This window comes from Pecten maximus, chromosome 4 (assembly GCF_902652985.1).
Source record: "Pecten maximus chromosome 4, xPecMax1.1, whole genome shotgun sequence".
NCBI lineage: Eukaryota > Metazoa > Mollusca > Bivalvia > Pectinida > Pectinidae > Pecten > Pecten maximus.
In genome coordinates, this window is record NC_047018.1 from 17499419 (window position 1) to 17709333 (window position 209915).

The 209915-nt window shown below is 35.9% G+C and overlaps 6 protein-coding genes across 6 annotated transcripts; 4 read left to right on the forward strand and 2 right to left on the reverse strand.

The window, feature by feature from the left end:
- Nucleotides 1-219: 219 nt before the first annotated feature.
- LOC117326413 lies at nt 220-44105 on the forward strand. The gene is made up of 6 exons (XM_033883161.1): nt 220-403; nt 25892-26137; nt 29752-29991; nt 40545-40682; nt 41282-41416; nt 44086-44105. Exons 1-6 carry the CDS (start codon nt 337-339, stop codon nt 44103-44105), a joined length of 846 nt encoding a protein of 281 aa, XP_033739052.1. The 5' UTR covers nt 220-336.
- Nucleotides 44106-44663: 558 nt separating this feature from the next.
- LOC117325393 lies at nt 44664-46771 on the forward strand. Its single transcript, XM_033881568.1, has 2 exons — nt 44664-45525; nt 45724-46771. The coding sequence occupies exons 1-2, from the start codon at nt 45454-45456 to the stop codon at nt 46162-46164; spliced, it is 513 nt and encodes a 170-aa protein (XP_033737459.1). The 5' UTR covers nt 44664-45453; the 3' UTR covers nt 46165-46771.
- A 13116-nt stretch (nt 46772-59887) lies between these two features.
- LOC117326414 (receptor-type tyrosine-protein phosphatase alpha-like) lies at nt 59888-91866 on the forward strand. Its single transcript, XM_033883162.1, has 23 exons — nt 59888-60041; nt 61684-61824; nt 61991-62128; nt 63916-64068; nt 66676-66819; nt 71095-71191; nt 71393-71433; nt 72306-72763; nt 72964-73051; nt 73495-73556; nt 74356-74392; nt 74688-74785; nt 74908-75036; nt 80884-81029; nt 81568-81703; nt 81922-82044; nt 83718-83793; nt 84621-84664; nt 84940-85065; nt 85508-85633; nt 85969-86126; nt 87092-87227; nt 89158-91866. Exons 1-23 carry the CDS (start codon nt 59888-59890, stop codon nt 89215-89217), a joined length of 2871 nt encoding a protein of 956 aa, XP_033739053.1. The 3' UTR covers nt 89218-91866.
- A 7779-nt stretch (nt 91867-99645) lies between these two features.
- On the forward strand, nt 99646-118069 carry LOC117325397 (D-aspartate oxidase-like). Its single transcript, XM_033881570.1, has 10 exons — nt 99646-100147; nt 107824-107932; nt 108982-109055; nt 109268-109333; nt 111548-111602; nt 112146-112247; nt 114959-115038; nt 116879-116996; nt 117172-117273; nt 117741-118069. Exons 1-10 carry the CDS (start codon nt 99951-99953, stop codon nt 117858-117860), a joined length of 1023 nt encoding a protein of 340 aa, XP_033737461.1. The 5' UTR covers nt 99646-99950; the 3' UTR covers nt 117861-118069.
- LOC117325396 (receptor-type tyrosine-protein phosphatase epsilon-like) lies at nt 116354-181476 on the reverse strand. Its single transcript, XM_033881569.1, has 30 exons — nt 181379-181476; nt 165870-166118; nt 164439-164678; nt 161678-161815; nt 160939-161073; nt 155877-156017; nt 154193-154330; nt 153811-153951; nt 153516-153653; nt 151283-151435; nt 150501-150644; nt 149265-149376; nt 149004-149053; nt 141499-141752; nt 139621-139708; nt 139029-139090; nt 138528-138564; nt 138147-138244; nt 137650-137778; nt 136118-136263; nt 134278-134413; nt 130553-130675; nt 128750-128849; nt 127960-128033; nt 127703-127834; nt 127071-127196; nt 126594-126754; nt 123389-123524; nt 120664-122653; nt 116354-120553 (listed from the first exon to the last, which is right to left on the reverse strand). The coding sequence occupies exons 3-29, from the start codon at nt 164446-164448 to the stop codon at nt 122564-122566; spliced, it is 3192 nt and encodes a 1063-aa protein (XP_033737460.1). The 5' UTR covers nt 164449-164678; nt 165870-166118; nt 181379-181476; the 3' UTR covers nt 116354-120553; nt 120664-122563.
- LOC117325398 lies at nt 171700-173674 on the reverse strand. Its single transcript, XM_033881571.1, has 3 exons — nt 173416-173674; nt 172925-173071; nt 171700-172774 (listed from the first exon to the last, which is right to left on the reverse strand). Exons 1-3 carry the CDS (start codon nt 173433-173435, stop codon nt 172636-172638), a joined length of 306 nt encoding a protein of 101 aa, XP_033737462.1. The 5' UTR covers nt 173436-173674; the 3' UTR covers nt 171700-172635.
- Nucleotides 181477-209915: the final 28439 nt, after the last annotated feature.

Here is a 209915-nt window from a genome sequence, read left to right on the forward strand (position 1 = left end):
AAAAAGCTCAAAATAATTTATGATTTTAAAGGGAAAATATAAATAAGAATAAATAAGAACACGGACTTTTTGTGCGTTTTTAATATGCGATAAACTCCTCAAAAATAAAAATAGAGAAATCCGGAATGCTGGACGACTCAAGAGATGTATGACCTTAATGACGCCATGCTAAACAATATATTTCCTGGTTACAAGTGCTTTCCTGGTAGTGTTCGAAGCGGGACCTACATAGGCTATACTTCCTGGTAGTGTTTGAAGTACATTCTTTTCAACCATCATTTTTGCAGCAGCGTATTAGTATCGGTGTTTTAACAGCACTGCCTGGCCACTCCCGTTATGGCGGGAGGGACTATCGCCCTGATCACCCTCCTTCTGTCACTTTCACAGTCCGAACTATCCCTGGGTGAGTATTGTATTCAATTAATTACCGAACTATCTAGTCATATCAAGGTGTCATATCCCTCCACTCGGAAAGGAGCATGCTCTACTCTGTTATTTAATCTCGTATAAATCATCAGAAAGAGGTTTAATCATTGAATATTAATTTCCATAAGGAGATTTGTTACAGGCAATGTGTAATTGGACCTACAAATGTAGAACCTTTTCAGACGTATCTAGAGGCTAGATTTAAATTCAGTAAAAATGGAAACCCACGGTGTTCATTGTAGATAAAAAAAATCTCGTAGAAATGATACCCTCGGAGTACAAATCCGCATGTTCCAGTGGAAAAGTCTAACTTTGAAAACAACAGTACATCATGTGTGTATGTGCTGGGGTCGTTAAGAAGTGCTCTGGACAGGGACTGATAATACGTGATGTAACCTATTGCATTGGGCGGTGTATATATATATATATTAAGTATGTTTGTAAGTCCTTTCAAAACATAAAAATATGTAAAACATTAGAATCAAACCGATGGAGAGATGGTTATTTAAAAGAAATAATAGCCCTTCAAAAACACCTGCTTTATATTGAAATAGTCATACACATTTGTAATAGGACACTTGTGTTAAGTTTGCGCAGATATCGTTTAGCTTCATCTCATTTATGGATACCAAGTGATAAATGTTACATCACCATGACAGACCAGTATTTTTCTCAAATTTAATAACTTATGTTCTCCTTAGTCCCTAGTTGTGCCTGCCCAGCAGAAAGGGCGTAAGGTAAGAATTGTGCCTTCTATAACAGGGTAAATTTTGTATTTTGTCACATGCTTTTACTCTTCAGTGTACTGGCCTAACCTTGGGCGAGAGCAATTTTGTTTATTCTCGTTAACAGTATAGTGCAGAGAATAAGAACATAGACAAATGGATAATAATTATACATAGTAAAACAGGATGGACATCAGTATAGTGAATTAATTATCTCATTTATATCAATAAAAGATTTAGCCAATGAAACAAGCTCATTTCAGTTACTTAATTGAAAAATGTATGAAATTTATATTATCTGGTCTTTCATTATGATAGCTTGACATATATTTCCGTCTGTTATTGAGGATAAGTTGCTGATCACAGTTAAATAAATAATGAAATTGGTCGCCTATTTCTCTTAAATTACATAAAGTCCATATTCACCGGGTTCAATCGTACTGACCGGACGCCGGTGCTTACACCTGGGCGTCGATGAATTTTACACCCGGGCAACGATAATTTCTATAGAAAATGAACGCCGAAGACGGGATCGGAAGAACGGTCGAGCTATGTTTTCTCTTTTTTGATGTGATAATGCTGTCCTTCAAGGAAAAAAACCCGATCACGGAACAACATGATAAATTGGCTATAACTTGTAAGGATAACGGACAGGAAAAACAAGCTCATTTTTTGCTAACATATACAGCAAAATCCGCGATCGAAATGACTGTAAACCTCACAGTTTATCGGAATTATATCTTTTGACATTATCAAGTCTTAGTGGATTGATTGGTAATAGTTAAATAGGAAAATTAAACATTTCCGTATTTTACACATGTGGCAACGAAGACGCCCTGGAGCTTTACACCCGGGCGCCGAAATTTGCTGACGTGGTAGTGATGTAAAAATTACCAGAGTCGGCCTTTTGATGATTTTTGTTTATGTATTTTTATTTTGCATTTATGCAATGCGTTACAATTTAACGATTTAGTTGATGAGTCAGACTTTGCTGAATTCAGAAAAACGATTTTTGAACCTATGTCATGAGCATATGGAATGGTAGCCACTACGGTACGCCTGATTTCTCCGCTGGTTTTTAAGCAGTTTCGATTTGTCAGCATTGGCTAATGTAAATAAGATGCATGTTACTTGACGTATAGGTAGGGTTTTCTGTGTTTACTTCCGTTTCCTCGACCCTTTAAGGAGGCCTGTCCTTGAATGAATTGTAACGCATTGCATAAATGCAAAAAAATATATTTGAAGTCATTTCGATCGCGGAAGCATCAAACGTACCTCGGATCTTCACCCTGGGATTGCATGTCTGTGTTTATCGACGACATTTATCGTGTTTCTCCTGCCGTAATCGCATGGAATGAGGTATGGTGAACATTTTATCAACATGGGAGTACTTATATGGTTTCAAATATGAACTTGCTATCCTAATTACTCTATTTTGGCTGCATGGTGATGAAGTTTGATTGTGTCTCTATATAGTATATATTATAAAAAAATAACAAAAAACAGACTTTGCCGCAAGGCCTTTCTGCCCTCTCAGGTTTCTTCAGGCGGAATCTGTATATATATATACGTATATGAAATTTACCTGTGTGACGGGGCCGCGGTGGCCGAGTGGTTAAGGTGTCCCGACACTTTAACACTAGCCCTCCACCTCTGGGTTGCGAGCTCGAAACCTACGTGGGGCAGTTGCCAAGTACTGACTGTAGGCCGGTGGTTTTTCTCCGGGTACTCCGGCTTTCCTCCACCTCCAAAACCTGGCACGTCCTTAAATGACCCTGGCTGTTAATAGGACGTTAAATAAAAACAAACAAACCAAACCTGTGTGACCAAGAACTGTACCCAGTGAACGCACGTCCGAAAAATCGTCACGCTCTATTGCGTTCTACACGACGGTATGGATAGTGCTCTATTGATAAGTAGAGAGGGCTGTGAAAGCCTTGTTTACACTGAACTCACACCCGCACAGCATTTCAGTACAAGGCAAAACGGTCAAAATGATAACGAGGAGTCATTCATTTACACGCCAAATGATCATGACATTTCCCAAGTCTCTTTTAATGAACCTTCATGTAACCCATCTAATGCTATACCTGGATATCTAAGTGAACTTAAATCCATTATAGACAAGCCCCGGTCATTATTATTGGAACAGATTCGAACCATAACCCACGACAGTGAACCTGACCTCGAACAGTTACGTCATGAACTATTTAAGCTAGCTTCCGGGAAGGAAGATTTCCCCATTAGAGAAGGCGTATTGCGCAAAAGGCTTAGGGCCCGTAGACCTGGCGATCAACCAATACAGACAAAGCTCGCTAGAGATTGTTTTGTGCTCCTTCGTGCTGCTGTCGGAGAGTATACCGAGGAATTAAGCAAAGTTATGGCCACACGGAAAAAAACAGCGTGAAGTGCCCTTAAAAACACCTTCTACGGATGGAGAGAATGGTATAAAAATGCTTAGAGAAGAGGTCGCATCTCTGCAATCAGATGTACATAATCTAAAAGCTAGCAATACAGCTCATGCTTCTGATCTCGAGTATCTCATTACACAAATGAACTAGAACTGTCGCCAGGATGGCTGACTAATACCCCCGCAATCTGCAATGGTGAAATGGAACTGTTAATTAGAGGCTTACTAAGATAACCCAGTAATATAGTGACCAGTTGCCATAGCAACCATAATTAAAAAAAAAAAAAAAGTGGCATGCACATCTACACATGGTCTTCTATATTTGTGTGAAGTTTCATTGAAATCGGCCCTTCAGTTTAGGAGGAGTTGTCCAGACAAACTTAAAGTTATGGCTCTCATCGGAAAACCTGTTTATAGTGACGAGTTGCCATAGCAACCATAACTTTGAGAAAAATAAAGTGGCATGCACATCTACACATGGTCCTCTATATTTGTGTGAAGTTTCATTGAAATCGGCCCATCGATTTTGGAGGAGTTGTCCGGACAAACTTAAAGTTATGGTTCTTATCAGAAAACCTGTTTATAGTGACCAGTTGCCATAGCAACCATAATTTTGAGAAAAAGAAAGTGGCATGCACATCTACACATGGTCTTCTATATTTGTGTGAAGTTTCATTGAAATCGGCCCTTCAGTTTAGGAGGAGTTGTCCGGACAAACAAAGTTATGGCTCTTATCAGAAAACCTGTTTATAGTGACGAGTTGCCATAGCAACCATAATTTTGAAAGAAAAGAAAGTGGCATGCACATCTACACATGGTCTTCTATATTTGCGTGAAGTTTCATTGAAATCGGCCCTTCAGTTTAGGAGGAGTTGTCCGGACAAACTTAAAGTTATGGTTCCTATCAGAAAACCTGTTTATAGTGACCAGTTGCCATAGCAACCATAATTTTGTGAAAAATAAAGTGGCATGCACATCTACACATGGTCCCCTATATTTGTGTGAAGTTTCATTGCGGCCCATCGGTTTAGGAGGAGTTGTCCGGACAAAATGCGTCTACAGACAGACGGACGGACGGACGGACGGACAGACAACCTGATTCCAGTATACCCCCTAACTTCGTTGCGGGGGTATAACAATCTACAAAAGACAGCGCAAGAGAAAGAGCAAAGAAATATACAGAAGATCTAAAGACTATGCAATGTAAACTTAACAGTCTAGAGAAGGAGAACAGTGAATTAGTTGTTAAAGTGGATCTACAATCTGAAGAACTAAATGAACACAATGAAAATAACAGGACGTTGGAAAAAACCGTAACTGAAGCTCTAAAACTCGCTAGGAATGCCAAGCTACAAGTTGAGGAAACCTGGACAAAAATATCCGATTGTGAGAGAATTCCTCAGAAATTCAACGATGAACACTCAAGTGGGATCGAAGGATTTAAGAACAAATTGAAATATGTTCTCCAAACAACCAAACATTGTGTCAATGACGTCACTACAATTAACGACTGCCTTCAATCGACATCCCGTTCTGTTGAACAAAACAAACATTCATTGGTTACGCTACAGAAGCAAATGAGTGATGTCAAGCGACAAGTAAAGCAGGGGAAAGAGGAACACTCCGAGCGGCCCTCGTTGTATGTGACACGAGTGTGTGAATGAGTGTGAAAGTGTGCGAGTGTGTTTATTAGACGTGGATAATTGTATTCTTTGTACATGTATTGTTGATGCGCCTATGAGCCGTAAGGCTCTCGGCAAAATAAAGAATCTGAAAAAATGAATGATGTCAAGCGACAAGTAAAGCAGGGGAAAGAAGAACACTCCGAGCGACCCTCGACTACTGTGAGGAAAGGACAATGTGGATCTTCTAAAACTGCTACACCACCATCTCCATCACGTCCTTCGCCGACAAAACCAAAGATACACAGTGTAAAACTCCAGAACTTATACGCGATGTTACGGAAGATGAAACCTCCATCCCGCCTACTTGTGACCACTTCATTCAAATTGAAAAAGATTCAGACAATAGTTATCTGAAGCAACCCATAGCCGCGATTCCTGTTCATTTTCCTTCTTCCGTGTGTGTTTCTAATAATTTGGAAAAACCTGAGAAACGTAACTCATCGCCAGTGATTTCCTCTGGCTCACTGTTCGTTGGTTTCATTACTAGAAAGAAAAGGAGAGGCCGACGGTATTACATTCATGGTATTGATAAAAAGGTGTCGTCCGAAAATGCTTTGCGCGATTTCTTGTATGAGAACTCTATCACATACACTTATTTACGATACTTCGCTCGGTCATGGAAACACACTGCATCTGCGCAATTGAATGTAGTGGACGATGAAGCCATTACAAAACGTATCGAAGATCCCATGTTCTGGCCAAAAGGTGTCCATGTCCGAGAGTGGATGCCAAGAACTTTTTTTTTTTATATTTCTTTTATTTTCAGACATTTTACATGGTATACATAAATAGACATCAACAAACAATCACTTGCACACTCGCACCCACAGCATTCAAAAAATCATTGTGTATGCTATGATAGGTCATACATACATACACACATACATACACACATACATACATACATACATACATACATACATACATACATACATACATACATACATACATACATACATACATACATACATACATACATACAAGCCTACATAGATACCTACATACACACACACACACACACCTACACACATACACACATATATACATACATAGCGTGGCATAACAAATATACTTGCATATGTAGCATCATGACATAACATAGTACAACATAGCATAAATAAACATAACATAAACAGGATTTTCCCTCATATTTTGTTATAAAGGGTCCTAGGGACTCTCAAATTTGTGTCCTTCAACAACAAGCACTTTAGTTACCTTTATAAATAAATAAAAAAAATCAAAAAAGGTTTTCTGCATTCAAATGACGGATTTCAAAATTAACAGTACATCTTAAGGATGCAGAGTGCAAAGACGTTTAGTTTGGGAGGCCTTGATGGATTTTCTGCGTATAGCACGCATGAATCCAGTGTCAGGGAAGATCCTGCATACATAACAAACATGTATATACATACACATATATATATATATACACCTATACACACACACGCATCCTCACACCCTCACAGACAGAAAGGCAGAAGACACACTAAGGAAGACAGATAGGAAGAGAGAGAAAGGAAGAGAGAGGGGGAGGTACCATTTCTTAATTACATACATGTAATTATTGCATACATGCATGTACAAGAATATTGTAATACAATATGTATTAAAAGATAAAATACTGATAAATCACTGGGCTAGTCAGCGATACAGACCACAACAGTCAGTGTTATGATATACAACAATAGAAGATAAGTAAAAGAAAAGTAAAATCATAGATCCAATGAACTGTCTTCCAGAATCAACATGGAGACACCTACTAACTTTAACTTCATGTGTTGGAACATTGAGGGTGTTATGGCCGGTATGCCCTACCTTCTTAACTGTTTACATAAACATGACATTGATGTATGTGGTATCTCTGAGCATTGGATCAGGGAATGTAGTATTTCGTTCTTTGAATCGATCCTTTCCGCTATAGATGCAATATCAGAGGCGGTGTTTGTATATTATCTAAAGATAATTTGAGAGTACAAGAAATTATTGTCGATACCCCACGAATCTTGGGTCTCGAAGTTCAAATGCCAAATAGTGAGTACCTTTATGTTTTCTCAGTTTACATGCCTGCTGCATCCAGATCATTGGATGTTTTATAAGATCAAATTGATATTTTAGAATCTATGGTTTCTGTATATTCCGAGAAATGAAAGGTTGTTATACTCGGAGATGTGAATGTGCAAATCCATGGAAGTCGCTGTCGATTTGCTAGTAACGACAGATCTTCAAGTGTCCAACTTTTTTTTTAATAATACAATAATGGTGTCTTTAAATGTGACAGGAAAATGCAAAGGTCCAATGTACACGTATTATCCAACAACTGGATATTTCTCTACTACATTGTATCGATCATATTATCATTAATTCAAGTTGTTTAGACTTGGTTGAACATTGTGAAGTGTTAGATGATCATGAGTTTAATGTTTCTGAACACTATTCTGTAATTTGCATTATGAATATTCCCAAACAGTTTTCCAAAGTTTTTAGTCCTGAATGGGTCAGATTTAATTTGAGAAAAGCTGAAGAGAATGGGTCTATCGACCTATATAGGTATCATGTAAATAGTCTCCTCAACAAAGTTGAAATTCCGGAAGATGATGTACATACTAATGATATTGATATATTTTACAAAAAAATAAAAAGTCAATTCAGAGATGTTCTTTTAAGAAGTATTTGAAACCATATTGGAACAAGGATTTGTTTGAATTACGTAATGAAATGGTTTCCAAGAGGTCGTTTTGGAATGCGGCTGGCAGACCAAGAGGGAATAATCAAATGTTCTTTGAATACAAGGTTGTGAAAACAAAATTCAGACGAAATCTTCGTCATGCTTTTAATCTATATATGAAAAAGCAATTTGCCGAAACAGATAAATCTGGAGACGTTGACCAAAACCTCTTTTGGAAACTACTTAAAAAATCGTACAAAAAATAATGGTTGTTGTCAAACTGAAATGAAACACAATGGTACCACACTTCGCGAACCCGAACAAATTATAAATGCATGGGGCCATCATTTTAGTAAGTTGTTCAAGAATGAGATACTTGATTCGTTTGATGAAAACTTTTTTCAAGATGTACTCAAAATCAGTCTTATCAAGAAAAATATATCTTTTTGTCAGAAATATTTACCACGGACGAAATGCGAGAAGTATGTAAGAAACTTAAGAGCGGCAAAGCTGGCGGGTATGATAGCCTGGTTTATGAACACATTAAGTTTGGAGGTGATAGACTATTGCGCTTTATTACCAAACTGTTCAATTTAGTTGTAAAATATGAGCATATACCTGAAGGCTGGAAAAGAGGAACAATTTTCACTTTGTGTAAGGGTAATGGAAAACCCAAAGACGACCCAAATAGTTATAGGGGTATAACTTTTATACCCGTCTTTTTTTTAAAATATTCGAGTCAATTTTATCTGTCAGCATAGAAATTATGGTTGCCCGGGTGTAGAATTCATCGACGCCCAGGTGTAAGCACCGGCGCCCGGTCAGTACGATTGGACCAGGTGATATTCTATGTTCCCATCGTATATTAGACTATATACTACTTTCGATTGGTATTTTTGTTTTACCCATTCTAAATTTTCAATACGCTTTGGCTAATATGGGAGGGAGTTCTAGTAAATAATATTCTAAACAAAGCTCAGTCTTGTAAATTCTATAATTGATTCCTTTCGAGAAAGTAAAAAAATTATTTCTTCAGTTTGCTGAAAAAAATGCATTAAGTTTATGAGATATTGTACTCTTCATCCAATTTATACTTAAAAACTCTTAACTGTTAAATATATCTAATAATCTACATTCTTCAAATATATTTTTCACATATTTCAACAAAGGTGAGTTATAATAGTTTGTTGCTCAACTTATTCTGATTATTTTTTGTCAATTTAGCCCAAAATCCAATCTTTCTGACTTTAACATTAATATCAAGTGGGAACCGTCCAAGTTTTCGACATATGATAATATTGAGCGTAGACGTTTTAACATTAAGAATATGTTTACAAAATTTTAGGTGCAAAAGTTCAATAAGTTTATAAATACTGAAACTCCAAACGTCACATCCATATAAAACAATAGGTTTGATAGCTTTATCAAATATATCAAGTTGACAATATATAGACAAATTATGATCTCTACATTTAGCAATAGCACCATACATTGCTTTAACCCCTTTTTATATAGCTGTTTGATATTAAATTGTGTTAAACCAGTTTGGGTAAAATAAACCCCAAGATACTTAAATTCGTTATTTCTATTTGATTATTTTCACCGTATGTAAAATTCAAATCATTAGGAATTCGTTTCCTTCCAAAAATCATTACTTTGGTTATTTTGCTGGTACATATGTATTTACTTTAAGATGCCAAAGTCTAGAATATTTCAAAAATGTATAGGCGCTTTTGCAAATTATCAGCATTTTCTGATAGTAAAATAGTGTCATCAGCATATAACATACCATTTCAAATATATATTAATTTTTTTTTCTAACTTGTCACAAACAAACCTTTACAATCATGTGACTTAATAAAATCTTATAAATCTAAATACCATTGTTCATATTTTTGATAATCCGAAAACATTTGCCATCTACATGTCTATCATTTTTATCAAAAGTTTATTCCAAAGATCAACTCGCCATACACTATCAAATGCCTTTTCAAATCTAATATGGTCAGTTGTGGAGTGGTTTCTTTGAAACCCTGCCTGATTTTCGAGAATGAGTTCAACATTATCAGCATATTTATTTAAACGTTCGTTTATTATAGCTATACACAATTTACCCAGGCAACTAATCAAAGGAATAGGTCGATAATTATGGGGATCATACAAATTAACATTATTTTTAAAAACGGGGATGATATTTCCCACAAGCCAGGATTCCGGCACATGACCAGTATTCAAAATATAATTGAATAATTCTACATATAATGGCATATCATTGAATCAATAGTTGATTTGATATACTCGTTATATAGCATTTCGTCACCAACAGCCTTATTATTATTTCTAAGCATTTTGACACAATTCATTATTTCATTCGGTAGCATTAGTTCATTGATAAAACCATTACCTTCAAGTGTAGATAGCTCAGTGAGCTCATTGACAGTCAACACGTGATTATCTTCACCTGCATTTTTTTGGGTTAAAATGTGTCTTAAAAAAGTTGGAAATATCTTCAGACTATTTTTTTGGGAGAAACCATTATTAATTATTTTCCAGTATTCTTTTGGATTTCTTGATCTCAGTGATCGGAGTTTATTTTTAATATATACGTTATGGTTATTTACACATCGATTTATTGTCTTTTTATATGACTTTTCTTTTACATACATTTCCTCTCTGAGGTTATCATTACCAAACTTTTTATACAATCGCTTTGCTTTTCTGTAGTTTTGTCTAGCAGACTGACACTCTCTAGTAAACCAATGTATTTTTTAAAACATTTAAATGCATGATTATTTACAGAGTTTGTTTTCGTGTTGATAGTTCCAAATGCATGTTTGGCACTATCTATAAAAAGATTGCATATATCATCGACTATGGAGTCGATAAAATCATTGTTATCGTCAACAGTTATATGATTGTGTAATTTATTTACAAGATTATTTATACAATAGCTTTGTTCAGTTAGAAAAATTACCAAAACATCTTTCTGATCATCATTCCACTTTCTGCGTTTGCATGTATTATATCCAACATCCGTATCAAAGTGATCGCCTACGTTATCTGTTACACACAATAGTAGGCCTATAAGTATCGGAGAATGTACATCAGATAGTACGAGGAGAAAACTCGTTAATAGTAAATTCATCCGCAATACTAAATGTATCAATATTACCTATACAGTAATCAATTACACTAATATTTTTGCATGTCGTATTACCTATACCGTTATCATCTGGCCATTTAGTATAAATATATTAGTGTTTACATAGCTCAATTAACCGCTTTAGAGATTTGACCTGAATTTTTTGTGTGTATTTTATGACAGAATGGCGTGTGTTTGGTATGTGTTTAAATACATTTTTTCGTCCATCGTTTCATGCTGTGTAGACTAAAAATCTTAACTTAATTGTCGGAGCCGGTACATACATTTGTACATGTACTTGTCCAGCCTGTTCAACCGGAAGTGAATATATTCCAGGAGTGACGCCGGTGGTCAACTGACATATCTCGGTATAATTTCAGGTTTTAAATACTACAAGTGAACCATTGATTAAGTCAGACAGTTACCTAATACCTATACACGGCATACTCTGTTTACATCAGTTTAAATGAGATTGCTCATTAATACTACACATATATTATTGAATGATCCCGTAGGCCACTGATTTTACATAATATGTCTGTATCATATATCGTGATCAATATGTAATTAACACCTTTATACAGTAATCTAGCTTAGTAGCTGAGACAACCTGTCTCATAACTAGGCTTACATGTCTAACTAAATGTGAATATTTTTGAAATTATAAATAACACCATTTTTGGGCACATTTCTTTCTAAACAACTAAGTCTTTCACAATGCCTCCCATTCGGCGGGGCCGCGGTGGCCGAGTGGTTAAGGTGTCCCGACACTTTATCACTAACCCTCCACCTCTGGGTCGCGAGTTTGAAACCAACGTGGCCAGTTGCCTGGTACTGACCGTAGGTCGGTGGTTTTTATCCGGGTGCTCCGTCTTTCTTCCACCATAAACCAAATAAACCAAAGCCTCCTATTCGGCAATCAGTTGAGTGTTCGTCCCTGTGAGGAAGGATTTGGGTTTCTTTCCCCTGACCTAGACATACTGGAATCTATTAAAATGGTTGTTGTTACACCTGTTTAGTGCTAAGTAATTTTGAAAATAGGACTACTGGTTCGCTTGTCAGTAGATGTGATCCGGTGGGTGTTCTGCTGGGTGTCTACAAAGGGGGGGGGGCCCCCTTTTTTTAAAAAACCCTTTTTTTTGGGGGGGCCCTTTTTTTTTTTTTTTAAAAACCCCCCCTTTTCCCCGGGGGGGGGTTTTTTTTTCCCTTTCCCCCCCCTTTGGGGCCCCCCCCTTTTTTTTTAAAATTTTGCCGGTTTTTTTTTAATTTTTAAAAATTTTTTCCCGGGGGGGCCCCTTTCCCTTTTAATTAAAAAAAAATTTTACTTTTTTCCCCGCCTTTTGGGGGGGAAAAACCCCCCCCCTTTTTTTCCCCGGGGGTTTTTTCCCCCCCAAAAAAAATTGCCTTTTTTGGGTAAACCCCCCTTTTTTAAAACCCCCCTTTTTTTTGGGGGGGTTTTTTTTCCCCTTTTCCCCTTTTTAGGGGTTTTTCCCCCCTTTTTTAAAATTTTGAAATTTTTTTTAAAAACCCCCCTTTGGGTATTTTTTTCCCCCCCCCTTTCCTTTTTAATTTTTAAAAATTTTTTTTTTTTCCCCAAAAAGGGGTTTTTTTTTCCCCTTTTTGGGCCCTTTGGGGGCCCCCCCGGGGCCCCCTTTCCAGGGGGGTTTTTTTAACCCCCCCAACCCCCCGGGTGGATTTTAAAAAAAAAGGGCCCCCAAAATTGGGGGGTTTTTTTTTCCCCCCCCCTTTTCCTTTTTTCCCCTTTTAAAAATTTTCCCCCCCCCCGGGGGGGTTTAAATTTTTTGGGGGGGGAAAAAAAAAAAAAAATTTTTTTTTTTCCCCCTTTCCCCCTTTTAAAATTTTTTTTTTAAAAAAAGGGGGTTTTTTAAAAAATTTTTTTTTTTTTAAAAGGTTTTCCCCTTTTTTTTTGGGTTAAATTTTTCCCCCGCCCAAAAAAAAAAAAATTTTTTCCCCCCCCCCCCCCCCCCCCCGGGGGGGAAAAACCCCCCCCCCCCTTTTACCCCCCCCTTTTTTTTCCCCCATCCCCCTTTAACCCCCTTTTTTGGGGGTTTTTTTAAAAAAAAAAACCCCCCCGGGGGAATTTTTTTTAAAAAAGGGAAAAAAGGGGTTTTTTCCCTTTTTTTTCCCCCCCCCGGGGTTTTTTTTTTAACCCCTTTTTGAAAGGGTTGGGGGGGAAAAAAAAAAGGGTTTTTTTTTTTTTTTTTCCCTTCCCCCCGTTTTTTTAAATTTTTTAAAAAAAGGGGGGGAAAAAAGGGGGAAAAAGGGGGGGCCCCAAAAAAAATTTTTTAAAAAAAATTTGGGGCCCCCTTTCCCCCCCTTTTTTAAAATTTTTTCCCTTTTTTCCCGTTCCCCCCCCCAAAAATTTCCCCTTTTTTCCCCCCTTTTTTCCCTTTTTTTTCCCCCCCCCTTTTTTTAAATTTTAATTTCCCCCCTTTCCCTTTTTTTTTTTTAATTTTTTTTTCCCCCCCCTTTTTTTTTTTTTTTTTTTTTTCCCCCCTTTTGGGGGGGTTTTTCCCCCTTTTAAAACCCTTGTCCTTTTTTGGGGGGAACCCCCCCCTTTTTTCCCCGGTTTTTTTTTTTCCCCCCCTTTTTCCCCCTTTTTTTTGGGGGGGGCCCCAAATTTTCCCCTGTTCCCTTTTTCCAAATTTGGGGGTTTTCCCCCCCCCTTTTCCATTTTTTTTGGGGTTTTTTCCCCCCCCTTTCCCTTAAAACGGGGGGTTTTTTTTTTTAAAACCCCCCCCCCTTTTTTTCCCCTTATTTTCCCCTTTTTATTTTTTCCCCTTTTGGGCCCCCCCCCCAAAAAATTTTTGGGGGTTTTCCCTTTTTTTCCCCCTTTTTCCCCCTTTTTCCCCCTTTTTTTTAAAAATTTCCCCTTTTTTTCCCCCCCAATTTTTTTAATTTCCCCCTTTTTTTTTTTTTTGGGGGGGGGGAAAATTTTTCCCCCCCTTTTAAAACCCAAAACCCCCTTTTTTTTCCCCCAAAAAAAAAAAAACCCCCCCAAAAATTTTTGGGGCCCCCAAAAGGGGGACCCATTTTTCCCTTTTTTTTTTTTTTTTAAAAAACCCCCCCCCCTTTTTAACCCCTTGGGGGGGGGGAAAAATTTCCCTTTCCCTTGTTTTTAATTTTTAATTTCCCAAAATTTTTTTTTTTTTTTTTTTTCCCCCCCTTTTTGGGGGGCCCCCCCCCTTTTTTTTTAAACCCTTCCCAAAAACCCCCCCCTTTCCCTTTCCCCCCTTTTTTTGGGGGTTTTTTTTTCCCCCCCCCCCCGGAAAAAAGGGGTTTTTTTTCCCTTTTCCCCCTTTTTTTTTAAAACCCCCCTTTTTTTCCCTTTTTGGGGGAAAAAATTTTCCCGTTTTTTTTTTTGGGGGGCCCCCCCCCTTTTTTTTAAAAACCCCCTTCCGGGTTTCCCCTTTTTTGGGTTTTTTTTTTGGGTTCCCCTTTTTTTTTTCCCCCCACCCTTCCTTTTCCCTTTGGGGGGCCCCCCCCTTTTTTTTTTAAACCACTTCCCGGGGGGTGCCCCCCTTTCCCCTTTTCCCAACTTGCCTTAGTGAGGTGTAAAAAACCCCCCCTTTTTTTTTTGGGGGAAAAATTCCCCCCTTTTTTTTTTTTGGGGGGGGCCCCTCCCCCCCCCTTTTTTGGGGGGGGGGAACCCCCCCCCTTTTAACCACTTTTCCGTGTAGTGAGGGTACCCACCCCCCCCCCCTTTTTTTTTAAATTTTTCCCCCCCTTTTTAATTTTCCCGGGGGAAGGGGGGTTTTCCCCCCTTTCCCCTCCCCCCTTTTTTTTTTCCCCCCCCTTTTCCCCCCCTTTTTTGTGGGTGGGGGTTTTTTCCCCCCTTTGTGGAAAAATTTTTTTCCCCCCCCTTTTTTTTGGGTTTTTTTAAAATTTTTTTCCCTTTTGGGGTTTCCCCCCTTTTTTCCCCCCCCGGGTTTAGGGGGGTTTCCTTTAAAGGGTCCCCTTTTTTTTTTTCCCCCCCCCTTTTTTTCCCCCCTTGGAAAAATTTTTTAATTTTATCCATTTCCCCCCCCCCTTTTTTTTTTTTTTTTTTTTGGGGGGGGGGGAAAAAACCCCCCCTTTTCCCGGGGTTTTTTCCCCTTTTTGGGGGGGAAAATTTTTCCCTTTTTTTTCCCCCCCCTTTTTCCCCCCCTTTCCTTTTAAAAGGGGTTTTCTTTTACCCCCCCCCCGGGGGGGTTTTTTTTTGGGGTTCCCCCTTTTTTTCCCGAAAACCCCCCTTTCCCTTTTCCCCCCTTTTTTTCCCCTTCCCCCCCCGGGGTTCCCCCCTTTTTTTTTTGGGGGTTTACCCCCTTTTGGGGTTCCCCCCCAAAATTTTTTTTTAATTTTGTCCCAACCCCCCCCAAAAAATTTTCCCCCCTTTTAAAACCCCCTTCCCTTTTTTTCATTTTGGGGGGGAAAACCCCCCTTTCCCTTTCCCCCCCCCCCGGGGGGTTTTTTTTGGGGCCCTTTTTTTGGGGGGGGCCCCCCCCCTTTTTTTTTCCCCCCCCTTTTTTTTTGGGTTTTTTTTTTTTTTGGTCCCGGGGTTTTTTTTTAACCCCCCCCCCCCAAAATTTTTTAAAATTTTCCCTTTAAAAAATTTTTTTTTTTAAAATTTCCCCCCCCCCCCCAAAGGGGCCCCTTTTTTCCCCCCCCCTTTTTTTTTTTTTAAAACCCTTTTTTTTTCCCCCCTTTTTTAAAGGGAACCCCCCCCTTTTTTCCCCCTTTTTTGGGGGGTTTTTCCAAACCCCCCCTTTTCCCCTTGCCCCAAAATTTTTTTTAAAAAACCCCCCCCTTTTTTTTTTTTGGGGGGGGTTTTCCCCCCCCCCCCTTTTTTTTTTGGGGAAAATTTTTTTTTCCCCCGCCCCTTTTTAAAAATTTTTTTTTTTTAAATTTGGGGGGGTTTTTTTTTTTTCCCCCTTTTTTTGGGGGGTTTTTTTTTTTGTTTTTCCCCTTTTTTTAAACCCCCCATTTTTTTTTTGGGGGGTTTCCCCTTTCCCCCCAAAATTTTTTTTTTTAAATTTTAAAACCTTTTTTTTTTTTGGGGGGGTTTCCCTTTTTTGGGGGGGCCCCCTTGCCCTTTAAAAATTTTTTTTTTTTTGGGGTTCCCCCCTTTTTTTTTTTTTTTTGGGGGGGTTACCCCCCCTTCCCCGGTTGTTTTTTTTTTCCCCCTTTTGTTTTTTGGGGTATTTTTTTAAAAAAACCCTTTTTTTTGGGGGGGGAAAATTTTCCCCCAAAAAACCCCCTTTTTTTTTTCCCCCTTTTTTGGGGAAATTTTAAGGGCCCTTTTTTTTTTTTAATTTTTTTTCCCCCCCCTTTTTTAAAGGGGGGTTTTTCCCCCCCTTTTTTAAAACCCCTTTTTTTTGGGGGGAAACCCAACCCCCCCTTCCCATTTTTTTTTTTTTTCCCCCCCCTTTCCATTTCCCTTTTTTCCCCCCCCCTTTAATTTCCCCCCCCTTTTTAAATTCCCCCTTTTGGGGGTTTTAAAAAAAAAATTTTTTAACCCCCCCCCAAGTTCCCGGGGGAAAAAATTTTCCCCCTTTTTCCCCCCCAAAAAAACCCCTTCCCTTTAAAAATTTTTTAAATTTTTTTTTTTTCCAGGGGGGTTTTTTTTTAAAAAAACCCCCCCCTTTTTTTTGGGGTTTTTTTTTTCCCCCCCCCCTTTTTGGGGCCTTTTAATTTTTTTAAACCCCCCCCCCTTTTTCCCCCCCCCCCAAAGGGCCCCCCCCCCCTTTTTTTTTTCCCCCTTTAAATTTTTAAACCCCCTTTTTTTCCCCCCTTTTTTTTTCCCCCCGGTTTTTTTTTAAAAATTTTTGGGTTAAACCCCCGAAAACCCCCTTTTTTTTTTAAATTTTTTTCCCCCGGGTTTTTTTCCTTTTTTTTCCCCCCTTTTTCCCCCCCCCCCGGGGGGTTTTTTTTTTTTTCCCCCCAAGGAATTTTTTTGGGTTCCCCCCCCCCCCTTTTTTAAACCCCCCCCCTTTTTTTCCCCCCCTTTTTTGGGTTTTTTTTCCCCCCTTTCCCCTTTCCCCCCCGGGGGTTTTCCCCCTTTTTTTTCCCCCCCGGCCTTTCCCCGGGGGGAACCCCCCCCTTTTTTTTTTTTAAGGGGGGGGGGGAAAAAACCCCCCCTTTTTTTTTTTTTTTTCCCCCCCCCCCCGGTTTTTTGGGTGAAATTTTCCCATTTTTTTTTTTTGTGGGTTTTTTTTCCCTTTTTTTGGGGGGGTTTTTTTCCCCTCCCCCCCTTTTCCCCCCTTTGGGCCCCCCCCTTTTTTCCCTTTAAAAAAAAAAACCCCCCTTTCCCTTTTCCCTTTTGTCCGGGAGGGGGCCCCCCCCCTTTTTTCCCTTTTTGTGGGGGGAACCCCCTTTTCCCCCCCCCGGGGGGGGGGCCCCCCCTTTTTCCCTTTTGGGGGTTTTTTTCCCCCATTTCTTTTTCATTTTGGGGGTTTTTCCCCCCCCTTTTTTTTTTTGGGGTGAAAAATTTTCCCCCCCCTTTTTTTGGGGAAACCCAAAAACCCTTCCCTTTTTAAATTTCCCCCTTTTTTTTCCAACCCCCTTTTAAATTTTTTTTTTTTTTAAAAAAAAAAACCCCCCTTTTTTTTTTTTGGGGGGGGGGGGGGGGAAAACCCCCCTTTTTTAATTTTTTTTGGGGGGGTTTTTCTTCCCAGGGGTTCCCAATTTCCCGTTTGGGGGGCCCCCCCCCCCTTTTTTTTGGCCTTTCCGGGGGGAAAATTTCCCCCCCCCCCCTTTTTCCCCTTTGTTCCCCCCTTTCCCCTTTTCCCCCCTTTTTGGGGTTTCCCCCCCTTTCCCCCCTTTTTTTTTTGGGGGGGGGGGTTTTTTTTTTTTTCCCCTTTCCCTTTCCAGGGGGGCCCCCCCCTTTTTTTTTTTTTTAAAATTTCCCCCCTTCCCTTTTCCCCCCTTTTTTTTTTCCCCCCCCTTTCCCTTTTTTTTTTTTTGGGGGTTCCCCCCTTCCCTTTTTTAAACCTTTCCCCCCCCCCTTTCCCCTTCCCCCAAACTTGGGGGGGGGGTTCCCCCCCCCCCCCGGCCCCAAAAAGGTTCCCTTTTTTTCCCCCCCCCCTTTTTTTTTTGGGGGTTTTTTTGGGGCCCCCTTTCCTTTTAAATTTTTTTAAATTTAAATTTCCCCCCCCTTTTTTTTTTGGGGTTTTTCCCCCCTTTTCCCATTTCCCTTTTGGGGGAAACCCCCCCCTTCCCATTTCCTTTGGGGGGGTTTTTCCCCCCCCCTTTTTTTTTTTTGGGGTTTTTTCCCCTTTTCCCCCCTTTTCCTTTTTAAAAAACCCCCCCCCCCTTTTTTTTCCCTTTTTTGGGGTTTCCCCCCCCTTTTCCCAATTTGGTGGGGGGGCCCCTCTTCCCTTTAAAATTGTCCGTGATGTGGGGTTTTCCCCCCTCCCCCCTTTTCCCCCCGGTTTGGGGGGAAACCCCCTTTGGCCCCCTTTTTTTTTTGGGGCCCCCCCCCCTTTTAAAAACCTTGCCCGTGTATGTGGGGGGGCCCCCCCCCCCCTTTTCCCCTTTTTTGGGTTTTCCCCCCCCCCCCTTTTGGGGGGGGGGCCCCCTTTCCCCCCCTTCCCTTTTCCCTTGTGGGGGGAAATTTCCCCCCCCCCCCCGGGTGGGTTCCCCTTTTTCCCCCCCCCAAAAATTTTTGCCCCCCCCCTTTTCCCCCCCGGGTTCCGGGGAAATTTTTAAATTTTTAAAAATTTTTTTTTAAAATTTTTTTTTTTTGGGGAAAGGGGCCCTTCCTTGGGTTTTCCCTTTCCCCCCTTTTAATTTCCCTTAAATTTTTTTGGGGTTTTTTTTTCCCCCCCCCCGGGGGGTTTTTTTTTGGGGACTTTAGGTGTACCACCCACCATCCCTTTTCCCTTCCATTTTACACCCCCAACCTTGCCCCTTTGTAAGTGGGGTACCAACTTCCTTTCCATTTTCCGGTTTACCACCTTTGTCCCCGGGTTATTTAACGGGGGAGGTTCCCCATCCTCCTGTTCCTTTTCGTTTAGGTACCCATCCTTCCATTACACTTGACCGGATAGTGAGGTGTACCCATCTCCATGACCACTTCTGTAGTGGTGTCCCATCCCTTTTTTTACCACTTCCGTTACGTGAGGTGTACCCATCTTCCTTTTACCACGCCGGTACGTGAGGTGTTACCATCCTCCCATGTTCCCACTTGTCCGTATGAGTGACTCCTCCCATTGTTCCCACTTGTCCGTATTGAGGTGTACAATCCTTCCCATTGTTACACTTGACATGTAGGAGGTGTACCCATCCCTTCCCATTTTACACTTGCCCGTGTAGTGAGGGTGTACCCTCCTTCCCATTTTACCACTTGTCGGTAGTGAGGTGTACCACCCTTCCCATTGTTACCACTTGTCCGTGTACGTGAGGTGTACCCATCCCTTCCAATTGTTACACTTGTCCGTGTTATTGATGTACCCATCCCTTCCCATTGTTACCACTTGTCCGTGTATGTGAGGTGTACCCATCCTTCCCATTGTTACCACTTGACCGTGTACGTGAGGTGTACCCATCCCTTCCCATTGTTACCACTTGTCCGTGTATGTGAGGTGTACCCATCCCTTCCCATTGTTACCACTTGTCCGTGTATGTGAGGTGTACCCATCCTTCCCATTGTTACCACTTGTCCGTGTACGTGAGGTGTACCCATCCCTTCCCATTGTTACCACTTGACCGTGTACGTGAGGTGTACCCATCCCTTCCCATTGTTACCACTTGTCCGTGTATGTGAGGTGTACCCATCCTTCCCATTGTTACCACTTGACCGTGTACGTGAGGTGTACCCATCCCTTCCCATTGTTACCACTTGTCCGTGTACGTGAGGTGTACCCATCCCTTCCCATTGTTACCACTTGTCCGTGTATGTGAGGTGTACCCATCCTTCCCATTGTTACCACTTGTCCGTGTATGTGAGGTGTACCCATCCCTTCCCACTGTTACCACTTGTCCGTGTATGTGAGGTGTACCCATTCCTTCCCATTGTTACCACTTGACCGTATACGTGAGGTGTACCCATCCCTTCCCATTGTTACCACTTGACCGTATACGTGAGGTGTACCCATCCTTCCCATTGTTAACACTTGTCCATGTATGTGAGGTGTACCAAACTCTTCCCATTGTTACCACTTGTCCGTGTATGTGAGGTGTACCCATCCTTCCCAGTGTTACCACTTGTCCGTGTATGTGAGGTGTACCCATCCCTTCCCATTGTTACGACTTGTCCGTGTATGTGAGGTGTACCCATCTTTTCCCATTGTTACCACTTGTCCGTGTATGTGAGGTGTACCTATCACTTCCCATTGTTACCACTTGTCCATGTATGTGAGGTGTATCCATCCCTTCCCATTGTTACCACTTGTCCGTGTATGTGAGGTGTACCCATCTTTTCCCATTGTTACCACATGACCGTGTGTATGAGGTGTACCCATCTCTTCCCATCGTTACCACTTGTCCGTGTACGTGAGGTGTACCCATCTCTTCCGATTGATAACACTTGTCCGTGTATGTGAGGTGTACCCATCCCTTCCCATTGTTAACACTTGTCCGTGTATGTGAGGTGTACCAATCCCTTCCCATTGTTACCACTTGTCCGTATACGTGAGGTGTACCAATCCCTTCCCATTGTTACCACTTGTCCGTGTAAGTGAGGTGTACCTATCCCTTCCCATTGTTACCACTTGTCCGTATACGTGTGGTGTACCAATCCCTTCCCATTGTTACCACTTGTCCGTGTAAGTGAGGTGTACCAATCCCTTCCCATTGTTACCACTTGTCCGTGTAAGTGAGGTGTACCCATCTCTTCCCATTGTTACGACTTGTCCGTGTACGTGAGGTGTACCCATCTCTTCCCATTGTTAACACTTGTCCGTGTACGTGAGGTGTACCCAACTCTTCCCATTGTTACCACTTGTCCGTGAACGTGAGGTGTACCTATCACTTCCCAGTGTTACCACTTGTCCGTGTACGTGAGGTGTACCCATCTCTTCCCATTGTTACCACTTGTCCGTGTATAGGAGGTGTACCCAACTCTTCCCATTGTTACCACTTGTCCGTGTACGTGAGGTGTACCTATCACTTCCCAGTGTTACCACTTGTCCGTGTACGTGAGGTGTACCCATCCTTCCCATTGTTACCACTTGTCCGTGTACGTGAGGTGTACCCATCCCTTCCCATTGTTACCACTTGTCCGTGTACGTGAGGTGTACCCATCTCTTCCCATTGTTACCACTTGACCGTGTACGTGAGGTGTACCCATCCCTTCCCATTGTTACCACTTGTCCGTGTATGTGAGGTGTACCCATCCTTCCCATTGTTACCACTTGTCCGTGTACGTGAGGTGTACCCATCCTTCCCATTGTTACCACTTGTCCGTGTATGTGAGGTGTACCCATCCCTTCCCATTGTTACCACTTGTCCGTGTATGTGAGGTGTACCCATCCTTCCCATTGTTACCACTTGTCCGTGTATGTGAGGTGTACCCATCCTTCCCATTGTTACCACTTGTCCGTGTATGTGAGGTGTACCCATCCCTTCCCATTGTTACCACTTGTCCGTGTATGTGAGGTGTACCAATCCCTTCCCATTGTTACCACTTGTCCGTGTAAGTGAGGTGTACCCATCCCTTCCCATTGTTACCACTTGACCGTGTACGTGAGGTGTACCCATCCCTTCCCATTGTTAACACTTGTCCGTGTACGTGAGGTGTACCCATCTCTTCCCATTGTTACCACTTGTCCGTGTACGTGAGGTGTACCCATTCCTTCCCATTGTTACCACTTGTCCGTATACGTGAGGTGTACCCATCCCTTCCCATTGTTACCACTTGTCCGTGTACGTGAGGTGTACCCATCTCTTCCCATTGTTACCACTTGTCCGTGTATGTGAGGTGTACCCATCCTTCCCATTGTTACCACTTGTCCGTGTATGTGAGGTGTACCCATCCTTCCCATTGTTACCACTTGTCCGTGTATGTGAGGTGTACCCATCCTTCCCATTGTTACCACTTGTCCGTGTATGTGAGGTGTACCCATCCCTTCCCATTGTTACCACTTGTCCGTGTACGTGAGGTGTACCCATCCTTCCCATTGTTACCACTTGTCCGTGTACGTGAGGTGTACCCATCCTTCCCATTGTTACCACTTGACCGTGTACGTGAGGTGTACCCATCCCTTCCCATTGTTACCACTTGTCCGTGTATGTGAGGTGTACCCATCCCTTCCCAGTGTTACCACTTGTCCGTGTATGTGAGGTGTACCCATCCCTTCCCATTGTTACGACTTGTCCGTGTATGTGAGGTGTACCCATCCCTTCCCATCGTTACCACTTGTCCGTGTATGTGAGGTGTACCCATCCCTTCCCATCATTACCACTTGTCCGTGTATGTGAGGTGTACCCATCCCTTCCCATCGTTACCACTTGTCCGTGTACGTGAGGTGTACCCATCCCTTCCCATTGTTACCACTTGACCGTGTACGTGAGGTGTACCCATCCCTTCCCATTGTTACCACTTGACCGTATACGTGAGGTGTACCCATCCTTCCCATTGTTACCACTTGTCCGTGTATGTGAGGTGTACCCATCCTTCCCATTGTTACACTTGTCCGTGTATGTGAGGTGTACCCATCCCTTCCCATTGTTACCACTTGTCCGTGTATGTGAGGTGTACCCATCCCTTCCCATCGTTACCACTTGTCCGTGTACGTGAGGTGTACCCATCCCTTCCCATTGTTACCACTTGTCCGTGTATGTGAGGTGTACCCATCCCTTCCCATTGTTACCACTTGTCCGTGTATGTGAGGTGTACCCATCTCTTCCCATTGTTACCACTTGTCCGTGTACGTGAGGTGTACCCATCCCTTCCCATTGTTACCACTTGTCCGTGTACGTGAGGTGTACCCATCCTTCCCATTGTTACCACTTGTCCGTGTACGTGAGGTGTACCCATCCTTCCCATTGTTACCACTTGTCCGTGTACGTGAGGTGTACCCATCCTTCCCATTGTTACCACTTGTCCGTGTATGTGAGGTGTACCCATCCTTCCCATTGTTACCACTTGTCCGTGTATGTGAGGTGTACCCATCCCTTCCCATTGTTACCACTTGTCCGTGTACGTGAGGTGTACCCATCCCTTCCCATTGTTACCACTTGTCCGTGTACGTGAGGTGTACCCATCCCTTCCCATTGTTACCACTTGTCCGTGTATGTGAGGTGTACCCATCCCTTCCCATTGTTACCACTTGTCCGTGTACGTGAGGTGTACCCATCCCTTCCCATTGTTACCACTTGTCCGTGTACGTGAGGTGTACCCATCCTTCCCATTGTTACCACTTGTCCGTGTACGTGAGGTGTACCCATCCTTCCCATTGTTACCACTTGTCCGTGTACGTGAGGTGTACCCATCCTTCCCATTGTTACCACTTGTCCGTGTACGTGAGGTGTACCCATCCCTTCCCATTGTTACCACTTGTCCGTGTACGTGAGGTGTACCCATCCTTCCCATTGTTACCACTTGTCCGTGTATGTGAGGTGTACCCATCTCTTCCCATTGTTACCACTTGTCCGTGTATGTGAGGTGTACCCATCCTTCCCATTGTTACCACTTGTCCGTGTACCCATCCCTTCCCATTGTTACCACTTGTCCGTGTACGTGAGGTGTACCCATCTCTTCCCATTGTTACCACTTGTCCGTGTACGTGAGGTGTACCCATCCTTCCCATTGTTACCACTTGTCCGTGTATGTGAGGTGTACCCATCCCTTCCCATTGTTACCACTTGTCCGTGTATGTGAGGTGTACCCATCCTTCCCATTGTTACCACTTGTCCGTGTATGTGAGGTGTACCCATCTCTTCCCATCGTTACCACTTGTCCGTGTACGTGAGGTGTACCCATCCCTTCCCATCGTTACCACTTGTCCGTGTATGTGAGGTGTACCCATCCCTTCCCATTGTTACCACTTGTCCGTGTATGTGAGGTGTACCCATCTCTTCCCAATGTTACCACTTGTCCGTGTACCCATCCCTTCCCATTGTTACCACTTGTCCGTGTACGTGAGGTGTACCCATCCCTTCCCATTGTTATCACTTGTCCGTGTATGTGAGGTGTACCCATCTCTTCCCATTGTTACCACTTGACCGTGTACGTGAGGTGTACCCATCCTTCCCATTGTTACCACTTGTCCGTGTACGTGAGGTGTACCCATCTCTTCCCATTGTTACCAATTGTCCGTGTATGTGAGGTGTACCCATCTCTTCCCAGTGTTACCACTTGTCCGTGTACGTGAGGTGTACCCATCTCTTCCCATTGTTACCACTTGTCCGTGTATGTGAAGTGTACCCATCTCTTCCCATTTTTACCACGTGTCCGTGTACGTCAGGTGTACCCATCGCTTCCCATTGTTTCTACTTGTCCGTGTATATGAGATGTTTACTATTTTCTATATTTACTTCCCGTTGTTTCCCGTTCGAGTTGTCTGCTATTTTCAATTTTTACGTCTGGCGGATTTTGTTGCCCACCATCCAAAGATCATTGTTACATCTATGCAAGACTTTTTTTCTCTCTTTTTCATCTCTGAATCACATCAAATTCGGCAAACCTACAAAAGTCAAGAAAAATAGAAAAATCAATTAAGAACCTTCTGAGAAATAGCAATAATTGTCGAAATCAAAGATGGCTGCCTTTCGTCCAGGGCTGTCGACCAGTTTGTTTCTCGGTTAATTTCAAAATCTAAATGGCAGAACTTAAGGGTAACCATGAGAAATAATAATAACAAACTGTAACAGTGAAAATTCACAAAGTCTAAAAGTTGATCCTTCAGACACATGTACTTCTCATGAAATAGCGATGACAAGTGTTGTTTACGGACAGACAGGACGATATTTCTCAGTTATGGCAATTTATTTTGACCCAGAAAGCAAAATGGCAGGCTATTGAAGTTTCGATTGCTCTAATCTATAAAAAGTTTTCCTTAGATTTCACTCTGATTTCGTATGTAGGTTTTCCTTGTTATCAAATTATATAGCAGTGAAAAAAAACCATATAGCGAATAAACGAATAAAAATTTCCTCTTGGAACCATTTGTTAAATCAAGAATTAGCAAGAGCATTTCAAACGGATGCATAATACGTCCTCCCGACCTTGTTCAATATTTTTTTTTAATTGATATTTCAAGTATTCTTTGACTTGGTAATAATTATTCCAAAACACGTTAAGTCCAAAACGGTTAGGAAATATTAAACAGAAATATGAGCTATACCAAATATTGAATCCATATTGTCCCAAATATATTCAAAATTTTAAATAGTAGAAATTATGTTCCATATTATCGTGTTAGACAGCACAAGAACATCCATTCTAACAACACATGATCTGCATGAATGAGACCACTGAAGATACAGGCATCAAAACTTTACCTGAGAAAATGCACAAGAAAAGTTTAGTCACAAACAAGTGCAGAAATCGGGGAAACAATTCCAAAATAAATCCACATTGTCTTTGTTAGAACATTAGGAAAATAGCATATAATCTAACTAAACTGTAGACACTGAAGAAACTTGCACCAAAACTTTAACCGAATGGACGGACGGCCGAACGTGTGGACGAAAGCAGATGCTTTACCGTACTTCTCCCGTAAAAGTTCGATGGGCGTATAGTGAGCAAGTTTTGTCAATTCCTACATTTATGTTTACAGTGTTTCTATTAATAACATTGGAAGGTTTAGTAGACTTCGTACATACATTTTTTATATCTCCCATCTTAAAAGGTATTTTGTCTGCAGTTTCATTGTATTATTGTTGTTTATATTACAGTAAATTTGTCGCTGAGACGCCAAACTGCTTCGTCAGATTTTCGAGAGGGAAGGGGGCCTTCTAGTTTAGTTGTTGACGGAAACAATTCCGACAAGTTGAATGATCCCAATAATTCCTCCATTCCACAATGCCTCTACACTATAAAAGATCAGAAAACGGCCTTCTGGCAGGTCGACCTGGACCAAACAGTCGTACTGGATCACGTGAAGGTCATCTCTAGGAGAGGAGGATCAGGACAGCTTACACGTAAGGCCATTTTATCATCTAACAAGATTGTCGTTGGTACAGATTTCCTTTATAAAAAAAATACGAAACAGAATAGAAAATATCTGCATTGGTGTTAAAAACTTATGTGGTAAATCTATAGAATCTTGGTTGTGTATATAAAGGAATTGATAAATCGAATTCAATAACCTGGTGTGTCACCAGTCTGTACGCGAATGGCTTATAAAATAATTGAACGAGGTTCATAACTTGCATTTTATATAATAACGAGTGTAGTATACTCCTTATCACATCAATTATTTTTTATGAGAATATACGTATTACATTCAAATTTATTTCTCGTCTCGGGCTTAGATTATCTACAATACAATAGCGTGACGTCCTTTATTTATTGTGACGTCATATATTATTGTACGTGGTAATAGTGTTATTACGCCTGTGTTTTACGATATTTATGACAAAGTCATATGACTTCAAAGAACATGCCAATGTGAGATTTGGACTTTTTATTTGTCTACAGTTGCAATATTGTTACATTATATATTTATATAACAAACTATACCAGAACGTCAAAACAGTGTATATGTTACCAACATCAAGAGCAATTTCTAACATGTATTTTCAGCAAATGGAAGATTTGATTGTTGTTTCTCTCATATCGCGCCATGTTGGATAGAGTTTGCCCATGTAAGATAGGTAAGATAATGTCTTACATAGCATTTCACACGCGCGGAGTAATCTATGTTCAAGGGGGACAACTCTTACAACGTCGTGTACTTTTATTTACATTTGACAGTCTTTAGCTAGATTTATTATATTTAACTATAAAAATACGCATATTCTGAGATTAATATATATATGATATCAGCTATAAACTAATAGGGCTACACGGTTAAACGATTAGACATTTCATCTAAGCGAAAATATAACTTCGTTACTGTACTGTAGATCTACTGCACAGTAGGCCTATAGGATAACATAGTAGACTACAGTAGGCCTACTGGCCTGTTGTAACAGTTACCGTACAGTACAGACTTGCCTACCCTACAGGTTTGTCATTTGCCATTAAAAACATGCAAACACACACAATCACTTGGCAATGATAGGAAGTTGAATAAAAGCCATAAATAAACAAAAGTTTATAAAAAAGAAAATGTCAAACATCATAACCGATGAAATGGTTCCGTTTCCGTCAGCACAGGGGCCTGGATTGTTTACTCTACTGTCAGTAGGCCTACTGAACTCAGTAATATAACCCGTGTATTTGGAACATTCGGTACAAATGACACCCCTCGATATTCATATAAAGAAATATTTATTATATTTTTAACACAGAGTCTAGGACCTAGATCTACTGTATATTTGCGTAGATTAACCTGGAAAACTAACTGTTATCCTAGCCTTTCATACCGATGGACCTACCTTCGTCATTCTATCAAGAAAACTAGTTAAACACATATAAGCTAAATCCTATGTCACAGAAAGGATCGAATACTCGTATCGAGTCACTGTTCGCTCGTTCACACATGAAGTTGCCAAAATCACCGTGAATTCAAAATTACCACCCGAGAAACATCGCCGCGTCATGACGATCGAGATCAACATCACTCTCAATAGCCTTGAACTATGAATGGAATTCCAGTGATAGTCGTGACGTCATGCAGTGACGTAGTATTTTATAAGAAATGTGACTTGGCAATAAAAAGCACAGTGTGTTCCGTGAAATGATCAAATATGTCGAGGTTCAAATCAAATCATATGTAAAATTGGATAACTCTTTTCAGCGTTGGATTTTTTAAAGTATTGTTGATAGAACTTCTTTTTCTCGGATGTTGACAATTTGGTCACGGCCACGTCAAAAGTCGATCAAGTTACGGCAATTTTTAACGGCGAATTGTTCATTCAATCATCACTTAACCACAAAAGGAATGAAACTTGTGTGCAAACATAGTTTGCAAAAATCAGGTATGATCTTTCAGAATATCATAAGTATTTTGAGTAAAAACGTCAAATAAAAAAATTACAAAATTGAGCCTGGATTGTTTACTCTACTGTCAGTAGGCCTACTGAACTCAGTAATATAACCCGTGTATTTGGAACATTCGGTACAAATGACACCCCTCGATATTCATATAAAGAAATATTTATTATATTTTTAACACAGAGTCTAGGACCTAGATCTACTGTATATTTGCGTAGATTAACCTGGAAAACTAACTGTTATCCTAGCCTTTCATACCGATGGACCTACCTTCGTCATTCTATCAAGAAAACTAGTTAAACACATATAAGCTTAATCCTATGTCACAGAAAGGATCGAATACTCGTATCGAGTCACTGTTCGCTCGTTCACACATGAAGTTGCCAAAATCACCGTGAATTCAAAATTACCACCCGAGAAACATCGCCGCGTCATGACGATCGAGATCAACATCACTCTCAATAGCCTTGAACTATGAATGGAATTCCAGTGATAGTCGTGACGTCATGCAGTGACGTAGTATTTTATAAGAAATGTGACTTGGCAATAAAAAGCACAGTGTGTTCCGTGAAATGATCAAATATGTCGAGGTTCAAATCAAATCATATGTAAAATTGGATAACTCTTTTCAGCGTTGGATTTTTTAAAGTATTGTTGATAGAACTTCTTTTTCTCGGATGTTGACAATTTGGTCACGGCCACGTCAAAAGTCGATCAAGTTACGGCAATTTTTAACGGCGAATTGTTCATTCAATCATCACTTAACCACAAAAGGAATGAAACTTGTGTGCAAACATAGTTTGCAAAAATCAGGTATGATCTTTCAGAATATCATAAGTATTTTGAGTAAAAACGTCAAATAAAAAAATTACAAAATTGAAGAATATGGATGGCTGAGGTACACTTTCGCCAGAAATTTGGTAATGATATGAGAGAAAAAGACTCTTTCATTATGTGTGTATGTAGGATAGGGATATTCTACCCTCGGGATCACAAAATGTGGTAAAACCCTCGGCAAGCCTCGGGTTTCACCACATTTTGTGACCCCTCGGGTGGAATATCCCTATCCTACATATACACATATGAAAGAGTCTTATAATCTCCCTAATGAATGAGGTTTTTATGGTTATATCACATACTAATCTGCAAAAATGACCTCGGTATATAACCATATATATTGTTTCCACTGACACGAAGCTGTCAAATGTCAAACATTTCGAGCCATATTTTCTTTTTAAATTGATGGCTCAAAATGTTGTTTATATACCGCATAATATACCCAGTTATATATACCATGTCAATCACTGCGTCATATATACGTACCGTGCAATATACCCCGCTATAGATGCCGTGCCATATACCGCGTCATATATACGACTAGTAAGGTACATGGTAGACAAAAAAGATATGTCCGTATGGCGTATTGTATGGCAAATTTTAGAAAATCTAATATACAAGTGTATTAATAATTCGCCATTCTCCCGGTTTTGGTTTATTTCTTTAAATGCCATATCTAAGGAAATATTTTTGAAGATCCGATCATGAACGTAATTCCTAAGAATATAATCAATACACATAAACAACTAAATGCCATATACATGTGATAATACAAATAGTATCTTTCCATCATCAAATATATTTTACATTATAACAGATCAAAGACGTCGGAACGGCTACTCCATCCTTGTGTCAAGGTCGTCTACATACCTACCCATGACACCTAACAACACCTGTTATAGTGATACGGACCCTAGTCTGAGTGTCAGAAACAACGAAACCCAGTGGTGTAGTAACATAGGCAGTTATGTCACTATCTACAACCAAAGGAATACCCTCTCGGGGAGAACCTATAGTAGAAATGCTGTTCTGGAATTATGTGAGGTCATGGTCATGGGTACGTGGTTTGTTTTTTATACATGTTTATTTTATTCACAAAAGAGAGGTGTTTTTAATACGGTTACATGTAGTTCAGTGAAACTAAGTAATAATACATTTGAAACAATTTGTTTTCCATACTATACAAAGAAGATTATTATCACTAATGACTGCATAAAGAGAGTTATTTATTCATTATTATATCTATTTCTTGCATTTTTCGCCATTGAAATATAGAATTTTTCACAAATGATAAAACTTATATTTTCACTGTAGCGATGAGCAGTGAAAATAAAAGATTTTGCAGTGAAAATAAGAGTTTTTCCGTTGTTAACCAGTCAAAGCGAACCTTTGTATTTTCCAATCGAAGCAGAGATAGATAAATTGGTTATTTTGCTGTATTTCTGAAATATTCAGACTACTTTTTGACAACTTTAAATACTCACTTGATGTCAGTTATTCATGCACAGATTATCCGATAACAGCAGAAAACGTTTAAATTGCACTGATTAGTCCTTTTAAAATGGCGCCGTCAAGTTGACGTGGAGTCACATCACAAAGAGATGACGTCATTACTGATTCCCGCACTTTTTGACTATTAATTTTTCGATGCTTTTAATTTCGTTTTTCAGTATATGAAATGCAATAAAAAGAAAATTGAATGTCCTCTATTCACAAGGGTAAAAGGGAGGTGAAATGAAAAAAGATAAGACAAAAATGAGACAGAAACAAGAAATAACTTAATTATGATGATTGTTATGTAAAACTTTGGTAAAATAAATTAACGAGCTAATGCGTTTCAGCACGGATTACAAAATTATAACAATTTGAATCATTTTTTTGTCGATAATAAGACTGCATTTGAATCAGGAATATAACTTTATGTCACTTATTCAGCTTGCGTTCAATCATAACTTTGCTTCGTTTTTAACTGTATACCTGTATTTTGCATTTACCGCTACATTGACCAATCACATACTTCATTTTGAACAGTAACGCCATCTGTCGCGTCATACCGGAGCCAAAAGAATATTATACGGCCATGCCGAAAAGATAAGGATAGATATCAGAGCAAGCATATCATGACAGGAAGTCAAAACAGGGCTAGATACTAATTTAGGTTAAATCATAGGATAGCTACTGAATAATTGAAATTTCAATTGAGGACAAAAAGTGTTGTCAGCCTAATTTATGTCAGGTTTTAGGAGAAATCGATTTATTTGATCAATTTCTTCCATTCATTTATGAAAAATTGTAGACAAGGGTCACCTTTGCTATATGAAAAACGTTTTCGAACCACATAATTTTCTTTTAATACATCTTCAGACCAGAACTATACATGTACACGGTACCCTCTCAGTAACGACTCTAGTAGATATAGGATTTAGTTAGAAGAACAATTTCATTATCAATGCAATTATAAATGCCGTGTTTATCATATCTATTCCGATGCCGATGGCAAAAGAGAAACGAATTTCCATGAGGCAGAGGAAGCGAACGGAGAGAGCGCTAATCATGGCACAGGATGTGATGAACTTTATAAACAGCAGAGTGTTTTGAAAAGTGAATAGTGTGAACATCTGCTGTCGGCATCGGAGTAGTTTATTTGAATTGTTTATTCATTTGATAATCTATTGTCATAATAAATATTTTTTATTTACATCCTCATTTATATTCATTTGAATAGAACCCCCCCCCCCCCCCCCCCATCTCTCTCTCTCTCTGGTGTAACGTCATGAATTGATATCTGTTGATGACGTCATAATACGATGGGGCATAATATCATATTCAATTGATTTCAGATGGAAAAATAATCATGAAAACGTCGTTATTGCATTCTATTGTATCATATGCACTTTGTGTTGGTGCCCCGAAGAAAAAGTTTTGAATTTCCTGTCGTAGTTTAACTGTGATGAATACATATATATAATGTATATGGGTCAAAGAAGTAATATAAACAGTATAATCCAGATAACACTGGATCCTCACATAAATGTATGGAGGATACGAATTACTTGAAATGATTATATGGGGCAAAGAAGTAATTCAAACAGTGTGGACAATGAGGCTTGTTAAATTTTCGAGGCAATCCGCCCCTTTATCAAAACACAAAAAATACAAATACAATCACATAATATATATAAGAAGTAGTGGAAATACAATAAAATACAATAAAAAATAATGTTTAAGTAACTGGAGAAACAACAATGAACCCTTCGGCAAACGTGGGCCGAAGGCGGATACTAGCGTGACTGTATCATGTTCAACACTAGAACGCTATGCGACCAACGGCAGAGATATTTTGAATTTCCCCGCACGTGAAAGTATATCGAAGAGTTCAAAGACGATTCGTCCCTAAACACTGCTTGTGGAAGACATTGCATTGATATCAGATTTCAGAATAAAAATGTTGCATTATCGTCTCTACAGTGATTGATTAAATATCGTGTACAAAGTCTGAAAAACTTTGAAAAATATCTTTTAAATAATAACCAGTTGAGTGACAGAAGTCGACTATTTACGGAGAAAGCTGCACCATAAGGTGTCGAGAGATACAGGTGGATGGAGAACACGGGGAGGTTTAATGGTCTACATCATGAACGTATTAGAAAATGTTCCGCGTTTGGTATTCCTGAATTATACGCATAAGCTACAATATATACTTATTGTATGAGTATGAGGGAAATAGCACTTTTATTGTTGCCCGACACATTAAGTATTTCCCGAGGCGGAGCCGAGGGAAATAGTTAATGTCAAGGGGGACAAAAGTTAAGTGCTAATTCCAGAAATACCCATGCAATAACTTTTATCTTACCTGCATTTAAATTATTTTTTTTTCTCTCGAACCGGTGTTCATATCCTCCAGTGTTCCTAATGCTTTTCCCCGAAGATAGTCTTTCAGTATGCTAACTGCCATTTTTTACTACTTGTGTGTTAGCACTGTCTTTTCAGAAACAATCCTCTCCATCGCTTCTTCATACAGATTTTCGAATCTTGTAGATGAAGCCATTTTCCGAAATGTTTCTGTAGCATTTACTCGAACAATTTTAGTAAACAAACAGTGTCAACTTCGTGTTGTTCTGGAAAACGCTTATGTTTTCTAAAGCGCTTGCTAAGGATGTGGTTCTACAATACAATACTTTATATAAGAAACTCACATATTTTAGCAAACTCTGTTACATTTTCAATGGAAATTGGTTAGAATTCCGTCAGGGCTCCCCTTTCAAAATGACATATTATCAGAGAATGTCAAGTGCAAATGCTTTGCTAAGGAGTCAAAAGTAGGTCAAAATCTTAAACTGAGAAATTATTTTCATTGCAAATGAAAGACCATGATCCACTGAAACAGAGTGTCATGATCATCAGATGAAAAATCACCCAAATATGCACATAAAAAGTTTCTGCTCTTTTATGAAGGTTCGATGTTTGTCTCATCGGTAGCATGAATGGCTGGCTACAAATATTTTGCTTATCTCTTGACCTTGGCCTTCATTCAAGGTCACAGGGGTCAAATGTTTCTAATGAATATGTTTACAACGTTTCAAGGTAAAATCATCAAAAATAACTCAAATATGGCACTTTGAAAAATGTATTCCCGCCAAAATTCAAAATTATCGAAAAATTACAATCAATTTTTTTTCTTTCATTACTGTGACACATCATTATTCACTTGATAATTAGCATATCTACAGAATGAATTGTTGGCTGAAACAGTTATGCAAATAGTTCAAGGTCATTGTAATCAAATGACCAGTCAAAGAACGGAGAATGAAGAGAAAACAAAAAGAAAACAGGTATAGCACATGAGTGCGACCGTCAGATATAACATATCCGAGATCATTTCCTGGTTGTAGTTCTCTTGTTTTTGGTCAAATTGGCTGGCATTTTATCAAATACTTTATGGATGGAAAGGTGATTTTTATCAAAATTGTAAATTTCATGCAGGTGTAACGTGAAAAAATGACCCGGATAGAAAATATACCCGAGGTCATTTTTTTACGTAGAGAACTTACTCGGGCAGCTGTAAAAAAAATAACCCATGGTTGTTAAAAAATGACCCGGAAACCGAGTCAAATATCTACGGGTTATTTTATTATTATTTTTTTTTTGAAGAATATCATTTTATCAATCAACGCGAATGAAAACGTGCATTAAGGACAATTTTGGATTAATGTTCACCACTCGCAACAACATCGGGGAATTTCGGCAATCTTCAGAAATTTTCCGAAGTTGGTACAGCACTAATAATTCCGCAACGATTTATATAATGGTAGCGTTCATAGACATAGACATTGGCATCGGTCATATAAACACTTTCCTCCGCTTTACCATCTACCATTAGAAAAAACTTTGAATACAAATGTAAATGTATAGTACTGGTCCATTGGTTGACACAGAAAACCGTAATTTTTTATATGAAATGACCCGGAATTGACCCCCCGACCCCTCCCTGTTTTAAATCCATAGTTAACTAAAACATTGATTCAATCTACATTATGTAGTTCATATCTAATATTTACCAGCCCCCATTCGAGCATGTAACGGCCATTTCCTTACTCGGGTGAGAAGTCATGCATGACTCACTGTTGTTGACTCGGATGAAGATCCCATTGTTTTAAAGCGAATAGCTCAACTTTGTCAATCTCAAGATTGTGTTTTCTAATAATTCAAATTTATATATAACCCTTTATAAATAGGTCAAAATATTCAACAATCGCCCAACATAACGTCCCGGTCAGAAATTCGCTGCAAAAGGCATCGGTTTCATACGTCCGGCCCTTAATATTTTGTAATAAAAAAAAAATATATTTCATAAAATATTTAAAGATAATTTAGAGAAAATAAGATATTTATGAGATTTTTTGGAGACACCATTTCGGGTATGTTCAATCGACGATTAATATCTTAAACATCCATCCTCATTTGTTCCTTTCAATCCAATGAATTGGTAGTGAAAATCTAATTACAAATTAGATGTGTTTTGATTTGGCAACCCTAGAGAAGGAAAAGGAGTTAAAAACGACTTTTGTCTGTTTTCCTACTGTAGATAAGTAACACATGTGTGTCTCGAGTATGATTTCTTCAATAGTTTAATTGATCGGGTAAAAAAACCTCAAAAATTATAGTCAACTACAATAAAAAAAAAGAAAGAAGAAGAACTAGGTTCATTTTCTACTGTGGAAAAATGACCCGGGTATATTTTCTACTATGGCAAAATGTGACCCGGGTATATTTTTTTCTTTGGAAAAAGTGACCCGGGTATGTTTTCTACTGTGGAAAAATTACCCGGGTATATTTTCAGCTTGGTAAAAGGTGATCCGGTCCAAAATTGTATAATGAATAAGTTATATGTGTTTATCTTTTTTGAAAAATGAACCAGTCATATTCCCTAGCCCTTATTGCCGACAGGACATCTGAGCACGAATCGACAAAGGCAACACCATTCTCCCCAATAGCTACATTATCTTTAGGGTCCAGTCATACCATGTTCTGATTCAAGACTACGTAATTAATCACCTGAAGGAAACCTGTTGAAAATCAACCTGTAAAAGAGTATGTCAAAAGCGCAAGGATGCAAGAGGTAGGCACGTGAGGAACTGACATCGAGATTGATGCAATGGTCACTAAATTGAAAACCATCATATACTAACCATTTGCATTCGACGGAAATTTGAGAAACTACATCTCCAAAGCTTACTGGTCTCTTCTGTCACAAGCGTCTTTAGATGCCACTTTAGTGAATACACACGAAGATGAACGGGTTTTGATGGACACAGGTTTTGACCACACGATCTTTGTCCATGGCTTCACAGATGTCCCATACAATGTTAGTAGAGGAGTCGGTATCGACAATATTGTTCCAAATACATATGTTCAACCTGCTCTCCAAAGAGGAAGCCTTTGGTGATGCGCTTCTTAGACAAATAATATACAAACAAGAATCATCAAATCTAATGATAAACACCATCAATGATCTGTCCGTTAATAAATAACCCCCGTTAATAAAACAATACATATACAGGTAACAATATTGAATTTATTCATGCGGTTGAATAAATCAATAACTTGTTTTCACCAATTTTGAGTCTTTTATATGAAATCAAACATGTGTAAAGGACATCTCTATATAAGGACAGATTCAGACAATACCTGTCTAACTGATACTTTTGTTGTCCTTTTAAGGCATGTTTTGTTCCTTGACAGATGTAAGCAACCAGAGGAATGAAATGATTTTTATTATCGGATCAACTTTAAAGTGTCCTGTATGGATATCCATCGCGGAGTGTATCCGAGTACTGGAATAGCTTACCAACTCATATTAGGGCCAACAATAACGTTTTATTAATGTACATTTGTAATTCGAATTCACACACAGGTCGCAAGATATTTGCAACAGAGGGAGTATTTCGAAAATTTAAGGGAATCATCTCAAAATAATTTTGACTCGGTTTTCATATTTCGGCTTAGGCTCTCAAAATTCGTGTTACCACATCGAAAAACTGAGATAGAAATAAAACTGACGTGGCAGTAATACGCTTCCGTAGCAGTAGCTATAAGTATTATAGGCAGAAATAGTCGTTGAATATGAAATATACCAGAGCTTATCATGACACGTAATCATGACCTTTGCAAAGTTCTTCTATCTTACATACAAATATATTGGCGATGTCTAAATAACTGTCGAATTTGAAATTGAAGACACCACAGACTCTTCAATATCAGCCACTTACCCTGATCTTTGCCTGCTGGGTCCCTTGTCGCCACCCGATTCTCATTTAAGATTGTGACTTGAGTAAGATTTAACCTAGATTTGTATGTCTCCGTGTCGCCGTGACCTAGATTTGTATGTCGAGTGTCATCGTGACCTTGATTTGTATGGAGGGTGTCGTCGATGAAGCAGAGAACGCTTACTCTTCCGGAACACCTGGTTCCCTTCTCCTTGTACTTTTAAATTATTAGTTTGCTAAATGTTATTGCTATAAAGTTTTACATGAATATATATGTTTCGACGATAACATTTCTCAAATGTCGGTAAGTTTTTGTGGAATGCAGATCAGACGTAATTTTGCCGAATGCAGAAACTAAAATATCGGATTGGTATATAAAAACAACACAACGATTTCAGTTCTTTAGTAGCAATATAACTATTTCATACATTATTTACAAGCTCTATAAAAAAGCAGAACGGGATAAACTTTGAGTAATCCGAGTTGATCGAGGTATTCGAGTCAAACGAGTTCGAGTTGATAGAGGTTTAACTGTGTTAGAAAACGTCAAAAAACAACTTTCACGTGATATTTTCATTACCAGGGAACTCATTAACTTTTTAAATGTAGGGGTTATTTTTTCTACAGTGGGTCACTTTTTCACTGAACGAAACCGAAATTATCGAGGCGGGCCATTTTTCTACGGGCAACCGGGTATGATTTCTACTGTAGAATAATGACCCCGGGTACTTTTTCTACCCCAGGTCATTTTTTCTGCCTATAGATTTCATTTTTCTTTCTAGAGAGGTGCAAAAATTTATCAAAGCAGGAAAATCACATTTTAATTGAAATTATTCAAATTTGGTTAGAATTATGAGGAGGTGCAAAACTACACTACAGTTTACATAGGAAAAGTTCAGAAATACATTGCATGTTTAGACTCAGGTGACCGTAAGGACCCATTGGCCTATTGTTTTTTCTGAACTTTTCGCCATCACAGTTAAATCAGTTGTCAAATAACTACTTTTGATGAGTCAGAACCGGAAATGTGTCAATTACTTTCATAAAATATTTTAAGGCTAAAGCTTTGTCAAAAATTTAACGATTGTTTTAAAAGCTATATATTTCAGCTCATAATTTGCATTAGATCGACCTGTAAAGAATATAAGATCATGTTACTTGTGTTTTCATAGCTTATGCTGTTTAATAAGATAACCCTGTCGTACACCTATGGTGAGCAACACTAAGTAGGCGATATATGGGCCGCAAAAGATGATTTGAATTAAAAAATAAATAAATAAATAAATAAATAAAATCCCTACAAGCTAACAGTACACGACAACGTACACATGTAAAATAGAAATAGGATTAGAAGCTAGCAGTAGACGACAACGTAAAATAGAAATAGGATTAGAAGCTAACAGTAGAGGACAGCGTAAAATAGAAATAGGATTAGAAGCTAACAGTAGACGACAACGTAAAATAGAAATAGGATTAGAAGCTAACAGTAGACGACAACGTAAAATAGAAATAGGATTAGAAGCTAGCAGTAGACCACAACGTAAAATAGAAATAGGATTAGAAGCTAGCAGTAGACGACAACGTAAAATAGAAATAGGATTAGAAGCTAACAGTAGACGACAACGTAAAATAGAAATAGGATTAGAAGCTAACAGTAGAGGACAGCGTAAAATAGAAATAGGATTAGAAGCTAACAGTAGACGACAGCGTAAAATAGAAATAGGATTAGAAGCTAACAGTAGAGGACAACGTAAAATAGAAATAGGATTAAAGCTAGCAGTAGACGACAGCGTAAAATAGAAATAGGATTAGAAGCTAACAGTAGACGACAACGTAAAATAGAAATAGGATTAGAAGCTAACAGTAGAGGACAGCGTAAAATAGAAATAGGATTAGAAGCTAACAGTAGACGACAACGTAAAATAGAAATAGGATTAGAAGCTAACAGTAGACGACAACGTAAAATAGAAATAGGATTAGAAGCCAACAGTAGACGACAACTTAAAATAGAAATAGTATTAAAGCTAACAGTAGACGACAACGTAAAATAGAAATAGGATTAGAAGCTAACAGTAGACGACAACATAAAATAGAAATAGGATTAGAAGCTAACAGTAGAGGACAGCGTAAAATAGAAATAGGATTAGAAGCTAACAGTAGACGACATCGTAAAATAGAAATAGGATTAGAAGCTAACAGTAGACGACAACGTAAAATAGAAATAGGATTAGAAGCTAACAGTAGAGGACAGCGTAAAATAGAAATAGGATTAGAAGCTAACAGTAGACGACAACGTAAAATAGAAATAGGATTAGAAGCTAACAGTAGACGACAACGTAAAATAGAAATAGGATTAGAAGCTAACAGTAGAGGACAGCGTAAAATAGAAATAGGATTAGAAGCTAACAGTAGACGACATCGTAAAATAGAAATAGGATTAGAAGCTAACAGTAGAGGACAGCGTAAAATAGAAATAGGATTAGAAGCTAACAGTAGACGACAACGTAAGATAGAAATAGGATTAGAAGCTAACAGTAGACGACAACGTAAAATAGAAATAGGATTAGAAGCTAACAGTAGAGGACAGCGTAAAATAGAAATAGGATTAGAAGCTAACAGTAGACGACAACGTAAAATAGAAATAGGATTAGAAGCCAACAGTAGACGACAACGTAAAATAGAAATAGGATTAGAGGCTAACAGTACACGACAACGTAAAATAGAAATAGGATTAGAAGCTAACAGTAGACGACAACGTAAAATAGAAATAGGATTAGAGGCTAACAGTACACGACAACGTAAAATAGAAATAGGATTAGAAGCTAGCAGTAGACGACAGCGTAAAATAGAAATAGGATTAGAAGCTAGCAGTAGACGACAGCGTAAAATAGAAATAGGATTAGAAGCTAACAGTAGACGACAGCGTAAAATAGAAATAGGATTAGAAGCTAACAGTAGACGACAACGTAAAATAGAAATAGGATTAGAAGCTAACAGTAGACGACAACGTAAAATAGAAATAGGATTAGAAGCTAACAGTAGAGGACAGCGTAAAATAGAAATAGGATTAGAAGCTAGCAGTAGACGACAGCGTAAAATAGAAATAGGATTAGAAGCTAGCAGTAGACGACAGCGTAAAATAGAAATAGGATTAGAAGCTAACAGTAGAGGACAGCGTAAAATAGAAATAGGATTAGAAGCTAACAGTAGACAACAACGTAAAATAGAAATAGGATTAGAAGCTAACAGTAGAGGACAGCGTAAAATAGAAATAGGATTAGAAGCTAACAGTAGACAACAACGTAAAATAGAAATAGGATTAAAGCTAGCAGTAGACGACAACGTAAAATAGAAATAGGATTAGAAGCTAACAGTAGAGGACAACGTAAAATAGAAATAGGATTAGAAGCTAACAGTAGAGGACAGCGTAAAATAGAAATAGGATTAGAAGCTAACAGTAGAGGACAGCGTAAAATAGAAATAGGATTAGAAGCTAACAGTAGAGGACAACGTAAAATAGAAATAGGATTAGAAGCTAACAGTAGACGACAACGTAAAATAGAAATAGGATTAGAAGCTAACAGTAGACGCCAACGTAAAATAGAAATAGGATTAGAAGCTAACAGTAGAGGACAACGTAAAATAGAAATAGGATTAGAAGCTAACAGTAGACGACAGCGTTAACAATTATACATAATAATTATTATACATAACATAGTAAGACAAATGACGAAGGAAGACAACTTCATGACCCGTGCTGGGCCTCGAACTCACGATATACAAAACAATCATATAATACCTTAAAGTTGCTATATACGTTGTTATATGCTTTGTTTATTTACAGGTTGTCCAATACACAAACATGGAGATAACTGTATGGAAAACTGCCCTCAAAACTGTTACGAAAATATGTGTTTCCCTAGAAATGGAACTTGTATGAAAGGTTGTCTGCCGGGTTACAAAGGATCTACATGTCAAGAGGGTAAATCAGTGGATTTTAATCGATAATGTGACCAATTTAGAATGCGCCAATTAGTTAATTTTGAAATTTCGTTTGGAAATACATGTACGAGTGGGTTGAGACAAATAACTTACTGTAATTGTTGACTTTATCTTAAGACTTGTACGTTTAATTATCATCAGTGGATTAACCAAAATGATATTTAATGCTTACACTTAAATGATTAACTGTATTCCATTAGTGGAATCGTTTGAACGGGATCCAAGCAAGCGTCACTAATTGACCTCTTGTCGCGCACAATATAAAGTGTGCCTGGGTGAAATGAATTAATTGAAAAATTGAAGTAGTCTTATTACCTGGTGTAATGATAATAGTTTTTTTTCACTAATTACCTGGTGTACCAATAATAACCATTTGGACTAATAACCTGGTGTAAAAGAATATTTAGATACATTTTACATCGTCATACATGACTGTTTTAGTCATAGTAGGTTTTTACAGTAGTTTTTGATCTATTTTAGTTATCACTGAAGTATACAATATAGCTCACAACAATCTCAGTTTTACAATGTATTTAATTCCACAACACATAATCCTTTCGATACTCCTCTGTGTTACAGAGTGTCCTGACTACTACTACGGAGCTCGCTGTGCTAGTGTATGTAACTGTAAAGAATGGCCGTGTGATGTCAGGTTTGGTATGTGTCCCCCGGGAGGATGTGAACCTGGGTACAAAGGATTAGAATGCAGTAAAGGTAATCAATACACATTTCAATGTGTTCGTATATTAGCTGACCACTGTGATAATATCGACATGATATTTATCAGGTTTCAGTTCCCCAGTATTTTATGCCCCTACCCTTGTCAATCTGTGCCCCACATTTATGTCATTTGTACATCATAGTGTCATAATATGAAGCTCTACATCTAGCTGGAAACACATCAGGACTGGTCAGATGAGTGTCTGAATGCACGGTGTCGACATTTACATATAGGTAGTGTTATTTATTCATACATCACTCAAAATTTTGATATTTCATTACATGAATGCCTGCTTTCCTCACAGTTAACACAAATCAATACACGGAGTTTCTTACTATTATCACAGTAATATTACGTAAGTTAACCACTTAAATAAATCAAAGTACTGAAGCGCTAAAACTCTTGTGCAATTTTATCAGTTGACAATACTAACAAAAGTATTTTACAAGTCATTTTATTTTGTTGGAATTGTACCACAAGCAGGATTTCCCTTATTTTAGAGCACGTCAATATTCAGTTCATTCAGAGACATATATACAGAGAGATTGGCAGCTCTCTATTTGCCCTTGTGTTTACATAGTGGCCCCTGACCTTCCCACAATCCTTTGCGGTCACTCGGTTCAGTCTTCACTAGACGCCATATTGGAGAAAACTTGAAAACCAGACACATAATTATCGATAATTTCTATTTGAAATCATCACCAAGATCCAATTATGTGCTTTAATTTTATTAATATCAAAGTGCAGAAGTGTCATCAATATGAAATATATCACAATTTGCTGTCCAAGTGTTTGTATTTTGAGTATGAAAGTCAAGCACAACGCAGGAAAGATCGGCGGGAATCTCCAATTTTCGAAAAGTCCCTATGGGGTTTTCGAGAATACGGATAAATGACAACAATGTGCATGATAATCAAGACCACATTCCATAAGTATGATAGTTTTTGGTTAATGTGGTAACTTTTGTAGTGGCCTAGATAAAACAATGTGCTTTTTGTGTGCGTTTAAAATTGACGATGTTTTGGTCGGACGTAATGGCTGCTTAATTACAAAACTTGGACATGTCGAATAGGACCCAATGGATTTTAGAAAATACGGATAAATGGCAACAATGTGCATGATCAATAAGACTATATCCCATAAGTATGATAGTTTTTGGTTAATGTGGTAACTTTTGTAGTGGCCAAAATAAAACGATGTGCTTTTTGTGTGCGTTTAAAATTGACGATGTTTTGGTCTGACGTAATGGCGGCTATTTACAAACTTGGACATGTCGAATAGGACCCAATGGATTTTAGAAAATACGGATAAATGACAACAATATGCATGATCAATAAGACTATATCCCATAAGTTTGATAGTTTTTGGTTAATGTGGTAACTTTTGTAGTGGCCAAAATAAAACGATGTGCTTTTTGTGTTCGTTTAAAATTGACGATGTTTTGGTCTGACGTAATGGCGGCTTAATTACAAACTTGGACATGTCGAATAGGACCCAATGGATTTTCGAAAATACGGATAAATGACAACAATATGCATGATCAATAAGACTATATCCCATAAGTTTGATAGTTTTTGGTTAATGTGGTAACTTTTGTAGTGACCAAAATAAAACGATGTGCTTTCTGTGCGTATTTAAAATGACGATGTTTTGGTCTGACGTAATGGCGTAGTGGTCACGAATAAAGGGAGCCACTATCTGTACGGGGAAATAGCGATGTTACTAATCTCTCTGTATATATGTCTCTGGTTCATTACTCTACTTTGACAGATAGCATATTTGGACCTAACCAACCTTAAATGCCCATTGTATGCATTTTAGTTAGTCAAAAGCCGTTTGTATGTGTTTACACAGTTTAAACATTGAATAGGTTTAATAAAATCTGATGAAATAGGGCCAAGGTAGACTGATTTAATATCCTTAAATACATTGATTCAAGATACTGAAATAATTATCAAATCATACTTGCAAAATAGTACTAAATGTATTTATGGTTAATACGGTAATTATAGGTCCATCACGTGACGGGATATGTACGGTCACCATTGGGTGTATGACAAAAGTAATCGTGTACTACTGTGTACGGGCCACACTAAAATACGCCATAGGGAAATATACGCCATAGGTACGCCATAGGAGTTTTTCGCACGCCATAGCAAAATGTAACCGATATATACACAAAATAACTTGTTTTTTTCATTGATATACCTATTTTACAGGTTCTGATAAAGTTTCATTTCAAACAAATGTGTACTTTGTAAGAAAATCGGTCTTATTTGCGTAGTCAGTTTCAAGCACTATACGCCATACGTGTTTATGCACGCCATAGCAAAGTTCAAGGGTTGTTTCTGCAAAATCAAAGAATTTTTCACATTGTATGTGTATTATACATGATTTAGTAAAGATTCATGAAATAAAAATGTGTACTTTGTAAGAAAATCGGTCTTATTTGCGTAGTCAGTTTCAAGCACTTTACACTACTAGATCCTCTACAGTACGCCATACGTGTTTATGCACGCCATAGCAAAGTTCAAGGGTTGTTTCTGCAAAATCAATGAATGTTTCACATTGTATGTGTATTATACATGATTTAGTAAATATTCGTGAAATAAAAATGTGTATTTTGTAAGAAAATTGATGTTTTTGTCTATCGCAATTTCAGGTCGATTTCAAGGGAAGTAACTCTTGCAAAATGATTAGAAGGACACTATTAATTGGTATATAATATGAAACCAAAGATATATGTTGACATCTCTGAAATGATATATATATTATATATATATATAAATTATGTAATTTAATACAGAAAATATTCTGAAATTTTCAGAAGATGAAAGATGGAAGCATGGAAGATATTAATCTATATATCTTAAATCATGTTTACTTATATATAATGAGCACTAAAAGATTTCAACTATTATGATTATGTTGCTCATCATTATTTTTCATGTCTTCCCTTTATGAAATTGTGTGTAAGTGAGTGTGAAAGGTGTGCTGTTTAGACTATGTATAATTATTATACCTATCTGCAACCGGTCTATGGAAAAGACTTATATAGGGTAATCCTTTTGTCTGATCCTATTATTTCATATATATAAATATTTAAAATAAAACTTAACAAATGATAATAATATACATAAATAACATTTAAATTTCTAATATAATTATGTTTATTGATTGTATGTATATTGAACATGTATTTGTATATATTTGGAATAATAAAATAATTTTTTAATTGAAATGGAAGCATGTATTGTACAGACATTATTACACTACACCAGAGACATATATATATACATCTGTATATATGTCTCTGACTACACATAATATCATACATGTATTAAAACAACTTCAATTTCAAAAGGAATCACACAATAAAAGTTTTATTTTCAACATTTTATTTTGTGTGTTTTTTTTTGTTTTTTTTTCATTGATTTCATAAAATCTTTTAATGTATACAACTTATTAAATAGTGACACACTTAAAGTATGCATGTTTCATAACATTGTAACAATTTTTCCACTGGCAGCAATGTTTCCATCATCAAGGTACACTAGTATTTGTTGTTACAAGAATACTGAACACTTTTCATTACCTTTACCTGTACAGTTAACATCAGTCCAAATACTTAATTCATGTGTTAATGAACTTAGTGATTCAATGCTGTTCACATATACACATAATCCCAAACCATTAAACAATTTGTGAACAGTGTTTTTCATTATTAATGAGAGTGGTCAAATAATGTGTTGTTTACTTAATGAATTAATATTTTCTAATAAGTGTTCACAATTACATCACATTGAATAGTGTGTAAACAAAGATACTCATAAACAGGTTGATGAAGGATGTTGATAAATGAACTTAAAATCAGGACATTCCATGAGCAATTAAAGAAAATAAGTTTTTAAAGGTAATTAAGCTGTCCCTGCATTGTGTCAGATGGTATAAATAAGACCCTTTTCATTTTCTGTTCATTCTATTACCTTCCCCCTACAAAGAAACATTCATACTCATCTATTACCCAGCAATGGCCAAGTTTGCAGTATTTGGGAGCAGCTATGTTACTCGTCTTGAGAGATATTGTCATGGTGATCTTAAGGTAAATAATGATAGCAAATGTGTTTGAGAATAGAATAAATATCAAAAACTCTATTTGTTGGGTAATTCCCAAAATGCAAGTAATATTAAAAAAAAACCAATAATAATAACTGTCAAAGTTGGTATTTGAATTTAATTTTTCAATCTTGTTCACTAATATGAAATATTATGCTTATTCATACTATTGTTTCTTATGCAGGTTCCTGGCACCGTCAGATTCTTCGGGAAGGGTGGCATGCGTTCTGATTCGATTCCAAGACAACTACTTAGAGACCTGATAGAGTACAACCCTGATGTTGTACTCATCCAACTAGGAGGAAATGACATCTCAGCGACATCATCCCCCAACGACATTTTCCAGAGACTTCTGACACTGCAGGTGGACCTACATCATGCTGGAATTCAGCAGGTGTACTTTACAGAGATTGTGCGACGTGGTAACTTTGACAAGTCCCCAGGCCTGACAGCGACGTCTTTTGAGAAACAACGGAAGAAGATAAATCGACTACTGCTGACTAGACTGAGATACATCAAGATTAGAGTTAACTTTCCAGAGGACTATGACCGTGACCAAGTGCATTTCAACGACTCAGGACTCAGGACCCAGTTCCATGCTTTGAGACGACCATTTTTTGCATAATTGATTGAAATTGATAAACACCTTTTATTATGTCATGTTACGCTTTGTAATTTATAATATGTTTCAAGCATTTAATCTTAAAAATGATTGATTTATTGATAATGGGTAATAGAGACAATGTTATAAAACATATACTTTAAGTGTGTCACTATTCGCTAGATTTGAAAATTTATGACATTGTAAAATAAATAAAAAGGTTGTATTAAATTTATGTAATTCATTTTGAAATAGAAGCTGTTTTGATATATATTATGTATATTGTTATAATGTATGTCATATGTTTCAATATTTAATCTGTTGAAAATGAAAATACACATGCATCATAATTCTATGTGTACAATAATGATTTCTTTAAATATATCATTTGTAGATTTGATAGTAACATGAATTTGAAAAATTAATATTTTTATTTTACTACAAAAAATAAATAAGTTTTCAGTATTTAATTGCAACTGGTCATTTCTAATAATATATGATTATATCACAATTTATATTTGTTTATGTTATTTGTATTACTAAATACAAATTGTTTTACAAATGTTGTATATATTACATTATGATTTGTGTTTTCATAAATAAATAGGCCAGTGTTTCATAGTGAGTCAAATATTGTGTTGTTCATTTTGTAAGTGTAAGAGTTACTTCCCTTGGGATTGACTCGGAAATCGTGGACAAAATCATCGTTTTTCATACAAAATACACATTTTTATTTAATGACACTTTTACATATCATGTATAATACATATACAACGATGAAAAAACATTGATTTTGCAGAAATAACACTTTGATTGTTCTATGGCGTGAATATACACGTATGGCGTATTTTAGTGTAAAGTGCTCTCACCTGGCTGCGCAAACAAGATCGATTTTCTTACAAAGTACACATTTTTTTTCAATGAAACGTCATCAGAACCTGTAAAAGGGACATACCAACGCAAAAAACAATTCATTTTGTGAATATATCGTTTCTATTTTGCTATGGCGTGCGGAAAACCCCTATGGCGTACCTATGGCGTATAATTCCCTATGGCGTATTTTAGTGTGGCCGCTGTGTACACATTGGTGATAACTTCTCGTTTTTAACACACTGTCTGAATAACTGAATATTTTTTTCTTCTGTATGTGTTTAGCATTTTACTAATTAGCTCCAATGATATTGAATTAAGTCCTCTGCGTAACTTAGAAATTACCCACCTTAACACAAGATCGTTAATATAAGATCGTTAAGAAATAAAATTGACATTGTTGAAACTGAATTAAAAGAAAGTGATATTATCTGTCTAACTGAAACACATCTTACACCTGAAATACCTGATTCTTAAAAAAATCCATGTTATTCTGACAATCTTCACAGACTGGATAGGAAAACTGGCCCTGGGGTGGGGTTTTTGATTTACTATAAAAAACAATGTTTTCACTAAAAGACGACCTGATATGGAACATGACGAAGTTGAGATGATTTGGTTGGAAATCCACATTGAGTCACATACGTTTCTTCTATCTTATCTGTATCGACCAGAATCACCAGTTGGGTATTGGGAAATTTTAGATTCAGTCATTGAAAAAGCTGTAAATGCCAACTTATATATATCAATATGTTAAATATCCAACCCCAATCCCACCTTGGTAGGCTAATGACAAAATTCAATCTTTCTAGTTTTATCACTGACCCCACCCGTGTCACTCCTACTTCATCAGTTTCAATTGATGTTGTACTATCAAACAACATAAATCTTGTTAAAAATGCATCTGTGTTTCCTCCTATATGTAGCGACCATTCTCTGATACAATTCAACATCTCCTTTGCAATTTAAAAAAAATCATATTGAAAGAAAATCTTTATGTATCAAGACTCGGAATATGCTAAAATGAATAGATATATATCAGGTAAGGACTGGGTAAATCTCATCAATATATATGATACAAATTAATTTAACGATATACTATGTGATACTGTAAAACACCTTATTCATGAATGTATACCCATAAAGTTTCTAACAATTAGGCCAAATGACAAAAAAATGGATGAATAATGATATTAGACTACAAATCAGGCAAAGGAACAGGGCTCATGGAAAACAACATCTAGTACATTTAAGTCTGCTATTCATTGGGAAAATTATAGAAACAAAAGAAACGAAACAATCAGTATAATATTTGACAAAGCCGAATGTCTAAATAAATACTTTATATCAATATCTACTACTTCTGAAAATATTGAGCCTATACCCGAAACTAATAATGATTACCCTCATTCTATTAATGATATTGTTTTAACTCAACAGGATGTAAAAGATCAGTTACATCTTCTGAATGCTAATAAACCTGCTGGACCTGATATGATTCCCAGAATAATCAAACAACTACACCCATCTATCATAGTTCCTCTAACTCTCCTATTTAATAAAACACTTGGAACTGGTACAATTCCCCTCAGCTGGAAGATGGCTAATATTAATGCTATTTATATATAAGGGTAAAGGATTAGTTAATGAGGTGTCAAATTACAGACCTATCTCTGTCACTTCATGCTTTAGTAAAATGTTAGAAAAAAAAATCATTTTTAAATATCTTTATAATTTCATGATTACATATAAGATTATAACAAAACATCAGTCCGGCTATACACCAAAAGATTCAATTGTAAATCAATTATTATCTATTTACCATACCATTGTTAATTGCCTAGATCAAAATAAAGAAATCAGATTTATATTCTGTGACATAAGCAAGGCTTTTGATAGAGTTTGGCATAATGGACTGCTCTATAAATTAAAATCATACGATGTTAAAGGTAATATACTAAAGTAGTTTCAAAACTTTTTTATCAAATAGAAACAGAGAGTTCTAACTGAAGGTCATCCATTAACATTTGACTCTGTTCAAGCAGGGGTTCCACAAGGCTCGGTCCTCGGCCCATTATTGTTTTTGATATATGCCAATGATATTGCTGACTGTGTCTCCAGTAAAATTAAATTATTTGCAGATAACACTTCTCTTTATGGTACATGTGATGATAATCCCATTGAATTGGCACAAAATCTTTCAGATAACTTGACTAATATTAAGCATTGGGCCACTAAATGGGACATCAAATTTAATCTTCCAAAACTGAATCTATTATCTTTTCAAGAAAAAATTGACAAGAATCTTCCTATCGTTACTTTTTATGATGAACCTATTGCATAGAGCAAGGTACATACATATCTTGGTCTTACACTTAGTGACGATGCTAAATGGAACCAACACATGTCTAGAATTTATGATAAAGCATTTAAAAGAATACATATTTTAAGATTAATAAAAAAAGAAAGTTCATATAAAATCTCTAACTATTATATACACATCCTACATAAGACCAATTATTGAATATGCAGATGTTGTGTGGGACAACTGTACATTAACTAAAAAAATATATTATAATCTATACAATAAGAAGCTTGGAGATTAATTACAGGTTTACGCAGAGGAACACCACATGATAAATTATACAGAGAATTAGGATTGGAAACTTTAAGTTGCCGAAGAAAGAATCATAAACTTATCATGGTGTATAGAATATTGAACAATGAAACTTCAGATTGTCTTCGAGAAATTATGTAACCATATTTTCTTGATGAAACTCTAGACAGATATCCCCTCCGAATAAATAGAATATTTGATCTCCCGTTATGTCGAACTGAAAGTTATTTTGAAAGTATCGCAATCAAATAGATTTCATTAATATTAACAATTACATTTAATTAAATAATAATAATAATTTCCTTTTCTTATATTGCTAAGCTACATATATATATTATCATCAATTCTATAATAAATTATGCTATCTACTATGTCAACCCCCTGGTGCACCTTACTTTAATGATATAGCAGTACACAGTATACCTTGATTATCCACCTGGTAATCACATTATCCCATATCTGTTAAATGTTGGATAACTTAAATTGAACTACAACACTTGTTGAATATACTGGATGGATTTGATTTTCGGCAGATTTGATTTTTGTTATTAATAGGTTTTCTTTTTTTCTCTTATTTCTCTATCTCTTTTTTGTTTCTGTTTTTTTCCCCTTTTTATGATATAACCATCAAAATGAAGTAACTCCTTTCAATCGGATTAAGAAATTATCAAATTATTTGCAAGAGTTGGTGTAACCCTACTTCAAAAATATGTATCTATTTGCTGAGATCGGCTTTTGATCCTCATCAGTGGATGGCCAGTGTGTTATGCATATGGACTGTGTGGCCTGTATCTGTAGGGGATAAAGTCAATATCACCAAAAATTTAATTGCTTTCTATTATTAACTGATAATATATAATAAACCAGTATTTAAAATTAAGTACCCTTAGCCAAAGGATAACTCTCCTTAACAGCGTTGAATAAGTCTATCAACCTCAAGGAGATACTTCCTCTTCAAGCTGACAGTGCAAATTAACAACCATCCAACTGAGGTTAAAAAAATACATGTACAGAATTCCAAAAATCGTTTCCGAGACATCCCCCAATTACGGTAGTGTCGTATCTAAGGACGGGCAGACATTTTTCTTTTTTGTTATGCGTAGATACGAGCCGCTATAAAAGCGCGTGCATTCATTGAGACAAGTATCAGTCTATCGATACATGCGCATAGCGACACATCTCTCAATTATTATATAGTATACGTTCTCAATACACACGCCAACAGGTTTTTACGGAACTTGAATATGGAATTTGAAGAGGTAACTTTATATATACATATATATCTTATTTTACAACCAAAGAAAGAAAAGAACGCTTGGACAATACAAAAAAATGTGGGCCTCAACAAAACATGCACCTAATGAAATTATAAACAGAGTAACATATGAGTAAATTCCTACCTGAGTCTTTCCAGTGGGATATGCAGCAAGAATAACTTAACAACTGTTACAGTATTATATCCATAATTTCCACCGAAATATTTTCCGTGTCTTCGTATCATTTGTGCACGTGTCATAACGCAATTAAAGCGTGATAAAACCGCACTACTGCACAACAACAGACCTAGTGTAGTGTAGACAATAGGAATACATCCGAGGAGTGCTAGTGTAGATGCGAGTAGAAATCCGAACTCCTCGGACTGTTTACTTGTTATGGAAATGGCTGCAACCACGAAAAAACACGTGAGAAGATGGATAGAGTATCAATTCGGTATGCATTTTCCAGCATTTATTTGGATACTTTATTTTCAACAAGATTTGAAAGATAATTGAGAGAAACTGACCATCTTTCTGCTCAGGTTACAGGTAAGTGCTTCTGTTTGGTGTCGTTCGCGAATACAGTTGTAGCACAGGTGCCTGACTCGTTTTTATAAAATAATAACATATAGAGTACATATAAATGAGAAAGGTTCTGAACTCCCACAGGCTTGAAATCTGATGTATTTATTTCTAAGTACCGTAGCTTCGGTTGTATTGGGTGGATTTTTTCGAAGTAGGACTTAAATTGAAGAGAAATGGTCAATCTTTAAAATAAGCCATAACATGTTGTCGATTTCTCGATATTAATTTACCAAATCGGGCGTGAAACTTCAAAATCCCCTCGATTTTGTTTAGTCGGACAAGTTGACGTAACGGGGTCACCACACTTTGACTCTATTGGACATAGCTTTAAATACGAAGTCCACGGGTTAATCACGAGGTACGCTTCATCAGATCACCGAATACAACTATTACATACACTTACTTTATGTATACGAGCACCCTATCGACGGCCCCGGGACTTTTTATGCATACTGATAGCAGATTTTCCACTTGAGTAGCCATGTTGTGTCAGCCGCGGTAAATTTGAACAAGCATTCTGATTGGTTATAGAAAATGTGTTGAAAACAGTTTTTCAAAACTCAAAGATGTTGCTTCAAGGGAAAATGCCTTTTTGGCAGCTCATCAATTTTCTACAACATCTGATACGAGCAAAACATATCCAGTAGACCGCGTTGCAAACAGATTGGTATCAAATTTTACTAGCGAGCCTTCCTTTAAGCCTGTTAAAGTTTCTGCTGATGGCGACTGTCTGTTCAATTCTGTGTCATTGGTTCTAGTAGGAAACGAGAATATTTCAACAGAGTTGAGATATAGAACTTGTCTGGAAATGATCGCTCACAAAGACCAAATTCTACGCCATAAACAACGTGCATGTTTTAGTCTTCTTTCGCCGGACTACGACGAGTCGTGCCTCAACTGTGCTGGTGTAGGGAATGGCTATTCTAGTATATGGACGATGGCAGCACTATCAAATGTAATCAGGGTACCCATCAAGTCTGTCTACCCCTGCGTGAATGGAGTTAAAGACTTAGCTTTTGTTCAGCTGAACACTACACTAGCACAAACGGAATATCAAAGTGGTAATCCTATCAAGATTCTGTGGACAAACCTCAATCCTCCAAGACAGGGTAGAATATGGACACCAAATCATTTTGTCCCACTGTTACCAAGTCCACGTACATTCATAGCGCCAGATACCATGGTTAGGGATTTTTCTCCTTTTGAACACGCTTCAACTCCAACATGCATACCTGATATACAACACCAAACAAAAACCAATTCACCAACAGCTACACAAACAAGCTATGTTACTGAGAACAGATATGACGTACTAAGTTCTGACTTTGACAGTGACAATGACTCAATGGCCGACACAGACAAACATGACATCTCTGAAGAAATTCTCACAACTGACATAAAGTCTGCAAACGTTACTGACGCTGTCACTGAGACTGAAACAAACTGTGGTGACTTAGACGACGCATTTCTAGATACCGACGCAGTTTATTCATTACTATTACAGGGTGACTGTTCATTAGACAAGATACCAAAGGGTGTTAAGGAAAACAAATATTTCGTTATTAACAACAGGGCAAATAAACTGAAAAGAGACAAAAATGTTAAGAGTAGTTTTGCAGACGACTGTGGGGTGTGGGATACCAAGACTGGAGCCTCTCCAAAGACGACATACATAAAGACAGAATCGGGGTCACTCAAAAAGATCTTTGTTAGAAAGGGGGTTTATTGTACAGAGAAGGTTGTGAACAAAGAGCGACAGTACATACCCATAGAACCTAGCCCTCCTGAAGATTTGATTGTAATATTACAAAGATATTACACCACACTGAAAGCAGACAAGACATATAAGAAAAGGGTGACATGGGTAGGCTCATTGGGACAATCCGACAAAGACTGTGCTGTAGTCGAATACTTGGGGAAGTTTCCGGGATTATTGCCGCATGGCAACTCGCAACAGACTGACGGGTTTGTTAGGACTGACGATCATGTCATGACAGAAATGGGTGAGTTAGGCAAGACTATGAAACCGTTGGACGTTTACCGAAAGTTGAACCTGAAATATGACGACACGACAGGACCAAGTAATCCTAGACAGGTTAGGGACAAGAAACGGAATGACAAAGTGAAAGAGAGAAAGACTAACGGACAGTTCACAAACCGACAAAATATCGCTGACCACTTTGTACACTTGCAGGACATGGTTCGTGAAGGACATCCTTTGGTACGACAGGTACTACATGACCACGGTAAGACCCCATCAGTCATACTGTATACGGACGAACAACTGACAGACATTAAGAATTTGTGCTGTTCAGGGCAAACTGTATGGGGTTTTGACAAGACATTTAACTTGTGTGACATGCACGTGACAGCGTCTTGTTTTAAACATTTATCATTAGAAAAACCAAACACCGGTGAACCACCGCTCTTTTTCGGACCTATGTTCATCCATGACAGCAGCGACTTTGAGACGTACAGTGCTTTTTTTTCACATCTGAAAATCAAACTGACAGGTACTGACCTTAGTAAATTAGTGATTGGGACAGATGACGAACAGGCCATGAAAAAAGCTATAACGAACATATTCTCAGACTCGACTCACGTGCTTTGTACCCGGCATTTACGTCAGAATACTTTGGACAAAATGACAAATTTAGGAATAAACAAAAGTGACCGTAGCCGACTGTTAAACGACATTTTCGGACATGATGGTGTGACGGACGCTGACGACTCGATCACGTTTGACGAAAGGAGTGACGAACTCCAGACTATGTGCCAGTCGGTCTCTCCTGATTTCGTTAATTACTTTGAAAATAGACTAAAACCTCTCTTAAAAGAAAAAGTCAATGAACCTCAACGATTAGGCAACATATCAAAGCAATGGACAAACAATAATTGTGAATCAATTAACCATATTTTGAAACATTTAGTAGATTGGAAGTCAAAGCCGTTAGTTGATTTTGTAGAATCTGTACATTCTCTGATACAAGTGCAATACAAAGATCTCAGGAGAGCCATCATGTGTACGGGACAGTATAGACTGACTGAACAGTTAGGACGATACAGGACAGACAAAATTAGATGGGCATCACTGACCGCTGACCAGAAAGACAGACTGGTAAACAAAGTCAAGCGCGGTCTGATGAGGGAGGGGGTAGCAACATCTACAGACGGACAATTGAAGTGTAGACTACCTAAAACACTGGGGAAAAAACCGGGACAAAGAAAACGACACAAGACAGAACGGACAGTGACAGTAGCTCAAAAGAAAATGAGAACTCAGTACCCGTAGAAACACTCGCAGCTTCTCACCTCGTCAGGTGCACTGTTTTACAGTGAAAGATCTGTGTTTTGATCTATTGTGCAACAATACCTACACTAATGTTCAAGTTCTTTATTGATTTCCGATTCTTTAGAAAAATTCACAGCTTCTCACCTCGTCAGGTGCACTGTTTTACAGTGAAAGATCTGTGTTTTGATCTATTGTGCAACAATACCTACACTAATGTTCAAGTTCTTTATTGATTTCCGATTCTTTAGAAAAATTCACAGCTTCTCACCTCGTCAGGTGCACTGTTTTACAGTGAAAGATCTGTGTTTTGATCTATTGTGCAACAATACCTACACTAATGTTCAAGTTCTTTATTGATTTCCGATTCTTTAGAAAAATTCACAGCTTCTCACCTCGTCAGGTGCACTGTTTTACAGTGAAAGATCTGTGTTTTGATCTATTGTGCAACAATACCTACACTAATGTTCAAGTTCTTTATTGATTTCCGATTCTTTAGAAAAATTCACAGCTTCTCACCTCGTCAGGTGCACTGTTTTACAGTGAAAGATCTGTGTTTTGATCTATTGTGCAACAATACCTACACTAATGTTCAAGTTCTTTATTGATTTCCGATTCATCAGTATCATATACATGTACATACATTGTAATATATAAATTTTACATAACATTGACATCAGACAAAACACACGATGTAAGAAATATTGTCAATATTTTCTGTTTGCCATATATAGCCTAGGCCTATTATATATAATTCGTTCTTGATATTTAATAACCATTTGTTATTATGCTCTAACATGTCTTTATAACATGATCTTAAAATACAATTATCAGTGTTTATTTCTTTTATCCAATATTTAAAAATTCTTCATTTCCTTAATAATGTCAATGGATATCTACCTAGCTCTAAATAAACCATAGCATTACAAGTATTTTTCCATACACCGAGTAATTGTAAACTAATTCTCATATCGTCATTTGCACTGTTATACAGTACATGGTCTGTGCAATTTTTTTAAAGTTATTTTGAAAAAAATAGTCACGCACACATCATATCTCAATTATTGATATTTCAAATATATGTGTAATTTATATAGCCTAGATTTTAAATGTCTTAATATAAAACAATAATTAATTAATGCAATAAATAAAATAAAATGGGGCTTAAGAAAGCAGGGTCCGCGATCCCAAGCCCTGGGTGCACGCAATGTGTAGCTGATGCTTTCACAACATGTACATATATACAAATTCCAATATTTACAATTTTATTTATTTATACATAATTATGTTATACATTTTTTATAAATTTTAGATACATGTACATGTTTTTTGTATACACTATTCATACCATATTTATATTGTTGCATTTTTGTTGACTTTTTATATTAAAACGTTACACTTTTGAGTTGCTTTCTTTGTCTTCTTTCCATTATGTATCAAACAAAACTGATACGGCCAACAGAAATGTTTTATACTGTAACTGTTCTGTTTCATTATGTCAATAATGATCTACAAATAACCATTTGTTTAACAGCGTGTACCGTGTTTTTTTACACTACATTTCTATTTTCTCGCTACAAAAAAATAAATATGAAAAGACAGTTGCACTATTGTCGCCAGCAATGAATGCTATTATTTATATAATCATAATTTCTTAACGATTAATGAACATGAAGACAGGAGTTTGATAAAGAATCATATTGGTATTAAGGGATATGGTAGCAAGATAGATTAGCACAACATGAACACCCAACCTACATTCTTGTTTCTGTTAGTAAATTAGTAAGAAGTTATGATAGAAAATTACATTATGAATATCAAATAAATTGAACAAAATGTTGCTGGTCATAATCATCAAGTTCTGACGATTAATGTGCACGAGGTCGCAAAGTAATTTATATGGTTACAATATATATATATATATATATGAAAACGCAAAGTATACTTTTATTCCCGTTCCAGTTTGATTATAAATAATATAAGAGGTATTTCATTCTTATAAAATGACATTTATTGGCTATTCATCCCTATTGATAGATCCGTTTCGGTTCCGTTTCGGTCCGATTCGGTCCGTTTCGGTCCGATTCGGTCCGTTTCGGTCCGTTTCGGTGATTCGTCGCACCCGTGTAAAGCTCCAGAGCGTCTTCGTTGCCACATGTGTAAAATACGGAAATGTTTAATTTTCCTATTTAACTATTACCAATCAATCCAATAAAACTTTATACTGTCGAAATATATCAACCAGACTTACTTTGAGATTTACAGTCATTTCGATCGCGGATTTTGCTGTATATGTTGCATAATTCGTGGATTGAGGCATAATTTGGTCGCCTACAGTGTGGGCGAATTGGCAAAAAACAAGAAGTGATTTTCTTGTTCGTTGTCCTTGCAAGTTATAGCCAATATATCATATTGTTCCGTGGTCGGGTTATTTTCCTTGAAGGACAGCATTATCACATCAAAAAAGAGAAATGATATCTCAACCGTTCGTTATTACGCGAAACTAACGCGTTATTACGCGAAACTATCGCGTAATATCGCGAAACTTTCGCGTTATTACGCGAAACTAACGCGTTATTACGCGAAACTAACGCGTTATTTCGCGAAACTTTCGCGTTATTACGCGAAACTAACGCGTAATATCGCGAAACTTACGCGTTATTACGCGAAACTAACGCGTTATTATGCGAAACTAACGCGTAATTACGCGAAATATTATTACATATATATGACTGTGATTTCCCCCTTTCCAGATTGGGCAATTCTAAACATTATCCCTTTGATCAAATATTATTATCAACCCCGAATCCGTGCCTCAGTGTAGGACAAAACACCCCCGTCCCTTACCCCCACCCCCCGGACAAAAGCCCCTTCTATATAAATTTAGTTGGTATACGTTATATACTATTAGTAAATCTGTATTTTTTAATAGTATTTTATCAATAATCATCGATTACATGGTGCCATCAGGTTCCTAAAACATCTCCTTTTTCAGTATCTGTGTCTCAAGTTATAATATAATGACTGCCTTACCAAACATGTTGCTCTGTCTTGTAATCATTTTAATTTTAGGAATGATTAAAATCAAAGAAATCATATAAAAAAACAAATTGATACCTGTGCAAATAAAGACATTTCACTGTTGATACACATGAAGACATTAATGATATATTTCTTTTCATGAGAATACAACATCAATGAAAATGTACATATATTGAAATTAATTTTTTTTTTATATAAAGGAGCTTTTGTCCACTTTTTGATTAGTATGAAGGGGCTTTTGTCCTAGGGGCTAATGTCTAGGGGGGGGGGGGGGGCTTTTGTCCGTACCCTCTCTCGCTACAGAGTGATACAACCACCCAATAACTCGAATACGCACCCAAATATAATAACAGGGACCTCTCCCGCAATCCGTGACGTCAAATCCAGGGTGACATAACAATCCAACAACTCGATTACACACCCAAATATAGTAACAAGGGAATGTCCAACTATCCGTGTCGTCAAAAATGCATGCTTACATGTACGTGTAGGTATGTGCTCCCGGACAGAGTTTAATAGACTGAATTTTTAGATGTTTCAGCATTTACATTTTGTTGAATTTTAAGCAATAATAAATAATGAAGTTTAAATTCATTGTTGACTTTGACTTTTTAAATGTCATTTTGAACCTTTCTCCAGTCGATCACTATTATTTTTTCAATCCTATGACAGGTAATGCTAATCATTCTGTAATATGAAAATGTTGCAGTTTTGTCATATAATAAAGCAGTTATCAACCTGTTTTCAGGTGAATACGATGACCTTCGGCCTCGGGAAATATCATTTTCTCGAGTTGTTTATAAATCATCATATTTACCTGAAAACAGGTCGATAATTGTATAATATCACGAAACTTTTGCGTTATAATGCGCAGCAGGTTATATCAGACGATGAAATGGTTTCAGAGTATCAGATACTGACTGTAAAGATGGAGGGCGAGAACCAAGATTTTTTTTTCTGTCCAGAATTTTGTAATTCTTTGAGAATGAATAATGCAACATCGTATATATCCGAGAACTAATTTCCTTATTGTTAAACACTATCGTTTCAAAGTTCGTTTACGTGTTAAATTGCTTAAAACAGCACTATCCACTATTGTTTAAAAAAAACTCAAAATTTCAGCTTGGGATAGGAGGCTAAGCTCAAAATAAAAACTCACTAAACTGTCGTGCCTCATGTCAATACTCTTCAAAAGTAGCCGATACTTCTTATAACTATCAATATATATTCGTGATATAACGCGTTAGTTTCGCGTAATAACGCGTTAGTTTCGCGTAATAACGCGTAAGTTTCGCGAAATAACGCGAAAGTTTCGCGATATAACGCGTTAGTTTCGCGTAATAACGCGAATTTTTTTTTATTTTCTTCTACAAAAATGGTCCCAACCGGCTTTCGTAGATTTCAATTTTTGAAGTATGAAAAGACATTGATAATGCGGACGAAATTTGAGTTGCTCAGCATAGGGAAAATATTGATATTGACCAAAATGTATATTTAATTTTTCGCTGTTTGTACGTAGAATGTTAGTTTTTTATTCGTCGATTTTTTCTTTTCATACCTCTATGAAGAAAAGTAATATTAAAATGCTCCACCCACTTAACAATAATTGGAGGAGTCAATGGCAATGCGCCACCTAGCGGACCCTCGTTTTCATGAATAGAATTCATGTGTTCAGCTCAATGTCCTTCAGTGTTGTGGAAAAAAAGCTGCAACAGCGTTAAATATTTGAACACATGTCACAAAGAAGATAAATAAAACAACGAGGCAGTGACGGGTTTGTCATGATAAGATTGATTTTATATTTTCACTTCGTAATCCGTAATTAAATGACTGAATTGGTGAATTTATACATCCGTTTTCGTTTTTCTGTTGTAATTAAGTGATTGATTATAAGCATTGATGTCAATATTTTCTTTAGTTTCTTAGGGGTGTGAAAAAATTGTTTCCAAACTTTTACCTGCTACGCGGATTCATACAGTTTGCAAACATTTTTTTCATACCCCTATGAAACTTAAACATAAAGACATCAATACTATTTTTTTTTTTAAATCTTGCTGATACAGCGTAAGTGTTATTCACGTATTACAAATGGCATTACTTTTAGTTTGTGACTCGGGGAAATTTGGACAGCACTGTACAAATACGTGTGGCAGTTGCCTAAATGGGGCGGCTTGTCATCACATCAACGGCACGTGTCTGACCGGATGTGATCCTGGTAAGAAGGGGGACGACTGTAAAACAGGTATGTTATCGAAATCTACATATAATCAGGCTAAGTTTAACATTAATTTCTGGACAAGATTAACAAAATTGAAAAATAATGAAGATTTTTGTTAGCATAAGTGTCATGTAAAACAAACGCTTGATTGATTAAAACATTCAGATGGTGATGAACATTTAGTACTGTTACGAAGTCGGTACATTTTCAGTGTACTCCTATAACATAAGAGGCCGCTGGTCGGCTCTTTTTCTATCGGATATTATTTTGCCGACTGCGACCTCTTATTTCCGAAGCACTAATTCTTTGATGCAGTTTCCGCCCGAAATCCGGGCGGAACTAAATATGCTTGAAAAAAACTCTTAAGAGGTTGACAGGTCATTACAACGATGTCTACGTATCATGTATGCAATATTTATCCCATATGTATGTCACAGACACAAATATATAGTATAATACGGTGTATAACACACAAAATACATGCCCATGTCGTTGTAGCACTTTTCTAGTCGTTTTTAATAATGGCTGCCTAATGGTTGATACAAAATAGGTGTCGTTATTTCAAACGGAACGAAATGATACGGACTTTGTTGTATTCCGCTTGTAGGACAGAGGTTGTAATCCATTTTTGTATTAACCGGCAAATCACGTGGTATATCTACTATCACTACCGACAGTATTGTCTGCTTGAGCTCTGCTCCGCTTCGGAAGAAGAAAACTTCATAATTTGTGTTTTTTTTTACGAAATTATTCTCATTTAATCATTCGATTATGGAAAGAAATATATATTGGACCCTGTGGATCATTTAAATGTAAGTTGACACGCTATATTTTTTCAATATACGAACTTTGAAAATTTCATCGTCAGCATCGGGAAAATCAGCTATGGGCAGTTAGAGGTTACACGGCGCCTGTCAAAAGTATCTCGCCGTGTAAAACCTCTAACATTGTTGGAGTAATTTTCAGTGGTGCTATTGAAGACAGTTACATTACGTAGATTCATCTTGGATAATTGAACTGTGCTAACAGCTGATTGTTATTCTACAATGTACTGTGATAGTTGTCACATTTAGGTGGTTATATTTTTCATATCACATAATATCCTTCGGCATCGGGGAAACAGTTCACCTGGTCAGCACTAACACCTCGTAAAAACAGTTTTGACTGTTGACTGATGAGGCATGAAACAACTGTTAATTGATATCTAACCATTGAGGTGAATAAATAACAAAAAAAAAAAAAACAGTCTGAAATTCAAAATTTAATAACTCCAGAACCCTTGATGATATTCCTGATATTAGCTGAGTCTCTGTTCTCTATGAGATTTAAAAGCCCGTCATCGTTTGTGTCTTCAAACCTAGAAGTCATGTTTACAGTTGACCGATGTTTACAAACCTGTTGACGACAAGAAGTGTAAGACACTTTCATCTGTACGCTTATAATTAGGCGCGTTCGATTGGGCAGCGCGTGATCGGGCAACAGTTCATGGGTAGCATGTTTTATAATTAATCTTTTGGGAAAACAGTCAAATTTGGTTAATTTAGTGAGTCAGATAACAATGAAAATTAACCGATTTCGTAACAGGACTGTCACATTTGCTATCTATTTGATACTTTTTCTTAAGATAATATTAAACCACAACTGTACCGATACTATTTCCACACAGACTGTTCTCCTGGTGAATATGGTCCAAACTGTGAGAACAAGTGTGGTAACTGTGAACATGGTACCCTTGCATGTAATAGAACTGACGGATCGTGTCCAGATGGATGTTTGGTAGGGTGGCAGGCACCACTGTGCAAGAACGGTAAATATTTTTATTTGTTTTGTAAATTGATACATTCTGTAAACCGTGAAACTTCTTTACTGATTTTCTGCAGAGTCTTTTTTATAATATATTCATTAAAAACGTATAAATCCCAATGCATATTCTTTTTGGATTTATGCTTCGAACTGTTTCCATACGGTTTCAGTTTGTCAACACGGCTGGTATGGACAGAACTGTGCTGAGAGGTGTGGGAAGTGTCGAAATGGACATACCTGCAACAACACCATTGGGACTTGTGAGGATGGTTGTAGTCCTGGATGGAAGGAGTCTTTGTGTAAACAGGGTAAACAAATGTTAGATAATACAACAGGGTCTACAAGTCTCTCAACAGAGTAAGCGATTCAAACAATTATCTTGAGTTAAGTATAGCTACATGTATATATATTTACTAAGCGTACATACATTTATGTACTTATACATTAATACAAGCATGGTTTTGGCCTAATATGCTGCAAACTATCTTGTAAATTTAAATGAGTTCAGAAAATTTTAATAAGAGTTCAGGGATTTATTTGGTTCAAAGGTATAACACCAAAGAATTTTTTTTTTCATTTGGCTTGTGAATCCAATTTTCCTACGTAAAACTTATTGTTTTGTGGGGGATTACTTAGATCTAATTAATAGCTACATCCGTGACAAGAAATCAATGGTGACAACTTGTTGACAGGGAAATGAGCTAAGGGCCATATAAATCCAATATAACCGACCATCAGCCATGTCCCTGCATGTCCAGCTAATTACGTTATGTATAACTATACGGATAGGGCAATAAAAGGAGAAATATACATGTCACGAATTAGGGCTTACAAGATCTTATAAAAAGGCAGGAACCCACTGTAGGGGGACTGACTCTCAACCAAGCGGAGCGACCTATAAAACAGACAGCAAAGTAACCATCCTTGAATTTGAATGATTCAGCAATAGACATTCAAGCAACCAATTAGTGCTAGTATTACAGATACCATGGCCCTTCGCCTCTTCGTTATGTAGATTTCTTGACAATTTTGATACATTTGAGCTTTAATGTAGGTCTATGTCATTCACTTGCAGACTTGGTAGCCTTTCCTCCCTACATAATACTGCCCCGATATTATAACACTAGACCTCTTGGTTACGGAGGGAAACTTGGATTAAGATTTTGATATATTTGACCCGTGTGACCTTGAATGTATATCAGGGTCATTCATTTTAACACAATTGGTAACCCTTTACCCAAGTATGCTGCAGATTCAATAACATGGACCTGTGTCTAGTTATTGAGAAAAGTCGTTTAGATATATTAATGACATCTTCTCAATAACCAAGAGGCCAAAGATCATGATATTAGACCAGTACAATGTAGCTGGTATTAAAGGTTACGAAGTTTATTAAAATGAATGACCTGAGCATATTTTCAAGGTCACATTGATCAATGTGTTAAAATCTTTAAATGACTTATTCTCAATAACCTAGAAGCCCAGGGTCATATTATTTGTTCATTTCAAGAAATGCACACTAAGGCCAAAATCAAGGTCAAGAGTGAAAGTCATCGGATTGTGCATCTTTTCGCTGATCAATATTTTATTAACTGACCTAAGGTAAAGGTCACTGTTTCATAGAGCTCAAGGTCACAAGTTTCAAGGATGAAGATCTAATTTCGTATATATTAACTAATAAACATTTTGTTATGACGTTATGAAGCAAAGTTTGCTAGAATTCAATAAGTTGTCAACTGATCACAGGTCAAGGCCAATAGGTCAAAGATCATGGTCATGCTGAGATAAAGGGCTACAAATTGATTTAAAATGAATGACATTGACCTTCCTTCAAGGTCTAAAGGGTTCAAATTATTGAAATATTTCAATGTCTTCATTAGAAAACCAAGACGTCATTAGTATAACATTACTAAGGAAGCATGCAGGGAGGAAAAGCTAGAAAGTTAATTCAGATGAATAAACCTTTATGTACTTTCATGGTCATAGAATTAAGATGAGTCAAAACATTTATCAGTTCGCTCAAGAACTCAGATGTCTCATAAGTCCCATGGACTTGTTGTTAAACGGTGCAGTTACGTGTATAATTTTGCTGCAGAATGTTCCGCGAGATGGTATGGCAACGCCTGTCAAGAGAAGTGTGGTTACTGTGCAGGAGGAAGGAATTGTCATCACGTCCACGGCACATGTTTCAAAGATGGAGAATCTCATCGGTGTGATCCAGGCATGAAAGGCATGAAATGCAAAACTGGTATGAATATGGGAAAGTATAAACACAAAAACTGACCAATGTATTTGCAGGTTCGAACGGCCTTTTTGTCTACTCTGTGATTGGTCGAAAGTGTAAAGTCATTTGTCAAAATAGCATCTTTGTGGCCCCATTTCCATCCAGTTAGGGCTTCCATCAGGAAAATAACATCAATATTCAGTGAAATTAATTAAAGACGCCACTAATCTGAATAATTTACACAATACACCACTGTTAGAACTAATCGGTTCCCATTTTAGAATTCTTTTTAAGTTTTAGTTACTATCGTAGTAAACTTTGATATATTCGGAAAAATAAATATATATAAATATTCTGAAAATTACCATTGATATTTGTATATTCAATTAAATTTAAATTTGAATTAGATTTCGTCTAGTATTATTTAATAGTGGGTATTTGTATACAGGTATGTAAATATCAATATATAGATTAAACGCAACTAACATACATGCTCTATTTTATTGATGAAATAACAATAATTATCTTTTTTTTTTTCTTGTAAATAATATATATTATTGAATTGGCAGTGCTATGGAAGTCATTGTAAGAGAGGTGTTGGTGGAATATGTACGTAATGAAGGTGGCTTGTAAGAATAGATGAAAGAATATATGAGTTGAAGCAAAGCGTTATATGTTCAGAATGTAGTTTACTGTAAGGCGTATTATTATGTGGAACACTTGGGAGTAATGCTTTATTCATACCTTATTTCACATAATAATATAGGTAATACTCGTACGTGTCTACCTTGTGGTATGGAGGGGGTCAGACCAAACCAGGTAAAGTCACCGCGCCACGGACCTCCTAAACCAACTTGTAAACGTATTCATACTTACACCAGTTAGCAGTGTACAGTAAAAATGCCAAAATTCTGAAAAAAAATATGGCACATGTAAACATTGCCAGTTCACGCTACATATTACCTCTAATCAGGTATATACATTCGATGGACACAAGTAGTGGAACGATTGTGACGTTACACTGTCAAAAGTGTTGTAGCTGGTGTTTTGTTTCAATGGCGATATTGACAGTTTGCATACACCTACAACAAAACAAAGTAAACCACTGCAAAGAAGAAGATTGAAGCTATATTGAGTATTAATTAAAAATAGTATGATGAATTATTTACCTAATATTTTGTAATGTATCCCCGGGCTCTTCGTACAGCAGAGATTCTATTTGGAATTGACCGGTAAAGATTTTGGACTGTTTCGACCATAAAACTGGTCCAAACAGTAACTCATTTTTGATAAAGTTGTTCCGAAGATTCTATTCTTACTGTTCAATTGCCCTCTTAATTATCAAACACACATTTTCTGTTATGTTAAGGTCGGGGCTCTGTGCCGGCCAAATCATTGTGTTTATTTGGCTTGTTTCCATATATGCTTCTGTGACTCTCGAACGGTGGACAGGAGCATTATCATCCTGAAATACATAATTATTATCTGGAAAATGCCTAGCACTTACTTGCCACAAGTTTAGGTATTAAATTTCGATGTATTTGTCAGAATGTATGTTCACGTCAACACAAGTGAGTGTTCTTACACCGTGATAAGTGATGCACCCTCAGATCATAAGGCTCAGATTTTTTATCTTTTACTCTGGGAGAAATACACTCGGGACGATAAGCTTCGTCAGAATTTCTCCAAATACAAACTTGATTGCTCTTGCCAATCACAATCTGACTTTCATCTGAAATAACTTTCTCCAGCTCCCATCCATATACAGGTATACTCTATTGACAGGGGAAATCCTAATTTGATTCTTGCAAACGCATCTGCTATATCCATTTGATTTTAAAAAAACCTCCATACAGTTTAAGCAGAAACATTTCTGTTTTCATTACTTTGTTTCTGGCCTTCACTCGCGTATCTCGAATTTGGCTCATCTCGCTTCTTCTTTTTGCGAGCAGACGACAAAAATAGAACGCCAATCAAAGCACGTGACCATGATCTTTCCGATGATGTAAGCGGCGTCAGTGTGCTTTATATACCGGGGCTCGAAATTAGCGGTATTATGTAGTCACTCGGATACCAAATTTCTCCTTCGGATACCAACTCACGTATCCCTGGTATTCCGTCCGGATTACCGATCTTTGGAGACCTGAATTGTTTATTATATTTTCTATATTTTGACCTGGTTTCATTAGGTAATATTTCAGGTACGAAACAATCGTGGAATCTGACATCCATGGCGACTCTCAATAGTTTTCTAGATTAATAGATTAATCAGTGTATCTGAAACGTTTCCCTCTCTATTTTGTTAACATTAACATGTTGTAAAGGGAGGTAACCTTTTATTTGTTATCCGGTATCTGTTGGTCCGTGCTGCAGTGATAGTTGCGTGCTATTTTGTTTAGCTTCGTTACTATTATTATCATTACACTATTATTGATACTATTGTACTATTTATGTATGCAATCCATTATACCGCCAAAGAGAGAGGGCTTATATAAGCTTTTGCCTGTTGCCCAATACCGATTGAATTTAATTCAATAGAATCTTTGCGAAATCAAAAACACAATACACCACTTTGACTATTAATTGCGTCAGATGTAAATAACCTTTAGTAAATACCTACAATGTCTTCAGATTGCAGTAACACTGAGTATGGGCCTGACTGTAGCCAGGTGTGTGGACGATGTTTTAACTCTTCATGCGAATCGGTGTCTGGTAACTGTACTGAAGGGTGTCTTGACGGATGGACAGGTGTTCAGTGCGTCGAAGAACTTATTGGTGAGTTATATGGTAATTATGAAATTGGTTAATTCTGCGTTTCTCAGTCAAATTGATTGTGAAATCATCTTATAACAATTTGTTTTATTTCATCCTGGGGACTGCCTCACTACTTTTGCTCTTCAGTTGGGTGTCAAATGGAATCTGAGGAAGGCTGTGGGTTATGGATTACCAGAATCTCTAAAATGATAGTTACTTCTCCTGTTGACTGCTCAACACTCATTTTTTTGCAAGTGGGACGACTGGTTCGCCCGTTGCCTTGGTTGGTAGCGTCAGTTTCAGGGAGACAGCGCTATAAAATCGTTAACACAAAACACATAGTCACAAAACGCATTCATTTTTGAAATTATGCATTACGTTTTCATGCAAGGTTATTTATATTGAAGGGCTTATTAGAAAAGGTATTGGAGTCCTCGCAAACCTCTCCAATTTCGCCTAAAGGTACATATATATGGGCGATGTAAAACCTGAAGAACTTAAAAACAAGGACAGTACAGTCACTTAAGTACATGTATTTACTAACAATGCAACCAGCAGGGACGGTTTGCAACTATATTTGATTTACTAAATATTTGTTTATACACAACACTGAAAACACTGTCGCAGTCTTATGCAAATAAGTATCTATTTCTAACCTCGCGCCTTTGATCAGGTGATGTGGTGGACCAATGAAATTACGTTAGAGAGGTAGCTCCCCCTCCTTGCATTTAGTCTTCAGTAGTTTGGTTATTCGTAGCGGCATTGTTTTTTCTTCACCATTCCTTCCTAATTGCTTATGTTTGGTCACAACAACTCCAATTGACTTATTGAATGTTTGAGTGTTTTGCCTGGAATCGGCGTCTCCTACGGCAGCGCAGTGCCTACTTATATCGGTACATACACGTGCGTTGTGTTTATTTACATTTTATCGATGTGTCAAGGACATTCCTTTGTTTACTTCGAGTGTTACTTCCCTCATGGATCCTAACCGTTATCTTGTATGCAATTGCAATATATGTTTTCTTTTGCTTCGGGAATTAATTTTTACATCTGTGAACTAACTTTTGTGTGCGACTTATTTGTGTACGTGGACATTGGTTAGACATCAGTCTGTAAACTGTCTCGCTTTATCTAACATGGCGGCTAAGTAGGTCATGTACGTTAACATTTTCTTTTGTACTTGTCACAGTTAATTGATGCTTTATTGTTACTGTCCTCGTGGGAGTTACTTGACCCCCATTTTTTTTATCCATTTTGTTTACATCTTCTCTCGAGTAATGTCTCCTCTCAAAGTCAGTGCGACTCGGAGTCTTGGGGCGTCTCAGCAGCGCTCAGGAGTTAAATTTGTCCTGACACTAGTCACTATCTCTTAACTGTGTTTTGATTTGTTTAGCGTATGTAGTAAGGTCATAGCTTCTCCAATCAGGAGTCAAGTCACTCTTCTCATTAGTAATTACAACTCGGAGTCTAGGGTCTTCTCAGCTGTATCTGCGGGTCAAGTCTCTTCTCAGCGGCGCTTAGGAGTCAAGTTTGTCCTAACAACAGCCACCAAATAATATTCTCTTGAGTTCACAGCTCGGAGTCAATGGTCTTCTCATCCGTGTCTATGTCAAGTCAGGTAGCAAGAGTCACTGCGGCTCAGAGTTACTGTGACTCAGTCTTAGTCTTTTCAGCAGTGCTTAGCAGTCATGTTTGCCCTGCCACTAGTCACCATCTCTTCATTGCGTTTTGATTTGTTTAGCGTATGTAGTAAGGTCATTGCTTATCCAATCATGAGTCTAGTCACTCTTCTCATTAGTAATTACAACTCGGAGTCTAGGGTCTTCTCAGCTGTATCTGCGGGTCAAGTCTCTTCTCAGCGGCGCTTAGGAGTCAAGTTTGTCCTAACAACAGCCACCAAATAATATTCTCTTGAGTTCACAGCTCGGAGTCAATGGTCTTCTCATCCGTGTCTATGTCAAGTCAGGTAGCAAGAGTCACTGCGGCTCAGAGTTACTGCGACTCAGTCTTAGTCTTTTCAGCAGTGCTTAGCAGTCATGTTTGCCCTGCCACTAGTCACCATCTCTTCATTGCGTTTTGATTTGTTTAGCGTATGTAGTAAGGTTATTGCTTATCCAATCATGAGTCTAGTCACTCTTCTCATGAGTTATCGACCCAGACTCAAGGGGCTTCTCAGCAGAGCTCAGGAGTCAATTTTGTCCTGTCACTATTTATCATCTTTTCTCTGTGTTTTGATTTGTTTAGCTTCTGTAGTCAGGTCATAGCTTCTCCAATCACGAGTCAAGTCACTCTTCTCATGAGTAATCATAACTCGGAGTCAAGGGTCTTCTCAGCTGTGTCTGCGAGTCAAGTCTCTTCTCAGCGGCGCCTAGGAGTCGTGTTTGTCCTAACACCAGCCACCAAACCACTCGCTGTGTTTTGATTCGTTTAGCTTTTGTAGCCATGTTATAGCTTCCCTATCACGAGGCAGATATTCTCCTGAGTAATCACAACTCGGATCAAGAGTCTTCTCATCCGTGTCTGTGTCAAGTCACGTCGCAAGAGTCACTGCGGCTCAGGGTCTTAGTCTTTTCAACAGTGTTTAGCAGGCACGTTTGTCCTAACAACAACCACCACACCATATTCTATTAAGTAATCACAGCTCGGAGTCAATAGCCTTCTCATCCGTGTCTGTGTCAAGTCAGGTAGCAAGAGTCACTGCGGCTCAGAGTTACTGCGACCCAGTCTTAGTCCTTTCAGCAGTGTTTAGCAGTCATGTTTGCCCTGCCACTCGTAACTATCTCTTCATTGTGTTTTGATTTGTTTAGCGTATGTAGTAAGGTCATAGCTTATCCAATCATCAGTCTAGTCACTCCTCATGAGCAATTACAACTCAGAGTCAAGGGTCTTCTCAGCTCTGTCTGCGAGTCAAGTTCTTCTCATTAGTCACTGTGACTCAGAGTTAAGGCTTCTCAGCAGCGCTAGGAGTCATGTTTGTCCTGCCACTCGTCACTATCTCTTCAATGTGTTTTGATTTGTTACGCTTTGTAGTCAGGTCATAGCTTCTCCAATCACGAGTCAAGTCTCTCTTCTCATTGTCACTATGAATCAGAGTCAAGTGTCTTCTTAGCAGAACTTAGGAGATAAGTTTGTTCTGATACTAGCTACTCACTACTATGCTGTATATTGGTTCTTGCTACAGCGTTTTCTTACATCTTAAAAGATTTCTACTACCACATTTTAGTGCATTCTCCTTTGAAGATTCAGAGTGTAGTTCGCACTATTTGTTTTATGCTGTTAAAGTTTCAATCATATCTCCTCTTATGCAATCATTATGCGAGTGTTGGCAAGTTCAGTTTAACTATATAGCTACCTGCTCTGAGTATTAAGATCCTTATTCATGCCAACCATTTTGTAGACTTTCTCGTGACACATTCAACTTTTTCTATGTCTATCATTTGATATAGTCGCCATATAGATATTGTTATCCTCTTACATCTTAGGGGTGCGGACTCACTACTGAAGTATCATGCTTAACACTTTCTCAATTGCAATAATTCTCGAGATCGCTCAAGCTAGGGATCTCTCCTTCATTCAGTCATAACTAGCTAAGCTTGTGATCGCTAAAGCTCGGGGGTTGCATGCCCAATAGTATCATTAGTATTTTAATTGTTTAGGTGTATCTGTTTTAGTAGTGAGTAAAATTTAATTATGTACTATTGTAAGGTGTGTTGATGTAATTTAGTGTAAGAATGAGCAGTCCTTAAGAATGTAAAAAAAAAAAAAAAAAAGATATGAGCCTGAACAAGTAATTGGTTCCATTCAATACATTTTTTAACTTTCATTCTGTTGGTTGTGCTGTGTATAGAACAATGATTATTGTTATGATTTCAATTTAATACAATTTTCCATTTTTAGATAGAATCATCCCCGCTTTCCTTAACTACGGTGGTTACATGTCACAGATTATTCGTTATTCAAGGACTTGCTCCCATTGTCACGATTTCCGTAACATATGTCGACTACTGGCCGAAAAATAATCAATATATATATAAACCCATTATGATTTATTACAAGTAGGCTTCAGTTTGTAAACGTATTCAACATTTTCCGCTGATAAGACACTATATGGTATATTACCATTTGTTTCATTACCAACACAGGGTTTCGAGGGATACAGGATGTTTGATATAATGCCTTGTAGTTCCGCTGTTACCACCCAACATCTCATTTTGGGAATGTGACTTGAAACCAAACTGCTGTTTCAGTATCTTGATACAAGGCGTTGGTGATTCTAATGTAATATATCTATTGCAGCTTCCGAATTGACGATCTCGTTAGCTGTCATCGGCACTAGTATCGTATTGGCAATACTACCACTGGTTGTCCTGGTTTTCGTGATAAAAATGAGAAGGTAATGAGTTTTTATCTTCGTTTTCATATAGTCCTTTCTAATATTACTTTACGATGTCATAACGTATCTATTGTTATTTTGTATTGTTTATTTGAGAAGAATTTAAAAGATTAATAGTAATTTCCCTGGGAAATTCAATATTCATGTATAAAAACATTTTGTTGGTTCCTATCAATACATGTCTTCTTTGTATCCTTTAAGACGACACCATGAACTCAACTATTCACGGAATCAGGAGATAGGTAAGAATATATTTTGTCTTATCAATATGAACTCAACGACACAGATATATTCATGTGTGATCAATATTTACTCAAGGATCTGCTCTGGTGAAAAGTCAAAATTTTCTGATGACTAACTTTTTCAATGTCATACCTCATGTTAAAGGGAAACATACAAGGATATAAAAAATGAAAATAAAACCATATGTCGCTGTGCTTGTTTTTGAGCTATGGATCAAAGATTAGAATTTGACATAAACTGTGATTTTATGATTTTATGTAAATTCTGCTGCTTTGACCATACATACAACAAATCAAAGCAATATCTTAAAAGTGTATTATCAGATATGTATGAATGTTCTTGGAATTGACAAAACTGGCATAGCTTTTTTAAATTTAGAAGTTTAATTTATCTAGCTGATTATTTTTCATTAAATTTTGAATTATAAAATACCCAATTTTTCATCATATTTGCTCTCTCTCTCTCTCTCTGGTGTGACGTCATGAATTGTTATCTATTGATGACGTCATAATACGATGGGGCATAATATCATATTCGATTGATTTCAGATGAAAACTTATCATGGGAATATTTGAAAAAAGTCGTTATTGCATTCTGCTATATGTCGGCTTATTGGTAATTGTCTATATCGTTCTTGAGATATTCGTTCGCTATGCAATGTTATGCGTTTTCGGATGTTTTTAATTCGTTCGATATAAAATCTTTCACATTTTCGACAAACATTGAGATAAATATCGGTTTTGATTTACAGTTCATATTCTAAACTCGGTGGTAAAATATAGAAATGGATTTATTTTAATCACAGTTAAACGTATAATCATTTTTGAATATAGACCAGTTTTCGTATGTAGAATATGTTTATCTGAACCAGGTGTCCAGTATGAAAACACGGCAGTCGACATACACATCGATTCAGACCCGAATCTAATAAGTCAGAGGACGTATGAAGACACGGCAGCGGGCACACATCTTCATACGGAACCAAATCTTATAAGTCAGAGGACGTATGAAAACATGGCAGCGGGCACACACATGTATACAGAACTTGAAAACATGGTAACGGACACACACATGTATACAGAACCAACACAAAAAAAACAGAGGCCGTATGGAACCTTGGAAGAGGACACACACATGTATACCGAACTTGAAACCATGACAGCCGACACACATATATATACAGAACCAATCCATACCAAACTGATGAAGAATGAAATGGTCGGCAATGTCACTCGAGAACAAGAACCACAAAGTGGAACAATGGCAGAAAACCTTATTCTTGAAATCACCAGAAAAGAGGAATCAAATGAGTTTGAAAAGGATTTAAAAGTATATACATATGCAATTAGTTTCATTTATAAAATATAATACCTAGATCTTTTTTGTAAAACTTGTGAATCTTGAAATACTCTGAAACTATACCCTACATGTGTAATGTATTATTATTATTGATAAGGTAATTTATGAGATTTCTTGTAATTTTTGGCACTCTTAATAGGTGCAATGTATAGCATGATTTCTTATTGAAGGAAATTTTGACTGATAGCCAGTTCACTTGTGAAGAGGCAACCAAGGCTGAAAATAAAAGCAGAAACAGAAACAAGACTACACTACCATGTACGTTTTCGTTTTAATCATAAAAGTGTCTTACATCACTTTTTTCATTGCCATTCATTGCATGAATTAATTTTCCGCGAACTCAATGTAACTTGAAGAGCGGCGTGCATTTTTCATGGATAACATACCTTCCTTTGTTTACACTGTTGTATGCTTTGACAAGATACTGCAAGGCCAGTGTCTGGCTGTTCAGTGGCGAAAAACCTAGAATACAAACAAACAAAATATTTTCATATATAAATTATATTTACTGTGAATAGCTTCAGTGATGTGAAATTTTAGTTACTTGATACCTACTATTGAAAAGAGAATTAATACCAAATGCTTTCATTGTTTTGCATATGATGAGAACAGAAAACTTGGGATGAAAATAAGATAAGATAAGATCAAAGAAAAAGAACAATAACAACAGTAAACAGTATTGTTTGTTATTGGGTTTTCAGATGACCATTCCAGGGTGCAGTTGGAAGGAAATCGAAGTTACAGCAATGCCAGCTATATCAAGGTAAGTATTGAACTCGCCATTTAAACAAGTATACATATAAGAGTTTTGCAAGTTGTAAATTAAAAAAAAAGTTTATTGCCTTTGTTATTGATTTATTCATAGAAAACAAGCAATCTCATCAATCGGAGACGAATTAAACTATCTCATCAATTTGAGAAGAATAAAATTATCTAATTAATCGGAGACGAATACTACTGTATCATCAATCGGAGACGAATAAATTACCTAATCAATCGGTGACGAATACTACTGTATTATCGATCGGAGACGAATAAATTTAGCTAATTAATCGGAGACGAATAAATTTAGCTAATTAATCGGAGACGAATAATACTGTATAATCAATCGGAGACGAATAAATTACCTAATCAGTCGGTGACGAATACTACTGTATAATCAATCGGAGACGAATAAATTACCTAATCAATCGGTGACGAATACTACTGTATTATCGATCGGAGACGAATAAATTTAGCTAATTAATCGGAGACGAATACTACTGTATAATCAATCGGAGATGAATACAACTATGTAATCGATATGAGACGATTTCTGTTACATAATGATTACTTTATATTAGTTGGTACTTTGTAAGCTTGAGTGAGAAGTTCTCATTTGAGAATACACTAACAGTATTGGATATGAAGATAAATCAGTCATGCCAACAGGACCGTAATTCTAACTCAGTAAAATACCTTTACAACGAGACTTTAGATATTGTTCTATTGTGAAATTATTACTTCAAGCATAATATAGTCTCACTTTACTCGTTCATCTAATTACGCTTTACCGCTTTTAGGATCTGAGGGAGACAAACACGTATGTGGCAACACAAGGTGTGTATCATGATAAGAAATGTTAATCTGTCTATTAATAAGTGATGTTTTTGTCTCTACAACAGCGAAATGTTCACTGAAAATATTGAAATAGTTTTGCCTTTTGAAATCAGAACATTTTCTAATTACACTATAAAAATCAAAAGGTAAAACCAAACATTATTACAGTTTATTCATGATTTTAGAACCCATCCTAATCAATGACCAACAGTATCAGTAAGTTATCCATTCTCTTTTATAAAGTACATTGATGTTGACCATGAAATTGATGTATATTTCACTCTTAACGTTAAAGGTCCGAAAACTAACACTATTGGCGACTTCTGGGAAATGGTTTGGCAGCTGGAGACGGGAAGGATAGTGACGCTGACACAAGGCATTGAACAAGAAAATGTAATATGCTACTAAAATTAATAAGTGGTTTTAGGCGCTCGAGACAAAGATTATTGTTTGTCTAATCATAACATATTTTCAATACATTGCCCCTTTAACTATAATTTGTCTAATTATTGCAGCCTACAGTTGAAAAATACTGGCCCGATTTTGGTTCTTCAATTGAACACGGCAGCCTGAAGATACGTTTTATATCTTCAAAAACGTATGCAGCATACACAGTTCGGGAGCTGAGACTGGAAAACGTGAATGTAAGTTGTTTTTTTTTGACAAAAGGTTGTGTGTTGTCTTGTAATTTGTCCTTTTTTGCTGAGTCATTTTCACTGCTTTGGCATTTCAAATTGGGTCCTCAGCTTAATTATAAAATTTACGAAATGTTTTGTTTAAAGGTTGATGAAGACTTGAAAGTATATCATGGTATTAAATCTTATATCAATAGAAACAACAAAAGGCTATGTACGGTCATGCTTTGGTTGTCGGATGTGACAAGGCCCTTACTCCTTATGAGACATTACATCATTGTGGGGGTCAACTCAGTTTTTCGCATTTTCTCAGCCAGGCTTCAAGGTATATTAGTGACATTTGGTATGTAACTTCAGTATGAGTAGCTACAGATCAAGTCCGTGTTTGAGGGATTTTGGATAAGGGCCAAGGTCACTTACTATTTTTAGCGGTTGCCGATAAGCGACATGCATTGCTTTAGCAACACTCTCAGATTTCTTGATTAAAGTTGATATCCCTGTACTCAGAAGGGAACACCTATGTATATTTTTGAGTTTTGTTAATTATCAGTTTGCCACATTAAGAAATTCATTGAAGTCTAGTTAAACAATTACATTAATTCTGTCCTCCATTCAGTATAATCTATATGGTCGAATTATGACAATTTTAGGGTACGACAATTGAAATATGGACACAATTAATGTAAACATATTTTACTCTGAATGAATTCATCTTAATGAGTAAGAGGTCATGCAAATAATGGCAAGAACACACTCACTGTGGCGTTGTCTGGTATACAGAGGACTCGGTCATAACATTCATTCGCTATCACAACACTATATTGTCGACATCTTTGATTTAAGATATTTAGTTGCAAACGGCCTTGACCATCATTTTAGTAAAACTCGCCTTCATCAATTAAATATGTTACATGCCGGTCACCATTTTATGATTTTAACGATGAGTTCAGGAACCGTGTTTACCCCTCTGTAGTTCAGTCCATTACATTTTCATTTTCCGCTTCGATGTCCGCCTCCTTATCTTTTTCTGTACCAGCATAAACTGGTCGACATTGTCAAGGGTATCCACTCAGAAGAGTTACTCTCGATATTGAGTTGATATCGATAGGCCTAGTGGCGGAATATTTGTCATCATTCTCTACCTATTTCCTCATCAGGGTCTTCCACCATCGCTGGCCTTCGAGAGGAAAGCTTGCTCGCAGGAATTAGTTTGCAAATGTAACTGACATTAAACTATTACAGATAAAGCATGTTCACGACTAAATTACTCGACCGGTTTAGACGAAGATCTGGGTTGGACAGGGACCGGTATAGACGAAGATCTGGGTTGGACAGAGACTGGTTTAGATGAATATCTGGGTTGGACAGAGACCAGTTTAGACCATTATCGGGGTTGGACAGAGAGCGGTTTAGACGAATATCTGGGCTGGACAGGGACCGGTATAGACAAAGATCTGGGTTGGGCAGAGACCAGTTTAGACGAAGATCTTGGTTGGACAGAGCAAGGTTTATACAGAGTCATTTGTGTTACATGTTAGAAACATAACTTTTGACATTGATATTTATCACATGTGTCCCGTTCCTCCATGTGGTACGGCTGTGTCATAAATATCGCAAGACTTCGTTTAATTTTCTGGGTAGAAGGAAACGCCCGTATGGTAAGCCAAGTTGTCGTTTAATCGCGGAAAAATGTTGATCCAGTATTTTACCAAATTGTATAAGATATCTTTTATGATATATATTTAGGAGATATCTTATATGTTTAGGAGATATCGTATATGTTTATAAGATATCTTATATGTTTATGATATATCTTATGTAAAGTTTATAAGATATTTTATAGATTTATAGGATATCTTATAAACTTTTCTTTAGTATAAAGTATATAAGATATCTCATAAAAGATGTAAGACATCTTATATAATATACCAGCTATCTTATAAAGAACGACACTCTCGTGAGACCGGCAAAACCTTAAGTTCGAGAATGACTGCTCCCTCTGTAAGGTAACTTCTGTATTGTTGGAAGGCACGCGTAACATGCACAATCAACCCCTGTCGCGACCACGATCGCCTAGGCACGGAGCAGATGTCGTGTTGAGCAAACATGACTAAATGGCAATTATAAATCTGTTTCAAACCATTATATGTAGTTTCAGCTTCATCTTGGCTCCTTCATCGAGTGGAGTAGAGTTCATGATCTCAAATTCAAATCTCGTATAATCGAATTATATAATATATCTTATATAATTTCCTTCATAAGATATTTTATATAATATATCAGATATCTCATATAATATATAAGATATCTTATACAATGTTTAAGATATCTTATTTGATTTTATTTATAAGAAATCTTACATCTTTAAGAGATATCGTATACATTATATAAGATATCTTATAGGAAAAGTATGTAAGATATCTCATTTATTATATAAGATGTCTTATAGGAAAAGAATGTAAGATATCTCATTTATTATATTAGATATCTTATAGGAAAAGTATGTAAGATATCTCATTTATTATATAAGATATCTTATACAGGTTATAAGATATCTAATAATAAAAGATATCTTATATGATTTGGTGATAAATGACAACTTGCCTTACCATATATTCGAGCCATATTTCTTATATAGAAACGAAAACTTGAAAGTTTTTGAAGAGCACATTCGTGGCTATGTCATATGAAATTAATCAAACTCGCCTAATGCCTCGAGGCACATTAAACTACTAAACAAATTTAATAAATTCCGTATCACATAGCCACTCATGTAAAATCCTCTGTATGTAAACGAACTTGCTATGGTTATAACCAGAGGTCATTATATTTCATAGGTTTTGCCATTATTAGCATAAACCCAATGCATACATTTTTATATATCTTATTGTGTTTTTCTCCGGTTAACAAATTTCTTTCCTATAAAGAACTCTGTGAGACAGGGCTCTCCGATCTCCGCATTATTGTACGTCTTGATAGCCGAGTCCCCCGGACAGACAATTATAAAAAATAATGACATATGCGGAATGCCGATCTCTATGTCGGAAAAAGTGTCTAAAATCTTCCAACATGCAGATGACACCACTCCGACACTTTCTAATAAGCAGTATTTAATGGAAGTGTTTAAAGTTTTAGATATGTATAGTCGGTCAGCGGGTGCAAATTTAATCAATTAAAGACTGAATTATTATGAATCGGTAAAGCAAATGTATCTGAAAGTGCTTGTAGAATGTTTCAATTTAAATTGTTAAAAGAGGTTATTATTATCCTTAGTGTACATCTTGGATCTAATAGATCATTGTGCAATGAACTAAACTGGAATAATAAGGTGGATTCGATCAAAACACTTTTAAAATCATGGTAAAGTGACTGTTATATCGTCAGTGTTGTTATCAAAATGCTGGTATACGCACGCTCGCGGTGACAAGTATACCAGAGGCTACCAAAAATTGGCTTAAAAGTATGTGTTTGGGGTTTTTTGTGGGGAAATAAAGCTCATCTGGTATCGTATAAAACTATTATCGGAGAGAAACGGAACGGGGTTTGCAAATTCCGGATGTAGATTTAAAGCAAAAGGCTTTCAGGATAAACTTTTCATTTAGGTTACAGCTTAACAATGTAAATGTACTTACGTTATGGCATGATACATGTAAATATTTCATATCTGATATTGATGATATGAAAGTGGGCATTCTGGGCCTGCATTGTGATTGCAACAGCCGTCAAATAGCAACTATTCCTACATTTCATTAGGAAGTGCTATCTGCGTGGTCGCAGTGTCGTGATTTTTTAGATTTTATTCTAAATGTCCAACAAATATATTGTCAGCCTGTTTTTTGTAATGCTATGGTTGCTGAAAATGGAAAAACCATTATACATTTTATGACAAACTTTTCATAGATGCACGCTTGATACAGTTGAAACATTTTATTTACGAGTGTGTTCCGGGTTTCCTCTCCAAATCGGCCATTACTGAAATAATCCTCGAACTAAATCCGGAGATAGAAAAAAGTTGGAATTATGGCCACTTATTCATCCATTAAAGAATGTTTATCACAAACTTAATACAGTTGAACAACACTGTAATCCGATATCGGGTAACGGTATATATCCTCGTCACCTAATGATAAACGATGTAGGCACGCCGTTTGTCCCGCAGACTACACGTGAAATTTACAAATCGCTCGTGCGGCGTGTTTTCACTAAGCCAGTGTCAATTGAGTACTGGTCTGGTATTTTTCCCAATTTTGAATTGAATCTTGTTTTTCAAATCGTGAATGCATCTTATTAACCGAGTGATTGTGTTGAAGATTCTTATTAAGTCATTTTCACGGAAGACAATCTATTCCGATTCAACATGCGTGATACTGATATATGTCCGGTTTGTGAGGGGAGAACGGAAAACATCATTCATCTTTTCATTGAGTGCCCAAGTTTATATAAATTCAATAAATATCTTATTAGTTTGATTGAGAATCTTTTTTCTAATGAGGATGTTGCGGTTTTGATTTCAATAAAATACGAGACAATGATCCTTTTCGGTCTTATTGAAAAGCCAAAGTTTTTGAATTTTCATTTTGTAAATTTCATGCTCTCTGTTGCGAGATTTTGTATCTTTAAACGGTGCAACCTAAGGATGTGTGGCGAAGGTTTCGCTGATGTAAAACCTTTCTTTAAGTTCACTATCAAGAAATATATTCAATACAGTTTTGTCTGTCTGTCTGTATTATCGTTCAAAACAGAATGTTACTTTATTTTCAAAATATTTTGAAAACCTTTATTCATTTGTACATGTTTACTATGATTTATATTGTCTAAATAAATTGATGACTTATAAGAACTTGAACGATTAAATGATTAGATTATATTGTTTTATATAATTGTATAATTATTTACGTAAGTATTGTTTACTTATTAATCAATTTGTCTTGTTCTATTTTTTGGCGGTGAGTGTGTGCGAGTGAAGGTGGTGTGTGGGTGAGGACGTTTAAGTTGTGTGATACTGCTTTTAACGAACTGTGCATATGTGTATGTATGTGTGATGTACGTTCCAATTTGTTGATTAAAATCTTTTGAAAAAAATAGAGTGGTGGACCAGTTAGTCGAGGATTACGCGTTCGATCCCTAGTGCACACGCTACTTTTTTTTCCTGTTACATTCGATGCCGTTTGCCACTACAAATGCGAGTTATACCTGTTACATTCGGTGCCGTTGACCACTACAAATGCGAGTTATACCTGTTACATTCGGTGCCGTTGACCACTACAAATGCGAGTTATACCTGTTACATTCGGTGCCGTTGACCACTACAAATGCAAGTTTTAGAAGAATGGGATACTTCTTTTGATATAGAACCTGGATTTTTTGTTCAGGCCGAATACATTTGAAAGGGGGTGTAGTGTGTCAGGTTTTAATTGTAAATAATGTATAAAGTGGTATCGTCACCTTGTAGCTTCGCGCTTAGGGAATTTTCCCTTTTAGCTCAGTCTGTAGAGAGGCTGACCAATTAGCCGAGTCGCAGGTCCAATCCTCGGTGGATACACTCTTATTATCTGTTACACATATTAACAAGCAATAACTCTTTCCTGATCGGTCATCAATTCAGCTCAGTTTAAGTAATATATTATTGCATTTCATGACTGTTTAAAAAAAAAAGTAATTTTTGTGTGGATAAATATGACGAACTTTTCAAGGAGTCAAAATTCCAGAGCGTCTTTCTCTTAATTACTTTAAAATGCTTTCCGAGTGTTCGACCAGTTAGGCAAAAAGCTGTAACCTGGAACCAATATTTTGAGAAATAACAAGGTGTTCGATTCAGGCGTTTGTTCACGGCATCGTAATCTACCTGTATTGCAGTCTGATGAGAAGAGAGTAATCAGCCAATTCCATTTCACTAAGTGGCCGGACCACGGGACACCTGACGTCATGCATTTTGCGCTCCTTCTGCTCCATGTGAATTCCATCAGTTCAAAGTTTTCCGGACCAATGGTTGTCCACTGCAGGTAAGGTCATACATTTTTTTATGAATATTTAATAACGGAAAGACTCATCTTCTTTGCATATTACAAAGTCGAAGCAGATCAATGGTTCTTCATCACAAGATTGACAAATTCAACATCATGATTGCAAGACCGAACCACCATCCCTCCATTGCAAGTTTAACATTCGTGTAACGATCAGGACGTTAAACAACTAAAACGCACTAGGTTCAGATCCATTTAGTTATAATTCATTTTAGGTAGTCTTCTACTCCTTGTAGTTCAGACTGGTCATACAATGTGTTTCGTTGTAGAATGAAAGTTTCATACACCAGCTTTTAAGTACCTGACTTGCACTTATTGTAGGAGAATTAAAGTTTCCTAAACCAACTTTGAGTTTACAACATGCACTGCAGCCTGCTTTTTTACTCTCTTATGTTGTAGGAGAATTAAAGTTTTCTACACCAGCTTTAACGTTTTTACTCTCTTCTGTTGTAGAAGAATTAAGTTTTCTACACCAGCTTTTAAGTACCCGACATGCACTGTCATTTTTGTGTTGTAGCGCTGGCGTTGGACGTACAGGAACATTTATTGCACTAGACGTCTTGTTCCAAAACGGGAAACTCACGGGTAGGGTGGATCCACTTGCATACATAAAGAGCATGGGAATGGATAGAACGGGTATGGTGCAGACAAAAGTAAGAAACTTGAGCAATCACACTCCATAAATGTATGGAAATATACCTTCAATACTTCACTACATTACTTTCAAAGTTTATTTTACATATTGTTTAACTTTTTGATCACTAATTTTTATTAGGGTTAACAATATTTCATATTTTCAAGTAATTCATTTGTATCAATTTATTACCAGACTGCAAGAAATGTGTCATTAAATCGGTTAATGCATTTACAGTCACAGTACGTGTTTATATACCGGGTCTTGGTGGAGCTTTTCCTCATTGACAACACTTATCTGGAAATCGGCGATTTCAGTTCTAAATGCCTAAATTCATCACGCCTCCTTCGGGAATACAAGGTAATTATGGATTGCTATGAAAGATAGGAACGTTATTTAGCACTGAGCTATAAACAATTAGGTCACGCCTTCTAAATGAGAGCAAATTTTGAATAAATGAACACAATTTAACATATTTGTATGAATTTGTGAATAGTTTAATAAAGTTACCGTTAAAGCGAGTGTCATCGATAACGCAGAATAATCGTACCTTTTGGAACACCTAATCGTGTTCTGCCTTTCCTCTTCATTGTACGCTTTTTGATGATTTGTCGTTTAATCGAATCATCATTACGGTTTTATTTCTCTGTCAGAATTCTCGTTTTGTTTGTTCAAGTACCTTGCAAATTAGTGAAAGTGGTCTTATGTAGAATATAATGCCTACTTATATTATGGGTGTGTATTATTTGAGATAAGCTATCAGTCTTGTTTAAAACTATCCTGCTTAGCAGTTTATTATTATTGTCGTGCGAAATTAATACGGAGCTGTTAATATGATAGAAATGAAATTCCTTATTTCGGTATTGTCATTGGTGATTTTCGGTGAGTGGATTTCGGTGTTTCCATTGGTGGATTTCGGTGTTGTCATTGGTGGATTTCGGTGTTGTCATTGGTGGATTTCGGTGTTTCATTGGTGGATTTCGGTGTTTCCATTTTTTGGATTTCGGTGTTGTCATTGGTGGATTTCGGTGTTGTCATTGGTTGATTTCGGTGTTTCATTGGTGGATTTCGGTGTTTCCATTGGTGGATTTCGGTGTTGCCATTGGTGGATTTCGGTGTTGCCATTGGTGGATTTCGGTGTTGTCATTGGTGGATTTTGGTGTTGTCATTGGTGAATTTTGATGTAGTTGGTGGATGATTTTCCAAATACAAACCTATTTACATAGGTACAAACACTGATGTGATGATGTTATAATAAAGTCGCTTATTATCAATGCAGTAAGGGAGTTTTTTGGCCAACGTAGTGATTGGAGTTTCATTGCAAACTTATGGGCTTGTTTTGGACCAGGCAGTAAGCATACATAGAGGATATCTAACTGTGTCTTCAGTAATACCAAATATATTTCACGAGTGGGGCTAATATTTTGGTATTTTTCACTCGTGCTGCGCACTCGTGAAAAATACCAAAATATTAGCCACACGAGTGAAATATATTTGGTATTACTGAAGACACTGTTAGATATTCTGTTTATTACATTTTTTTCAACGAAAACCCTACCCCGTATGCTAACTAGGACTACAGCGATAATTTGTAAACAAAAACAGTAGTTTCCCCTGTCCAGGTGCTGACATATATGTCGGGCTCTCTGATTGGTCAATTATTTTGGTATTTTCCAATCTTTAATTTGATTGGTCAAATCAGCAAAAGTGATATTTCTCACTAGTGAAAAATATGATTGAAAAATATCACTTTTATAGAATGAATAATTAATGATATTTCACTGGTAAAAATGTAATAAATATGTTTATAACCTCAAGCCAGTGTTCGTTCCATCATCATACCTGCTCGTCTTCAGTTTTGTTTTTGTTTTGTTTTTATTTTACATAAAATAAATCACATTTGAAATATACGATCTGTCATCACTGTTAACATACTATCGGGATACTATCCACATGATTGTTATTGGTTATAACACCAAGCTATTATTGTAGAATTGTTATACAGCTTATTCATAAATTTCTTATCTTGGCAGAGACTCACTGGCAATCGTCCAACCATACCAATATACCAAAACACGGGTAAAAACAGAGACCCCGAATTATTGCCAGGTAAGTAGGTCAAGTAAAGCGGGAAATAAGACCACCTGGAGTTGCAGATGTCGAACCATGACGTCATTAGAAAGTTTATCTAAGCTCACCAAATGAATATTTCACAGAAATGTAACCTGGGAGACGATTAAAGTATATGGATTGAATTATAATATCAAAGTTTGACCAGATATGCATTGATGCACATACACATTTTTTACGTTTTTCTTTTGGCAGAATATGTCTGTGCTTTGGCAAGCTCACGCATTCGGCGTTCATCCATTTTGTATAGAATAATAACCCGCCAGTTGCATTATGGGACTATTTCGCATAGAAACTTGGTCTGTCGGACCCAGTTATTATTTTTGGGAATTTCCCGTTTACTTTCATATGTACATATTTTTCTCCAGCTCTTAATTCGTTAATGTGTTAGGTATTTATAAAGTCTGAAAACTGTGAAAAAAAACAACTCGAAATGTAATTCCTTTCGGTGTATGAGGCTTCAATATTTATGTATTTTACATTTCACTGTCACTGGAACCTCTCTATAATTACTAAACGTACGTCCGTAACGCTGCAAATCACTTTATTTTCATCCTTGCCATATAAATGGGGTTATTCTGATGCAACGGAGAGGAAGATTATACCACTGATACAGTATGGGAACGGAACATTGTACACTTACAAATACGAAAATATATCTGCATATACTAGATTCATGTAATATGCATATATGAATGACACAATTATTTGATTTAGTAGAGCAAGTCCTGTAAACTAGGAACTGTCTGCATTTTCCCCATGTAAACAGCAAATCTATCCCTCACACCGTACTGTTTTGTTTTCAGGTCCTGCAAAAAAGAAAGACTATATCAACGCCGTGATCCTCCCGGTAGATAAATCAATATTACCATATTGTAAAATGCTCATCGTTTCATAAGAATTTGTAAACAAGGAACATATATTACAAGTACTAATAACATATTACGAATTAAGAGTTATACATTTGTGATTAAATAGTTAAGTTTTATTTCTGTCATTCGAACAACTGCCGTCAACAACATCTATAACGCTATGGGAATCCCCTGTGATCGTTTAGCTCTATCACTGATGTTTTACGGATCGTTATTGCAAATGAATTGTATATTTATTTTCATTGTCTTTAAGAGTGTTCACAACTATGAGGGATACATAGTTACACAGTGGCCACTCCCGGACACTGCTGGTGACTTCTGGGCCATGATATACGACTACAAGTCTACAGCTGTAGTCATTCTGGACAGCGATGCTGACGTCAGTGTTTATTTTTTAATTGTCAACTCGAATGCAACAATCCAGTTGCAATTCCTGAATTCAGAAACAACCGAAAAACAAGTTTAATGAATTGTTTTATGACGATTATGCACTAATAATGCTTAGTATATATATTCATTAGCCATTCTAAGACGGACTGCTTATATCAGTGTAATTTCACAATTTAACATTATTGTCCTGTTTTTTGTTAATTTAACGAACTGTACGATACATGTAGCAATTTTAATTTGTTTGGGTACGCTTTAGATAAACCTTATCAGGAGCTATTTACACCACAAATTAAGATAAAAAAAACCGACAGGAACGTTTAGACATATGATAAATTTCAGCCTTTCATATTGTACGCGAGTCCCTTCTATGTCCAGAACTGATACTTGTAATTGCCCATTACATTTACATTATTACGTGTTGTCTTAAACAGGATCCAGACCTGATTCCATCACAGGAGGACTCTGAGGTAACAGCAGGGAATTTTTCTGTACATACTTTGAGTAGCCCTCGTACTGTAGGTTCCATCTCCGTCTCAGAAGTCTACCTTACTAAAGCAGTAAGTTCATTGTTATTCGAAAATATCTACTCTTCGTATGAATCTAAACACACCATGCGATAACTATATAGGGAAAGTTTTGATTGGTTGGACTAAATAGCGATGTAAACTCTTTTCTTACAGATTGTTCCCAATTTAACATTCAGTGAAACTTCGATTAAACTACAATTCCTTTTTAAGTAAGATATGCATCATGATGAAGGAACTCGACTTATGCATGTCTAAAATGACGACAGAATGTTACATCCGATACAATTAAACAACTTTTCAAAACAAACAAAAACCAAGCAAATATACTTCTTGACATAAGGTATGAATTCGTTTTCTGTTTATAGAGAGATGATAACTCTTACCAAATCAAGATATTCAGAATGTGTGACTGGCCTCAGGACAAACAAACATGTGTTGAGGGTTGTATGAAGCAAATGGTGAACGCCTCACAGGAATGTCAGAGAAACACCGTTACTCATGGTCCCATCACCGTTGTATGCAGGTCTGTATCACATGATCGGAAACCATATTTTCCCTATATGCTTGTCGCCCTTTCCATAAATCATCAGTAAGAAATCTGGTAGTTGTTCATGTAATGTAAAACGGAGAGTACTAGTGTTGCTCCACTTTGGCCGGAGAAGAACGGCAAAATCGTGGAAACGGGGTAAAAAATTAAATCGCTACTTGTCCTGAATGACTGAATTAATTTATAAAAATTGATTTTGTTGAGAATTGGTCCCGATTAATAAATGGCCCAAGGAAATTAAATGTCGTATAAATGAGGAGTGATACTCCTATGAGGCCGGTCGACTAGGGTTAACATAGCGAGAAGGTTTTAAAATAATTCTTCTTCTTTACGAATGACAGGATTTAGTTTGAACCATTGTTGGAAGAAGCAGCAAAAAATAGGAAAATATTTATAATATAAGTTAAATAAGAGCATTTTAAAAACAATAACCAGGTTAGCAATGCAGGTACTTTGGGCCTCTTGTTTACTAACTGTTTTGTTACCCTGCCAACTTCCGGTAACTTATAACTATACGGTTGATCAGTTATTCGTTTACATTGCATCTACGTTGCTAATTCATTAAGAACGTTTTTCCTATCACAAATAAATTCCTTTGATTTATGAAAGTCTCTCTTACTTACAAAGTGAAGGAATCGTAAAAAGTTTAGATGGTTGTTTAGGTTACCTTAGAAACAATTCTTTAGACTAAGAAGTATCAAGAAAAAATACTTTCTTTTTAGGTTTTGGGTTGGTTCATATAACATTTTCATTTAGAATATTTGTAGCCAACCCCTATGAGCTCCAGAGCGGATCTCTAACGCAAATTTTCTTAAATAGTGTCAAATTGGTACAAATATTACAACTACACATTACAGATGCAGTATCAACTCAACCCCCCTGCCCAATCTTCAACGTGAATTTTACATGGACATAATATAATATTCCGAATCCCTTTGCAGGAATGGGTCTTCAATATGTGGAATATTTTGCACCGTTGCCAATGCCATAGAAAACATCAACCTCAACCAGAGGACAAGCCTGATTCAGGTGGTGAGACAGCTCCAGCTTCGATGTCCGTCTTTCATTGGCACTTATGTAAGTTAGCTCTCATAACTTATGATGACATTCAAAGCTAAATAAGTATATTTCATTTTGGGAAGATACAACAGACAAGTCGAGTACTAGCGCGACATAAGTTCGTATATTGGTAGCATTTGTTGAAAGCCGGACTGTATGCAATTTACCTATCCTATACTGATTTTGTTAGCAGCATTATTGTAATTAAAAGTGTGACTTTTATGTTTACGAGAATGTGTGGGTGTGGATGTGAATGTTTACGAGAATGTGTGGGTGTGGATGTGAATGTGATGTGTGCATGACTGAATGTGTAAAATGTCTGTGTTTGTGTGTTTAAATGTTCTTCATAGTGATTTGACATTGATGTGTTTTAACCATAGGACGTGACTTACCTAACTGTATCGAGTGTTAAATAGTAACTCATGTGTAGACGTGTAGTTTTGTGATAATGAATACATTTATGCCGTTACATTTATGTATTTTCATTTCAAAAATTTCTGTAATATACATTTCGGTGCCACGGTGGTCGAGTAGTTAAGGTGTCCCGACACTTTATCGCTAGCGCTCCACCTCTGGGTTGTGAGTTCGAAACCCACGTGGGGCAGTTGCCTGGTACTGACCATAGGCTGGTGGTTTTTCTCCGGGTACTCCGGCTTTCCTCCATCTCCAAAACCTGGCACGTCCTTAACTGACCCTGGCTGTTAATAGGGCGTTAAACAAAATAAGCCCAATATACATTTAGCTAGCTTTCTATATTATTCTCTTAATATCCTATCCATTCGTGAAAAGAATTTATATATGTTTGCCTGTTAATTAATTTTTGTATTTCATTTTATTGAAATATGTAAGCATGTAGACAAGGGACACACATAGAGGGAATGGAAACTGTCTTTATCTGCTAATAACGATATAGCGAGATGACAAGGAGCTAGACCCCATTGTCCGTATACTGTGTCTCTGGGGACTTCATTCGCCATCGCGAAGAGAGACAAATTGGCATGTGAACAAGTCATTGGAATCAAATTTTATACTATCGTGATATCAGTTGTTTTAACAACATGTAATAGATTGAAATCTTAGGTAAATCATGAATTTATTTATTTGATTGACATCATATTTAAAATTTTGATGACAGCAGTATTGTGTAAAAAAGAGATGTTATAGGGTTCTTGAAATATACAACCATAATGTGCACTCTTTTCTCCAAAAATACTACTCTAACCGTTTCAGTTGATGAATCGGTAAAACAAAAGAAAAACATATCTAGAGAAGTTTGCTGATTTTTTTACGTAATGGACGCATAGTATTTGTAGTATATGAAAATTATAGAAATATACTAACGTAGTATGAACAACTATTCAATTGTGTCAAGTTTTGAATCAACGAAAACCAGGATACATTCTATGGTTACTGATTAAATTTTTTGAAACATTATTGTTATTAAGTTATCAAAATTTTGCATTGAATTTAGCTAATATTTAGCAAGTTTTCCTCCAGAAGAATTCGTCCATTTTTCCATTATTTAACCAATGAAAAGCTGAATAAATTTTACATTACTTGATCAAGCTTTATAACAAACTATTTTGAAAACTGAATGTTGCACCAACTAGCATGACTCTTGTCAAATATATTCTATTTCACCTAATGTCTGAATGGTATATAAGTAGCATGATATAGCGGCAGTCACGTTTTCACGGCTCAGTACACAAAAAACAAAAGCGCAAGCTACATCGGTCACCAAACTGGTTGAATCTATTATTCTTTTATATGTCCTGATTTAGACTATATGTCCAGTGCGTACAAACTTATCATGTTTTATGTGGTGATTGTGTTGAATTTCTTAATATCTTTTCGAACTCATTGTAATGCATTAAATAGATGCCATAATATATGTTGCTTTTTGTTTGAATTTATGGAACAATAATTCGAAAATTTCATTAAATTCCAGGAAAGCTACGTCATATGCAATCGAGAAGTAAAGTCACACTTCGCCTCTTTGTCAAAATAATAAACCTTCAAAGGACCATCCACAAAGTATTGTTTTCAATACCAAAACTTCGAGGGACCATCCAAGCATTGATGTTTTCAATATCAAAACTTCAAAGGACCATCCGCAACTTGATGTTATCGATACCAAAACTTCAAAGGACCATCCGCAACTTGATGTTATCGATACCAAAACTTCAAAGGACCATCCGCAACTTGATGTTATCGATACCAAAAATAAGAAGGTTAATCTACAAAATGATATTTGTGAGAGACCATCTTTTTCAGAGCATAGTTCCAACATTTTGATAGAGTAGTATTTGGTATCATCCTAACATACAAGCTATCAGCAACAAATGTGTTATTCTTTTGATAGGAAAGATAGTGAAATACCCTTTATTGTTCAATGCTCACACATTTACAATATGAATCTTTTAAAATGAAATATGTGGTATATATCTTGTGAATCGATAAACAGTCAAGCTTGTATATAAAGGCCACTTAATTGAGCAGAGAATGTGGTATTTATAGTATGTATGATTAAATTTCGTTCGGGAGTAGAACAACTTTTATAGACAGCCATTTTGGATTAGAGGTAATTGAAGGTTTTGAAGGAAATCTTTACTCAGTATAGTATGTTTAACACGCGATTTTACATGTGTTGTAGCCCAGTAGTGGCATGGTGTATTTGTTTAGACGGGATTATATCTCTTATACGTCATTTCAAAATTATCTGCAGTTTTGAGTAATGTAGATAGTAACACTTAAATGGGAAACTTGCTGTGAATGTATTCAATTGTAAAGCGGTTACGGTTGACTAATTAATGCCGGTGAATAAGATAAAAATGTGAAATCTAAAAAAAATAAAAATGAATTAATAAATAAAAACCAAATAGAAAAAAAAATAATGAACGAAAAAGTGTAATAAATCTAACGAAATTTTTCATGAAGTTAATACCACATTTACTGTTGACGGCATAAAGACGTACAGCACGTCACTGTAATACATCTGTATATGTTCAGGTGTGTTAGATATTTGATGAGTTTTACCGTCCAATCAATAAAGACGTACAGCACGTAACTGTAATACATCTGTATATGTTCAGGTGTGTTAGATATTTGATGAGTTTTACTGTCCAATCAATAAAGACGTACAGCACGTCACTGTAATACATCTGTATATGTTCAGGTGTGTTAGATATTTGATGAGTTTTACTGTCCAATCAATAAAGACGTACAGCACGCCACTGTAATACATCTGTATATGTTCAGGTGTGTTAGATAGTACTGTCAAATCAATAAAGAATCACTATTACAAATTACCATATGGCGGTACAAAAGTGCATTGAATCATGAATTGGACATTGTTATTCATATGTAAATAATTGTTTTGCTTTATATCACCTTTGGTGTATTCAAATATATATATTCAAACAGTTATATCTTTATTAACCCTTCTTGTACTGATATATGTATGAATAGTTTTATAAATAAGTTGAATAACGTATTGCATTGAAGCATTGGTGTTAATATTATTAGTTTCATAAGGGTATCAAACAAATTATTTGCAAACTGTATGAATACTAATATATCAATAGTTGTAATATTACCCATATTGATATATCACTAGTTCTAATGTTACCCATACTGGTATATCACTAGTTCTAATGTTACCCATACTGGTATATCACTAGTTCTAATGTTACCCATACTGGTATATCACTAGTTCTAATGTTACCTACACTGATATATCACTAGTTCTAATGTTACACATACTGATATATCACTAGTTATAATATTACCCATACTGAATATATCACTAGTTCTAATGTTACCCATACTGGTATATCACTAGTTCAAATGTTACCCATACTGGTATATCACAACTTCTAATGTTACCCTACTAGTATATCACTAGTTCTAATGTAACCAATACTGGTATATCACTAGTTCTAATGTTACATACACATACTAATATATCACTAGTTCTAATGTTACCCATACTGATATATCACTAGTTCTCATGTTAGCCATACTGACATATCACTAATTCTTATGTTACCCATACTGATATATCACTAGTTCTAATGTTACCCATACTGATATATCACTAGTTCTAATGTTACCCATACTGATATATCACTAGTTCTCATGTTAGCCATACTGACATATCACTAATTCTTATGTTACCCATACTGATATATCACTAGTTCTAATGTTACCCATACTGATATATCACTAGTTATAATGTTACCCATACTAATATATATCACTAGTTCTTATGTTACCCATACTGATTATATATCACTAGTTCTTATGTTACCCATACTGATATATCACTAGTTCTAAGGTTATCCATACTGATATACCACTAGTTCTAATGTTACCCATACTGATATATCACTAGTTCTAATATTACCCATAGTGATTTATCAATAGTTCGAATGTTACCCATACTGGTATATCATTAGTTCTAATGTTACCCATACTGGTATATCACTAGTTCTAATGTTACCCATACTGGTATATTACTAGTTCTAATGTTACCCATACTGAATATATCACGAGTGCTAATGTTACCCATACTGATATATCACTAGTTATAATGTTACCCATACTGATATATCACTAGTTCTAATATTACCCATACTGATATATCACTAGTTCTAATGTTACCTATACTGGTATATCATTAGTTCTAATGTTACCCATACTGGTATATCACTAGTTCTAATGTTACCCATACTGGTATATCACTAGTTCTAATATTACTCATACTGAATATATCACGAGTGCTAATGTTACCCATACTGGTATATCACTAGTTATAATGTTACCTATACAGGTATATTACTAGTTCTAATGTTACCCATACTGAATATATCACGAGTGCTAATGTTACCCATACTGATATATCACTAGTTATAATGTTACCTATACTGGTATATCACTAGTTCTAATGTTACCCATACTGGTATATCACTAGTTCTAATGTTACCCATACTGGTATATCACTAGTTCTAATGTTACCCATACTGGTATATCACTAGTTCTAATATTACTCATACTGGTATATCACTAGTTCTAATGTTACCCATACTGGTATATCGCTGGTTCTAATGTTACTCATACTGGTATATCACTAGATCTAATGTTACCCATACTGATATATCAATAGTTCTAATGTTACCCATACTGGTATATCACTAGTTCTAATGTTACCCATACAGGTATATTACTAGTTCTAATGTTACCCATACTGAATATATCACTAGTTCCAATATTACCCATACTGATATATCACTAGTTCTTATGCTACCAATACTGATATATCACTAGTTCGAATATTACCCATACTGATATATCATTAGTTCTAATGTTACCTATACTGGTATATCATTAGTTCTAATGTTACCCATACTGGTATATCACTAGTTCTAATGTTACCCATACAGGTATATCACTAGTTCTAATGTTACCCATATTGGTATATCACTAGTTCTAATGTTACCCATACAGGTATATTACTAGATCTAATGTTACCCATACTGAATATATCACTAGTTATAATGTTACCTATACTGGTATATCACTAGTTCTAATGTTACCCATACTGGTATATCACTAGTTCTAATGTTACTCATACTGGTATATCACTAGTTCTAATGTTACCCATACTGATATATCACTAGTTCTAATGTTACCCATACTGATATATCACTAGTTATGATGTTACCCATACTGATATATCACTAGTTCTAATGTTACCCATACTAGTATATCACTAGTTCCAATGTTACCCATACTGGTATATCACTAGTTCTAATGTTACCCATACTGATATATCACTAGTTCTAATATTACCCATACTGGTATATCACTAGCTCTAATGTAACCCATAGTGATATATCACTAGCTATAATGTTACCCATACTGGTATATCACTAGTTCTAATGTTACCCATACTGGTATATCACTAGTTCTAATGTTACCCATACTGATATATCGCTAGTTCTAATGTTACCTATACTGGTGTATCACTAGTTCTAATGTTACCCATACTGGTATATCACTAGTTCTAATGTTACCCATACTGATATATCACTAGTTATAATGTTACCCATAATGGTATATCACTAGTTATAATGTTACCCATACTGGTATATCACTAGTTCTAATGTTACCCATACTGATATATCACTAGTTCTAATGTTACCTATACTGGTATATCACTAGTTCTAATGTTACCCATACTGGTATATCACTAGTTCTAATGTTACCCATACTGGTGCATCACTAGTTCTAATGTTACCCATACAGGTATATCATAAGTAGTAATTTTATCCATGGTGGATTCTTACAAAAGTCTGCAAACATATTATTCGTACCCGTATGAAACTAGAAAATATTGATATCCGTGCTTATAATTAATTTCCGAATCTGTGTTTGTTTAATATTGGTAAAACATCATGTCTCAGAGTAAGGATATCTGTTTTAATGTATTTTAATTCGCTGTAAGTTTTAATGCAAATTTAATGCAAAACATACTTTCATTCCGATAGTGTATTCTGCCAACATGACTATCACTGTAAATACAGCCAAGGTCATGCAACAAATATATTTCATGAATTCAAATTTCTGTCGGACAGCTTTTTAAAATTTTCAAATTTTTCATCACATCAAAGTTACTACTGGTACCATTCCCCTTGGACGTAATTGTTTGAAAACGTTTTAGCGATTTATTAGTCATTTGTACAAAGATATACATAATATCAATATCATTACTCTGCTTAATATATCAGGTTTTTTACATAATAGAGCGAAAAACAAAATCAAAATTAATTCTTGAAAAATGAGTAAAAATAAACTAATAAATGAAAATAACCTGGACTTTCACCCAAGGCTGTAGGTTACCAGATGTAACATGTAAGTTACCTGGTAAAAATTGACAAAGAATTCTTAAAGATAGTATGTTTCTGTGTTCGATATATCACAATATTGAGTATATATTAAAAGGGCATTCCTTCATTCCGAGATCAGAAACATGCACAATTTATATTGATGAAATCTATGTCCGAACGATGATTATATGAGTGATTGTGTATACATACAGGAAAAAAGCGTATCGTATACAAATACCGTATATCTTTGCGGTAATTAGTGATACTTCGGGTCGAATTAAGAATTTTCAGGACTTTTGTTTGAGTAAAACTGCCTCATTAATGTAATGCAACTTTTTACTGTTTGGATAAAATACATATTTTCCAGTAAGTTTAATTTTGACGACCAAAACTTTAAACGAAGGAATGCCCCTGTAAGTATGGAACATTTTTTCTAAATGTAGTCAGACTATATTCTTTTTTGATTACTCAATTCAAACAAGATATAATATGCAGATCATAGTTTGTAAACATTACAAAATTGTACAATGTTTAAGTGCTCTGTAAATATGTTTCAATGTTTCAACCTACTGATTTATTGTTGTCTTTGTACATTGATCTGCTTATACATGATAAACCTGTTACGAAAAATATATAATAGAATTTTTGTATTTGTTCTTACAGTTTCCATGAAAATCAATATGGTAAATTCCAGAACACATTGCATAGGGCCAAATTATTATATTACATCTATATACAAAACAATATAATTCTAATAGATATGTTGTTTTAATGTATGTATTGATATGTCAGTAAGCATGGTTTTATTGCATTGTTTTTCAAATAACACTTTCTACTGCTTTACTCTATCTACTGGTCTTCTTTCTATCAAGTTCCACTATTATTCTAGTTCTCTGTGGAACAAGATACTACTTACAGTATATTACTAAGTTGATAGTGTCTGCTGCATGTGTTTTAAAATTGATATTTTTTGTAATTGTTGCCATATTCTAGTTACCGGCGAAAATAAATATGACAATTTTTATGAATTCAGTATTTTGTTATTTTTCACCTAAGGCAATATCAAAGGTAAAGAGCTCACAGACAATCAATATTTATGAATATGTTTATGGATAAATATTAGTATTTCTCATCGGCCAATTCATCTAGTACCTTAACTGGACCAAGTAGGTGTATATTGTACTCCTAAATAACTCGACCTTATTTGATGCTTGAAAAATAAAACAGGTAGTGATTTTGTCTCTTGTGTAACTACGTAGGGATATATCAAAAGGTATTATTATACCTCATGTTTATAACAGTGCCTGTGATTAGCCGAAACGCATCATGTGGAAGAGCGACAAAACATCATATATGCCCGAGGCGCGTGAGACAGGGAGACAAATATCATATCTTCCTGGACCGCGTGCCCCATTGCAACCCCCTCATTTTGATGCGAAGAGTTGTCTCCCTTCCAATTATTTACAAATGGCAGACGAACAGAAATGCAAGCGTTTTCGTGCAGTTGAAGAAGCAGAAATAAATAACATTATGCAAAACAAGACTGCTCAGAACAGGAAAATATTAACAAATGTATATGTACAAGTCAACTGTTTCCAAGAGTTTATAAACGAAACTGTCAATAACACCTTGACTTAGAATCGTTTAGTTGAGCGACCGGGATCACAGAGGTTTGTGATAAAAATGATATTTCATATCTTCAGTTTATTTTTGAGTTTCATCATAATTGATTATTTTTCGGTATAATAAACAATTAATGGCCCTGAATGCTCTCATATTTCCCTTGGGAAAGCCCTCGGGAAATATGATACCTTCGGGTAAACAAACCTTCATACTACCATGCATCCAGGGACATAAATGCATATTATTTTGTGTCTTGTGTAACTATGTAGTGATATATCAAAAGGTAGTGTTTTGTCTGTTCTTGAGCTTCTTCGCCGTCTTTGCAGCAAATATTATCATTTTACTTTCGATTAGAATCAAAACTAGTGCTATATCAGTATGGGTAACATTAGAACTCGTGATATACCTGTATGGGAAACATTACAAGTAGTGATATACCAGTATGGGTAACATTAGAACTCGTGATATACCTGTATGGGAAACATTACAAGTAGTGATATACCAGTATGGGTAACATTAGAACTAGTGATATTTCAATATGGGTTACATTAGAACTAGTGATATACCAGCATGGGAAACATTAGAACTAGTGATATACCTGTGTGGGAAACATTAGAACTAGTGGTATACCAGTATGGGTAACATTAGAACTTGTGATATACCAGTATGGTAACATTAGAACTAGTGATATACCAGTATGGGTAACATTAGAACTAGTGATATATCAGTATGGGAAACATTAGAACTAGTGATATTTCAATATGGGTAACATTATAACTAGTGATATATACCAGTATGGGTAACATTAGAACTAGTGATATACCTGTATGGGAAACATTAGAACTAGTGATATACCAGTATGGGAAACATTAGAACTAGTGATATACCTGTATGGGAAACATTAGAACTAGTGATATACCTGTATGGGAAACATTAGGACTAGTGATATTTCAATATGGGTAACATTATAACTAGTGATATACCTGTATGGGAAACATTAGAACTAGTGATATACCTGTATGGGAAACATTAGAACTAGTGATATACCTGTATGGGAAACATTATAACTAGTGATATACCTGTATGGGAAACATTAGAACTAGTGATATACCTGTATGGGAAACATTAGAACTAGTGATATACCTGTATGGGTAACATTATAACTAGTGATATACCAGTATGGGTAACATTAGAAGTAGTGTTATACATGTATATTTACATTCCTAATGTGGTTTGCTGATATAAACATACCAAGTGAAAACAACAAACATATGACCATGAATACACTATGAAAACCGTATGAAAACATTGTCTCTCGTGCAAATCACCTGATTAATCCGGTCATATTAATACGCCATCGACAGTAAGACAGGAAGAGTAGCTTCCCTTGGTTCAATAACGTTGGTACAAGATAAGTGTTAAACATATTGAAAGAGCATATACATTTTAATTAATTATACCATAATTCAAGAATTAAATAATAAATAAACGTTACACAAAATTAAACAAAAAAGACCGGAAAATGCGGAAGGACATTAAAACAATGGCGTGGTGCATAGGCGGGATCTCCCGGCTGTTCTAATAATTTGGCGTGTCGTCGTATACATGACAAATTTTTCTTTTTAATAAAATTTCTCGTTTTCTCGATATAATTCTTTAAATCAAGGTTATGTAAATATATGAATTGAATGGATTTTTTAAATTTTCCTTGCTTCTATGAATACCAGTATCTAGCTACATATCCTCCGAGGCGCGCTATTCAATCCATATATGGGTAACATTAGATTAGTAATATACAAGTATGGGTAACATTGGAACTAGCGATATACCAGTATGGGTAACATTAGAACTAGTGATATATCAGTATGGGTAACATCAGAACTAGTGACATACCAGTATGGGTAACATTAGAACTAGTGATATATCAGTATGGGTAACATTAGAACTAGCGATATACCAGTATGGGTAACATCATAACTAGTGATATATCAGTTTGGGTAACATTAGAACTAGTGATATACCAGTATTGGTAACATTAGAACTAGTGATATATCAGTATTGGTAACATTAGATTAGTGATATACCAGTAAAGGTAACATTAGAACTAGTGATATACCAGTATGGGTTACATTAGAACTAGTGATATAACAATATGGGTAACATTAGAACTAGTGATATACCAGTATGGGTAACATTAGAACTAGTGATATACTAGTATGGGTAACATTAGAACTAGTGATATAACAATATGGGTAACATTAGAACTAGTGATATAACAATATGGGTAACATTAGAAGTAGTGATATACCAGTATGGGTAACATTAGAACTAGTGGTATACCAGTGTAGGTAACATTAGAACTAGTGATATATCAGTATGGGTAACATTAGATTAGTGATATACCAGTAAAGGTAACATTAGAACTAGTGATATACCAGTATGGGTAACATTAGAACTAGTGATATACCAGTATGGGTAACATTAGAAGTAGTGATATACCAGTATGGGTAACATTAGATTAGTGATATACCAGTATGGGTAACATTAGAACTAGTGATATAACAATATGGGTAACATTAGAAGTAGTGATATACCAGTATGGGTAACATTAGAACTAGTGGTATACCAGTGTAGGTAACATTAGAACTAGTGATATATCAGTATGGGTAACATTAGAACTAGTGATATACCAGTATGAGTAACATTAGAACTAGTGCTATACAAGTATGGGTAACATTAGAACTTGTGATATATCAGTATGGGTAACATTAGAACTAGTGTTATACAAGTATGGGTAACATTAGAACTAGTGATATACCAGTATGGGTAACATTAGAACTAGTGGTATACCAGTGTAGGTAACATTAGAACTAGTGATATATCAGTATGGGTAACATTAGAACTAGTGATATACCAGTATGAGTAACATTAGAACTAGTGTTATACAAGTATGGGTAACATTAGAACTAGTGATATACCAGTATGGGTAACATTAGAACTAGTGATATATTCAGTATAGGTAACATTAAAACTTGTGATATACCAGTATGGGTAACATTAAAACTTGTGATATACCAGTATGGGTAACATTAGAACTTGTGATATACCAGTATGGGTAACATTATAACTAGTTATATACCAGTATAGGTAACATTAGAACTAGTTATATACCAGTATGGGTGACATTAGAACTAGTTATATACCAGTATGGGTGACATTAGAACTAGTGGTATACCACTATAGGTAACATTAGAACTAGTGGTATACCAGTATGGGTAACATTAGAACTAGTGGTATACCACTATAGGTAACATTAGAACTAGTGGTATACCAGTATGGGTAACATTAGAACTAGTGATACATATGTATATCATTATGGGTAACATTATAACTAGTGGTATACCAGTATGGGTAACATTAGAACTATTGATATACCAGTATGGGTAACATTATAACTAGTGATATACCAGTATGGGTAACATTAGATTAGTGATATACCAGTTTGTGTTACATTAGAACTAGTGGTATATCAGTATGGGTTACATTAGAACTAGTGATATACCAGTATGGATAACTTTAGAACTAGTGATATACCAGTATGGGTAACATTAGATTAGTGATATACCAGTTTGTGTTACATTAGAACTAGTGGTATACCAGAATGGGTAACATTAGAGCTAGTGATATATCAGTTAACAGTGGACTGGCCTCTTTGTTTTAAATTTCTCAGATAAGTTGATAAAATGTTAATTACACCCCTAAAAATTCCTTTTGTTCTTTATCTATGCATAGTGAGTCGCAATTGTTACTGTTCATGTTGTTGGAGACCGGTATCTAGTGCAGGAAACGTAGGAGTCACGCAGCGAGGCTAGTTCACTTCGACGAGAGAATGTAAAGGTATACAATTGAAGTGAGCGTATGCATATTAAAAGCTGTCATGTGGCCATGGTCGACATGTTTACATGTACACGACTCAACAGATATTCAGCACGTAAGTCTGTGACGGGCGTAATAACTATGTGTTATCTCTGTGTGTTATCTTGACCTCACAAACGAGATTTCTAGACCATAGACCGACCCTGCTTAAACACAGAACAATCAAGCGAGTTAGGGCATTTACAACCGGACAGTTTTGTTATGTCAACAACCTAGTGTCATAGCTGTTATAGCTGGTGTCTATAAAAACATTCCATTTACATCTGTACCCGAGTCGCTACAGATTTGGGTCATCATGGCCCCTCAACAGGTATGCGTGGTCGGGGCGGGTGTCAGTGGACTTTCTACAGCCGTGAGTATACAGCAGGAACTGTCTTCAAAAGTGGTTGTTTCCATAGTAGCGGACAAATTCAGTCCGGAAACAACATCTGATGGATCAGGAGGTTTCTGGGGTCCACATCTTGTAAACCCGGACCAGGCTGATGATATCAAGTAAGCTTTACGTGCAGAGCACAGGTACTTGGGGTCAGGAACTAAAGTAATAATGGAATTGTCCAATTTTAATTTGTAACATCATTTCTTGTCTATTTATGCACCGATACAACATTGGAATCGATTATATAGCGCTTTAAAAAAAAAAACACCCGTTTCTGGTTGTTATAATATAGAGAAGGTAACCGACTCCCACATGACAATTTCACCGTCGTCAGTCACCTACCTCGCTTCGGTGCTCTATATCACATGGAATTCCCACGAACTTGCGAACATAATTTCCTCTAAATGTAAACATGTTTCACTGTATCAGTCCGCGAATCCACGACATGCTCCAGTTGGCTGTTGGTTCAACCGTGCCAGAGACAACTTCAACGGAAGTAATAAATTCACGACCCCTAGCGGCGTAGGTCAAATACGAAAATGACCTTCGAGGTGTTCCGAGTACTATTATCGCTAGGAACAGGTAAGAGAATCTCGATGTATTTGTTTTGGCGGAATTTTTGAACGTCAATTTTCCCAGTGATCGATCCTCGATTATATTTTTTTCTATCTTCACGTGAAAAATGTCAGATTTTAACAAGGATTACAAGGTATCTCGGCTTTTTCAAAATATCATTCAATCTAGTGACAATGACTATGTTGATAAAGCAGAAATTCAGAAAAAAATGGATGTAAAGCAGGATGGTTTGGGAAATTGGTAAAACAGTTTTTTACGGTGAAAACAAAACCAGGGAGATGCAGGGATTGCTGGGCTAAATTAACACAGCGGTATTATGGAGTCACATGGAGGAAAGAGAGTACACTAAATGAATTTTCACCATCTTCATTGCCACCAGACTTTTTTTTATATCATCTGAACAGAACTTGGTCAAAATTGGGTATTTTACAGGTACAATTATCAATGGTGCTAAAGTTCTTATAGAAATGATTCTAAATTCTATATGTCGCCAGTGGTCTGTTCAAGTCAATGGTAAAACTGTCAACCTAAACGATCTGGAGATCAGCAATACATAGTTTCGACAGTTTCGTTACTGTGAAGGGCTGAGAAATAAAGACTCATCTCATCATTATTTGAATTGTTTTCCCGAACATGTTTCAAAAATTTCAGATGAAAATGTGAAGATCATCAGATATCGGGCAAAAACTTGTACAGCCATTTTACCATTTAAATCATCTTTAACATGCATACAATGTAAAAAAGTGTATACCAGTTAACCCCATTTTACAATCTAATGACAATTCAGTACATGTATTAAATGAAATTGACAACAAGAAAACTTATGATGCAAAAATGAAACCAAAATCAAAGATGAGACAAAAACCAACAAGAACAGTGACATAAACAATGATGTGATTTTATGTGAAAGTGATCATACAGACATGAGTATGTACTATTTTTGAACGAATATTCCCTGGCTGTCATTTAAATATGAAAACATTTCTTATGTCTCAAACAATGGCAATTGAGAGAGATCCTCGTGGAAGGAGGTGGGACAGGGACATCACTAGAATGTTTTAACTTTATGGTGTAGAAGTCCAAAGGGCTATACTGAACTAAGGAACAGTATCTTCATGATTTTACCATCAAGTATATAAAAACACTGTAAACCAAGAGGCAGGTATCAACAAAGACATGCTTCACTGGATGACTAATGAGGCAAAATTACAAAATATTCCTACAGAGGGTTTATATGGTGGCCTACTCATCGATGAAATGTCTATCCAACCAGACCTTCAATTTAAAAAGGCTAATGGAACTCTGAAGCTGATTGGATTCACAGAGTGTACACCTGAGTCCGTCATTTTCGACCAACTGAAAACTAATAAACAGGAAAAAGTACTTGCAACACATGTTCTCCAACTTGTATTTCTCGGATTCACAGGATTTCGGTTTCCTTTCGCACATTTTCCAACTACCACTGCTTCTGGACATGAACTGTACTTACTTGTCTGGAGGTCTGTACATATGTTGTCGATGTTTGATTTTAAAGTACAGTATATCAGTACAGGCGGTGCGCAGAGTAACAGAGATCTCTTCAAACTCTTATTACCAGATTTTGATTCAGCTGATCCTAAGACATGCTTATTTACAAATATATATTCAAGACAGAATCCAAGCTTTTTTTCATCATGGATTACTCGCACGTAATGAAGAAAATACGAAACAACATATTGAAAAGTGGTGTCGAAAAAAATTGTAAAAGGTATATGAAACTTAATAATGAATTCATTGAATGGAGTCACTTTCGTAAAGCATATTTCTGGGACATTTCTACCCATCTATTCCCAGTCCATCATAAACTTACAGAAATGTTCAAACTGTCTGGGTCACTTGTGATTTCTTTAACATCCTCATATGATGCACATAGAGCATTTAAGATTGTCATTTGACATTTCAGATTTACCACTTTTGACTCCATTCCCTCCGCAAACAAAGCATTTCTCAACTTCTTGGAAGTTATATATTTCAATTTGGCAACTAGATAACCACCAACATATCTGATTATTCCACGAGCAGATGAATCCAGTTCTTGTTGAGACGAGATGTTCTTGACTGGTTTAAAGGTGTCAAGCTGAAGATGAGCAGATAATAACTCAAAAGATTTCCTTTCAAGGTAAAACATGACTGACGTAAATAGCTGATATTTTTGAAATTTCTTGAAATAATCATTTCTGTGTTTTTGTGAAAATTTTGCTTCATCCTCTGGGAAACAGTTCAATCCGAAATCCTCGACAATTGAAAATTGAACTTTGAACCAATCATCATATTTCTGGAAATCACAAAGAAGTTTTTGTTTGAAGGATAACATTCTTTCTTCTGTAGGTGTGTCCAGAAATTCTTTGAGAACCAAATCCAACGCGACTTTTGATGGAGATAGAGACTCTTCAGCTGTAAGAATGTTAGTTTCAATGAAATTGTCTAGAAAAGTCAAGTGTTCAATGTCACTGTCAGAAAAATCTGAGTCGTGCATGTTTGTATCTGAAGGCTCATCATTTTTGTCTTCTGATGGTAGATCTTGTTGAATTTTTTTTAAACATGTTGCTTACATAGGGACTTTTTGAAGTTCACAACTTTCAGACCATCAACTGAAACCGCACGCCCCACAGCCACACCCAACTGTCCTGCCTGAAAACAATTTTGACAATTTACAACCACATTCTTTAAACTCCTGCCCTGCGATTTATGTACTGTCAATGCGTAGGCAAGCTTCAACGGAAGTTGGGCGCTTTTGGCAACTACTATTTTTTTCACAGGATCAAAAGTGGTAAAAGTAGTCCTTCCAATATTTGTTGTAATTGTCTTTTTTTTCCATCGCGAATTTTACCTCCACAGAATCTGATAACAGTTTTGTTACAACGCCACGTAGTCCATTCACAGGCTCGTCACTTCGATTTTGCACAAGCATCACTGGACATCTAACTTTAAGTGCTAAATTCTTTGGCGCCAAAAACTTCACTACCTTCATCGGTGGCCTTATATCTTTTCAGTTCACCATCAAGATGGTTCAGTTTTTCAAAATTGAACAAATCAACGTCTAAGTTTCTTGCAAACAGCTGTATGCAGTCCATTTCATTTGCCAGTGGCCGATCCAATGGCTTGAGGAAGGTGACATTGTCATCCGAGGGATGCCCTATTTCTAGTTCATTAATGCACTGGATGAGGGTTGTGTCCTCCTGTCTGTGAATTTCATTCAAGACTACTTTATGGGAGGAAAAGTCATCAAACCAAGGCAGAAGGAAGTATGGCTTGCAAGAATCACCATGTAACTGGTTTGCAACTGCGGGAGTTGATAAAAATCGCCCACCAAAACAACTTGAATTTGGACGAATACTTCCTTAGAGTATCTGACATGTTTGCAAAGAAATTGAACCTGGTTCAGTACTTTGGCACTAACCATGATCACTTCATCAATTATAAACACATCAACAGTTTCTATATTTTGTTTTGCTTTCATCCGTTTTCACCAAATGTGCAATTTCCTCATTTAAATGTCTCCCGTCTTCAATACCTGACCATTTGTGTAATGTCTGTGCACCCAGATCGCCATAATGTGTGGCTGCTATCCCAGTGGAACAAACAATTGACGTTTTTGTGGTATTTTCTTTGATATTTCACAATCCGTTTCACTAAATAGGGTTTACCAGATCCAGCTTGGCCCGTGATTATCACGTTGTGTCCGTTTTTTACCAATTCAAACGCATTTGCTTGATCTTCGTCCATTTTTTCACTACTATGTATTTTCTCGGACTTTCTAAATCTCAAACAAAACAAATACATCGAGATTCTCTGACCTGTTCGTAGCGATAATAGTACTCGTAACACCTCGAAGGTCAACTCCGTACTTTACCTACGCCGCTAGGGGACTTCCGTTGAAGTTCTCTCTGTCACGGTTGAACCAACAGCCAACTGGAGCATGTCGTGGATTTATCGGCTTAGATACACGGACTGATACAGTGAAACATGTTTACATTTAGAGGAAATTATGTTCGCAAGCGGTCCATAACGGCCGTTTGAATGGTTAGTGGGAATTCCATGTGATATAGAGCACCGAAGCGAGGTAGGTGACTGACGACGGTAAAATTTTCATGTGGGAGTCGGTTACCTTCTCTATATTATAACAACCAGAAACGGATGTTTTTTAAAAAGCGCTATATAATCGATTCCAATGTTGTATCGGTGCATAAATAGACAAGAAATGATGTTACAAATTAAAATTGGACAATTCCATTATTACTTTAGTTCCTGACCCCAAGTACCTGTGGTGCAGAGTAATATCACTGGGGATAACTGGATAGTTACAAGCATCCAATATTATACTCTTCGTGCCCGGCCTCCACCATATTGGATGCGGATAATTACAGTTAGCCTCAGACCACAGTTAATTTCCCTCAAAAAATAAAAATAAAAATATTTCAAAACTTAAAACTTTGCAAAAAATCTGGTTTTCAGATCATGTTGTAGAATTTTCAAGCTGAATCTACGGTGAGCTGGAACTAAAATACTTCATGACCGACATTTAAGAAAGATATTTCTATCTACATTGTAAGTGTCACACCCTCCAATAAATATTATGGGAAAATCTGGGAAATGACCAGACATTACTACTCAAGACTTTTAACTTCCTTTGTCATGCTGCGCAAACAAACATGGAAATGGTGTCAAAACAAAATTTTATCACTAGAATAAATATTGCACTATAAATCTATGTTAAAATGGTGCATATAAAGTCAGGAATACATATTAAGTAACAGCCATGTAATTCCCATATATACAGCGACCCGGAAGTATAATTGTGGTCTGAGGCAAATTACTCTCATCCGGTTATCCCCCGTGGATATGAAACCATTATAAAGTACTCACATTAGTCTTTTATTCCATATATCATATCACTAAATGTGTATAGATAGGATCTAAAACGAGTAATCATTCTCAGTAAGATTTTACGAAACAAATTCTTTAAGTGTTTATGTTCGCGAGTCTTGTCGAGAATTAAATTGGTCTATATATCAGAAATGTGTATCCTAACCTCTGAGTATACGTAATCACTCCGTAGAATATAGAAATGAACGATGATTTTTTAGCTTACCTGCCCGAAGCTTATGCCGTGGTGCGGCGTCCATCGCCCGAATAACCTTAACTGGCATCCAAGGTTACAGGAGACAAGTAGGCTAAAATCTGTAAGCGACCTCTTGTCAATAACCGAGAGGCCCAGAGACCTGATATTTGGCTCGTAGCATGCTTAGATGAAGGACGGGGAACTTTGTTCAAAAGAATGACCTTAACCATGATTTATGTTTGAGAGAGTTAAAATGGCCAAAACATTCAAAAGAAGCCATTTCCAAATAACCAAATAACCCGAGGCACTGATATCTTAGATCTGATCATCGTATACGCGTGCTCTTATTCGTGTTAATGTATCACTGAATAACAGATGAGCGTGAGCCTTTGTGACCTTGTGTCTTATGTATATATGTGTGTGACGCACCGATGACGCTCAAGATTTTAAGAGATATCTCAATGGTTGTGTGATCTCTGCATTAAGTAATGATGTTATCCTTTTATATTTACATTCAGTATGCTTAACAGCATTGGCGAAAATTATATTCATTTCTCATAAAAACATAGGCATCATCACAGTGCGTAGTAACGTCTGGAACCGCGTTACCGCGGGTAGTATTCTCCGCCATCGGATTTCTTTTTCTTCTTATATAATTTCATTAAACGCGTTCCGCGTAATAGTTACATAAATCCAATGTTATGATCTTCTAATTGTCCAAAACATAAAAATAACTCCAAAATTCTCACAGAATAAGTGTTGTTGATGGAACTACACTTTGTTAGTGTTGTTGTTATAATATTTGAGCAATGAACAGTGGTTTAATGTTGTTATAGTCGATATGGCAGCAAGGTGTATGGTGGGCAAATGTAGCATGGGAACCCGTTAGTGTTCCCATGCTACATTTGCCCACCATATAACGGGTTCCCATGCTACATTTTCCCACCATACACCTTGCTGCCATATCGACTATAACAACATTAAAACCACTGTTCAGTACTTATATTTACATTGTCTTACCATTTTCGTTCACTTTGAAAATAATTAAACAAACACAAAAAAAAATCCCGCCTTTTTTATGTCACATGACCCACCGGGTGTTATAGCCTGAGGCACTGGGTGTTATAGGCGTAGGGTGGCAACTGCCTCTTAGCATTGTTTCAATGGGGAAATGCGGAGCAAATGTAAGCTTAAAAGACGGTTGCTAAGACCGTACCAAGAACTGTCTGACAATTTCCCGCGAAAACGGCAGTTCTCTCTCAGACGTCACTCCCGGGTAAAAATAATAAATATACCCATATTTTTGTTATCAATGGATACTTTAAAAGATAAAATAAAAATTAATCATAATATAGATAAAGGAATGAAATTAATATCTTCAACATTCATGACGTCATAATAACCTTCGCGTTTTGGACATATTTACAATGAAACACTCATGCCGCGATTCATGGAATATGTCCTCATGAATGTTTGAAAAATAGATTTAATTCCTTAAATGTAATATAATGTTGAGATAAAGAACAATAAAATCTTATAAGAGGCTTCAATATTACAGATGTTTGAAAATTTCCGAAAACTCGCTGGACAACAGGATTGTAATTACATGTTTTACGACGTATGTGTCTCTTTGCCAATATGCCCTTATTACACTGTATGTTTGTGACGTTTGTCCATTATTACACTGTATGTTTGTGATGTATGTTCATTATTACACTGTATGTTTGTGATGTATGTTCCATTATTACACTGTATGTTTGTGATATATGTTCCATTATTACACTGTATGTTTGTGATATATGTTCCATTATTACACTGTATGTTTGTGATGTATGTTCATTATTACACTGTATGTTTGTGATGTATGTTCATTATTACACTGTATGTTTGTGACGTTTGTCCATTATTACACTGTATGTTTGTGATGTATGTTCCATTATTACACTGTATGTTTGTGATATATGTTCCATTATTACACTGTATGTTTGTGATGTATGTTCCATTATTACACTGCATGTTTGTGATGTATGTTCCATTATTACACTGTATGTTTGTGATGTATGTTCCATTATTGCACTGTATGTTTGTAAATCAATTGATTATGTTTATTTTCAGTAAATGGGGAAACGAAACGTTCGACTACATTTTCGACCTATTTCGTTCTGAACATGGCGGTGATGTTGGAGCTCAGCTAATATCTGGATATTGTTTTTCCAACAGTGCTGTATGTGTCAATACATGTCGTGTCTGTATGTGTCAATATATGTCGTGTCTTTGTGTCAATATATGTCGTGTCTTTATGTGTCAATATACCTCGTGTCGTTATGTGTCAATATATGTCGTGTCTGTATGTGTCAATATACCTCGTGTCTGTATGTGCCAATACATGTCGTGTCTGTATGTGTCAATATACCTCGTGTCTGTATGTGTCAATACATGTCGTGTCTGTATGTGTCAATACATGTCGTGTCTGTATGTGTCAATACATGTCGTGTCTGTATGTGTCAATATATGTCGTGTCTGTATGTGTCAATATATGTCGTGTATGTATGTCAATACATGTCGTGTCTGTATGTGTCAATACATGTCGTGTCTGTATGTGTCAATATATGTCGTGTCTGTATGTGCCAATATATGTCGTGTATGTATGTCAATACATGTCCTGTCTGTATGTGTCAATACATGTCGTATCTGTATGGTTCAATATACCTCGTATCTGTATGTGTCAATATATGTCGTGTCTTTATGTGTCAATGTATGTCGTGTCTGTTTGTGTGACAATATATGTCATGTCTGTATGTGTCAATACATGTCGTGTCTGTATGTGTCAATATACGTCGTGTCTTTATGTGTCAATATACGTCGTGTCTTTAGGTGTCAATATACGTCGTGTCGTTATGTGTCAATATACGTCGTGTCTGTATTTGTCAATATGTGTCGTATATGTATCAGTGCTATACCGTGTGAATACCAGTTGTGTTTCTAACAGTGTTATATGGTGTGTCATTTGTTTGGATATTAGTTGACGTGCTACAACTGTATGATATTCTCTTGCTCAAACTCGTATTATCGCGGTTTTTAATGAAGTTAATCATTAAGCATCAACAGTGATTTGAATTTTGTAAACATATGTTATCAATTAAGAATGATTTTGAAAAGACTGGCATAATAAGGTCTCTTGTTTAACAAACAAACGTTCATCAGCAATACCTGTAAATATATGGCTACTTCTGGCTCATCATAAAAGAATATAATTATTTCTCTTTTGCAAAGATACCCTTCGTCGACAAATGCATTGGCGTGCGTAATCTAACAAAGGAGGAATCAAACATCCATCCGGACACTAAGTAAGTATAAAGTCCACCTAGCCTACGTCAAAACTTCCACAGACCCAAGATAATGTGTAGGTCATAATATGATATGAAATCACATTTTTCAATTATAATTTTGTTTTTTTTATCAGTCTTTATCATTTATCGAAGCATGCTTATTTGATAGTCGTAAAAGGTGTCATTCCAAATGTCTGTGTTTTAATACACTCTACTATATTATTTTCCAGGAATGGACAAACCCTTACCACAGTTATGATCGACGTCAAAGCCTACCTGCCATGGCTTATGAAAAAGTGATGATCATTGTTGTTCTTTTGTTGTTATTGCGTATAAAATTGGGTTATAGTTTTATTTTTTTAATTCCAAATACTCTGTTGTTTAATATAAGTGTCTTAATGTGCTAAGGCTATTTGTGTAACGGTAATGACGAGGATAAAATCGGGTAAAAAATACTGCGAACAGTAAAAATTATGGTTTTTGCTGATTTTCAGTTAGGTTGTTATTTCTAAGTGGTCTATTATTGGAAGTGGCGAGGACAGAATCACTATAAACTAGTATTGTTCAGGATTGGTAATTTTGACATCATAAGTCTAAAACATGTTTTTTGCAATGCTCGCGAAAAGTTGAATAAGAATAGTACGTTTGCTAGTGTGTCGATTTGTCGATCTAAAATGATCTGACATGCTGGCATTAACACTTGTTACTTAACCTTTGATCAGGACACTTAACAGTAAACGTTTCTATTGATCTATACAGATATGTATCGACATAACGGGAAGAATTCTTCACAATTACCGCTGTCTTTGTATTACATAAATATATTATTTGAGTGTAATGTGGAAACGTCTCTATGATTTGCTTTGCTAAAATTAAAAAGGAAATATCTAACGGAATGTTCTCAATCACACCTTCATTACAAGACTACGGAGCCCCCGAAGGGACATGGTCATATATTTACCAATCTGTGCGCTCGTTTAAGTAATATCTGCGCTAGTTTAAGTAATCTGTGCACACAGATTGTAAATCTGTGCGCTCGTTTAAGTAATATCTGCGCTAGTTTAAGTAATCTGTACACACAGATTGTAAATCTGTGCGCTCGTTTTAGTAATCTGTGCGCTCGATTTCATACATATTGCCTACGTCGCAAATTCATTGAAACCAGCCGTCTTTTCAAGTGCCTCTCACTAATATCAACATTATGTCTCCCGAACATAATGGTAACTATATCCTTGTACATTAAACCAATGTCAAAATAAAGTTTGATAAGGAAATCTCGATCAGTTAAGTCAATTATTCTAGATCATTGAACACACAGACATACCTTATGAAATAGGAACATCAGCAAGTTAATCTATTCGTGCACACAGATTGACAATCCATGCGCAACTGATTGCTAAAACGAGCGCACAGATTACTAAAAGGTGGGCACAGATTACTAAAACGAGCGCACATATTGCTAAAACGAGCGCACAGATTACTAAAACGAGCGCACAGATTACTAAAACTTCCACACAGATTACTAAAACGAGCGCACAGATTACTAAAACGAGCGCAAAGATTACTAAAACGTGAGCACAGATTACTAAAACGAGCGCACAGATTACTAAAACGAGCGAATAGACTACTACGTGGGCACAGATTACTAACACGGGGGCACAGATTACTAAAACAAGCATACATATTACTAAAACGTGCGCACAGATTACTAAAACGAGCGCACAGATTACTAAAACGTGCGCACAGATTAATAAAACTTGCACACAGATTACTAAAACGAGCGCACAGATTACTAAAACGAGCGCACAGATTACTAAAACGTGCGCACAGATTACTAAAACGAGCGCACAGATTACTAAAACTTGCACACAGATTACTAAAACGAGCGCACAGATTACTAAAACGTGCGCACAGATTACTAAAACTTGCACACAGATTACTAAAACGAGCGCACAGAATTCTAAAACGAGCGCACAGATTACTAAAACGAGCGCACAGATTACTAAAACGTGCGCACAGATTACTAAAACGAGGGCACAGATTACTAAAACTTGCACACAGATTACTAAAACGAGCGCACAGATTACTAAAACGAGCGCACATATTACTCAAACGTGCGCACAGATTACTAAAACTTGCACACAGATTACTAAAACGAGCGAACAGACTACTAAAACGTGAGCACATATTACAAACACGAGCGCACAGATTACTAAAACGTGCGCACATATTACTAAAACGAGCGCACAGATTACTAAAACTTGCACACAGATTACTAAAACGAGCGCACAGATTACTAAAACAAGCAAACAGACTACTAAAACGTGGGCACGTATTACAAACACGAGGGCACATATTGCTAAAACGTCGGCACTGATTACTAAAAAGAATGCACAGATTACTAAAACGTGGGCAAAGATTACTAAAACGTGGGCACATATTGGTAAATATATTACCATGTCTGTTTGGGGGCTCCGTACAATACAAATGTTTTTTTACACGGATTTCAGATTTCAGGCAAACGGTGGAATAGTACTCAAACGAAAGATATCGTCCCTGGATGAGGTAGGTGTCTTTCATAAAAGACTGATATATAACGATAGATAACACATAATTGATGACGTCATTGTTTTGTGCTTGCTCACTGAAAAATAAAGTAAACAATAGTTTGTTGTATGTAAAGAAAATATTGAGTTATAAAGGAAAACCTAGTTCTTATTCAAAATCGATAAAATGTGAGCAGAATTTTAACAAAATCGACATTTACACGAATGGAATTATTTAAAACATGCAATTGATAAAATAAACAGTTGATCTTAACGCTATAATATATATTATATTACAGGCCTTATAAATAAATGAATAAACACATAAATATATATATATAAATAATTAAGAAATAAATACAATGAAATATGACTTGGTAACACTTGAAATTTGACAACGGTTTCCTTTTAAAGTATGTATGTAAGAAAAAAATACCTATATAAAGTCATTACACATTTTCTACGGAAAAGACTCGATGGAAAATGACATCTAAATAAGAAATCCATACAAACGTTATATAGTATATGCCTGATTGCTAGTTTAGAACATATTATTTTCTAGCTATCTCCTTACTATGATGTAATTGTCAACTGCACTGGCCTTGGAGCACATTATCTGCTGGATGACCACGACCTCCGTCCAGTGAGAGGTCAAGTTTTCAGGGTAAGACTTTCAGTTAACTCTGCGTTACGATGTGCTTGGCTCTGACGTCATGAGGATAGATTACAAAGCGGCTCACAAACTTTTATTTCTCGGTCATCGGGCATTTAGGATCCAGCCATTGTCCTTCTCGCATCCCTCGGCAGCATGCAGCCGGAGCTGATATTTCGACGCTAACGGCACAACTACACATGACATTACTCGCTCTGTCCACCCACTAATCATGTATAGCTGAGCCGTTTTGAACATAACGGAGTAACGTATATTTTTCAAGGATACAACACAGCACCCGTGTTGGGACTCGAACTACCGACCCTTCAGTAGCAATGCGTTCTAACACTAAAACATCGTGCCTCCTACCAGTTAATTGATAAAATATTACTTTTAGATGCCACAAGTACAGGTTATTCAGTTATCAAGCCATTAACATCAATTTATTGATGAATGATATATGTTTAAAAAAAGTGTTAAGCAATAGTTTCAATGAAACTAGAAAACTTAACACTAATATTCCAATATTGTACGGTATCAACCTATTCTTAGCTCTAATGTTATCCATACTGGTATATCACTAGTTTTAATGTTACCCATACTGATATATCACTAGTTCTAATGTTACCTATACTGGTATATCACTAGTTCTAATGTTACCCATACTGATATATCACTAATCTAATGTTACCCATACTGGTATATCACAAGTTCTAATGTTACCCATACTGGTATATCACTAGTTCTAATGTTACCCATACTGATATATCACTAGTTCTAATGTTACCCATACTGGTATATCACTAGTTCTAATGTTACCCATACTGGTATATCACTAGTTCTAATGTTACCCATACTGATATATCACTAATCTAATGTTACCCTTACTGATATATCACTAATCTAATGTTATCCATACTGGTATATCACTAGTTCTAATGTTACCCATACTGGTATATCACTAGTTCTAGTGTTACCCATACTGGTATATCACTAGTTCTAATGTTACCCATACTGATATATCACTAATCTAATGTTATCCATACTGGTATATCACTAGTTCTAATGTTACCCATACTGGTATATCACTAGTTCTAATGTTACCCATACTGGTATATCACTAGTTCTAATGTTACCCATACTGGTATATCACTAGTTCTAATGTTACCCATACTGGTATATCACTAGTTCTAATGTTACCCATACTGGTATATCACTAGTTCTAATGTTACCCATACTGGTATATCACTAGTTCTAATGTTACCCATACTGGTATATCACTAGTTCTAATGTTACCCATACTGATATATCACTAGTTCTAATGTTACCCATACTGATATATCACTAGTTCTAATGTTACCCATACTGATATATCACTAGTTCTAATGTTACCCATACTGGTATATCACTAGTTCTAATGTTACCTACACTGGTATATCACTAGTTCTAATATTACCCATACTGGTATATCACTAGTTCTAATGTTACCCATACTAATATATCACTAGTTCTAATATTACCCATACTGATATATCACTAGTTCTAATGTAACCCATACTGATATATCACTAGTTCTAATGTTACCCATACTGATATATCACTAGTTCTAATGTTACCCATACTGATATATCACTAGTTCTAATGTTACCCATACTGATATATCACTAGTTCTAATGTTACCCATACTGGTATATCACTAGTTCTAATGTTACCCATACTGGTATATCACTAGTTCTAATGTTACCCATACTGGTATATCACTAGTTCTAATGTTACCCATACTGATATATCACTAGTTCTAATGTTACCCATACTGATATATCACTAGTTCTAATGTTACCCATACTGATATATCACTAGTTCTAATGTTACCCATACTGGTATATCACTAGTTCTAATGTTACCCATACTGGTATATCACTAGTTCTAATGTTACCCATACTGATATATCACTAGTTCTAATGTTACCTATACTGGTATATCACTAGTTCTAATGTTACCCATACTAATATATCACTAGTTCTAATATTACCCATACTGGTATATCACTAGTTCTAATGTTACCCATACTAATATATCACTAGTTCTAATATTACCCATACTGATATATCACTAGTTCTAATGTAACCCATACTGATATATCACTAGTTCTAATGTTACCCATACTGATATATCACTAGTTCTAATGTTACCCATACTGATATATCACTAGTTCTAATGTTACCCATACTGATATATCACTAGTTCTAATGTTACCCATACTGATATATCACTAGTTCTAATGTTACCCATACTGGTATATCACTAGTTCTAATGTTACCCATACTGGTATATCACTAGTTCTAATGTTACCCATACTGGTATATCACTAGTTCTAATGTTACCTACACTGATATATCACTGGTTATAATGTTACAACGATATGTCGATAGTTCTAATGTTATTCACAACGTAGACTGGCCACCAGACCCTAAGTTGTTTTGTTAAGAATTGCCAAGCTAAATTCTAACACTAGATTATCTGCCCCTAGTTTGAAAACTTAGGATCAGACATATCCTAGGGATCAAAGTCATACAGCTCAATTTTATTGATAATTTTAATATTCTAGAGACGGAGCCAGTCTACTCACAACGATCGATGTGTCGCTAATCCTAATGTTATTCATACTGATACATTAATTTATATGTCTGATATTCATGTTGATACAGTTGTTTGTTTTACAGGTGCGTGCTCCATGGATAAAACACTTTTACGTAGATATTGACGAGTCTAATCCAGAAAACGAGATTTACATACTACCGGGGTAAATACAGTGAAAGTGTTGCCTTCAAGATATCGTCATGTTTTAAATGACATCATCATTTCTAATACAATGTAGAAATAAATTACCGATACAAGGCAATTTACAAAGTTTTCGGAGCTGATGATATTAATTTTGTTATAGGTTATATTTGAATATCACAGGTTTTGATCTTGTTAAGATACTGTGAACTTATCTAGATGTCATCAATTAGAGCGTCGGTCCAGTATGTCCGAGGTCCCTGGTTCGATCCCTAGCGAAGTATAATAATTTCTTTTGTTACATACATGTACATATGTAGATGGTCAGGTAGTTTCCCGAGGAAGATACACAGGGTGCGTGACTTTGTTTTCATCTCGTTTTCCATAAGAAGACAAGTATAATCTGCATCTCATTCGTATATCTAAGATAATAGCACGCGCTTCCTGCCGTTTTGTCGAGAAAGATTATAACCCTTTGCTCATTCGGTAGAGTGTCAGTCCTTTGGGCGATTTCATTCGATTACTAATGGAGGCATTTATATAACCAGCTAAATGCATTGACATTAGATAAGGGTACATTAACTTGAAATATTTTTTACGTAAACAAGAGGCCCATGGGGCCTGTATTTCTCACCTGGTTGGATTTACCAAAAAGTCAAAATAATGTTCATGTTCAATTCGGTGTGTTTGTCAACCTCAAACAATGCTATATATGGTTATAGTGTGGGGATCCCAACTGCTTTAAAGAAATAATGAAGTCCAGACTCTCTAAGTTTACAACATGCATTCATAACTTAATGACATTTGGCCCCTTGTGGGTCAGAGTCACCATTTATCGAAATATGTTCCCCTTCTCCCAAGGATGTTTCTGACCAAATTGGAATCAAATCCATTCATAACTTTATGACTCGTAGCGATTTAAAGGCATTACCTCTATTTCCCCTATTGGGCCTGCCCCTTTGGCCACTTGGAGGGTCAGAGTCACCATTTATGCAAAATCTGTTCCTCTTTCCTCAAGGATGTTTCTGACCAAAGTGGGTCCAAAACTATTCATAACTTTATGACTAGTAGCGATTTAAAAGAATTGCCTCCATTTCCCATATTGGGTCTCTCCCCTCCGGCCCCTGGGGGCCAGAGTCACCATTTATGCAAAAGCTGATCCCCTTCCACCAATGATGTTTCTCACCAAATTTGGTCAAAATCCAATTACAACTTGTTGACTAGTAGCGATTTGAAGCAAATGTCGACGGACGACGGACGGACGACGGACGCCGCGCCATGACATAAGCTTACCGGACCTTCGGTCCAGGTGAGCTAAAAATGATAAAAAATACCGATTTGATACAAAAATATGATTTATTCACCGGTATTTACAAAATCCAACAATTATTTTCCCAGAAAGTCAAACGTTTAGGGTACAGACATGAGACACTATCAACCTTACTAAAGATACTTTACCCAACTGGTGGTAATACTTATGTTGCCGTAAATCTGTTACATGTTTCACATTATCGGCCTGTTCCAGTGATTTCTCCACTGTAATACTTTTACATATGGCACTAGTGTAATATACTATGGAATGTTTTCCCTTGTCTGCGCCAGTCAGAAATTGATTGTGACGTCATGATATGAAAAATTACATGACGTCAAGAATTGTGAATGGTACAAAAAATGGCTGTCGCCGTTTGATTAAAACACTCCTAGTTTGACTTTAAAACCTGTGAGAGAAAGGATGTTACATTTGTTTTCATTTCATATGAGATTTAATTCTTGTAAGGTTTTTTTTTTTTAATTCTTTTTTGCAAACCTATATCCATCCCTGACACGAATATTAAACATTGTACATCTGTCTAAATGTGCAGTGCACGTGAGGTGGTCTTAGGCGGTACAAGCCAAGTAGGAGACTGGAACACACAAGTGGACAGTGCTGATCGTGATCTGATATGGAATGGTTGTTGTAAACTTCTACCCAGCTTGAAGGTAAAAAAACAAAAACAAAAAACAAAACCAAAAAAAAACAAAAAAAAACAAAAAAAAATCCACAAAAAATCAGAAACAAAAATCAAAAACAAAATAACATTATGATCTTATTTCATCCTGTCTTATTGGCTTCTGATTTTGCCTTTGATTGAGATTGATTTTCAATTTTATTCAGAAAGCCGAGGTTCTTGAAGAATGGGTTGGTTTGCGGCCACAGAGGACCAGAATAAGAGTGGAACTGGATAGGAAACATACCGGTAGAGAGGGAAATGCTGCAGTATGTATTACTAAACATAGTTCTTATTATGATCAAATAACTCATAACGTACCATAGAAATTTTACGTGAAGTACCAATAGACCAATATACTAACCTCCATACATTCCCGCTTACAAATCATGCAATAGGGACAGCAGATACAAGTCTATGCCCTTCTTTCAGGGCAGGGCTTAATTTACTGTTTTTCAATAAAATTTCCTACTTTATTTTTAGTTTTATTTTCTAAGAAATTTGTTGTTTATGTCCATTATCGTATATATGGCTAATAGATAATAATTCGCCAAAAATAAGAAATACATTTGCATCCACTGGGATGACAGACACCGTAACTTTTATGTGATAAAAAATGAGATATGTTTGCTATTTTACAGAAATTTGTCTTTTATTGATTTATTTTTAATTTTCTGTCACTACGTGTCTTCATGTGATTGAAATTTATTTTACGTGCATTGTTTTGTATTGATAGATCGTCCACAACTATGGTCACGGTGGATCGGGCGTCACACTTCACTGGGGTTGTGCGCAGGAAGCTACACGATTGGTGGTACGCGCGCTGAAGAATGCTATCCCGAAGTCAAATTTATAGAAATGTTAACCGTTATGAATAGGATAACGGTTTGTAGATACTGCAGAATAAGCTACTTGAATAATTTTTTGAGATGAGGGTAGTTGTAAATGAAAAAAAAAAGTGCTGCTTTGTTATGGCTCCATTACTCTAATGGGTAAGAGATGTGTTACTGTATTGAAGATCATTATTAACAAAGTGAGTAAACAGACATCTACCTACCTGTAAAAGGATATTGATAACTACGGAATAGCACGATGTCTATACAAACAATGGGCAAAATCATATTTACTGTACCTAGTGGCTTCTCAAGGACATCTTAAAGTGAAGCTAAAAACACACATACATTCATACATACATAGAGGCGTTTATAGTTTTAAATTATTCCTAACAATCACATGTCCACTTTTATCTACTGCTATGACAATCACATGTCAACTTCCGTCTACTAGTATTACAATCGTATGTCAACTTCCGTCTACTGGTATGACAATCACATGTCAACTTCCGTCTACTGGTATGACAATCACATGTCAACTTCCGTCTACTGGTATGACAATCACATGTTAATTTTTGTCTACTACTATGACAATCACATGTCAACTTCCGTCTACTGATATGACAATCACATGTCAACTTCCGTCTACTAGTATTACAATCGCATGTCAACTTCCGTCTAATGGTATGACAATCACATGTCAACTTTTATCTACTGGTATAACAATCACATGTCAACTTCCGTCTACTAGTATTACAATCGCATGTCAACTTCCGTCTAATGGTATGACAATCACATGTCAACTTTTATCTACTGGTATAACAATCACATGTCAACTTCCGTCTACTAGTATTACAATCGCATGTCAACTTCCGTCTACTGGTATGACAATCACAAGTCAACTTTTGTCTAATGGTATGACAATCACATGTCAACTTCCGTCTACTGGTATGACAATCACATGTCAACTTCCGTCTACTTGTATGCCAATCAAATGTTAATTTTTGTCTACTACTATGACAATCACATGTCAACTTCCGTCTACTGGTATGACAATCACAAGTCAACTTCCGTCTACTGGTATGACAATCACATGTCAACTTTTATCTACTGGTATGACAATCACAAGTCAACTTCCGTCTACTGGTATGACAATCACATGTCAACTTCCGTCTACTGGTATGACAATTACATGTCAATTTTTTTCTACTGGTATGACAATCACATGTCAACTTTTTATCTACTGGTATGACAATCACATGTCAACTTCCGTCTACTGGTATGACAATCACATGTCAACTTTTATCTACTGGTATGACAATGACATGTCAACTTCCGTCTACTGGTATGACAATCACATGTCAACTTCCGTCTACTGGTATGACAATCACATGTCAACTTCCGTCTACTGGTATGACAATTACATGTCATTTTTTATCTACTGGTATGACAATCACATGTCAACTTCTGTCTACTGGTATGACAATCACATGTCAACTTCCGTCTACTGGTATGACAATCACATGTCAACTTCCGTCTACTGGTATGACAATAGCATGTTAATTTTGTCTACTGCAAAGACAATCACATGTCAACTTCCGTCTACTGGTATGACAATGACATGTCAACTTCCGTCTACTGGTATGACAATGACATGTCAACTTTTATCTACTGGTATGACAATGACATGTCAACTTTTATCTACTGGTATAACAATCACATGTCAACTTTTATCTACTGGTATGACAATCACACGTCAACTTTTATCTACTGGTATGACAATCACATGTCAACTTTTATCTACTTGTATGACAATCACATGAAATTTTATCTACTGGTATGACAATCACACGTCAACTTTTATCTACTGGTATGACAATCACACGTCAACTTTTATCTACTGGTATGACAATCACATGTCAACTTCCGTCTACTGGTAGGACAATAGCATGGGAGAGATACCAAAAACCTGGAAGGGGAGATACGAAAAAAGACCAAAATTCAATAAACTTGATCATTATCAATAAATTTCATATTTTCATTAATTTTGTATTTCATTAGGTACACGTGTATATTTGTGAATCGTGTCACTCTTTCGAATTACATGTAAATAAGGATTGAAAAAACAAATTATGTTCTTTAAAAGTGCGGTGGACAAACTTAGTAAAAAAAATATGGTTGGGCATTTATGTCATCATTGCAGTGTTAGGTTCATCGTATAATACTGGTTGGTACAATTTTGAGAGTAATACTATTATATATTTACAAGTACATTTTTAAAAAGAACGTAAAATGTAATTTCATATAAATACATGTACATTTTCATATAACAATTCAACGACAACGAATAGAACAATACATCGTACATATGCTTTTTTTTGTTGTCGCAAGAAGCTGATGGGCCTTAACGGTCACCTGACTTTTGTAATATTTCTGTCAATTCGATCCCGCCTACCAGCCCTTGGGGTTAGTCGGGCCTTCCAAAACTACAAATTCTTCCCAAGAGAAACCAACAAATGATAGTTAAAAATAATACTTCCTTATATAAACTACGTTAAATAAATAAATAAATAAATAAATAAAACCACGGTGGCCGAGTGGTTAAGGTGTCCCGATACTTTATCAATAGCCCTCCACCTCTGGTTGGCGAGTTCGAAACCAGCGTGGGGCAGGTACTGACCGTAGCCCGGTTTTTTCCCCCTTCCATCTCCAAAACCTGGCACATCCTTAAATGACCCTGGCTGTTAATGGAACGTTAAACAAAAACAAACCTGGCACGTCCTTAAATGACCCTGGCTGTTAATGGAACGTTAAACAAAAACAAACCTGGCACGTCCTTAAATGACCCTGGCTGTTAATGGAACGTTAAACAAAAACAAAACAAACGTAAACTTTGCCTCTTCCCCAAGGGCAAACATGAGACTCCATGAAATTCACGATTTTTGTAAAGTACCTCAAGACCATTCCATCTATGAAGAGTATTTTATTCCACCTTATTGGGGTTTGAGAAGATTTGTGAGATTTCAGTTAATTTGACTTCTTTTGATCCCACCCCTCAGTCCTAATTCACAATTTTAGTTGACCTTTGGCCGTGGAAGGTTTCCGCATTTGATTAAAACTGGTTCAGGGGTTTCTGAGAAGTCGAACATGTAAAATGTTTACGGACGCCCGACGCACGACGAAGAACAAAAGGCGATTTTCTCTTTAGGTCACTCGTAACTTTGTGTCAGGTGACCTAAACAAATTAAATTACATATGCATAATGCTGTTGTTTAATTTATTCCTGATAAATGTCAACTATCATGATTGACGACTACCGCAAACTATCGGCATTTTTTAAGACTAGTACGCACTTATAACACATTAATCTGCCATCCTTTTAAAATAGTTTTAAAGTTTACAAAGTACAATACAACAACTGAGACATTACATAATAACATATGATCAAATTAAGCACAAAAGTAAAATAGCGTCAAACTTCATTACAAAACTGAACAATTTTCAATTCACTTCTCAACAACTTTATATCGTTTGTGACTATTCTTTTCTGTTATACATCAACCATCATTTATAGTAATAGTTTGAGAACTCTCTAGAATTTATTATTCTCATCAGTCACGATATACCTGTACATTGACTCGTCAGAACACTTTGACATATATATGGCCGGTATCTAAAGAACACTCGTATGACATTTATTTGATAAATGTAATGTCAAATCAAACAACTAAACCCCAATATTTGTTCATTTGATACGATACCCAGGTATGATCCAATATTGCTTGTATACACGATATTATATCGTGAGCAACTAACCTCTTAATTCAAACAAAACTTACTTCAAATCAGAATAATACGGATTTGATTATATTGTTCTCGTTGTTGACATCGCAGTTTAATAAAACTCGTACTCTGTGCCAAAACAAACATGACATCATGCCGCCTTCGTGCTGGATTACATTCAATCGTGTGGTAATATAAGCTGTACTGTCTAGCGTTTCTTAATGTTAATCCATACAACATATATCTGTATCACATAAAGCGTTTTCCTTAACTATACACATTAGCTATATTTTGAACTATTTCACGGTCATGTGCGAACTATTGAACACCCATATTGTTTAGGAATTTTAGTCCTATCCTTTCAAGCGTCTAAGTGACTCAGATGACAACACTGCCAGACGACAGTCATGGCGACTCCTAGGTCTACAGAAAAGTCGAGACTTCAATGATTCTATGTGTGTTTTAGTGAATTATGTAATAAAACAAGTACATGTATATCATGTATAAATATATAGAGATTATATAAAATATAGTATATCTGTGCAATTCGACATCGTGCCATAGAACATCGGTCGATTACCAGTACCTCGTGTCATATTCTGGACTATTGCACAGACAACCTTGATATATTTTTATAATGAAGGTCACTTCTTCTCGAACGTAAACTATAAAGGCCATTTTTCTTTTCATCATTCAGTAGGATTTTTAGACAAGTTCTACTGTATATTACGATATATATGGCTTTAGATCTCTATGTTGTACGACATTGAATCAATTTGTATTTAAAAGATCTGTTGTTTTATCTAATAAGAAAGCACGGCATTGACAAAGACGAGATCTTTTCAAACCTTTTCAACCCGTTGTATGCGTATTCATCGATATCTGTGGTTGATACGAAATCATCTTAAAACGTGCGAATAAAATGTTTGGTCTTTTCTAGATTTCAATTTGTGGATGGTTGTTCGTAGTTTTGATATTCTGACAAGGAGTCGAAATGGGCCTTCACTTCTCGGTTGCATATGACGTAGCTTTCCTGGAATTATAAAAAATCTATTTAGAAACTGTCGTATAGTAAGTCCTATTAATAGTATCATATGTTAGCTCACAAATGTACGCAAAATCGTGACGTTATTTATTCTATCTTGCATAATGACGTCATATAACATGATGAAGAGCTATATGTTTCTCTTTTGTCATTTGCTAGCATTATTCCGATTGGTTAAATAAAAAAAGTGATATTTTCACTAGTAAAAAATATCTCTTTTATAGAACGAATAATTCAAGATAATCCAATGGTAAATATGAAATAAAATGCATCTCCTACTAATAGTAAACTCGGGGATCGGTGATGAAGTCAATAACCACATGTTATTTAGAAAAAACGTTCTTTGACTTTATGATAACCATTATCGAACAAACATTGACCAGGTTGGAAGCATCTTAAATGACATTATCGGGAATAATCAAATTGACTTCAACAAATCCTCCGAATTAAGTAACACTGTAGGGAAATGCACCCGGAAAATACCAGAGAGCTTAGTTACCCCCCTTTTCTCGAGAAAACGTCATCAATGTCAAAATACTAAATGTCATTATTCCTTTTAACTATAAAAACATGTTGTAATGTATTGAAACGATATTAGACATCCAGGTTGAAGATAGGCTTGCTCATTGAACTGCTATTGACCATAAGCTAAATGTCTAGTATATTTAATCTGCACAATGAAATCTATCGACACAGTTTTGAGAGTTAGGAGAGCTAACTTACATAAGTGCCAATAAAAGACGGGCGTCGAAGCTGGAGCTGTCTCACCACCTGAATCAGGCTTGTCCTCTGGTTGAGGTTGATGTTTTCTATGGCATTGGCCACTGTGCAAAATATTCCACATTTTGAGGACCCGTTTCTGCAAAACATATCTTTATATTATGGCATGCTTAAGTACTAATGTTGTTGTCGCATTGTTTACACATTGGCAGTCATGACAAGGTAGTTCGGTGTCATTGCGATATATGCAATCACCTAACGGTATCATACCCCTGGGAAATCCTTAGATAATAAAGAATTTTGGTACATTAAAACATGATCACCAGTGTTATAAAACGTGTTAAAAAGCAAACTTGTCCAATATCTCCATGGGAAGCATGTGAATATAAGACAGAACAAATATTTGGTTCTAGCATGGGGGTCATAACAATGCAGTGGTAAATAAGTGCAATACATTATATTTATGTTCTCAAGTAACCAAATAAAGCGTGTAATAGAAGGCGCATTGAAATAATGTAATACTGATTTAATTAATCAGAGTTGAAATTATATTTCAATCAAATTTTATATTTTCCTTTTATTTCTGAAGCAGTGGCTTCAGTTATACAAAATATATTTCACGAGTAGGATTATATTTTGATATTGTAAAAATATCAAAGTATTAGCCTTACGAGTGAAATGATATTTGGTATAACTGCAGATGTTGTTTGATATTCTGTTTATTACATTTTATAGCAAAATATACCGAGGCAGCTCCATCTCCGCAGAATTAATTGCGGTTTCCTGTCAACGGCTCACAAATGCACGCCAAATCGTGACGTTATGTATTCTGTATTGCATTATGACGTCATATAATATGTCGAAGAGCTATATGCAAATTATAATTTTCTCTATTGTCGTTTGTTAGCAGCGTTCTGATTGGTCAAATCACAAAAAGTTATATTTTTCACCAGTGAAAAATCAGAAAAAATGAAAATATCACTTTTATAGAATGAACAATTTTGGATATTTCAATAATAAAAATGTAGATTGATTTACCTGAAATTCGAAAAGGACAATGATGAATTAAGTAGGGCTTATAAACAATCAATAATATTAAAGTTGTTGCAAAGCCTACTAACTTGAATAAAACTTTATATGATAGTATAAAATGATTAACAAATATTCAAAAATACATTTTATGGTTAAGTGAAAAATATTATGTGTTATGTTAATCGGATTATTGATCATCAATGAGCCAATAAGCTATGTAATGTTAATAAGATTATTAATCATCAATTAGCCAATGAGCTGTGTTATGTTAATAAGAATATTGATCATCAATAAACTGTGTTATGTTAATCGGATTAAAGATCATCAACAAGCTGTGATATGTCAAACTGATTATTCATGTTTGTATAATACATTTCGAGTATTAACATTTTGTGAATGGTATTTATATCTTGAACAGCCAGATTTATTTCACGGTGACTGAAAATTCTGCGTTATCAGTAAAACCACTACAACAGCATACTGGTCATGTTTGTATCTAGGTGAGATATTACATTGATTAATGTACAAGGGATATGTTTAAAAACAGGATTTTGTTTTACATTTGAGAATATGGTATTTGATCAGTGATAAATTACTGTCAATTTTTCAGATAAACTGATTGCTCATGTTTGATATGTTATGGATCATTTATTGCTTATCAAATATTTATTGATTATTGATCGGGTATTGATTTTTAAAAGAATTATTGATCGGTCATCGCATATTGATTTGTTATAGATGCAGCATGGTATAAAATAATGGAAACGACGAACCTCATTTCATCATAAACGAGCGAGCGATGTGGCAATTGGTGTCTTGTTGTAAAAAGTTAAAAAAAAAAATTTCGGTGCACCAAGAATTAAATAATACTCACCAATATGCAAACAAAGAAACCTGATCTATTTTGCCATGTAGACAAAGACCACATCATTTGATTATCGTTTGTGGAATAGGCAAAACATATGGACTTGGAATCACATACATATCAAAGGGGACTGGTCCACTTAGGATGACCTTTCAGGTATTTCAAAGTATAATGATTTATAAAAGTATTCTAATGTTATATTTCAGACAGAATTCATACACTGCACTGGACAGTCGTTTGTATACGATAGAATACCCGATCAATTAAATTGCACAAGAGTAATGATAATTTAATTAAGTACATTGTAAATATATGTGATGGTAATGGCAATTTTATACATACATGACATTACTTCAAACACTTTCTATAAAAATACTATTTGTTGTGAGCTTAGCTTGATCCGAAACCGACGATTTTTGGCATTTAAGTCAATTTGACCACGTTGGTCAGTGGTTTCAGAGAAGACGAAACGGACATGCAACGCACGATGCTGGAAGAAAGACGAATTCAATAAGTCACTTAAGACATATATTGGACCTTACAAAACTACGCTCGAGTCTTCGTCACAATTCCAGCTTAAGATCTTTGACTTGTGTAAAACACAACAAATAGTGTTTTATAAAAACGGTGATGTTCTCGATATAACATTCAATGTTAGCAAATAAGATAGTGTTATTGATTAACTATTTGTTTTTGTTATCACAAACCGGAAGTGGAAATTCCGGATATAGAAACTAATTACGAAAAATCATTACAAAACTGAACAGAATATATATTTTCTTGCATTACTTTGTTTTGAACATATTAATTTCGTTATAATAATAAAGTAATAAAACTACTTAAAGTACTTATAGCTTGGCTTTCACACAAAGCATTGTCCTGAACGTTTCCAAAATAGGAATTGCCTTTTGTTTAATAGGGTATATCAGAGATTTCTACCCTCAGTTTAAGAATTATTTGTAGATTTGTTGTTAAGATACCATGGTGTTCCATTATAGCGCTAATCTTATTTTGTTTTTCTGATTATGATAACTTTATGCACAAACGATATGGTATCTAAGGGTAGTGAACGTCACTCTGGTAAGTAGGGAATTTCAACGGTACTGTAGCTAAAGCTGGAGCATCCTTTGCAAGGATACCCAGCCAAAAACATGTAATTAATATAGGTGTTGCTGTCGGGAAATGTATACAGTTCAAAACCACATAGATAAGAAAATGAAACATTTTTGCCAATAATCTTATTGACTTTTGATCATTTACTGTTGACACAAAACATCAAGAAACTACGGTTCCCTATCATGTGATACACACCTGCAGACAACGGTAATGGGACCACTGGTACTGGTGTTTCTCCGACATTCCTGGGAGGCATACACCATTCGCATAACGCTGCCCTCCTCACATGTTTGCTCGTCGTCATGGGGCCAGTCACACATTCTGAATATCTTAATTTTGTAGGAGCTATCATCCCCCTACATACAGGAAAGGAAACCATACGTAAGTTTATATAGGAACACATTTGAAATGTTAGGCAGACTGTTCTTTCGTTATTCTTGACATGCAAAAGGTAACATCGGTAGGATATCTTGAGCAGAACAGCTTGTATATGCTCGTTACACGATAAAACATAATTTCATTGATTATTCTATTGAGGAAAACATGTAGGAAATATGTATACTTCACTACCTATATCAAACGATCAATTTTTTTCTATACTGCTGGTGCATAATATAATGAATTCAGATTGTAAGAAGAGTAATGTTTATCCGAAAAAAACAATGACCCTACCACTTTAGAAAGATAGACTTCTGCGATGGAGACGGAACCTTCTGTACAAGGGCCACTCGAAGCCTGTACATAAAAATTCCCTGCTGTTACCTCAGAGTCCTCCTGTGATGGTAACAGGTCTGGATCCTGTTTAAAGCAACGTAAGAACGATATAAAACATGATACATTTAACAAGATAGCACAACATTAAGTGTCATTATGATATCTTTTCTGGATATAGAACAGACTCATTTGTAGCATAGTTAGGATAATATTTATCATGTCCAAATATTCATGAAGTTGTTTAGTTAATTTGTTTATGTATCGTACAGTTCTCTTACATAACAAAACAAAAACAAAAAATCACGATAATAATGAAGAATGTATACAAATAACGGAGAGAGATGATACAATCGTGGACTTCTTCTTATATACCCAGCCTTATTTCAAGTAAAAATATTTTGTTTTTCTTTTTGTTCCTTTTTAGGTATTTTAAACATTAAAAAGTTAATAATTGTCAACTTCTGTAACCGAAAGATGGTGTTGTCTTCAAAACATAAAGTTTAACTTAAGGATGTATAACATTTGATTAATCAATGAAATACGATTTATTTTCTAATAAATAGTTGTATTTGATAATCAATTTTACAAACATTGACGTCAGTATCGCTGTCCAGAATGACTATAACAGTAGTATGGTAGTCGTATATCATCGCCCAGAAGTCATCAGCAGTTTCCAGGAGAGGCCACTGTGTAGCTATGTATCCCTCATAGTTCTGAACGCTCTGAAATAAAATACCAACTTTATTTGCAAAAATGAATCTGAAAACTACATTGGTACTACATCGTTAATCTTTGCAGACTTTTGAAATGAGATTCAGCTCATAAAAAACAACACTGATTGTTTTACCGGAAGGAACACGGCGTTGATATAGTTCGTCTTGTTGGCAGGATGTGACGACAAAAGAGGACGGTGTAGGCGACCTGCAAAATAACTTCTTTCTTCAATATGGTGACTGTTTGTTTTATTCATGTCTTGATAATCACGCAACGGAGATCAAAAAGGCCTTTGTAGATGTATGTATAGAAATAAAGACTCTAGAATGCTAACATCAATTTTATAACAAATAATAACGGCGACCTTGACCTTGACAACTTTGAAACACGAACTTGTCTGATATATTATGACCCTTTATAATTGCGCAAAGTTCGATTGAAGTCCATCGAGGAATGAAGCCGATAGAGCTCTGGCAAACTTTGGCGTAACGTACATTCTGGACAAAGAGGAAAATAATAGTAAGGCACATGTTGGTTTTTTTTTGGTGACATTTCCTTTACATTTTACATGATGTTTTCAGTGCATGATGTCAATATTTGTGAATAAATGTCATACAAACTGCATATCAAAAAAAAAAGCATGGACAACGGTGGAACATGATATGAACAGGTCTAACAAAGTAAACGAAAATAATTAAATCTAATTATTAGACCTTGTTGTCATGTAAATGAAACTACCATATTAAGCTCATACACATCTAATTTGAAATCATTTACAAAACTGTAAAATAATGGTAAATGTTTCCTTTTCTTTCTATATGTAAATCTCAGATATCTTTCTTGTTCAATAAAATATATTCTCGGTTTAGATGGTGATATTTGCGTTATAAAAATGAAATAAAAGCATTATTTGTCCAGCTTACCTGGCAATATGTTTTGGTCCCTGTTTTTACTCTGGTTCTTTTGCATCAGCCCATCCGAGAGTTGGTCTTTTGGTATGGTTGGACGCTCGGCATTGAGTCTCTGTCATGAACAAAAGTTTAAGCACCAGTTTTAAATACTGCAGATGTGCTACATAATATAAATATAAAGTCGATAAGCTGAAGAAAAAATGTAGGATCTAAGTACAAAAACAAACACTGACTTAAACAAAGGGGAATATTTTTTTCTAAATCAGTCGAGTCAAAATACCTCTCAGGGAAATACAACTATGGGCATAAAGCCAACAAAGTGTCAAAGAAATCTGTTGAGAAAAGCAGGAAATCTCCAGACAAAATTAAATACCGAAATAAACAAAGGGCAATGACATGAGTTAAGATGCATTTCAAGGAACCACAACTACATATCATGATTAAAATGAATCCAAAGTTTAAATAAGACCGGCAATAAATGTAAGAGGAGGGTCGCAGAAGAAAATTCAAGCCAGACGAAGAGGATTACGCCATACCATAATATTTCCATCACATTTGACTGGCATACCAATAGTTTTGGAATCCTAGAAAGGAGGACGCTACCAGGAAAACCCCCGAGAAGCCAAACATATAAATGTCTCAAACGCCTAGTCCACAATTAAAGTCAAATCACTACATCGGCTAAAAGGCACTTATGTAACTGATAACAGTTTTATTCTTAACATTTAAAAAAATCTTTTTTGAGTAGAATATATCATTACAGTAACGTTCAATAGATTTGAATTCCCCCCTGCCCTGGTATTCCTGCAAATAAGTTTAAGTGCCAACGGAAACATATAAACGAGTAGATGGAAACGTAATTTTATAAGATATGCGACTATAAGTATGATTTTTTTCATTATATACAGAGTTGTAGCTACAAAAATAGAACTATTCTTATTATCTGAAAACCCAAAATCTCAACAATATGACAATAAAATCATTGATAATACAGACAGAATCATGAAACTCGATATAATGAACAAAAAATGGATTAACGTCTAGACTCTTGAGTTATCAGACCAGGTATTGAAGGATGGTAAGCGTTCATTATACAAGGTAGACATTATACACGGAAGACATTATACGAGGAAGACATTATACGAGGAAGACATTGTACACGGAAGACATTATACGAGGAAGACATTATACACGGAAGACATTATACGAGGAAGACATTGTACACGGAAGATATTATACATGGAAGACATTATATATGGAAGACATTATACACGGAATATATTATACATGGAAGACATTATACATGGAAGACATTATACACGGAATATATTATACATGGAAGACATACGAGGAAGACATTTTACACGGAAGATATTATACACGGAATACATTATATATGGAAGACACTATACACCGAAGACATTATATATGGAAGACATTATACACGGAAGACATTATACATGGAAGACATTATACGAGGAAGACATTATACACGGAAGACATTTTACATGGAAGACATTATACACGGAAGACATTATATATGGAAGACATTATACACGGAAGACATTATACATGGAAGACATTATACGAGGAAGACATTATACATGGAAGACATTATATATGGAAGACATTATACACGGAAGACATTAAATATGGAAGATATTATACATAGAAGACATTATACATGGAAAACATTTGTAATTATTTTTTGCTTCTTGAGAACTAATAATGGTAATAAGAAGATGAGATATCTAATATATTTTATGCAATTCTAGTTTGGTTAGTTTTCTACATTTAAATACAAACAATACTCACCTTGTATTCCCGACGGAGGTGTGATGGATTTAGGCATTCAGAACTGAAATCATTGATGTCTAGATATGTGTTGTCGATGAAGAAAAGCTCCACCAAAGCCCGGTATATAAACACGTACTGTGACTATTTACAGACAAAACGTGATCAGATTCCATTAAAACATTCACCGGTTCAACTGGAACTAGTAATACATGTGGTATATAACAGTAATACATGTGTTATATAACAGTAATACATGTGGTATATAACAGTAATACATGTGTTATATAACAGTAATACATGTGGTATATAACAGTAATACATGTGTTATATAACAGTACTACATGTGGTATATAACAGTAATACATGTGATATATAACAGTAATACATGTGTTATATAACAGTAATACATGTTGTATATAACAGTAATACATGTGTTATATAACAGTAATACATGTGGTATATAACAGTAATACATGTTGTATATAACAGTAATACATGTGTTATATAACAGTAATACATGTGGTATATAACAGTAATACATGTTGTATATAACAGTAATATATGTGTTATATAACAGTACTACATGTGTTATATAACAGTAATACATTTGTTATATAACAGTAATACATATTGTATGTAACAGTACTACACATCGTATATAACAGTAATACATGTGTTATATAACAGTACTACATGTGTTATATAACAGTAATACATGTCGTATATAACAGAAATACATGTGTTATGTAACAGAAATATATGTGTTATATAACAGTACTACATGTGGTATATAACAGTCCGTGTAATACATGTGGTATATAACAGTAATACATGTCGTATATAACAGAAATACATGTGTTATGTAACAGAAATATATGTGGTATATAACAGTAATACATGTGGTATATAACAGAAATATATGTGGTATATAACAGTACTACATGTGGTATATAACAGTCCGTGTAATACATGTGGTATATAACAGTCCGTGTAATACATGTGGTATATAACAGTAATACATGTGGTATATAACAGTAATACATGTGGTATATAACAGTAATACATGTGTTATATAACAGTACTACATGTGTTATATAACAGTAATATGTGTTGTATATAACAGTAATATATGTGGTATATAACAGTAATACATGTTGTATATAACAGTAATATATGTGGTATATAACAGTAATACATGTTGTATATAACAGTAATACATATGTTATATAACAGTACTACATGTGGTATATAACAGTAATACATGTGTTATATAACAATACTACATGTGGTATATAACAGTACTACATGTGGTATATAACAGTACTACATGTGGTATATAACAGTACTACATGTGGTATATAACAGAAATACATGTGGTATATAACAGTAACACATGTGTTATATAACAATACTACATGTGGTATATAACAGTACTACATGTGTTATATAACAGAAATACATGTGGTATATAACAGTAATACATGTGTTATATAACAGTACTACATGTGTTATATAACAGTAATACATATGGTATGTAACAGTACTACATGTGTTATATAACAGTACTACATGTGTTATATAACAGAAATACATGTGTTATATAACAGTAATACATGTGTTATATAACAGTAATACATATTGTATATAACAGTAATACATGTGGTATATAACAGTAATACATGTGTTATATAACAGTAATACATTTGTTATATAACAGTACTACATGTGTTATATAACAGTAATACATGTGGTATATAACAGTAATACATATTGTATATAACAGTAATACATGTGGTATATAACAGTAATACATGTGTTATATAACAGTACAACATGTGTTATATAACATTACTACATGTGTTATATAACAGTAATACATATTGTATATAACAGTAATGCATGTGGTATAGAACAGAAATACATGTGTTATATAACAGTAATACATGTGGTATATAACAGTAATACATATGGTATGTAACAGTAATACATGTGTTATATAACAGTACTACATGTGGTATATAACAGTAATACATGTGTTATATAACAGTAATACATTTGTTATATAACAGTACTACATGTGTTATATAACAGAAATACATGTGTTATATAACAGTAATGCATGTGGTATATAACAGTAATACATGTGTTATATAACAGTAATACATGTGGTATATAACAGTAATACATGTGTTATATAACAGTACTACATGTGTTTTTATAACAGAAATACATGTGTTATATAACAGTAATGCATGTGGTATATAACAGTAATACATGTGTTATATAACAGAAATACATGTGTTATATAACAGTAATACATGTGTTATATAACAGTAATACATGTGTTATATAACAGTAATACATGTGGTATATAACAGTAATACATGTGTTATATAACAGTACTACATGTGTTTTTATAACAGAAATACATGTGTTATATAACAGTACAACATGTGATATATAACAGTAATACATGTGTTATATAACAGTAATACATGTGTTATATAACAGTAATACATGTGTTATATAACAGTAATACATGTGTTATATAACAGTACTACATGTGGTATATAACAGAAATGCATGTGGTATATAACAGTAATACATGTGTTATATAACAGTAATACATATGGTATGTAACAGTAATACATTTGTTATATAACAGTAATACATATGGTATGTAACAGTAATACATGTGGTATATAACAGTAATACATGTGTTATATAACAGTACTACATGTGTTATATAACAGTAATACATGTGGTATATAACAGTAATACATATTGTATATAACAGTAATACATGTGTTATATAACAGTACAACATGTGTTATATAACAGTAATACATGTGTTATATAACAGTAATACATGTGGTATATAACAGTAATGCATGTGTTATATAACAGTAATACATGTGTTATATAACAGTAATACATGTGATATATAACAGTAATACATGTGTTATATAACAGTAATACATGTGTTATATAACAGTACTACATGTGGTATATAAAGTAATACATGTGATATATAACAGTAATACATGTGTTATATAACAGTAATACATGTGTTATATAACAGTACAACATGTGATATATAACAGTAATACATGTGGTATATAACAGTAATGCATGTGTTATATAACAGTAATACATGTGTTATATAACAGTAATACATGTGATATATAACAGTAATACATGTGTTATATAACAGTAATACATGTGATATATAACAATAATACATGTGTTATATAACAGTAATACATGTGATATATAACAGTAATACATGTGTTATATAACAGTAATACATGTGATATATAACAGTAATACATGTGATATATAACAGTAATACATGTGTTATATAACAGTAATACATGTGTTATATAACAGTAATACATGTGATATATAACAGTACTACATGTGGTATATAAAGTAATACATGTGGTATATAACAGTCATTTTGTCACTTTGTTGCTCTCACATTGTTTTTTTTATATATAACGTTATATACAATGTAAGAAAAGAAAAAAGCGAATTTGAAGCAATACACAAAGACACCACCGTTTAAATGTAACATACAATTGCTCAGTTAGAATAAAAAAAAAAAAAGATAAATGAAAATAAATGATTAATCAAGCTCAAGAAAAATAAATAAAGCAATAAGCAAATGAACGTTTTAAATTAATATAGGAGGGAACGAATATTTTTATTATATATCGAGAGTAGCTGCCTGGGTTTCTTACTTTTGTCTGCACCATATCCATTCTATCCTCCCTCATGCTCTGTACGTATGAAGGTGGGTCAACCCTACCCGTCAGTTTCCCGTTTTTGAACAAGACATCTAGTGCAATGAACGTCCCTGTCCGTCCTACACCAGCGCTACAACAGAAAAAGTACTAAAGCTGAAGTACATGTCAGACATATCAAATATGTTGTAGGACATAGTTAATATTCTAGATACTACATTTAATGGGGTAAGAAACACTCATAAAAAAGTTGTCTCCCGAGAAAAAAGATTCCGAATCGAACATCAGACGAACGTTTGAGTACAGTTCATAATATGTGTCTCCATGTGAGCACTGCCAAATCTTAGATGCGGCACCAGAAAAAACACATTGAACACGATGAACTATAAAGGGGAGTTAACTCCTATTCATGTGAAAAAAACCCACAATAAGTGTGTTGTATTATTTTTATTTTCATAGTAAGGTCATGTTTTTGTTCTACAACAACATAGTAGTTATCATAATCTATCACTAAAAGAAAGGTTATTTTATTGCGTCAATGAAAAATTAGATTTTGTTTTTGTTGTTGTTTTTTAAGTTAAAGTGTCCAAATAAGGTGGAATAAAAATGCTCCAAAAAAGAAACTGTAGATAAAGCTTCTCCACTTCAGGATTATCTCTATTTCTGCTAAATACATACAGAGAATTGAGGCATTTTTTCATCATGTTGTTGAAATAATCAGATCTTTCTTTTTTAAATTAAACGTTTCCGCTAAACAAAATATTCATGTCCATTTTCATTATTTCCTGACCGTGTCGTATCCCATGAAGCTAATGGATGCCACAAGTCATAAGATCTATTGAACGATATCAAAAAAAAACCAGACACAAATGTCTTTCTCTCTGATAACTGAATTACATTTTATAACTTTTTTCCCGATTGCTGTTGAACATTTATAGCTAAACTATATACGTATACCTAAAAGATGCATATCGAAGTGATTATATATAAAATAGCAAGCAGAGTAAACAAATGCTACACCAAACATTAAAGTATATAAAAATGTTGCCGCATAATTCTTTGGACTATCGGCCATCATGTAAGTATGATCTAATATGAGAACAATATTTGTTTACTGTCAACAGGCAGGCATATACTAATATGAGAACAATATTTGTTTACTGTCTACAAGCAGTCATATACTAATATGAGAACAATATTTGTTTACTGTCCACAGGCAGGCATATGCAGACGGGTTGAACCTGTTTTTATAGTATTAAGTATGTATCGAAAAAAAAATGATATAGTCAGTCTGAACTGAAATGACAACAAAAATGCATCACAACTATATTTCACAATATTCTGACCTATCCCAAAGAAACTCTTTCCGCAATGTATGACCATTACATTATCCTCGACTACAACCCTGCTATGACGAGTTCACTCCGCTATACAAGCGGAGAAGACTCAATATTCTGATTCGACTAAATGATATGATTTCAATGGAAGGTTACAGCTAGCTGTTATTAGATATCCACTGACTCAACATGACTTTTGTCTTGATAATCCAGGGCCGTGGTTATATTTACGTTCACTCTTTGCGCCCATGGAGGATCAAAGGAAAAATCGAATGCACACAACTAGCTTTTTGGTTGATGCGACGAAAAACATCTGACCAATTGCTACCTGCTACGATATGGCGACCTAGAGATTTGCTGATGTACTAGAAGATGAAACTAGCCTTTTTATCTACAACAATTCGGTAATTGTGCCTTCAATTTTGCCAAGACAAATTCCAGAGATGCAGAGGCGAAAGTAAATTAACATAATCCCTGGATAGTTGAGGATGGAATCCTACCTGCAGTGTACAATCATTGGTCCGGACATCTTAGAATTGGTGGAATTCACATGCAGCAGAAGGAGCGCAAAATGCATGACGTCAGGTGTCCCGTGGTCCGGCCACTTAGTGAAATGGAACTGGCTGATTACTCTCGTCTCATCCGCCTAAAATATAGCACATGAAGCATCACTGAATATAAATTTATATGGACACAAATCTTCGAAAAGCTCATAATATCATCTAATGTATCATTAACACTTAATTAATTATTTATTAAAATATGCGTATTACATGTATATACATAAAAGATAATAGTTCAAATAGATAAAGACATTGTGTATTATTTTGATATATAAACAAAAAGATTCAACATGACATGTTGAATCTTTTTTGTTTAAGAAAAAGGAATCTGTCCTTGCAGAGGTTAACGTTTAATAAACAAACAAAAACAAAAAACGAGACTTTGCCGCTTCTTCAGCTTGAGAGGACAGAAAGAGCTAGCGCGATATTGGTCGTCGTTTATCACTTAATGTTATGTAACTGTTTCATATGTTCTATATGGATTGCCTCCAAAGTTCGACAATTGTAATGCTACGATTACTTCATTGATGATGTATATAATCTAATAGACAATTTGTTATTATTATCATGTCAGATTATCAAACCGACTATTACTGCGCAATTGAAACATTCTTTTTTAAGAACGTGGATGTGGCGCAGTGGTATAAGCTGTGGGTGTGTTTGGCTAGGTAATTAGGCGGTGTAGATCGTGATATCTATCGTTTGGAAGGTTGATTTTTATGTTTATTAAGTGAGTTTCTGTCGCTGCATAATATAAGAGCACGTTAGTACCATCTTGTTATCAATGATGTTTTGCGCATATTCTTATTGGCTGAATCAGTAACCATGATTTACAGTAGATGTTATCGACCTCTCGTGCTAGAAGAGGTTCATCAAAAAAGTTATTTTGAGTGGTAGTTTCCAAAAAGGATTCTTAATTACTCGCTCTTGGTTTTCTTCAGCAATGTCAAACATAAATGTTTAGCAAGATACTCCGGTTTGCAATTGGTGCATATTTTTCCGTGTCCATGGACTTTTTTGCCGATGCCTATAAGGCTGTACCCTACGGTGGCGGGAATTCAATATCCACTTATTAATCAGGATAAGAACTTTCTTCGTGTTAATTATTACGGAAATAGTACTACAGATAGCTGCAGATGGTATTTCGTATCTACTCTTGTATATTAAGGCTGTCGAAAATTATTTTACAGCAAGTTATGTTATCGATATTTCCCTAAACAAGACAGGAAGCCATCTTGATTTTGCAAAAAAAAAAAAATTAAAAATTAAAAAAAAAAAAGAAAAAAAAAAGATATTTTATTTCTATTGATCACTTGTTGTTACTTTTAGTATGAAATGTTTAGACATTTTTATGCCAAATGTCTATGAAATATGGTCAGATAAAATAGAAGTCACAAGAAAGCTGTTGGGGTTCTCTGCCTAAAATGTTATAATAAAATATAACACTTTGTTGATATGCTAAAACTTACATATTTGTTTTCTATTCTGAACTTCCGAACGACGAATGCTGCACATTGTTTTGAAGATATAAAACTTATCTTCATGCCACCTTGTTCAATTGAATCACCACTATCAGGCCAGTATTTTTCCACTTTGGGCTGCAATAATTTGACAAATGGTTTTCATGAAACATACTCTAACTTGACTGCGTTTTCAATGTTTTCATAATGGTATTATATCATAATATTTTTTATCGTTTACCATCAAATTCTACAAACCTTAACTATCTTGAACATGTTTCTTTTAGTATGAACTTTTCAAAAAAATATTCTTCGTAAATTTAAATATTATTTGATTTATTTTAGTATTAAAATATTAAAAACATTCTAAATCTTGAAAAAAAGATCTACTTTAAAAAAATTGAATGACAATATTTGAATTGCCAAAAAGTTTTTCATTCACTGATAATGTTCACCAATTTAGCATTATAGTTAGCATATTTACAATTAAGCAGCCACACACCAACCTTTCCCTGTTCAACGCATTGTGCCAGCATCACTATCCTTCCCGTCTCCAGCTGCCAAACCATTTTCCAGAAGTCGCCAATAGTATTAGCTTTCGGACCTATACCGTTATACGTAAAAGTTTCACCTATTTCATATTCAACAACAATGTACTAAATTCAGTACACTTAATAATCTAAGTTTACTTGGGTTATGAAGGGGTTATAAAATGATAAATTAACTGTTACTCTGTTTTGTTTTCCTTTTCAAATTAAACTATGGTTGTGATTCAAAAAGCAAAATAACGCAAATGTTTTCAAAATGTTCTCTTCATTGTAGACCTGTATGGACATGTTTAGAACAACGTAATCAACCATCTCTTGAAATCCTAACATAATACACACCTTGTGTTGCCACATACGCGTTTGTCTTCTCTAGGTTCTAAAAACGAAGAAATAAATATTAGATTAACGGTTTCTGTGAATCCGAGCTATTATCATACTAAAAGTGTAACATTTACAACAGTGCAATTCCAAAGGTTTCGTTGTAAATATGAAATTGTTTCTCGGTTTGGCCTGGTCTTATTGATTTTGAATTATGGTTTACAGTCTGTATTATCTAAAACTGTAAATGTATTAGCAAATGCAAATTAACAAAGGACTCGTTTCAAAGTAACAACTAATAACGTGTTAATCATTACACAACGGAAATAAAATATGTTACCGACATTTCTATTACGACTGGGTATATGTGTTGATATCAATCATTAACAAAGCACGGTATTAGTTACGGCAATGCGCTACACACATTAACGAAAATCGTTTTACGTTTTCTTCAATGACTATATTTATTATTCCCAATGCTTAAATATGTACACGTTCCCTTATGGCGATCTTAGTACTGACCTTGATAAAGTTGGCATTGATGTAACGTTGACTTCCACTCAGCTGCACCCTGGAATGATCGTCTGAAATTTCAACATCAAAACATTGTATCATTAATTGTATGATTATACAAAGTTCTGTGTATCTATGAACTTATTTAAAAGACGTTATACAAGGTTTAAACATTGTGATAGCGTCCTTGGTTACAAGATCTCATAAACTTTAGAAACTGTATAATTCAATTTCTATATCACTAAAATGTTTGTAGCTATTTACTTTTAAGCAGTCATCATTGAAATGAATTTCTATTTGAAATATTTGTGTCTGTTAGTGTGCAGGGTTTATCGCCTTTGAACAGTCAAAGGTGCCTACATATTAAACAACATACGGGAAAATTAGGGTGAAGTATCTTCCCAAAGATGCAACAATAATGGACAGTTTATAGTCCTCACTTCATGAGAAATACTGTACTAATCTCTCTTAGTAAGCAAGGAGAAAAACGGGCGGCTGCAATCTTCTCTTGTATCCACTTGTCCGAAGCTCTACTGATTCTGAATTTCTTTCGTGCCCCATATGGGACAGATGTTTTGAATTATTTAATAGAAAAACCTACATGGGAATGTGGTCTTGTATCTGTTTTTGGCTTTGTTTGCAGCCTTGGTTGCCTCTTCACATGGGAACTGACAGCCAGCCGGTAAATCCTTCGATAAAAGAATATTAAATATAGAGGTAAGTAACACAAGATACATGCTCATGTAATCACGATTTGCATCTGCTGTAAATAAATCATTTCCACGTTCCGCGAAAGATAAATTTTCGCATTAATGTGACACAGTTACCTTGAAAATATATTATCAAAGATATAATTTACGATGTTAGCAGTAAGTACCCATTAATTCATCTCTTAATCGTGAATTTTAAGGCAATTTTATATATATACTGAAACGAAAAAGAAACGCAACTTCAAATTGTAGGTTTAATAAAATAATACTTGTGAGCATTATGTTTAAATTTCATATGTAATAGTTAATATTGAATATTGATGTAACATCCTTTAAATGTTTAGAGATTTTTAAGAACAGGTCACTTTGCTAGAAGGTCATGATTGGTAGTACCCTACGTGAATCCAAGTTGAAATGGCAGCAGTTTTGAAACCGTGCCCTAATATCGTGTGTGTCCTCCTCGAACAGTTATCACATCTCTAATTCTTTGTTGCATTGAGTTCATCAGGGCATTGACTTTCCGTATTGGAATGTTATTCCATTCTTGGACGAGTGCATTTGCTAACTGAGGGAGGGTATTTGGGGGGTTACGGCGATTTCGAATTCTTCTGTCTAATTCATCCCACAAATGCTCGATTGGGGACAGGTCGGGGCTATATGGAGGCCAATCTATAGGAACAATGTTCTGTGTCGCAAGAAAGTCTCTGCAGACTCTTGCAACGTGTGGTCTCGCGTTATCTTGCTGAAAGGTTAGATGATGCTGCCTAACAAACGGCACAACATGGGGCCTAAGGATCTCATCCCGATAGCGTACGGCCGTTAAATTCCCATTGACTATCACCAAAGGCGTCTTCAAACCATGGGAGATTCCCGCCCAAACCATAACTGATCCACCCCCAAATCGGTCGTGTTCCAAAACACAGGCGTCAGCAAAACGTTCGCCTCGACGCCGGTACACACGTTGACGGCCATCTGCTCGAAATAACGTGAATCGAGATTCATCGGTGAAGAGCATAGACCTCCAACGTCTCATAGGAAAACGTCTGGGCATATGTGCCGTTGCCCATTGCATACGACGTGCTCGACGTTGCGGTGTTAGTGGTTAACCAACGTACTGTCGCCTTGCACGCAAATTAGCCTCACGCAGTCTGTTGATCACTGTTTGGGGATGAATTCGACGGTTATGATTACCAATCGTATTCCTTGCCGTTTCAGCGGCCGTTAATCTCCTGTTACGCAGGTGTGCCAACCTAAGAACCCGGTCTTGACGTCGCGACGTTACGCGTGGACGTCCTGATCTCGGCTGGTCATCGACTCTTCCTGTTGCGTTAAGACGTGAAACTAATCGTGAAGTTGCGTGTTCCCTGCCAGAAGCATCGCTATAGCACGTCCTCTATCAACCTTTGATAACCGTGGCATAATTGTAAAAGGAATTATTGTTTGCAAAAGTATTGGCGATGATGTGGCTCAATGTTAGTGATGAATTGATACTGGTTTGAATGAAAAAAGAACGCATATGTTTGTACAGGCACGGTTTTTGATGTTTTTACCGCGCCGGAAGTGCATAGGTCTCTAGTCACACTTGGGTGATTTTGAAGATTGGTATGGGTGTTAGGCAGGGTGCATGTTTATTTCCGCGATTTTTATACAGATATGTATATTTAATACAAAATCAATCACAATTTTCCATGTTGCGTTTCTTTTTCGTTTCAGTATATATATTTCAATTTGTGTTTATATTTCGGAAGAACATGATTAATTTTATATACTTTAAAATCCTTTTCAAACTCGTTCGATTCCTCCTTTCTTGCGATTTCATGTAGAAGATTTTGTGTCATCACACCACTTTGTGGTTGAACGCTCCGACTGACATTACCGACGTTTTCATACATCATCTGACTGTTATGATTTAATTCCGAAACCATGTGTGTGTCTGCCGCCACGATGTCATACATTCTCTGGTCGCCTTCATTCGGTTCTGTATCCATGTGTGTGTCAGCTGCCATGTTTTCATACATGACACCTGGTAAAGATAAACATATTCTATACATGAAAACAGGTTTAAATAAACAATGATAATAAGTTTAACTGTAATTAAGAGACGTTCAATTAATTCCATTTCGATAAACGAAGGGATGTTTACGCTTAGGATTTGGGTACCTTGGTATAGTTTAGTGGTAAGTCGTCTTGTTATTCATCGCCAGCGTATAGCTACACTGCAAGTTACGTCTAAAGTCATATTAAGAGAGTTCGTGGAGGAAAGCCGTATCTGTAGTTGCCGCCGTATACGCAAAATATCGGCCATTGAAGACTTCTTTATTGGAGAAAAATAACAGTAAAGTACTTCAGCTTTGATATTTTTTCCATTCCCTTTATGTCAATCCAGCTGTAAGTAGATGCTTAGTAGTTTGTAATCATCGTTAAAAATCAAACCGGTCGATCGCATAATATACATTATACATCTTCAGCGAGATTATTTGATAGATAACGCATGGTTATTCCATAACTACACCTGCTTCTTCCTAACATGGTGCTTTTGTTTTTGTTTACACACCGCGGTGTGTAACCACATTAAAACATCCGATTGGTTGTTTTCTGACTCCAAACACATTTGATTTTGTTGTCGTCTGTCAACCTAAAACATATTTCTGTTGCCTATGAATCAGAAGCATTAACATTGCACCGTTTACCAAATTTGCCGGCTTACAATTGTAACTGTTAGCGTAACTAGGTGAAAGGGTGTCGTCAATGTAGGATGAAGTAGAATTTAATGATGGCAAAATATGCTCGGAAAAGAGTCTCATTGAGCAGGAACAAATAACCAAAACTAACTTCCAATACTTTTCGTTATTCAGTGTCTTCAAGTTGAGTGTCGGTACTACAGTCATATCCTCGGTAGTCGAGATAGAATTATATATCACTGGAACCGTAGAGGACGTGAAAACCGCCCGAGCAGGGAGGGCCAATGCTGATGGACTAGGTCTAGAAATGGCGGACAGCGAGTTAATCAATTCCTGTTTTTGTTAAGACGACACGGACCTATTGTAAGGTCTGAGAGATGACTCATTTTTTTTCAGGTCTGACATAAACATGATATGTCTGGATTAAAAATCCATGTAGTCAAGATTTTCCACGGTAGTTGCCCGAAGGCAATGGGATGTATATTTCTTCTTGACGCCAGCGGATTTACATATGTTTGACAACATGTTTTCAAACGAACGTTTTCCTAACGGTTTGAGTTGATACCAAATCTTAATGGGGGAAGTGTGGTTTACTTGCTAAACTTGTTGAATAAGTGTGTAGCCGTGTTGTCATAATTCTCGATCAACAGTTTCAACATTTGTGCAGAGCAGTGATTGGATTTAGGATCAGCGTATATGCGTCTGTCAGTAGAAGACAGGGACATGGGACATAAAGAATATGGCAAGGGGTCTGGTGGCTGCATAGACCCACATAAGCCTTCGAACAAGTGGTACACAATCTTTTGACTATATGTGTAACACTCAATTTCAATTTGTTTTTGTTATTTATTTGTTATGAACATCGACTTTTGATTCCAAACTATGACGTTTCAGTTCTTCAACACGAAATGTTAAACAAAACGTAGATACCCGTGGATATGACAGCTTATGACACTGATTTAGACGTTTAACCGGTTACAACGAAATAGATAATGTCAAACAATCCGAACAAAAGTTGTCACGACAAAAGCTTTGAGTTATGAGAAAAGTTATCTTTAACAGATGGAGACATATAACTTTGAGGCCACATATTAATGATCGCAATAGCTAACAAGGACGGATAGTATTTCAACAGCAATACAAAGTCCCCTGCCTGAACCAGGAGTGCAACTATTTATTTCTCATTTTCTAAACTACGTGTTATACTGATCACGTATACCAAGTTTCGTTAAAATCGGAGTAGTACTTTAGGATTGTCCGGACACGCCTCAACCAATGAGAAGCCGGCGGCAATTTTGAAAAATGTTTTTTTCGAAAGGAAAAATTGGGATGCACAACTGCATGTTATACTGATCATGTATACCAAGTTTCATTAAAATCGGAGTAGTAGTTTAGGAGGAGTTGTCAGGACAAGCCTCAACCAATGAGAAGTCGGCGGCCATTTTGAAAATTGGTTTTTTCAAAAAAAAAATGTTGGATGCACAACTTCATGTTATACTGATCATGTATACCAAGTTTCATTAAAATCGGAGTAGTACTTTAGAAGGAGTTGTCCGGACAAGTCTCAACCAATGAGAAGTCGGCGGCCATTTTGAAAATTGGTTTTTCGAAAACAAAAATGTGGGATGCACAACTACATGTTATACTGATCATGTATACCAAGTTTCATTAAAATCAGAGTAGTACTTTAGAAGGAGTTGTCCGGACAACTATTGCGTGACAGACAGACAGACGGACAGACGGACGGACGGAGGGTAAACCTATAGTCCCCCCGTTTTTCAAACGGCAGGGGACTAATAAGTGATTGCCTTTTCCCAAAAGGCTTAAACAAATTCGACAGTATGTGGATTGAAGAAGGTCAACATTAAGACCTTAAAACAAAGAATCAATATTAGTCTTAGACTAACGGTACGATGTTAACATTGGTATAATAAGAGATGTGATCTGAAGTAGATTTTTTAACGTGTTCTGGAAAGACCCAATATCTCACCATATTCTTTGGTAGTACGGAGTAGCGAACGCTGTACAGTGCGTCAGCTGGGAAGCAGAGAGGAAACACCATCCTAGTCACGGAATATATCCACGAGTCCTGACTACATTATCATATGTATACCGTATTTGACCTAATAAAGGCGCCTGCCCTAATAAGGGCGCCCCTACCTTTTTCCAAGGAAATAAATCTTTGACTGAGTGTCAAAATGGTGTCAAAATGGTGTTCAAAAGTAATAATTCATGTGAAATATTTTGCTACTTTATGTGTTCAATTTTCCTCAGCAAATTAAGTAACTGGAACACATGTTTTCGCCACATTTTGTGTATTCCTACAGGCTACAGATGACATGTCAGTGTAAAGAGCACCCAAAACTAAACACACATACAAATAATAACTTACCATCTTTATTTGAAGATAAATTAAAAACTTCATTCTTGTTGATAAATAACTTTTGTTCAGAACAGAAAGCTAGTAAAAGACATTGTAAATCAATTATTAGGTCAAAGAAAACGATGTCTGATATGATCTGGGAAATCACCTGTTTCTATAAATAGAACACAAAAGAGTTCCATTTGAACATCAATGGTGGACCACACGTTCTCTGGTCTAAAGATCAGCTGGCATGGTTTACAAGTTTACAGGAGTATTCAAGTGATGTTTAAGCTTAATATATGAAAATGAATAGATATCTTCATCTGGAATATTTTTATGACTGAATATTTTACCGTTTCCACAACCTTGGGTATTCTGCTATAAGGTATAGTCTGTTTCATAAAACTTCAGAATAACTAATCTTAATAAGGGCGCCCCCACTGTCAATTACCCGCGCCCTGCGCCCTTATTAGGTCAAATACGGTATATATATATATATGTTGGTGTGTTGGTGTGTTGCGTGTGTGCGTGTTGAACATCAACAACCACCGTTGCTCCATCAAACAAAACATACCGGACTTCCCTGTAGCAAGGCATTTCAATTTACCGACTTACAAGCCAGCTAGCCTCGAGGTTTGAATTAACGTTGAAGGCTTTGTTCTCTATATGACCCCAGGCTTCTATCAGACAATCCATCTAATTAATCATTCAATTTGTATATATTTTCTTCATTCCTGAACTATTGTTTTTTGGACATCCCAAACAGCATTCTTCATATATATTCTACATTTTATTGCTGCTATCCGATACTCAATTTTGTCACCTCCTGTCGTCGACAATACACTGCTGCACCGATCCTCAATTTGATCGCCTCCCGTCGTCGACAATATTTTTACATTACACTGCTACACCGATACTTAAATTTGGTCGCCTCCCGTCGTCGACTTTATCTCGACAGTCCCCAACAGTCTTCGACATTTCGGCTCTCGTTAAATTTGGTTTGTACAGTCTTGATCAATTTTTAATAACTTTGCTTTCAGGACGTTGGTCAACATGATTCTTTACAGGATATTTTGAGAGTTCTCCAGACTTTATGCGCAATATATTTATAAGATCCATTACCATTTCATGGACGATAGTGCAAGTATTTATATAATATCGTCCACCAGTTCCTATTCTCTGTATCCATATAAAATCATTTTGGGACGAAACATCTATTAACATTTCGGCATTTGCACTCATGGGATAGTTTCAAAGTCTTGACCGTTTGTCGCATATCATTCCATCATAGAACATGGCTCTTAACATGTCACGCTAGCCGAAGTGTTAATGGTTGTTATTTCACTTACTACCAAAGATATTACTCTTACTGTATCTTATTTATTTTCTAGTACTGTTTATATATCATGTGAATGTATTCTATGTGTCTTCATAAAGGTACGGATTGCCTCAAAACAATTTCAATGTCCACACCGTTAAAATTACCTCTTTGTCCCATATATATTTACAGGGGAATAACTCTTACGAACTGTACTCAAACATAGATCTGGCGTTCGATTGAGGTAACATTTCACGAGTGTTTCATATCACATTCACCGCGATTTGAAAATTTTACACCCTTGTCATACTGCATTTATTAAGCTCTTTTAATAAATCAATATTGCACTCGTGCCATATCTTTCTGTGACACATGGTAACATAACCCACGTGCATTGGTTATGTACATGAACGGTCATGTACAGGTTGATTATGTTAAGCATATAGTACTATTATCGGGTTCCAATTAATTTCTTATTTTTGACAATGTTAACAAGTAAAAACCTCCCAAAACAATGTTTACGATAATTTTCAAAAACCTTGATATTATTTCAAGAATGAATGGTCTCCTTCCCGATACGTTTTAAAAACAGTCCAGTTTACCAGCTAAGAACTCTAATAGAAGCACCTGTTCGGATTATCAGATTAATCATCTTGCTTTAAATTATCGGAATATTAAATAACAAAACTATGAAAATCAATGAAGATAGTAAGCCCACCTTCCCTTTATATACTTATATTTGTGACGATCCAATTTGATTCTCCAACTCTCCCTTCTATATATCTATATTTGTGAAACCCACTATGATTCTCCTGCCCTCCCTTCTATATATTTATATCAGTGCAGACCCACTATGATTCTCCTACCCTCCCTTCTATATATTTATATCAGTGAAGACCCACTATGATTCTCCTACCTTCCCTTCTATATATTTATATCAGTGCAGACCCACTATGATTCTCCTGCCCTCCCTTCTATATATTTATATCAGTGAAGACCCACTATGATTCTCCTGCCCTCCCTTCTATATATTTATATCAGTGAAGACCCACTATGATTCTCCTACCCTCCTTTCTATTTATTTATATCAGTGAAGTCCCACTATGATTCTCCTAAACCCCCTTCTATGTATTTATATTTGTGAAGACCCACTCTGATTCTCCAAAACTGCCTTCTATATAGTCATATAAGTGAAGACCCACTATGATTCTCCTACCTTCCTTTCTATTTATTTATATCAGTGAAGACCCACTATGATTCTCCTACCCTCCTTTCTATTTATTTATATCAGTGAAGACCCACTATGATTCTCCTTAACTCCCTTCTATGTATTTATATTTGTGAAGACCCACTCTGATTCTCCAAAACTGCCTTCTATATAGTCATATCAGTGAAGACCCACTATGATTCTCCTACCTTCCTTTCTTTATATTTATATCAGTGAAGACCCACTATGATTTTCCAACCCTCCGTTCCATCTATTTATATTTGTGAAGACCCACTATGATTTTCCTACCCTCCCTTCTAAATAGTTATATCAGTGAAGACTCACTATCATTCTCCAACCATTCCTTCTATATATCAATATTTGTGAAGACCATCTATACTATGATTTTCCAACCCTCCTTTCTTTATATTGATATTTGTAAAGACCCAATATGATTCTCCTGCCCTCCCTTCTAAATAGTTATGTCAGTGATATAGTTATATCAGTGAAGACCCACTATGATTCTCCTACACTTCATTCTATGTATTTGTATTTGTGAAGACCTACTATAATTCTCAAACCCCGCCCTCCTATATATGTATATCAGTGTAGACCCACTATAATTCTCCTAAACTCCCTTTAATATAGTTATATTAGTGAGGACCCACTATGATTTCCCTATGCTCCCTCCTATATATTTATATCAGTGAGAAATTACACTATGATTTTTCTACCCTCCTTTTTATATATTTCTATTTGTGAAGACCCAATATGATTCTCCTGCCCTCCCTTCTGAATAGTTATATAAGTGATATAGTTATATCAGTGAAGACCCACTATGATTGATTCTTCAACCCTCCCACCTACATTATGATTTTCCTACCCCCCCCCCCCCCTCCCCCTTTTTATATATTTGTGAAGACCCACGAGGATTCTCCTAAACTCCCTTCTAAATATTTATATCAGTGAAGACCCACTATCATTCTCCAACCCTCCCTTCTATGTATTTATATTTTTGAAGACCAACAACACTATAATTCTCCTACCCTCCCTTCTATATAGTTAAATCAGTGAAGACCCACTATGATTCTCCTACCCTCGCTTCTATATATTTATAATTGTGAAGACCCACGACATTTCTTCTTCCTTTCATTCTATATATTTATACATGTATATATTTGTAGCGACCCATTATTTATATCTGAGAATATAGGTATGCATGTTCCTCGGTTTATTTATCGGAACATCCGGTAGTAGACAATGATACTACGATACCGCATACAGTCAATTGGGGGTTAATTGGTGTCTAAGGTATTAAAACAATCAAACATGCACATGCAATTAAACACACGTAACTTAACTTCTGAATGTACCTTTATTTTATTTAAGAATGCAGATGTCGAACGATCTTTGCAAACTGCCGCCACGCATGATGATTTGATATAATTACCAATGTCTACGACTATATTTGCATTCTACAATAACATACCAAAGGTTTTTAATTGGTGTTGATCAGAAAAATTATCAACAAAGCCTAGTATATATTTCCCCTTATATCTAACGAAAAGTCATGAAGTAATGGAAAAGATTTTCAAACGTGTCAAGATTTATTGATGAAAAACGTGTCAATGATAAACACTAATTGTTTCTTAACATAAATGTGTCATTAATTTAATATCGAAAAGACAGAAATATACCCTTACCTATCTCCAGATTCTTGCTCGCATCCTTCCGTGGGTGTTGTTGGTGTAGTCTTAAAGGATAAAAAAAGATTATATTGATAGGAACCAACAAACCACTTTGATAAATGAATATTAAGTTTGCAAGAAAGATTACTATTTTTATTTTGTTCTTTATTTGAATTCTTCTCAAATAGAAAATACACAATAACAATAAATACAGTTACGACATCCTAAATTAATATGAGAAAGCATTATACGAAAACACAGGTAAAAAGCCATTACCTTCTCTTTTTTATGACGACAACCAGGACAACAACCAGGACAACCAGTAGTAGTATTGTACCTACGATACATGCAGTGGCGATGACAGCTGATGGGATCGTCGGTTCGGGAGCTGCAATTGATATATTTATGTCATATTTACATCATATAACATGTGATTTTAAGAATATTGCTTATAACCATACAGAACATTAGAAAAATACTTTAATCGCCTGTGTTTTATCACGATAAGGAACCGTCATGATTGCAGTAAAGTATTTATTTACATCTTTTATCAAAATAACGTTCAAAATGTTACATTAAAATCACCAAAATATCAAACATGCGGACTTTATATCATATCATATAATAATATCAAATGAGATAGCATAATGTCGACCAAAAAACTGAATCCCATTTGTCGGAAATTATTATGGGTTGTCTCCCTTGTTTAAAGAAGAGGATTCGGCGAAATATATCAAACATTTAGCTTAAATACTTTTCTTCATCCTCTTATACTATCTTTAGGATCTTTGTTTTGTTAGTATTCTGCTTGTCTACTCGTGGTTTCAGAAGGCAGGATTGTCGCAGCTTTGAACGTTTTAACGACTGATTAATAGCACCAATAAGACGGTATAAACATTTGTTGGTGATTATTGAATGATTGATATATAGTGATTGATATGTATTGCTTTTATTGATAATGATTGGCATTCGGCTGAAACATTTTTCAAATGATTGGCTAAATAATTGTTTTTAATTATATTGCTTTAATTGGTGGAAATCCCGAATCAATTTATTAATTGTTTGATAAAATGTTCAAATCGTTGATTGCGTGGTATCATGGTCTATGAACAGATCACCGCAGTCTATAATTGATAAAGCTATGACCTTAGATCCAAACTGAGATTCTTTGTTATATGTTATATGTATGTCTACAAATAATTTGCCAGACAGAAGTCGACATCTGTTAGGGAAATCGTGATAATGGTAGCTAGTCCTTGATAACAATTCATATGTGACATGTTAACACCGAAGGTAAGGGAAGCAGGGAGGGGTGTTATTATATAGCAATGCGACAGAATCCAAAGCCTTCCTCAGAGAGAAGAACACTCAACTAAAGACAAAATAAAGCAGATGAAATTGAACAATAAGAAGAAAAACCGGAAAATATTCTCTATATATCCTAATTGTTTCATCATCAATTTGACTGAGAAACACAAAATTGACCTATTTCAGAATTACCATAGAACTCACCAATAAGCTCTTCGACGCACTGAATACCTGTCCATCCGTACAGACACCCTCCAGTACAGTTACCAGACACCGATTCGCATGAAGAGTTAAAACATCGTCCACACACCTGGCTACAGTCAGGCCCATACTCAGTGTTACTGCAATCTGAAGACATTGTAGGTATTTACCAAAGGTTATTTACATCTGACGCAATAATAGTCGAAGTGGTGTATTGTGTAAACTAGTCAGATTAGTGGCTTCATGAAATTAATATCACTTGGAAGTACCAGTACTATTGTGTGACTTAATCAACTAAAGTTTCCATTGCAATACTTGTTAATAAATATTAATATCAACATGATATGCGTTAACCGCTTTACAAAATACATTAAACATTTTAGTCTTGTCAGTATCCAGTTTGGATAGGAAAGACGGTTTCGAACTTTGGAAGGCAACGGGTGCAAATAAGTGTTCACATTCAACCATTTGGCGATGGCGAAAGTGAAAGTTCGTCGCTGCTAAAAAGCACAGTAATAGTATAGGCGGTGGAGTGTTTTACCCATTCCGTCCATTACTGGATGAAAATAGTGTCATAGAGATGCCATTTTGACAAACGACTTTACACTTTCGACCCATCACAAAATAGTGTTCAGTCGTCAAGCCTTTTGTCATTTGCTCTTTATAATTGTTTTGAAACTACATATGGTAGATGGTATTAGCAAGGAAATGATAAAAAGGGAATTTGAAACCCGCAAACACAGGTTAGTTCCATATCTAAACTATCGTAATAACGGTGTTTATACCAGTTTTGCATTTATCTCCTTTCATGCCTGGATCACACCGATGAGATTCTCCATCTTCGGGACATGTGCCGTGGACGTGATGACAATTCCTTCCTCCTGCACAGTTACCACACTTCTCTTGACAGGCGTTGCCATACCATCTCGCGGAACATTCTGCAGCGAAATTCTATACGTAACTGCACGGTTATTCCGAGTTCTAGACCATACTGATAAATGTTTTACTATTGAACTTATCTCAACTATGCGACCATGAAAGTACATTCATTTAAATAAATTTTGCTGCTTTTTCTTCCAGGCTTTTTGGGTTTTTTTTAAACAAACACATTTGAGCCCTTTTGACCTTGATTGTAGGTCATGGTAATTCATTTAAAGACAATTAGTAGTCCTTCATCTCAGTATGACCATGAGTTTCTACATAGTGACATTTACCTTTGATCAGTTCACTAATTATTGAACTGTGGCCAACTGCTTCATAACATCATAACAGTATGCTACTTAATTCATCGATACGAAATTTGACTTTGATCTTTGACCACATGATCTTGACATTTGGTCAGTTGATTCCCTGCTAATTACAACTGACTGCTTCAGAATGTAAAAATATTCGTCTACTTAAAGACACTCTTGTATTTACCGTTGAACCAATGCCCGTGACCTTGATAACACAGTGACCTTTACCTTAGGTCAGTTTGATTAGTGTTTTATTTCGCTCATTTGTGTTTCATCATGTCATAACAAAATATTTATCAGTGAAAAGATGCACAATTTGATTTTGACCTTTGGGATTTAAGACTTTCTTTGATTTTTGACCTTAGCTTGCATTTCTTGAATTAACAAGTGTCATGACCCTGGACTTCTCAGTTATTGAGATATTTTGCTGTTGGTTGGAAAATATAGTTTTGAACAATTTTAATTCATTTGACGCCTGTGTCCTTGAATATAGATCTTTTTTAACAAACTTTGTATCCCTTCACCCAAGCATACTACAGGTTAAATATCGAATCTCTGTCCTTTTACTTATCGAGCAGAAGTTATATTTATATATTTTACCATATTTGATCCCATTGACCTTCGTAATAGGTCATTGATGGTAGCCCTCTTACTAGAATACAAATGGTCCAATATCAAGACCCTGGGCCTCTTGGTAATTGAAAAGAAGTGGTTTCAAGTCTTTATACATTCGAACCCTTTGTCTTTGAAAGTTGCTAAAGACCATTCATTTGAACACACCCGGTAGCCCCTTATACCAGCGTGATACTGGGCTAATATCATGAGCATTGGCCTCTTATGGAGATGAAGTTGTTTAAAGATTTCGATACAATTGACCTTGAATGTATTTCAAGGTCATTCACTTGAACAAAACTGGTAACTCTTTACCAGAGCATGCTACATATTCAATATTATGGCACTGTGCCTCTTGGTTATTGAGATGAAGTCGTTTAAATGGTTTAACACTTTTGACCGATGTGACCTTGAGGTCATTTATTAGAACACGCGTTGTAGCCCTTTAACACAGTATGCGAATGGCCAATTTTCCTAATTCTGTGTCTCTTGGTTATTGAAAAGAAGACGTTTAATATTTTTAATACATTTGATCCCTGTGACCTTCAAAGTTGGTCAAGATCATTCATTTGAACAAACTTTGTGGCCCTTCATCCAAGCATACTACTGGCCTAACAACATGACCTTGTGCCTCTTTGTTATCTAGAAGAAGTTGGAAATGTAATTTGTTTACGACGCACGGCGGACAACCCATGACGCACGACGCCGGACAAAAGGCGATAGCAATTGGTCACTTGAGACTTCGTCTGTTGTGACCTAACAATAAAAACCAAAGAGTTACACGGATAATTTTGAAAAGAAGTTGAATGAGAAAAGCGTAGCAAGAACTAAAACTATCTCTGGCTTCATCGACAACTGCAATGTTGATGTAGATCAATTATCTGTAATCTCACGATATCAAGAAAGGAATCGGGAAGCGACAAAGAAACAACTATACCTTAATATAACGAGCAAAATATATATGTTTATAATATTATCCAATGAGAGAACGGTTTACTATCCAATGAGATATGACATTCTGTTGTATCCATTAATGTGTAAATACATAAATGTATTTACGCTTAGCAAAAATATATTTATGTAGCTATATTTTACTCAATATAATTGCTCGAATTGCTTCCTCTGTTGAGAGAATGCATGGACCCTGTGGTATTATCTAACATTTGTTTACCCTGTTTACACATAGAATCCTTCCAACCAGGGCTACAACCATCCTCACAAGTCCCAATGGTGTTGTTGCAGGTATGTCCATTTCGACAGTTCCCACACTTTTCAGCACAGTTCTGTCCATACCAGCCGTGTTGACAAACTGAAATCGTAAATTCGAAGCAACAATCCAAAAAGAACATGCATCGCGATAAATATATTTTAATGAACTTATATCGCAATGGATTGTGTCAAAAAATCGGTAGTAAAGCGTTTTTTACAGAATGTAATTATCTATAAACAAATTTGGAAACATTTACCGTTCTTGCACTGTGGTGCCTGCCATCCTGCCAAACATCCATTTGGACACGATCCGTCAGTTCTATTACATGCAAGGGTACCATGTTCACAGTTACCACACTTGTTCTCACAGTTTGGACCATATTCACCAGGAGAACAGTCTGTGAGGAAAAAGTATCGGTACAGTTATGGTATAATATTGTCTTAAGAAAAAGTATTAAATAGATAGCGAATGTGACAGTACTAAATGTTCATCACCATATGAATGTTTTAATCAATCAAACGTTTGTTTTACATGACACTTATGCTAACAAAAATCTTAATTATTTTTCAATTTTGTTAATCTTGTCCAGAAATTAATGTTAAACTTAGCCTGATTATATGTAGATTTCGATAACATACCTGTTTTACAGTCGTCTCCCTTCTTACCAGGATCACATCCGGTCAGACACGTGCCGTTGATGTGATGACAAGCCGCCCCATTTAGGCAACTGCCACACGTATTTGTACAATGCCGTCCAAATTTCCCTGAGTCACAAACTGAAAGTAATGTCATTCGTAACACGTTGTAACACTTTCGCTGTATCAGCAAGGATTGTTTTTAAATTCATTTAGAATTGATGTCAATATGTTTTAGTTTCATAGGTGAATAAAAAATATGTTTGCAAACTGTATGAATCCGCGTAGCAGATAAACGATTGCAAACAAATTTTGTTCACACCCGTAAGAAACTCAAATAATATTGACATCAATCGTTATAATTAATTTCTTATTTACAACGGAAAAAACAAAAACTGATGTATAAATACACCAATTCAAGAATTGAATTACGGGTTATGCAGTTTAAAATGTGTGAAAATTTAAAATCAATTTCATCATGAGAAACCCGTTACTGCCTAATTGTTTTATTTTCTTCTATGTTGCGCTAGGTGGCGCATTGCCATTGACTCATCCAATCATTATCAAGTGGGCGGAGCATATTTAAAAAAAAAATCATAAAAGTATGAAAAGAACAAAATGACGAATCAAAAAGCACCATTCTACGAACAAACAGCGAAAAATTAATCATAAATATTGCAATGAAATTAAAGACGACAGCGTTTGACATGTTTAGCTAGTATTCACAAGACAACTGTGAACTGAAATATACATTTTTGTCAATATCCATATTTTTCCTATGCTGCGTCATGCTGGTCAATATTTTTTCCCCATATGTCAACAAGAGATCCCAGAGGGATCTTGGCGCCCACCATTGAATGATCTTTGTAGGTTTCATGTCGGATTGATCTTCTCGCTATTTTCCCCTTCCTCTTACTAATCTGTGTAAATCGAGAAACATCCCTCCAGTACTTTTCAAACAAGGGGAACATGTATATGATATTTGTGATTAAGCGATAATGGCTGTCTGTCGGCTATGTTGTTTTCAGATTGGTCCCAAAAGGCAATACGCGGGATCAAGGGGAACCTGCATATGAAATTTGAGAAAGATCCCTTCAGTACCTTCTGTAAAATAGCAATAACAAACTTCAATAGTCAAAATTCAAGATGGCTGCCTGTCAGCCATGTTGTTTTTCGACTGGTCCGAAAATGCAATATATAAAATTAGGGACCAAGGGGAACCTACATATGAAATTTCAGAAATATTACTTTGTGAGATAGAGTGATAACAAACTTCAATGGACAAACTCCAAAATGGCTGCCTGTCGGCCATGTTGTTTTCAGATTGGTTCCAAATTGCAGTATGCATTACAAGGGACCAAGGGAAACCTACATATTAAATTTTAGAAAGATCCTTTCACTACTTTATGAGAAATAGTGTTCACAAACTTCAATGGTCAATACCAAGATGCATGCCTGTCGGCCATGTTGTTTTCTAACCAATCCACAAATGCAATACGCACAATTTGGGATCAAGGGGAACCTACATATGAAATTTGAGTAAGATCCCTTCAGTACTTTCTGAGAAATAGCCGTACCAAACTTCAATTGTCAATTCCATGATGGCTGCCTGTCGACATTGGATTGTTCCGTGGACATTATAAATGAAACGTAGGATGGTCTGACATTTTCTGACATAATCTGATACCTTCACTACACTTGTCGATCTTGTACCCAGGTTCACAGCCATCTTTACATGTTCCATTACTGTGGTCACACGTGAGTTGTCCTGAGGAACAATGACCACATGTGTTTCTACAGTTGTCACCATATTCGCCATCTTCACACTCTGTAAAATGCCATAAACCATAATACGTTAAATGAAGTTGTTGTAATCACCAAAGTGATACTTTATTTTCATATACACCGGTAGTGTATTATGTAATGTGCCTGTAACTTTTATACCAGTAGCTTATTTTGTATACACCAGTTGACCTTACCTTGCAGGTCAACCTCGTTTCTACTGGTCTTCCTGTTAGTGCTTTTTAGTGCTTATACCTATACGATATTGCCACCGCTTTTGGGAGATGCGTATAAAAACCGCTTTTTACCCTCAGCTTTGTTTTCTTGTGCTGATCAAGCGTTATTGAAAGATTTATCAATAAGAAAATCAGTGTTTTTGCGTTTCACTACTAAGACTGAAATCACAAATACAACTCTTGATAATTTCCTTATAGGTATTGTGCGCTTTTGATCGTTTTTTTTTTTTTTTTTTGTTATTTTAAAGGCGAAAATTGTGTATTAATATATGTCGTATACAAACATAAAGTCTTTTTACACAGCTGTTTACCTACTAATTGTGTGTAATTGTTCCATGATATATGTCCATATGTGATACTTGTGTCTCGATAAAGAGGCCGATTGCCTCGAAAATTACTGTACTATTACTGTACTGTCGCTATTACTACTTGACAAATTATCTATCACTAATAATACGCATCCAGCGAACATCTGTTAGGATCCAGTACCTATATTGGACCATACCGTCGTTATTACTTACTAGACCATATGTATATCACATGTATGTTTATCCTTGTAGTTAATATGATTTTTGGAATGTAAATGGTGTTATAACACAAACCACAGTACGGCTTAGCTCTACTGTAGGCCTAACCATATTTCTATATTTGGTACTATTTTTTCAAACTCGTTTCCAAATATGATTTTATGATTATTTCAGGATCTTGAATTAATGTATTTATGGATATTAAGTCAGTCCATCTTGGCCCTCTTCATCAGATGTTATCAAACCTTACAAACATGTATATCTACGCATTATAATACAGGTTTTATACATACATGTAGTATATGTAACTTTGTTTCTACAACTAATACAACTGGCATTTTAATACAGGTTTCGACGTTACATCAATAGCTGATGAGAAGTTGATGTAACGAAGAAACCTGTATTATATTGTCAGTTGTATTAGCTGTAGATAAAACAAGAGGCCCAGAGGGCCTGTATCGCTCACCTGTATCGCTCACCTGCTCACCATGAGATATGAAACAAGAATGATGCTTAAGTATATTTGTCGCTGGTATTGCTATGTCAATATATATCATAAGCATTTTATATGGGTACATGTACATTGGTTTTATTTTAATACTAAAAATGCCAGAAAGTGCATTAATCCATGAAATGAAATTGACTTTTGGCGCGACCCCATAGGGATGCTACCACACAAATGTGAGTGATATCCATTGCTTAGTTTCAGAGAAGTACTTGTTTAGACCAATTGACCTCTTTTGACCCTGCCCTCTGCCCCCTGGGGGGTCAGCTCCTTCCTTTATGCAATTTTGAATCCCTACCCCAATAGGATGCTACCAGTCAAACCATTGCTAAGTTTCAGAGAATAAGTTGTTTAAAGCAATTTAGCCAAATTGACCCCTCAGGCCCCAGGGGGTCAGCCCCACCATTTGTACAATTTTGAATCCCCACCCCATAGGGATGCTACCAGGCAAATATGAGCAATATCCATTGCTTAATTTCAGAGCAGACGTCGTTTATATCAATTCTGCAAAACTGACCCCTTTTGGCCCCGCCCCTCAGCCCCCAGGGGGGTCGGCCCCGTCATTTGTACAATTTCAAATTCCTACCCCAAGGTGATGCTACCAGTAAAATATGTGAGATATCCATTGCTTGGTTCCAGAGAAGAAGTCAATTATATGAATATAGCCCGATTGACCACATTTGGCCCCGCCCCTCAGGCCCCTGGGGGGTCAGCCCCATCATTTGTACAATTTTGAATCCCCACCCCATAGTGATGCTACCAGGCAAATATGAGCGATAGCCATTGCTTGGTTTCAGAGAAGAAGTCGTTTATATCAATATAGCCGGATTGACCACATTTGGCCCCGCCCCTCGGGCCCCTGGGGGGTCAGCCCCATCATTTGTACAATTTTGAATCCCCACCCCATAATGATGCTACCAGGCAAATATGAGCGATAGCCATTGCTTGGTTTCAGAGAAGAAGTCGTTTATATCAATATAGCTGGATTGACCACATTTGGCCCCGCCCCTCAGGCCCCTGGGAGGTCAGCCCCATCATTTGTACAATTTTGAATCCCCAACCCATAGTGATGCTACCAGGCAAATATGAGCGATAGCCATTGCTTGGTTTCAGAGAAGAAGTCGTTTATATCAATAGTGCCAAATTGACCCCTTTTTTTCAAATTCCAATCAGCGGTTATGAAGAAGAAGTCAAATAAGTCAATTGTTGACGGACGGACGGACAGACGGACGACAGACGCCACGGTATGGCATAAGCTCACCTTGGTCCTTCGGACCAGGTGAGCTAACAACGTAACATATTCTTTGTCAGTGACATCAGCTGTTGATGTTAATATAAAAAAAAGTGGTATAATGTCAGTTGTATTAGTTGTTGATGAAACAAAGTTACATGCATGTACTTTGTCGCTTACATAAGCTGTTGACGGAAGGATGAAAGCTTTACTAAAATGCCAGTTTTATTACTTGTGGTTGGACCAAATCAACGTGCACTATGTTAGTTACGCTGATGATCTATTAATCTTGTGTACATTATCAAATTCGTACAATTTTGGACTAAATCCACGTTCTTAACAAACTGTCGTTGCACACATAAAATTATTCATACAACTTATGTATTCATTAAGTAAAATTTCAGACATAACACAAAGCCGAAGGGGGGGGGGGGGGGGGGTATAAGTTATAATAATTTTGCGTTTCCTTCAAACGTAGTAGAGCTCGACCAAATTCTTCATTTTTCATATTCAGTTTATCTTAGAGTGTAGTCGGAAGAGTCTGATCACGAATACAATCTCAATACAATGACCCTGGTAAAACTCTTCAAGACGTTCACAATTTTTATTTTCAAAGACACCGACACATTCAAAAGTGTCCTCACACGTGAGGGCTAGCATTCGCCATACTTAATGCATCCATTCATTCATCTGTTACATATATTAATTCATTTCGTTCATTCATTCATTTCTTACATTGAAACTACTTCACAAAATCAAAAGACTCTAAATTAGTTACATTTAAAGTGTTTGCTTTTATGTATGTTTGTGTGTGATGAGGGTGCGTGTGTGTGTTGTGTGTATTTGAAAGTGCAAAAGTCTATATTGTTGTGGCTGCGAGGGTGTGTGTGAGAAAGAAAAAAAAGTTATTATGTTACACATATGTCATTGATTATGAATTGCACCTATGATGGGAATATTGCTGCTGCTGCTGCTGCTGCTGAAGATGATAAAATTGTGAGTTTTATTGAGGGTGAATCATCATGATGATGATGCATGCTGATTGATGATGATGATGGTGAGGATGATGGTGATTGAATGATGATGATGATGATGATGATGATGATGATGATGATGATGATGATTGAATGATGATGATGATGATGATGATGATGTGATGATGATGATGATGATGATGATGATGATGATGAGTAGGATGATGATGATGATGATGTGATGATGATGATGATGGTGAGGATGACGGTGATTGAATGATGATGATGATGATGATTGTGATGATGATTATGATGATGATGATTATAATGATGTTCATGATGATGATGATGATGATGGTGAGGATGCTGATGATTGAATGATGATAATGATGAGGATGATGATGATGATGATGACGATTGATATTTGATGAGGATTGATGATGATGGTGATGGTGAGAACGAGGATGATTATTGCAGATGAGGATGATGACTATTGAAGATGATTTGATGATGTGATGCTGATGATGATTTGATGATGATGATGATGATTTGATGATGATGATAATGATTGGATGGTGATGTTGATGATCAGGATGAGGAAGAGGATGATATGATGAGGATGATGAGGATGAAGATGAGTGTGAGTAGTTAGGATAATTGTTAAAAGATTATGGCAGTAGTGTGCAGGTCGATATATTAAAATTATTGACTGTTAATGATATATGTGTTTTTGGAAAATAAAAAAAATTATAAAAAAAAAATTAGTTACATTTGACTGGTGCGTTCCTGTAATGGATTTCAACAAAGTTTGTTGGAACAACCATATTCAATGTTTCAACTGTAAACATACAAACGGCTTTCGACTTACACAAATGCATACAATGAATATGTGAAGTTGGTCAGGTTCAAATATGTTATCTGTCAAAGTATATTAATGAACCAATTGGAGAACTGAATATTGACTTGCTCAAAAATAAGGAAAACGCTAACTGATAAAATTGCTCAAGAGATTTAGCGTTTCAGTACTTTCAGTACTTTGATTCATTTAAGTGGTTAATCATGTTTTGTATTTACGTAATATTACTGTGATGATAGTGAGGACTTTCGTGTATTGATTTGTGTTAATTGTGAGAATAGCAGGCATTCGTGTCATAAGATATGAACGTTTTGAGTGATGTAAGTTTGTTTATAAATACATAACACTACATAAATGTCGACATAGTGCATACAAACACTCATCACACCAGCCCTGATGTGTATCCAGTGCAGAAAGTGTAATAGGTCACCTTGACCAATGACCACCAGAATGTGATCAGATGTAGACCTTCATATTATGACACTATGATGTACACATGAAATAAATTTGGGGCACAGATTGACAAGGGTAGGGACATACAACAAAAATACTGGGGAACTGAAACCTGTGAAATGTCATGTCGAAATTATCACAGTGGTCAGCTAATAAAAGAACACATTGAAATGTGTATTGATTACCTTTACTGCATTCTAATCCTTTGTACCCAGGTTCACATCCTCCCGGGGGACACATACCAGACCTGACATTACACGGCCCTTCCTTACAGTTACATTCACTAGCACAGCGAGCTCCGTAGTGGTAGTCAGGACACTCTGTAACACAGAGGGGTTCAGTATCGAAAGGATTATGTGTTGTGGAATTAAATACATTGTAAAACTGAGATTGTTGTGAGCTATATTGTATGCTTCAGTGATAACTAAAATAGATCAAAAACTACTGTAAAAGCATACTATGACTAAAACAGTCATGTATGACGATGTAAAATGTATCTAAATATTCTTTTACACCAGGTTATTAGTCCAAATGGTTATTATTGGTACACCAGGTAATTAGTGAAAAAAAACTATTATCATTACACCAGGTAATAAGACTACTTCAATTTTTCAATTAATTCATTTCACTCAGGCACACTTTATATTGTGCGCGACAAGGGGTCAATTAGTGACGCTTGCTTGGATCCCGTTCAAACGATTCCACTAATGGAATACAGTTAATCATTTAAGTGTAAGCATTAAATATCATTTTGGTTAATCCACTGATGATAATTAAACGTACAAGTCTTAAGATAAAGTCAACAATTACAGTAAGTTATTTGTCTCAACCCACTCGTACATGTATTTCCAAACGAAATTTCAAAATTAACTAATTGGCGCATTCTAAATTGGTCACATTATCGATTAAAATCCACTGATTTACCCTCTTGACATGTAGATCCTTTGTAACCCGGCAGACAACCTTTCATACAAGTTCCATTTCTAGGGAAACACATATTTTCGTAACAGTTTTGAGGGCAGTTTTCCATACAGTTATCTCCATGTTTGTGTATTGGACAACCTGTAAATAAACAAAGCATATAACAACGTATATAGCAACTTTAAGGTATTATATGATTGTTTTGTATATCGTGAGTTCGAGGCCCAGCACGGGTCATGAAGTTGTCTTCCTTCGTCATTTGTCTTACTATGTTATGTATAATAATTATTATGTATAATTGTTAACGCTGTCGTCTACTGTTAGCTTCTAATCCTATTTCTATTTTACGTTGGCGTCTACTGCTAGCTTCTAATCCTATTTCTATTTTACGTTGTCCTCTACTGTTAGCTTCTAATCCTATTTCTATTTTACGTTGTCCTCTACTGTTAGCTTCTAATCCTATTTCTAATTTACGTTGTCCTCTACTGTTAGCTTCTAATCCTATTTCTATTTTACGTTGTGGTCTACTGTTAGCTTCTAATCCTTTTTCTATTTTACGTTGTCCTCTACTGTTAGCTTCTAATCCTATTTCTATTTTACGTTGGCGTCTACTGTTAGCTTCTAATGTTAACCGTATATCATGCGCCGAAAAACGGCTTTATTTTTAAACAATCAGAAATTATGCAATTGTGAACAATTTGAAGATATCTACAAACGTTTATAAAATATAATATAAAGCCAAATTGTGCAAAAAAAAACATTTCATGTGATTGCTATTGATAACGACATGAGGGACTATATTATTCCTTTTAAGCTACAGTAAATGAAATAAAATTATGAATGTAAATATAAGCATTGAACTGTTACCAAATGGTAGTATACAGTCGATATGAATACAATTTGGGTGACAGATAAATATTTCTTGTCGCCCTAACGGGCGACATTCTATTTATCTGTCACCCAAATTGTATTTATATCGACTGTATACTACCATTTGGTAACAGTTCAATGCTTAATTATCCGTCGTCCATACAGCGTCCTTAAAAAATACAGTTTCGACTGCTTCCTACAAACCACAGAACTAATGTCAATGAAAGGACCTTTACAGGGAAAATATTCTTTAGCCATCAAAACTCGGTGCTATAATAGATTCCTAAAGAGCAGAAACCTTTTATGCGCAGTTTTGAGTGTGTGTTTTTAAATTTAGGCGGGATTGCATGCACTTTCATTAGAGCAGGTTCCTTAAAATGTGACCCAAAGAAATAATTTTGATTTTTTTGATTTTTTCATCATTTGACCCCTGTGACCTTGAATGAAGGTCAAGGTCAAAAATAAGAATAACATTTGTAGCCATCCATACATGCTATAAATGTGCCAAACATCAAGTCTTCATGTGTATAAGTAAAATAGCAGAAACCTTTAATGAGCAGTTTTGGGTGACTTTTGAAATTTGACGGGAGATATTTTGTTATCACTGTGATCTTGAATGAAGGTCAAGGTCAAAAATAAGAATAACATTTGTAGCCAGCCTTTCATGCTATAAATGTGCCAAACATCAAGCTTTCATGTGAATAGAAAAAGAGCAGAAACCTGCAATTTTGGATGTTTTTTTAATTTTGGCGGGAATAAAATTGCTTCATTTCTTTTCAAATTGCCATATCGCTGCCATTTTTCATTTGATGATGATAAAGCTTACACATTCTGTTTCAATGGATCATGTTCTTATATATGAGATGAAAAAATACCCAATTTGAGATTTTTGTTTTTGACCTACTTTTAACCCCCATAACAAGGCCTTGACGTTGATATTCTCTGATAACATGTCACTGAGAAAGTTAGCCCTGACCAGGTGGAATGTCACACCCAGGGGCCATGAAATACACAATTTTGATAAAGCACCTTAAAACCCTCCATCCATGAATAGTATACCATTTTGCCATATCTGGGTCTTGAAGAGAAGATTTGTGAAATATCAGTCAATTTGACCACTTTTTGTCCCGCCCCTAAGGGCCCTAGGGGGTAGGGACCATATAATTTACAAATTTGGTAGACCTTGAGCCAAAGAAGGTTTCTACAAAATTTTATGAAAAATAGTTCATGTTTTTTTGAGAAGGAGTCGAAAATGTGAAATGTTAACTAACGACGCACGACAACGGACGAAAGCGGATTGGAAAAGGTCACTGAGCTTCGCTCATGCAGGTGACCTAAAAATCACTTTTCCATCCATAAAGTGTTTGATAAAATATCAGTCAATTTGACCCAAAACAAGAGAATTACAACCAGGAAATGATCTATGATCTATGGTATCGATCTCACGGTCACACTCATATGCTATACCTTTGTTTTCTCTGTTTTCCCTTCATTGCCGTTCTTTGACTGGTCATTTGATTACTGTGACCTTGAACTATTTGCATTGCTGTTGCAGCCAGCAGTTCATGTTGTAGATGGGCTAATTATCAAGAAGATATGTGTCACAGTTATGAAAGAAAAACAATTTTTTGAACTCTTTTTATTTTTTTTCATCATTTGACCTCAGTGATCTTGAATGAAGCCCAAGGTCAAATAGCCAATCGCCTAGTCAGAAATACCCACAGTTTATACTGCTGTGCCACATCGGCGTTGTATATATTTATATACAGAATTTGTCAAGTAGTTATAACGACAGTACAGACAAGTAAATTGTCGAATTTTCGAGGCAATCTGCCCTTTTATCAAGACACAAGTAAATTACAAACGATATATATATATATAAATAATCACCTACCCATGACCATGACCTCACATAATTCCAGAACAGCATTCGAACTATAGGTTTCCCCGAGAGGGTATTCCTTTGGTTGTAGAAAGTGACATAACTGCCTATGTTACTACACCACTGGGTTTCGTTGTTTCTGGCACTCCGATCTAGGGTCCGTATCACTATAACAGGTGTTGTTAGGTGTCATGGGTAGGTATGTAGACGACCTTGACACAATGATGGAGTAGCCGTTCCGACGTTTTTGATCTGTTATAATGTAAAATATATTTGATGATGGAAAGATACTATTTGTATTATCACATGTATATGGCATTTAGTTGTTTATGTGTATTTATCATATTCTTAGGAATTACGTTCATGATCGGATCTTCAAAAATATTTCCTTCGATATGGCATTTAAAGAAATAAACCAAAACCGGGAGAATGGCGAATTATTAATACACTTATATATTAAATTTACTGAAATTTGCCATACAATACGCCATACGGACATATCTTTTTTATCTACCATGTACCTTACTAGTCGTATATATGACGCGGTATATGGCACGGCATCTATAGCGGGGTATATGGCACGGTATACATGTACGTATATATGACGCAGTGATTGACATGGTATATATAACTGGGTATATTATGCGGTATATATACAACATTTTGAGCCATCAATTTAAAAAAAAAATATGGCTCGAAATGTTTGACATTTGACAGCTTCGTGTCAGTGGAAACAATATATATGGTTATATGCCGAGGTCATTTTTGTAGATTAGTATGTGATATAACCAGAAAAACCTCATTCATTGGGGAGATACAACAATCAAATCTTCCATTTGCTGAAAACACATGTTAGAAATTGCTCTTGGTGTTGGTAACATATACACTATTTTGACGTTCTGGTATAGTTTGTTATATAAATATATAATGTAACAATATTGCCACTGTAGAGAAATAAAAAGTCCAAATCTCACATTGGCATGTTCTTTGAAGTCATATGACTTTGTCATAAATATCGTAAAACACAGGCGTAATAACACTATTACCACGTACAATAATGTATGACGTCACAATAAATAAAGGACGTCACTCTATTGTATTGTAGATAATCTAAGCCCGAGACGAGAAATAAATTTGAATGTAATACGTATATTCTCATAAAAAATAATTTATGTGATAAGGAGTATACTACACTCGTTATTATATAAAATGCAAGTTATGAACCTCGTTCAATTATTTTATAAGCCATTCGCGTACAGACTGGTGGCACACCAGGTTATTGAATTCGATTTATCAATTCCTTTATATACACAACCAAGATTCTATAGATTTACCACATAAGTTTTTAACACCAATGCAGATATTTTCTATTCTGTTTCGTAATTTTTTTATAGAGGAAATCTGTACCAACGACAATCTTGTTAGATGATAAAATGGCCTTACGTGTATGCTGTCCATCAGGTCCTCCTTTCCTAAAGATGACTTCCACGTGATCCAGTACGACTGTTTGGTCCAGGTCGACCTGCCAGAAGGCCGTTTTCTGACCTTTTTTAGTGTAGAGGCATTGTGGAATGGAGGAATTATTGGGATCATTCAACTTGTCGGAATTGTTTCCGTCAACAACTAAACTAGAAGGCCCCTTTCCCTCTCGAAAATCTGACGAAGCAGTTTGGCGTCTCAGCGACAAATTTACTGTAATATAAACAACAATAATACAATGAAACTGCAGACAAAATACCTTTTAAGATGGAGAGATATAAAAAATGCATGTACGAAGTCTACTAGACCTTCCAATGTTATTAAGATGGAGGTATGAGACAAATGTATGTACGAAGTCTACTAGACCTTCAAATGTTATTAAGATAAAGGGATAAGACAAATGTACATGTGTTTATTACAGTTAACTACAGTATTCTACACACGTGTATATACACACATGTGAATCACAGTGTGTTCTACAAGGAAACTGACATCACTGTGAACGACAATACATCAGTACCTTTGCACTTGCACAGAGACAACAATAGACAGGTACTCAAAGCTGCAGGAAACAAACTTGCTGACACAAGTACATACATCCGGACGAGAGTGAAGCTCTACACTATACTAATGTTTGTTTGATTTAAAAAAGTTGTAATTATTAAATTTAACTGTACAAGGAACTAGTAAATTTAAAATCAAGGATAGGGTAACAAATTGCTTGAAGTTTGGAAGCTAAACATATATATTGCCAAAGGTGGAGTCGGGATGCACAAATTGGGAAAGGTTACATATTTACTGCTGATGTTAGATATGGTTCAGTACACGACCGATTTTGAAATACTGTATGTAAATATATATAATATGTTATATAAATATACATAATACTGTATACAAATATATATAATATGTTATATAAATATATATAATATGCTATATAAATATATATAATACTGTATACAAATATATATAATATGTTATATAAATATATATAATATGTTATATAAATATATATAATACTGTATATAAAAATATATTTGGTTTGGTTTGGTTTATTTTGTTTAACGTCCTATTAACATCTAAGGTCATTTAAGGACGGCCTCCCGTGCGTGCGGTATGTATGCGTGTGGCGAGTGCGTATGTGTGTTATGGGAGGCTGTGGTATGTTCGTATTAAGTCTCCTTGTGATAGGCCGGAACTTTTGCCGATTTAAAGTGCTATCTCACTGGAGCATACTGCCGAAGACACCCAGCAGCACACCCCACCCGGTCACATTATACTGACAACGGGCCAACCAGTCGTCCCACTCCAAATATGCTGAGCGCTAAGCAGGAGAAGCAACTACCATTTTTAAAGACTCTGGTATATATAATATGTTATATAAATATATATAATACTGTATATAAATATATATAATACTGTATATAAGAAAAAAAAAATTTAAAGCGGCAAAGTCTGTTTTTTGTTGTTTTTTATATACATGTAATACTGTATATAAATATATATAATACTGTATATAAATATATATAATATTGTAATGAGCTACAATCCGTTAAAATCTGGTGTACATTATGGGAAAGCTTTTATTTTTTTCTATGTTTGATAATACAAACATTTACTATACAAAATGTAACACAAATGAAGTTGTATATCTTCCGAAAAAGAGGGATTTGTAAATCATAAGTTGTTAATGATGAATCGGGAAATCTACAAAACATTAAAGATAAATAATAAGATAATCTTTCAAACAAAGTAATGAACATGTATTGAAATCAGTGATATAGTAAGCTAGATTTGTAAATTATTTATAGGTGTTTTTCTTGTTTTTTGTTTTTTGTTTTTTTTTTTGTGTTTTTTGTTTGTTGTTTTTTTTTTGTTTTTTTGTTTTTGCTTTTGTGGGGGGGGGGGGGGGGGGGGGACTTGTTTGAAGTGTAGTAACAAGCCTTGGTTCAAAAGGGAATGTCAAATAAATACAGCAGGATTAGATAAAGCCAAGGTCAGATATCATAAAGTAAAGATTTTTGTTAACAAAACTTATCTTAACAAAGCCAGTAAATTATATCGGAAAACTTTTAAAATTACCGAAAATATTATGAAAACATGTTGAATGAGTTAAGGCGCACAGCGCAAAATGATTCCTAAAAGTTCTGGAGCATCTTGAATAAATGTGATGGGTCCAGCTGTGAAGAAAGAACATGCTAATATGTATTAAAGAATTACACGAAAGATGAACGAGTGATTTTTTTTTACTGAATGGGGGAATAAAAGCTGATGGAGTTAAGTTTACATTGACTTACTTGAAAAATAACAAAGCTTTTGGTGTAGATCAAATTTTAAATGATTACATCAAGAGTACTATGGGTGATATCATATCACCTTAGTATCGTGTCTCGGAAAGGTGTTTACCTCAGTCATAAATACATGTTATCGACCGAACAGTTGAGATGAATTTAACCTGATGACTCTGCTCAAGCTGGGTTCTGAAAAGTGTATTCTACAACAGATGATATCTCTGTAGTGTATCCTTTAATATCCGTGTATTTTTCAGTAGAAAAAACTTTGTTGCACTTTCATCGATTTTAGAAAGGCACTCGATACAGCGTGGGGAGTTGAACCCTGTAAAGAGCTGCTAAAGGGCAACGTCATTGGGGAAATGTTCAATGTTATTTTTATGTTATACGAAGATACCAAATCATCTGTTAAAATGGACGTGAACAGTCAAATTAATTCAATTGTCAGATCGGGTTAACACAACATCCTCTCAAATTAAACTACCAATATAATTAGGAAGATGGTTGGCATTCCTCGTCACGAGAGAGTTTGTAATTTATGTAAATGGATATCCGTGATGAATTTCATTACATATTCAAATGAGAACATGAATCGGTTATATTTTTGAGAAAGAAATATATTCTAAAATACTTCTGTTATCTGAGTCTAGACAAAATGCTGGGGGGTTCAATATATTTAATGATAAAGTTTATACAAAGATGTGTTTTTTTTAGAAAAAAATAAGTAAATTGATTATAAATAAATCTTTGAATCAAGCAGTGTTCCTCAATTGTTAAATGCTCTAAGTAATTATCACAAATAGGTATTACATAAAATATTGATATATTGTATAAGTGTACGACATGTATCATAGTTAGTATGTATATGTGACCTATTGTTACACATTTTTGTGGGTCAGTGATACCAATAAAACCTTGAAACCTTAAAACCTTGTAATAAGGAAGACAGCTGGGTTTCCGTACCCTGTTCGAGAATCAAATTGAAATCACCAAAGCAACCACATATTATTATAATGCGGACTTAACCATCACAGATTGGATTTCAAAACTAATTAATTGTTATTGATAAATCTAACATCTTTCTTTTTATGTTTTAAATTACATAATTCACTGTATAGTAGAAATATTCAAAGTTTGGATGGTTTTATATAATTTGACATTCATCAGTTACGCTTAAATATTCATTCTAATTATAAGTGTTTATAAATGTTTTGGAAACCTCAATCACTAGCCAAACGCTACATATTGACTAAGTGCATGTTACGAGTAGCACGTGGTTGAAACCATATGAAGTACTGTATTAATTTAATTTCAAAATAGGAACATACAAAATCGTATATGTCGTACAGTTAAAAATAGAAACATCCAAAATCATTTATGTCGTACAGTTAAAAATAGAAACATTCAAAATCGTACATACAAAATCGTATATGTCGTACAGTTAAAAATAGAAACATCTAAAATCGTATATGTCGTACATTTAAAAATAGAAACATTCAAAATCATATATGTCGTACAGTTAAAAATAGAAACATCCAAAATCAAAATCTTTTATTTTTTTTTCTATGTTTGATAATACAGACATTTACTATACAAAATGTAACACAAATGAAGTTGTATATCTTCCGAAAAAGAGGGATTTGTAAATCATAAGGTGTTAATGATGAATCGGGAAATCTACAAAACATTAAAGATAAATAATAAGATAATCTTTCAAACAAACAAAGTAATGAACATGTATTGAAATCAGTGATATAGTAAACTAGATTTGTAAATTATTTATAGGTATTTTTCTTGTTAGGGATTTCCATTTCGGATGGAAATCCCTATTGTTATTGTTATGTTTTTTCTTCTTCATCTTATTATTCTTATTCTTATTATTCTTAACACTTCTTGATAACACTTTCGTTCGAAAACGGAAACGGACAAAACGTTCATATTTTAGTACATGATAGAGAACTTCAAGCCGAACATTACACTAACATTTTGGTGATCGTACGTTCAAAGTTCAAGGTCACAGATCTAAAAATAGATTTTTTAAAAACGATTTTAGAACGACCATAACTTCATGAAAATTTGTTCGGTTCCATAGGCACCTAGTGCGTTCTGTAGATCATGGTCGGGGCTAACTTTTATCCATGCCATGTTATCAGAGAATATGTCAAGGTCACGACCTCGCTATGGGGTAAACAAAATGTCGGAAAAAAATTTCTGAAACTAAATATTTTTTTCATCTCGCTTGAAAGAGCTTGAACCACTGAGATGGAGTGTGCAAATCTTTTGATAATCGGATAAAAAATGACGGAGATATGGCACTTTGAAAATTTCAAAGTTTTTCCCGCCAAAATTCAAAAATCGGGCAAAAATGCACTAAAAATGTTTTAGCTCCTTCATTTATACACCTACAGACTTGATTTTTGGAACAACAATAGAACGTGAGAACAGCTACATAAGAAGTTACCTTTCATTGACCTTGACCCACATTCAAGGTCAAATAATCCAAAAAATTAAAATTGAAAACAATTCTTTTGACTCAAGCTCTTTGTTTGTTCGTATTTTTCCTTGCACAATCGGTGCATATAGACCCTTCTTAATATTGCCTCATGAATATTCATGTTTAAACCAGAACGAGGCTAAGTGAGGAAGCGTCCCTAGTAATATACATGTGCAGCTATGACTACATCATACAGTGATAGAGATTCAGATTTAATTACTTCACTTACCTTTTCATTTGTTTAAAACTATATCCAAGCACAAAAACAAAACAAAAAACAAAACATCCTCTGGACAGAAGAGCATGAATAAAGGACTGAAGTGTTTTAGCAAGGAAATATCCAAGAGCTAAGAGGTAAGTTTGCAATTATATATATACAGTATATATATTCCTATGTTCATGTGTAGTGGTTTTCCAAATTCAGTGCCTAGTCTGTCCTCTTATATTTGTCAAGGCCAAGCAACATTAAAATGTTGGTACTCATCCCTTTACTAACACTGCCACATGTAATATATATGGGGTGTCAGAATGTCTGAGGACAAGAAACAAATAATTACATAAGGGGGATGCCATTCCTAAACCTCATTATCAGTATCTCGAATTGCTCTCCCCTTGTTGCCTTAGGGACTGTACTTGGGTCCAGTCTGTTTACATTTCACAGCTGCCCCTCACTGATCCCACCTTGTCATTAATTTCATTGTAATTATAGATAAGCATTTATACAAACAAAAAGTCTTATCTCAAACTGCACCTAGTCCTTACAGCCCTTTAGGGTCAGTCCTCTAAATAGAAAATGGAAACCTTATTTACGCCATTAAGCACCCATTATACTAGACTTGTACATGACCAGAAATGGAAAACAGATTATTCTACCTGTATATATTATGTAACTTATGACTTGTATAGTAAAGTTTATAGTAAATTTTATAGTACAACCAGTCGGAAAAGGTTGTGAAGTAAGAGTGAAATGTTACCGTTTCCAGAAAAAAAAATGACTCGCCACATCAAATCAATGTAAATATATCAATGCATTTATTTTGTGTCGTTCACTTTTGATACAGATAACCAATGCATAAAACGTTTGTCATTATGTAAACATAATTTATTATTTATATGGATATCATTACAACATTATACAGGTGAGTTTCGGTGATATCAACACTCTTGAAGTGAGTAAGGCAGATTGTACCTGTCCTATTGGAATGTCAGAAGCATGTAGTGGGAACTCTGTACCAGCTTGCGAAATTCAAGATTATAGGTCAAAGAGCTATCCCAGTTGAAATTGCAAAGACATCTCGGCCACAAACTTGGCATGTCCCAAGAGGGGAGAAAATCCAAGGAAAGGCTTCCAGGATTTAAAGATAAGCGGTATTCATCACGGAAATCCGCACTGGACTTGTCTACGACTAACCAAAATCTGAAAACAACCCCATTCAACCCCATTCGTGGAGAAAATGTTAAATGGGACACAAAGTATGGAAGTCTATCTTCAGTACCACTTGATTTATTGATTCTCCCTTCTTTAACACAAATGAACGTACCAGCGGTAGAATCAAAATTTGGTAAAATACCACAAGGCTCTCTTTAGGGTGTTCATCAAAAATGAGAAAATGAGTATGTTTTAAATATATTTGATGAAAATCGAACACTCAGATTTTGTTCTAATAATCCTGCACAAAGGCGACATAAAAATAAGAAAAGCTCGTCAATAACAACACAGAACGCTTTCTACCACTTAGACTAATAGTTTCACTACTTTTATAATATGCACTCTGTATGTTTTTAGCAGTATACATAAAAGGTAAGAAAAAGTACACATGTTTGAAACCCTGTGTAGAATGAAATAAGAGAATCATCTGTTGAAAATCTATTTACACAAAAATGTTCAATGCTAAACTGCTGACGTAAGCATGTCAACTCTTTCTCCTTTTCAGACAGTTGTTCTTCAAGATTTTTTTATGTTGTTTTTGGCTGTTTCCAACTCTGTCTCTATTTTTCTCCTTTTTGTCCTGTTTTCGTCTGATTCTGTGTTATCTTTACTACACTCTTCTTCCACTTGTGTCTCAATACACATTGTAACATCACTGTAATATAAAGAACATGTATACACTACATGCATATTGAAGGTATACGTATATATGTAATAAGTGTCTTAGAATTATGTGCAATTTAAATACATATCCATATTTACTATATTAAATAATGCTTTTGTATCAAAATCATTTGATATTTACCTTTGCATTGGTTGACTTAGTGGAGATGGACCTTTCCTTTTCAAAATTCGCCTGGTCTTTGGTTTATCATTCCAATTAAATACTGATGTAATGGCTCCTGGCTTTAAAAGCTTCCTCACAGGTGTCCAGCTTTTATAGTCATCTTGCCTAAAGTGTTTGGAACAAACGACTGTTGACTTTAATACCTGTAAAATGTATTTGATTTATCAAAATCATGTATATTATCCATTTGTTATATGTATGCAATCTATAATATACGTACATGTATATATATATATATATAGCAACCTGCACATTTACTATGATATTTACGGTATTAAACTGAACACTTATATTATGTTTAATAAAATATTTTACGAAATACTTGAACTGCTTGCAATTGTTGTTTTATATATGTCTTGACATGTACTGATCACTTGCAGAAAAAATAACAAGAAAGGGAAAATGATTGACCATAGTATGTGTTTACATGTAGGTGAAGGCTAACCTACCTTGAATAATGGCCCTTCATCTCTTCTTATTTTTACAATCCACTGCTTTTTGATATCCTCATCTTTTGGAATATGGTGAAAATGAATAGAATCACCATAACTTCCATTGGATACACAATTTGGTGCACAATAATGTTGTTTTTGCTACATGTAGCTTGACTGGAAGTCATTGTGTATGCGTTGCTACGGTGGCTGTACTCACTTAGCCTCGTTCTGAGATAGGAATGTTAGGCATGCATATAATTTGAGAGAGGCCTATTGTAGGTTATGGTCAGGGCTAACTTTTCTCCGTAACATGTTATCAGAAAATATGTCAAGGTCAAGGTCTAAGCATGAGGTCAAATCAAGGTCAAAAATTCAAAAACAAAATTGAGTTAATTTTTTAAGTTCATTTTAAATTGCATGATTAATTAAGACGAACTGTGCAAGTTTTATGGTCGTGCGATAAAAAATGGCGTAGAAATGGCACTTTGAAAAATGTTCGTTTTCCCGCCAAAATTCAAATTTGTCCCAAAAATGCACTTAATTAACCTCTGCTCCAATATCTTTACATACACAGATATGATATTTGGCACAGTGATAGCATGTACGGATGCCTACAAATTCTATTACTTTTCATTGACTTTGACCTTCGTTCAAGGTCACCGAGGTCAAATGACAAAAAATCAAAAAATTCAAAATCTTTTAAAATCTGTTTATTTTGATCATCTATAGAAGAAAATGCTCTGATGAAGATATATGCAACGTTTCAAGGTCAAATCGTCAAAAAAAAAAAAACAAACAAACAAAAAAAAAAAAAAAAAAACGAAGATAACGGTATGGTATACACGATACACGGTACAGGATTCGCGATATTTTTACGGGATACACGACATACGATACAGTAAACACGATACATGGTGTGGGCTACACTATATACGGAACAGTACACACGAAACACGGTACGTTATACACAATACTTGGTACGAGATACAAGGTACTTGGTACGAGATACACGGTACGGTATGTATGATACATGGTACTAGATACATGATATACTGTACGTTGTACACGATACTTGATATGAGATACACGGTACTTGGTACGAGATACATGTTACAGTATACACAATACACGTTACGGGATTCACGATACGTTGTACGGGATACACGATATACGGTTCAGTAAACACGATACACGGTATGACAAACACGATCACGATACAAGGTACGAGATACAGGGTACAGTAAACACGATACAAGGTACCAGATACGGTATTCACGCTATGGAATACACGAAACGGGATAGACGATAAATGTTACTGGATACATGATACAATACGGGATACACGATACATGGAACAGGATTCACAATACAGTAAACACGACACAAGGTACGAGATACACGATTCACTGTTCAGTAAACACGATACAAGGTACGAGATACACAATTCACAATACAGTAAACACGATACAAGGTACGAGATACACAATTCACAGTACAGTAAACAGGACACAAGGTACGAGATACACGATTCACTGTTCAGTAAACACGATACAAGGTACGAGCTACACAATTCACAGTACAGTTAACACGATACAAGGTACGAGATACACGATTAACAGTACAGTAAACACGATACAAGGTACGAGATACAGGTACAGATTACACGATACAATGTACGAGATACACGATTCACGGAGGTCAAATGATACAAAATCGAAAAATTCGAATTCTTTTAAAACGGTTTATTTTCATCGTATGTGAAAGAAAACGTTATTTTAAAGATTGGTTAAAAAAGGGAAGCGAAGAGAAAACGAAGAGAAATCGTAGGTAAAACGTACAAAAGCGTTCGTCAGAACGAGAACATGTCTGCGATCATTTTCTTGTTGGAAATCCCGTGTTTTGATCTTGATCAAATCTAGTTTTTTTTGTTTTTGTTTTTTTTTTGTTTTTTTTTGGGGGGGGGGGGGGGGGGGGTTGCTTTTGTGGGGGGGGGGGGGGGGGGGACTTGTTTGAAGTGTAGTAACAAGCCTTGGTTCAAAAGGGAATGTCAAATAAATACAGCAGGATTAGATAAAGCCAAGGTCAGATATCATAAAGTAAAGATTTTTGTTAACAAAACTTATCTTAACAAAGCCAGTAAATTATATCGGAAAACTTTTAAAATTACCGAAAATATTATGAAAACATGTTGAATGAGTTAAGGCGCATAGCGCAAAATGATTCCAAAAAGTTCTGGAGCATCTTGAATAAATGTGATGGGTCCAGCTGTGAAGAAAGAACATGCTAATATGTATTAAAGAATTACACGAAAGATGAACGAGTGATTTATTTTTACTGAATGGGGGAATAAAAGCTGATGGAGTTAAGTTTACATTGACTTACTTGAAAAATAACAAAGCTTTTGGTGTAGATCAAATTTTAAATGATTACATCAAGAGTGCTATGGGTGATATCATATCACCTTAGTATCGTGTCTCGGGAAGGTGTTTACCTCAGTCATAAATACATGTTATCGACCGAACAGTTGAGATGAATTTAACCTGATGACTCTGCTCAAGCTGGGTTCTGAAAAGTGTATTCTACAACAGATGATATCTCTGTAGTGTATCCTTTAATATCCGTGTATTTTTCAGTAGAAAAAAACTTTGTTGCACTTTCATCGATTTTAGAAAGGCACTCGATACAGCGTGGGGAGTTGAACCCTGCAAAGAGCTGCTAAAGGGCAATATCATTGGGGAAATGTTCAATGCTATTTTTATGTTATACGAAGATACCAAATCATCTGTTAAAATGGACGTGAACTGTCAAATTTATTCAATTGTCAGATCGGGTTAACACAGCATCCTCTCAAATTAAACTACCAATATAATCAGGAAGATGGTTGGCATTCCTCGTCACGAGAGAGTTTGTAATTTATGTAAATGGATATCCGTGATGAATTTCATTACATATTCAAATGAGAACATGAATCGGTTATATTTTTGAGAAAGAAATATATTCTAAAATACTTCTGTTATCTGAGTCTAGACAAAATGCTGGGGGGTTCAATATATTTAATGATAAAGTTTAATACAAAGATGTGTTTTTTTAGAAAAAAATAAGTAAATTGATTATAAATAAATCTTTGCATCAAGCAGTGTTCCTCAATTGTTAAATGCTCTAAGTAATTATCACAAATAGGTATTACATAAAATATTGATATATTGTATAAGTGTACGACATGTATCATAGTTATTATATATATGTGACCTATTGTTACACATTTTTGTGGGTCAGTGATACCAATAAAACCTTGAAACCTTAAAACCTTGTAATAAGGAAGACAGCTGGGTTTCCGTACCCTGTTCGAGAATCAAATTGAAATCACCAAAGCAACCACATATTATTATAATGCGGACTTAACAATCACAGATTGGATTTCAATACTAATTAATTGTTATTGATAAATCTAACATCTTTCTTTTTATGTTTTAAATTACATGTTTCACTGTATAGTAGAAATATTCAAAGTTTGGATGGTTTTATATAATTTGACATTCATCAGTTACGCTTAAACATTCATTTTAATTATAATTGTTTATAAATGTTTTGGAAACCTCAATCACTAGCCAAACGCTACATATTAACTAAGTGCATGTTACGAGTAGCAAGTGGTTGAAACCATATGAAGTACTGTATTAATTTAATTTCAAAATAGGAACATACAAAATCGTATGTGTCGTACAGTTAAAAATAGAAACATCCAAAATCATTTATGTCGTACAGTTAAAAATAGAAACATTCAAAATCGTACATACAAAATCGTATGTGTCGTACAGTTAAAAATAGAAACATTCAAAATCGTACATACAAAATCGTATGTGTCGTACAGTTAAAAATAGAAACATTCAAAATCGTACATACAAAATCATTTATGTCGTACAGTTAAAAATAGAAACATCCAAAATCGTATGTGTCGTACAGTTTGTCCTACAGAAGTAACACGTTTCAGTTTGTTTGTATTTTTTTTCCTTTGAGTGAACCTTTGTTAGGAGAGAGTGATTTGATATTATCATTTAATTGGGTTCATTCATGGGTTGCTTGAATTACAATCAAAAGTAACATCCGGAAACTAGGAATTCCTAGAATAATGAAGATACAAATGAACAATGCATTGTATTCCAGGAATCGCTTCTGTTACAAAATATTAGTGGGAATGATTTCATTATAATAGAAGACATGTATATTTTCACAACTTTTTGTTTAGTGAGGTTTATTCTGTTTACCAACTTTAGTTTGACACTTAGAATATTAATACTGACATTTAGTACTAGTACCTATTTAAACTATGTCGTGTGAACGGTCATTATTTTCTATGTTGTGTTGGGAGAGGGCATGTAAGTTGTAACGTATGCCAAATCCTTTCCATGTCTAATCAATAAAATCTTTTTTGCGATACACCTCACGTATACAAACAAGTTATAACAATGGGTAGATATGGGTACACCTCAGGTATACAGACAAGTTATAACAATGGGAAGATATGGGTACACCTCACGTAGATATGGGTACACCTCACGTATACAGACAAGTTATAACAACGGGAAGATATGGGTACACCTCACGTATACAGACAAGTTATAACAATGGGAAGAGATGGGTACACCTCACGTATACAGACAAGTTATAACAATGGGAAGATATGGGTACACCTCACGTATACAGACAAGTTATCACAAAGGGAAGGGATGGGTACACCTCACGTATACAGACAAGTTATAACAATGGGAAGATATGGGTACACCTCTAATACATGGACAAGTGATAACAATGGGAAGGAATGGGTACAACTTACGTACACGGACAAGTGATAATTATGGGAAGGGATGGGTACACGGACAAGTGGTAACGATGGGAGGGGATGGGTATACCTCACGTACACGGACAAGTGGTAACAATGGGAAGGGATGGGTACACCACACGTACACGGACAAGTGATAACAATGGGAAGAGATTAGTACATCGCACGTACACGGACAAGTGGTAACGATGGGAAGGGATGGGTCACGGACAAGTGGTAACAATGGGAAGGGATGGGTACACCTCACATACACGGACAAGTGGTAACGATGGGAAGGGATGGGTACACTTCACGTACACTTATTCGATCAAAACTCGAATATGGCTCCATCGTTTTTTTGAATCGGCATGCAATTCTTTCCTGCCGATGCAGGATCCTATCCAAAATCAAGAACTACGGTGCACTTTGGGCTTTGAAACAACACCAGTGAAAAGCCTTTACGTAGGGGCAAATGAACCATCTTTAAATGACCGAAAGAAAAAACTGACCCTACAGTATGCCGCTCATTGAAGTCCAACCCGAAAACCCCGGCTTTCAATCTTGTTTTCAATTCGCAATACCGAAACATATTCACTCAAAACCAAAAGCTCTTACCAACATTTGGTATAAGAATCTCACACAGTACATCGTATGTGACGTACCTCCATGGCTTGGTAAAATAACATATATCAACTTTGTCCTAGAAGAGACGGAATTACCCGAAGAACACAAATCCTCTTTCGGGAGTGCATTGCAGATTTCTGCGATCTTGTTCAGATCTACACCGATGTCTTAAAAGATGGTGAAAAGGTCTCAGTAGCGTTCTACACCAATAACCATTCAATCCGTTTACTAGATGATGGCTCTATTTTCTCAGTGGAAGCATGTGTCATCGGTTTGGCCCTCGCCCTTATTTTACCACATTAAATAGGCAATCGTTTATTATGACTCTCTGTGTGTCCTTCAAAGTTTACAATTACGAGATCCTAAAAAATACATTCGTACAAAACTTTGTTTTTCAAATATTTCGTATCTCAAAAGATACTAAACAATTTCACTTTGGATTCCGAGCCATGTCGGAATTAAAGGCGACGAACTTGTTGACCGGGAAGCAAAAAAAAAAAAAAAATGCTTTAAATCTCCGACAAACAAATATCAAACCTGCTACCAGATATTGATTACAAATCTGTCATTTGTACTGTCATTCAAAGTAAATCACAGCAACGATAGTCCCTCGAGACGAGCAACACGTTTTTTGAATTACAACCGAAACATCCATTCCCAGTCGGAAAGGTCGAAAGAAGAAGTTGCCCTCTCCCGGCACCGTACCGGGTACACTTATCATACTAGTTCGTTCCTTTTACAACGAGAAGATCCACCAACATGCCGTGCATGTAACACTCAGTTTACAGTGGAGCATTGTCTAATAGAATGTTCCGATTTAAAGCACATTCGTGATAACTACTTTCGAGTCCCGGTGTGAAAACTCTTTTAAATTCCATGGATTCGTAAGCACTGTTTAGCTATTTGAAAGGCATCGATCTATTCTATAGACTTTGATGTTCTTTTACTTTACCCCTTTGACGTTATATATACATTTGTATATCACAAAAGTTACATAATCTATTCTTTATGGGTTTTTTTTTAACCGAAATCAAAGGAAATAAAATATTAGTATATTAATTTGTTTGGCCCTAAATGATCCAAACAAACAAATACCCAAACCTCTTCATCGATCTCAAAAACATATAAATGTCTATGTCCAAAAACATTAGGGTCTTGGCTTTATTCAAATTTCGCTTTTAGTTCTCTGGAGCTATTTATAGCTCCCGAGAACTATAGCCATCTGTCGAAAAAAATGCAGCTTTGCACCTTGCAACAGATTTTTAGCCTAACTGTGCATTCATGGCTGTATTTTAAATTGTGATGCCGGATACAAGTTATTGTGTAGTTGTTGTGTTGATAACAATCAAAATGATCCGATATCAACTTGAATTTTTTTAATTTAAGAAAAAATATGGTTTAATGTCTATTTGTAGTAACGAAGGTGAAGTAACACCGCAGCCAACACTATCCTACTAGGTGACACCATTGGGTTAAACGTTGTACTCATGTATACACATATGTACGGCTTTATTATTTCTCCCTCACCAACCACGATTAGGAGCGTACGCATTGCGCAAGCACAAATAGGGACTGTTGTTCCTCACTTTCCGATAAAGTCTGAGACTAAATTTCTTTTCAATAAAAGAAGTAAATGTGAACGGAAAATTAGAAAAGTTTAGCTGAGAAAGCCGTAAGGGCTGCACTATAAAATATCGTTCTGACTAACAAATTTTAATTACCAAATGCCAGAAAACCGACAACAATAAACTGAATAATGCCCAGAGAACTACGTACGTGGCCCTTGGCCTCTTGTTTAAAACGGTTTGTGTTAGTGGCAAATGGATATCATCTTCCACTGTGTTTGGTGGCCACATCTGTCTATTGTTTACCTCCGGTATGTCCCCACACAAATCAAAGCATGATACAGTACACAATCATATACTGTATTGTATGTAGCTTCAGGTTTTAAAGCCTCCCTATGTTTTTGTTTACAGACATAACACTTCATCAATCTTAACTTCATAATCCCTTACTGATTGATCTATCAAATCAGCTCAGTCACGTCATCAATTGAGAATAAAGTACATTTGTATGTAATGAAAATCTAAAAATAGAACGGGAATCACCGGATAGACATTATGTCATCATTAACACATTTTTGTAATAGTCTCCTAATGCTTTACGTAAATATAGAAATCAATTAGAAGGCTGAATAAAGTTAGTCTCATGTAAATCATCAAAACAATAATTCATCATTAAAACTATTGACTGTGATACGTATAACAATTGCTTGTCACGCATTTAAAATTAAAAACAAATAATGATCCGTGAATCAGATCTACCTTGTCATCACTCTATTCTTCAATCGCATATTCTTTCGTCTGATTATATATGTTTTCTGTCGATTCAGCTTGAATTATACAAAACATACTTGGCTAAATTGTCCCTGATACCTCTGTGTAATGCTTTATACGAGTAAATAAGAGAGTATAGCCTGTACATAGAAACTGTTATATAGTTCCGAGATCGTAATTGATTTGATACAGTACTCACCCAGGGATATTCCGGGCTGTACAAGTGCCAGAAGCAGGCTAATACGGGTGATTGTCCCTCCCTCCATCAAGGGACATGCCAGATGCTGATACACAACTGTTGTGTGTAAATCATGTGAAAGTCCCGCTTTGAACACTACCAGGAAGTAAAGTCTCCACTTGTAGTTTCCTGAGTCAGACGTGCTCCATCTGAAAATATCAGTTACAAGTAATCTCTATTATCATGCGACCTTATGTCCGCAAACTTCCTTGCTCTTAAAAACTACGTTGACGTCAAGGTTTAACTCTCTCTCTCTCTCTCTAGAATTTTAAATCAACTTCCTTTTTGTGATTTATTTGCAAAAATTCTGGCAGTACATTTTGTACAAAGCGCTGCCGTGACGATGATCAACATAACGCTAAAATGACGTTTTGTTTGTTTGTTTTTGTTTAACGTCCTATTAACAGCCAGGGTCATTTAAGGACGTGCCAGGTTTTAGAGGTGGAAGAAAGCATACCCGGAGAAAAACCACCGGCCTACGGTCAGTAACTGGCAACTGCCCCACGTAGGTTTCGAACTCGCAAGCCAGATATTGAGGGCTAGTGTTAAAGTGTCGGTACACCTTAACCACTCGGCCACCGCGGCCTAAGATGACGTCATAATAACACAATTTTTCTCACTCATAACCCTCGCTGCGGTTGATTCTATCGTAGCGCATAGCGAACCGTTGCCATGATGTCGATCAAAATGAGGTAGCAATGACGTCATGTGATCTTGGTTGCATCTATACGCTCATAGATGCAGCCCAAATTAACACTGAGGCAGTGGAAGACTGTAGTGCCAACTTTTAAAAAAAATGTATGTAATTCCGTTGTATTGATTTAGTATTCCATTGTGTTGATATGGTATTCCATTGTGTTGATATGTTATTCCATCGTGTTGATATCGTATTCCATTGTGTTGATTTGGTATTCCATTGTGTTGATATGTAATTCCGTTGTATTGATTTAGTATTCCATTGTGTTGATATGGTATTCCATTGTGTTGATATGGTATTCCATTGTGTTGATATGTTATTCCATCGTGTTGATATGGTATCCCACTGTGTTGATTTGGTATTCCATCGTGTTGATTTGGTATTCCATCGTGTTGATTTGGTATTCCATCGTGTTGATATCGTATTCCATTGTGTTGATATCGTATTCCATTGAGTTGATTTGGTATTCCATCGTGTTGATATGGTATTCCACTGTGTTGATTTAGTATTCCATCGTGTTGATATCGTATTCCATTGTGTTGATTTGGTATTCCATTGTGTTGATATGTTATTCCATTGTGTTGATTTAGTATTCCATTGTGTTGATTTGGTATTCCATTGTGTTGATATCGTATTCCATCGTGTTGATTTGGTATTCCATTGTGTTGATATGTTATTCCATTGTGTTGATTTGTTATTCCATTGTGTTGATTTAGTATTCCATTGTGTTGATTTGGTATTCCATTGTGTTGATATATTATTCCATCGTGTTGATATCGTATTCTATTGTGTTGATACAGTATGTTATTCCATTATGTTGATTTAGTATTTCATCGTGTTCATATGGTATTCCATCGTGTTGATATGGTATTCCATTGTGTTGATATGTTATTCCATTGTGTTGATATGTTATTCCATTGTGTTGATATGTTATTCCATCGTGTTGAAATTGTATTCCATCGTGTTGATTTGGTATTCCATCGTGTTGATTTGGTATTCCATCGTGTTGATATGATATTCCATTGTGTTGATATCGTATTTCATTGTGTTGATATGTTATTCCATTGTGTTGATTTAGTATTCCATTGTGTTGATTTAGTATTCCATTGTGTTGATTTGTTTTTCCATTGTGTTGATATGGTATTCCGTCGTGTTGATATGATATTCCATTGTGTTGATATCGTATTTCATTGTGTTGATATCGTATTCCATTGTGTTGATTTGGTATTCCATTGTGTTGATTTAGTATTCCATTGTGTTGATTTGTTTTTCCATTGTGTTGATATGGTATTCCATTGTATTGATTTAGTATTCCATCGTGTTGATTTAGTATTCCATCGTGTTGATTTGGTATTCCATTGTGTTGATATGTTATTCCATTGTGTTGATTTAGTATTCAATCGTGTTGATATGGTATTCCATTGTGTTGATTTGGTATTCCATTGTGTTGATTTAGTATTCCATCGTGTTGTTATGGTATTCCATTGTGTTGATATGTTATTCCATTGTGTTGATTTAGTATTCCATCGTGTTGATATGATATTCCATTGTGTTGATTTGGTATTCCATTGTGTTGATTTAGTATTCCATTGTGCTGATTTGGTATTCCATTGTGTTGATTTAGTATTCAATTGTGTTTATTTGGTCTTCCATCGTGTTGATATCGTATTCCATTGTGTTGATATGTTATTCCATTGTGTTGATTTGGTATTCCATTGTGTTGATTTAGTATTCCATTGTGTTGATATGGTATTCCATTGTGTTGATTTAGTATTCCATTGTGTTGATTTGGTATTCCATTGTGTTGATTTAGTATTCCATTGTGTTGATTTGGTATTCCATTGTGTTGATATGTTATTCCATTGTGTTGATATGTTATTCCATCGTGTTGATTTGGTATTCCATTGTGTTGATTTAGTATTCAATTGTGTTTATTTGGTCTTCCATCGTGTTGATATCGTATTCCATTGTGTTGATATGTAATTCCATTGTGTTGATTTGGTATTCCATTGTGTTGATTTGGTATTCCATTGTGTTGATATGTTATTCCATTGTCTTGATATGGTATTCCATTGTGTTGATTTAGTATTCCATTGTGTTGATTTGGTATTCCATTGTGTTGATTTGGTATTCCATTGTGTTGATTTAGTATTCCATTGTGTTGATTTGGTATTCCATTGTGTTGATATGTTATTCCATTGTGTTGATATGTTATTCCATTGTGTTGATTTAGTATTCCATTGTGTTGATATGTTATTCCATTGTGTTGATTTAGTATTCCATTGTGTTGATATGGTATTCCATTGTGTTGATTTATTATTCCATTGTGTTGATTTGGTATTCCATTGTGTTGATATGTTATTCCATTGTGTTGATTTAGTATTCCATTGTGTTGATTTAGTATTCCATTGTGTTGATTTGGTATTCCATTGTGTTGATTTGGTATTCCATTGTGTTGATATGGTATTCCATTGTGTTGATTTAGTATTCCATTGTGTTGATTTAGTATTCCATTGTGTTGATTTGGTATTCCATTGTGTTGATTTGGTATTCCATTGTGTTGATTTGGTATTCCATTGTGTTTATATCATATCATAACCTGTCGATATCGTGTTAGTAATCCATCAGGTTGATATAGGGGTTGACGTCTGTTTCTTGGCACTCTGGAGGAGCATTCGGAATAGCAGAGTAGCCGTCTTTATTAACGTAATGGAGGCGCCTCCGGAAGGGCGAAGGAGCAGACGGAATTATTTTATTTGTGAGTTTTCGGAATGGAGATATAAAATGAAGCTGAGGATGAAACGAAGGGAGTGTGACAGTGGCCTGGATGTCGAACCGGAGAGTGTGTGACAGTGGCCTGGATGTCGAACCGGAGAGTGTGTGACAGTGGCCTGGAGGTCAAAACGAACAGTGTGTGTCAATGGCCTAAATGTCAAAACGGAGGTGTGTGACGGGGGCCTGGATGTCAAAACGGAGGTGTGTGACGGGGGCCTGGATGTCGAAACGGAGGTGTGTGACGGGAGCCTGGAGGTCAAAACAGAGAGTGTGTGACGGGGGCCTGGAGGTCGAACCGGAGAGTTTGTGACAGTGACCTGGATGTCGAAACGGAGGTTGTGTGACAGTGGCCTAAATGTCAAAACGGAGGGTGTGTGACAGTGGCCTGGATGTTGAAACGGAGAGTTTGTGACAGTGACCTGGATGTCGAAACGGAGGTTGTGTGACAGTGGCCTAAATGTCAAAACGGAGGGTGTGTGACAGTGGCCTGGATGTTGAAACGGAGAGTGTGTGACAGTGACCTGGATGTCGAAACGGAGGGTGTGTGAAAGTGGCCTGGATGTCGCAACAGAGGTGTGTGACAGTGGTTTGGATGTTGAAACGGAGGTTTGTGACAGTGGCCTCAATGTCAAAACGTAGAGTGTGTGACAATGGCCTGGATGTCAAAACGGAGAGTGTTTGGCAGTGGTCTGGATGTTGAAACGGAGAGTGTGTGACAGTGACCTGGATGTCGAAACGGAGGGTGTGTGACAATGGCCTGGATGTCGCAACAGAGGTGTGTGACAGTGGCCTGGATGTCGAACCGGAGGGTTTGTGAAAATGGCCTGGATGTCAACACGGAGGTGTGTGACAGTGGCCTGGATGTTAAAACGGAGGTGTGTGACAGTGGCCTGGATGTCAACACGGAGAGTGTGTGAAAATGGCCTGGATGTCGAAACGGAGAGTGCGTGACAGTGGCCTCGATGTCAAAACGGATGGTGTGTTACAGTGGCCTGCATGACGAAACGGAGAGTGTGTGACAGTGGCCTAAATGTCAAAACGGAGAGTGTGTGACAGTGGCCTGGATGTCGAAACGGAGGTGTGTGACAGTGGCCTGGATGTCAAAACGGAGGGTGTGTGACAATGGTCTGGATTTTGAAACGGAGAGTGTGTCACGCTTTGTGTTTGTTACTGTGCTGTTCTGTATTTTGACTATTCGATTTGGTGAGTTGGAGTTATACAACATCGTGAACTCGATTTTATGTCTGTCCCTTCATTCACCTGGCGACTGCATCACATCGTCCTCCGTGACCAATGATAATTTCGCCCTTAACAGTTTGGACAGGCCTAGACGACAGCACATGCGTCGTCTATGTCGTACTAGACACAAGGTAATGTGACCCCGATAGTATTAGACACAGGGTAATGTGATCCCGATAGTACTAGACACAAGGTAATGTGATCCCGATAGTACTAGACACAAGGTAATGTGATCCCGATAGTACTAGACACAAGGTAATGTGATCCCGATAGTACTAGACACAAGGTAATGTGACCCCGATAGTACTAGACACAAGGTAATGTGACCCCGATAGTACTAGACACAAGGTAATGTGACCCCGATAGTACTAGACACAAGGTAATGTGACCCCGATAGTACTAGACACAAGGTAATGTGATCCCGATAGTACTAGACACAAGGTAATGTGATCCCGATAGTACTAGACACAAGGTAATGTGATTCCGATAGTACTAGACACAGGGTAATGTGATCCCGATAGTACTAGACACAAGGTAATGTGATCCCGATAGTACTAGACACAAGGTAATGTGATCCCGATAGTACTAGACACAAGGTAATGTGACCCCGATAGTACTAGACACAAGGTAATGTGATCCCGATAGTATTAGACACAGGGTAATGTGATCCCGATAGTATTAGACACAGGGTAATGTGACCCCGATAGTACCAGACACAAGGTAATGTGATCCCGATAGTACTAGACACAGGGTAATGTGACCCCGATAGTACTAGACACGAGGTAATGTGACCCCGATAGTACTAGACACAGGTAATGTGATCCCGATAGTACTAGACACAAGGTAATGTGATCCCGATAGTACTAGACACAGGGTAATGTGATCCCGATAGTACTAGACACAGGGTAATGTGATCCCGATAGTACTAGACACAAGATAATGTGATCCCGATAGTACTAAACACAAGGTAATGTGATCCCGATAGTACTAGACACAAGGTAATGTGATCCCGATAGTACTAGACAACAGATAATGTGATCCCGATAGTACTAGACACAGGGTAATGTGATCCCGATAGTATTAGACACAAGGTAATGTGATCCCGATAGTACTAGACACAAGGTAATGTGATCCCGATAGTACTAGACACAAGGTAATGTGATCCCGATAGTACTAGACACAGGGTAATGTGATCCCGATAGTACTAGACACAAGATAATGTGATCCCAATAGTACTAAACACAAGGTAATGTGATCCCGATAGTACTAGACACAAGGTAATGTGATCCCGATAGGACTAGACACAGTGTAATGTGACCCCGATAGTATTAGACACAGGGTAATGTGACCCCGATAGTACTTGACACATGGAAATGTGATCCCGATAGTACTAGACACAAAGTAATGTGATCCCGATAGTACTAGACACAAAGTAATGTGATCCCGATAGTACTAGACACAAGGTAATGTGATCCCGATAGTACTAGAAACAAGGTAATGTGATCCCGATAGTACTAGACACAGGGTAATGTGATCCCGATAGTACTAGACACAAGGTAATGTGATCCCGATAGTACTAGACACAAGGTAATGTGACCTCGATAGTACTAGACACGAGGTAATGTGATCCCGATAGTACTAGACACAAGGTAATGTGATCCCGATAGTACTAGACACAAGTAATGTGATCCCGATAGTACTAGACACAAGGTAATGTGATCCCGATAGTACTAGACACAAGGTAATGTGATCCCGATAGTACTAGAAACAAGGTAGTGTGATCCCGATAGTACTAGACACAAGGTAATGTGATCCCGATATTACTAGACACAAGATAATGTGATCCCGATAGTACTAGACACAAGGTAATGTGATCCCGATAGTACTAGATATAAGGTAATGTGATCCCGATAGTACTAGAAACAAGGTAATGTGATCCCGATAGTACTAGACACAAGGTAGTGTGATCCCGATAGTACTAGACACAAGGTAATGTGATCCCGATAGTACTAGACACAAAGTAATATGATCCCGATAGTACTAGACACAAGGTATTGTGATCCCGATAGTACTAGACACAAGGTAATGTGATCCCGATAGTACTAGACACAGGGTAATGTGATCCCGATAGTACTAGACACAAGGTAATGTGATCCCGATAGTACTAGACACAAGGTAATGTGATCCCGATAGTACTAGACACAAGGTAATGTGATCCCGATAGTACTAGACACGAGGTAATGTGATCCCGATAGTACTAGACACAAGGTAATGTGATCCCGATAGTACTAGACACAAGGTAATGTGATCCCGATAGTACTAGACACAAGGTAATGTGATCCCGATAGTACTAGACACAGGGTAATGTGATCCCGATAGTACTAGACACAAGGTAATGTGATCCCGATAGTACTAGACACAGGGTAATGTGACCCCGATAGTACTAGACACAAGGTAATGTGATCCCGATAGTACTAGACACAAGGTAATGTGATCCCGATAGTACTAGACACAAGGTAATGTGATCCCGATAGTACTAGACACAGGGTAATGTGACCCCGATAGTACTAGACACAAGGTAATGTGATCCCGATAGTACTAGACACAAGGTAATGTGATCCCGATAGTACTAGACACAAGGTAATGTGACCCCGATAGTACTAGACACAAGGTAATGTGATCCCGATAGTACTAGAAACAAGGTAATGTGATCCCGATAGTACTTGACACAAGGTAATGTGATCCCGATAGTACTAGACACGAGGTAATGTGTCCCCGATAGTATTAGACACAGGGTAATGTGACCCCGATAGTACTAGACACAGTGTAATGTGACCCCGATAGTATTAGACACAGGGTAATGTGACCCCGATAGTATTAGATACAAGGTAATGTGATCCCGATAGTACTAGACACAGGTAATGTGACCCCGATAGTATTAGACACAGGGTAATGTGATCCCGATAGTACTAGACACAAGGTAATGTGATCCCGATAGTTCTAGAAACAAGGTAATGTGATCCCGATAGTACTAGAAACAAGGTAATGTGATCCCGATAGTACTAGAAACAAGGTAATGTGATCCCGATAGTACTAGACACAAGGTAATGTGATCCCGATAGTACTAGACATAAGGTAATGTGACCCCGATAGGTACCAGACACAAGGTAATGTGACCCCGATAGTACTAGACACAAAGCAGTGTGACCCCGATAGTGCCTAAGTACCGCACGAGTGTGTTGGGAGGTAGCTACCGGGGAGACCTAATGGCCATACTAAAACACAAAGTTTGTCACATATATCAACGTATCTAATATTTTGATTTTTTCCCATTCATATCATTTTTTCATTGATCAAATAGAACTTAAACAAATAACATCAAACAAAAATGACACATTTTATGTTTGGTTTATGTTTTATTTTTATTATTTTTTTCCCTACTGTTATGATTATGTGGCAAATTATCTAATATTTTGATTTTTTTCCAATTCATATCATTGTTTTAATGTCATATTATCACGCATCTAGGCCGAATACACTGTCTGTTTCAGTTGATTTTTTATCATTCTCTTTCCACTCTCAACTATTTCATGTGTACAATTGTGCAGGACATCTTATACACGTGAGCTCTATTTTTCCTGCTCATCTTGTAACATAATTAGCTTGTAAATGGACATGTTCTACTAACAATGCATTTGTATGTGGTATATACACGCGTGGGAATATATATGAGAAATGGAAACTTTGTCACGTAAACCCTGACCTTGTATTGCTGTGTACGGCTACACAATACATACAGGAAACACAATAACTAAATGAGGGGGTTAAAAAGCTTGTGTATGGGCGGTTTCTTATTTCATGATGAAACGTGTTTTGCATGCCAGCTGTTTTCCTTTGTATTTTAACAAGTACGATCATTTATATTCTAACATTAGCGATTTGAATTTAGATTTGTCGTTTTAAATAGAGTTGGTAGAGACCTGCTCACAGTTAGTCACAATACACACATACGTACATTAACTTAGAGACGCAGACGTTCAGAAATAACTATAGATATTGCTTATTTATTATGAGATATATGAAATACATTGATTGTTTTCGTTTATTTTACAAGCCCGAAGCAGGTTATATAATATTTTCTGTCTATTTTATTCCAAAAAGGCTATATTTATCTACCCGTCTATCGAACACTGGGGAATGTCTCGAAAACGATTTTTGGAAATCTGTACATGTGTTAATTTTTTTTAAATCTCAATTGGATGCTTTTTAACTTGCACTGTCAGCTTTAAGAAACAAAACACGGTCACTGCCAATCATACTTCCTGACAGAAGAAAGCACATATGTGATACATAAAGTATCATGTTTGTAGCTCGATGACTAAATTTATAAACTACTAATATATTCATGACGCTTAACAGTCATACCGATTAGCTCGATCATAATAAAGAAATTTATAATGTTGAAAGTCCAATAAGGTCTAAAATAATGTTTAAATTGTGGATTAGGAATAGCTTCGTCTGATACCAAGGTCAAACACAACCTAAATTGTTCATAAACTGCGTCCAAACTAGTTTTTTAGTTAAAAGTAATTTGTATGTAATCAAATTATCCTCATTTTCCATATATCATGCAATGGTACTACTTGTGTCTAGAATATTTGCTTCGTGATACGCGATGTCAAAGTCAAAACTTGTTGTAATAGGTAGATATTTGCGACGGTAGATTGATCGATGATGTTATAAACTATAGCGTTGTTTCACATGATCTGAACGTGTGTTTTGGTCCCGAACACATATGTACTGTATACCTAGTTTATTCACCACTCAATTCAATTCAATTCAATTCATTTTATTACTTTTGGCTTGACAGCCAATCAGTGGTGTACAAAACATATTACATAATACTCAGACTAATGGCATTGCTGACGTCAATTAGTGTACTCGCTTTCTGCTTTGCTAAGTGGTAGTTAGGATCTTCAAGGATGTGCGTGTTAAAATCGCCAGCTTCAGTGACTTTCCCTCTCTGATCATAAATAGTTAAAACATCACATAGGTAATGTATGGTATCCCTGTACTTATTGAACTCACTGCTGCTTTGCATGTACAAAATATATATATAAAGGTATGATGAAATTGTTTCCATATACTTCCATAGCTGTGTCTGCATGCTATCTAAGGCGTCTGATTCCGGTTAATACTATTAGAAAAGAATATTAGACTCATTCAACAAGATTTAACACGTGAGGATCCACGATTCAGAAGTAGAATTGATTGGTCGACTAGTATTGTTTATGGAGTTGTCAACCAAACAGATTGCTCCCTGCATACCACTCTTAAATATGCAGGCTAATTTCGTTCTACAGTCTCATCTTTAAATCACTGTCATACGACAAAAGAATAGCATGAATTGATATATAAGAATTCTAAACTAAGGTACGTTACTGAAGTTTGCGTACATCTGATGTTTTAATTGGGATTGAATTTAATTCAGAGTGAATCGAAGCTCACCCCCACTTCCGGTTTTTCGAGTGTTACAACTTGTTGATAAAGGTAGGGCTGATATATTTTTTCTATTACTACTAACCAGAAGCAGACGCCTGTGGTTCAATTGAAGCACGCTGACAGATAATATATTGAGTCTTTTGCTTTTAAATAGTGAAGCAAACAATTACAAAGTCTGTGTTTTGTAATAGCAATGACATCGCAGTCCGTGTCTTGTAACATTTTGGACAAACATTTGCTCGTACGTTAAATGTCATAATTGAGGAAGATATTATCAAACACAACGTTCCTGAGATTGTCGATAGTAGTTCAGATGTAGAAGGTGTGCCTGAGATTGTCGATAGTAGTTCAGATGTAGAAGTTGTTCCTGGGATTGTTGATAGTAGTTCAGATGTAGAAGTTGTTCCTGGGATTGTTGATAGTAGTTCAGATGTAGAAGCTGTTCCTGGGATTGTTGATAGTAGTTCAGATGTAGAAGCTGTTCCTAAGATTGTTGATAGTAGTTCAGATGTAGAAGCTGTTCCTGGGATTGTTGATAGTAGTTCAGATGTAGAAGCTGTTCCTAAGATTGTTGATAGTAGTTCAGATGTAGAAGCTGTTCCTGGGATTGTTGATAGTAGTTCACATGTAGAAGCTGTTCCTGGGATTGTTGATAGTAGTTCAGATGTAGAAGTTATTCCTGAGATTGTTGATAGTAGTTCAGATGTAGAAGCTGTTCCTGGGATTGTTGATAGTAGTTCACATGTAGAAGTTGTTCCTGAGATTGTCGATAGTAGTTTAGATGTAGAAGTTGTTCCTGAGATTGTCGGTAGTAGTTCACATGTAGAAGTTGTTCCTGAGATTGTTGATAGTAGTTCAGATGTAGAAGTTGTTCCTGAGATTGTCGATAGTAGTTCAGATGTAGAAGTTGTTCCTGAGATTGTTGATAGTAGTTCACATGTAGAAGTTGTTCCTGAGATTGTCGATAGTAGTTTAGATGTAGAAGTTGTTCCTGAGATTGTCGATAGTAGTTCAGATGTAGAAGCTGTAACCTAGCAGTTGTCGTTGCGGTGTGGATAACAACTCCACGCATTTAAAAAAATCCCGGTTTTAACATTCATTATAGTCTCTGTTAACTTGGTACCGATTAAAGTTTTACGTTCTATAGCTGTCATAGTAAATCATTATCATTCGTTTTCTCTCTACCGTTGACGTGTTGTTTTAGATATTCCTGCTATTCTTTATTGCTAAGCCATGGTCTACAAACGACACTTTCAGGCCAGATATCAGCCTGGTTTATCGATCCATTACTTTGTCTATTATACTGATATGTCTGGTAGTGTATACGATCCATTACTTTGTCTATTATACTGATATGGCTGGTAGTGTATACGATCCATTACTTTGTCTATTATACTGGTCTATTATACTGATATGGCTGGTAGTGTATACGATCCATTACTTTGTCTATTATACTGGTCTATTATACTGATATGGCTGGTAGTGTATACGATCCATTACTTTGTCTATTATACTGGTCTATTATACTGATATGGCTGGTAGTGTATACGATCCATTACTTTGTCTATTATACTGGTCTATTATACTGATATGGCTGGTAGTGTATACGATCCATTACTTTGTCTATTATACTGGTCTATTATACTGATATGGCTGGTAGTGTATACGATCCATTACTTTGTCTATTATACTGGTCTATTATACTGATATGGCTGGTAGTGTATACGATCCATTACTTTGTCCCCTTTGTCTTGTATATAATCAATCATTCTAGTCCCAGTAGTTTCTGGCCCTATACCGCTTTGGTAATATCTCGCCATGCTTTTGCGTTTGTCGGATGAACAACATTTTTGCTACCTGTATTCGCGTTGTTGTCATTCAATTATTTGTCAGGCACTGTGATGTTATCCGTAAAACGTTCAGTGTTCTTTGCCCCATTTATATCTGCCGAAAATGAGTTAAAATTGGTAGATGAGAGCCCCTGCCCGACCTTGTTTTGCGCATATGTCCTTCCACAGAACCACACTGCCAGTCAAAGGTCTTTCCGTACATTCTAATTTTGCAATTTAAACATTTTTTCGCGACATTTTGCTAGAATTGTTAATGGGATTATTTTAGCAAAAGTTTGTATGCTGAAAAGAGTTTGATATAAATTTCATTTGATAAAAAATTCATTATTTTCTGTTGTGATTTATTTGAGAAATTCAAATTTATTTGACGATATGAATTTTTGTTACGACATTTTGATTATAATTTGGTTAAGGGTCATCTATAAAAAAAAAATAATGTTGAATTTCAAACAACGATTACTTTATAAAAGAAAATGCGCAAAAATAGTGATGAAATATACCAAATGTTTGTTAGGACATGTAGTGTGTTACAGTTACAAAGAATTGGCTGTAGATGCTATCACTTTCTTCTATAGTAACTTTGTGGTAAGATGTAGCAGCGAATAATTCTGAGTCACACAAATGAGGAAACCTGAAAAACAACCAAGCTGCTATGCTTAAAATGTCTATAGCAGAGGGAAGGAGTATTTGTTTGACCGAATTCGACTTTATACGTATAAACACTTATTTTGTTTTGATCTTGAAATGGAGTTGGAGGTTGTGAATAACATAACACAAATATGGCATAAAGCTAGGCATTTCAATCAATAAAAATGTTCCTATATCACACCACACTTATAGGATATCTGATCGTAGTAAGAAGGGCCTTTTAAGTCAAATTGTTAAACTGGTGAGTTTGTTACCACTTTATGTGAATTATTCACGACTGCCATTTGCATTTCATGGTCAAAATAAAAATGGTCTTTATATGTATTATAAAGTAAACTCTGGTCAAACTAATGCTCCTTTGTTGTGCTTTAGACACTTGTAAACAAAACGACATGGCTATTCTGTAATTATTTACCCCTGATCATGCATTTTTCATGTTTTGGTGAAATTTACAAATCATCTTAACAAATTACATGCAAACAGCAATTAAGCTCCTCTACGAGGGGCCGCGGTGGCCGAGTGGTTAAGGTGTACCGACACTTTATCACTAGCCCTCCACCACTAGGTTGCAAGTTCGAAACCTACGTGGGGCAGTTGCCAGGTACTGACCGTAGGCCGGTGGTTTTTCTCCGGGTACTCCAGCTTTCCTCCACCTCTAAAACCTGGCACGTCCTTAAATGACCCTGGCTGTTAATAGGACGTTAAACAAAAACTAATCAAACCACGGTTTGCCATGATACATACTAATAGCCCATCAAATTATTTCTGATAAATTGCACAATAGTCGGAATTTAGGTAGCACACTACAATAAGACAGCCTGGCCATGGGAGATTTTTTTGTTAAGCAAATAACTCCTATATACACAAAAAAATGAGAAAAAAAAATAAATGTACTCTATAATTGGTATATTCATTATGAAGTAGTAATACAGGCTTCACATTTGTTAAAACTAAAATAAATAGATTGGTTCCGGATTTTGAATTTCCGGATTTTTCGAAAGTGTGTTTATCCAGGAAATGGAGACTCCTAATCAAGGTAAGAAAACTTATGTACAACAATGATCAAGATTAATTCTGTCCTAGGGATAGATATATCTAATTTCAAAAAGGTTTCAGAAAAAAAAAAAAAAAAATGTGTAGATAATTGCGTCATTTTGGGTCAAATATAATATTTTGCAATTTTTAGAGACCAACCAACCAATTGTTTTCCCATAGACTCTATTGTTAACGTTTTGGAGTATTTCATTCAAATTCTTGAATTCAATATGACAATTATGGTTTATAACAAAAGTTTAGGGTCTGATATAACACCTAATAAAAAAAAAGTTGGGTCCTTTAGCTCAAATTTTCTCTAGGGTAGCCATTTTGAAAATGGGTGAATTTCGCAGTAAAAATTCTCAAAAATCTTAAATGTTTACCTGTTAATTGTTATTACCTGAACTTTTGGGGAAAAAATAAATCGCACTTACGAAATAAATATCAACATTTCTTATTGATAGGTACCTATCAGGCTACATATCTATTTTCTCGCTTCATAACATACTGACTAATCAGTGGCTGCCAGACATTTTATCCTTGGCTCAACTTTCTATTCACTGGGGCTGTTTCCAAAGTCTATTTTTTTCAATTGGTTGGTTGTTCCCCATAACCTGTTTTAAATTGTTACCATGGTATTCGCAGCTTAAAAAACATAGAAAAAGTAAGTTAACTTATCCTTCAGAGTTGTATTAAGATTGCAAATTTCGGATAGATTACAAATAAATATACCTTATTAGAGGTTATATGTAGGGTTAACTGGGAATGTTTACAACATGTACCATATTTTACAGAATTGGGCATTTTTACTGTACATTGCTATCTTATAGGCGTGTAAAATACCACTGATTTGACTGCATTTTCTGTTTATATGCCCCTTAATAAATGATGACGGTGCCACGGGAAATTTGATTTGTTTTTACTTTTAATTCCTACTTTTATACCAGGTACAGTGTATTATGTATCGAATTTTTTTCTGAGAATGTCTAGATATTTCTTCTACATAGAAAATGTCTAGAAATTGCTTTTTCAACAAACAAAATTTCAATAAGATACAACAATGAATGAAGGTAGGGCAAGTGATTGAAAAAAAAATACAAAGAAATTGTAGCAGAGTAGTTTCTGCGGAAAGACTGTGCAATCACAACGTTAGTATCACTAGTCTCATACGCATGTTCGCCGTCGAACTCATACTCTTTATAAAAACACGTATATGAGTTTCCTCCCTTCCCTTGCCTATAGTGATGTCGGTGATTATCTCCCTTTTCTCAATTACTTTAACATTCACATCAAATGACCCTAATACCTTATTTTCTTGTGATAGTATATACATGGAGGAGACCGGTTATACCATCTCCCTGTACAAAGATTTGTATTTTGTTTTATGCAACTATTATTTTGTTCTTTTTGTTCAATGTTATTGTTCTTTGTAAGGATAAATGAGTATGAATGTACATGTACTAGATTTTATATGACTTGCTTTCTTTATTCCATTACTTCCAGCTTGAAGTTTTATCTTTTTGTAATTGAAATACTACTTACTATATCAGGTAACGCACATATCAATCCAGGTCCATCTCCAACCTCTACTGATAAAAAAAATACTCCTGTGATCTATCGATACTACACTTAAATGTTAGGTCTCTTCGGAACAAAATTGATCTAGTTGAAACTGAATTCTGTGATAATGATATATTGTGTCTAATTGAAACTCAGCGAAACTCTAATATATCAAATATTGATTTAAAAATAGATTCACATCCTAACTTATATCGTAGAGATAGGCAGTTACAACAAGGCGGTGGCATATTGATTTACACTTAAAGTAATCTTTTTATCAATCGTAGAAATGATCTAGAAACCGAAAATATTGAACATATCATCTTAGAGATCAATACTTCAAATAAGAAATTCTCCTTTGTTGCTTGTATAGACCTCCCAATACACCAATAGAATATTGGAACAAATTTGATAAAACATTAGATAACCTCATCAATACTAATCATAATATTATAATTACTGGTGATATCAATGTTGACCTACTAAAGATGAAAACTACTACTCATGTTTCTAGACTCCTAACTTAATATCAACTAAAAAGTCTAATACACTCCAACACGAACTACAGATACTTCTCCTACATTGATAGATGTTTTTATTACCAACAATGTAAATAGCTTTAATTCAACACAGGTACTTTCTTCTCTTTGTAGTGATCACTGTCCAATTCTAGCTAATATCTGTTTTAAAATTTTAAAAGCAAACCTTATAGAAAACATCTTCAGTGAAGCCAAATGGGATGATATAAACAATGAATTACTAACTGTTGATTGGGATAATATTTTTAATATTACTAACAATATCAATGAACTATATGTTATTGTCTTAGATCAAATAAACTCTGCTACTAATACACATATACCAAATAAACAAATTATTGTACATCCCGATGATAAACCATTGATGACAGGTAAAATAAGGCATAAATTGAGACAAAAACAAAACAACGGATTACATAGAATAGCTAAAGAAAAAAATAGAGAACAAGATTGGGCCAAATTCAGAATTTTTCGAAATGAGACCATTGGATTGATTAGGCAAACTAAGGATAATTACATGAAAAAGTTACAGAGTTCCCTTATTGATAAATCTACTAATCCTAGGAAATGGTGGCAAATAGCTAAAACTATGGGTAAACTTTCTAATAACAGCACTCAATCCTATCCTCTGAAACATAACAATGAAATTCGTATCCATCCACAAGATAAAGCTGAAGCATTAAACAATTACTTTACTAATATTGCCTCTGATATTTTAGACACTAACCTACTAGACTTACCTCCCTTGTCCCATATTGAAAGTCTGATATTAATATTACTGAGCAAGATATAATTGACCAATTCCACATTATTAATAAAAATAAACCAAATTGGCCTGATGGTATCCTACCAATTATTGTAAAAGATATCTCGCCGCCTTAGTATATCCGCTCACATTGTTGTTGAATAAAACATTGTCTATTGGTAAAATCCCAGATAATTTTAAAGTTGCTAATGTTACTGTACTCTATAAGGAAAGGGTAAAGCTAGTGATTTAAATAATTATCGGCCTATTGCAGTTACATCTATCTTCATTAAAATGTTAGAAAAGATTATTCTTAAATACACATATAATTATATTTCAAGTCATCATATGCTAAGTGAACATCAGTCAGGTTTCCGACCCACTGGCTCAAGAGTAAACCAACTAACCGATATATACAATACTATAAGTAGTACTTTAGACCAAGGTTAGGATTTACGCTTTGTTTTCTGTGACATAAGTAAAGCTTTTGATCGAGTATTGCATTTAGGTCTGTTACAAAAATTAAAAACTTATGGAATTAAAGGTAGACTATATGATTGGTTCAATGCTTACTCATCTGACAGAAAACAAAGAGTTGTCTGTCATTGGTTCCTTTTTATTTCTTCTTTTCATTAATGACATCACCAATAATATAACCTCTAATATAAAACTCTTTGCTGACGACACCTCCCTCTATGTAATAGTACATGATAATACCGACCTTGATACACCTACTAAAATGCTTAATGATGATTTAGCTAAGATTGGAACCGGGACAAAGAGTAGCCTAGTTTGATTGTTTTTGAAATTTTAGACACAGGTAGCTCAATGTAGAGTACTCGGGCTTCATGTCCGAGGGATCCAGGTTCAATTCCTGGTCTGTGTGATCAAAATTTCAATTGAAATTTCTTTGAATTGAAATGAATTTCAGCTATGAATGATGGAATACTCTAAAATTTACCTTGAAAGACTTTCAATCCCCATTTGGTATTTTTCTTTGTTGCTTTGGCCTGTCGATTTTTCGCGATCTCTTGCAAACTATGTTCCTTGAGCTCTGGGAAAGCGTTTTGATTGTGTGCATGGAGTAGACAGTTGACAGTCATCTAATTTCTCGTTCATTTACCGTTTAGCTTTTTGAGAGGAAACGTCATCAGAAACAGATCCAAAAAATGGTAATATTGCATCGAGTTCGGTATCTCCGATGGCTTTATAATCGATATTCTGTTCGATATCTAATCCTAAAATATCATCAGGATTGTCGCAAGCAGACGACGTCTAAAGTATTTCTACGTGTATTACGTGTTAAAAAATGAGGTAAATTTTGTCGGGCTATGAGGAAATAACCTTAATTTTCTAACCAATGAAAACGAATGTAACATATGAAATAAAAGTATAAATAATTACACTCCATCATATCTTTTCAATATAATACAACCATTTCTAAATGTAAACAATATATATACCTTCCGAAATAACAGTCCTTAATATACCTTAATCACGAACTGAAATCTATATCAAAAGCTTCTTTCCTGCAACTATGACTATGTGGAATGCACTTGATAGTTTCCTAAGGGACTCAATTTCTTCTTTTAAGCGTAAACTAAAAGCAACTAATGATATAACTGTATCTGATTTTTTTTTTATTAATTCCGTTCCGAGAAAATTAAATATAATTTTATGCCAGCTTAGAAACTTTAAAAGTGATCTTAATTATGATAGGTTCCAAGATCACCTGATTGATAATGCTTCCTGTCCATGTGGTGCTCCTAAAGAGGATACAGTGCATTTTTTCTTTCAATGTTCTTTATATTCCAATTCAAGACATCATATTACATCCATTTATACTTTGTTAGGTTATGTAAATCTTCACTGTTTAGTATCTGGTATCCGCAATGCATCTGATCATTTAAATAATTCTAGTCTTTATCATGTTAATCTATATATTAAATCTTCAAAGCGTTTTTCTGTGTATAGTGCTAAAGATGGTATTTTAAGAGTCATCTATATAGCAGAATAGTGTTGAATTTCAAACACGAATAAATACCTTAAGATTTGCACAAAAAATGTCATGTAATATACCAAAATGTTTGTTTGGACATGTAGCTTCTTACAATCACCAATAATATGCTATAGATGCTACCAGTTTCTTCTGTAGAGTAACTTTGTGGTAAGATTTGGCATGGAATAATTCTAAGTCACGCAAATGATCAAACCTGAAAAATAGCCATGCTGTTATGTTCACAAGTGTCTATAGCACAGGGTAGGAGCATTTGTTTGACCGGATTTTACTGTATGTACGTATAAACACTTATTTTTTTTTGACCTTGAAATGCAAATGGCAGCTGAGAATAATATTACACAAATATGCCTTAAAGGGGGCATTTCAGTTAATAACAAAACTCCTATATCGTACTTTTAAGACATCTCATCATAGTAACATGAATATTTGAATGTCAATTTGTTAAAATGGTGAGTTTACAGCCTTTTTCAGAAATAGGCATATTTTACCCCAAACTCAACGGTTGAACATTTTTTCATAAAAGTAGTCTTCTTGCCACTTCAAGAATACTTTATATTGTCTAATAAGAGCATTTTTGATGTTTTAAATACCTCCTTATATGCCATATTTGTGTGATATCATTCACGACCGCCATTTGCAATTCAAGGTCAAAATGAAAACAGCGTTTATACATATAATAACGTCAAAGCTGGTCAAACCAATGCTCCTATTTTGTGCTTTAGACACTTGTGAGCAAAACAACAAGGCAAGTTTGTGTAATATGTGGGATACAAATGAGTTAATTATTTCCCCCTGAAACATGCATTTTTCTTACGTTTTGTTGAAATTTACAAACAGCTGAACAAATTACATGTCAACAGCAAGACCCAGGGTTTGCCATGATACATACTAAAAGTTCATCATGTTACTTCTGTGACATTGCACCATAATAGGGATTTATAGGCCTGTAAAATATCAATGTTTTGACTGGATTTGCTGTTTAGATGCCCCTTAAGTTATATCCACAGCCAGTAAGACGCTTCAAAGATTAAACTGTCATTAATCAGACATTTCATATTTTTTGTAAATCTATCCACTGCTGAACCGTACACCAGGGGCATAACGGAGGGATCACACATCAAAATGCTGACCATTATTGACGTTACATATAACTTTCAAAGTGGACACGACACAACCGCCCTGAAATGCTTATATCAAAAACAAAATGAAAGAAAGACAACTCGTGATAGCTGAGTGATGTCTTTCAATTGTATGCCATTAAATCTACACAAAACATGATTTATCAGGTAGCGAAAATTACAAATTTTAATTTGATATGAATAACACATCATTCATTTTAAACATCATATGAGCGATTTAGGGGATGAAGTGACAAGTTATTTAGTGTGCGAGTCCTAAATCGAAAGAAAATTGTTATTGACAATGGCTGATAAAAGAATCATAATTTTATGGAAACCTAATTCCTGAGCTTTCCTTATAGCTTAAAAAACTACCAAAAATATCAGATAATGGTCAAAACTGTAATTGTGAAAGAAATTTTCAGATTGTTGATAAAATATATATCATCGCCTTTTTCAAGAATTATGTATAGACGATATTATTTCCCTTTCAGATTCGCATTCAGAATGATATCTGATTTATTTCCTTAATTTAAATATACAAGGTTCATCTTTACACAAACAGTATACGGAATAATGCGTACGAGTTTTGTTGCAAGGCTTCAAGACCGACAGGTCTCTTTGTCAAGCTCTGACTCACTGTGTGAGCGGAAATCATGTTTACCTTTACGTCTATGTAACGCAATGGTAACTATTCATTATCGCTCGATGATTGGGACATTTCTTCTACCGACATGTAGAGTATATAAACGCTGTATCATATAGACTACTGATCGAATAAAGAAATATTCCCTGTCCCACTTGGGTCAGTAATGGGTCGTAAAGGTGACTTAACTGGTGGGCCCCCTCATCTCTGTTCATGTTTTTGGTTTTCCAGATTTTGATGGCTTCTTTGATTTGTCTGGCTTTTGCAGCTTGTTCTTTTTCCACTATTTTGACATTTTCCGAATCAATGACGTGGTTATGGGTGTAAGCAGGTCTGTTAATGCCGATTTATTGTACTGTATTGGAGATGTTTTTCGTGTGAACTAAAGTTATTCTGGTCTTAATCCAAAATTCGTTGACTATTGTTATCGGACACCCACTGTGCTCACAATACTAGGTGTTCAGTCAGCTATGAAAAGCATCACACTGACTGTACTGTGTGACTAATTTACACACTGTTCTTGTAGAATCATTAGAATTAATTACATGATAAACTGTCCATGACCAATTCAAATGTCAATAGTCTGTTCACTTGTATGAATGACTGAAATAATTTAATCCTATGATGATTGAAGCAATAGTTTTAATGCATTGTTTTCAACTGTACATTCATTATGTATGTGGCTACACGTGAGTTCTCTATAAAGATAACTTGCATATACATTTGTATATATACACTAAACCAAAAGCCATATCTCTTCATTTGATGAGCGATCTTTCTCCATTCTATGCGCGAAAACCCGTCCGCGTTAGCATTGTTCGAACCTTTCCTATACAGCTAAAGCCCATTGCATAATTTTTTTTTTATTTTGGTTTTCTCGGGCCAAACTAAAGGGTCGGGATCAGTCTCCACCTTGATTTGCACACCCTTTAAGTAATACCCGAATGTTACATGTACAACGTTGGTTTGTATTTCGGCCTCACCTGTAATGACCTTCCCACTGATTGCTCGTTAACAATTCGTTCAATACAGCCTTCAAGCTTGAGTGGCATTAAACACTTCCATTTTGTCATTTGCCTGTGGATGATAGGGTGATGTAGTAATCCCCTTGATGCCCGTAACTTCGTACAGCTGTTTCCACAGTTCAGAGGTAAAACGTTTTACCCTGGTCCGTTATAATCACTTTTTGAAATCAAACACACGAGAACATCTCAGTCAGTGTGTCGGCCACACCCCTGAGTGCAAACGCCTCTAGGTATCGCTTTTTAACTCTTATCACAAATACTACAGTACTTGGTTACATATTAATACATCTGATCAATAGAATGAAGCTAAAACACGCTCCTTCGTTTTTTCCAAACTCAAGTGACCAACAAGTGCTCTCTTGTGAGTCAACTCGATTACCCTTTTGCCTTAACATTACATTACTGTGCATTTAAGGATTTTTCCTCATTTTGACCGCGTATACGGTTGTATGCCTGCAGTTGGCAACGAATATTGCCTATGGTTAGTGCGTCAGCGTTGCCAACTGCGGGCATACTACCGTTAACACAGTCAAAATGAGGTAAAATCCTTATCTTTATATCAAATAAATCGTTTTAATACAGTAAGAAGAAAAGAAAATGCAAGGTGTGTTGCGACGTTGACAACTATAGCAGCCGTGGTTGCTAAGATAGTATCGTTCCAGTGAATCTACGTAAAGACACCAGTATTGTTAACAAAATTTAAAAAATTATTCAACATTTCTGTTTACTACGTTAAATGTTTTTGATTAATTGATATTAAATAATCCACAATAATTTCCGTCTCAGATTAACCATGGTTGTCAATCACAGCGTTAGTGGTGACGTGGTGACGTGGTCAAATTTGTATGCTTCAGTCATTTCTTGTCAGCTTACCTCGTTGAGGAGTTAACTATGTACCAATTTCCGCAATATTCAGTTTAGCTTTTGACAAAATACTCACTTGACGTTAGGTTTTTATGAAGAGATAACCGGTAACAGGGGAAAATGCTAAAATTGTGTTGACAGTCCTTTCACAATAGGGCCGTCTAAGTTGACGTTCCGGTAACCTCACAAATAGATGACGTCATAATTATGTTACCCATTCCCGCGCTTATTGATCCAATGAGCATTTTTTCACTGCGTATTTGCTAATTTATAAACAGTCAGAGTTTACTAATCTGAAAAAAGGGAGAGATGTAAATATGTATAATTACACTGCAGTACATATAAAACAAATTTTATAGTCTTCTTCGGATTAAGCTTAGAGTCGGTTTAACTCGTAAAATCACAAGAGAGGAAGGTGAATCGTTCCGCCTTAGTTAATCTAATATATAAATTATATCCACATTTCTTTTCAGCATTAAATGCTTTAAGGAATACAAAACGATAGTTTTTAATGCATCTGTATTTGTGTATGTATTGACATTGTCGCGAAATGGAATGTATGGCAGTGGCGTAGGAAGCGGGGGGGCAGGGGGGGCAAGTTTGAGAGTTAAAGAATCAACTATTGTGATACTCTCAAAATTACCTTTACTCTTTATGTTTCAGGTGGCAAATCATGAACTTATCAGTCCGCGGACAAATTAACTTTATAACTAGAATAAATGAACACCCGTCTTTTATGCTGACACAGTACGAATAAAAATGCATCCCTCTTGTCAAAAAATTGTCTAACATGTAACTTATTAACGCCTAGCAAGGAATATAACAATGACATCGCCTTGCAATGATTGTTTATGGATACCCTAAACACGTTTCAACAGTGGGAAACGCTCCTGTTATTCTGAACATCATCCTAAAGTCTACCAAAGCTTATATATAATCAGAATCATTTGAACTTAGTTGGACCTAGCTAAGGATATTCAACTTCAATACTCACACAGCGATAATCCAGGTCGTCCAACTGCGAAAAGCAGACCGATGAAAAATATACCCCTTGCCATCAGGAATACATACGGAAGACTGTCTGCCGAGTTTTGTTACTGTATAAATGACCGCCAAGTATCATTGCGTCAACAGGAAGAGATAAATTTCATTTGGAGTCAAACTTATCTTATATATATGTATATATATTCCTACAGTTGATGTAATTACACTGTTACTACATTGTACATATAAACTAATGTCAACAGATCATGCCCTTACACTGACAGTTAATATAACTGTCAGTGGCGTAGGAAGCGGGGGGGCAGGGGGGGCAATTGCCCCCCCACTTTTTACAGTGGGGGGGCAAACATGTCTTTTTGCCCCCCCACTTTTTGACATCCAAAATCTAAAAAAAGGGGAAAAAACACGAATTTATATATTCATTTCGATAAATATCTGTATATTTTCGAACCGATAATGTTTTCTTGAAGGCAACGATAAAAACTTTATCTTGTACATCCGGAACATTCCGACTTTTATACTAGTATACCAATCCTCAGACCTGTGTGTCGGTCGTCTGCACTAGCCTGGTAAGTCAATATTTATATCTTAATACGAAATTTTGCTTAACTTAATCACATAGTTTCAATAAGTTGATGATAATTTGTGAAGTTAATTGAGTTCATAATGAGAACAAGACAGAAACACAACATAAATAAGAATGCGCGGTTTTAACGTGAATCGAGTGATACTATTTACCAACAGGTACGAGGAAATACAAAAAAAAATCGGCTCGCGCCTACGGCGCTCGCTTTATCACTAAATTACTGCCCCCCCCCCCTTTCGATTGCAGATCCACAGGGGGACTTTGCCACCCTGGTACCCGCTTGGCGACCCCCAAACCTCTCGCAAAAAGGGGAAAAAAATCGGATCGCGCCTACGGCGCTCGCATGATTACTTAATTACTGGACCCCCTTTCGAAAACTCTGGATCCGCGCCTGATCCCGAATTATTGGAAATGTGCTATATTTCATTTTCCGCGAAGGGCTTAGACCCCCTTGAACCCCCTATCAGGGCGCTGCCCTGGACCCGCTGGGCGGCCCCTCAGACCCCTCGTTGAAAAAAAAAATAAAATAAAATCGGCTCGCGCCTACGGCGCTCGCATTATTACTTAACTACTGGAAATTTCGAAAATCCTGGCCGGGCCTGGTGATTCATGTTTTGCCATAAATAATATATCCTGATTTGCGTAAATAACTTATTTTGTACTACATAAATTATCAAAATTATCATGGGATGTTGAAATGATAATTATTGGCTAATTTTGCGGAGATGGCATACGATTTGTTTAGTGCGTAAAATTTAAGGTTAAAAAAAATTTTGCCCCCCCACTTTTTGACGACTTCCTACGCCACTGTATGGTACGTTAAGTTCGACTTAGCAGCGACGTCGGTAATCCCGGCTTTACTGGTTGAATTGCTTACATACTATGTTAAAATATAGTCACTGCAGTGCAGATGAAAATATATTTTGTGAATATCCACATATGAAAAATCCCAATGTGTTAACAGCCCACTTCCGTCCGTGTTATGTGTTGTATCTGACCGTGTTTATTACATTTCCTGTTCATCGGACTTATCCCATCCCACTCACTACGTTTCTTAATGGTCATCGAGTATAATTGTTTTATGGAAGAAAGTTTAGTATCATTCATTTTACATCATATATATATACCGCATATAATATTTCATAAACACAAAACAAAGAAAATTACCTAGTAGACGTTGTAAAAAATATATATAGATTGATTAACTTTAGGAGCATTATAGTTCTTCTACATGCAGGACAAGCAACTGGATTAAAAAATATACTATTTTTTTTAATGAAGATTAAAACAGCAGCCTGTGGACTAACAACTGCTGTTGGTACAGGAGGTCAAATTGAGGTAATCCGCCGATGTTTTATAGCACTCGGCCTTTGGCCTCGTTCAATAGAACATCGGTCGTACTATGGTACCTCGTGTCAAATATTCTGGACTATTGCACAGACACTTATGATATATTGGCCTCAGACCACAATTAATTTCCCTATTTCTTATACCAATGTAAAATGATTATTTATAACTATTCAAGCTGAAAGTACTTCATGACCTGCATTTAAGAAATATATTTTTGTTTAAATGTTACCACCCCCCTATATTATGGGAAAATCCGGAAAATTACAAAATATCACTACTCCGGCCTTATAACACCTTGTGTCCCTGCACAAACAAACATGGAAATGGTGTCAAAACAAAATTCTCTAACTAAAATAGATATTGAACTACAAATATATGTTTAAATTATGCACATATCTGCAATAGCTAAGTCAGAAAAAAATATTTAGTAACATACCTCAAATTTACTTTTGCACTACATTCGTGTACAACGACCCGGAAGTATAATTGTGGTCTGAGGCCAGTATTTGTATAATATTAACTGTCAAGGTAATGTCATAATATGTTTTAATACTTTATATAGTAACTATTTTATATCAAGTTATATCAACTGTCAGGGTAACGGCATAATATGTTGCCAATAGTTTATATAGTAACTGTTTATATCAAGTTATATTAACTGTCAGGGTAAAGTCATAATCTGTTTTAATAGTTTATATGGTAACTACATTCTGTATTTTGTATCCAGTTATATTAACAGTCAGGGTAAGGGCATGATCTGTTTTAATAGTTGATATGGTAACTACATTCTGTATTTTATATCCAGTTACAGTGGCGTAGGAAGTCGTCAAAAAGTGGGGGGGGCAAAATTTTTTTTAACCTTAAATTTTACGCACTAAACAAATCGTATGCCATCTCCGCAAAATTAGCCAATAATTATCATTTCAACATCCCATGATAATTTTGATAATTTATGTAGTACAAAATAAGTTATTTACGCAAATCAGGATATATTATTTATGGCAAAACATGAATCACCAGGCCCGGCCAGGATTTTCGAAATTTCCAGTAGTTTAGTAATAATGCGAGCGCCGTAGGCGCGAGCCGATTTTATTTTATTTTTTTTTCAACGAGGGGTCTGAGGGGCCGCCCAGCGGGTCCAGGGCAGCGCCCTGATAGGGGGTTCAAGGGGGTCTAAGCCCTTCGCGGAAAATGAAATATAGCACATTTCCAATAATTCGGGATCAGGCGCGGATCCAGAGTTTTCGAAAGGGGGTCCAGTAATTAAGTAATCATGCGAGCGCCGTAGGCGCGATCCGATTTTTTTCCCCTTTTTGCGAGAGGTTTGGGGGTCGCCAAGCGGGTACCAGGGTGGCAAAGTCCCCCTGTGGATCTGCAATCGAAAGGGGGGGGGGCAGTAATTTAGTGATAAAGCGAGCGCCGTAGGCGCGAGCCGATTTTTTTTTGTATTTCCTCGTACCTGTTGGTAAATAGTATCACTCGATTCACGTTAAAACCGCGCATTCTTATTTATGTTGTGTTTCTGTCTTGTTCTCATTATGAACTCAATTAACTTCACAAATTATCATCAACTTATTGAAACTATGTGATTAAGTTAAGCAAAATTTCGTATTAAGATATAAATATTGACTTACCAGGCTAGTGCAGACGACCGACACACAGGTCTGAGGATTGGTATACTAGTATAAAAGTCGGAATGTTCCGGATGTACAAGATAAAGTTTTTATCGTTGCCTTCAAGAAAACATTATCGGTTCGAAAATATACAGATATTTATCGAAATGAATATATAAATTCGTGTTTTTTCCCCTTTTTTTAGATTTTGGATGTCAAAAAGTGGGGGGGCAAAAAGACATGTTTGCCCCCCCACTGTAAAAAGTGGGGGGGCAATTGCCCCCCCTGCCCCCCCGCTTCCTACGCCACTGACAGTTATATTAACTGTCAGTGTAAGGGCATGATCTGTTGACATTAGTTTATATGTACAATGTAGTAACAGTGTAATTACATCAACTGTAGGAATATATATACATATATATAAGATAAGTTTGACTCCAAATGAAATTTATCTCTTCCTGTTGACGCAATGATACTTGGCGGTCATTTATACAGTAACAAAACTCGGCAGACAGTCTTCCGTATGTATTCCTGATGGCAAGGGGTATATTTTTCATCGGTCTGCTTTTCGCAGTTGGACGACCTGGATTATCGCTGTGTGAGTATTGAAGTTGAATATCCTTAGCTAGGTCCAACTAAGTTCAAATGATTCTGATTATATATAAGCTTTGGTAGACTTTAGGATGATGTTCAGAATAACAGGAGCGTTTCCCACTGTTGAAACGTGTTTAGGGTATCCATAAACAATCATTGCAAGGCGATGTCATTGTTATATTCCTTGCTAGGCGTTAATAAGTTACATGTTAGACAATTTTTTGACAAGAGGGATGCATTTTTATTCGTACTGTGTCAGCATAAAAGACGGGTGTTCATTTATTCTAGTTATAAAGTTAATTTGTCCGCGGACTGATAAGTTCATGATTTGCCACCTGAAACATAAAGAGTAAAGATTATTTTGAGAGTATCACAATAGTTGATTCTTTAACTCTCAAACAATGGGAACCTAATAGAACATTCCCAAATTTAAACTTAGTGAAAAGATATCTTCCTTTATTCGCTAACCCGACCAGGTTGTCCAAGAGCGTAACCGTCTTCTGTTCCCCCCCAAAAAATGCGCTACGTTAATCTAGATCAAATCCAAATACTAGTACTGGCGACCTCTTTAACTGATTCTAAAATGATGGAAATGAAGACTTTTTCTTCATATTTTATGAGAATATGAAAAATGTTTCAAACATGTTGTTAATACCATATAACTTACTTATCCATGTGTATCATTGACTATGGTGTACGTTTGTCTGTCCCACATATCAAATCAAATCATATTAAATGAATGCCACAGTTAGGGGAAGCAGGCTTGCTACTATATACCCCCTCAACCATTTATATGTATTCCATCCCTGTAAAAACTTACTTAGTATATCTATATTTCTCGGAATTGAGTCTGAATAGCGTACTTGCAAAGGCAGTATGATATATGAATGTATAAGGATTCGGTGGAACTCTTTAACTCTGTCGGTCCCCAGAAAATATCGGGAAAGGTCATCACCGCCGGAAGTGATGCCCTTTAAGAGAATACAAAACTGGAGCTTGTAGGGTTTTTTTAAGGTGAAAATGGATATATGCATATTGTTAAAAACTTAATGATTTAACGTTTTAAAACTAGTATCTGTTTTAAACAACT

Bases quoted from the DNA above. Each gene is read 5' to 3' on its own strand.
- LOC117325398 (XM_033881571.1), bottom strand. From the start codon at position 173,435: ATGAAGGGCCATTATTCAAG. The intron at 173,072-173,415 runs GTAGGTTAGCCT...CAAACACTTTAG, and splicing joins ATGAAGGGCCATTATTCAAG to GCAAGATGACTATAAAAGCT. The intron at 172,775-172,924 runs GTAAATATCAAA...TTTATATTACAG, and splicing joins CTAAGTCAACCAATGCAAAG to TGATGTTACAATGTGTATTG.
- LOC117326414 (XM_033883162.1), top strand. From the start codon at position 59,888: ATGGCATTACTTTTAGTTTGTGACTCGGGGAAATTTGGACAGCACTGT. The intron at 60,042-61,683 runs GTATGTTATCGA...ATTTCCACACAG, and splicing joins GGGGGACGACTGTAAAACAG to ACTGTTCTCCTGGTGAATAT. The intron at 61,825-61,990 runs GTAAATATTTTT...ATACGGTTTCAG, and splicing joins GGCACCACTGTGCAAGAACG to TTTGTCAACACGGCTGGTAT.
- LOC117325397 (XM_033881570.1), top strand. From the start codon at position 99,951: ATGGCCCCTCAACAGGTATGCGTGGTCGGGGCGGGTGTCAGTGGACTT. The intron at 100,148-107,823 runs GTAAGCTTTACG...GTTTATTTTCAG, and splicing joins GACCAGGCTGATGATATCAA to TAAATGGGGAAACGAAACGT. The intron at 111,603-112,145 runs GTAGGTGTCTTT...ATTATTTTCTAG, and splicing joins AGATATCGTCCCTGGATGAG to CTATCTCCTTACTATGATGT.
- LOC117325393 (XM_033881568.1), top strand. From the start codon at position 45,454: ATGGCCAAGTTTGCAGTATTTGGGAGCAGCTATGTTACTCGTCTTGAG. The intron at 45,526-45,723 runs GTAAATAATGAT...TTTCTTATGCAG, and splicing joins ATTGTCATGGTGATCTTAAG to GTTCCTGGCACCGTCAGATT.
- LOC117326413 (XM_033883161.1), top strand. From the start codon at position 337: ATGGCGGGAGGGACTATCGCCCTGATCACCCTCCTTCTGTCACTTTCA. The intron at 26,138-29,751 runs GTAAGGCCATTT...ACATTATAACAG, and splicing joins AGGATCAGGACAGCTTACAC to ATCAAAGACGTCGGAACGGC. The intron at 29,992-40,544 runs GTACGTGGTTTG...GTTTATTTACAG, and splicing joins ATGTGAGGTCATGGTCATGG to GTTGTCCAATACACAAACAT.
- LOC117325396 (XM_033881569.1), bottom strand. The intron at 138,245-138,527 runs GTGTGTATTATG...ATAACGGTATAG, and splicing joins CGCGTATGTGGCAACACAAG to GTCCGAAAGCTAATACTATT. The intron at 130,676-134,277 runs GTAAGAAACCCA...GTCTGTAAATAG, and splicing joins TGGATATGGTGCAGACAAAA to TCACAGTACGTGTTTATATA.